We start from the raw sequence: 288,358 nt of genomic DNA on the forward strand, positions 1-288,358 counted from the left end.
CTACTTCACTTTGTTTCTTTCTATGTAAAATATGGAAAATGATAGAATCTAGCCCACAAGTTTGCAAGAATTAAATGAAGTAATCTATATAAAGCACTTAGAAAAGAGTTTATCTTTGGTAATTGTAGTAAACATTTATTGCATGCTTACTAACATGTACCAACACTGTGCTAAGAGTCAGGGATACACTGTTGAACAAGATGGCCTCTTGCTCCCCACATCCACATTTGGGAACTTCCCTCCCTCTCTACCGCTTCCTCCTTGACCCCAACCACTGTTTTCTCTCACTGGATGAATATAATAGCCTAAAAATTTGTCAGGCTTCTTCCACTCTTGGACCCTAACAGTCTGTCCCCCTACTTACATCTATCCAATGGCATTCTCTTGCACTTGGCCCAAAACCCAAAAGGATCTCCAGGATCTGGACCTTGATGCCCTTTTCAATTCCATCTTATTCTACCGTTCCTTTTTAACTATGTTCTACGCATACAGGCCTTCTTTTTGTTTCTTAAACACACTACACTAGTTCCAGATGCAGGGCCCACACTTTTTCTGTTTCCTCTGACTGGAACTTTCTTTTCTGAAATTCTCACTTTGCTGACCTTTCTGCATTAATTGTATCTCAGAAGAAATGTCACCTCCTCAGGGAGACTTTCCCTCAATCCCTTGCCTCTCCCTTGCCCTTCAGCCTCAAGCGCTCTCAATTCCATTGCCCTATTTTATTTTTCTCAGCACTTAGTATCATTTGGAATGATTTTGTTTATTTGCTTTTTTACTAGTTTATTGCCACTCTCCCTTCATTAGAATGTAAGACCCTTAGGAAACAATCTTTTCTCGTATATTCACTACTATAACTTCAGTGATTAACATAGTGTCTGACCCAGGGATATCCTCCATAAATGTATACACATTTATTTATTATACATTTGTATATAAATTATATAAATAAATAATAAAAGCTGTGTATATGTCTGGCCCAGAACGGTCTAAAAGCTTTATCTAATTAACAGCACAAAATCAACCATTTTAAATGAATGAATCAGCTAATAGACATCAATAGCTGAAAACTTCTGGTCCCAGTTTTGACATATTTAGTATACAGGTTCCCTAGTAATAATGGCGATGGGGTGATCTGGTACTTATGCCCACGTGGCATCAATGCAGCACATCTCTCTCTTATATAACAGACATCCTCTTTAAATGTTCCTCTAATTTAAATTCTGTTTTGTTTGTTCATCCTAAACTTGAGAAGAAAGAATAAAGAAATATATGATTCATATATATTATATATTCAAATTATATACGTGGTATATTCAAATGTCAGTGGCACATTTCTTACCTTACCTTCTCCCGTCCATGTGGTTTCATTAAAGACGGGCTATTGATAGAAAGAGAACTCAAGGTTTGGAGCATGGATGTGGGCACAGAACCATGGGTAGCTTCTCCATATTGCATTTGTTTGCTCTGTTCAATGGCCACCAATATATGCTGAGAGAGAAAAAAATCCACTACTATTTGATAGTCATGTACTACATACCTATGCCTAAGACCATGTCAGATTTTTAATATCAATTTTTTTATCCTTCCAACAACCCTAAGAGGTAGACTGCATTATCCTCTTTGCATTGATGTTAAGAGAGATTAAACTACTTACCCAAGATGACAACACTCAAAAGCAGAAGAGCTAATATTACACCTAATATCTATTTGAGTTAAATTCTCTGTTCTTGCCACTGCGCTGACTGCTTTTTTTCATCTAAGGCCTGGATGACACAGAAACATGTGAACAGATCGTGCTCCAAGGTGGGTTAGCTATGCTCGTTCTATAACTTTGGCAAAAGCCATCCATATAAAGCGCTAAGTACACGTGAATTACTTGCATTCACCAGATGCATCAGGGTGTGCGTGTATGTGTGTGTATAACATACTTGTACATTTATGGACTTTCCAACCACTAAGTGAGATCCCTAGCACAAGATATGTCAGTGGAATTCGATTTTATTAACTATGGCATATGGATGTTTAGCACGTGGCCATATGTTTCTCACAAAATGTAACTTATAATCTGAGCATTATAACTAAACAACACACATCATTGCAATAATTTCTTCCCAGCAACAGTCTATATCCCATTTCTTTCTCAGAGGGTCTGCTTTTATTTCTGTTTCCACCGGAGTTTCACTAGTCTCTAGTAACACCTCTTTTTTTTTTTTTTTAACAAAACCTGGAAATATGGGGTGTTACCCTGAGGCTGAAATATTCCATATTTTTCTTCGATGGAAACCTGATTGGCAACAGCCAGTGTGATTGTCTCTTTTTCCCAACTCTAGCCTTGAGCCAGGATCAAAATATTCATGAATCATTTGCAAATAATTAAATTCTTCAGGTTTTGTTCTTATTCACAGGAGCAATGTAATTTTGGTCTCCTTATGGATTAGATTATCCACAAAGGTTATGATTTAACCCACCTCCTTTTCAGATGTGAGTCCTTTGAACGTGTGGGCTGATAGGGCTCTAAGCAGCACAGGGCCTGTGTTTTCTCTGTAAATAAAAGCCTACAAAATTTCAACAAGTCAGTCCTTGTACGCCACAAGGAGAGATTGATGACAAACCACATTATTTTTCCCCTTAATACAACAGTTCACAATCATAAATGCACTTTCTCAAAACATTGTTTACTTTTCATCCAAAGCTTACGAGATGCTAGATGATCACTTATCTCTTTAAAGAGCTCAAGCTCCACCCAGGAAAACCATCAGTGTAAATTATGACTATTTTTTAAATCTTTAAATAGGGAAAAAATTTTCAAAATAAAACTTCACCGTTTTACTATTTAGCTTTAGTAAAAGCGAAAATAACGCAGACAGTCAACTGTCTACCTGAGTATATACCATTACAGACACAAATATTTATATTATGCCTCTTCAAAATCACACATACAGAAAAATCAAAGCAAGAACAGAGAGTTTAAAACATAAGTGTAAATATGTATATAATTACATTGAAAAGAATATATAATTATAAAATTCAGAATATCAAGTTTGAAATGGACCTATGTCTCCTCTTGTGTAACAGGGTTTTGATTTGTATTTTCAGACTTAAACAGCTGCCAGTAATGCGCTCTGCCTTGGTAACCACTCCTGTGTTTATAAAAATGACATGTATTCTTATCAGGTCATTAGAACTATACCCAACCTGCGTAGTCACAGACTCAACCAATACTTTTACTGATTGACAAACTATAAACGAAGGAAAATTTTAAAACTGCTGTCCAGGGTCCCTTTACCTTTTATTTTCTATGTTTCTGAAATTAAACAAAGTATTAGTCTTGGAAAGATAGCGACTCAGAGTTCTGGTGATATATCACTGTTAAGAGGTAACTTTGAAGCACATGTAGGCTTCAGGATACTTCCTTCCCAAAATATGTCCCTCACTGTCCTGCAAAGTTTCCCAAATTTCCACATTTTGTATTGCCTTTTTGAGGTAAGGCATTGTCACCAACAGCAGATGAGATAACAGACTAGTTCTACTCATGTCCTAGCTTGGATTTCTTTATCTGATTAGTTAAATCTGAGGAAAGAAGAACATTTCTTTAATATAAATATTGAATATAGGAGAGGGCCAGCCCTAGTGGCCTAGTGGTTAAGTTTGATGTGCTCCACTTCAGCGGCCCAGGTTCAGTTCCCAGGTGCAGACCTACACCACTCATCTGTCAGTAGCCATGCTGTTGTGATGGCTCACATACAAAAAGAAGAAGATTGGCAGTAGATGTTAGCCCAGGGTGACTTTTCCTCAGCTAAAAAAAAAGAATTAATATAGGAGAAAGATACTCTGATTGGGGAAAAGACGATTCTGCAATTGGAAAAAGCCTAAAGAGTCCAGGGTAAACACATAAATGTAGATGATGTCAATATAGATATAGTTGTGGTGGGGGTGTAGATGCAGATTTGGTTGCAGATGGAGATGGAGTTGTACATGTAGCTGTAGCTGTAGACACAGGTGTAGATATATAGATGAGGATGTGTGTGGGAGGTGAGAAAGTGACAGATATTAACAATTTTAACACTTTCTGCCCAGCAACGACTCTGAAAAGGATCTAGAAAATTTAAAAATACACTTGCATACTTTGCTCACCTGACCAATCTATTATGTAGAGTTAGATGTTTATTGTAAACAAACAGATCACAAAATTATTATTGTTATTCTGGTAGTAACTATTTTGATTGGGTTAGAAATATTTCCCTGTGGTCTATTATATTTTTAAAAAACTTAATTCTAAATGAATATTTCACAGAATGCTTTTTTCTGCAATATTTTAAGAAAACTAACTCCAAGCTTTACAGAACCTCTTGCTTCATAATTTCTTAAAAATGTACCAACATTTTGAATTTGTTGAGAAAAAATGACAAATGTTCCACAGAAAACTAAAAACAAAGCTAAATGTCCAAGAAAACGTATTATAATTTTCCACAAAGCTGCTCTTTTCCGTTATGTTCAGGGGTTATTAATAATAAGGTCATACATTTTGGAGCCTCACTGCCTGGATTTGAATCCAGAGTTCACCATTGACTAGTGTTATGTTGGGCAAGTGTCGTTATTTCCACATGCCTCAGTTTTCTTATATGTAAAAGGGAATAATGATCACACCTATTTCATAGGAACCACTATTATGGTTAACTGAGTCAATATTTGTAAATTGTTTCCCATAGTCTCTGCCACATAGCGAACGTTAAATGTTTGTAAAATAAATTGCATCATATTCTAGGTCCCTGGAGCTAGAGATTTAAAATCTGACCATTTTTTCTAGACTGTTCTTTCTAAATTATCTTCTATATCTAATTGCCCTCATAGTTACCTTCCTTTCTCCATTTCACTTCTATTGCCTTAGTTCAGACTCCATCATTTCTCACCTATAGCATTAAAATAATCTAATAGATCTCTTTGTCTCCAACCTCACCCATACTAATCTTTAATAATCTTGCCACCGGTGTCTCCTTTCTACAAGAAATATCTAACTAAATCTCTTACAATAAAAAAATTTTGCATTGACCGACCTCCCCTTACCTTCTCCATTTGGCACAGTAAATTTTTTCTGTTGCTTTAAATAAGATTTTTGTGCTGGAGATCCTCTCTTCCCCTATGCTCATGACCTTTACAACAAAAACTTCTGCCATCTCAAGTGTACTGGACCTTTATACTTCTTTTCTTGCTCTTGGGAGAGTAGGAACTGCATTGATTGGTGAGCTGATGACAAAGTTCACTGCATGTGTAGAGGGACTCCCTCTCAACTCGCAGGCCAAATTCATTCTCTTAGACTCCATGTACTAAACATTCTAGGGTTCTATATTTTAGTCAAAGTTCTCTAGAGAAACAGAGCCAACAGATATATAAAAAGAGATTTATTATGAGGATTTGGCTCATGTGATTAGGGAGATTGAGAAATCCCACAGTTTGCTGCCTGCAAGTTGCAGACTCAGGAAAAACAATGTTGTAATTCCAGTCCACGTCTGGAGACCTGAGGGCCAGGGGAGCCAGTGGTGTACATCCCGGTCCAAGGAAGACCAATATTCCAGCTCCACAAGCAGGTAGGAAAGGAAGCCTCCCTTCTTCTGTTTTTTGTCCTATTGAGGCCCTCAATGGATTGGGTGATGCCCACTCACGTTGGAAAGGGCAGTCTACTTTATTGAGTCCACGGATTCAAATGCTAATCTCACCCAGAAATATCCTCATAGATACGCCCAGAAATGATGTTTAATCTGGACACCCTGTGGTCCAGTAGACTGAGTCCAGCCCACTTGACCCAGAAAATTAACTATCACAGTTCCCTTTGGGGAGAGTTTGTCTCTCCTCTAATTGCTCCAGTTGTGCAAAGATTTGTTTAATTCATGGGAAAAGATGTAGGAATCTTATGTTGGCTTCCAGTTTACACTGATTTTTGCAATCCAACCTTAGTGGTAATAGAACTGATACTTGGAGTTCTATCTGATCCCTGGATCTATATTTCAATCTGTTCAGAGTTCAAAAGGAAGTGATGAGTGGTGTGAATAACTGGCTACCCCCAGAAAGTCAACATTAATGATATATCCCAACTAATTTATAAGACTGCTGTTTCCAAAAAAATCACAGCAGGGAATCCTGCTTACTATTTAAAGCTGATTGCGTTTCTTTAGTCCAGGATTTCTCATTCAACTTCAGCACTGCTGACATTTGGGGCTGGATAATTTTTTGCTGTGTGAGGCTATCCTGTGTATTGTAAGATATTCAATGCACCCTTGGCCTCTACCCACTAGATGCCAGTAGCACTTCTCTAGCTGTGACAACCAAAAATGTCTCCAGACATGGCCAAATGTCCCCTTTTGGGGTAAAATTGCTCTGGCAAAGTACCCCTGCTTTAGTCTAAGTACCTAAGAAGCTACAACAAAAAATAAAAACAAGCAGAGAAGATGCAGCTCTGACAGAAATGTGGAGATATACAGCATCTCTTAGATAAGAGAATCATTTTGATGTCTGCAGGCTTAGACAACACAAAAGAGTGAGCTGGTATTTTCCCTGAAGTCACTGGGAGTATATTTCCTTTTTGGGTTAGGAAAGGAACAACAGGTAGCCCCCCATTCCTGGAGATTGCCTTATAACTTAAAAAGGTAAGATAGGAACATGTCCTTTCGTGTGCCCTTAACCTCAGCCTTCTTAATAATACCTTCTTTAAACCGAGGAATCCCAGATTCACCCACCACTGAATGACCTTGGCAAGTTCATTTAAGCGTCATCTATGAAATGGGTATTGTAATAGTTAGCAACATAAAATGACTTCCGTGAGATGGAAAACCATAATGTACAGCCATCAGCTAAGTATTTGACATATGGGAAACATTTAATATTTGTTATTGTTCTACTATTGTACAAATAACTACCCTTTGTGGGTCCAGAAGAGACAACATAATAAATGGATGCCAAGCTTTCATAAGTATAATTGTAGCAGCCGACTCCCAGTAGCCAGATGAATTTTGGCCAGAAGAAACATGTAGCCCCTGCTTCTAAACCAATAAATTCCGCAGAAGGGCTTGACATATCCTGCCAGTATCTTCATCCTGCTTCTACTGGAAAGGCTGACACATATGAAAGCAATGTCAAAACTGGAGTCTACAACCGTTCTGTCTAAATTAGTGGTTCTCAACCAAGCCCGATTTTGCTCCTCACTGCCACCGTCCCACCCCAGGGACATTTGACAATATCCCATGACAGTTTTGGCTGATGCAACTGGGCAGGCAAGGGAGGGTGTAGAATGCTCATAGTATCTAGTGGGTAGATGCCAAGGATTCTGATAAACATTTTTAAGTGTACAAGGTATCCCCCATGACAAAGAATGACCGGACCCAAAATGTGAATAATTCTTAGGTTGAGAAATCCTAGTCTATTAATGTGAATTTCCCAGACACCAATAAACAGTCTTCGGGAAGCCATATTATAAATACCTCCCCATCACCTGCCATTCAATGTTTTTCATCCTCGCTTATGTTTTATTTGTAGTATGTTGTGAATATCAGGTCACCAGCTAGATGTCCAATCATGTTCAGCTATTTACGACCTTCAGAAACAGCTTTTCTTTTCAATACTTTCTGAAAATTACTTTGTCCAGTTTTTTGATAACTTAAGGAATGGATTGATATTGTGTAAGCCCTGAGTGTATTTCAGTCCAAAAACTCATATTTAGTTTTTTCCCTGAAATTGTTTTGTGGCTAATATTCTCAGATGTTTGAGCCCAGCGTTGTAAACCAAGCATGCAAACTTTTAAAAGAAGTGTGTAACTAATTGGACATTCTTCAAAAACTGAAACCCTCCATTCCCCGCTGTGGTTTAGTCTGGGATCCAACTTGCACCATTTGTGATTGTGAGAGAGCCTTATAGGAACGGTGATGGGACAGAGTTCCTGCTGAAACTTCCTGGGGAATACTGATGGGAGTCGAAGGAAAGGAAGGTCTGTGTTGTGCTCCATTTTTTCCTCCCTGAAAAGAAGGAAGACTAAAAAGCAATAAAGCAAAGGCATTTCCTACAGGTAGCCTTAAATCATTCAACACGGAGGTCTTCAGGGAGCTACCCGGTTCCTCTTTCCTCTCCAGAATGAGCTTTCTGGCTAAATGCTCCTCGTCCAGCCCTGAGTGTCTTCACCTGGCTCTCCAAGGGTTTTTATCCAGACTTGTCCCAGCATAACAGTATCCTCACTGCTTCAGAAATGGGTCTTGACCCATGCATCACATTCAAAGACTTTTTCAATTGCTCCCTGGCGGCAGAGGCTGAGGGCTCTGTTCTGCTTGTGATAATGTGCTAATCTCCAAGACCCAACATAAATTCTCTTCTTGCATTGTCATTTGTCAAAGTCGCAATATGAGGCTGGAAAAAAAAAAAAGGAACAGGGAGGGGGTTGGGGGGAGTAGAGTAATGACAGAAGGAAAACTTGGCCTTAGTTTTGTTTTCCCTCGTGCAGAACTTTCCTCTCCCTTCTTAATCTGTAAAACATCTGACAGAGAGGGCACTGCAAACACAAATAAATAAATAATTCTCCAGGACTCTCCCCTTATGGGTTTTTGTTGAGTCAACATTTTAGACAGACAGTTAACTATAAGAAGTAATGAAGATAATTTACACAGAAGTCCCAAAATTGATGCTTGAAGCTTTGTGAACCTGTCTTCTACACATTTCACCACTTGCTCCAATAATATCAAGCTGAGAGTTATGTGGTTATGCGGGTATACTCCATCAGCAGCAAGTCAACAACTCTGATGTCACAAATCAGGCTCTAACCACTGGTGCTTTCCTTATGATGGCTTTTAAAGTTTTCCTGGGTTTTCTACACCAAAAATATTTGGGACAAGAGTACTAAGCAACGTGGTGCTTTCTGCCGTTGGTATGAAGGTGGAGAAAAAGAACAAATGTGAAATTTTTGTTGTTGTTGTAAGAGCTTTATTGAGGCATAATCTACATACCTTAAAATTCCCTCATTTGAAGCATACAATGCGATGATTGTTAGTAAATTTACCAAGTTGTGGAAGCACCACTACAGCCCAGTTTTAGAGCATTTCCATCATCTGCAGGAGATCCCTGGTGCCCACTTGCAGTTGCCCCTCCTTCTCAAGACCAGTCCTAGGCAACCACTAATCTACTTTCTGTCTCTATAGATTTGCATTTTCTGGATATTTCATAGAAAGGGAATTATACCCTGTATAGTCTTTTGTGTCTGGTTTCTTTCACTTAGCATGATCATTTGGAGGCTCATCGATATTGTATATTTCAATACTCTATTTTTATTAATAGAGAGTATTTTATTGTAATGCTACGTTTTGCTTATCCATTCATCGATGGAAGGGCATTTGGGATGAAAATGTTTTGGAAAATATCAGCAATGGCAGCATATCAACATGATATTAAATTAGAGAACTTTTTTAAAGAAAAATATGTTAAATAGCTGAGACAAAAATTGTTCACCACAGAGGCCAGCAAACCTTTACCCCAGTTCTTTGTCTCTGGGTGGAGGCTTCTCTGAATAGACACTTCCAAGGAACTCAAAATACTTACTACAATCCAGTGCACAGTGAAAACTAAGTTCCCATACTTAGCTCATGGCAAAATTTCATTGATACAACAACGTCTGTTTGGCAAACTCCACGTGACACATTTTCTCTTACTGCCTGTTCAACACTCTTCTGGGAGCTCTAGGGTACCAAACAAATAGAAGAAAGGGGTTTGAAACTCCTAATCAAGTTTGAAACCAACCTAATGGAACTGAGGAGGCTCTACGCATAAGACATCATTTTTAGCATATTTAATGAGTTAGTTCAATACCTGAGTGATAAAACCAGAAAGTTTGTTGGTTATTCTGACAATAAATATTACAGTGATAAAAATAACTTACTCTAGATTCTCAAAACAGAATTTCCAACAGGATAAAAATGATTATTGTAGGTACTGACATTTTTTATATTAACATTACTTGTTTTATTGTGGCCAATATGTGCCAAGGACTCTGCTTGGTGATTCATATGCATTTTTCATACTTCTCACCAAATTATCCTGATTTTATTGATGAGCAAACTAAATAAGGTTCAGAGAGGACATGTTAAGTCAGTTCCCTAATGTGATATGATTAGTAAAGGATGGAACTAGACTTTAAATAAATATCTGTTGTACTCCAAAGATGTGTTCTTTTCTTTATGCTCCTAGAAAAACTAAAACAAAGACTAAAGACTAAAAAAGACTAAGACAAATAGGCTGCACAGAACATACCCACACATACAAGCATACATACTACGTAAACTTAGTTTGAAACAAGAAAAATTTAAAATGGCTAAAGGGAGACATTGTTAACACTGAGAAGCATGCAACACTGAAAGAGAGTATGACTTCTAAACTTTGAGAACTAGAGAATTAATTTCATGAACTGGATTGGAGGAAGATCTTTTAATTGGGATAGTGTGTCTGTAACGACAGGAAGCTGCTTCTGGAAAGATGACTCTATGTTTCTCTTCTTAAATTCACAGAACCAATGGGCTAACAATTGAATCCTTTTTCATTTTTACTTAATGGGAAGTCCTTTAATGTCAAAATGACATCAGGTGTTTGATTCCAAAGAAAAGGAATCAAACCCAATTGGACCGTATGCTGAAAAGGCAAGAATAGAAATTACCCTGATATCATGACCCCTGGAATCAGTTCTGATTCAAAGTCCCTCAGGCTCCTGCTAGCACATACATTAATTATCTCTTGAAGAAACTTCGAGAACTCGAGCCTTAATACCTAGAAGTCACCGCTGCAATGATAGCTTTGCCAGGATTATCTCTGTTACTGTCTGATACGAGTTTTGTAAAGGGTGGAAAAGTAAAAAGAAATGTCTTCTACTTAATTAGTCTCTATTAGTTCTTTTCATGCTTACCAGTGTTCAATAGTTTTTTTTCTCGAACAGAATATCTTTTTCCGGAACAGAAGTTTACTCTAGTCTGGTTAAAAACAATCTTTTTATCGCTGGTCAGATTCAGTTACACTGTACCATTGAGTGTAAAGTGCCATTTTGTCTTGCTAAGGGAACATGTGAAGTTGCTATTAAATCTTTTCCTCTGTCTTCTCCTTAAGCACTGTTGAATGCATCATATTACCACATTGAAAACCCAGTTTGTAAAACATAATTTCCATTTAAACCATTAAACGGACGGTTTTGTAACTCATGTTGGCAATACAGGAGCTTCCAATAGTGAATAAAAGGCAGCACAAAACTACGAATTCAGCTAAACTAGACATTAAATGTCCCCCTAGTAGGAACCTTTGTTATATTTTGTCATTCGATATATGGCTGTTATGCACATAAATGTGATATTTAATGTCGGTTAGTTCCTCTCTGTTGAGGAAACACAGTTCTATTTTCAAATGCTTAGCAACCACAGAGGCTTTATCATCAGAGCTGATCACGTGGTATCTTAAACCATGGCGTGAAATCAAGCCCCTGCTATGACGGCTTGCCATGTATCAGCTTGGCTGGTACCACTCTTGCCCTTGGCATCATTTTTCAGGGGCCAATGTGCCAATTAGATTTTTACCTCAGGTAACTCTTCAAAAGAAAAGCCTAATCATTTTAATGGGATGGGCGACATTTTAGGGGGAAAAATAACAAAATTAAAGTTGATTTTAACCTGCAATGAAAAACAAGCCATGGGGTGTTTCCATGTGAAATCTTGGATGTCATACAATGGATGGAGGGAAAACAACCAAAAATAGGGGAGGAAAAAGGGAGGAGGGAAGAAGGAAAGTTTGCTTGAGTCGTTTTCGGCCAAAGTCTGCTTCTAACTAAAGGTTCATGGAATGGGTTTAGAATTTCAGAATGCTGCTGACAATTAGCTACACTTGGTATCAGGCACTTGAGAAGAAAAGCCTTAAAAAGAATCCTTCCTTTTTATTCCTTAGCCTATCTCAAAGGTCAAGTAATCATGTTGACGATGTCTGAAAAAAATGACACTTTTTATTTCAATTTTTTTTCCGTCCTAATTCATAAATCATTTACCTTGTGGCAAGGAGCCTGAAGAGAGAGACACAACTCCGGTGTTCAGGTCTGCAATTTTATTTTAGTGTTCATTTAAAAAAATAGTGTTTCTTTTTAAAGAAATAAATAGGAACAAAGAGCAAGAGAGGGAAGGATAGAAAGCGAGAGGAAAACAAGAATGAGGAGGAGGAGGTGATAGAGAGGGAGGAGGTAAGAAAGAGACAAGAAGAAAGAGAAAGGGAAAAAGGAAGAAAGCTAGGAAGGCGGAGAATGAATAAAATGTGAAAAGAAAACACCTATACTGTATTTGGATTCGTGTTTGTTTGTTTTTTCTCTTTCACTTTGATTGCTATATGAGCTAGGAGGAAAAGTGAGAAATTATTTTTCTTTCATTCATGTAGAATACGGTATCTCTGTCAAGCCACTAATTTGTAAAATGCAGAAGGAAAGAATGCAGAGTCAAAGTAGAGCATTTGTTGAACTAGTTTTGCAATCAATAAGTGAAGATTTTAGGTCCTTTGGGATCCAACCCAATTCAATTTTGAGAGACGAAAGACTGGAAGTTTTAATCCACTTGCACCACAAGGGGAATTACTCTTTTGTGATTTGTATTTACATTTTATTTGTACTTTTACGTTGATTTTTCTGTTGATGAATAAATATGTCTTACAGTGCTTGCTATGAAGAACACTTGGGGGAAATGGAAAGAGAATTACCTGTTCTCATTATGCATCCTATAAACTAAGCATGGGCAGACGCATCTGCTGCATTTGCTCCGTGACTCATAAAATTGGCAACAGAGCTGGTAGTCTATGCTTGCACACAAGGCGTCACTTTTTATCACCCAGAATCTTACACATGTGCTTTTTGGGTATCATTCCTTTGATTCTCATTTTGACTCTTTTCGTAAGTGAGTTTGAACTTTAATTTCCTTAACTTCTGGCCCCATGGTATAAAAATCACATTCATAACAAGGATTCTCCAAATCGACTCTTTAAGCTTGTATCATGGCTGTGGAGATTGTGCTTTGCTCTTCCCCTAGAAACTGTGTTCATTTCATGTGCAGAGGTATGGAAAAAATTCTAACTACTTTTTAAAAAATCAGCTGGCATCTACAATAAACCATAGAGAAGCCTTCTAATTTGGAGGACCGCAACAGTCACGAATCTACTGTGGATTTCCTTTCCTTGGTTTTGTTCTTTCTTGATATGATTAGCATGGAGACCTTTTACCTTAGTAGCCCATCTGTTCTTACTGCTTATTCCCCACTGAAGTCAAGCCTAATGAAGGATGGCTCTCCAAAGGTTCATAAGTTTGATTTGCATAGCCATTCAAAGTTTGAATATCCATCAGAATTTCTCTGGCCTGGAAATCAGGTTAGAAATGCCATGAGACCAAGTTCTCATGGGAGATTTCCCTGATTCTCTCTCTCTCTCTTTTTATTTTTTTTTCAGACCAGCTGGAAATAAATTACAGGAAAGCTCTCTTATTTTTCCCTCCTTCATTTGATTGAAGTTATCATTCTATGATGACCATTGTTTAAAAATTTAACTTGATTATAAATGTGCTAGAGGTCACTAAGTGCTGTTAATTATTATCTTGAGTATCATTTCAAGTCTGTTTCATTCTACTCACTTATGTTTTACGTAAATTGTGGGAAAAGAGACAATGGAAACGGACAAATCATCTCCAAGCCGAGCATGCAGAGGTTCAGACTTATGTATATCACGGACTCCAGACAAACAGTCAACGTTTACATTTACAGGAAAAGACAAATTATTGTATTTCCAAAGTAAATTATATCCCTAAGCTTCACTTATGTTTGAATTGCACTCACTGGCATGTTTATATGGGTTATGTACTAAGATAGTTCTTATTCTGTCAAATGACCAAATCTAAATAATCTACAAAATTTCTATACCACAATTTAGAAGTCTTCTTTGCACCTTCCATTTATTATTATAGTTTCAAGAAATATATTGTAATCATTAAACATATGCAAATTTACATGTTGATACAAGATGATAAATATACTCAGTATGACTTCTATGCTGCTTTATTAGATGTAAAAGTTGATTATTAGAAATAAAAATTAAGGTAAGTCGTTTTTGGAGAAAGTAGATTTGAAAGCAAATATTTTATCACATTGCTTTATTTATTTATTTTAATTTTACTTAGATCTAGGAGCAGTAGAAATCTATACTTCCTTACTATTTTCTATAGTAGAAAAATGATATAACTTTGGGGAAAATTATTTAGAAATTATATACACTATTAAATTATATTGATATAAATAAAACTAAAATTAATTGAAATGTGGTAGAAAAAGTATTGACTTTCCTTTTTTTGGAGATATAAATTACAATACATTTAGGTTATGGACAAAGATCCTTATACCTCAATAACCAAGTCACATAGAAAATACAATCAGAAGGGCAAGTCATGATTCTGCTAGGTTTTCAAGACCTTGATTAGTATATACATTCTGCCTCAACCCCTATCCTGAGAAATTAAACCAAAATTATTGCAAGAACTTTGAGGACTGACTCATTAGTTTATAGAAGTAGGAGCTACAATTTTCCATAAAGTTTCCTGCCACTTATTATTAGGAACTGAGGTAGGTCATTAAGCTTGTTTTTTGCTTTAGTTTTCTTATGTCTTAACTGAGAACAAGAAACTGGCTGACGGTTTTTAAGAAAAACAAGCCCATTTTCAGTTTTTTATATCGGTGAGCAATTTTGCCTCACGTTATAAGATTTAAGGAGCAAATAGGAAGTTCATTGTGATTCAGCAGGAGTGAAATCTAAGCATTATCACGTTTAACATTAACAATAATTTCAAAAAGCAATCATTACTCCAATATATACTTTTTGATTAATAATAATGCTAAAATGTTAGTTCTGATATTCTGATTATATTTAACAAAATTAAAATAGGTCAATAAGAAGATGAAAATAAATTTCATCAGAAGAACATTCTTTTAAAAGTATAGAAATAATTCAATTTTCTTAAACAGATAAAGAAACCAAAAAAGTCTTGGCTTCAAAAATCCCTTCTCATCTTAACTTCTGTCTTGCTACTCACACCAAATATTACCACTGCAGGATGATTTTCAAATCAGCTTGTCTTCAGATATTAAAATAGGGACCCATCTTTTCCCCCTTGATTTATGCTTAGTTTTGAAGGATGAGTGTTCTCAGTCTTAGGATAGCCTCCTTCTTAGGGTCTGATATGAAAGAAAGGAAGTAAGCACACGGGAAATTGCCCTGAGGATGTCCTCGTCTGGTTCCAGACAAAAGCACGTATTCTATTTATTTTCTTAAGAGTAATTTGCTTAAACAAATTATCTAAATGTACTGAATTACATGTTTACATAGTAAATTAAATAATAATAATACTCAAATTCCAAGTTAAGATGCTAATTGCCGCTTCCAAAATATACTTTAAAATAATTATTTTTTCTATCTAATAATTATTATCAAATTATGTGGTGCATACTCTACCTCATATAACAGGAAAAGTAAAACTTAGGTATGACTAAGCAAAGAAAAAAAGGATCACATCCAAGCAGTTTTTCCAATTTTATAACACAGGAGCACTTTCATGCTGACGGCAGTCCCTTAAGCTGATGTAAATTCAAATGATGTTTTTATGAACTAAAGTTTTGTTTTTAAACCATCTTTAAGAGAATTCTTAACTCTCTTTAAAGCCCTTTATGTAATATTTTGCATTTATAGTCGTTGCCAGTTTAATGAACACTAATAATACAAAATAAGTAAACCATAAGGATCCGAATTTTGGATAAGAATACTGAATTGAAATAAGAAGATATTTGTGTAAAAGCTAGATACTGGAACCTAATGTTTGCATTTAGGTTCTGAAACAATGTATTGTATCTTAAGCAACTTATTGGTTCAAGACCATCAGGACTCCTTTAAATACAATGGTCTTCCTTGCCCTTGCCGTAAAAGACACAGCTCAGAGTTCCGGTGTTGTAATATCTCCTCAATTAAATGGCTTCATTTAATGAAAGGTCTTCTTAGAAATTACTTAATTTATAAGATTTATTAGTCTGTGTGCTATTTACTTATAATCATCTAAAGTTATAACTCAAATCTAAGAGAGCAGTTTTTTTTTCAAAATTCACTGTTTTATCAACGTATTTCATTTTACATGGTAAGTAAAAGACATATTTTGTTGACTATGAAAAATATCCTCCTCTATGTCCATGTTGTGCATCTTTTTCAGCTTTGGACACTTGTTTTATTTTTAATACTTCCAGCACTTGGACAGCCAGCATTCCACAAACAAAATGAAACTAAAGTGTTGAATTGCCTTTTGTCATGCTTAAAACCTACCAGTTCGTTAGGTGTGAGAGATAACTGAGCAACCATACCACATAAGAGAGGGAAGAAGGAGAGACATACTTTCAACGTCCTAACAGTATCCTGATGAACTGGGAACGGGCCCTAGGAAGAGTGAAGACAGAAAAATGGCTCCCCATGGAAGAAGTTAAGAATTTCTCTAATAACAGAATGAGTGAGCAAATCAAGAGAACCACAGCTCTGCTACTGTTTAAAAGACTCTAGATAACAACGTAAACATTTCAGAGAAAGAACCATTTATTTCCTCTATTATCCCACCGAGTGAAAGTTGTAGTTGGCTGCGGTGAATAGCAGTCTTTTGAAACATCTTGATTTTCCCTTGTATTTAATGTCTCTCAACCTATTAAAAGCACTTACTCTATTTCTTTCAGAGAATAAAGTGAATCGAGAAATACATTGTTAAATGTTTTCTGATAATGACTCAGAAAATTACAACACACAAAAAAATGGAATATCTTCTCTCCTGAGAGTAATTTTTTGAAATGACCCTGAAAAAAGGGTGAAAAAAGGGGATGTTCATGTTACATATTTGAAAGAAGGAGGAAGAGAGCTTTTATCCTTGAGTTTTGGATACCAGGTTCAGCTTATAATTTATTAAAACTGAGAAGCCATGGTGTACCTAAAGCAAATACTTTGTGTTGGTTGATGGATGGTCCTTAAATCTGGGAATTAGCAGACATTAATTAGAGTCCAGTTCAACCACTAACAAGTAGAAAGACTTTAGATAAGTTGTGTAACCGTTTAAGCATCATTATTAGCAACATCATAAGGTGATCTCTTTCAGAGATGGAGTGAGAGTAATATAAAATATCAGAGAAAGATATTTTGATGTTAAAAAATCTATAAGCCATTAAATATCTACACGTGGAACAACAGAAGTTTCTAGCATTCTAAAATGGACATATAATCTGTAATCCATAAATTTCTTTACTTTTCTCATCTTTATAGAGACGAAGCTTTTCCCAAGTCAGGTTGATTTCACCACCACTTGACGCAAGACAACTGAATTCATAATATAGACAGATGTTATACTGCACAGTAAAATTTACTTTCATTTTAAATTGCAGAATATTAAAATAAAATCCGTAAATTTAATATTCATAAACTCCAGGATTTCAATATATTTATTGCTATAATGATCAAAATAAGAAAAAAAAAGTTGTAATCCAGTTATCCCACTGGCCCCATCTAGCCCACCCAATGAATATTGCAGATGTGAATTAAATATAGATATGTTTGCAATTAGACTGAAAGACAACATTGACCATATCTTAACATGGAACTGCCAGCTTCGTAAATGTTAATGCCATAATAGTCTGGATTATGCAGTCACCGTTGCTATAATAACATTCGTTTGCTGTCAGCGCTCCTATGTTAAAACAAATTAGCTAGATGATTAATGAATATCAAAAACAGCATGTGGATTCTCTGTGCTGAAGTCTTACCCAGTGTGAAATCCACTGGCCTCCAAGTTAGTGAGATAATTTCTGGATCAAGTAATGCTCCTATGGACTTCAGAAGCACATGGAAAAATGTTTCCAACCACTGAATTGCATTTGATTGGGAGGCAAAGTATGTCCCTCACTCCATAACACATGGAAGACAGAGGTGGAAGTATTTGTTTTCCTTCCTGTTATTTGTTTTCAGGACAAAGCAGAAGGAGGTTAATTCATCAAAAAATGAGCAGATTCAATCCAGAGTAAAAAATCTGAAGAGCAAAGAACTGTAATCTTATAGGCTGATTTTCAAACAAATTATACTATTGGCTTTAGTAAGAACTAAAGATCACAGGTGTTCACTTGCCAAAAGCAAAGCTACTCCAATTTTGTTGTTTGCAACCAATAAATATCCAGAGGTATAATATAAAAATGCAAATAAAAATTAAACTTTATAAGATTGTAAGACTCACGTTTATTAAGATGCAAAACAAAATATATGTATACACACATATATAACATACATTGATATACACATAACAATATATAAATTTGGTTTTATATTTACAAAACTTGTATATACACACATCAATATACATAGGCATAAGTATGCATACGTATTTATATGTATGTTATATATAGATATATAAAACGTTACTTTTTAATGTGTGTGTATACACACATACATACCATTTGGAAAGCATTATCTATTATCAAGGGATATAACAAAACCTTATAAAGATATTCACACTCAATAATTCTGCTGCTTTAACCTGATTCTCAAGACAGTATTTAACAGAAGTAATAAAATACCACATTAAGATGTTACTACCGAAGCTGATCCTAAAAGCAAAGACAGGAAACAAGCCAACTTTCAACATTAAGGGAAATGTTTACTAAATTACGTTGAATTAAGATGATTAAATGCACCATTTTTATGGTTAGATCTTTAAATGATGAATTATGAAAATTATATAGACATTATAAAATGACTTCAGCATAATATAAAGGAAAAGAGAGGGATGCAGTTAAAAATACTTGAATTTCAACCACGTAAAACATACATATATATTTAAATTTAAATTATATGTAAATTTAAGTTAATTGTAAAAATAAAAGTAGTTGTATGATTTTATTTCCTTTTATGATTTATTTTACGTAAATTGTTTATTGCAATTTGTTTTGTAGTATAATGTGAGAGTGTCTAATTTTATTCCCAAAGAGTTTATTACCAACTGACCCAGTATAATTTATTGAATAATTGTGAACTTACACTGAATACAATGCCATGATTATGAATATTAAAATATTATTTTTAATATATATGATATCTATCTTAAAAAATTGATGTGTATACTGATTCTGACACTAACAGAACACTATTTAAATATTTTTTGCTTTATAATAATAATTATGATTTAGCTTTATTGTATTTAGTTAAGGAAGTTAGATTTTTAAAATATTATAATAATTTTAAAGACAATTTCCATTTCTTTCCCCAATGGCCTAAATGTTCAGGTAAATTTTATATTAACTTTGGCAACTTAAAAAAATTCATAATCATCTGAATAGGAATTTTACTAAATTTATAAATTAATTTGAAAAGATTTCATGTTTTGCATATTGAGTTTTTCCATCCAGGAAAATAGTACTGTCTCCTAATTCAATATCTTTTTTTCTGGTCTTTCAATGATACTTCATTGTTTTCTTTACATAGTTCTTATACTTTTCTTAAGCTTACTCTTAGAAGTGATATTAATTTTGCTCATGCAAATATATTTTTTAATATTTTATTACTATTGCTGATATATTGGAAACCTATTGAGTTTTAGTTACAAAATTACATCCTATTTTTGAACTCTATTACAAACTCTGACAGTTTTAAATCAATTGTATTTTCCCCTGGTAGATAGTCATAAAAACTTAAATAATTAGAATATCACCATATTTTTGTTAAGGTGTTATTGAATTGGTTAAAATTTCCACATTTTAAAAATTTCAATTATCCTGATTTATGTTTTCTATTTTTATGTTTTAACTTTTAAAAATTTGGAAATAAGCTTATGAAAAGTTGTGAAACTAATTCCCCCCAAGTCCCCATATGCCCTTCACTTAGCTTTCCCAAACATTATCTTAGGTAACCATAGTACAACTATCAAACTCAGAAAATTAAATACAGTACTACTAAGTGATCTATAAGCCTTATTTAAATATGTAATTTTCCCACCATTGTCCTTTTTCTGGGCCAGGATGCAATCCACCATCACACATGGCATTTAATCAAGTTTCCTTAGTCTTCTCCATTTAGGACAATTCCTGAGTCTTTCTTTGCTTTTCATGACCTTGACACTTTTGAAGAGAAGTAGCTAATTCCATTGTAGAATGTTCCTCTTTAGATTTGAGTGATATTTTATCATGATTAGAATGAAGTTAGGCATTTTCGGCAAGAATATCACAGAAGCCATGTTGTGTCCTCCTTATCATAATGTATGAGCAAGTACACGATGCTATATTTCTTATTACTGGTGATGTTAACTTTGATCCCACGGTTAAGATTGTTAGGTTTCTCCACGGTAGTCACTGTATTTCCTTTTGTAACTAATAAGTATATTGTGGAAAAATAATTTGATGCTATTCAAATATCCTATTTCTCATCATACTTTTTGCCTACTAATTTTAGCATCCATTCTTACTTGCAACAATTGTTAATGTGTGTTCTTGCCAAATGCTAATTTTATATTTCCATCATTTCTTCTATGCTTATTAATCGAAATTCTATGTGATTCAAGAGCTTTTTCTTTTCCCTCATTTATTTATCTATTTCACTATTTCTATTAACCTGGACTCATCAACATTTATTGTGTGAATTATAATCCATCACTCTTACTATTTATTTTATTGTTCAAATTGTCCCAGATTTGACCATTGGGAGCTACTTCCAGTTGGCTCCTGTGTCCTTTGACATACCCCTAACATTCTTTTAAAACTTCTTTACCTTCTGGCACAACAATTTTGTTGTGTCAGGCTCATCTTGTGCTTTCCCTGCCTCAGCTCCTTCCCCAAGGAGTCTTGGTTCATTTTGCTTGAAAATGATGTTTATAAAGCAAGATCTGGGACCTTGATGTGTTCATTGCTACTGAGCTATCATTGTTTTGAGGCCCTCTCAGTGGACAGAGCTAGGAAATGTGTAATACATACGTATTTGTCTGTTTATATTTTTAAAACAGTGAGTTCATACACCTTTGATTCCAATCCAACACCGTAAGGCCACTTCTGGCCTTCTCACTTTCCTTACTTATAACTCCTTTCTCCAAGAGCATGAAACCTGGCTATCGTTTCCCACAATATATTTACTTATTTTCTCAATCCTAGGATATGCATAAAATACTTTTAGTATTGCTAACCCATTTCCTAACTAGAATACAATATCTGTGTAGACTTCTTTTGTCTTTAGCCTTATGGTACAAAAGTTTAGTCAAATACTTTTTCCCAAGTTACTCAGGTTAGTTCTTTTCTTCCCCACCTCATTCAACTTGGTTATACTATTGATTAGCAATGAGTTATGTTCATTTGTTACTATTTGCATTCTATTTAGGTTTCTTCCCAAAAAACTGGTTGATTTTATTTGTTGATTTGTTGTGTATGCATATGCAAAAAAAGCAAACTCAGGGCCTGCACAGTGTCACAGTGATTAAGTTTCCACACTCCTCTTCAGCAGTCCAGGGTTCGCTGGTTCAGATCCCAGGCATGGACCTACACACTGCTTATCAAGCCATGCTGTCGCAGGCATCCCGCATATAAAATGGAGGAAGATGGGGACAGATGTTAGCTCAGGGCTAATCTTCCTCGGGGCGGGGTGGGGGAAGCAAACACAGAGAAACGTCACTTCCTCATCATCTCTAATGCCCTCTTCCCAGTCCCCCAATCATTTCCCCCTGTTGGCACCTACCCTCTTTAGGTGATCAATACCATTAGCTCTGGCTTGTTCTTCCTTATTTCTTTCTGTCAAATTAGAAGATGTGTATACATGTGTATTTTCTTATTTCCCCTTCTTGCTTTTATAAAGCATACTGCAAAAAATTTTATTCATTTTTTTCACTTAACAATATATCCCAGAAATTACTCCATCTTAGTTCATAGAGCTCTTTCTTACTATTTTTTACAATTGGATAGTATTCCACTGTGTGAATATACCATAATTGATTTAACCACTCCTAAAGATGGTTGGTTAGTTTGTTTCCAATATTTTGCAATTACAAACAATGATGTATGAATAATTTTATGCACATGGATTTTTGTACTGTTGAAGGTGTATCTTCAAGACAAATTTCCACAAGTGGGATTGCTGGGTCAAAAGGCAAGTGTATGGGTAGTTTTAACAGGTTTTGCTGAATTTTCTTCTGGAAAGTTTGAGTAAGATTGCATATCTACTACTAATGCGTGAGAATGCCAATGCCAAATTTGATTGGAAGAAATGATATCTCAGTGTTTTTTTTAAATATATGTTTCACAAATTATTAAGGAGATTAAACATCTTTTCATATGTTATGGGCCATTTCTAAATCTTTGTGTGTGTGCAACAAATTTTAATAATAGTGGTGATACTTGTCTCCGTATTTACTGTAGTGATTTTTGTAAACGCCTCTATTGCTTTTGATCTCTTAGTTTTGAGAAAGATGTTCTTTACCATGTTAAGAAAATATCTTTTATTTGCAGTCCTATAAATTTTCTTTAAACATAAGGAAGAAGCTTAGATTCTATCAACTGAGTCCTTATATCATCTTATAAATGCACTTTTGGACATAATAAAAAGTATTACGTCTATAATTTCCTTTTAAATAACTATTTCATCTTAATTGTATCATATCCTGTATTCTTTAAAATTTGGCAACTCACTGGCCTTAGATTTGCTTTGTTTTGTTTTGATTAGACTTTCCTTGGGAGAATTTGACCATGAGTTTACTATGAGCAAAATGGCTGTAGCAAAACGTGGAATGAACATTCAATTTCATTACTTTTAATTCCTTTTTCTAAGTTATAAGAAACAAAATGACTATGTATATACATTTGTGTTTCTATACATATATATTATATAAATAAGGTACACATGCACACATATTAACCCTATTCATACTCACGAACAATGCGTGCCATATCAAATCCATACTTTAGCTGTCAGTATCATATAACATTACTACACTACTTTAAACATTTCATATTGCCTGTTCCAACAAATTATTTTATACTCAGTATTTCTACTCAGCTTAACCAAATAAGAGGAAGCAACGAATAATTTTGCTTTTGTCTTAGACTTTTGTTGCTCTATCACAGAAACCTGAGAAATTAATAGATCAGAGAAAGACATAGCTATATACTTTTTTCATTCTTGGATGGGCTTTCCTTTCCATTTTTATTTTTTCCTTTTCAATCAATGCATACTGACTGTAGGAAATGAAAATATCCAAATGCCATGGCAGCATTGCCTTCCAAACTGCTGTTCCTGGTAACAATACCCTAGTGCCCATTGGGTTGATATCTCAATGGTGTCACCAGTGAAGGCAAATAAAAAGAAAGGCGTATTTCCTCTGCTAATGAAATACCCTAAATACTTAGACTCCTTTCATCACAATATGTCACCACTAATAGACTGAAAATATGCATATATCTGGCTGTTCCTTTGCATTTTCTTCTTTATTGTATTTTACTTTTTAAGTATCTGCCTTTACTGCTTCCTAGATCACATACCTGAACAGAATCAGAGCGAGTAACTGGCATCTGTAATCAAAATATACCTCTCGCGGTTTCATGTTTATTTTTCTATCTGTACACACGTGGTCTATAGACTTGTGGTATTTAAAAATGTATATGGGTGAAATATCCACTTCAATATCTTTTACAAAAATATCCCTTTATTCCACAGAATGCATTGAGTTATATATGAGTCAATCTATTAGCATAAATGTTTTGCCTCCTCTATATGCACATATTGTGAATAAAGTGAAACATAGTTAAACCATGTAAAGAATCATCAGCAATAGGCAACATCTTAGATCACCCACAGTGCTAGGAATCACATCTCACTAGTAACTGAATGATGGGAAGTGAGTAAATTCCTCACTCCGAGTTCTCTCATTGTCAGATCCTTACAGTGTGTTTGGAAATAGGAAATACACATTTTTAATGAAGACAACTAGTATTTCTCTAGTCATAGCATACTATGATGGTTTGAATGATAATGCCAATATATTTACATCTTAGGGAGAAATAAGATGTAGGCCACTTCTTTAAATAGTTAATGCGATATAATCAATATCAATGTATCTCTTTTGCTTAGGGAAAAACAAAAACTCTTGTAGGAGCCGGTCCCATGGCTGGGTGATTAAGTTTGCGCACTCTGCTTCTGTGGGCCAGGGTTTCGCTGGTTCGAATCCTGGGCATTAACGTGGTACAGTTTGTCCGGCCATGCTGGAGTGGTGTCCCACATGCCACAACTAGAAGGACCCACAACTGAAAATATACAACTGTGTACTGGGCGGCTTTGGGAGAAAAAGGAAAACTAAAATCTTTAAAAAACCCAAAAAACAAAAGGAAACTCTTGTAAGTCCTCTTTCAGGGTGTAAAGAATGAAGAGAAAAATAATCTCCCTGAGATTTTAAAATAAAAATTATATTTATTATGTTGTTCTGTGTTTGAAATGCCATACTCTCCTTTCCCATGTTTCACTTGAAGTTATCAAATAGATTTGCAATTTTCAGTTTTTATTAACCTAATACGGGTCAAAGTTAAACACACTCTTTGTAAAATGCAAGTCGCTGGTTCCTTCTGAGTGATTCTATAAGGCAAAGAATTCATCAGCCCCTTAAAATGTTAGCTTCTGTCGTAGCAAAGCTTTTACATCTCAAGTCTACTAAAACGTCAGCTGACTGGTGGATCTTAAGCCAAAATGTTTTTAACTTCTGTTTTATCTTAAAGACTTCCCATTCAGAATTCTGTATCAGAGCATCCCTCAAAACCCACACACATACTCCAAAACTACTATACCTCTCTGAGATTCAACTACAGCCTGATAGTCTTCCACCCGGAAGGCATTTGGTACTCAACCAACTGGCCCTACAGACTCTCCCCATCCCCATTTCCCACCCTCCACACTCCAGTTTCACTATGATTTGCAGACACCACACAGATCTTGGGAGAGTCATATTTGTGTTCAAGATTTGATATTATTTTTCTGGCATTCTTATTCCAGCAACCAAGAGACATTCGTTCTGACAAATATTTACTGCCATCCCCCAATTTGAAGTCAGCAAAATTTTCTTACTGCTCACATTTGTATCCTTTAAAATATTGCTCCCTTTTATTTTAATTTAGGCAACCAATGGTATGGATCCTACCAAGAGTAACATACCAATGATATATAAAGAAAAAGCTAATGATGTTTTCTTTTTACTTCTCCTCTTCTTGCATACCCTCTCTTCCAATAGCTTATGCTACCCATAACTTTACTTACACACATATCCTCAGGAACTGGTGATTGAGAGTGACTTTTAAGTTTTTTAAAACTTTTAATTAATTACTTTTCTTTTAACAAAGAAAATGCAAAGCTTCCAAAGAAAAGGAGGATTTGAGAGGTTATGAGATTTGTGTCTTCACTAAACTTAGACTTCAAGAAAAATTAGATATTTGCAAAATATTGCTGAATTTCAATAGAGTAAGTATCTTATTGAAGCATCTAATAACATAAATAAGAATCTGAAGGAAATTGGGATTTAGCTAGGAGCTAAGTGAGCAATTAGACAAAAGTCTGAGAATAGGGTTTATCACTGTTTCCTGGGTTGGTTACTTTGGGCACAGCACTTTCTCTCTGTGTTTAGGATTTCTTTCTTGCCAAAATAGAGAGCAAGACTAAATAGAAGACATCGACTTTTCCAGTGCTAGAGCTCTATGACGGCATAATTCACTTTCAGCCTAGACATTTATAATACTGTAAATACTGCTTATCCAAGTGACTAATGACATAGCAGATGCTGCTGTAAATTGGTTTGTTGCCTGGCTTTAGAAATACAATTAGTCCATCTCAATGTATTAGAAACTAGATTTTTGAAATTTATGTGACCATACTGATATAACCTGGCTATAGTTTAGAGTGAATATTAGTCAAATATCTGTACCATTGGAGATGAAGTTCTCACTCTAACAGAAAAGCTAAAATAAAAAGCAAAGCAGCTTTTTTTGGTACTATTTATTTATTATTTTTCTCTGTACTATTCCCACATGGCACCCAAGAAACTCACTTTTCCTTCTCTATTCAGTTTCTTTGCCCCTGACTAGTGTCTACTAAATTCAGAAATGTCTATAACTGTCTGCTTGCTTTTGAATGGTCAGGTTTTTTTTAGTAGAAACTTTCCTATTTATTATATCCCCTCAATGACTCGTGCATAATCTACACTCATTGAATGTGTTCTGAATGGAAAATTTTCCTATAATGTCTACCATGTTTTAAAATCTCATTAGATTGCTAGCATTGTGCTGTGTTGAAATGAGGAACCTGTGTCTTGGGAAAATTAGGACACTTGTTTAAGATCATGCAGCCATAAAGTGACAGAGTCAGCATTTGATGCCTAACCTGGGTCTCTTACACCTCATTACATAACCTTTAAAGATGCAAGGTCTGACAGTCTTTTTTTCTCATCAGGCACAGACAGAAAGTCACATTCTTCAGTAGAAATGATCAGAATAACTCCAATTTAGGGACTCATTCAACACACATGTAAAACATAAGCAAACTGATTTGAATGCTAGTCTTCAATCCATCCAGAAACACCATGTTATAGGTAAAAGAAAGTTATTAAAAATTGCTTATGCTATTCCTAGTAATAAATTCCTTTTTAATCAAATATGTTTTATTGAATTCTCTTTTGTGTGCATCAAATTGCACTGGAACAACTTTACAATGTAGTATGGCTTTTTGGTGTTGGAACAGTATGTTTTAACGAAGGACAATTGGAAAACTTTTATTAAGACAAAGTGGTCTAAGGCTGGAGGTTGAGGAGCAGCAGGTTGTAATGTTGAGGTAGAAAGGGATCTCCGTGCTCCATCATTTATTTTCATTTGTTTTAATCTTTGTTTATCATCACAAAGCCTGGAATAATAGTGCTGTGAGGGCCAATGCTAAGGAAATAGAAGGAAATTGAAGTTCATTGTGTCAGTGGCACACATTGCCACCCTCACCAGGAAAAGGAAGGGAATCTGAGAACCCTCAGGACAATTAAATTTGATTTCCATATCCTTACTGACAATGTGCTACTTACCTGCTATGGGATTTGAACCTCTTGCCATGTCACAGTTCCTACAGAAAGGAACAGGACCAGATGTAAGCAATTTAATAATAAGTTTACATGAGTAACTACTTGCCTATTGACGGTTGGTGCTGTGTCATTTTGAATAATGGAAAAGCTTGCATTATAAAGTAAGGTAAATAGGAGAAGTTGGATGCTATAGATAGTACAAAGAGATTGGATTTATTTTTGGCATTTATTGGGTTAATTTTTTTCCCCCTTAACATACACTGAGTAGTTATATAATATGAAAAGCTCTTTTTCATATCCCCGCTGTGTGTACTGGGACTCCACATATAGAATATTGCCTCCCCCCCTAAAAAAAATTCAGACGGTGCCAAAATCTACATTTTCATTTGGCGAACTAGTTAAATCTATTCATAATCTGGTGCCTGAATCAAATTTCAGAGCTGACTAGACTGCCTTGGCTCCTGGTTTTTGTTGCTCGACCTGTCTCCAACTGAATTTAGCTATGATGTTACATCTTTAGCTGTAGAAAATTTCTAATAAGGGTGGCCTGTTTTCCTTTGCCATTGAAGGGTTCATACACAGAATTCAGCATTTCCGAGCAGGGGCCCATTTGGAGCCACCATGAAGCATTTTTTGGAAAGAAACTCCCTGTTTCTTTAACTTTTTTTCCCTTCTTTCTCTAAATGTTTGACTTTAATGGCTCCAGCATGACATAAAACTCGTGTATTCTCTAGTGAACAAATTGTGCAAAGAATGTTGTCAGGAATCAAGAGACAAGGCATGAAGATCTAAAGGATTAGTTGTAAAAACGCACGGGATGTTTTTATTTGCGATACAGGGAGAGCATTTGAAGGCGGATAGGAGCAGTTTGGGGTGCCTTAGTTATCTAGGATGAAGATGATTTTCTTCTTGAGGAATATTCAGATGGAGGAGGAAAGAGAAGTAAGCAGAGAAAAAAAGGGAAGATTGGAAAGTCAATTGACAGAATTCAATGCAACAGGGGACTTAGCTGAAATGCGAAATTAATGACTGGAGTGTTAAATGTTAGGTAGTGACCGCAGAGCTCAGTTTTCTATGGACGATCCAAGTACATTACTGTTATCCCGTCCAGCTTATAAATGTAATGATGCATCATATGACACCCTGTACATTGTTCTTTTAGGAAGCCGATGATAAGTAACTATTTTAATGCATTTTTATTGCGTCATAGCAAATATCGGCCCAATTTTTTTTCTCAAAGCAATGAGAAGTTTTGGTATTCCATGAAAATATCCAACAGTATGTTACACCACTATTTACTTGAATACTACTGTAGAATTTTGTTAACAACATATTAGAATAGTTATTAGAAATCAAGATGTACACAAGGAGTTGGAAAGATAGTAAATGTTTTGTTATCTGTGGTCCACAGAGACTGTGTTAGAATTATGAACTCTGCCAATGCAGCTCCTGAAAGCAGCCACAGACAACACGTAAATAAATAGACATGGCTGTATTGCAATAAAACTTTATTTACAAAAAAGATGACAGGCCACATTTGGCCTGTGGAACTTAGATTGCTGATCCCTGATTCAGAAAAATACATATGGTCATGAGAATATGTTGATAAATGAGAAAGCAAGCCACGATAAAATAGGACAATATCGTTAATAGATTTATAAAAACACTAAAATGACACATGGCAGTCTCAGCATGTTAAGAAGATGATGCCCGGGCTGTGAAATCACTAGTGACTGAAGTAGTGCCTGTGTGTCCTCCTAAGATTTTCTTAAATTTTCTGTGTGTTTTTCACTGAGCATATTTTACTCTTGTACTGTGGGAAAAGGATAAATTCAAAAACTAAGGTCATGATGCCGCTGTTAAGCGTGTGTTGATTTGTTTCTATGGCATGCTGTTGTATTTCAATGCACAAGAATCAAGCTGCTTAGGTTGGGATCCAGGCTCCAGCGTTAACCAGCTGGACACTTGGACCAAGTTATTTAACCGCTTCTTGTCTTAGTTTCTTCTTCTGTGTATAGGGATAATTAGGAACAACCACCCCGTGAAGTGGTCATGAAGATTGGGCTACTATACGTAAAGCTCTTAGAACAATATCTTGCATATGTTCAATAAATACAATTCTTTTCATGACGTGTATAGGATAAGAATATCCAACATTTCTGTCACTGAAGGTTTCAGAGGTTCCTTCAGATAATTTGGTAAAGACTTCAGTTTTCCCAATGGATAGCTAGTAAAGAAATACAAAATAAATATTATTTGTTGATATTTTTATTAACTCCAATTTGCCATAAAGTTTGCCTAGTGATAGCACTAAAGGAAAAACAATAAAAGTGACTCTATTCTCTATTTGTTACATAATGACATAAATCTCAAGTGGTTAAAACTGGAAGATGCCCAAGGAGTCTAAATATTACACCTTTAGTGTGATTTCAGTGTTAGTACACTGAAAAAAATGCTTCCTAAATGCTATTTTATAGCAAAGCTCTGACCCTCTTAGATATCATCACCTATAAGAGACTTTTCAACTCTACTCCCATATTTGCAATGCCCAGTATCTCACACTGTGAATATGGAAGTTGGAAAAGGGCACAATTTTTCCCTTAAATAGCTACAGGTGCACACTAGAAAGGCTACTAAGGATGAATCCAGAAATAACTTTCGTATTTTGATTAACAGATTTTTCTCCTTGCAATTTCTCTACAAATATCATCAGAAAAATATGCATTAACATCTCCAAGAGTGGAAGTAGTCAACATTTTCCATTGTATCCAGCGAACAAGAGTCCAGTGCAGAACTCGGGGTGGAAGATGTGAGGGAAAGTGAACGGAGGGTGGGGAAAATAGGCCCCGTCAGCTGAGGTTAGAGTTTCTGCAGTAGGGAAAACTCTTATGTAATAGATTTTTCAACTTTTCTCTTTCATTTCTTAAAACCAGTTATCTTTTTCTTTCCCGTTTTTTATGTCAGGTTTTTTTTAGCCTTTTCTCACCACTCGCCACATTTACTCTTCTTTGTCATATATTTTTCCTCTTAAAATGCTAGCACATTAGTGTGAATCCTTTCATTCAGCCAAAGCCTGAGGGCTACAGTAAAAAGTCATGAAAAATTCTCCCTGCCAATAAAATTTAAGCCAATTCTCTATTAATTAGGTATCCTTTCTGCATTTTCCATTCTCAGCCACGTTCCCACTTTCCATGCAATTGTAATTTTCTTGCTGTTTCACTTCCTAGTTAAAAATGTTTTTGGGGGCCCACCTGGTGGCCAAGTGGTTAAGGTCCCATGTTCTGCTTTGGCAGCCTGGGGCTCACTGGTTCTGATCATGGTGTGGATGTGGCACCACCTGGCAAGCCATGCTGTGATAGGCATCCCACATCTAAAGTAGAGGAAGATGGGCATGAATGGTAGCTCAGGGCCAGACTTCCTCAGCAAAAAGAGGAGGACTGGAAGCAGTTGTTAGCTCAGGGCTAATCTTCCTCAAAATAAATAAATAAATAAATAATTAAAAAATGTTTTTGGCTTTTTTTTTTTTTTGCTTGAGGAAGATTGTCACTGAGCTGACACATGGGCCCATCTTCCTCTATTTTGTATGTGGGTTGCTGCCACAGCATGGCATGACGAGCGGTGCTTAAGTCTGCACCTAGGATGTGAACCTAGGAACCTCAGGTTGCCGAAGCGGAGCGCACAAATTTAATCACTATGCCATCGGGCTGGCCCCTGGTTTTTTTTTGGATCATCACTATGATAATAACGTCTATTTCTTTCGTTAGATAGGAGGGTGAGGGTTTGTGTCTGCTTCACTTGCAATTGCTTCTTTTGTGTCCATTGCCTGACATCACACATGGAAAGTGCTCAATAAATGTTTATTAAATGGATTACTTACAAAATACCTTTTAATAATTCATTTATTCTGGCTGAATAATGGCTAGGATATATTATTTAGGCCAATTGTATTGTGCAAGATGTCAAAAAATAACCATCAGTTATTGTAGATATCTCAATTAATTTAACCATAAAGATTTTATGATGAAAAACAAATTAACAAATAATAAAAAGCACATTAAAAAAATGAAGCCCAATTATGCCTTTTTTCTAACCAAGTCTGGTCGTCTCTTCCCAATCCTTTGTTCTTTTAATAAAAATGATGCCAAGTCTGCTAGTTCCCCCATGTAACTCTAAACATGACTGATATCAGGGGGTTTATGTAATGTTTCCACTTGTCTGTTTATGGCTAATAGACTGAAATTTCAAAGAAATAACCCACATGTAATGCAACATAGGTATACTGCTTTCCTTTATGTTCTTTTCTAAACTTTCACTTGTTTCACCTGTATTTTAAGGAAATTCACCAGTACTAATACAATATGCTGCTAAGAAAGAGAGAGAATATACATCTACAGCTATTGTTATTTTTTTGGTAAATCTTCAATTCTCTTCTTGGAAAATACATTGAAGGGAAGAGGGCCAGGGAGTAACTCTATGTTTCACCATTGCCATACCCTTCGTGGTCTAGTCCAGTGTCACCATTTGGTGAAGTGTTATGTAGTTAATTTACTTGACTTCTTTCTCTGTTTACCTAGTACCCTGCCCTTACCTTGGAGTTACTATTATTCAAATGATTCTATAACTGTTTGTGTTGAAGCCTATATCCTGTACCAGAATGTAAGTTCTATGGTGGCGGGGTGGTCATTTTCTACCCAAGGCACTTAGAAAAGCACTAAATGAATTTCTCGTGAATAAATTCATCTGTGCAAATCACGTGCAAAACAGGATTTAAACATATTGAAGTATTTGAGAAAGCATCATTTGAAACAGGTACAGCTTCCCCTTCTACGACTAGGAAAATCTCTTCTCCTCAGAGAAGGTAGCAAATATATTATGTTTTGACATTTTGCCACATGCCCACATAAACCTCACTTAGGTTTTCAGCATGGGCCACTGTCACATCCTACCCGCTACCCACTGACTCTGTGCCCTGGCCAATGTGGCTACAGTGGTCCCAGGAGCAGTCTCACTTGGCAGGGACCTGCTTTTTCTCCAGGGACCTGCTTACTTTCCTCTCAAGAGGCAGGGATCTAAAGGCGGTCAGACCTAAATTCTCCTAGTTGTTGATATAGCTCCCCAAGAGCCTGGGACTTTAGAGGCAATCTGTCTCACCCGAAGATGTCAACCCCACTGCCTCATAAGCAGAGTTGTCCTTGCTTTCTGTCCTTACAGTGTTGCTACAACACAGCGCCCATCTTGAAAACAAGAAAGGCCCACAGTCCAAACCCGATTTTTACTAATTTAAGCACATTAAACTTAGAGAGGAAGCCAAGAGGCTGAGTTGGTTGGGGTCATTTATTCTGCCAAGTTTGGGTGGGTTTGCACTAGTCGAGCATTTAGTGCCAGCCTTGATCATTGTGCGCTGGCACAGTAAATTAAGCTACCACACCTTTAATGAACTTAATTCCCTTATTTTGACAGAGTTCCTATTTCCAGTGATTCACACTGTGCATTTAGACACTTCTCGTATAGGTGTTTGCCAAAGGCCTTTACTGGCAGCTAAACGCTGAATTAGTTAGAAACTAGAATGAGAACCTTCGAAATCATCTTTACTTGTTCTGTAAGCCAGATTGGGTCATTAGATATCCAGGGTCGGAGGCACTCAGGGTAACCTCAGAACACATGTCCCATATCCTTTCTACTCTTCGTGTTTCCACGGCGTTTTGCAAGATTCAGGACCCAGGCCTTTGGTCTGGGACTGTGGAGAGTATCAGATCTGGACAGCCACAAGCACAGTAGACATTTATTCACCGCTAAATGCCATCATCAGAAGTTTGACTCTGCTGAAAGAGAAAGAAGCAGAGAGGTATTACTTGGAGAAAGCAGCCTCACCAGAATAAAAAGTTGCTACGCTTGTTCTCAGCCATTGTCCTATAAATGAGAAAGGATTTTGGTTTTCATGTTTGAGGGTTGATGGGGGTCGAGGGAATTATCTCAACTTCTCACTTAGTTTATGAGAGAAAGATAGCGATGGGTAACATGATTTCTAGGTGCCAGCAGGGTGCTAAGTGTTTTATAAGCAGAGCTTGCTTTAATCCTTAAAATTTGTTTAGGGTCAAACAGTAGTATTAGAACTGAGACTGAGATCTGTCTGCTTCCAAAACTCACACCCTTCAACACTGCTCCAGGGATCAGCAAACTTTACTGTAAAGGGCCAAATCGAAGTGTTTTAGTGTTTGCTGGTCAGATGGTCTCTGTGGCAAATACACAATTCTGCTGTTACAGCACATGAAAGCAGCCACACACAATGTGCAAATGCAGGAGTGTGGCTATTCCAGCAAAACCTTATTTACAAAAACAGCTAGGAGGCCAGATCTGGGCCGTAGACCGGAGACTGCTGACCCTTTCCTATTCTGTGCTTCAAAATTGATTTTTCAAAAAATGTGTTTCCTTTCATACTTTCAACAAGCTCTGGAGGACTGGCTCCTAACTGCGTTTTGTAAGGATCTCTTTTTTCTCTCCTTTCATCCATTCAACAAATACGTATTGATTACTAATTTAGGAATATTTACAAGTCCCTGAATTTTTCCCTTATTCCTTCATTTTGTGGTCTTTCTTAATCAATTATTTCACCCTTCCTTTCTTTCTTGAGAATATCTCCGAATTTCTATTATTTGCCCAGTGCTCCTCAAATTTCATATTATGAAAGATCTTTTTTCCTTCTTTCTAGAAAAACTGACTTTTAGCTCAAGACATTAGGTGGCCTTCTTTTGATAGAAAGCACTCCGTCACCCTCCCTTAGGTTTCTACTCAAGTTGTGTATAATCAGCAGTTTGGGAATCTGTAATGGATTTTCCAGGAGGTAACTCTGAAGAAAATGTCAACTTTCTAAACAAAGACAGTTGTCAGAATGTTCTTTCAGAAATCGAGATTATTCACTGTTTTCATCATGTTGAGTTTTCAGTTCTTCAATAGTAAGGGGGCATTGCCACCTGGTGGAAAAAATATTGAGGGGGTTAGATGGTCACCTGAGGAAAGCATAGATAGGCATATATGCATAAACTGGACAATTTCGCCTTGGCAACGTCAGCTCAGTGCTTAGCGCTGTGAAAAATGACCCCCTTCTATGTTCATAACCTAAAACAAGTAAATGCAAGTAAAAACTATTACCAATTGCTTTTAAATAGATCTAGGTGGTCATTTTCCAGAATAAAATGACTTAAAATGCCATGGTATTCCTAATCGTTCAAATTCCTCTGGACGCACTTCTTCCCCATTTATAGAATTTTTCACTCTTTTTCTATAGTTATCGATGACTTCCTCTGCATGGGCTTTTTTGTTCTTATTTTCAATAATGCTCGGGTCTTCTATATATTTATATATCCTCTTAACTGTAGCCCAATATGTCTTTGAGCAACTCGTGAAGTTTTATTCTTCATGACCAGCCAGTATCTGCTGCCTCTAAATTTTATCTATTTGCTGTCCAGCACTCTGAAATCTCCCTTCCATTTCCTGTCATCTTCCTAATCTGCTCTCAAAAATGTTCAGTTTGACTTACTCAGATGGCTATCCCCAATCCTTATGCTCTTTGGCCTCTCTGAGACCTCAACTTCGTCCTTGAAATTCCCCTGTTTCCAACCGGTGGTTTCCTAATTCAGCTATTTCTGCCCTCATTGTTGCTTCTGTCTTCGCTTAAGATTACCACTTTTCTTTGCCTTACTTCTTATCTGTGATTATGAAAGCCAAAAATTTTATCATCAGTCTTCTCTTTACAGTATCACTGTCTAGATCCATTCATTCACTCTCATGGTTTCAACTCTTCTTCAGACTCCGTGTACATCTGCTTTCCCAGGCCTGTATCCACCTTGTGCCCTTGTCTTCTATTCTTACTTTTTCAGAGATTATCCTAAATTCAACATCTCTTATCAGGCCAGTCTTGACAAAATTGAAAGGAACATATTTTTTTATGATAGTAATCACATTTCTTAATTCCTCCATTTAGATGAAAGCACACTTTCCCAAATATTCTTATTAGAAATTTTAGAGCAATTCAAAAACGATTCCTCTGCTTTGTTGTGTTTATCCGGTCTGTCATCATGTGCTCTCTTTGCTTCTTTTAAAATGTTTATCTTGAGTGTATATTTCATGAGGAGAAAGGCTCACCATTGTCTCCCAGCACCTAGCACAGGGCTTGGCATATCATATGTGCTTAGTAAATATTTGTTGATAAATAAATGAAAACAATGTTCACTAACCTTTCTCTTTTCCATTCCAACTGCCAGAATCTGTGTCATATCCTTTTTACTTTATCCCAGACATCAGAACACTCTTTTCGATTGTAGCCCTCCAATTGGACTATTGATCAAAATCACCTAGGTGGCTCCTTAAGTGGACAGTTTCTTGGGCCCCGTTTCCCGATATTATGATTCACTAGGACTGGACATCCAGAAGCTGAACAAGCACAATGCTTCATTCATAGTCCTGGATTTTCTCATTCTCTTCTGTTCTATTTTATTATTGTAAACGTCTATCCAGATTGTAACAAACTCCACTGGTGCCAGAAACTCAAAACTTACACACAATTGCCCTCTTAGGTTTTCATTCTTGTTAATTTTAATTTTTCAAACAAACTAGATGCACTTCAGGGGCAGAATTCAGAGATCAGATTTCAGATTCCCAGCTTTATTTCCTATCTCCTTAACCTATTAAATCATACCTATAGCATGTGGTTCCTGTGAGGATCAAATGAGATGACTTTTATAAAATTGACTTGTAAGTGAAAACACTCAGTACGTGTCAATCAGGTGGTTGTTGTTGTTTTGGTATTTTGCTTCCACTGTAATTATAACAGCATTACCCACAAAATAATCAATAGCCAAATGCTACAAATTATAAATTCAGTGGAATGCTTCTCTTCAAATCTAGAACTCTTTGATATAGTTTATTCTTTATACTGTTTCTAAAATATTAATTAGTTTATAGGTTCTTTATGGAAAATCACATATACACCAACATCTGTGTTTGGAATTTTTCTTCTTGCCTTGGAAAGAATAGAGCTGCAGTTCAGACTTAAGAGAAAGGAAGCTGATGAAGCAAAAATAAGTTTGTCTTTAGGTAAAACTAATTTCTTGTGCTCAGTAGAAAACTTACCAGTGCTCTTCCCTGTACGAAGCAAGCATCTTAGAAGGAACATAGATGTCACACACAAGCTTCTCAGACTATGAAGTAGATTGCTATATTTTCACATTCATGGAGACCATGTGGTTGTAGTTCAAGATTCATGGAGACCCGTCTGGCATATAGCAGAAGCTTGAGAAACATTTATTAGCAAGAAACCCAGTTTTCTATTATGGAATGTTAATCACAAGAAAATGTTATTTTTGATGTCTTGCTTTTCATCCTAGTTCTTTCCCAGGGCTATCTAGTCTCAGTTCTTTTCTTAATCACGTGATCCCATTACCAGTTAAAACTCTATAGTTGCAACGCGGATTATTAGCTAACAATGAGCTCAAGCCGGCCACAGAGCCTTACCTGGCGGCTTCATATTTTTTTCTGAACCTTCTGGTGGCTGGAGGTTGCCATGTAACCGAATTTTCACCAATGGGATATGTTTCAAGTAGCTAGAGTTGTGGCTGGCACACAGTGGTGTTCAAATATTTGTTGAATGAATTTAAAAAATGAATGGAGTCGGAGGAAAAAGTGATGTATGCAACTTCTGCCTCTCTTGAAAAAACGACTGCCTTGTTCTATTCCCTGACACGTGGTTGAGCCTATGATCCAGCTTCAAGCATGCAGATGACCACAGCGCTCTAGGGCAGAGGTTTGCCAACTAGTTCTGTAAAGAGTCAGATAACAAATATTTCAGACTTCATAGCCGTGTGGTCACTCACTGAGATACTCACCTCTGATTTTGTAGTGTCAAAACAACCATAGATAACACGTACACAAATGGGTGTGGCTGTTTTCCAGTAAAACTTTATATATGAAAACAGGCAGCAGGTGGGATCTGAGCTTTGAGCTGCAGCTTGCCAACACCTGCTCTAGGGGGTAGTGGAGAAAGAAGGTGGGAAAATGTAGAGTGCTTGAAGGACCTCATGCAGCTGAGCCACCCCATTAACCTGAACTGCTCAACTTGGGACAGTGATGTGGGGGAGAAATAAATACCTATCTTCTTTAATCCTTTATGTCTTGAGGTTTCTTTGTTACAGCGAAGCTAATTAGCTAGTGCACACAGGATATAATAAAATGAAGTGCTAACTGAATTCATTATGGTTATTATCATCATTATTATTTTATCTATAATGATCCTGGGATAAATTGCCTAGGATTAAATACCAAAAGTAGTCAATGGAAAAAAACCTATTATAATGTTTGGTAAAATTATCTAATTTACTCATCTTGACCCTCCAATGAATGGAGCATTTTAATTCCACTTTGGCAAATGAGGAAGCAAAGGATGCAATAGATTCAGTGTCTTGCTCAAGGTCACAGAACCAGAATGTGGTGAGATTAGGATGGAAGGTGGGTTCTAACTGATTCCAAAGACTTTGCTCACTGTGCCCTCTAATGGGGTAGTTCTGATCCCATTTTGTTTGGATGCATACACTTATTAATATATCCAGGCTTATTATAGACTAGAAAGGAAATCCATATCCCAAATACTCTTTATGTTAGCCAAACACTTACAATGAATCTATAATGATATATAAAACAGTCCTTTTTGGGGTTCATGTCTTGATACCAACTTGCTAAAAGGCTTACAAAAGGACGTGAAAATCTGGGAGTGGGTTCTCTAGCCCTACACCGCCCAGTGTGGCGGTCACTATGCAGCTATTCAAATTAAACAACATGAATAAAATAAACAACTCAGTTCCCCTCCAAGACTGCACTCCCTCAGTTACACAGCCACACTGAACATGTTCACTAGCCACATGTGGCTAATGGCCACTACTTCGGACAGTGCAGATAACAGAATATTGACTCATTGCAGAAAATTCTACTGGACAGCACTGCTCTCTCCTCTTCCACTAGATTTATCTTTCCTGGTTTCTATGAAAATTCAGGGTCTCAGTACTTGACCTTTGGGGGTACCCAGATGGCTATTCCATTAGCAGCATCCAGAGGAAGCTAACCCCACCTCTAGCTTTTTTTATTTCATTCCCCCATGACCCCTTCCTTCATTTTTTCCATTTTTCTCCCCACCCTCATGTGCCTGCCACTTGTGTGTTGGTTGTCATTCCTTCAGCACTAATTGCTTCCCAGCAGGATGGAGCCAGGATCTCCAATGATGTCAAAGCCAAAAGAAGGAGAAGGAAAAAGAGCCACAACAGTGTGTGGAATCTGCCCTCCTATTGTGGAATCTGCAAACAAACTGAATTTTCACACTGTCCATATGAACAGTGCCCTAAGTTATTATGCTAAAAGAATGTTTGCATCTCTTTACTACTATCCCTGCTAGAACCCAGAAGGAAAGGTGAGTGTGAAAAACCTCTAGCCACCTCCATTTTTAATAGCCTATGTTTGTGTATATGTTTGTGTGTGTATTTTCCTGCCCTATAGAGAGCGTGAAAGCCCATCAACCACACCTGGCTACCTTCCTATTATTTAAGATGCTACAGTATGGGGAACCAAAAGTGTGTCTTTATACAATGATTTTTTGACATTGGGCTCACTTTTATTAAGAGAACACCACGGCCAGAGTTTATCAAAGTAGAAGCTTATGTGAAAATAAATATTTGTTCAAACAGGCTGAGCAACTATGACAGCCTTGGTGGCATAGATGATTGTGGGCTAAACTTGAGTCCGTGTTTCTGTCTGCATCACATTGTGAAGGGTCAGAAGGCAATACTAATTGTTTGGCTGATATGGAAGATGTTGATTGCTGAGCTGCACTTTCCAGTAATGTTTTGTTAGAAAAGCACAGCGGGCCAACCTGGCCCCTACTACCTACCAAAACCTAGGTCCCTACTACCCACCTCGCATCTTTAATAACAGGCATTCCAAAGATAGAGACACATTCAGAGATCAGGACTCTTACAGTTACTTGTCACTGAATTTCTTAGCAGAACAATACATTTTAGGAAAGCTAGCCCATATTAGAAAACTTGGGACTTTTAAAGTGTTCATCACAAGGAGAAGGGTTTGGGAGAAACTGCACCCTCTTGTTTATATCAAGAACTGGTCCAAGGGGTGCTTTGTGATTTGGCTGTTAAATGAAATAATTGTTATTTGCCTTCCGGAGTGAGAATTTACTTTCTTTGACCCTCCTTTGGAGTTCTTCGTTTTAAGATAAGCTCAAATATTGACAGAACTGGAACTGAGATTAAAGGACATATAAAATGCATTAGTGTTATACCAAAGGAAGAAGAAAGAAAAACCAAGGGGCCTCTCCCACAGTAAATAAAAGCGACAGAGATTCTTAAGAAAACACTGCTGAATTTCACTCGTGTGTATGATGAAATGGATTAAGTTTACAGTGGTCTGAAGAACAGGATGGATTCTTCACCTTGACACCCCTAGGAACAAACCACAGTATTACCAGAACTCCCTTTTTATTCATTTTGACCATTTTCCTTTTGGTGTGTATCATAATCTGACACATAATGAAAACCAGCTGTTGCCCCTCAGAGGAAAAGAGGAAAAGCTTGCTCTGCCAAGGATTCTAGAAACTGGGTGGATAGGCAGGGAATCAGCAGCCCAGGATCTCACCTATTAAGTCCTTAAAGAAAGATGGAGTTTGAGGAGAAGGAGGAGAGAAAAAAGGATTACTCTGTTGAGAATTCTCCTTGTTATTAGAGAATAAATTTCCATGTGCACTATATCTTATCTAAGGCTTGTGATTTTTCTCAGTCTAGTGTTGTGTGCTGCATTAGCTGATTTTTAGATTTATCCCAAACTGGCCAAAAAACCAAAAGGGCATCCTATTGTGATAGAAGCAGGATTCAGGATTAAAGATGATGACTAATTATTGACGGGGTAAATAGAGAATTATCTGGTTCCCAGTTAAAATAAATTAATATGTTTAAGGTAAGAGAAGGACAGAGAAAAGGGGAGTTCCCATTTCCCCTCATAAAATATTTACTATTCAGGTCCTCACCAACTCCACCAGTCAAATATTTACTGTCAAAGTTCAGGAACAAGGTGAGACATGTGGCCGTTCATGGTGTTACCATCTGAGCTGGCCGGATTGGAGTCAGAGCCCCAACTTTTTAGTCTTTGTTTAACACCCTGGCTGCCTGTGTTCATGGAAAAAAAATCACTGAAGAATTTTCTGTTAACCAATGAGTTATAAAACAGAAATTATATCTTTTCTAAAGGCTCTTGACAAACGCTTGCATGTATTTTTGAGGGCTTTGAGATTCTATGATAAAAGTAATGACTAAATTGTTCATTTGGAAGGCTTCTTTCACTTACGCTGTTGAATCACAGACTTTACAAAACGTATATGTATATATCCATTATCTTTAAAATCAACTTGGAATACAGCAAGGATTGGTAGTGTATCTTTAAACATTGTTCATTTCTAGAATATTTTTATCATTCTCAGTATAAAGGTAACATTTATTCTAGCGTTTAGGGTACACCTTTCTCAAAAGAGCGCATCATATAATTTACTCTGAGTTCATGTATGATGGTGAAGTTGCCTGTTGATTCCTTCTGATGGATGAGAGTGGGGGCGGGGGAGGAAAAGAGTAGGGTATGTTTAAGGTAGAGCAGGACAACAAAATTGCAGAAACACATCTCTCTCTGCCCCCTCACCATACTTTTCATCCATTTCATTCAGCCTCCATTTTGATATTCAGTTCACATCTAATTTTTTCTTTCTCTATCTGTCCAAAATAAGCAAATGTGTGCTGTTTGTTGCAACAGGATTTACACATCTGAAATGACTCAGCTTTCAACACTTCCTAAAGATTTGTGAGTAGGCCTCCTGCCCTCTGTCTGGCTTCTACAAGCAATACAGACCTGAGTCAATTTCCTAATAAAACTGACCAAAACACCTAACTAGAATTCATCTATTCCTCTGAGGAGTATAAACAAAGACTGTTGGAAAGAATATATCAGTTCTACTACTTCTGCTGGGTAAATGGGAGCTTTTCTCCTGGACAGTTCTCTTCTGTTTTAATGTTTTCAACTGCGGCAATGTGCTAAACAGAGAAAATCCATTCTCAGGACTTTCTGGGATTTGGGTCAAATGTCCCTTGGTTGTCATTCTAATCTTAAGGTCCTTTAAACAAAAGAGCTTTGTCTCAAAACATGGATCAGTTGTTTCCTAAATTAGGTGAATAGCTTACCTAAGCTAAGACAGGAAGCCACTTTATTAATGGACTTCAGAACAAATCCACAACATTAAAACATTTGATATTGCACATAAATACAAAAGGGAAATAAATCTGGTTGAGAACAAGAAAAATGCCCAAGTCTGATCTCTCCTAAATTCCTTAAAATTAGAAAAAAAATTTTCCTGATGACCCAAATTTTCATGCTATTCTTCAACTTTTCTTTATCCCTTACATTATTTTCATTAAAAACCTATGGTTTAAACACTCTGTGATCTACTCATTTTTTATTTTACAACAGCTGTTTGGAGGAATTGTTTTTAAAAATTCAATGGAAGTCGTGAATAAAATATTGGAAATGTACCTTGGCAGGATTTTTTTTTTAATTGCCTGCACTTCTTGTTATAAGATGGGCCCTCCCACTGGAGGTGTTGGGCTTGACAGACTTCAAATATCTCCCTGTTTCAGGAACATCAGGAAAATTGGAAGAAAGACAATATTCTCTCATGGTCATCGGAGTGATTCTGCACATTTTTCTCCATGCATTTTTTCAAATACACAGCTGCTTCGCACAAGAATGTACAAAAGAATTAAAAGAAGGAAAAGGATTCATTGGAGGGCAGACTATTGGTCAGAAGATCAAGTGGAATTCCAATATGGTACACTCCAGCATTTCCCAAAGGAAGTTTGCAGATCACCTTGCGTGAAAATCTCTTTTTAAAGAACCTAACTGTGCTCATGCCTTACTTCAGAACTGAATCTTCAAGAGAGCAAGGCCAGGAATTCTGTACTTTTAACAGCTCTCCAAATGATTGCGGTACATGCTAAACTCTAATAACTGTTGGAAATGCATAAAACTATGCAAAAACACAATTTCAAGCGAAGGCTTAAAGCATAAAATTAGAAATTAATAAATGTGACTATTTCAAAACAAAGAAGAAACTGTGTAGCCACAGGCAACATAAACAAAGTTAAATCATAAGCCACAGCCAATAAGACGTTAATATTCAGTGTAAAGACCAACAGGTCGATAAGAAAATAGCGTATAACTTGGAAGAAAATTAGGCAAGATATTTGAGAAAGCATTTCAAAAACAGTAAACTCAAATATTCAAAGAATATGAGATGTTCAATTTAACTGGCAATCAAGGACATACAAGTCAAAGCAAAAATAAAATGCATTTTTACAGAATTGCAAAAATTAAGTGTGGTATTACCACTCACGGTCTGAAAGGCAGGTAAACAGGAACTTTCACAAACTGCTGAAGTATAAATTGGTACAACCACTTTGGAAGAAATGTGGAAATACCTAGCAAAACTAAAAATGTGCATGCTTATAACTCAGAAGGTCCATTTCTAGGTATCTAGTTTATTAAAACAATAAAAATCTCTCAGCCACTTATGAAGGGATATATGCATGAGAATATTCATGACAATCCTGCTTATAATTGCTCCAAGTCAAAAATTACCTAAAAGTTCACCTAAAGGTCCAAGATAAATGAAATATGGGATTTTTATATGACAGAATAATGTATAACACTTAAAAGAAATGAACAAGAGCTATATGTATCAGAATGGATAATTTTCAAAAACTAAATTGAATGAAAAAAACAAGTTGCAGAAGGAAACAAACATTATTCTATTATTTACGTAAAAGTTAAAGCATGATATGTATGTGTACATACACACATAGATACAGGATAAAATGCACCTATGTTAGCAACTTTCATGTGAACTGTAGGATTATAAACCAACTCACCATAGTAATTGCCTTTGGAGTGGAAAAGGGAAATGGAACAGAGGATGAAAAATTCAGTTTTTAAATATCATCAGTAATAAAGCAATACTAACGTTTCTTTATTTGCTAAGCGCTTTACTTATAATATCACATTTAATCATAGGGTAATACTACTAATGTCCTCTTTTTTCAAATGAGGATTTTCAAATGTTTTATTTCTTGTATTAGTAGACACACATGCAACTTTTAGGGCAGTGAAACTACTCTGCATGATATTATAATGATGGATATACTTCATTATGATATTGTGCAAATCCGTATTCTGTACAGCACCGAAAGTGAATTGTAATGTGAACTATAGACTTTAGGGGATTAAGATGTATCACTGTAGATTCATCTTTGGAAAAAAAAATGTACCATTCTGTTGAGTGATGTTAATAATGGAAGAAGCTAAGCACGTGTACGGGCAGGGAGTCCATGGGAAATCTCTGTACCTCCCTCTCAATTTTGTTGTGAAGCTAAGAGTGCTGTAGAAAAAGAAAGTCTTCAAAAAAAAAAAAAAAAAGGAACCTGAAGCGCAAGAGTTTAAGAGATCAACAGACGGAGAACTGAAACTGGGTTTGTCTGACTCTGTAGCCTGTCTTTAACCTCTACGCTGGAAGCGCTAGTGTCGTTACATCACTACCTAAAACACGAAAATGCATACAGGGATATGGTCAAAAGGACAAGCAGTGAGTCTGAGATGGATAAAGACACATATTAAGAAGAAAGAGAGAGACAGATTTTCAATCCAAACTCATTTAGCATTTCTTCCATGAAAAAAGTAAGCTATTACTTTTTTCAGAAAATACTGTAGACATGACTCTATAAATCACACATTCATTAAAAGTCAAGCTCAGCAACGAATCTGGCCTCAGCTTCTTTCTTCCCGCCTATTCTCAGAGATCCATTTACTCTTCCAAAAATTTGTTCCAACAGCTGAATGCTGTTTTTTTTCCACTTCCATTTTTCTCCCTTTCAAAATATCTTTCCTATTTTTTCAATCTTGTAGCCCATTATTGGAACAGAAATTATTCCATTAAGGTATTAACGGAATATCTTAGCCTTCCTCACCTTTAAAAAATATCTAGTATTTGTGTACGTCTTGAAGGCTAACAAAATGCTCTCTTCAGGACCATTTCCCAGCTCACAGAGCCTGCTCTATAACAGTCATTCATCCTTGCTATCCTTTCCTATTAGTTTTTCTTTCCTTTCAAATCTGATCACTGAATCCTGTTAAGGAAATTACTGACCACTTTGAATGTCTTAATCCCTAGAGGCTGGTCAACCCCTCCCAACATCCAACAGGAAAGAGAAATGAACAAAGAAGAAGGAAATCTGAGAGCCCCTACTTTTTTTGGCCTCTTTGGAATACTACATTTGTATCACTTTGCAAGCGAAAAACAAATGCCAGGTCCCTATTGGCTTTGCCAGGGGAGTCAATTCAGTAGATCGAGTATGCTCACATCCGGTTAGCTAACAACAACCCAAATCTGTGTAGCGCTGGAAGAATAATAGGATTTTTGGTGGTGCTGTTTTCCAAATACTTTTTATTTCTAAAGCGAAAAAGAATGATTCAGGTAAACACTCACCAGCTTTGCTAATTAGTCCCCCAAGACTGGAAACAATTATTTCAAGGCGACCCTGCCGTACTGTTGCTGTGTATTTAAAACTCAGGTCAGGTGTGTGAAGTTTAACATAGTGCCTAGAAGTCGTAACAGATTGTTGTAAAAGTGATGAAAGATGCTCCAAGTTCCCATAGGAGGTGAACACACATGGAGAGTGGGGTTGACAATGAGGCTTAAGCAGCCTCGGTTCACGGAACTCATCAAACTTGTGTGGTCCCTGCTCTCCGTGTATTTATTTTTAACCCTGTTATGCAAGGTTGGCTACTTAATTAGGCTCCTTAAAAGACAGGATTTCTTTTAAGGATACACATGAATCAGAACGACAAAGCCAACTTGCCCTCTCTTCCCACAGCTTGCATGATCTCTCTTAATGCCATCTCAATTTCTCTTGGTGTGCCTGCTCTGCCTTTCTCTTAATAACAACTGGCCAATTATCTCCTTTTTTTCTAGTCAAATCCCAGAAAAAGCTAATCTTACTGTTTTTCCCACTTGGCATTATCCCATTTGGTCAGTTCTCTTTGCATGGGAGCTGTCTCCTGCACTTTCTTGAGGCCAGACATCTATTTTTCTGGGTATGGCCAGTAGCTGGGTCTGTGCAACAACAAAAAAAAAGCAAATTTAAAAATAAAATGCTTAATATCATTTCTATAAAATATCAAAATATAAAAAATAAAGAGTCAGATGCTGATCTAAATGCTTTATGTACCTGTTCATAGTCTTCTCTCTTTTCACATCTCCCACTGTACCACTGCAACTGAACCTGTTCATAATCACGGTGGAAACTTCCAGTCGTTTAACTTATCCTTCTTCCTGCGGTCCTTCTGACCCCCCTGAGCTTATTTGGCCGTGTTCCCAGCCGTGAACCAGTGACAGGCATTTCAAACACGCTATCGCCAGAAGCCTCCATTTATTTCATCCCTCACTTCCTTGATTCTCCTATTTCAATTTACTGACAAAATAGAATCCATCCGTTAAGAAATCTTTCTACATTTCACCTCTCCATCTCAGAATTTGTTTCTTAACCCAACCAGTCTTTTCTAGTTCTTTTTCTTGTTTTTGTTGTTGTTCTTAATTCAAATATATATACCCTTACTGCTTTTCAAAACCAACTTTTAACCTGAGCTCTTTTCTTCTGTTCCTATTACCTCCAAATTACACTGCATTCTGTTACCTCCTATTAGTTTCCATGTAACTTGTCTCTTCTGTTTTATAGTAGTCTCCAGACTTCTGCTCAGTATAAACACATGTTCTAATCTAATCAATCCTGAAGAGAAAAACAAAGAAATCCTCCTTCAATCTAGCTTCCTTCTCAGACTACCATCTCATGCTCTTCCCTCCCTTCATTGCTAAATATCTAAGTGTAGCTTGCTCTCATGGATTCCACTTTTTCACGTTATCCTTGCTCCTCAACCTGCTCCAGCCTTGAAGTCTTGACCATTTTCGAAAGAGTATTCTCTAAACAGATGCAAAGACTTCCGCACTCCCAGTGTGCCACTCTCTCAATGTTCTCTTCTTGGTTCTCCTCAGCCCAAACTTTCTATAATAGTAATATTTACTGCATTTCATGATGTTCTACATTCAAATTAACTGCTGTGTTTAATTCTCACAAGTTGTGCTGCTATTTCTCCCATTTTATAAATGAAGAAACTATGGCTCCAAGATGTAAAATGATTTGCACAGGTATCAAGAGATAATAAGTGAAAAAACTTGTCTCAAGTCCACTTCTTTTGACCCTACTGGCATTTGAAACTACTGGAAATCCTCCTGCATTTTCTACAACAAAATTTTTGAGTTTGTCTTGTATATTTCACTGTCTATAGCCATTTCATTTCATTAATTAGCTCCTTCTTCAATTTACCCTTCTCTGTAGGTTTTTACTAAAGTTTCAGTATCTGGAGCTCTCTTCTCTTCCCTTCACACCCCCTTCCTGAGAAACATATCTCGTCACACGGCTGAAACTTTCCTGCGTCTCTCTTCCAAATTACATTTTGCACCTCGGCATTTCTACCAAGGTCAGGATTTCATATTTCAGCTTCCACCTAAACATTTCTAAATGGATAGTTTACTGGCACCATAAATTCAATATATCTATAGTCAAATGTATGATCTCTCCTACAAACAAAGACTAAAAATCAATAAAAGTATATTTCTCCCCTAGGCTCCCTTTTCTTGGTTAACTGTATTGTTGTTTATTTTATCATTCTATCTATCCATCTGGAAGTCCAAGTAATTTTGAACTTTCCTTTTCTCTCAATGCCTTATCATCAAGACCTATGATTTTTATTTCTGCAGTTTCTCTAAGATGTTTTATTTCCATTCGTATTACCACTGTCCTAGCGCAGGTACACATTACTTCTCGCTTGGGTTATTCAAATCCTTACTGAAAGATGACTTCTCCCTCCTCATTTTCACTCTCACGTGTATCCACCACATGACCTGATTTTGCCACCTCCTGCTTAAAGATCTTGAATGTCATCTATTATTTATATATGAGGACAAATTCCTTCCTTAGCCTGTCATTCCAAGCCACTCACTGTCTGACCCCAACATAACTTTCAGAACCGTGTCCCATTAGATCCCACTTACTACGCGAGTGCAGTTTAGCCAAGCTGGAGACTTCATAATGCTGAACAAAACATCACTTTCTCACTTCTCAAACTATGCTACTCCTTCAGCCGAGGAGTCTTTCATTTCCACTTATAAAGTCCTTTCCTTCCTTTAATACTCAGATCAATAGCCAGCTCCCATTTTAATACTAGTTTTGCATACAATGCTTCTAAAAATAACCATGAAACTGAATACTGCTTCATTCTTCTTTCACAATAGATTTTTAAAAATGTACTATGACTATCACTGAGCCTCAGACCCACTGGAATTTGGAAATAGGCAGGTAAAAGCAACCTGTTTGAGGATGGAAAGCACAAGAGTTTCCATTTAGAAGACTAAGGCAGTTACCTACCTGAAAGCAATCTTCTCCCCTTTGCCAGGTCCTATGAAATGTAGATTTCTCCATCTTCCTGTAGTGGGCTCCTGATTCCCAATAGACTTCCTGATTTGCCAGACTCCTAATAAGGGCTTTCATCTCTTTGATTCCAATCAGCTTTCAATCCTAAGATACTGATCTCACCTTTGTTCCTCTATGTCCAGGTTTTACGGAATTCTGGAAGTTATCCAAGACAGTTAGTAATGTTATGATTTTTAAACTGCAGTCTCAAAACCTTGACCTAGTGGACTGGGTTGAATAATGTCTCTTCCGAATGTGATCTTACTTGAAAATAAGATCTTTGCCGATGTAATCAGTTAAGATGAGGTCACACTGGATGATGGCAGGCCCTAGGTCCAGAGACTGGTGTCCTTATAAGAAGGCCATGTGAAGACAGAGACACACAGGGAAGAAGGAGGCAGAGATATGAGTGATAAGTCCATAAACCAAGGAATGCGAAGGATTGACACAACCACCAGAAGCTAGGAGAGAGGCATGGAATAAATTCTTCCTGCTGACACCTTGATTTCGGACTTCTAGCCTCCAAAACTCTGAAGGAATAAAGTTTTGCTCTTTTAAGCCCCACAGTTTGCAGTATTTCATTACAGCAGTCCTAGGAAATTAGTACATTCAGGGAACCCATGGCATCAGGAAACTGACAGCCAGCTTAGATCAGAACCAATCTTCTGCATCCTTGCTTGGGTTCCTTTTTTTTTTCATTCCTGACATATCCCCAAAGGTGGCAATCATATCCTTTTATAAGAGACATTTGCAAGTTTTCCTGAAAGCCTGTTTATCTACCCTCTCTCCCATTCCCACCCCATCACCACCACCTCTCCACAGGATTCTTCTCTCCCCTGTCAGCATGACCTTTAAACTATTCCAAGAGAATACGTATCTGAAACTTTTGTTAGATTCTGTTTGGACATCAAAAGCCAACTCCTTTACCATCTAATCTTTCCGGTCAAAACAAATTTTTCTGCCCATTGTAACTTCAGAGCACCCTCTTCCTCTCTTATACCTGTCACATTCTGCCTTACGCTGGAGCTAGTTGCACAAAAATTTTCATTCCTCCCACAACAGGCAGGCACCAGCTTTCGTTTGCATTTGTATACAACACAATGCCTTCAACTAATAAATTCATTCAATACCCATCTATTTCCAGCCCACAATATAACAACAACCTTTCAAAGTACTTCGTAGGTGTTTGGTCAACATGCCTTGGATCAAAATGAATCATGTCTGAGGCTTTCTTTTCTTCATTGTAGCCTGTTGAAAAATGAGCCTAGACCTTTCTTTGCTTTAGCTTACCTACCGTTCTGGTTAAATTATTTGATATCAGACACCGCTGACATCTCTTCTTTTTCCTTGAAACAGGAAACAGCATCAAGAATACATTAATCTAAACCCACCACACTTCTAAATCTCAAAGAACAGAGAGCAAAGGCAGCTGGAGAGAGGCCAGAAATGACCAACTTTCTTCCCTCCTCCTGTACTGCACTTCCTATGTCTAATCTTCCCTCCTCCACCAGGCGCTTTAAGCATTTTCTCCTTTCTTCAGCCTGGAAAAGGAAGTGGGGGCTGGCATGAGGTGTGCACAAACTGTTGAAAAGGCTTTCTGTGGATTTTGAGGGCTGAGCTAAAGTATCATTTTTATGGAGAGCCCAGGTCTCTACATCAAGAACGAAGGTCCCCATTCATTTTCTGGCATGAATCCTATCAGCAGAATCACTGAAGCCAAGGCTGAGAAATAAATAACTAATCTCTCCACACAGGGAGGCTGGTAAACAATGCAAAGACTGAGTTCTGCCAAGAGGAAGAAGCATATAAACCAGCCAACTGCTGAACACGTTGCCAAAAAGGAGGGCCGGGGCTTCCACGTTAATTGCAAAGGCTTTCTAAAAACTAAATCACATTCAAGAGGAGTCAAACTCCTGCAGAATGACAGTGGTGGAGAAACTGACCACCAAGCATTGCAGATACTAGGTCTGTTGTCCTGATGTTCTCGTGTACATCAGATTCCTTCAAGGACCTTCTAAATATATCAGATGACCAAGCCCTGTATCAGAACCTTTGATGCTGGCCCACAGGACTGTGATTTCATAAGCTGCCCCCGTGACTCTCATGCATGACCAAAGTGGAAAAACCACTTATTCGTCTTTCTGGCTCATAGACCTTCCACCAGCTACTAAATGTTGCCCTTAGACTAATTTCTTAAACCCCGGATCCAATTCTCTCCTCTCTAAAATGGAGGTAATAATAGTATCTTATCACAGATCTATTTTGAGGATTGAGTAAAATAGTGCATATAAAGGGCCAAGAAGCATGACTGTCACACAGCAAGTGCTTAATAAATGCCTATGCTGATTATTGCTCCTGCAAGAGAGGCTCATGGCCTGATAGATGGTTGAAGATACCAAACGCCCTCAACACTTTAATCAGAAATTCTACATTATTAATTCTCATTGTAAACGTCTGCTGATGAGTATCAGCCATTTCCTGAAAGAGATAAATATGACGCTATTATGAACATTACTTTTATTTGTTGAAATACCCTTAAGAGTGTTTGATCCTCAGGAAGCTATCATCATCAATGATTTTATAAGTGTACTGAGAGTAATTTTGAGGTGCCGAGCAAGGGAAAAGTAAATATGAGTGCTTCTCTGCTGTTCAAAGATGAAGGTTCTGAGATCAAAGAGCCCGAGTGGCTGGACCACATCCCTGCAGATAGAGCCAAAAGCCACGGAGCTGATAAGGCTGCTGAGGGAGCCTTACACCTGTCTTCCTCTCGTAATGCCTGCTCTGGCTCTTTGTTGACAAGGAACATTTTAAAGTGTCTAAGAATTATTTTATGACTCTAATAGTCATTGTTTCTTTAGTGACTCAAGTCGACACCTGTAACGTGCAGGTGTTTTGTGTTTTTTTTAATCAAGGAAACTCGTTTTCCTTAGAGGCTTTTAAATAAGAGATTGGAATAATAAAAATGGGAAACTTTCTAAAGAAGGCTGCTGCCTGCCCTATTGAACTCCAAGCCCCCTCAGCTATTAAAACAGGCACCCTGTTGGGTTCCCTGGAGCAGGAAACCCCAGACTCTCGTGGGGCACTTATTCAATGACCAAAGGACATTCTATACCTTTTGTACATATCTGGTGAGATGGCTTCAACCCAGGAAAGCCCCATCTTGTGGCCTGTGGGTATGTTTATTTCTAAAGGATGTGCATCCCTCTGATGGCATTTCCCTTAGGCAAAGCTGAAATAAAATCATCTGAAAGATCGCTCTATTCCGTATTTTTTCAATAGACTATTTTTTAGAGTAATTAAGTTCTTAGCAAAATCGAGCAGAAAATTCCCATATACCTCCTTCCCCCACACACAGACAGCCTCCCCCACTATCAACATCCCACACCACAGTGGTACGTTTGTTAGAACTGATGAATCTACATTGACACATCATTGTCACCCAAAGTCCGTAGCTTATATTAGGATTCACTCTTGGTGTTATATATTCTATGGGTTTGGACAAATGTCTAATGACATGTATCCACCATTACAGTGTCATACAGAGTAGTTTCACTGCCCTAAAAATCCTCTGTGTGCCACCTATTCATCCCTCCCTCCCCCAACCCCTGGAAACCACTGATTTTTTAACTGTCTCCATAGTCTTGCCTTTCCCAGAATGTCTTAAAGTTGGAATCACACAGTATGTAGCCTTTTCAGATTGTATTCTCTCACTTAATAATATGCATTTAAGATTCCTCCTTTTCTTTTCATGGCTTGATAGCTCATTTCTTTTTAGCTCTGAATAACATTTCGTTGTCTGGATGGACCACAGATTACTTATTCATTCATCTACTACTCTATTCAGTTTTAATGCCTAAAACACCCTTCTCTTTTTCTGCCACTGCCAGGTTTGCTAAATTTTGCTTTACCTTATGTGGTAGCCACGAGGATGCATGATTCGGACCTTCTGCTAGAAGGAGCTTTACTAATTGACAGCCCCTCTTGATTCAACACCATGTTTCTTGGAGGCCTTGTTGCCCAAGGGCTGCTTCCAGCCAATGACTGAGCACAGTGGGCAACTAAGGTAGGTTCATCCTGGTAAGCCAGTAGTGAGACTCCTCCAAATGGCAACTTGGTGCGAGGAGTCCCTGTGGCCTGACCGAAACTTTCTTGCAATTACACTGCTTTTGATACTCTTCTTGTCCAATTCTTCTTCCTTCCTCATCTCCTTCCACAGATATTAGACCTGTATTGAAATTGCAAAACTCTCCCTACATTCTCCCGCACCCTTCTTCGATAAAGCTCTTACATATCTGATCCCATTTTGCTCTTTGTTTCTCAGGGCATCTGAATTCACCTTGGTACTACAGTCTGGTCTGTTTATGCAAAAGGATAAATGTGTTTCGTCATCCATAGATGCTGCAAAACAGTGCTTCTCCGACTTTAATGTACATGCTAGGCCCTGGGGAGTCTTGTTAAAATGTAGAATCTGATTCAGTTAGTATGAGGAGAGGCCTGAGATTCTAACAGTTTCTGAAATAATGATGATGTTGCTGATCCATGGACCACACTTTGCAAACAAGCTTTTAGAATGCTAAAGCTTCTAAAGTTCTTCCTTTTGCTTCTGATAATTCAGTCTAAAAGTGATATTCCTAAAGTGTTTGCTTCAAACGCATCTCTTAATAAACCAAGGTAGATATTTCATTCTAGTTGTTGAATAAACAGCTCCATAGACAAATTGAATACTTTGGCTTAGACATCAATAAATTTATTGGACTCAATGTAATGTACTCTAACTCAAAATATATAAAGTCTGTACTGTTAACAAGCACAGCTTCTTGGGAAACTTAGTCATAATAGAGATTAGGACAATTTTTCTACTCCCCTATACACACACACACACACACTTACAGATACATACACACATATACATATACACACATACATACACAATACACACATGCATGTGCACACATACACACATATACATATCCACACACATGCACACGCATACACACATACACATACATACACACAATGAAACCATACCCACGCCCCTTCCTTTTCTGTGGTTTTACATCAGCCTGTTGACTAGGACTTGGAAATGGGGCTGTGGAAAGCTATATTGTTTAGAAATAATACATTTGCTCATAATTTCTACATCTTCACACTAGCTGCAAGAGGGTGGAGCATTTTGCTTCCTGTAAGAGTTTTAACAAAGCACCTTACTGCCATTCTTTGAGGAGAGTATATTTTACAGGCCTTATAACTTTGGCAGGTCTGAATATCAGGTTCTAGATATCAAAAGGTTTTAAAGAATAGTTCAACTGTGAAATATTTTCCCCACAAAGAGTGTTTTATGTTTTCCTAGAGGCTGTGAGTGTTTTATTTTGTTCTGTCTTATTTTTCTCTGCTGTCAGTTTGGTTAAAGTTAAGTTCCATAGTAAACACATAGAGATCCACAGTAGGAAGAGGCTTATTAAATGTGTTTCTTTGAATAGCATGATTCACGCCTCAAGAACAATACCGGAATTTCGCTGTCACTTATGTTCACGTGACCTGCACAAATTTTCTTTTACCTTGGGTTATTTTATCAAGAAAAAAGAATCATTGTCGATCATGTGTAGGGAAATGTATTGAAATTCATTAATTTAAACACCTAATATACAATACTTAAATATATACTTTTATTGGGAAATGTCTATAAGACCAAATTAAAACATGGGATTATCTCAAAGGGAAATGAATAAAAAAGTATTCATCACCTAGTGTCTCTAGAAATTATCTAAAGCAGTGTTGTTCAATAGATATATAATGTAAGCCAGATAGGTAATTTTTTTTTTTGAGGGAGATTAGCCCTGACCTAATATCCACCACCAATCCTCCTCTTTCTGCTGAGGAAGTTTGGCCCTGACATAACGTCTGTGCCTATCTTCCTCTATTTTGTATGTGGGATGCCTGCCACAGCGTAGCTTGATAAATGGTGTGTAGATCTGTGCCGGCGATCCAAACCAGTGAACCCCGGGCTGTCGAAGCAGAGCACGTGGACTTAACTGCTAAACCACCAGGCCGGGCCCCCACATCATATAATTTTAAATGTTCTGGTAGCCGTATTTTTAAAAAGGTATAAAAAGACAGGAAAAATTAATTTTAATAATGTTTTATTTAACCCAATATATAAAATATTATCATTTAAGCATGTAATCAATATAAAAAATCACTAATGAATTCACATATTACATTCCTCCTTTTTATTAGGTTTCCAAAATCTGGTGTATATTCTACACTTCCAGAATGTCTCATTTTGGACTAACTACCTTTCAAGGGCTCCATTGCCACCCTTGACGGGTGGCTACTGTATTGGGTAGTGAAGACCTAAAGAATGAAGAAAAGGAAAAATAAGAAAGTCAGGAGAAGTCAAAATGATGGCAAGACTTAAATTACATCTGTCCATCTGTCTATCTATCTATATCTATCTATCTATCTATCTATCTATCTATCTATCTATGTACATGGATATAGGACATGTGTGGCCTTATTTTTAAGACTAGAAGTACAAGAAGACACATAGAATGATCTCGTTTGTGGATATTAGAACACCAATCAATGAAATACAGCTATGCTTAAATTGGATAAAAGACAAATTTCCCATGATTTGCTATTGTTTAAAAGAAATCTTCCCTGCCACCATTAGCATGAGTGTGTAGATCTAAATGGAAGAGCAATTTAGAACACAACAGCAAGTATTTCTTAGGAATGTGCTTTAGGTTCAGCACTTTGTTAAGGGCTGTGAGAAATTCAAAAGCATTAGACATGTTTCCTATGCAGTAAATGTAGTGTAGCAGAAGGAGCCAGAAAGGTCTGGATTTGAATTTTCGTGGTCAAATTACTACCCCGTCAGAACTTAATTGATTTCTATAAAATAGATGTAATAATACCAACCTCACAGGCTATGGTGCTATAAATGGGACCAAGGACCTAGTACAATTCTTGTCTCACCGCAGGGCTGCCCAGAGACAAACTCCTTTTCACCTTCCTGACTCTATTCTATAGTAAGTTTTAGTTTATTTTGTGAATGAAAGATAACGTCTCCAAAATAATTCTCAAGCAAGGCAAGACAGCCTTTTATAAAAAGCTTAATTGTGTGAAGCACGATTTAAGAACCAGAGAAAGTTAGACCATGAGGACTGAAGATTACCTGAAGGAAATGGGATTGAGCTTTCTTTAATTATCGTGAAGATTTGGATATGAGGAAAGACAATTGCAGACAGGAAGATTAAGGCAATGATACCCAAGTAGTGTACGTGGTGGGGTCACTAATCCCGCTTATTTGCTTGAAACTAAGGAGGTCCTCAGGATTCAGGGCTTTCAGTGTTAAAACCAGGACAGTCCTGGGCAAACAAGGATGGTTGGTTACTATAGCATGGAATAAAGAGAAGTAAGAAGTTCAGCAGGGATGTTGGTAAAGAGAAGCAAGAAGTTCGGTTTTACGGTAATAAAATTTTATATTGTAAGACTAATAGAAAATAGAATTAAATGGTAAGATGGGCAACATTTTGATGGGCCTTGAAAGACAAGTACAAGAATGTGAAAAACAACACTAGAGACTATTTGCAAACAGAATTAACGAATGTGAAAGAACATTGGTCAAGAGAATTAAGTCTTAGTTCTATCACCTGATTCTCCCGCAACCTTTACCTCTCAGGGGCTCAATTATCTCGCCTGTAAATCAGAGGACTGGAACAAATGACCTCCACAGCCTAGTGTGTGTGGAATCTGTTTGGATTTTATAGGAGACAAGAATCATTGAAGGCTTTTGATGACATTGGCGGTCCAAAAAGATGTGTCTGAAAGCTGTATATGCAAGTTCAAAGGACTAGAATTTCCTATTGGTTTCTCTCTCCTCTTAGAAGGATTTTCATAGGTTTCTCCAGTGCCATTACGTGAAAGCCTGCTAGTGACACAAATTGATAATGTGTACTTCCATTTCTTCAACTAAGCATGGGATAAATCCGTAGGCAGTAGGTTTCCGAGTTACCTGGGGTTAATGTGCAAAATCCAGTTGAATTGAAGTTACTTGTATGTTCTCTTCCAAAACGTTAAGGGTGTTAAGATATGATTAGCTTCAAGAACACAGAAGGAAGATGACGGAATAGACTACTCCCATGATCACTATCCTAGTAGCAGCACTTTTGTGAGTTACTACCTCAGCAACAGAAGCTTCAAGCTAGAATTTTCAATGTTACTTTCAAAGGTAGTTTTGACATCAGAAACTGGAAAGAGAGAAAGAACAACCAAAAAGGGAAAAACAAGGGTGAAAAACTATAGACACACTATCTAGAGTCAAATAACTCAGTCTTTATCTTGTCTGAATTCACTTCCTTTCTATTTATGGATTAACTATAAGATGTCTAGCTAATATCTCTTAAGTAAGAAGCTTATCTTTTGGCTTCCTAGACCCCATTGGCAGAAAGCTACTCTAAATTTAGCGTTTATAACTAATAAACATTTAATGCTAGACTTTAGTTTCTTGCCAGAATAAAAGTATCATTATAAATCTTCATGGAAGGAAAGAAAAAACAAAATAGTGCTTTGGAAACTCAATCAATGAGAGTATCCATGCAAAAGAATGATGGATCATATTCTACCTGTTTAAGGGCAAAGGAAGAAACATCTTAATTACACTAATGGCTTAAATTTTTTTCATATAATTACAAGTCTAAAGTTTTTCTTTGCTGCTAATTTTGTATGAAACATATTCGTGCTAAATATTCCCTTACCATACACCTAGAAATGTTTATTTACACAGATGCAAGGTATTTGAATCTAGGGGGAGGGGGGTCATTGAAGCCAGAACCCAAGGCCAACCCCTCTCCAACAGTAATTTGTGGTTTTTCTTACATTTAGTGATTACAAAGGAGCCTTAGACTGTGCTGGTCACGACCAATACTGCACCATTATTTTATATGAAATTTTAGAAAAATGAATCTTTACTCCCATAACCCAATAAATATTTTAGCTCACTTTAGGTGAGTATAGTGGTGGTGGTAAGGAAGGGGTGGAGGGAATCTGGGTGGTGTCACATAAATGAGACCAAATTCCCACAGAAGGGAACTGCTTGTCCAGTTTCTTTATCTTAGCCATGAAAACAAACTTGTGTCTGGGTGTAAAATAAAATCAGGTAGTAATAAAATAAATTAGGCAATGAGACAAGTTTAGAATCGATCTCCTCTTTGCTTTATTTCACAAAAACCTCTATATGAAAATATTTAAACAAAATTCTCACTTATATATGCTCAATGTAAATTTATATATAAAATATGAGTTTCTACAAACAGGAATATTCGTGCCAATGCTGTTCGTAATGAGAATCACAAAAAAGAGGCTGAAATTGATCAAAAATAAGGGAATGAGCTATGAAATGTAGAATTTCAGGATGTTTGAAAGTATAATTTAAAAGATAGTCTACTGATTAGGTCTTTCATACATTGTTCTCACTCTCCTCCAACACTAGCTAAACATTCTAAGAAGATAAGGAAAGGTGGAAAACGTCTTAAAGCAATGTTAGTTTGTCTTTTGAATGAAAAGGAACAAGGGAGAAAAGATGAAAAAAAATAAATCCATGTAGGCAAAAAAGCTCTTGCACACATGTGGGGAAAGAAAATGCCATTTCTTTGGGATGGTAGCTCGATCAAGAACCTGATTTAATCATTAAGTTTAAGACTTGCCTTCCAAGATTTTAGCTCTTGAGCGCTGCTTTCAATGAATGTGTGGGTGGAAAAACAATAGCAGGTTTAATTTCATTTACAAATTAAAATATCTGTGAATTTTTATGGAACCCTAGTGGAGAAAATCGCTTTGAGAGTTTACAGCATGAACAGGACAATGATTTATCAGAACTTTCATTTGAGGTTGATACAATCAATATGATATTTTAGCCTCCCTTCAAGAAATTGTGTGTCTCAGTCCATGGCTCAAGGTTTCAGGAGCTGCATGGCTAACTTTATGGCTGAAATAATCATATTCCATTTCACTTATTTGCTTTCAATGTACAGAAAACATTTTATTTCCAAGATTCTGTCACTAACTCTTTCCCCTTAGCTAAGAAGTAAAGATAATATATTGTTATAACTGGCATTCAGTTGTAGCTTTTTCAGAGTTCATAATCTTAATTTGACTTGACTAAAACAGAAGACTTCCTGAACGAGAGATTCTGTTGGAGTTGAGTTAACAAAAAGATGAAAGAATTAATGAATATTCACACGTAAGGTATACCTGGATGAAAATTTCTAAAATGTTTTGATGTTTTTAAAGCTAGAGATACTAGAAACCAACTCCTTACCCTCAACTGTATCTCTACACATAACTGCAGAATGGAGAGAAATCACACAAGGAAGAAAAGGGAGGAAATGAGATTATATATATGGGCAATTGCTTGGAGGCAAAAAGAGTATACTCTTCCATAGCTCTGAAAATGACATGGATAAACATTTAATATTTGCATATGTATCTTAATATTCCTTTATTTATATGAATATGCATAGAGTTTAATATTTGCATATTCATAATATTATATATTTAGTGTTATGATTTAATATTTAATAAGAAATATTTATGAAATGCTAATGAGTCTGTAATTATCTGTTTCTACGGCTTCCTCCTACTTCATAACAGTATATGCTATAGCCTTTTGCAGTCCTATATTGATGTGGGAAGTTCTATTTAACTTTCTACACTGGGAAGGCTTTGGGACTTGACTTCTGACCCAAACAGTACCCTTCCCTGCCCCCTTGTGGTTGTCAAAGTCAGAGACCAGGTTTGCCAGTACAGGTAAATGCCATCAGCAGTATATCACGGTGCTTTTGTTTATAGCTATCTTGGTTCCAGCTTTCCCATAAATTTTGGGGCAGTCACTCCTTAATATCTTGTCAGCGTTGCTATGTGCTGACATATGTTTCAGCAATGAAACAAGTATAGTACAGAAACAGACCCACTCATATATGGAATCCTGATATATGATAAGATGACCTGACCAATTACTGGGAAAAGGAGGAATTAGCAATAAATAGCACTAAGCAATTGGTTTGCCATTGGAAAATAATGAAACTGCACCCCTATTTTACACTATATGTAAAAAGTAATTGCAGAAGGATTAAAGATTTAAATGTAGACTTCCATTTCTAGTAACAATAGCCTAAGTTGTTGAGACCAAATTTCTTGCTGAAAGCAGATATAGACCAAATAGATTTTATACTGGTAATATTTTTTGTGTTAGAGGGAGTCACTTTATAGTGATAAAAGATCCAATTCACCAGAAAAGTGTAACAATTCTAAATGTATATGGACTAAATGATATGTCTTTAAGATATATTAAGCCAAAATAAACATAGCTAAAAGAGAAATGGGAAAATTCATAATTATAGCGAGGGGTTATTGCATATCTCTCTGGTAATTACTAGATCATGAAAACAATGATGTCAAAAAGAATAGCGCAGATATGAACAACGTAACCAATAAATCTGACTTGATAAACACATGTAGAATACTGCAGTGAACAATTACAGAATTCATGTTATTTTTTGAGCACCCAAGGAACAATTGTAAGCATTGACCAAAAGATATTACCTTGGAATTGGTAGGACTGTATTAAAACGGTTTCTGTTCATCAGTTGATGCCATTGAAATAGTGAACTGGCAATCCACAGAGTGAGAGAACATTTTGTGATACATTCCATTGACAAGGGATTTGTATACAGAATATATAAAAACTCATACAAATCAATAAGAAAAAGAGTTCATTAGAATAAAAGAGTCAAAAGACTTGAATAGACAGCTCACTAAAGAAATTATCAAAACGGCAAATAAATATATGGAAAGGTGATTATTGGCCATTGGGGAAATGTAAACCCAAACCACAAGAGATGAAACTATCCACCTGAAAGAATGGCTAAAATGAAAAAAGAGAGAGAATACCAAGTATAGTGACAAGGATGTGGAGAAAACTGCATTCTCATACACCCTGGTGGGGGTGTACATTGGTGTAACTACTTTATTAGCTACACCTAACAAAACTGAATGTATGCATGTCCTATATCCGCCAAATTCCACTCCTCGATATATATACTCAACAGAAATGTGTACACATATTTACAAAAGACATAGATTAGAATGTTCTTAGTGGCATTATTCATAATAACCCAAAACTGAGAACTGTCAAAATGCAGTTGAATGAATAAATAATTTGATGTATAGTTATCAAATGGAATGAAACACAATTAGAATACGTAATTTACAAGTACACAGAACAATATGATGAATTTCACAAACATAATGAAAAAAACACAGAGGAGTCCATTCTGTACGATTTATTTATAGAAATCTCAAAAACAGGCAAAATAAAAAGGTGCTGTTATGATAGTGATTATCTTTGTGAGACGGTGACTGGCAGAAAGAAAGGAACTGGTAACGTTCTAGTTTTTCATTTGAGTGCTGGTCTCATGAGTGTGTTCAGTTTCTGCAAATGCATCAAGCTATACACTTACATTTATTTTTCTGAATGTATATTATAATATATACATTAATATATACACAATGTATATACTTTTAAAATGTTACTTACAACTGCATCAAAAATTGAATGTACTTAGGAAGAAATCTAACAAAAGTGTATACAATATGTAAGAAAAAATATAAAACATTATGAAGAAATTTTAAGAAAACCTAAATAAATAAATGGGGTGACAGAAAATGTTTATGAATTTCAGCCTTAGTATTCTAAAGATCTCAATTGCTCAAACTGATCTCTAGATTTGATGCAATCTCAATAAAAATTCCAACTTTTTCCCTTTTTATAATTCACATGAAAGTGCAACAAATCACAAATAGACAAGAACTCTAATAAAAGACAAGTGGGAAAATTTTCTTCTCCTGATATTAAACCTTATTATAAAGCTATAGTAATTAAGACAATGTGGAATTTGCACAGAGATCAATATATAGATAAATACAAACATATTTGATAGCTCAGCAACAGACCATAAATATACACACTTTGTAAAATACCTAGTATTTTACTTTATTAATTATATTATTCTTATATATTCTTCATTTTTATTTTTAATGCCAGGCTTTCAGAAATGATGTAATATTAATACTTTACCAAATAGTCCTCACTCAGATACCAAGATTCTCCAAATGTTAACATTTTTTAACACACAAACACACTAAATAAAATACACACAAAGGGATATGTACGGTACAACTCATTCATATAAAGTTCAAAGACAGATGAAACTAAACTCTATTGCTTAAAGGTACATACATAGGCGATAAAACAATGAAGAAAAAATGGGTATAATTATTGCACAAGTCAGGTTAGCAGTTATCTCAGAGGGTGTAACAATCAGAGAATAAAACTTGAAGTTCCTGAGGTGAAGATGATGTTCTTTTTCTTAATTTGACTGCAAGTAGTGTTATATTTATTTAATTAGATGTGTCAGGTTACTATAATATATTTTATTCATTTTTCCATGTATAATTCATTTCACAATAAAAGAAAAGAAAAACGTTTAAACTAAGATGAGCAGAACTTTAAAAAAATTGTAATGGTTTGGTTTTATCCATTTTTTAACAACCTATTGGTAAAATCTCCTTTGTTAAGGATAACTTTTGTTAGTGAATATCACACACAAGATTTTACAGGAACCCTTCTGGCCTGAAGTTTTTTAGAGCTAAGTATTCCTTTATAGTAGGAGAGTGCCCGTTTGTTGTGTTATTTATCAAAGTTAAATAAACAATTAATCATAGCTTGGCTGGATAGGTGCTGAAAAAATGCATAAGATGGCTTTTGGCCTGGAGAAATTTACAATCTTAACAAATCAATATAATATCAATGACAGTGAGAAACTAATTAAAGGTAAGACACAAGGAACACCTGTTAAATCTTCATCGGCCAAAATACTTGCCTTCTTGTGACTTAGGTGAACTATTTCTCTCCTATCTCAAGCTGACCCATCCAAATGGTGCCATAGGATCATTGTTCCTTGGGCTGGCCTGACGGCATAGTGGTTAAGTTCACATGCTCTGCTTTGGCGGCCCAGGGTTCACGGGTTCAGATCCTAAGCATGGACCTACACACTGCTCATCAAGCCATGCTGTGGCTGTGTCCCATATACAAAATAGAGGAAGATTGCCACAGACGATAGCTCAGTGACAATCTTCCTCAAGCAAAAAGAGGAAGATTGGCAACAGATCTTAGCTCAGGACTGATCCTCGTCACAAAAATAAAAAATAAAGTCTGATCTCAATACTGCAAACTGTAGGATGCTTCTAAAACTTAAAACACATCATGATCCTCCTCTGCTTGAAATTTGCAATGACCTCACATTTCACTCAGAGTAAAAGACAAAGTCTTAAATAGCCTACCAAGCACTCTATAATCCAGTCTCTGGCTTCATCTCCCACTTGCTTACTCCAGGAGAGCCATACAGATATAAACCACAGTGCCATTCCTAAGTTGGGCATGCTCCCACCTCATAACCTTTAAACTTCTTCCTCCCTGGCCTGAAATATTCTTCTGGATTTCTGGGTCGTTCATTCCCTTGCCTCCTTTGTTTAAAGATCTACTTCTCAGTGAGGCACCTTATTTTAAATTTTCAAGTCCTCACTCCCAGCACTCCCAAACTTCCATGCCTTCCTCCATTTTGTCCCCTAATACTTACCAATATATAGCACACACTGTCATTTACTTATTCATTTTTGGTCTCCCTACACTTGAAAAATATGTATGTTTTGTACACTAATGTTTGTTGATCTCCCAGAAGAATGTTCTACGTATAGCAGATGCCCAATATATACTTGTTCAATGAGTTAATTGTATTGCTTCATGTAAATTTTAAGTGTTTTAAGAGTTTGAAGAAGAGAGAGACAAGTATTAGCCAGAGGAGTTAGAGTTTTGAACATATACAATTCCTGCTTGTATTTCAGGTGCCATGTGTGGTTGAGATCAAGCAGAAAGAAAAACACCCACATAGGATGAAGATATGAAAAATAGAGTTTAGAAGAGAGATCTTCCTTCCTCAGAATAAAAGTCATGGTTTCTAGATGGTCTCTCATCACCAGTTAGGGATATAAAATAAGAGTCTTTTCCTTTTTTGCTACTAAGATTCAAATCTCCCATCGAACTTTTCTCAAAGAATTATTTTCTTTCCTAAGGTCCTTCTCCCAGGATAAGTCAAGGACTATGAAAAGGTTAGCTGTGGTTGAGGGAAATTGTGTGGGTAACTTCTAGGAGATATGAATGGTGTCTAGGAGACATCAATAAACAGTAGGGGCATGCCCTTCTGCTCCCTTTTTCATCTTCATGCTATACGGAATACAAGGTGACGTCTGGGGCTTGAGAAATATCTTGGATTACAAGTTGGTAGTTAGTTACGAAAATGGCGGAACAGCACAATAGAGAAAACTAGGGTCTCCAATAACTGAGAAGCTGCCAAAGCAGCCCCAGGCTCTCTACCTGTAAATTTATGTGAGCAAGAAGGAAGCCTCTATGTTGTTTAAACCACTGATAATTGGATTTTCCAACATTTACTGTCAAATTTAATCCTAAAGCACTATTACTAAAAATTCCGGTTTTCCTAAGGATGAAACCTCTTCTCTCAGACATCATATAAAAATATAAAACAACCGATAAGGCACAGTTACCCGCCGAGATGAATGAACACTGATCTTGCAGTTGGAGCTGAGTCCTATAAATCCTCTGCTGTGTTAGTCATTAACCCTTTAATTGACAGATTTTAGAGAGATCAGTGTGATCCTATGGGCCTGGGAAGCCTGGCTAGGATGGGCTTGGAGATTTCAGGGAACTTAGGGAAGGGGCTCTTTATCAACAAATGCAGGAGTGTTTCAATATTTTATCAATCCAAGTGGTTATAAAAGTGAGGGTCATCGCAAGATCAACTCCCTCTTCTTGTGACAATAGTACTGTAAGAGTGAAGTGGAAATCCATCCTCTCTGACTTTTACTTATAGGATTCAGGTAGAAGTAATTCCACTCGGGTATTCAGAATCAAGTATAGGACTATAGGCGTAATCATCAAGTATAGGACTATAGGCATAATCAATCAGAAAACCCCATTACTGAGTTGATCTCAGGTCAGTAAATATTATAAAGCCTAGGGCATTTATTATCACTATCAAAGAAACAGGATCTACGGCCATCTAGATCTACTTTTGATGTCAGTTTGGGGCTGCTGGAGTCACAAGTATAGCTTGAGAATAAAGCCAACACAGTAGAAAGGATGCCATTCAGTGCTGAGATTCTGGGTACTAGTAACCTTCTGTGTCCTGGATTCAGCCTTACCTGAAACCAGGAGCTATCTATGGACTTTTTATTATTACAAAACAATTTTCTTCTTTCCTCTCAAACTAGCTTGGATTGATTTTCTGCCATCTGTAAATAAAAGACTCCTACCTAATACAATGAACAAGAATTGTAGTCTGCAGATGCATCAGAAAAGAACATTTTCGGTAAAGAACAGAATGGGCACAGACCCAGAAATGTGGACATTTATTTTGAAAAAGAAAATTAATCTTGTATATACATGGCAGTGGTCTGAAGAGCAAATTGAGTTGGGAAAATTAAAGACAAGATAAATAAAAACATCCCTGAAATATTTCAGTCAAGAGGCAATGATGAGGCCGTGAATTAAATAAATAGAAAGAAGGAGACAGTGGACCCACCATGAAGTCAAAATGGGTGATAGTGGGACAGGCTGAATGATTTATGGGAGGCCATGGATTTCTTTCATTAGAGCTGATATTTAAACCTTCTAATGCCAGTTCCCCAGCCCCAGCTTTGGCCTTTCAACCACAACATCCTCTGATGCAAAGGAGCATCTTGTCAGAGACAGGACAAGCTACCTAAATTGTGGGGCCCAATTCGAAATGAAAGTGTGGGTCTCTTGTTAAAAAATTATGATGAATTTCAAGATACCTACAGCAGAGCATTAAACCAAGCATGGGCCCCTTCCAAGCGCAGGGCCCTGGGGACAGCACAGGTTGCCTGGCATAAAGCTGGCCTTGTCTGGAAATGGAATTTACAGTTTTTCTGTGATGAGTCTTCTCACACATGGGTAAAGCTATGATTTGAAAAGAATCCCAAAGATATTTCACTGGCACACTTTTGTGTCTTTTTGCTGCTTCAATGACCAGAGGGAGGATTATTTAAAAAAAAAAAAAAAAGCAAATATAGAAAACACTTACTCGTGAGATAAGACACAACTATTCTTCATCTCTCTCTAATTACACATTGCAGCTGACCCCCCTATATTCAGGGGTAAAATCCTTCCTGTTCAACCCCTTAAACTGGCGAAACCCAAATCTTCCATTTGGGTTATGCACCAGCATATTTAAGATTCGAAATTTGGGTATTTATGAAAGTGATTTTTAAATAGATTTGAAATACACATTCCCACTATCTATTCGAGAAAGACAAAACTAGTTTGATATTCTTACTTTTTTTAACGTAAAATGGATGCTTTCATTTAGCTAACCTTTTGAAATATTTTTGGAAGTTCTTTTTAAAGATTAAAAGATTGAAATTTGCATAAAGTTTTTATATCTAGAATGACTAATAAAAGGATCTTAGAAACATTTTACCAAGATATACAAAAGTCAGCCTCTTTTCCAAGTAATGCCATTTCTACAAAAATAATTTGGGAATTATCTGACCTTTAGGAAAAGTCTAGTTAAGTGTTTCATTGCCTATGCTCATTCATGTATTTATTACGAAGGGTCTGACACCAGAATGTCTAGGTTCAGATCAATAACTACCACTTACAAGTGAATTAGGCATTCCACTTAACATCACTTTTCCTGTCTTTGTAAAAGAAATAACAATAAGAGCAGCCTCATTAGGGTTTTTTGATGTAGGGTTATATATGTGAAAACATGTAGGGGAGTCAAAATAGTGCATAGAGTATTGCAAGCACTCAATACATGGAACAACTGTTATCCCTGTATCCATTCAGGAGATATTAATTGAGTCCAGACTATAGCCCATGAACTTGGTAAGTGGTGGGAACACAATGTAAACAAGACAGACGTATTTCCTACCCAAGTACAGTACACAATAGATCTCAGAAGGAAGATGCTGAAACAATTATAATACTGTGCAATAAATGCTTTGAAGGAGGTCATGCATGATGCTATGAAGCACTTAGCAGGAACACTGAGACCAGGTGGAAAAGATATATTGCCTAAGGGAAGTGTGTTAGAAAAAACTTTGAAGATTATGCTCTAAATCAGAATTAATCAGTAGTAGTTGGCCAGATAAAGGACGGACATAAAAATATCAAGGCAAAAAAGAATAGTGAGATAAAAGGGAACATAGCACATTTGAAGAGCAGGGAGTTGTTCAATAGTGTATTCATAATTCTGGGCAGTGGCACGATAGTGAACTATTGAGTAAGAACTATTGAGTAAGAACCAAATCATAAAGGTGTGCTGAAGGGTTTTATTTTTAGCCTAAGGAAGATGTGCAGATGTATCTTAAACAGGAAGGGGTCACTAAGTCAATCTTTTGTAAAAGCATATTATACCTTCATGTAGAGAAGAGATGAGAGGGAAAGAGAAATGGAGAAATGAAAAATCTGATAGAATAACTGAAAATTCACTGAATGATTTGGAGGCAAAAAGATAAAGAGAAGAAAATAAGAAAGAAAAAGAAAAATGAAAGGGTGACTAGGGTGACCCAACATTTAAGGGTAGTTAGAGAACAAGGAATAAGAAAAGGGAAAAATTATAAAAAATTTGTATAAGAGCTTTGCACAGAATTGAAAAGCATGTGTTTCTAGATTAAAAGACATCACCTTGTGCCCAGCATTCTAATTCAAAGAAAATATATCCACATCAAGGTGCCTCATAATAAAATTTTAGGACACCAAGACTAAAGAAAACATCTTAAGAGCTTTCAGAAAAAAACGTAAGGCACATTCAAAGAAAAATCATGAATGAGATTACTGGGAGTTAGAACACAGTAGAAATATGTCTCCAAAACTCTGAAAATATTTCCAAAACCATAATTATAATCCTAACCAAACCATCAGGAGGTGTAATAGTAGAATCGAGATATTTTCAGACCTGCCAACTCTCAGAAAAATTACCTGTCATACATCTTTTTCCAGGAAGCTTGTGGCGTCATCCTCCAGGGCAGTAATCCATAAAAGAGGAATACGTAGGATTTATGCAATAGGGAAGAAGTGAAGACAATTCTCAAGATGATGGTGAAGTGAAGCCTTAGGAAGACAACTGGTGTAGCCAACCTAACAATAGCTTATGTGAGTCGAGGCAGCAGGAAGGAGATACCAAAAATTCACAAACACACATGCACACCTCCAAACTGATAGACTGCCTAATGTTGAAATAATATATTGATAGAAATTTAACTGTCCTTTGGAAATCTTTGAAGCTGAATAAGTGATGGTTACACAGAGCAAAAGGCAAGGAAAAACATAACAGAGGCAGCTATTAACTGTCAGGAGAGCATAAAAATGTACAAAACAAAATAAAATGTAATCTTCAGGTACTGGAGTCATAAAGTGATGTGCACTGAATATTAATTTAACCAAAAAATTCTGGGAGCAGGAGAGAGGGAGGGAGCGAAAGGACACACTTGTGCCTGTGTTTGCATTAAGGAACGAGTACAGGAGTTAATTCTCTGGCAGCTATAGAGGCAAATGAAAATATATTGTGTAAAATTTTTTAAAAAATTAAAATTAGAGGGGCTAACCCAGTGGCATAGTGGTTAAGTTCGCATGCTCCACTTCGGCGGCCTGGGGTTCACAGATTTGAGTGCAGACCTACGCACTGCTCATCAAGCCATGCTGTGGTGGTGTCCCATATACAAAGTAAAGTAAGATTGGCACAGATGTTAGCTCAGGGCCAATCTTCCTCACCAAAAAAAAAAAAATTAAAAATAGACATATAAGCATTTCTTTAGAAATATGAAGATCAATACCATTAGAAACAGCTAGAGTGGCTTTATTGGGTGAGTAGGAATTAAAGATGAGGACGAGTGGAGTAAGAAACAGCTGTATTTCATTATGTCTTCTGGTACTATTCGACTTTTTAAAACTTTCTATTGTGAATTATAACATACCTACAGAAAACTGTATTAAACACTTCTGGACAGTTGAACAATATAATAATGCAAACATCTGAGTAACCACCACCTAGGTCAAAAAACAGAACATTGCCAAGACCCTAGAGTTAAGGGTTCTCCCACGTGCCCTCTCTGAGCAAAACCTCCTCCCTCCCGACTCCTACAGGTAACACTGTCCTGACTTTTGTGATAATAACTTTTGCATTCATTTATATATTATCACATGTGCATGCCATCTCTCGGCAATATAGTTTAGCTTTTCATGGTTTTGACCATTTGAATTTTCAAGTATGAGTATAGTTTACTTAAATGAAATTTAACATTTTAAATGCAATATTTTTCTCACACAAGTACTAAACCCAGATTTATACACCCTCCACTATAAAGAATTATTGAATATACTGGCTTTCGCACATTGATATTTTCATAAGAAAAAGGTATTATTACTCATTTCTCCCAGACGCTTGTAAATATACCTTTGCCTAGGAACCACAAGCCGTGCCCACAGATCTGTAGAAGGAGAACTTATATTTCTATACCATTAATGGTCAAGGTATGTTTTTAATATTGTGCATTAAAAGCTTTACTAAAATGCAATTTTAACAACAATTTCAATGAGCCATACATGATTAACAAGAAAAGAAGATTCTAAGGCTGAAGGAAGAATGACGACAAGAACAAGTCACTTAAAAAAAAGAAAATTTAACATTTAAGCCCATGCCACAAATCTGGCTTTTTAAAACAGTGGTTTCCATCCAAGGTGAGTATCAGAGTTGACTTTGGAGGTTCTGAAACAATCGCATTGAAAATCCTCCTCTTCACCACAGAGAGTAAATTAGAATCTCAGGGATGGGGGTGGGGGGATGGTAACAAACGTATATATTTTAACAAACAAACTATGAGCATCCATGACAATATCATCAATAAACTCTTCAGGCCACCTTGATCTTAATATACTCATTCCTCATCCTGACCTGCTATGCCAGAACAGAAGAGTTTCGTTAATAAAGAGAAGACACTCCCAACATCTCACTCAACCCATGGTCTTCTTTTCCCATCTTTTCCTGATTTGCTGAGTGCCTCGAATTGTAAACTGAACGGTCCCCATTTCAGATTTGTTGGAATCTTCTCCCTCCATTTTCAACTCTGGCCCTACGACCTGCGCTGGGCAGTCGTGGCACAGTATTACGAGGTGAACCATCTCACTGCTACCACTTCTCCACCTAGCCAAAAAGTATTCATTGGAACTTATTCTGGGCTGTGGAACAAAATGTAACAGGACATAGTCCTGCCATTAGTGGAGGCCAAAGACGTGGAGAGAGAGCCAGTTTGGCTGCATCAGGAGAGAGCCCTCCCTCTGTTGCTAGGGAGGAGCTTCGTCTCGTGGTCAGAGCAGAAGCTGGGAGCCGTGACTCATGCAGCCTTTTCCTGACTCCTCTCTGACTCACTTTATTACCCTGGACAAGTCCCTCTACCTTTCTGGGCCTCACTGCCCCCATCTAGTCCTTCCGGTCTCCCTGAGATTTCAAACATTTGTGTTTTAAAAGTATTTAAACCCTTCAGAAGAGCCATTTCAGAAGAAATATTGGTTCTGGAGTGCAAGGGAATTATCCAAGTCAGGTTATGCAAATAGAGGCACTAAGTCGCTATTAACCTGCTTGTTTGCTAGTTTTTCTTTCCTTTTCCCCATCTTGAGCTCTATCCAGTTTACTTTTGCCTGTCAATGCTGCTTAAGGCTGCTTGATGACTTTTACTTAAGGCACATTGTTGATAATGTTGTACCTGCAATTTTCTCAGAAACCTCTGTGACCTTCTCATCGTCTGTCAAGTAAAGATCAACTGGGATTCAATCCTTGCACAATTAGATCCCAATCTGCCTTCCCTGGTTCATGCCCTTCATTTCCTTACGTACGTTTTATGATAGAGATGAACTGATCACCTAGCTGGTTTTCACATACATACTTCTTCCTAAGGGCAAAGACCGTGTTTTATTTGATCTCATGGTCTGGGATCGAACACAATGCCTCCTCTATTGTCATTGCATAATCCATGTTGGGTGAATGAGTAAATAAATGAATGAGTGAATAAATGGATGGATTCTGTTTCCTACACCCAAAATGCCTTTAAAATATAAACACTACCCATGTTTTATGGCCCATCTCAAATGACTTTCTCCACAAAGCCTTTCTTGACTCTCCCTGTGGGAAATGGCTTTCCCTCCTCCTTAACACCATTCTATCTGTTCTAATAACATAATTCCATGGATTGAATTTACCTATATATATCATAGCCTCCATATCAAAGTCCCTTGAAGGGAAAAGATAAAGTGTTTTTCAGCTTTGTACTTTCACTCCATAGCATTTTAATAATTATTCTTTGACTTAAGCGTGTGTGTGTGTTACGTGCATGTGTATGTGGACATGCATGTCTTGGAAGTAGTACATCTCCCCTCTTTTACAGTTATTCTTCATCTCTTTGTCCCTCCTGTAATTTAGGAGCTCTGAAATAGGCGACAGCTTCCTCTTCTATGAAATAGGGCAGTAGGACCCAAGGATCCATATGCAACTTGAGATTCTGGGATCTGGGCACAAGGTTTCTTCAGGTTAAGAATTTGGGGATAAAGAAATTTAATTTAAATGTATTACCAAAATCATAATGAGCTTTTGGCATCTTGTATTGCCTGGTATTTTTGTTTTCTTATAAGTCATTAAGAAAATTATATTTTTCACAGGTTTTCATCCTTGGCAATTTTCATTTGCTGATTTTTAGGGCTGAAATCTCCCTAACTAAATTAAATAATAAAATCAAAGACTCAGAAGAGGGCTTAGAGGTTATATAGTCTAATCTTTTCATACATTAGAGGAGGAAATTGATGAACCTCATTCATCAGAGGTTCTGGGGCAGAAATTGGCTTGCTCCAAATAACACAAAGCTGGATAAAAATCCCCAGTGAAGGATCTCATTCTGGAATAAGCAAGCAAAACAAGCCACAAGATTCATCAGCTTCCTCTTCCTGATGACATGTCCATGATCTTTTTGTTTTCTTTTTTCCTTTCTGTTTGTTTTTTTTTTAATTTGGGGGATTAAAAATTAGTCTTTTGGTTTCAGCAGTGATGCTACGAGTGTCTAAAGCATTTGGTCCAAGTTTTCCTCATATAGGTACATATCCATTACAAAAAGCACTGTCAGATGGAGCTGGGGAGCATATTCCAGCCCCAGCTGAAAAACTGGACAATAAATGAGAAAAGCAACAGTATGAGTTTTGACGTTCTTGGAAAGCTTACTGTATCTCAGGCCAGATTTGCATCCTTTGTAACTCCACAAGGGGTTTCCCAGAAGACGTATATTTTCTGTCCTTGACAAATGTCTCAAATTAAAGAGCAACAAAGGAAAATGGTTGAAGCACCAAGGGTGTGATATTTTAAGAGATTTAACTCGGTCTTTGGCTCTTCTGAGCTGGATAGGTCACCGTTCTCTATAGGGAGAACATTTGTCGATCAATTTGTATCACATCGGGGCTCCAAGGGCACTGCTAGCAGGGTCATCTATTTATTTGAGGTTTAGTGATGAAATAGATGGATTTTTCTCCCCACTCTTATCCATTTTTTTTTTTTAAGTTCCAGCTATCTTTTATTGTTCCCCGTGGTAGATGATCCTCTTAAGGGAAGCTCAGTAGAGAAAGTAGAAGCCCCTGGTGTTGATGTTTCCTCACATTAATCATGTCTGGGGAAGATAAAGGGTCTTGCAGGCAATTCATACAGCAGATTGAAAACAATCAAATGGCGTGCTTACTAACCCTCAAGGCTATGGCATCAGCAGAGATGTCTTTTTTTTTTTTTTTTTTTTGCCTCAAAGTAAGGAGCATTAATATTCTTACTCATTGCTATAATATACTCTTATTTGAATTGAAATTACTGCATCTAAAATACTAAAGTTCTTAAGAAGCCCTTTCTACAAAGGGTCCTTTTGTCTGCATTAGCAAGAACAGTGACACGTTTCATTTAAGCTTACGTTCTGTGTTCAGTGCTCCTTTACTGCAAGTGCTGAAAGGATGCTAAATCTGAATGCAAATTTTTTTGAATGTAAATTTTAACAATGTTAGAAAGGTGTTGAGAGGAGCAGTGCAGATATTTAAAATTCGATGCATGATAAATATGGATCTGATGTCAGGGATTACGAGTGAAATATTTAAACCCCAATAAGTCCCTTGCCTCAAGATTCTTTGTATTTACTTCCAAAGGACTTTGTTCATTTGCCTTCATTTATTCAGCATATGTAAAGAGGAAGGCCCACTACCTTCTTTGTAGGTTTTTGATTCAATGTTTATTTCTCATCCCCAATTCCACATCAACCTAGTTAAGAAAATCTTAATGAGGCTAATATTGCCCTTTCATTTTAAAAAGTTCTTAGTATAATAAACATTGCTATCTCAGCTCTCTGCCTCCCACACCCCACCTACTCCCCGCCAAAATGCATGCCAATTATGATGCAAATCAGCCAATATATACAAATAGTATTGGTGACCATTTATAATACTATATGACAGACACAACTCAAAGAATTTACTGCTGCATATTTGAATAATCCTTAGAGTTCTACCATCTCATTCCATTGTGAGCCTCTTCCAACAGCTGACAAAAAAATGACAGAGCTCAGAATAATATGGTACGGATAATGAGACACGGACAGATCAAATAGCTTGCCCAAGGTCAAAGAGATAGTAAGTGGAAGAGCTAGGATTTTAATCCAGGCCCTTGGTCTCCACCATTTGTGCTCTTAACACTACCTTCTGCTTCCTGTCATGGAGTGTCAGCTTCCTGGTGATAGGAGAGTTCAGACACTTTGTTCTCCCTTTCTAAGTATATTAGAGATAAGAACCACTGCATTCTTATAAGAAATTAACAGATTACTTTAGGAATAGCAGGATATTGAACTGTATAGACTAGTTTCAAAGGTATTTTTAAAATTTATTTTAGATAGAACTTTTCAGTACTTGTTTGAAAGATGCTATATCAAGCTTAAAAATGCCTTCTCAGGGCCGGCTGGTGGTGCAGCAGTTAAGTTTGCACATTCTGCTTCAGCAGCCCAGGCTTCACCAGTTCAGATCCCAGGTGTGGACCTATGCACTGCTTGTCAACCCATGCTGTGGCAGGCATCCCACATGAAAGGGAGGAAGATGGGCATGGATGTTAGCTCAGGGCCAGCCTTCCTCAGCAAAAAAGAGGAAGATTGGCAGCTGATGTTAGCTCAGGGTTAATTTTCCTAAAAAAAAACTAAAGCCTAATCATAGGGAAATTACAAGCTAGAAAAAGAAAAGCCCAATATTAGTACTCTAAAATGGTACACATGCATAGTATATAATGACAATATTCTCTAATAACTACACGTGTATTATTATTATTATTTTCCACAAAACATTAATTTCTAAGTTATATTCTTTAATAACTGCAAGTCAAATTATTATTGTTTCCTCAAAAAAAGTTAGGTCTATAATATATGCTTTCTAAGAACTTAGACTATGCTACTTTTAGAAAAATAGGCATTAAAGAAACAGTCGTTTGGACCAAATCCTATGATATCTTCTATATAGTGAAAGCTTCAAATATTCTACTATTTTAAATGATAATAAATCAACTCAGATTGAGACGAATATTTATTATATTTGGAATTAGCAATAATAAAACCAAATATTGCCTTCTGAAATATTCAGAGTGGAATTTAATGGAAATAAAATGATCCTGTGAAGTTTGATTTCCTACTTAATACATTGTCATATTTTTGGAACCAACGTCTCTCTCAGATTACATTACTTGAAAAGTTGAAATAACTGCATTCAAGTGTAAATCAGACTATTTTTACTGGAGCTCATATCACCACTGTGGCCTAGTTTTACCTCTGTAGCTTTTTAAAAAATGCACTTAGGAAAAGTCTGCTTAAATTAAAGAAAGAAGAGAGGAATTTCTTCTTTCTGCCTAAATCTGAAAACAAACTCACTTGCAACAAGAAAGGACTTCTGAACATTGGAAATTTCCTTCAAAACAGGGCAGATCATTTCTACATCAACTGCATTCTTCAGTTTCACAGAGTAAAAAAAAATAAAAATTTAATGCAGCAGAATTTTTACAAATGAGCAGCTCTATATATTCACGCTATCCCTTGAAAATTAAAGGATAAGCATATTTATTTCTCCATTTCCATTTTGTTATGAGAGTCTTTTATAAACCAAACATATGGATCACGCTGCTGAAGGAAAGCCTGAACTCCCTCTGGTGTTCAACAGTCTCCATATAACAGAAGACATTTATTTCGTGATTTCCTGAGACACTGCACTCTGCAAAATTGGACCAAAAGACAAACCTCAAACCGTAGTAGCGGCTCGGCTCCTGGAACAACATACCTGGGCTATATTTGGACATGTCTGTGCAGACAAAACAACATGCAGTTGGAGGGGAGGATGTAAGCAGGAGTGCAGCGGACATTATCTGGTTTCACTGTCTACAGTGATCACATTAATTGAATAATTGCACACTATTTTCTTTGTAGCACACAGCCCAAGGCCAGTGTATTTACTTTCAAAGTGAAATGAAGAATCGAGGCTAAGTCAGCTCCCCTATGACTTTTTTCCTCTTCTGTCTCCACTCCAACATTTTTTTTTTAACTTCCCAAACTGGGGTGACCTTAATGAGAGCTACGCCTAGGCCCTAAATTGAATTTCCCTAATTCGTTTGTGATACACTTATGAACGGCTCCGCACACTTTAAGCAGAACATTATAAACGGTGTGCTGCCAGGGAGTGCACATGTGTGTGCATGAGTGTGTCTATGTGTGAGTGCGCATGTGTGGTGGGGTGGTGGTGGAGTCAAACAGCTTGGAATGGGAAATTTTAAGAGCGTGAACAGTAATAGCAATGGATTTGATGTGAGCAAATTATTTAAATGTGTTTAATGCCAGATAAATGTGCTAGATTTTAGATTTCGTTCAAAACAATTTCTGGCCCTTCCCGTATTTCTCAAATGTGTGCCTTTCTTTTCATCCTACTTCCAAAGTTCTAGAACAGGCCCCAACATCAGTAACTTTAAATATTGCAGCTGTCTCCAATCTGGTTTCCAGCTTCCTCCATCCAATTCGTCTTCCACATTGCTGTCAGAGTGTTCTCCTTAAATGAAACTCTTGCCACGTCTTTCTCTTGCTTGAAAACCCTCCAAGGGCATTCTATTACCAGCACGAAAAAAACCCGAGACTCTCTGGGTCTCAGTCTCTTCTCATGTTGCCACCTCACTCTGTTCCTCCCTGGCCTTCACTTCTTTTTGATTAACACCAAATTGCTTGGAAATTGCCAGATATGTGCTCTGTTCCATTCCATTCTTCATGCCATGTTATGTATGCCTTCTGCTTCAAATTCTCTGTAAGGTAATAAATGTATCAACCTCCTCTTTTTCTTTCTTTTTTTTTTTTGGTGAGGAAGATTGTCCCTGAGTTAACATCTGTGCCAATCTTCCTCTCTTTTGTATGTGGGACACCACCACAGCATGGCCTGAGAGCAGCGTGTAAGTCCACACCCAGGATCCAAACCTGTGAACCCCCTGCCACTGAAGTGGAGTGCGTGAACTTAACCACTGCATGACCTCTAGCCTCATGAACCTCCTCTTTCTTAATCTCTTCATTACAACTGTGCTTGCTCATCAGCTCCTTTGGGGACTATTTTCTGATCCTGGAGCTAACTGTCACTCATCTGTGTTTCCATAGGACACTGTCCACAGTTTATCATCGCATCAAACACATTAGATTAAAATTAACAAATATATATATGATATGGTATATATTTATATGCTATATATGATTTATATGATAGATTATATATTTATATATCATATATATGTGAGAGATATATATGTATATCATCACTCTATGGTAATCTTTTCAAAGTGAAGGCATTTCCCGGGACCCAGCTCTTATATCTGCATATCTCCTTGATCTGTGTGTCAAAGGCATAGCATGAATGTCTGTGAAGAAGTTTCTGGACCACAGAGAGCCCCACCAACTCTTTTACACTTGCTGGATACTTCTTTAGCTTCCTGAACACCGCGTGTCAGATAGCCCTGCGGGAACCTTTGCTCTAAAGTTTTCCTTTGCTCTAGGCTAAAAACAATATGTTTGAGGAAAAACACTAACATGACTTCCATCCTTGAAATTTTTATTTGGCTTAGTTTTATAGTTTCCAGACTGTTTTGAATGACTGAAACAGCCGCTAAATAAGTGTACATTTTGGTTTAAAAATTGGGAGTGTTTTCAACAGATTCTACGGTTGCAAGGGGCTATCTATGTTGGGCTAAAAGCAGAATAGAAGCCAATGTTCACAGCAGGAAGGACAATTATCGGATTCATGAGTCAGTTCAACTACAGCTGAATACATGTCTCTCAAGATTGTCCTTTCCAGAAAGAAATTGTTATGATTCTGATTCTAATTGACTTTTGAAGGGTGATCATTTATTATTTTAAGTAAGACCTTATGCCTTGAAGGTAGTTTAGGACATGAAAATGCTGACTTAGTGGAGTTCCCTGCTGTGAAAGGCAAAATACGTGAAATTCAAATGGGAGATGACCATTTTATCCTTAGAACAATAACCTTGAAGTAGTCAAAAAGAAAATTAACCTTGGCAGCATAAGAATATATAAGACCTTGTTAATGAGTTGACTTGATTTCTCCAGCTGTTAATGTGAACTTCAATATAGTGTGTAATTGTAACATCTACGTGCATCTCATCTAGCATTATAGTAATGTGGTTTAGTCAATAAATATATACTGAAAGTCTGCTTGATGCCAGAATATCCATGAGTGTCTAAGATGCAGATGTGAAAGATATAAGCTAGGGCTTGGAGGATTTCACATTTTAGTGGAAAAGGCAAATGATTAACTCAATAATTAAATTGCAGTGTAATAAATGATAATTATGCAAAAGGTAGTATGAAAAAGCAAAAGAGAAAAGTTAAAGTTAGCGTGAGAGTTCCCAGGAGGGCACTCTGGAGAAGATGCTTCTGCGTTTGAATCCAATAAACTTGTAGAAGTGAGTCAAGCAGTGAATATGGCAGAAGATTCCAGAAAAAGATGATGCAGGAACAAACTGCTGAGAGCCCCCTTGGAACATGGCACATTCAAGAAACTTAAATTAATTCAGTGCAGCGAGAATATTGGATGTTTTATAGGATAGAAGGAAGAGATGAGGTCATAGATGTAAGCACATCAAATCTTGGACAAATATGTATGTTATGCCAACTCGTTTTGGCTTTATCATGTTTGGGGACCAGCAGAAGGATTGCAAGTGAGAAAATAACAGGATCATATTTACGTTTATAACAGCAGTACGCAGTGATACCTTAATCAAATTTGTATTAGAGACAGGAGGCAACTGCGTTATTCTGGAAAAGGAAAGATGAAAACCTGAAATAAAATTTGATGCAGGGAAGGCACTAGCTATGAGAGTCATTAGAAGGAGAAGCCACAGACGTTGGGGCCTGATGGTGTCTGAAATGGTGATAATAAGGAGGAATTGTCTCAGAGTTCTGGCTTAGGAGTCTTGCTGGATGGTAATGCCATTTCCTCGAGATCAGGAATAAAAGAAGGATTGGATTTGAAGAGGTAGGGCAAGTAGGAAGAGTTGAATTTTAGACATCTTGAGTTTGGGTTACTTTGCGGCTTTCATCAGCTATGTCAGTAGAGAGAATTGATACAGTAGTTTAAAATTCCGGGCAAGTGTGTGGACATAAGTGCTAGTTGAGGTTATGGGTATAATAATCATTCTAAAAAGGCATATAGAACAAAACAGGAGACTTTAACCACATAGGCTGAAGGGAGAAAAAGCTCGGTTATCACATTCTGCAAAGGGCTCAAATGCCAAAGGAAAGAAAAATGTTCATTGGATCAAACAAATAGGTCATTGCTGAATTGAAAAGAGCAACTTTAACACATTTGTAATGGATGAGCTTAAGACAAAAGGGTTGAGAAACGAAGTGGAGGTGAGGCATTGGTGAAAGTGGGGGCAATTCTTTGAAGACCCACTGGTGTGAGGGAAACATGAATAAAAGTCAAGAAATTTTGATGCTGTTTTAAGACATGCCAATATGGCAGACATGCTTATATAGAGAAAGGTAGAGGACCAATAGGCCAAGCGTTTGAGGAGTTTGGATCCAGAACAGAGAAGGAGAGGTTATTTAAGAAAGGAAGAGAAATTGACTTCATCTGATGTAAAATGGAACGTGGGGATCTCATTATGTTTTTAAGTAGAGGTGGATAGCAATTTGAGGCTGTTACCATCTGGTGTCTTCTATTTTTTCAGTGAAGTAGGAAGAGAAATCATTTGCTGAGATCGGGGCAGAGACGGTGAGACAGGTGAGCCGAAAGAAATGTAGATTGTTTGGGAGAATAACTTGCTGAGCAAAGCTGATTGGCTATTAGCACAACTGAAGCTTAAACCTCCAGCCTGTTACTCAGTCCTCCTTTCTCTCTTCCTTCCTTCTCAATTCCTCGCCTTGTGTTTTCTTACTTTTGGAGGCAAAAGAACAACAGTACAACTCTTTCGGTTTCTTCCTGCGGAACACGTTAACCTTTCCAAGATATTTGCCATGGTCAGCATATGCAGTGACCTGACTAGATCTTTGAAATACGTGAAATCATGTCCTGCCTTACAAAGTTCTCAGACAAAGGCCACCTTCTTCTCTTTTGGTCCATTTGGTGGAGGGGGATACTGGTGGAGGTGAAAGAAGTTGCAGTTTTTTTCCAGTTAAAGTTATATAAGAAGTTCTTATAAATAATATGTTAAGCTCATCCTGATGTCATTATAATTATCTCATATTTTAATTTCATACAAAATCCATGGAAATATTATCTAAGAATTATTTTATATGTGAAATATACCTTTATGTTTCAAATTTTAGAAAAGACAATGGAAATTTCTTACATTTATTAATTGGGTCTTAGATGAATAAACTGAGATTCCATTCTAATTTCATTTCTGGACTGATTGGTTTTATTTAGAAGATTTTCCATGAACATATTCCAATTTTGAGAGTATTTTAAACTTATTATAAAAATCAATATATCATACATATACATACATATATAAAAATGTGTCATAGCAAATTTTATTTAAATATTGTGCTCTATGAAACTAAACCATAAAAGATCACTGCCAGCTTAAGTTTTTTATTTTATTTTACTTCTTTTTGAAGTGAGGAGAATTCGTAAGGAAGAGACAGACTGGAGGCAATATAGGAACTTTGACTTTATAAAGTTTTTAATTCACAGTTTCATAAATGGAAACACATTTAACCTTAAAAGGGACCTGGTTACTTTAAAGGTACATTATTGTGAATATTTTTTCAGTCGATAATTCTGTTTATCTGTGATTTAAATTTATGTTTCCAAATATATGTTGTTCCGAGTGAGTTATAACTTGCCGACGAACTGAAGGTTAGTTGTGACTAGTTATTCAATTACATTTCGAGTGAAGGCAATCTGTATGCATTAAATATTGATATAGAAGATGACTATGACTCAAATGCAAGGCAAGAATAATGCAAAGACCAGCAACACTGTTAATATCAGACATGTGTCAGGGTATAAGAAGTTAAGATGGAAGATTTTGGCCTTTGTCTTCTTTTCTCCTTTTGAACTCCTGACACAGCTTTGATCTGGATCTGAAGATTGAACTCGGATTTGAAACTCTTCCTCTCTATTCTCCACAACTCCCCCAAAGACTGAACAAATACACCGAGATTCCTTTGGTGTCTCAGTTTCCAGCCATACCTAACCAATGTTTTAACTTTAGTGTAACATTCACTTTTTTTTGCCATAAATTACCTGCAAGGATGCACACACTCTGTCGGCCATTCATAGCCAAGGAACACCTCCTGGAGAAGAGTCAGTTTCAGCAAAGCTGCCAAACTGGGAGACGAGATCCCTCTCCAGTGGCTCCAGGGCCTTGTGTACTCTGCTTTCTCCTTGCAAGCAGCAGGAAGTACAGCCTTGACGAGGCAGAGGAAAGACATCCAGAAGGTCCAGGGTTGGAGTTAACCAACCACATAGATGAGCCAAAACTTCCAGGAACTAAGGGTATAAGCCAGTCTTTTCCAACAAGAAAACGTTGAGAAATAACAGATAAGAGAAGTAGAGATGTATCAAAGGAAAATTATTCTCTCTGTATTTCATCATTGACATAAGAATTATAAAACCTGGCTTCAAGTTATGCCTCTGAATATTGTGTGTGACACTAGGTGCTTGGCTTCCTTGTGTCCCATTTTCTCTATCACTAAAAGGAAGAAATTGTGGGGCTAGCCCGTTGGCATAGTGGTTAAGTTCACGCACTCTGTTTTGGCCACCTGGGGTTTGCAGGTTCAGATCCAGGGTGCAGACTTAGCACCACTCGTCAAGCCACACTGTGGAGGCATCCCACGTAAAATAGGGGAAGATTGGCACCGTTGTTAGCTCAGGGCCAATCTTCCTCAAGCGAAAAGAGGAAGGTTGGCAACAGATGTTAGATCTTCCTCATCAAAAAAAAAACAAAAGGAAGAAATTGTATGAATTGAGCTCTAGTTATCTTTAATCTCTATTGGTTGTTACCTACATGCTTAATTATAACTTCAAGCATATTTGTAAATATCAGGGAAAATGTTTCTAGTGATATGGATAAACGCTATACACTAAAAATACTTGAGTAGTTATCTGTTATTTTTCTTTTTAATAATTTTAGCTTAAACAGGAGTGAAGAAACTTTTTTTGGCCTATTGATGGTCAATGACACACATGGAAAAAATCAACCCCACAGGAAAATAAAAAATAACAATTTAGATGATTTTTAAGTTAAGCATAAAGTAGATAAGACTTCATTCAATAAATAAAGAGGAAGCTTTTCTTACTCTTTGTTCAGTATGCTTTTCATTTTATTATTTGCATTATTTTAGTAATGTGTATTATATTGGAATTTCTTTTGAAAATTTACCAATTCTGTGTCAAGCAATTCTTTAGTTATTGAATCAACAGACTAGAATGTTAATCTCAGGCTAACATGGTAAGCTAGCTTATGTAAAATCTTCTCCTATTCTTCTTAGTAAATTAATTATTAATTAACCAATTAATTATTTTTTTTAGTATCCTAAGGGCTGAATATATACCTCTCCAAACAGAATATATCACTATATCACTTCCTATTGCAACTATTTAGTATCTGTCTCCTCCATCAATTCTATATAACCCTTGAAGTTAGGTGCCAGCCCCAGGCCTAGCACTTTAATTTTTCTATGAAACACACAAATATATGCATACCTCAAACTTCCCTCCTTTGGGCTTCTCTGTAATACATGGTCATTATCATCATCTTCTTCTTTGTCAATATAATCAGCTAGGTAGTTATAATAATTTTAGATAATATCTATTACGCTTTCACTATTTTCTAGGAACTACCTTGAGTGTTTTACATAATGCTATTCTGATTCGGGTCCCTTCTATCCTCGTCTTTGTCCTGCTCTGTACTCTGGGATTTGGACCTTTTCAGAAAGCATCACCATTCCCTTTTTTGGTTGGATTCTGTTGACTTCAGCCAATAGCAGACATCAAAGGGGATTCAGGGTGGAAGAAAAGATTAGGAATTTCTTCTGCTGCGTCCTCTCTGTGTAGACATCAAGTTTCTGGCGGGTGCATATGCCTTCATGACTAGCGACCCCACTAGGATGTCCCCTTTTCCATGGTGCCAGCCGTTCCAGGTCATACCTACCTCTGATAACGCTGTTTTCACTCTGTGTCCTTTGGGGTGTTAAGGGCCTCCCACAGTTGCTAATTCTCTGCACACTTTACTATCCCTTTATGTGTCCTTGTCCCACCTTTATCTCTGTAAGTAGCTCCTTCTTTAAAATGTCTACATTTGAACAATCTATGCAGCATCTTGATGGATTAAAGTATATATCATAATAAATAAACATAGTATGCAGATGTATAATAATAAAATTAATATTAAAAATATGTGTATGTAACATGTGCATTTATTTACCTATATAACCCTATAAAGAATGTGCTTTTAGACCCAGAATTTCACGATCAAGAAAATTGATACACAGAAATGTTAAATATTTTTCCCAAAGCCACACAAGGTTATATTTGGCAAAGTCAGCAGCCAGTATTATAATGTAGATTTTTTTTTTTATCTCCAGGGACACTCAGTCCCCACCTACTTCCCTCTGAGAAAAACCTCTGATCACCACTGGTAGACTCATAATTTTTGACTCTTTCGTAATCTGAGTTCTATACCATCCCCATTCCATATTAATCTCCAGGGGGGAAACAAAACTATGTTATCCTTTTCTAAGAAATTCCAGACTTTCTGGACTTAGAAAGTGGGCTATCACTAATTAGTTGTTAGATTGAGTTTTATCAATGGCAATGAACTATTAGTGGTCAAAAAAATAATAATAAAAGGCTGTTAAGCTTAATCTTTGCCCCTAATCCGGCCAAGTGGGTCTGGCTGTAGAGTGGGAGTTTTGTTGGGTTTTTTTCCAGCTGCTCCTCCTTGCTCCGTGCACATGGGTTTGACATTTATTTTTCCTCTCAGTGGGAACACTCGGAGCCGTGGGTGGCCTCTCTTGAAACCTCCTGTTTAAAATGAAGTTCAGGAGGAAGCATGGTGCTTTCTCAACGAAAAAGAGAACATCTGTTCTCTTCCGCAGAGAATAAAAATATAGTGAGATTGGACCCAGGGAGGGTTCATTTGTCCCCTCTCCCTCTCCCACTCACCAAGCCAATTTTTTTCCCCACCTAATGGTCCCAAAGCAGCCAGGGAGGCAGATTCTCTGTCTTAAATCATATGCTCTTCCTGCCAGATGGAGACACTTCGACATGGCATCATCAATTATTGGTCAGTGAAATTGTGTTTCTTTACTGTTTGGGATTTCCAAAGGAAATAAGGAAAAGTTTTGTTTAGTTATCTGTCTTTCCATCTATCTTCCCTTCTCTAAGAAAGAAAGGTCTCTCATCTATCCAAATTAATTCTTCTTGCTGTGCTGGGTGGCGTTTCTCTTCTCAGACTTCTCTCTGGTATTTCTCCTCAATCTTGAAATACCAGGGCCCACCCCGTCACCACACCATTGCCTTCTTCTAAACATAAAAACAATCTAAATATCTTACTAAAATCTGAAAAAAAATGAGAGAAATTATGTTCACAACTACTCCCAGCTTCCACCATATTTCTGTCTCCTCCTCCACAGCAAAACTTTTTGCATGATAATTATTCACTCTCTGCATTAACTCATCTATCAGTCCACTCGCTTCACACCCAGCCGTGAAGACTGACTCTGGAAACTTCACGAAATGGCCCTCATCAAGGTCTGGACTCCACCCTGTGCCAAAAAATCTGATGGGCATTTTTCAGTTCAGGACTTATCTACATGATTTGTCACTCTCAACTCCTCCCTTCTTGAAACTCCATCTCCTTGAATTCTATGACACTCTCACTTATGATCTTTTTCAAAACCTCTCTGGTCATTCTTAGTCTTTTCCATGAACAACTCTTCCCCACTCATCTTCCCCACTCACGTTAAATGATAACAACTCTCCAATGTTCTCCTGAGTGAAGGTGAGTTTCCTGTACCACAGAGTTTTGTGCCCACAACCTTCTTCACATTTGACAGACACCACAAACCAAAAGTTCAAAGCACATCTCAAAATCTTTCACGCTGCAAACAGGCACTGCTTCTCCAAATTCCCTTTCTCAATAAATTATACTATCTTATTTTCAGTTGCACAAAATAGAAACCCAAGAGTCACCCGAAATGTTCCTTTTCACTCATCCCCTTATTCAAATTACCCTTAGGTTGATTATGTCTATTAAATGCTCTAAAATCCATCCATTGTGATATGTCTCAAGCGTTTCTCCTTCAGTTCAGGTTCAAGCTTCTCTTGAATAGTTCAACCTAATGCAATTATTTTCCTGGCTTCACTTTTATGCCCCTCTACTCTAGCTTCCATGCTGTAGCTAAGGTGGGGTTTCCAAAATTCACATACACCCTCGGCACAAACTCAAAACTCCTTGGAATAAAGTCCATGAGAGTCATCAATCTTTTGCTTCAGCTCATGGCAGCCCCACACACTATGTACCCTGATAATCTCATGTGTCAAACTACTTGCAGATAGCACACAAGCGTGTTCCCCCATCATCTTGCCTTTGCACCTTGTAATTTACTGTCAAGAATACCCTTTCTTTGCCTTACTCCCCTCTTCATCTTGTTTAGAGCTTAATTATTCCTTAAATTAAAGATTTACAGCCTGCTAGAAGCTTTCCCTGACCATCGCAGATTGGGTTAGTTTCCTTTCTTTGAGCTCCTAGAACTCATTGTACCTGTTTTCTTACAGCACATACACATTCCACAGTAATTTCGATCTACTTTCCTAGCCAACCTACTATACTGCTCATTCTTTTAGCTCTGTGTCTATCAAATACTTTATCTGTAATACCAAATTTAGACAGTGAGTCATAGTAGTGTCCAAATGTTGATGGAGGAAATAAACTGTTAAGTGAATTATGTTATGACTGGTTTGTCTAGTCATATAGGAATAATGTCTGGGAGGAATTTACAACTCAAGGTAAAGAGCACTTTCATCATTCACTCTGGTACCTTCTGTGAACTCTTCCCAGGAGTAATCAGATGTTTACGGACTTCAAGAAAGAGATATCTTTCTGTTTCACACACATGCTCGGAGAATTTCTAAAGAATAGTTAAGTATTTGCAAACCCCCTACAAAATACAAAATAATTTTACCACCTAGGAAAATAAATTAACCCTAATTTTTCTTTCCCGCAAGTGAATATCCTTGCTATAAAAGAACAGTTTAGTTCAGCCACTGAGAAAGTGGCAACAGAATTTAGTATGTTGTTAATTCTGTTGCTCTTAGGCAACACTATACATTTAAATGAATGAAGCACTATGTACATTTAAATGTCAGAATGTGGATAACTCTCACATAGGTTGAGCTGCGTTTATCTTTGCTTTTGTTTTGAAAATAAATACAATTATATAATATGTAGTCTTTAGCGGCTGGTTCATTTCACTTTGCATACTGTTTTTCAAGGTTTATGTTTGTGAGAGTTCATCATTCTTCTATATTGCTAAGTGATATCTACGACATGAATGTGTTACTTTTTGTTTGTCCATTCATCAATTGATGAACATATGAGTTGTTGCTACATTTTGGCTATTATGAAGACAGCTGCTACAAAAATTTGTGTACAAGTTTTTATGCGGGCATAAGTTCTCATTTCTCTTGGGTATATACCTAAGAATGCAATTGCTAGGTCATGTGGTAATTCTATGTTTAAACTTTTGAGGAGCTGCCAAACAATTTTATCAAGTGGAGTCATCATTTTACATTGTCTCCAGCAGTGTATAAGCATTCTGGTTTCTCTTCATCCTTACTAACACTTGTTATTTTCTGTCGTTTTCATTATAGCCATCCTGATGTGTGTGAAATGGTATATAGTTGTGGTTCTGATTCACATTTCACTGATGGCTAATGATGTTGAGAATCTTTTCATGTGATTATTGTCCATTTTTATTTCTTCTTTGGAGAATTGTCTATTCACTCATAATAATGTTGAGTATCTCTTCATGTGCTTTATTGGACTTTTGCATATTTTTTTGAAGAAATGTCTATTCAGATACTTTGCCCATTTAAAAATTTTGTGTTTTTTTATTATTGAAATGTAAGAATGCCTTATATAGTCTAGATGTAATTACCTTATCAGAGATATGGTTTGCAAATATTTTGTCTCATTTTGTGGGTTGTCTTTTAACTTCTTGGTGGCATTCTTTGAAACATACAAGTTCCTTTTTTTTTTTAATATAACAACTGCTCTTTTTACTTTTTTTCCCTGGAGAAGACGTGCTGTGAGCTAACATCTGTTACCAATCTTCCTCTCTCTCTCTTTTTTTTTTTCCTCCCCAAAGCCCTAGTACATAGTTGTATATTCTAGTTGTAAGTCCTTCTAGTTCTTCTGTGAGCTGCCACCACAGCATGGCTACTGACAGACAAGTGGTGTGGGTCCGTGCCTGGGAAGCAAACCTGGGCCACCAAAGTGGAGTGCACCAAACTTCAACCACTAGGCCACCAGGGCAGACTCACTAGTTCCTTTTTTGATGAAGTGCAATTTATCCTTTGTTTTTTAATCACTTGTGGTTTTGTTGTCATATCTAAGAGAGCTTCATTTAACCTGAGGTTAAATTTTTCAGACATCAAGAAAAACTGTTGTAAGATTGGAAGCCAAGTTCTGGTATCCCTTCCTCACTGGCCACAGACGGTGCCTAGTACTGAAACTTGCATGTGAGTTTGCAAGATTGTGCAGTTGTTCAGTCTTTGGGACTTGGTGTCAGAGAGACCTACGTTGAAGTGTCAGCTCTATTGTTTATAGAAGAACAAGTAACTTCTATGTACTATGAGATTCTTATCTATATGTTAAGGATAAAATATCCTTCCTACAGTGTTGACGGGAGTATTCGTTAGCAACAATGTAGTATCTGGCACTCATAAATGGTTATTATTACTGTTTTCATTGTTAATATTAACGTTCATATGATTTTTGATGTTTGACTCTCAAGATCATGTAAGAAAAAGCGGAAATAGCTAGAATTTATCATTGGACCTGAGGTAGAGGAAATCATGAATTCATTGATAACTGTATTTAATATATTTATTGTTAATCATCTTTGATCAGGCATATGTAGCACCATCTGATTAAAACTGACCGTTAGCAAGTGTATATTGAAATGAAGATACTAAATTATTTTCAGCTCGGAAAATATATGTTGGCTGAAATAGAACAGGCTGCCTATTAAGAAAGTATATATAGCATCTCAAGTTCATTCTAAATCCAGGAGAAGGATATGTCAATAAACGTACACCAAAGTCTACATTCACTAGATATGTTAATTGTGCAGTATACCATTAGTCTTTTTTGCATAGATTGTAACTGAACCCTGGGTAACCTTTTGTCGGGTGTTCATTGAACACCTGAAAATGAAATGCTCTCTGAGTTACCTTTTTGAATAAATAGACAAGGTAATTTAAAAGGAGTCAAGAAGCCAGGTATCTTTATTCACCAGCATAATGCAAAAAACTCTTGCTGTCAGATCCTTCTTTAATGTAACTTAGTCCTCAATACAGCCTTTCCATCTATGAACACACAAATGAAGGTGGGAAGCAAAAGGCTTAAAGAATAGTTATTCTTAGATAGAGGACAGAGTTTTTGGTAGAAAGAAAAGACGATGCACGTTATTTTAAGGATCTTAAAAATGAGTGATGAAAGAAACTCCAGGAGAAAAAAAATCTTGAAATTAAACTTTAAATCTACACAGATTTTATTTCCCATATAAAGATTTTCTAAATTGAGACATAATTGACATATAACATTGTGTAAGTTTAAGATGTACAACATGTTGATTTGATACATTTGTATATTGCAATATGATTACCACTGTAGCGTTAGTTAACACCTCTACCACATCACAGAATAATCGCTTCTTTTTCATGCTGAGAATATTTATGATCTAGTCTCTTAGCAACTTTAAAGTATATAATACAGTCTTGTTGACTATAATCACAATTCTATGCATTAATCTCTAGAACTTATTCATCTTCCAACTGCAAGTTTGTCCCCTTTGACCAACATCTCCACAATTGTCCCACCGCCTAGACCCTGATAACCACCATTCTACTCTGTTTCTATGAGTTCAGCTAATTTTTAGATTCCACATAAAAGTGATATCATATAATATTTGCCTTTCTCTGTCTTACTTATCTCACTTAGTATAATGCCCTCAAGGTCCATACACATTGTTGCAAATGGCAGGATTTCCTTCTTTCTCATGGCTGAATAATACAAAAACATATATTCCACGTCTTTTTTATCCATTCACCCATTGATGGATGAATAATAAGTTTTCTGGGCCCCCGAAATACCTAGTCATTAATAACTTAGAGGTCACTTCCTCTGAATATCTGTATTACAACCCATTCCATTTATAAATACCAATTGCAATTTACTTAGGAGCCCTTGAGTGAGTGTTGTATAGAAATGACTTAATCTCCCATCAATCTCATGAAGAGGCATACATATCCCTATTTTACATATGGTAGAATTGAATCTCGCCCAAGTTAGTAAGCATAGCAGCTTAAAGTTGCTTAACCTAAATCCATAGTTAGAACAAGCTGGGAAAACCAAACAAACATTGGTCTCATCAGCTGGGGGCAGGGCTTGAATACAACCTACAGAGGAGGATGTGTACAATTGAATTTAAAAAGCAGTTTATTTTTAGGTATCAATAAGAAACAAGGCAGGAAAACAATCACTTCTTAGGTAAACTCCATTTGAATATTTTAAAATTACTTATCTCCATTCTAAGCAAAACAAGGATGAATGAAGCATAGTCCCTGTTCTCAAAAAATGATCCTATACTGGACACAAAACCAGTGTACCAAGAACCATAAAAAAGGAAAAGATGGCAATGGAAATATTGAGGTTAAAAACTGAGGTAGACATCATCTATAGTTAGGAGAAGTAGTAAAAGTTTTATAGAGAATGTGACAATTGGAATAGGTAAAGAATGGACAAGATGCTGCAAAGAAACTGAGAAAAAAGACTTCCCAATTTCAGGAAATGATCTTACGTAAAAGGGTGATAGTGAATTAGACCCTGACAAGTAGGGGCCTGGCTCTGGTTTCCAGGCTTCAGGGCAGGGGCATATGTTGAAGTAAATTGCCTCAGATTTTCTAGTACACCCCACTGCCTGGGATGGCTGGGGCCAGAACTGCCCTATGGCTCAGGCATTTTGAGTTTGACCAGGACGCGCATGGGCTCTGGTCCCTGTTTCTTTCCTTTGGAAGAAACCTCCTGCTCCGTGTGTGGGATTGAACTCATGCCTGAGGAACTCGGGGACTCATGTCTACGGTATCATACTGACGTCTAATGGTTGGGCCCTGATTCCAGAACGGTGGTCTGGCAAGCAGGTAGTCCTGTTGGTGGCATGGTATTTTATTTGTGGGTCCACATGCAATTGACGCAAACTTATATGTTTGATTGATTTTGACTAATTTCCCAGAATAATTCAAGGAGGGAGGAGAGTCTTTTCTACAAATGGTGCTTGAACAATTGGATATTTACAAAAACGTAAAATGACCCTTGGTCCTTCTACCATACAAAAAACCAAATTAGGTTTCAGACTTAAAAGCTAAAACTATAATCCTTCTAAAAGAAAACTAGGAGCAGGTCTTCATATTCTTGAGGTAGGTAAATATTTATTAGACATAAACCAGAAAGCATTAACCATAAAAGAAAAATTTTGATAAATTGGACTTTATCAAAATTAAAAGCTTCTGCTTATCAAAAGACAGTTAGGAAAATGAATAAGCCAGCCTCAGACTGGGAGAAAATATTAGCAATACAAATATCTGATAAAGAACTAGTGTCATCATATCCAGAATGCATATAGAATTCCAACAACATCATGATAAAAAGACAAAAACCTGTTTTTAAAAAATGCACAAAAGACTGAACAGACGCTTCAAAAAGGAAGATATAAAAATTTCCGTAAGCACACGTGAAAGTGTTTGCTATGGACCGTACTTGTTATGGACTGTTTGCCTCCCCCTAATATGTTGAGATCTTAACCTCCAATGTGATGGTATTTGAAGGTAGGGCCCTTGGGAAGTAATTAAGCCTAGATGAAGCTGCAAGGGTGGGGCCCCCATGATGGAATTAGTGCCCTTATAGGAAGAGTAAGAAACTAGAGCTTTCTCTCTCTCTCTCTCTCTCTGTGCCACGTAAAGACACAGCGATAAAGAATCAGCTACTTCCTTGATCTTGGACTTCCCAGCCTCCAGAACGGTGAGAAATAAATGTTTCTTGCTTATAAGCCACCCAGTCCATGGTATTTTTGTTACAGCAGCCTGAACTAGGACAGTGCTTAACATTATTAGTCAGCAGGGAAATGCAAATCGAAACCACTACAAGATATCATGACATGCCCACTTGAATGCCTAAAATAAGTCATACAGCACCAAATATTAGTGAGAATATGGAGCAGCCAGAATTCTCAAACATTGCAGTGAGGAGATAAAATGTGACAAGAACTGTGGAAATCACTGTGGCAGTTTCTCCTGAAGTTATATATACACCTACCTATTCTATGACCCAGGAATTCCCCCTCTAGGTTTTTACCTACAAAAACACAAGAATGTCCATAGTAATTTTTTTAATAATAGACAAAAACTGAAGACAGTCCAAATGTGCATCAAGAGAAAGGCTAAACATATTGCAGGCCAGTCTCCCAGTTAAATAGGACTCAGCAATGAAAAGGAATGGATGCCTGATACATTCAACCATCAGACGAAATCTCACAGACGTTATCTGAGTTAAAGAAGCTATAGACAAATGAGTATACATTGTATGACTTCGTCTATGTGAAACTGTAGAACAGGCAAAATTAATCTACAGTTAAAGGAATCAGAATGGTCATTTCTCTACGAGGGTGACAAGTGGGGCTGGAGGGTGGGGACTGACTTGAAAGGGGAATGGGGTTTCTTTTTGTGGTGATGGTAATGGTTATGTTCTATTTTCTTGATAGGAATATGGGTCACATGGGTGTATTCTTTTGTCAAAACTCGTTGAACTTAAGATCTGTGTATTTCAGTGTATGTAAATTACATCTCAATACAAATTTTTTTTAAAAAATCCCCAGAAATTAGAGGGAGAGATTTTTATAAAGAATTTTTAAGCAGTTCCATATATTTCCATCTATAAATCATTCACAAACTTCTACTCTTTATTGCTCATAATAGTTTACTTTCAACACATCCTACGAGTGATTAAAACACATCAGAGACACGGCAATTGAGAGGCAGTAAATCTTGATGGTTCAAGCTTTACAATCCCTCACTGTCTCCTGTCTTTTGATTTCTCCTCCCTTCTAGCTTGACCAAAGGTCTGAAAAATTCCATTAACTGCCTTAACTCATCACTTGGAATATACAGATAAAATAATTGTCCGTATAAATAAAAGGCAATCTCAACTATGCCCAGGGTTTTCCTACATTGTGGCAGGGGTTAAATTCTACACTGGCCTCCAATGTTCCAACCACTCATCCTAGGCCAAAAATTACTTCAGACTTTAACACTGTCTCCTCAGGATGTGAAAAATTTCCACATTTATGAAGTAATTTTCGTGGAGATTTTCTGTGCAGATTTGGTGAATAGAGACAGTGCTCTGAATAATGGATACCCAGATAGTTATAGCAATAAGACCATTTTAAATGAATAGCCACATTTCATTAAACGCTTCCAGTGTACTTTGTTCTGAATAAAGACATCACCTTAATTTAATCCTTCCAGTGGTCGTTACAAGGTATTATTTTCAGTACTCTACAGAAAACACACACACACACACACACACACACACACATACACAAATCAAACAACAAAACTCTGAGTTTATATAAAGTGCTCTAAGTTAGACAAGTACTAAAAAGAAGTTTTAAATTTAAAATCAACTGTCCTCAAATATAAAACCAATTACCATTCTTATAGTCACTATGTTAAATTGAATAAATTGAAATAATGAAAAGATATTCATTCATTCATTCATTCATTCAACAAATACTTGTTGTCATAAGAGTACTGTGTTAGGAGTAAACTAATAAGATACGACCCTTGACTATAAGCAGCATACAATCAAATAGGGGAGTTGGATGAAAGAATAATTAATGTATTATATTAGAGGTCTATATTAGGTGAAGGGAAAACCTGAGGAGCTCTGAAATCTTCAATATAATCACTTTCTTAAGGCAAGCTGAAAGGTTGTCAAATTTCCAAAGCAGGTCGATCTTGCCAGAGTTATCTGTAGCTTGTGGGAGCAGATTATATTTGCAGAGCAACTGACTGTGCCTCCAGAACCAGTTGCCCTGACCTCAAACCAGAGTGCTGGGTGCAGCCATGGCCTATTTGCAGTGAAAGATTAACCAATATCCAGGAGAAGAACATGCATTTTCTCGAGGAAGATACTTCTCGTTCTCATTTTTCCAGAGTAAGTTTCCATGAGGTGGGTGTGTTTGGGTTTAGCAGGGAAGAACTCCACTGCAGTGTGTTGTTTTAGTGGTTGGAGTATGACATAAAGTGAAAACCATAAGTTCAAAGTGTCTGGCTGTTTACGGGAATCCCACCTCCAGAGAACTGGCACTCGAGTGTGAGATTACTCATCTGTATTAATTCTTTGGATAAACACTTTCTTGTGAAGTATAACATGGGCTATACATTTCCTTACAAAATTGTTCTCAAATTTCAACAGAATATCTGAACTAGGGTTTATTTTTTAACATATATTCTGAAAGACACAAGTTGCTTCCATGCATTCTTTTCAGGTGCTGCCCCACGGACCAGAGACTTGATACCACATTCTCAATGAGGAGAGAACTGAACCAAGATTCCAGGTATTTTCCATGACATCACTTCATCTGTGTCTTTGCAATTTCAATCAGCTGAGTTATCTCTGGGTCAGTTTGTTACTTTGTGCATTAGTTCTAAATGCCAAGCCAGGCTTTCCTCTGATTACAGATTATTTGTGAAGTGTGTGTCTGCATCATTGCCTGGGCCAAGGGAATAAGTGTCCAGGGAAGATGTCATTGTAAGAGTAAATCTAGGGGGAAAAAAGTCATGATAATAGGGGGCCGGGCGCACAGCATTGTGGTTAACTCCAGTATGCTGCACTTTAGCAGCCCGGGTTTGCAGGTTCGGATCCCAGGTGTGGACCTACACCACTCGTCAAGCCAGGCTGTGGCAGCATCCCAGATACAAAATAGAGGAAGAGTGGCACAGGTGTTAGCTCAGGGTGAATCTTCCTCAGGGGAAAAAAAAAAAGTCATGCTAATAAAAACAAAACTATAATATATTCAACAGACAATGAGAGAAAGATTTGGAGGACTGCTGGGTCTAACCATGTGCTTCATTCTGTACGACGGATTTCAGAGCTAGCATTTACTTAATTGTTCATTTGCCACATTTCTGTCAGGGTTTAAGGCACATTTGTTGTCTTTTAGTAGATCCGCCCATCTATTTCTTTACTAACAGATACAGCTCAAAGGCACTGCGTTAGGTACTTTCGGCAGTGTGAAAATTGTAAAAATTTAAAAAATAAATTGTCCCTAGCGTAGAAATTTCTGATAAGATCATAAACAAAAACTTCCTTCAAAATAAATAAATACTTACCTACCCTCCTGTCTTCGTTCATTCAGGCTGCTGTAACAAGAATATCGTAAACAGGGTGACTTATAGAAAACAGAAATGTATTTCTCACAGTTCTGAAGGCTAGTAGTCCAAGACCACGGCGCCAGCATAGTCAGGTTCTGGTGAGGTCCTCTTCCTGGGTCATTAGAGTGGTCTTTCATTGTGTCCTCACATGGCAGAAGTGGTGAGCAAACTCTCCGGGTTGTTTTTATAAGAACACTCATCCCAATCACAAAGGCTCAACCCCTGTGCCCTAATCAGCTACCAGAGGCCCCACCTCCTAAGACCCCCACCCTGGGAGTTAAATATATGAATTTGGGGACGGACATACATTTTCAGACCATAGGACCTCACATCTTCAGATTGAGCAAACCTGGATTGTAAAAGGCCAGTGAAGCCACAAAGATATATTTTTCATTCCCTTAGACATCTTAATGATCTCAGGAAAAATTCTAGATTTGTTAGCACAGTTGGTATAATAAATGAGTGAAATTGTTATTAAAGCAACAGCTCTCTTCTAAGAAGCGTGACTGTTGTTAAGCGCAGGACTTTTGCTTCTATAGGTATAAAGAAAGGAAAAATGCTTAGTTACAGCAACACTTGTCTTCTTGCCACGTCACTAAATGGAAAGCCTTGCTCTGTTGAGTGTTTTGATATGTTTGGGTATGCAAAGATGGGCCCGGAAAGGAAAATGAGATAAAAGCTACAAAGTATTGGAGCAGGTCTTTGCTCTCCTTGGGCTTGAAACTGAGCGCGTGCCCTATCTTATACAGATCTCAAGGAGCTGAGAGGACCCAGCTTTATACATGTGAGTTTTCAGGAAAACTGTGGGCATATCTAGGACTCAAGACTAGTAGTGGATTTATGTTCCTCATGAAACCTTTTACCTTAAGATCTAATATGGAACTCTCTATTGCAGGGTTCAACTTCCTACTTCAAATATCTCATTAAAGCAAACAAGAAACAAAAACATAAAATTTGCTTTTGGCCCTCACTTTTCCTTTAAGATATGCAAAGAGTACCCAAGCAAGAAGTCACCCTTTAATGAAGAAGAGAATCTGGAGAGGGATCAAGATATGAAGAAGACTACTGTGTCTTTTGCCTGACCTCCTGAAGTTGCCGAACCAGCCGGGAGTAGCTCTGCAGCAAGAACTGATTCTCGTGACTCGTGGGACCCTAGAAGTCCTTCTGAGACCAGGCTGCTTGGGCAGCGGGCAGAGCCCCTGTGTGGGGATGCAGCAGACGGAGTGGCAGCTGCTCAGGAACCACTCTCAGGTGGAGCCGCTGGATAGCAAACCCTGCATGGAAGACCAACCACAATTACTAGCTAGCCCTGCATAACATTTATGACTTTGTGTACTCTGTATGTGATTATTCATATTTGCCCAGAAACTTAAAAGCCAGAAATGACTAAAAGGTGGCACACCAATCCACTATTTCAAAATCTATGAACCAGGTTGTTCCAAAAGCATTTCATCAACTTCACTTTTCTTCTCACGTATTTCTGACAGTTAGCAATGGCAAAATCCTGAATGAGGCAAAGCTTGCCTTGAACCTGCCCTACTTCCCAGCTCTGAGAAACTTATAAACCTTCTCTTTAGTCCTATGTCCTTAATTCTGGATTTCTAACTGAGTTCACGCTTCCTAGCAAGACTCCACATTCTAGAGTCCTTACTCCTCACTCCAACACCTTACCTCGGAATCTTCCATTTTTGTTTATTTTCGTAGCCAGCTCTCTGCTGATGAATTGCTGTCATATAGCTTTAATTGGTGAAGGATTTTCATCAATTTTAGGTATTAACATCTGTTTCCTTATTAAGATTTCCCAGGAAAAACATCCTAACCATGCCATTGGGTAGAAATTTAAAGACAAAACTTGGTGAAATGTTGGAGCGCAAGAGAGATCAGGAGGAAAAGAGAACCCTTAGAGGATAGTCAATAATACTGAATTAATGGATATCCTTTCCTCTAAAAATTTATGCCTCACTCTCCACCCCCTTTCTTTCTCTCTCTTTCTCATAGAAGCTCTCTAAAATCAATAATTTATATACCCATACTTTTTTTTTTATTAAAGATTTTATTTTTTTCCTTTTTCTCCCCAAAGTCTCCCAGTACATAGTCGTATATTCCTAGTTGTGGGTCCTTCTAGTTGTGGCATGTGGGACGCTGCCTCAGCATGGTTTTGATGAGCAGTGCCATGTCCGCGCCCAGGATTCAAACCAACTGGGCCACCTGCAGCCGAGCGCGCAAACTTAACCACTCGGCCACGGGGCCAGCCCCTATATACCCATACTTTTAAGCCTAGAGAATACGATGCTTCTGTATTGTAGAATGTTTTCCAATGAATTTTGCTGTTTGTGTAATTTAACATAAACAATAATTTTAAAAATTAATACTATGTGCAAAAGGAGTAGAATGCTTGAATAATCATAAACATATATTCATTAAACTATTTTAGTCTAGTTTAGTTTATTTAAGCATGTGATACAAGCAAATTTCCTTATTGGTAATATACCTGTACACACACGCACACAAAATGCAGTTAATTTTGTTTTCCTGGAGACCCAGAAAATATCTAATGGTGGCTCCTAAAAATAAATAGACAGGAGCTGGCCCAGTGGAGCAGCGGTTAAGTGCACACGTTCCACTTCGGTGGCCCGAGGTTCGCCGGTTCAGATCCCGGGTGCAGACATGGCACCGCTTGGCAAGCCATGCTGTGGTAGGTGTCCCACGGATAAAGCAGAGGAAGATGGGCATGCATGTTAGCTCAGGGCCAGTCTTCCTCAGCAAAAAGAGGAGGATTGGCAGCAGATGTTAGCTCAGGGCTGATCTCCCTTAAAAAAAAAAAAGATAGTTGGCTAGATAGATAGATTGATTGACTGATGAATCTTCCCTGACTACCCAGCAGGCCATGATAGAATTTCATTACTTAGGGGCATGATATTAACAAGAATAATGTGAATTGTCATTTCGCTACAGATGTGAATGTCTCATTCAAGGTCTGTTGCTGTGACATTGGTCATAGGAAAATCATAAATGAAAAAATATGCAGACACATATAAATCAGAAACTGAAGGATGGGCTGCTTATTCCCTCTAGTTTTATTATCATTATTCAATTATCTATAGGATTTTTAGGATTATTTCCCTTCCAGGAAGAATGCTGCTGTTATTCTAATCCCAAAGAACAACATTATCGATAAAGTATTAAAACTATAATATTTTCTGTATGGAAACATTGTTATCATTAGCAGCGATCATTGTTTACCATTATTAGGAAATCCAGTTTGGCTCTGAGTACGTCTAATTTGCATTCCCTTATACTGAGTGTTTCCCTTTTGCCATCAGAAGGAAAGATCGGATCATTTCTTGTCTAAATTTAGATGTGGAAAATAATTTGGAAGAAAATATTTTTAAAACTTCAGGGAAACCAGTTTATATCTATAATCATGGATATTTTCCCTGAGTTTGAAATGAAGCCCTGCAGATCTAAGTGTATACATGAAAATCCAAAAGTTATTACTAGAAAAACCTATCATTTCTCTCTCATAGCATAGCAATTGGCTAAAGGTAAATATTTGTTTGTTCAGTAATTCATTTAAAATCCACTAAAAAAAGGAACCTGGGTTTTAGAGCAAGTTTTTGGTTTATTAAACAAACTCCCATGTGGCCACAAAGTTCTTTGTACCTACTTAAGTACATTCCCAAAAAAGATGAAAAATAAGTTTTATTTTTGCAGGTCCACCCATTTAAGGAAACCTAAACCTTAGTGCAACCTGAACTAAAATGTTACGTTTTTAATTGTGAAAAATATTTGCATTTCTATAACAGATCCTATTGGTTTAAGCTTTGGGTAATGGATACAGCTTTGAGGAGACTTTATTGCAATCAGGTGAGGATCACAGATACCATTTTATCAATTATTCTGCCAGCAAAATCTCACATTCATGCCTGAGAATACAGACTCTCAACCTCTGACCTCCATAGAGATCCTGAAACCCTTAAACCCATAAGACAAAATGATTTTGTCTTCACACTAAAATACTGAAGATATGTTGACCGATCGACTTGATTCTCCATATCAGAGAGTGATAGAAAGAGAGAGGCGGGGTAGGGGTTGGTGGGAAGAGAGGGAGAGAGGAAAAAATACCTTCAATCCATCTGAATAATTTAACAATACAATGAGAGTCTTATGCATATAAAAAGTGGCTCCCAAAATTTAAATTACAATATAACTTGTTTCTCTTCAAAGAGATGGATCTGATCACAGAACCTTGGGCTGCGGTGAATGTCCCAAGAACCTCAAGGGAGAAAACCTTTATCTAGTGCTTTCTTTAGAACAGTGCTTCTCAAGCTTTAAAGGTGCATATGGATCACGTGAAATCTTGTTAAGTTGCAGATTCTTATTTAGTAAGTTTGAGTTGAGACCTGAGATTTTGCATTTTTAAAAAGCTCTCAGGAGATGCTACTGCTGCTGGTCCATTTGTTACTGAAATCAAAGTGGGTTCCCTCCTGGAGAGGAGAGTTAAATCCGACTCTCCACCAGAAGTAGTTGTCTCACAAGGTAAGGTACCTTTGCAGCAAATAGCAGACCATGCGGAATCATTTCCAGAGTCATGGCATCCTTGAACAAAGGGAAGCAGAGACATATATTTTGGATGGAGAATGAATATTCAAAAGGGAGAGGAGGGTATTATCTTGTGCAGGCTCAGCTGGAAAATATGCTTCCACATACACTGCAGGTTACGGTAAGAAAGTCCAAGCTCCCCCTGGAGAGATCTTAGCATCGAAAATAAGGCAAAGGTCATAGGCATGGCTCTGGTAGTAAGGCTTGGTCTGGTTCAGGATGGTTGGTGATTGCATCTTCTTAACATAACAAAAGGAAAAAAGTTTTGGAAAAACAGTTTAATGCTTCCAAACTCACCCTTGAGTTCCTTGGGGCAACTAGTCGGGAGATCACAATTTAAGTAGCAAAGCTTTAGAAAACCCAAAGTACCTCCATATAGAGGAATGTGGAGACACTGATCCTCACTAAAAAGCAGACTTCCTCTCCCCTCGGTGTGGATTTATTCTTAGTCAAGGAGTTCATAGTGCCTGCTATTAACAGACTTTTCCCTGACAGCCACTCAGGTCCTAAGAAACAAGATAGAGAAATCCACATGCTTATCTTCAAGACTCACTCTTACCACAATGACTCTACTGCTCCCCTCGGATAGTCTTCATCTTCTTGTTCTTCATGTTCTCCAGGAATCTGGCTTAGAGAGTGATTGCAGAGTCATAAATTATCGATTTACCTATGCACAAAAGCAAAAGAGCCAGAGTGGGACTGATGCTTCTTCATGGGTCTGGGTGTAGAAAGATGCCACCTTAGTTAAACACTGGACAGCTTAGTTATCCTTTCTTCTCAATTGTAATTAAACTACATATTTATACAGAAAACATAATTTTAATAAGGCAAACTACCACACTGGGTAATCAGTCAATGGCGATAGAGATTTCTCTATATAACATCAACCTACGCTTAAAACTACATGCCAAATCTTTGGTTAGCAACTTAGCAGAAACAGTGACTGCAAAGCCATCTGGGGTGGGTGCCAAGGACACCTTGCATAACACGGTGGTCTCTTCTTGCTCTTTGCCGTGGTGCAGTTGACAGTGCTGCTTGTAACTTGAGGGCCTTGGTTTGAGGATCACTGATCTACAACAACGAGATAGGAAGCATTTAAAAAATAGCTGTAGTAAAAGTGCCTGGTCATCAGAAGACACAACGGCACAAGCCACAGAACCTGGTCTATGAACCTAAAACGCTAAGACTACAAGTGTCATTGCTCACTTAAAATGTTTTGTGTTTTGGTAGTTGCTGCCAAAGACCCAGCCAGTGGCCGCCAGTTCAGCAGCCAGGTAAGGGGGACCATCTTTGTTGTACTGGCACATTTATGTCTTTCAGCATCAAAACTGCCCCTCTAATTTGCTGTGTGGTCTGCTGCTAGGCATGAATTCTTATTACGGATTAAAGAGTCAGATAAGTACACAACTTTACCAAAGGTGTCTTCTCTATAAATGACCCCAGTTGTTATCCTTCTACCAGAACTTGTTTGTCTCCTCCTCATTTTGTCAAAATTCTCCCCGTCACCTTCACAGCTCCTCCCCAAATTTCAGCAATCTCTAAGTCAAGACTTTTGGTCTTGCTCTGCAGAATACCAATATCCTCAATGGTAGAATTGAATTATTTTGCTGGTCAACATTCTCTTTCCATGCTATCTAATGGCTACAAATGGCCTGTCGGGATGTCTGTGTCTTGCTGACCTGGCTCCATAGAAGTCTGATGGAATTCTGTGGGAAGGTAGCAGAGGGAGTGGAGAGGCTGATAAAGCCATCACTTACATTGATTTAGTAGCCAGCAGCTTAAACTGATGCTTTATCAACTCTTAAGTTCAAACCCTGGCTGGAAACTGAGTTATTCATCAAGAAGGATTAGAAATGCAAAGGGTCCATAAATTTAACAGACTGATTCTTGTTATCTCCAGAGATTTTCCTGTCACTTAAAAATGATGTCTAGGGTACAATTTGCATCTAAAATGGCCTTGGAAAGAGGCAAAAGGCCAGCACTTCAAACTAATGAATCCTCAGGTTACAGAGAAACGTTCCCAGCCAAATAAAGCAAACCACATTCCACCATATTCCAATCGGACCTAACCCGAATCAATAACAATCTTGCTAGTGGACCTTAGCTTCTTTCCTCCAGGAGAAATGCTAATTTTTTTTCACAAGATTCACATTAGGCAGAAGTAAGAGTAGCAAATGGAAATCAGAAAAACAGGGTGGTATATCCAGAAAACTTGGGCTCTAACTTCAGCTAGGCCACCCAATAGCTCTGTAATTGTAGACATGTCATATCCTCTCTTTGGGCTTTCCTTTCATCATTTATGAAGTTAAATGGCCAAGGTCTTTTCCGTACTGTTACTGTATGAGGTCTTTCCTTACTGTTTCAGGGCTCAGACAGTCTATGTTTTTTACAGACTATTGGCTAGTGATTTTTCTCATGAATTAAAATGTTCAACTTCCCTTCATATATGGTAGGAGAATGAATATTCAATGTTTTTCAATCTCCTAAATTAACGTTCTTTAGAGTGCTTCATGTCCTCCTCATTCCCACCATAGATTATTTGAAGGCTGTCTCTAGCGTGTAAGATCACCCATCCAGTGTGTGAGTTTGTGTGTGTATGTGTGCATACAATTTCCAGGTAAACTTCTCTAAGTCGTACTTCTAAGAAAGAACAGACATGTTCTATTCATTTGAAATTAGTATTTGGATAAGACTGTAATAGCTTCATCCTAGAATGTAAGTCCCAAGGTTGTACAGACTAAAATGACTGCTTCTTTTGCTTGAGAATTCTAACAAGGGTTCATTTACAGATGAGAACTGTTGCCACCTAGATGGATTTTCAATATTCGAATAGACAAAATAGTTAAATTGAATCTGGCACACGCAATAGCCTAATATCTTTGAAGGGTATAATTTTTATATGCAAAACTTCAAGAAATAGAATACTCAAAGTAACATTGTTTGTTACAATATTTTTATCGATTTCAGTGACTTAATTTTGATTCAAAAAAATTCTTTTTAGGGAAAGCTATAGAGATATCAAATCTTATCATATAAAGACTCAAAGATTATGAAAAATATATACGTAATAGAGATTCTCTTGTGAGGTCTTTTGTGTGGCAAGACATGTTATTAGGCATTTTCAAATCACAGATGAGAGTTACACTCAGGATAGAGGTGAACGGATATTTTCTGCAACTAAGTAATTGTTTGCAACATATCATTGTCTTAGTCCCACCTCATCCATTAACTGCCCCCCCACACACATCATAAAATCCAACCTGTAGTGTATAGTGCCCTCTTAGAGTCAGCACATATGAGATGTTAAATGAAAGTAATATATGATCATTTTGCATTTTTCCACGTCATCAATTTTTACCTTTTTGCCCCACCTGATTCAAATTGTCTGCCCTTATCAACTTTTCCACTAGAAAGTGTTATTTTTGTATGTGGCAATTATACCTTACAAACTTACTGAGTTACTGTCGTCAGCAATTTGCTTATTCATTGCATGTACTTACTTGTAGAATGCCTCATCACTATCTGCTAAAACTTAGTTAGAGTTTTGATATGTAGCGTCAACAAACAATACTTCATATGTGTGACCAGCCAGGGGTCAGGGCTTTACTGTATTCCCATGGGTTGAATTTTCAAGTGGTCCAGTTAGTCCAAACTTGTATTAGAGAGACCCGTTCTCTAGCAAGATGGTTGCAATAACTATACTTGTAGAGAAACAATGTTTTTCTCCATGCTTTCTATTTTATATAATATGTAATGCTTTCTAGTTGTTTCAAATAAAGATCTGACAATGTCCAATTCAATGAACTCAGGAAATTTGCCATCTCAATATACTATATCTACTCCCAAAGATTGTTAAAATACAGTATGAGTGTAAATCATCTTTGAATGTAAATGATTCTTAAGTTAAACCTGGAGCAAGATTTTAGTGATAGCTTAGAGGTCATTACTCCAGAGGAGCTTGATATTTTAGGACTCAAGGCAATGGTCTAATTCCTCTTATTCTAGAACTATCTCTGGCATATAGTATGTTCAAAGGTCAGAGAAGGTTAATCTGAGAAAGTAGACTACGATATTAGAACAAGACTAGGGGAAACCTCAAAGTTGTTTTGGACTGCTGTCGTAACACGCCTGCGACATTTTCACTTTTACGAGAAGAAAGAATAATTCTAGTGATGAAAGTGGAGGTGAGATAAGAATGTAGAGTTAAAATTTCACAGTGTTTCCTTAAATTTCAAAGTGTAAACAGCCACTTGGTCCATGTGCCTTCCTGTTATTCTAATATGTTATTCCAAGATAAGACAAAGCTCTAAGGGGTAACTGCGGTTTGAGGATTGAAAATGTAAGATTCTGAAGCTCTTCTTATGTGATTTACTTTATGCTGGTTCCTTTGGAAATAGTCCTTCCATATCTGTAAAATGTAAGCTTCACACATCTTAGAATCTGTGTTTCAAAAGAACAGATGCCCAAAGCTCATCCCAGATTCAGAATTTTCCCGTCTCTAATGACACCCTAAACTCAATACATTCGGTTGAAATTTCTCATCCTCAATGTTTTCTCAGTCATGTCTATTAGGGAGAGTTACTAACCTCTCTTCCCCAGTTCCTTAACACTAAGTACAGATTGTTATGATATTTTGTATCACATTGCATCATAAGTATTTGTTTTAGGTCTGTGCTTTCAACGAGAACCACGTTGACTGGGTAAGGAATCTTTCAGTAAATATTCATTTGTTTGTTCATTCACCGATGATTTTTTTTAGGCCTTTTGCATCTTAGCTCTGGGAAATAAAGGTAAGTAAAATATCATCAACAGAGTATAATAATACCTGTCAAATTATGGCCATTTATCAATAGTTTCTTAAATGAATAAAAGAAGGAAAAATGCACGAATTCATCACTTGTCCAAAACCATTGTGTGGACAGCTGTTTCCCCAGCATAGGCAGTGGAAGGCCTGGGACATGGTAGATAATTATAAATATTTCTTAAATAATGTTGAATAAATGAAGAATAAATTACTAAGTGACATTCAAGGCAAAAGCCATATTCTTATCCTTAAATAAGTTTTCTTCCCTCCTTTTCCTTCTCTCCCTCCTTTTTCTTTGCCATTGTCCTCATCATCTATATCATTTGTGTTGGCATCATGCTCAACATCAACCTCATATTATCAACAAACATTCACAGAGGATGGCCAGTTTGTTCAATTACAGTTTTTCAAATCAAATGTATTGATGTCATTGTCCCTGTTCTACTTTGATATGAAAAGGAAGTGTCTGGTTACCATTGTAAATTCCATTGGGTATTTGATCGCTAACACATAACACTGAACATTTTCTCTCTGACCATTTCTCTGCTCTAAAGCAGATCATGAAATTGCTCCCAGGCAGAAAGAACAGGACCAGAACAGCAGGACACTTTTGTAATAAGACCTTGTAAATTGAAAGCCCTGGATACCTTTCCCACTGTGAGAACCCGCTGAGACTGGTTCCTTTTAACATTGCATTAATAGACCCGGTTAATTAAAGACAGTATATCTAGGCCGACTCTCACTGCTTAGAAGGTTCATATACATGGCAACTCTTAAAAACCGGCTCTTACCTATATGGAATTTTTACTCTATTGAAGCTTACATTGGTTATCATATAGCTTGGCTAGTTTGCCGAAATCTTCTGAAACTTGGTCTCTATTTCATGTCTAGGACCATGGACTTGGAATGGCCTGCATTAATAATTCAATCATGTGCTTGAATTTATACATGTTTTTCACCACAAAGTCAGATGTGAGGGCTATCTAGCTGTGATTAACCCAGTCCATTTGTTAAATTCCTGCTGGTTAAAGGAAAGGCTTATAATTGCAAATATCATGGCCATACAGTTACAAACTGGGGGCCTGCTGGGAAACGCAGACCTTGATGTAGAGGTGTCATTAAAACCTCCAAGTCAGTTGAGGTAGTTTATCACTCAATTAGACTCTCATTATCATCTGCCCCGCATCAAAAAGGCTTCCCGCAGTGAAGGAGGGGTTGTAACCAGTCACTTTGACAGGTGATCCCCTCCTCAAATACAATGGCCACAATAGGCCTTGGAGGAGATATCAGCATGACGTGGCCTGTATCTAAGCTGAAGCAGACGCCCAGGGCGTTTAGACAGCCCTAACTGAGGAGATCAAAGGCAGGAAAACAGCTGATCCCAGACTGGCTGGTGTCAGCCTGGTGTTTCCTCTGTCAAAGGCAGATGGAGAACCAACTTATTGATTGCTGGCCTCAATATTCAGCGTGGAATAAAAGGCCTGGCCTGGGGGAATATTCCGGAGGAATGTCTGGCTTCGGAGGCCATGCCCCACAGATATTAAGAATCTGCTAGCCCTGCCTTCAGAAAAGACTGCTTCAGGAAACGGATGGTGAATTTGTCATTTTTCCACCACCCAGTGGCATGCAAAGAGATAAAACCAGCAGTTGGTACAGTTTAAGGCACAGACCCTGATCCACTGAAATGTTTTCCAAACGCAGAGCTGGTATTCTTGAGATGAGACTGTTCACTGGGGAACCCAATAACCAACTGAAGATTCCATGGACCGAGCAACAGAAAAAAAGGAAGGATGTTGAACGTGTATCCAGCAACATTTCCAAAATATTTGAAGCATATTAAAATAAGGGTGCTTATATTGTCCCGACAAAGCATTCTAACCTTTTTCTTAAAGAGTCAAATGCACCAAAGTTTATAACTTAATTCACGGAGAATGGAAAGTCCTCAAGGAAAAAGTACAGATGGATTTCTGTATATTCAGAGCAAAATTTGTCATGTTGGTCTTTATTCATTATTAATGTTAGTAAGTCAAGTAAAAATATCGCCTCCTGATACTGTCTTTAAAATAATGTCTCTGAACAGCTCACAGTACTTATTCATCCATTCAAAGCTGAGCTTTCTACATACACCAAGTATCAAATCCTTGTAGTAACTTAATCACATTACTTAATCATCAATGAATTTCATAATTTAACCTTTTAACGAGAGTCTATTATTTTCTCTGCTTTTAGTATGAGTCCCTTTCCTCAGAATTTGAGGACATAACGGACTTTCGTGGTAAACAGTCTCAGTTGACTTTATTTTACCTCTCCTGCCTTTCTTTAAAATGTGTTTTTTTCAAATGTTCCTTTAATGCCTGTGAATTTTTTCACGTTAAAAAGGTCTTTAAAAAATATCTGTCAACTCAAGCATTCGAGGGCTTCTTTTTTGTGTTTTGCAAAATAAGTTGTTAAATTGTTTTATTGGGAATAAATCTGAGAAATACTAATCTATTTTTTAATAATCTTTTAACTTAGATTCACAGAAAAATTGTGAAGATAGCACAGAGGTCCCTTACATCACACGTACCATTTCCCCTCTTATTAACATCTTGCATTATTATAGTGTATTTGTCACCATTAATGAACCAATACTGATAGATTACTATTAACTAAGGTCCATATTTTATTCAGATTTCCTCACTTTCTATTAATATCCTCTCTCTTCCAGGATTCCATCCAACATACCATGTTAGATTTAGTTGTCATGACTCCTTACACTCCTCTTTATTATGACAGTTTCTCAGACTTTCCTTGTTTTTTGATGACCTTGACTGTTTGAAGTACTACAGATCAGTATTTTGTAGAAAGCCCTTCAACCAGTATGTGTCTAAAGTGTTTCTTTTTTTTTTTTTTTTTCATTATTAGACTAGGGTTATGGGTTTTGGAGAGGAAGTCCACAGAGGCCAAGTGCCATTTACATGCCATCATATCAAAGGTACATTTTATCAACATAACTTATCGCTATCATTACTAATCTTGATCACCTGGGTGAGACAGAGTTTGTCAGGTTTCTCCACGGTAAAGGTGCTCTTTTTTCCCTTTTCCATACTGCTCTCTTTGGAAGGAAGTCAATATGGCTAGCCCACACTTAAGGAGTGGGAGTTAAACCCCATTTCAATGAGGGCAGAATATCTACATAAATTATTTGGAAGTCTGCATGGGAGATTTGGCTGTTCTGCATTTATCTATTTACTAAATAATTTATTTCTATCAGTAGGCACTCACGGATATTTCTTTTATCCTTTGTGATATTATCCAATACTAGCAACAGGGCTTAAGCACTGTTCTTTTTGCCTTTAGTCTTACAGATTTAACTCATTTCCAAAGTTACTCAGACCAGTGCTTGAGTAAGATTCTATCTCCTTGAGTACCGCTGTTTCATATGTTTGTGATACAGTTCAGTTACATCCTGGGGTCCCCCTCACTCCTAAATGATTTTGTTAAAGACCATTCTTTGTACTGGAAAGTTCTATGGATTTTGACAAACCCTTAGTGTCATGTATCCATTTTTATAGTATTATACAGAATAGTTTCACTGCCCTAAAAAATCCTCTGTGCTTCCTCACCCACTCCCACCCCTTGGTAACTACTGATCTGTTTACTGTCTCTATAGTTTTTTTCACTCCCAGAATGTCATATAAGTGGAAACACACAATGTGTGGCCTTTACAGAGTGGCTCTTTTCATCTAGTAATATGCATTTAAAAGTCATCAATGTCTTTACGTGACTTGATAGCCAATTCCTTTTCATTACTGAATAGTATTCCCTTATATGGATGAACCATAGTTTATTCATACACTTATTGAAAGGTTGCTCCCACTTTTTGAGAATTATGAAGAAATCTGCTATAATCATGCATGTGCTTGTTTTGGATGGACATAAGCTTTAAATCAGCTGGGTAATGACTTAGGAGCATGATTGCAGGATCGTAGGTTAAGACTATGTTTTAGCTTTGTAAGAAACTGCCAAATTGCCTTCCAAAGTGACTGTACCATTTTACATCCAAACCAGCAATAAATGAGAGCTTCTGTTCTTCTTCATCCTTGCCAGCATTGGTATCAGCAGTTTTCTGGATTTTTGCCACTCTATAACGTGAGTAGTGGTATCTCATTGTTATTTTAATTTACATTTCCCTAATGATGGGTGATGCTGAGTATATTTTCATATAGTTATTTTCTATCCCTGCATATCTTTGGTAAGGTATCTATTCAGATTTTTTGGCCTATTTTTTAATTGCGTTGTTTATTTTCTTACTGTTGAGATTAAGAATTCTCTGTATATTTTGGATACATGTCCTTTATCAGATATGTTTTTTACAAATATAAGCTCATCTGTGGTTTATCAGAGCAGACGTTTTTAACTTTAAGTCAGTCCAAGTTATCAATTTTTTTCTGTCATGGATCAATCTGTTTTAATTGGATGCTCAGAATTGTAAACAATATGAATCTGTGAAGGGATTTTTCTGCCCCATAAAACTTTGTCAGTTGGAACAAAAGAACAGACATACTCTATAGATTAGTTTCAGTGACATTTGAATAATTGTAACTAGGTTGATTTATTTAAAATGTAAACAAATGATATTTCAACTATTTTCTAGAAATTATTTCCAGTCACTCATTCGCTTTTTCAACTTAGAGCTGTCCCCAATCTGGTCTTCCCTCTTTATTCCCCTTTCATGTGCCTTCCTTGAAAACATTGTCAACAACTTTTTGTTTACGTCTCTACCTATCTATTAAAACACAACAGGAAAGAGAGCAATATCTTGCAAGGTTGGGAGACCTAAATAACATAAGCAAAGCACCTATTATATCCCTTAGAATCTAACAAGCAGTTGTTAAATGGTGTTATCATCAATGATGATAGTTACTAGTAACAAGTAAACTACAAAAATTAAATGCAATGCCTGCCCTGTGTCTGTGTGTTTATTTGGCCCTGGAAGGCAGGGGTCAATATAAGCCTATATGCAGAACCCCTTGGATGGTCTAAGAAAGTCCATGCGTGCAGCATGACATAGTGGTTGAGAGCAAAGATTTCAGACCTAGGCTGTCTTGATCTATATCCAGTTTATTCTACTTACCTAGCTGAGTGACAGTGGGTGAATTAATCTTGCTGTGCCACATTTCCTTCATCTGTAAAATGGGTGATAATAGTACCACCTCCCTTACGGGACTGTTAAAGGATTAAATTAGTTAATGCCAGTAAATCCTTTAGAAGACTCGCTGTCAGGAAATGATAGCTACCTAACTACTAGTTTTGGGATTAGTGTGGCATTCTAAAAGCATAAAGCACCTCCCATAATCATCATTTGCAGTAGGTCATGGCATCAGAATATATGAACCCTTTACCTTTAAAAGTCTTAAGACACTCCAATAGAGTTTGCTACTAAAAATTATTTTTCTTCCCTCCCACTCACAGTAAGAAATACATGGCGAATGCAGTGAACGTGGGAGTGCAGCAGGAACACGGAGCTTGTTTTGAGCCAGGACTCCCTGCTGGAGTGGACAGGAGAGGCCCGGATGGGGGCAGCTGTTGAGGCAGTGATGTATGACAAACGACTTGTTGCTGCAATGGATCATCAGAGCCCGGCTACACTGGTGACATGTCGCAGTCATACATCATCAGAGCAGTGCCCGGCAGGAGCAGCAGCTTGGAAACCACCCTGCCCCATAAATTTTAATACAGCCAAATAGAGAGCTGTAATTTTCTTTTCTTCTAAATTAAAGATTGACATGCAGAAAAGGAGGGACAGAGGAGTCTTTCATATGACCCAGTTGCTTTCCAAAGACCCCAAAGGCACTGAGATCCTCTATTGATACGCACTATCATCATTGCTCTTCAATGCATGAAGGAAATCCAGGTACCTTGGTTTGACTCGACAATACTGCCCCAAAGTCTGATCTGGCACAGTCTGCCCGGGGTTGTAGAGATGTCCTGTATTAACCTGTAGACAATTGTCTGAGGCAGTGGGTCACTTTGTTATTCATCATTTGCTTACAATCACCTGATGAGAGTGCGTTAAAGTTGCTGTAATTTGTTAAGTGTGCTTAGCAGTTTGTAGCTTAATGGAGGCAGATGTAGCTAGTCCAGCAAACAAATTTAATGAGTTAAAAAAAAAAAAATAACACTTCCGTTGCTAGGTTTTGGGATACAACAAAGCATTCTAATAGCTTACGTTCTATTTGAGTTTAAGAAGAGATACTAAAGATGAGCACAAAATGATTAAGATAATTCTAGCTACTGATAAGTACTATAAAGAAGGATAAAAGAGGGTAATGTGATAGAGATCAGGTGTCCATTTTAGCTAAGGTGGTCAGGAAAGGCATCACTGAGGAGGTTACTTATGATTTGGGATCTCAGTGATGAGAAGCAAGCGGCCAAGGAAACTTCAGAGAATAAAATCCCTAGGCAGAGGAATAGCAAATGGAAGTTCTGAGACAATAATAGGCATGTCAAATTTGAGACAGAAGGACAGCACTGTAGCGTATGCAAAAGGAACAGGGGAAGAATTAAGATAGTAGAGATCAGATAAGTAGGTAAGTGTCAGATCATAAAAGACCTGTAATCCATGCTGAGGATAATCTGGTTGCAAACAATTAGAAAGGTTTAAGCAGGGGAAGGTTGTGAGAAAAGCCTCAATTTGGAAAAAATCATTCTTGTTGCCATGTGGAGAGAATGGAGAGGTAGGCAGCACTGGGTGGGAGGATAGGGCTAGAGGTGGAGAGACCAGTTAGAGAGCTATTAGAATAGTCCAAGCAAGCTGACTTTGACCTTGCAACATAATTTTAGCAGTGTTGGCAAGAAGTGTTTGGATTTAGAAAATATTTGAGAAGCAGAGCTGACATGACTTACTCATGGAGTAGTTACTTTGCATAAGAAGAAAGCAGAATCAGTGAAAATTCTTAGATTCTATTTCTAAATGACAAAGTGCTGGTGACGTTGTTTACTGAAATGTCTAAAGATTTGGAATAGTTTGTGGGTAAAAATTAATCCTTTCTTTTTTGGGGTATGTTCTGTTGAGATGGCAATTCAATATTCTATTGGAGCACCCAAAGCGTGGTCTAATATAACTCCTGAGCTCAGGAGACGGGTCTGGAGATGAAAATTGGAGACTTTAGAATACAGATAGTGTTTAAAATTATGAAAATAAATGAAATCTCCTAAGAATTAGGTAAAGCTGAAAAAGAGGAAGATTGGGGATGGAGCTCTAGAGCATTCTAATATTTTGATGTCCAGTAAGGGAGAAGAAACAAGTAAAAAAGAGGAAAAAAGGATGATAAGATAAGCTTGCAAATGAAACCAGGTGGGCATTGGTGTTGGGAGAAAACCAGAGCACAAAGACTTTCAAGAAGAGGGGATTGGTCTGCTGTGTCAACTGATGCTAAGATGTGGTTTAAAATGAGCACAGAGAATTGAGCATCATCTTTCAAAAGATTAAGATTGTTAGTAACATTAAAAGAGAAAGATCTATGGAATGAAGGTAATGAAAATCCAATTGGAATGATCTAAGGACAGAAGAGTAGCTGAGGAAGTGGGAACATAGACAACTCTTGATGACTCTTGCTAGCAAAGGGAAGAGAGAAATGGAACAGTAACTGAAGGTGGATATGGGGGTCTAAGGAATTCCTTTTAAAGATGGGTGATATTAAAATACATTTGGGAATGAACCATTGGAATGATAAGAAGTAGGTGAAGCAGGAGAGAAAGGGGGAAATTTCAGGAGTGAAGTCCTAAGAGGGTATGGGGCAATAGATGCAGAGTATATAAATGGTTTTAAACAGGAGCAGGGAAAGTTGATATACTATAAAAGGAGAGAAGTCACAACATGTGGTACAGAGGTAGGTAAATTGGTAGATGTGGTTCTGGTAAGAAAGTAATTCTTACTGAACTGGATCTATTTTCTTTATGAAGTATGAATCAAGTCTTTAATCTGGATGAGTCTTTAACTCACCTTAACTTTCAGGTGAGAGATAGTGGAGAAAAGTCATTTTTGATAGGGAAAAAAATGATTACTTTAAAATGCTAAAATAGTATACTTCTATGTTGGTGCTTATTTGTGATAGTGAATTTGTCATGTGTGTTGCTTCAGGAAGTATTCAGATCCTCAGATCCTGGCACTGAGTAGGGGACTGATTGAGTTGACTAGTGTCAGGTATTGCAGGGCATATTTAAGAGTATATGCAAGGAATTGGTTATAGTACTAGACCATGGGATCCAGATTGCTTAAGAAGAAAAATGAAGGCTTGGAGGCAAAGCAATTTTGATGGATAATGAAAATGTAACGCTATTGATGGATTGGAGGTATTGACATATCAGTCAATTGCTAGAGTGGGAGAATTAGAGTAAGTGAACTGGAAAGTTAGTAGTTGATAGATGGCCAAAGACAGTAGTGTTTGAAATTAAGATTTTAGAATTGGTATAGTTATTGGTGTTGACAAAGTCTTGGGTATGCCATGAAATTAAACAACCATGAAAGTCAAATGAGTAAAGAAACATTGTAGATTCTAAAGAAGCGAAAGAACTGGTAGGTTAGTGGACAATCCATCTGTATGAACATCAAAGTTGTCAAGAATTATAAGAAACATGGAGGTGAAAGGAAGACAGTAATCAAGATGCAAAGGGTCCACTTGCCAGGCTATCCTCTTGGATTCAGCATTCCCCACACCCAAGGCCTGGGATGATTCCAGGTGTCTGTTCAGCCCCACACTTGAATAGAGGACCAGAAAATGCCTCAAAGGGGAAAACAGGGACTGGTGTCAGGTGCAGGTGGCTCCCCATTTGGAGTACCACACCTGGATGACAATTATAAAACATTCTAAAGTGTGGAGACGCTGAAGCTCGGACCCAGTGTGAGGCCTCACTTTTCTGAGTCTCAGGGTAGTACTGATAGTATATAAAGTGAGATCATAATATAGCTTTATCAGTATTATTTCTTTCATGATTCATTCTTATAAAAATGGTCTGTGAATTATAATTTTAAAAATACAATGACCCTAATGCTCGTGATTTTTATTTTGTTTTGTTTTCCCCCAACTAATCTGAGACAAAATTCTTTCTTGCTAAGAAACATCTGTATGTTTTTTTCTTTAGAATAGAGGAAAATATCTATATTCTTAATAAATACTTTATACCCTTTCCCTACATAATTCCTTCTATTGTAAATTATATCTTTTCCTAATTCATATCTATGTTAAAAAGCTAATAAGTTAATAAATAACAGTAGACTAGACTTGCTAAATAATTTATTTAAATGACATTGGAAAGCAGTAGTAAGATAAATACTCTAAGATCTTGAAATGTGGGTGCGTCTGTTGCTTAGTTTATGAGAATGTCTCCCTTTTGAGTTGTAGAGGAGACACTGATTTAAAATGAGGGAGAGACAGACAGAAAGAGAGACAAAGAAATACAGAGAGAGACATATAGAAACACACACACTGGGGCCGGCCTGGTGGCGCAACGTTTAAGTTCGCACATCCCGCTTCTGCGGCCCAGGGTTCGCTGGGTCAGATCCTGGCTGCAGACATGGCACTGCTTGTCAAGCCATGCTGTGGCAGGCGTCCCACATATAAAGATGTTAGCTCAGGGCCAGCCTTCCTCAGCAAAAAGAGGAGCATTGGTGGCAGATGTTAGCTCAGGGCTAATCTGCCTAAAAAAAATAAAGAAAGAAAGAAAGAAACAAAGACAGACAGAGATCAGGACGCAGTCTCATTAGAAAAATATGTCTAAAATATTGGAAGAGATCCCTATGCTATGGATGCTATCCTGAACATCTCTTGGCTAATATGAAAAGTGTGAATCCATCCAGCTAACTGGCTGGAAAATGCTCTCTGGGGCCCTGAGTTTTTTCTGAGACGGTACCTGTGTGGTTTCATCGAAGAGTTTCTTTAGAAGATGATGTTGGAAATTCAGGGAAATTCAGGGAAAAGGCGCCAACGGTTTCTTAGAAATGTATTTCATGGTACAGTATCAAGGGACAGCATTTATTTTGGATATGCTTCCACAGGAGAATTGAGATGCTGTGGGGGAATTTTGTTTTTTTCCCCCCATATAATGTTAATGGTCCCAAATTAATTATAAACCAAAAATTAACATGTTACCAAAAGTTGAACGGAAATGCCTTAGTGTTTCTTTTCTCCTTTTCAAAATTCTAGCGGACTTGGCTCTGAACAAACCCTGCTCCCACCTATCAAAGGCTCCAGTGTGTGTTAATTCTGTTACTCACCCAAATGTGTGTTTTTTTTCTTTTTCTTTCCTTTCTCTGTTCAATCTCTCCTAAGAAACACTGCAAAAAGAAAACAAACTGGATTCAAAAATCCACAAAATAAATTAATCTGCAAATAATGTTCTAGTATTCAGAGAATTGAGCTAGTATTTGAGGGGAAAGGAAAGAAGTCTACCCACCTTGATTCCACTCACAAGAAGAGAAATAAATGTCCAAGTCATCTTTATTACGCAAAGTATCGTCATTGTAGAATGGAGTAGGAATGCCTTTTTTGTCACATTCATTGTACTCTGCATACACTCATTTATATTCCAAGGAGAGTGATGGTCTTGAACCAGCCCCCACTTGACATCTCACACAGTCAACTATCAGTTATTTGCACTGAAGGGTAAAAAAAAGGAGGGAGACAAAATATGCCACAGCTAACTCTAGAAAGAGAATAATCCTCAATCATTTCCATTCGGTCTTTGAAGTGTTTTACTTTAATATGATGGCAGTGATGTCATTCATAGAACTTTTTCAGCTCTTAATCTAATGCTTCATATAACGAAGTTGAATGAGGAAAAGTCATCTTTCTCATTTTGCCTTTGCGCTTAGCTCTTCTCATCTTCTTTCCACAGGAGGAATTATTTTTATCACTTCTGAGATTGATTGCTCCAAACCACCAACCTGAAAAACAGCAGTCTTTTGCAAATTTTGCTCCTTCGCACTTTCTCCAGGGCAAGAGATACTTATTTTGGCGTTTGAAAATTTTTCTACTTGCTAGTCTAACCTTAAGTAAATATCCCGTCTGTTTCCACAAAGTGCATAATTAGCTGAACCAATGAAAATGTTCAAATGAATTTAAAAGTGAAATATTCACGGGTAATCTTTAATTTCAATAATTCCTTCCCAGGTAATTCAGAATTCCTTCATGATTCTTAATTAAGGAGTGGATCAAGTACATTGCACAGACGAGTCCTCAAAACAAAAGTCACAGAGGAGCTGGCAAAGTCTAGGGAAAGTCCAGAAAAATAAGAAGGGAAATTGAGTAGTTTTCATGTGAGGAAAGACAAATGGTTACATGTATTAAGCTGGAAAATGGGAGACTGGCAAGCAGTAATTGATTATTAACTCAAGAATGGTATATGAAGGAGTAGAGATGAAAACTTTCCTCTATCTTCAGATAGTTATTTGTTGTTTTCTAACTATTTGTTCTCAGAGAGCAAAATTGTGAGTTATTTCTCTCTATAACCTTAGGACCTAGCCCACTACAGTTCATTGCTAATAATCATTGGGGATTTGGATCAAACTAAACGGGGTAATTATTTAGTGGGCTATATGATGACTCCAGGCATACTCTTAAAAGTTTTGGATTTGCCAGTGGATGGGAGAGCTGTGAAGAAACTTGGATAACACATTTATATTTGATATTTCTATGCAGTTTTACACTTAATTCTAGTAATAATAATTACCATTCTTTGAATATTTTATTCTACATTCAGGTCATTATACACTTTATCTTCCTGAATCCTTATGAATAAAGAAAAAAGAAAATACAAAGGAAAATTTTTGCGCATTCAATATATGAAGAAACTGAAGCTCAGAGAGGTTAAGAAATGCATGCAGTCTCACACAGCAGGGATTCGAATCCAGGTCTGTTAATCTCCAAAGGCTGGACATGTTTTCCTTCATGTTATATCATCACGTCTACACCAATCCTCCTAATTACTTGACTAGAGATGCCTAGAACTCTTCTCTATCCCACCATGTTAATTTGAAGGAGTCTTTGATGCGAAGTTTTTTGTTTTTTTAAATGAAATGTTTTAAATTCTTTTTTTTTTTTAAAGACTGGCACCTGAGCTAACAACTGTTGCCAATCTTTCCTTTTTATTTTCTGCTTTTTTTCTCCCCAAATCCTCCCAGTACATAGTTGTATATTTTTGCGGTGGGTCCTTCTAGTTGTGGCATGTGGGACGCCACCTCAGCATGGCCCGAGGAGTGATGCCATGTCCATGCCAGGATCCAAACTGGCGAAACCCTGGGCCACCAAAGCGGAGCGTGCAGACTTAACCACTCGGCCACGGGGCCGGCCCCTGATACGAAGCTTTGATTTTGGTTAACTGCAGTAATCAGAATTCCACCTTTGACAGTTCTATCACTATTATTATTATTTCGACAGTCTACTTGCAAATTATACGATTTAATCTAAACGTGGCAAAAATGGCAGTTCACAAGGTATGCTAAGAAAATGGCAGTCTGCTAGCAGAGAAGAGTTCATTATTCTTTCCCAGAGCAGGAAAGAAGTTCCCCTTAAATTCCAGAATCGTAAATGTCACTCCAACTCCAGTTGTGGAGATATGCATAGATCATACCTTGTCTTGTGTCTAGGATTCCCCTAAAATTTTTCCAAATGACATTCCCTCACTTTTGTCACATTTTCCTCCCGCAACAGTAATATTCTCTTTGTCGTGATTCTTCACTCTGTGTCACTGTGAGTCCATCAGTGTCCTGATGCAATGAGAATAAATATGATTGAGATTAATTCTTGGTTTTAGAAATTAGAAAATGGAGACCCAGTGAGAGTAAAATGCTGTCTGGGGCCATGAGTTTTTTCTGAGGCGGTACTTGGGTGGTTTCATTGAAGAGTTTCTTTAGCAGACAATGTTGGAAATTCAGGGAAAAGGTGCCAATGGTTTTTGTCCTTGTGGAGCTGTATACAATGGTTCTATTCCCACAGATCAAGCAATGACCAGCTACAAACCAACTGCAGATGGACACACATTTCTTTTCACACATTGATGCTTTGTAAGCGTTATACTCTAAATTGTCCATGTTACTTTAAAAGAAAATCAACATCAGCATGTTAAAAATAAGGGGCTCCAAATGTGGGGGTAAAATGAGCAAAATATTTCTAGAAGGCATTTGGTGGTACTCGTCAAAAGCTTTACAAATACTCACTTGATTTTGTAACCTACATTATAGATTATGTATTTCCAGGAAATAACAGTAGTAATGTGTACAGGCATATTCAGAAAAGCTACAAATGATGCTAACCAAAATTTTGAAATATCAAAAAATATAACTAGTTAACTTAATTAGATAGTACTCATACTAAAATCCAGGTTATAGAAAAATATTTTTATGATATGGGGAAATTTTCATAACACAGAATTAATTTGAAAAATATTTTGAAACAGGTTATAGGCTGTGATCCATTTTTAAGCAAAAGAGAGTGAGAGTCATAATGACTCATTTGTATATGCATGTTTCCAACCACTGTTAGCACTGAACTTTGAAAATATTATTTTAAGCAATTTTCCCCCAAATTATATTTAAATCATGTAATTACCTTTTAATAAGAAATAAATTGATAAGAGCTCTAGTGGGAGTAACTGTAACGTTTAGTGACTCCTTTTGTAGAAATGAGAATCAGGTTGCACAGTAAAAAATCATAAGGTGGAATTAGAATGACTTATCTCAGATTTGGGAGCTTGCACTTATGTCCTCATAAACATTGACGATGCTCCAAAGGCCGGTGGCCATCAGAATATTAAAGTAGACATCTGCTGCTTTGGTGCCCTGGCAACCTCTAGAATTGACTTTTTTCCCCTGATAAATTCCCAACATTCAGGACTGTGCTCCTAGAGATCCTCTTATGGGCCTCCCTTTCAAACGCTACGCACACCCTGATGTTGTTCAGATGACCGACTGGACTGCCTTCCTACTAACCCTGAATACCTGGCTGGCTGCTGCCCAGACAGTAAGCCTTTCCTGCATTAGGAGGGTCCCGTGAATAAATCCTGTTTGTGAAATTATCTAATCTCAGAGAAAGCTTTTGTTCACCTGAGTAGTCTTGTGTCCCACTCACAAGAGGTCATGTGGTGCTTTGTCATAACCATACAATCCCAATGTGAGTATTATAAATTCACAGCTATAAAGTGTAAAAATTACACAACAACCTCGCGTCGTCTACAGTGATCAGAATATATGAGTGGAAAACAGAAGATGGAGTCACGAAAATGTTTTTCTTTTTTAAATGTGTTCATGTTTTCTTTTGAAGTTCTCTTCTCTTAATTCAACCAGAAAGTACAGCTTGTACTATGACAATAAAAGCTCAGTAATATCTCAATCAGATACACATATGTTCATGAAAATTGGTCCCTAGTGTTTTTAGGATGATGAAAAATCCATGTATACACACAACGACAGCCCATAATGCAGCTCAAGCAACAAAATTACTGCTGACTGGTAATTTTTCCTGTATTTATATGCCCTTGTAAGATGCAGAAAGAAAAATAAATAGATAGATAGATAGATAAAAAGCTACCTTACATGCCACCACATTTAGCCATTCCTAACTGTGCCCTCAGGCTTTTCCTGCAATGGGAGAGTCCAGTAAATATGAATAAATAAGCAGAGGGAAATGCCTTCTCAAGCCACTGCTGTTACTCAGCTTACACCCTGCAGCAGAGGACTCCGTTTCGCTTTTGTCATTATTTTAGCTGGCAATTGCTTAGGCAATTATCCAGTTCTTACTAAGAAGCTTAATTAAATTATTTAAGATGTGACCTCCCACAACAGTTAATTCTTTAAAATTTCCTTATGTAAGAATAACTATTTTATTCTGTGATGGAGAGTGGGGAGAGGTAGGCAGAATATACTTCAATAAAGTTGTAAATTAACTGTAGAATCACATGCTCCTGGTTATGCTTTTGCTTCCAACTGCATTTGGGGCACAAACAAATCCAAATGAATAATATTGTTGTCAAAGTTGATTTCTCTTGCCCTACAGTGAAGATGTCAACCATAATTCGCCTTTACTGATTGACTTGGCTATGTCAAAATTAGAGGCAGAAGTGATGGAAGGATGTTCTCATTCCATGTGGAGGAAGTTCTTCCATTTTCCTAATGCTTATAAAGAAAGCAGAGTTTATTAGAAATCTGGGCCCTCCCTAAAATAATGTCACAATGGCAAATGACATGGGGGACCATTTTAAAATGTTTTGTTGGTTGTTTAGCGGTGGTAATGACAGTAATTGAAGACATTAGGAAAGGTATTCTCTCATATTCTGTTCTGTAGCAATTAGCTTAATTAGGGCGTAGAGTTATTTTGCTGTGCTGTCCACATAAATATGCCTAAGACTGGAGCAACCTCATGCTCCTGTCCAGCCCATCCCTATCTTTCCTCCTACTGTGAGTACTTGGAAACCTATACTCTGGATAAAAGTTTGTTCTTGTTGCCCTGTCCAGCCAAGATTGAATTTTTACCCCACAATCAACAAAACACAGAGTACTTTTAGACGTATGTTGCGCTGTGTTCTATTTGGTGGTTCATTCATTTCTGCTCCCGTTATACTCTTGGCTACCAAAATTGGCAGGCAAATTCTGCGAACATCCAAAGCTATAGAAACCTAACATATCCACAAATGATACTGGAAAAAAACAGTATTCACTTAAGACATTAGTTTTTGTATTAATCGGAACTACTCAAATGAAACTATTTATCTGTTTCCAGGGATTATTGAAATGTTGCTCATTTCTTATTCTGTCTTTATCCTTCTTGATACCATGCCAATAACCATTTAAGATCAATAAGGCTCCATCCAGGAGATCTGTAGGCATTTTGCTTTTAGAACTCAAAATTTTAATGATAAGAGAAGGTGGCCTGATCAATGATTCTAAATATGTACTATTGTTGTTTTGGTTTGTTTGTTTATTTGTTTGTTTGCTTTTGTGCGGCTGGTTTTATAAGTAGTAGTTCTGGGTAGAATAAAGAGGTAAGTGTGTTAAATATGTAAAGGCAGACAAAGGCAATACTTATCGTTTGCAAATCTAAATATCTCTTTCTTCCCCCTTCCTCATCCCTCTCTTATCTTCTTGAGAGTTTTAGCTTAGGGCCACAGCTACATATTAGGAAGAGTCAGGTAGACTAATGAGATATTTATGTGAAGACTCAGTTTTTCACTATGTTGATTTTCAGACTTGAAGAACTAGAGAAAACACCATTGCAATGGATAAATATATAGTGTATATTCTGTAAAGCATCCACAATACATCATGAAAGACTGCTGTAAAGGATTAAATGTGAAAATAAAAGTTTGCCTGTATGCTTGCACTAGCTTCCTTCTTCACTGGTCTCCCTGACTCCAGCCTCTTCCTGTTTCCAGCCTGTCCCACATTCTCCTGCCAGAATAAACTTCCTGGAGTAGTGGAGAACCCAACTTGAGCCTAAACTACGTCTGGGCATGTCGTTTAAACTGATGGACAGTTACGACAAGACATTTATCTGGAGGAGGGTTCAGGGAGCCTCTTGGGAGAAACTCATCTTGAGAGAAAAAGAGAATTAAAAAGTAAAGCTTGGTCAAGTAATAAAACCTGAGTTGTCAGAGGTGAGAGATGATGCTGAGTTCAGCCAGGAGCCTATGATTATTCTACTGGATTTAGAGTCTTCATCCAAAGGAAAGCTGTGGGACTAAAGCTTGAAGATATATTTTATTAAAAACCCTTTATATCCTAAGAGCAAAATAATCATGACTTGGTATCCTGCAAACTGTGGGTAACACAAAGAGAAAGTTTTCTTGCCGTCATTTCTCTGCAGTCCACAGGGGTCTTTGGAACCAAAATGCATCTCTAGGCACAGAATCCTGTGCAGGATAGCTTTCCTCTGGAGAAGTGCGCTCAGAGATACCAAGGAGACACGGTGCACCGTGCAGGCGCTCAGTGAGGCACACGGAGACTCAGGGAAGCTGCCCTGGGTCCCTGCTGTAGGGCGAGCGCTACGTAGGGTCACCCCCTGGCCACTGCCCACATTTATTTGTGACCATGCGTGAGAAGCTCCCCAAGACTCTGAGAAATTCTTCAGGACACTTTAGATGGAGCTGGAGTGCTGAGTGTGTGGAGGGAAAGAGACGGTGGAATTTGTGTTTTAAAAATGACGAATTATCTGAATTCTTTGGAAAATTAAGAAAATGCTAACAACCAAGTACCTACTACCCAGATAAAAGAGATGTTAACATTTTGCCATATTTTCTTGAGATTCCAATTTTACACTTTTTCTGTTTTAAAAAAATAAGTAAAACATTATAAATACATCTCTTCTCCCTTCTACTTCATAGGTAATTACCATCAGGAAATTGATATATATGAACGCATAAAAAATACTTAATGTTTTGTTTCTTATTTTTAATGATAGTATATTATATACAACTTTTAAAATCGTTTTTTACATTCACTTTTTTGAAGTACTCGATCTAGTTCTTTTGTTTAAAATGCTGTATAGTATGCCATCCTTTGAATGGACTGTAATTAATTTATGCATTTGAAACACTGACATGTAGGCTATTATTGCTGATTTGAGCACATTTTTACACACACAAATTTATGGTACATTTTCATTCAAAATGTTCCAGAACCTCCTATTATATATGGAATAGAGCTCCAACCATTCAGCCTGCCGTCTGGATTTGGCCACAATGCCACTTTCAGATGTTCAGCCATTGCTCCTCTCCTCCCCTATGACAGAGACCAGGCACATGTGGCCCACATGACCGTTCCAGGAACTTTTCTCCTGCTGTTTTTTCTAGAATCCTTCTTTCTGCTTGGGATACCTACCCCTACTCTCCACCCTTACAGCAATACCACTATCCGTTTGATTAATCACAATTCAGTTGTTGAAGCTTGAATTTTCATACCTGTTTTTCAATCTCCAGTTGGATTTAATCTTCCCTCCTCTGTATCTTCATATTTCATCTCTACGAGAGAACTTGTTATACCTGGTCTTACACTTCAGTTATGACACGTGTGCATTCCCTGGCTTTGATCTCTGGATCATCCTTGCATCCTTTCACAAAGCAAAAATACATGAATACATAAACAAAGAAGGTAAAAGTAAATAAATGCTTACTTAATTTGAGAGGAGAAGATACTACTAATCTAAAAGTAGTCTGTGTTTATTTAAAACCCAGAAACTGACAACTGCATTACTCAGGGCATCAGCTGTCGTCTCCAGAACAGAATTGTGAAAGAATGCCAAGGGGACCAGATGACAACTGACTCAAAAAGCATCATAGGACATTGTTGACAGGAAGGGGGCAACGAGTAGGAGAAAATTCATTTTCTGTTACTGATCTCAGGCTGCATGGGTGTGGGGGGCGCGGGGGTGGGGGGGCAATGTGTAAGATTCCTTGCTCAAACACTGCAGTGTGATTATGAGGACTTCACATGGTAATGTAGAAAATTGTTCTGGATAGAGCTGCTTGAGTCAGAGACAAACCTCTTTGCAGGGGAGGGAGATCCTAGATTGAGAGAGGTTCAGACACAGGCACTCATCCTGGTCCCTGCTCCAGATTACAGGACTCACTCGTAAGAGCCAAAGCCTGCTACACCATTAGAAAGAAAATCACTCGGCTCCCCCAGTCTTTTGCGTCCAATTTATGTCCAATTTGCAGACTTTCAACATTGCAACCTCACAGTTCATAAAATCAAACTCAGCCTGGGCTAAGTCTCCAGGTAATGGATTTAGGATCACGGGAGGTGTTACCTGCAGTTCATGATGGGTAACTTTCTTGTTAACTAAAGTCCCTTTAGCTAAATGAGTTCCAGCTTTAAGTCTCCCTTCTCTCTTTTTTTTGGCAGGGAGTTTTGGGATGGGGGTAGGGTAGGCGTAGAACTTTATTAGGCTGCGCGTGGAGAGCTTTTCATTGCAAAGGCAACAGAAAAAAAAAAAAAATTGGGATAAGCCAGTCTTTGTATAAACGGAAGGTGGTGAAAGGAAGGCTGTGTATGGGGGCTCGGGGATCAACCCTTCGGCTCCGCTTGGCTACGTAGGGGCTCTGGGAGACGGCCTGGTGCTCGCAGTGGAGCCTGGCTATTTCCGCAGGTAACTGCGCTCTGCAGGGCAATCCCAGGGAGACAGAAACCGCAGATGAAGGGGGACTGGAGGGACGTGGTGCGGACGCTTAGCATCTCTTATCCACTCCTGTGTCCTTGTTCTTAGTAAAGAATTCACTTTCATCCACTTGCCTGGGGGAGTTCTAATCAGTAGTCCACTGTTGAAAGCAGGTCAATTTAAAATTCTAGGTGTGTATCTAAGCACGTATGTGGATATACATACCACTTGGAAACATATATATGTGCTCACACTAATGATTAAGGATCTATTCCAGAAGCCCGAAGGGAAATATCCCTTCAGATTAGTGGTTCTTCAACTGTCACTTTCAGTAGTCTGGTTAATTGGATGTCTGCGTTTTTAAAACAAGTCATTTATTGGATCACTCCACTTAAAAAGCTAATGAAACGCTATTTAATTTGGGCCTTCTGTTATTCCTTAAACCAAGACTAGCCGCTTCTATATTTTATTTCTTTGGAAAATCATTTCCCTTATAAAAGTCACGTGGCTGCGCGTATTTCATCTCTCAGCTGTATGCACACATCTCTTAAACTCTTCATGCAGCCTTCCTGTTTCCTCCACCTGGTCGTTTCCCCCTCTGTCTTCCTGGTTTTTTCTGAAGCTGTCATTCTGTCTTTTCTGATTTCTCAAAGTACTGTGATCTTTTCCAAAAAGAGCTCGGTTCACTATACTTGAGAGAGAAAGAATGAGTATTTTACCTATTTTAGCGATTAGATAATCTACTTTTACTTAAACAAGCATGGTTCCTAGTCTTGGAACTTTCAGTAAAAGAGTTACGGGAGTAGTTCCATTATTGCTCTTTGTTGAATACAATGGATGTGCTCTATAACATACATTTGTCTGCAAATCATAGATTCTCTTATCATAGGGGGATTACAGACATGTGGGCCAGTACTGGCATTTTGCGCATTGTTTATTTCAAGACTAATAAAGGATAGTAGCCTGGCTATTATGGTGTTATGTTACTTTCGTTTACCAGAAGACTTCACTTATTCCATTTATAGACATCATTTATATATATAAATATATATATGTATCCTACTGTGTTTCCATTTCCTCCATGTACACATCTCTAAGATGGAGATTTCTTTTATCAGGTTAGTGGATTATTGGAAATATTAGGAATAATGCATGGACAACTCCCAACGTCCTATCACTAAATAGGTGCTCAATCTGTAGTGTTTTGTTTTTTGTTTTAATGGAAAGAGGTTTTCGTGATACTTTTCTTGTCTTCTGTCTCTTAAAGTTTAATGGGGAAAAAACAGCTATTTTTCTAAATCAAAAACTACGTAAATTCATTTAACCTTCTCGCTGTTGTAGAAACATTTATCACACAAGTTTGAGAAAGGTCTTCAAGGAAATACACTGGAACGTCTTGGAAATGTGTAACAAATATTCTGGTATCTCAGTCTAACTAATCAACACACGTGTGATCATCTGGGAAAACCATCAATAAAATAACCACAGAGGGGCCGGATTGTTTGCACAGCGGTTAAGTGTGCACATTGTACTTCAGGGCCCAGGGTTCACCAGTTCGGATCCTGGGTGCAGACATGGCACTGCTTGGCAAGCTGTACTGTAGCAGGTATCCCACATCTAAAGTAGAGGAAGATGGGCACGGATGTTAGCTCAGGCCCAGTCTTCCTCAGCAAAAAGAGGAGAATTGGAAGCAGGTATTAGCTCAGGGATAATCTTCCTCAAAAATAAAAATAAAAATAAAAAACTGAAAACAACAACAACAACCATAGAATGACCTTGATGATTTGTTGGAATCTTCTCTTGCTGATGCCATTTCTCTGCTTCACCTGGTTCGCCTTTGAGGGCAGATCTGCTCCTTCTCTATGTTTGGCTGCCGTTCTTTCCTATCCCTGGCTCACAGGAGGTAAAGCGGTAACTCTCTAAGAATAGAACTTTCGGTTCAATGCCTTGGGTCTTGTGAATAATCAAGTTTCATATAAAGGAGCTACCACCATGCAGGGCCTCCATTTCAATGTCCCAATCTATAAATTTGAAGCAAAAAGAAGCTGAAGGACTTGGAAAATTTAAGTCATCTCTTAGTCATGTGCCCTTTGAAAATTAAACTGCTCACTCAGAACTTGGACTCCAGACTCCTGCCTTTTGGTTTGTGTGAGGCTTACTGGAGGCGAATGTGAGCCAAATGTGGTGTCCTGGGTGGGAAAGGTGGTTAACCTGAATCCCAAACACCTTTCCCGGCCATGTGTTCCCGAGTAGCTGAGAGTTTGCCCTTACAAGCCAAGCATCAGAAAATGTCCACAAGATGAGGTTGGGACAATTATATGGTGGTAGCAGTATCCTATTTTTAAAAAAAGATGGGGGACCTCTAGGTGTTCAGGGTTTGGCAAACCAATTTAGCAAAATATTTTAGATTTGGAAAAGTGGAGGACACTCTGTCCCAGGACACTTGTCTTTTATTTTTGTTAACAACATAAAATATGAGTTAAAAAAAAGTATTGCTTTTAATTCATCAAAGTTCTATTTGTTCAACGAAACGTTAGTAAGATAAACATTAGAAAAGTAGACACAAGATTATCAATAGTTAGAATTAGTGTGATTGTCTAAAACAAAAAGGACAGAGGACCAACAAAAACGATTATAAGTAACAAGTATAAGTTGTTGGTGGCTAGGTATAAAAACAACATAGAGTGATCAATTGCTTTCTTAAAAATCAACGTTAGCCTTGAATTAAATTTGGAATTAGTCACTTACTAGTTGCGGGAGTAGACTCAACCTTTCTGTACCTATTTCTTTATCTGTAAAATGGAGTAATAATAGTTCCCATCTCAAACAATTGTTGTAAGCATAATTGATATAGTATACACAAAGCATTTAGTACCATATCTATCATAGAAGTGCTTAAGAAACATAACATACTTGTTTTAATTAGTTGGAAAATGAAATTAAAATGATCTCATCCAAAATTGTCATTGAAATATAAAAAAAAATTCTTAGAAAAATTTTAGGGAAAAAATATAGGACAATAAAAAGGAAAACGCTAGATTTTACTATGGAATATAAGGTAAATTATTTGCTACCTTTATAGATTAGGAGACTCAATATTATAGTGATGTCAGCATATATACCATCCATTGATTAAATGTTTAGGGTATCCTATGTGTCAGCCACTGTATAATGATTAGCATGTGCATGTGTATGTGTGTTTATATCCCAATTACTATTCATATTAACTCAGTGAAGAAGGAATTATTTTGTTCAATTTATAAAAAAGGATATTGGGGCTTAAAGAAGGAAAAAGCTTGAGTCCACTTGCTGGTAGTTGGAGAAATGTGAAATTAGATAGAAATGTATAATTTATTTCTAATTTGAAAAATTAAGAGCACTTTGAAATTGCTTTAATGGTTCAAAGTCAAGCTGAAAAAGATAACTCCATGAGGGCAGCCAAGAGTAGTTTTCAAACAAAGGTTAACAGTACAAAATAGAGCCAAGAAATAGAATCAAGAATAAATGATGATTATCTTAGGTTGGGTTTGCTTTAAAATCAGAGTGTAAGACAAACCTTTGCATCCAGATAGCTTTGCATGCACGGAATCGTTTCAAGGGACAGGAGCAGGGAAGTTGGAAGACTGGAATGAGGAAGAAGACAAAGCCAATCTAGGGATGTGTCTTCTAGCTAATAACTCAAGTGGGCAACTGGGACTCAGTCCCATGGGGACACACTGAGGAGCCACGTAAAATACATCTTCAGAGAGGGACAGAAGAGGAGCGTATTTATGTATTCTCCTGACCCACACACAGGGCAGATGTTGCCCTTGGTCCAGGGTGCTATTCACTTGCACTTCCAGATTTGTGCATGTGTCATAGTGGCTGAGTGGTTTCACCAAGCATCCTATGCAACTGTAGCAGAAAAAGTCCTGCGGCTGAAAGGGAGAGATTTCTGCTTTCGGTGGAGGCAAGTTGCAGTCAGATTATAGTCCGCTGGTTGCTGCAGCAATGACTGGAGTATCAAATGGACTGTACAGATCTGGTAAGGCAAGAGAGGTATTAGGTACCGTGAAGCAGTTTTTAGTAAAAGTGGCATGTCAAACACACTGAGGAAATAGTGTTTTATTTGATTATAAAGTTAGGAAAAATAGTTAGAATATGAATAAAACTTAAGGTACATAAAGGGAAGTGCTAGGTGAAATGGACTTAAATGGCAGAAAATAAAAATACTAAAGGATTAGAAGAAAATACGGGTGAGTAGTTTTTTTGTTTGATTAATTTTTAACAATCTTAGAGGTGGAACAGACTTTCTGGCTATAATATTTAAGACTACAACCATGTATGAAAATATTACAACTGTAAAAAATTTTTTAAAGTTAATCCAAAATCATTTTTGATCTTCAAAACTTACTTTCTTTCTCCAATTAGTTTTATTAAATTAAATAAACATATCTGAATTTTGACTACTTCTTGCCAAGTCCTCATACCCACTCTCTGTCCAACATACTGTATGTAATATTGCGTTTACACACTTAGTAAATGAAGAGCATATAATCAAAGAGAGATCTAGACTACCCTTAAATATATGTCTAAAATCTAGATGAATTTTTGAAGGTCAAAGTCAGATTTATACTCATAATCTATGAAGTTTTTAGATCTATAAATGGAATATAGGAGCAGATTAAGTGAAACTTAATTTCACTGCTATTTGTATTTTTTTAAAAAATATGATCATTTGAGGTATATCTTTTTTGGTCAGAGTTGGAGAAACTGTGGCTTAATGGTGATGCCTGCATGTGCAAAAATAAGTAAAATAAAAGAAGTTAGGCAATCAGTCAAATATTTATTATTACCACCCACCCTCTGGCATGCAGCCTAATCATGTGCCGTTCAAAGTCTTTTGGTCTAAGTTATTAACGTGTTTGATTATTTCTCTATTTAGCTTTTATAATTTGATGCAATTTTTATGTCCAGAACGTGGCTTGGTTAGCATAGAATAGCATCAGTAAATTGTTATTAAGCACTTGCATAATTAGACTGTTTTCAAAATACTCTCAACTGAGCGAGGAATTTGAATTGTTTTTAAATTTAGATTCTAATAATTTTTTAACCTCTTCTCCTCTGTTACAATCTCATTTTTATAATCAATATAAAGTGGAAAAAATAGATTCTAGCCTTAAATCCTCTGAGAGGCACTTTATGTTGCAGGCCAAGACCTAAACAAACAAACAAAAAAAACCAAAAAACTTTAAGCTGTGTAATTTGTCAGAAGAATGCTACATAGAAGAGAAAAAATCTGAGTCAGAGAAGCCTTAGATTGAGCAATGGCCCCGACTAACCTGTATGTGACAGCTTTTTAATTTCCTTAGTGTCTTTCTTCATTCACCTATTTTTTGTGACCATGTTTCTCTGAAATGAATTTCATACGAAATGGGACCAAAGGCTTCCATTTGTGTTTTGTCACTAACTTGCTTTTAATCCACTCTGAGGACTATCACACATGAGATGAATACGCAAACAACTGGCAAATTAGGTGAGGACAAAATTGGCCACAAATCGATTGTTTAGTGCAGCATAAACCCAAAGAAATCTACTTTCCGAATTTTCCAGGTTTTGGACATTAGGGAAACATGATTTTGGACAGAATTTGTGATGATTTTCTCTGTGCACCATGGAGGAGAATATCTTTGGGAAATAATCAACAGCTACAATTTGTTCTGGCTTGTACTTCTTTTTCCTTTCAGCTTGTCATGTTCTTTATAATTTTTTTTAGTTTAATAATATGCAAAGACTTGAATGTGCAATGCTGTCATACTTTCCACTGAGCTTCAAAGAAAGAAAGCAGAATGAAGCTTGTTGTAAACTTTTATTTCCATTTTCTGCTTTATGTAACCTTATTTAGTAGCTCCAGTAAAATGTAACCACATTAACCAACGTTTAATTTGGACTAAATGACGAAAGCAAGCCAAAAATAGCTCAGAAACAAACAAATTTGGAAAGCGTATGTCTGCCACTACATCAGATGTTGTCAAGCCACAATTTTTTCTTTGTTGGCAGGAAAAGAGAAAAAAAGAAGATGATTGACACTCATTGCTAGAAATATTTGGGGAACAAAGCTTAATTATTGTTTTCTCCTGTCTGGTGTTGCAGTTGCTAAGTAAAATTATAAAACGAAATGAAATTATAAAATAAAACGCAATTCTTTGCTGAATTCAAGTTAGCTACATTACTACTAGTCACTTATGTTTTCACATACAGTTTATTAAATGTTCAATTTGTTAAAAACCATGGATTTCTAAACAAATTAATGAAATTATAATACACTCTGTATAATATCTGAATATACTCAGAGAGTTTGATAATAAAGACGACCATGGGATAAATTCAATGTTTCTTAAACTATAATTAACATCTGTGTTTCCTTTGTATCTATGTATTAATCAACAACTATAACTAAACAAATTAAATAAATACATGGTATTTTATAGTGGCTCAGTATCACAAAAGACCTTATATTTGTTTAATGTTTTACAGTATACATAGTAATTTTATATCAATTATTTTATCTGATCCTAACCATTGTCCATGATATGGGATGTTTCAGAGAATGTTAGTGATAGAGCTGTGGCTTGATCTTAGATCTTGTGACTCCAGATCCAGAGCATTTCTGGAATATCTGAAAGTGATATATGTTTAGGCTGTATAAAATATACATTGTCGCACTTTACCTATTTAAATGCATACAGTTGATAACTGTATTTATTTTAAATAAAAGCCTGGAATTTTTAGCAAATTAATGAGAAATGAATGTGTATCCAGGATCCACTTACACTAGGATGTGACTTTCTGTTCCAGTTATGTATTGCTATGTATAGTTTTTGGCAGGACAAACCTCCTAAAAACTTAGTAGCTTAAAATAATAACCCTTTTTTTTATTTGCTCATGATTCTGCCATTTGTCAGTGCTTGGCAAGCGTGGCTCACCTGCTTCAATCAGCCGAGGTGTTTAAGACTACACTTCCAAGCTGGCTACACATATCTGGCAAGTTGATGACTATCTTTTGCTGGAACTCACCTGTATCATTTGCATTTGGTTCATGCCTCTGTCTGAATTTCTCGGTTCTTGACCCCCAAGCCTCTCTGTGTGGCTAGGGAGGCGGCATAGGTGTGGCTATAAATGGGTCATTGGAGGGAGCCTTGTGGTGATAGTACAGTTAAGTATCTTGATTGTGCTGGTGGTTGTGGCTTGCGTTTCCTTATAGCATTGGGTTCTCAAGGTATTTGATTTTCAAAAGAGCCAGAGCAGAAGCTTCCTAAAGCTTAGGCTCAGAACTAACATAATGTCACTTCTGCCACCTTCTATTGGTTCGTATGATTCATAGGGCCAACCCTTATTCAATGGGAAAGGATTATACAAGGGTGTGCACATCAGGACGTGTGTTTCACTAGGAGCCATCGATGTATCACACAGAAACCTGTACACAAGTGTTCATAGCAGTTTTATTTGCTACTAGAAACTACCCAGATGTCTTCAGTGGATGAATGGTTAAACAAATTGGTACATCCATACTAATGAATACTACTCAGCAATAAAAAGGAATAAGTACAAGAACTGGGATTAACCTCAAGAAAATAACGCTGCGTGAAAAAAGTCAATCTCAAAAGGATACATGATTCTACATGATTCCATTCATATGACATTTTATAGAGATGAAGAATGGATTAGTTGTTGCTTGAAGTAGGAAATAGGGAGGTGGTGTAGGTGTGGCTATAAATTGCTCATTTGAGGGAGCCTTGTGGTGATAGCATAGTTGAATATCTTGATTGTGGTGGTGGTTGTGGAAGCTACACATGTGGTAAAATTGCACAGAGCTACACACACATTCACACACACATATACGCAAGAAGTGAATGTTTAACTGTGGGTGGATTGTACCAATAAGTCTGTGGATTGTACCAATGTCAATTTCCTATTTGTGATATTGAATTCTAGTTGGGCAAGGTGTAGTTACTGGAGAAGGCTGGGTGAAGGGTGCACGAGACCTCCTTGTATATTTCTTTGTGTCTTCCTTTGAAACTTTAATTATTTTAAAATTAAAAGCAAGGAGGAAGAGGAATATGACCTGTGGGTTTGAAAGAAGAGTGGAGGGAAGTTTGTGCAGTCAAAGGGCCTTAGTTCAACCCTGGGTACATGTTTTATTATGTACCTAGGATTTTGTTTTTATTCAGGTATAGTGAGGTCAACAGATAAGGAGACAATTGCCGTTGAAAAGATGCTTTGTTATTCACAGTTTCCAAGAGGGGAGAGCAGGAGCCATGCTGTGTGGGACCACGTGAGAAAGCACCAAGGTTAGTCATGAGGCAGACAGAGTACGAGGAAGCGTGGACCAGAGCCTTTATTGTGATTTTGACAGGAAGAAAGGGCTGAGGCAGGGTAAGTAGCTGAGTGGGTTTAGGATTGGATAGTTTGAAAGCTTTTGGCTGGCCCTGGGGTGATTTAAATGAAGAAGAATGGCTTGATGTGTGAGAATTTGGTAAAAGAGCTGGTTGAGGTATTGACTCTGGATTGGACGGTTTGCGTATCAAAGGGGTGCCCACAGCAAATCCTTTGCCGTCTCTAGGAAAGAGCTAGTCCTGGGAGGACCAGTACCTCTGGAGGCCTAGGCTTTGCAAGGCCCCAAGATATCAAATCATGATAAAATATAGAAAATAAAAAATATCATTAATATAGTACACTAGCAGTTGTAACATCAGAGTGTTATTTGACTCTTCAAGCCTCAGTTTCTCCCTGTTTATAACTTGGATAATAATAACACCTAACTCATAAAGTTGCCATGAAGACTAAAAGGGAAATAATCTACATGAAGCACTTACAACAGTGCCTGGTGTCTATTAAACACTCAATAACATATGCTAGTAACATGCAGTCTTGGACTCTTGACAAAGCATTATCTAGGACAAGGTGAGTGGGTTTGGAGGTTCCAATAAATCCTTGCTCAAATAACAATTTACATAATTATTAATGTCATATATAGAATTCTGTTCTCCTGAAACACAGCTCTTTCACTTTGTCTCATTTTCATTTTGTTGTTACTTATACTAAATTCCAGGATAAAAGGTAAGAAATTTTGGTAGCAAAGAAAATCTTAGTGCTGTTGTAGCCTCTAATGTGTATATAAGACAATTATTCCACAGACGGAAACTGATTTAGAAATTACCTGAATGAATGCAATAAAAAGAGGCATTCCCGCTTTGAACATTAATGCCCTATGGTTTCTTTCTTGGCAAGCACTGACTCTGATCCATACTGTATTTCTAGGAAATGGTTGATTTTCAGGTGCAACGTACTCAGCTTGCATGTAAAAACCCAGTTGTATTCAAAGGTTTAGCTCATTTTCTTTGCATGAAAATAAATCAAGTTTTGTCAGCTAGAGAAGGTTAAAAGTCAATTGGTAAATGGATGGCTTCACCACTGATCTGTGGAACTTCACAGGGGCATCCAGTTAACTATGACACCCCTCATCACTTCATAAATTAAAAACAATCCATAAATAATGACTTACTCCAAATTAGATGGGAGAATGACATTTTGGGAGGTGTGGAGATGGCAAAGATGGGCAGTTCCCTAAGGATGCAAGAGATCCCTTGAGAGACCTTGTAAGCATTGTTTAATGTTAGTCAATGTGACAAGCAGAACACAGGCTTGATAAAACCTCAAAACTATATAAATTGTCTCAGAAAATTAAGATACAAGCAATCCACTTAAATAATAGTCTGAAGTCAGGTAAATTTACTATATTACTGTATTTTCTGCAATATGATATGCAATTAATTCTTCCTTAAATAAACAAACCGATTAAAATTTCATTATGCCGACATCTCACAATAAACCTGGATGCAGGGAAGCCCTTTCTTTTTGCTTATTTAAGTCTTTATAATTAATTCTGGATTTATGTCATTTGCTGGTCAATGTTACAGTCACCTTACTAACTATTTAAGCAATTTGAAAGCTGTCGGAGCTCACAGGAGCCACTGAAGCAGTGGGTGACAGCCTACAGTTTTAATCTAATCCTTATTTTGTGAAGTTTTATTTTCCCATGCTGTGGCATTTTCTTTTAGCCAAGTAATTAAATGTTAATGTCTTCATTTTATGCACAACAGTAATTCTAAGTTTCGATTTCAGCTGGACAGATGTGGCACTATAATTTTGTCCAATACACAGCCTAGTAACATTTTTTCTTTTTAATTATTTTCTCACTTTCAGCCCCCAAAGCTATTTTGTTGTAATTGATGGATTTAAACTGTTAGGTTATACAAAGGTCCTAATAATTCTCCATGTAACTTGGTTACCCTCATTTGTGTTGTTGCTTCATTCTCTCAACAGGCACTGGCTGAACTCCATGATGGTATCTTCGGGCCCCACATGGAAGAGCCTACCCCAGTGTCTCCAAGAATTCAGGAAATTCTTAAGCATCTGGTCCAATTTCTTATCAACCAGATAGTATGTGATGGGCAGCCAAATTCATAGTCTTACTCCACATCTGAATACTATAGTGAGATGTGCTTCCCTTTCACCACGCTTGAACATATAGAATTCTCACCAACTTTTTAAATTTGTTCATAAAGCACAAAATGTTTTAAGAGTGGCCTTTGAGAGAAGATCTTAAATATTCTCACCACAAAAAAGAAATGGTAATTTATGTGAGGTGATGGAGGTATTCGCTAATGATACGGTTGTAATCATCTCTCAACACATAAGTGTATCAAACCAGCAGATTGTACACCTTAAATTTACACAATTTTATATGTCAATTATACCTCAGTAAAGCTGGAAAACAAAAGAGCAGCCTTTCGGTAGAAACAAAACAAAACAAAACAAAATAAATCATAAAACATGTAATTCATATTTTTATCTCATTCAAGTAGATCATTATTATGAACCAGATTTTTCCAGAATTAAGTAAGTGTTGAGTGTGTGCTTACCCTTTAAAATGGGTTGTAGGAGAAAACTACTTAAACTGAAAGAAGCTGAGATTTGTATAACACCTAGGATCGTAGAACCTTGGAGTTGGAAGAATTCTCTAAGAGCGTTAAGAGAATGGAAGTGGCTACATTCATTTTCAGTTCCTTAGCTTAGACATCAAAGCCTTCCATCATCTGATCAGAACTAATTTGAAAAAAATAAACGTTTTCTCCAGCCAGATGCAGAGTTCTCCCATATTAGACTGCCTCCATAACTTGTTTACCTTGCTCTCCAGCCAGAATTATTTTCCCAATTACTCCTTCATTAGCCAATTTTTTTCTATGTTGGAAATTTAAAATAACACTAAACTTTTATTATACGTTTTCTCCTATTTTTTTGTTTCATAGTTTTTCTTCTCCATAGAACTCTTTCATTAATAATAATATTAATATTAAAAAACAATACATCACATGATTATTTGTGATTATGCCTCTGTTTTCCTTGTGTAGATTGGCTTTCTTCTCTTAAGAGATTAAACCTCTTTTGGGGCACAAATCATGTCTCATATTGTGATTTTTTTTTTTTTTCCCTCAGATGCTTGGTAAGTACTAGGCAGTAAGTAGCTTATAAATATGTGCTACTGATTTATGCATCTACCTCATCTTCCTTCCCTAGTAGAGAACACCCCTTCTAGCACAGGACAAAGGTATCTTTTGAAATAAATGTTAAGTACACCATGATAAAATTACATAATTAAAAAACAAACAGGGGCCGGCCTGGTGGCTGAGTGGTTAAGTTCGTGCACTCCGCTTCGGTGGCCCAGGGTTTCACTGGTTCGAATCCTGAGCGCGGACATGGCACTGCTCATCAGTCCATGCTGAGGCGGTGTCCCACATGCCACAACTGAAAAGGACCCACAACTAAAAATACACAACTATGCACCAGGGGCCTTTGGGGAGAAAAAGGAAAAATAAAATCTTTAAAAAAAGAAACAAACAGATATCCATTCAGCAATATTTGGAAAACTGTCATGGAATCATGAAATGGTACTGGATCTGTTGCAATATCTTCAGAAAACTGCATCCACCTTAGTTATCTAAACTTACTTTCCATTGTTCTCCACGTCCCAGAATCAATGTTTGAGGACAAGTATTTGATGTAGATAAAGTAGCTCTGAAATGAGTTAGACCTGGCATCAAATTCTGGGGTTTTTCCATTTACTAGATGTGCCACTGTAACTACGGACCTACTAGGACCAGTTTAACCGAGCCCATCTTATCAACAGAGTAATTAAGAGCGGTTTTTCAGGAACTGAGAAATGACCCCTTGTCCAGTGCAGGCCGGTTGAGACCACCAACCCTTCAACTGGGCCTGAGCAAACACCTGATAAATGACCCTTTTGACATCAAGGGGCTGAAAACTCCACACTCAGATCCTACGAACACCACCAGTCCATGAACACGTGTCCTATGAAAAGCCGTGAAGCTTGACTGTGCTTGCGCAGATCATGAATTACCTCACTTCTCCTTCCCTCCAATCATTTATGTCCACATTTCAGACCACCCTGCCCTTCATCCCGTAAATTTTGCCCCAAGCCCTGGATCGGGGAGACAGGTCTGAGACCTCACACCTCCTTGTCTCCTTGCAGATGGATCTAGCAATAAAGCTGTTGTCTTTTCCCAAAAGCTGATGCCATAATAATTGGCTTTTTTACAAGCATGGGGTAGGAGAACCCCATGTTTGTGTAGTAACACCACCTTGAGTACCATCCTTGTGCAGAGTCACTCTGAGTATCTGTTAAATGGAGATCAACATGCCTCCCACATGGGGTAGCGGTGAGGATTAAATGGAATGGGAGATTTGTCTTTCTTCTTCATGCATCAACCTTGTATTAAAGTACTTCCTGAAGTGGAATACTTTAGAGATTAATATGCAAACACAAACTATCATAGCCTTACAATTTATTCCCTCTGTTCATAGTACAAAATTTCCATTCCTTTCTCACAGAACTGTACTTTTAGCTTCCTTCCATTTCCTGCAATAGCCAGACTCAAATATGTATGCTTGTTCCTTTTCATCTCAAGGTCTTATCTCATAAAGATTTCTTTTCTGGACTTCTCCCCTGTTCCTCCCTGCCAACATAAGTTCCATCCTGCCTTGGAGGCCCAGCTCAGTCTTGCAGGATTGCTAGGTACAGTAGAGATATTTCCTTTCTCTGAGGAATTCCATGACGCCTAAAGTTGGTGTCCCATTATCTAGTGACAGATGCTCCTTGGTGTGTGATTATCTACTTATTCCCAAAGAATATCACTTAACCCTAAAACAAGTTGTAAGTGCTTCCGGGGTGAAAGCCAGAAGTGTTTTTTCTTTCTTTTCTTTCCTTTTTTAAATTTAGCCTTTCAATGTACGTAAATTATGTAGGCTAGGAATTCATGATACAACCAGAGGAAACTATTTTCTCTTCATTATTTATTCTTATCTCTCTTTGTTCTAAAAAGGGTTTAAAGTGACTTTCAAGGCAGTGTATCTGAACCTGAATAATAAATTATTTTGTAATGAATGGCTTTGCACTGTACACTTATATGATGCCTTTATATCATTTTCATTCTGTTTAACCTCGTGCCAATTCTATACATTAAGAGGCTATATGTCACTACTCTACAGGTTAGAGAAAAACAGATCCTGCTCTGACGGAGTAAGTTTTCTTTCCTGTACTGCCTCCCCAGTATGCCTCTCACCATGTAGGAAGAATACTTTTCTGGTTCCGAGCCAGTATTTTAATCACACATCTTTGAGACATCGATGGACAGTTTAATGGATACAGAGAATCTGATTATTTTGGAAGGTAGACAGATTGGTGGCAGAGTCATAGTCACAGAGGTTAAGCCACATGTCTTATCAAAGGGCAATCCATAAAATTCCCAATGAATTCCATTTTGTATCACATAAGGATTGAGGAGAAATGATATTTTTCACAGGAAAAACAAACAGAAAATGAAGTTCGGCAGGGAAGGGTCGATTGCTTTAAATATGAACTGACGATTCTCTGCTCTCAGACTGTACTTGGAATTAAAACAGGTCGATGGCAGCCAATAACTTCAGGGTTCCCAGAAATAGCAATAATGCAAATATGTCTACCCCAAATAGGAACGTAGAAAGGATTTATTAAATAGCTTAATTCTGTTTGCACTGATAAATGAGCCTTTCCAGAAAAAGATTTTTTTTTTTTAACTCAGTTCCTAAGTGAGCCAGCTGCAGACGCCTTTTGGGATTTTTGCAGTGTCATTATGAGAAACCGTCTGTCTAGCTCTCTTTCAAAATCTCCCAAGCTCCATCCAGGTGTTGAGATTTAAGGATGTGCCATTCCTGACATCAGCTGCACAGGATGGACTCTCACCCACACTGTCAGCACCTCGGGAACAAGAGAAGGCTCTCTTTGTATACTTCCTCAAGGCACCTCAGTGTAGCTATCTCATTCTGTTTCAAATTAACATCATGGTAATTTCCGCTGGTTATCCTGTGTAAAAGGAACTCTATATCCTTCAACTGTTCTCCGTTTGCAGGGCACCATGGGAGGCTGTTAAGATATGCAAATTGTGTTGTCTCAGTGTACTCTCATGGGTAATTTTTTTCCCCTTCCTCTTAGCAAATCTAAAAGAAAATGTGAGAGTTTGGCTCTTAATCCTGGAGGGAAAAAACCCGACTGCGGGTGCTTCCTATGAATCTTCTCTCAGGGACAGATTTTCCAATAAGGTTGAATGTTACACTTTTGGAATATTATGAGGATAAGTATAAACAGAAGGTAAAATCACTAAAGAAATCTTTAAATATAGTGGGAAACTGTCACTATTGTTTACACATTTGCCAATTATTTGGCTAGAAATGAAATTTGTCAGGAAATAAATTCTGCAAATAAGATCTTTAAGTAGTTTTAACTCGCTGTGGTGAAAGATCAAGTCTTATCTCGCTGACATAATAGTTAAGAAGAGAGTAGGGGTCAGACTGACCCAAGTTCAAATTTGTCATTTCGATTAACTATGCGATCTAACTTATTTAAAATCTCTTCTGTGTCATTTTCCTCATCTCTAAAATCAGGATTATAATACCTAGTTCAAGGTACTGTTACAAATCTGCACAAGATAATGTCCCTGTCACATGTTCATCCTTCATTCTAGGAAAGCTATTATTGTTCTTGTTATTTCATTGCTTTGGGAAATTAAGTAGTTGATTGAATATTGCACACCCTAAGCAGTATTTGGGAATTTTTAATGACGCCTTTCTGCATGGATCTGATCAATTGCAGCTGAATTCACTCCAACAACCTGTTCTATATAATCAGTAGATAATTTAATATTAACTTTTTCTATCATATTTAAGCCAGCACAATAATTCTTTTTTTTTTTTTTTTTTTTTTTTACCATAGTGGCAATAGAAAAACAAATGATACAGACTCTGGTAAATGGCTTATTAGGAAAGTATATTTCTAATTTGAATACCCTATTAGACATTACTAGCGCCATAGTGTGACAGTGAATTTTGCACCACAGCCCCCGTGTGTGTCACCACAGCCATTTCTCCTGACCCTCTCTTGCACTTGATGAGAGCCCCTAACTCTTCCTCCTCGGCTGTCTTGATAAAATCCAATTGTCCAAACAATGGCTGCTAATTCACAGAAACAATTTCTCCCTCTTCTAAGAATCATCCTTGACCAACGATTCCAGAAAACAGTTGCTGAAAGGCATCACTGCTGAAGCCGTAGAGGAGATTCCGCCCTCCCTGCCCAAGCTGCATGCTCCTTTGGAGCCCTCTCAGAGCTTGCATTTTGAAATAAAGCCTCATCCTCATGGTGGCCTTGTTGATTTCCTTTTTTCTAAGTTTAAGAAATACCCTATGCAGAATATCTTACATCATCTGTCATTGTTTTGAAAATAAACATTTGAGAGAAAAATGACAAATTATAATTACTGATCAAAAAACAATTTCAGACAAATGTGTCTAAAGCAGGGATAGACATGCTACCCCAATATGGACACGCTACGCCAAAATATGGCACCTTGGTATATCGACTATTTTAAGTTGAAAGAGTCTCAGAAAATAGCAGAAGCAGGAAGGTCACACTGACCTCCTCCCCTTTTTGTCTTTCTTCCCTGAAACAGGTCATAAAACCCTCAGGTGAGAGGTGGCATCTCTATATCTGAAGGAAAGAATATTCTTATCTCTGAGAACAGAGGTACTCCAGGAAGGACCCCAATTAACAGGCCCTGCTAAGTTTCCCCAGTTCCCTACAATTACCCCCTGCTCCTTCCCCTATCATATTCCTCCATGACTGTCCACTCTTCATCAAACCGCACACAAAAATACACAGGTCTTACCATTTCTTTGGGTCTTCATTTCCCTACGGAGGCTTCTGTGTCACATAGAACTCACATTAAATAAATTTGTGTGCTTTTCTCCCGTTGATCTGTCTTTGCCCGTTTAATTTTCACACCCAGCCAGGAACCCTAAGAAGGTCAAGGAAGACTTCTCCTCCCCTCCCTCTGCTTGGTTTTTAGACCCTGGGAGATGGCAAAGTTAGAATTAATTTCCAGAAACCCCTTTCAACAAAATCTTCCAGTTTGTTAAATGCTTTCATTAAAAGTAAAGTACCACTGGCAGTCTTCTCAGATAATATAAGAAGGGCTGATGTAGAAACAACACAGGTAAAGAAGAGCGTAGCTGCTATAGGACAGATCAGCCCAGACGAGACTCGGCAAGATCAAGTCAGTGAAGCTATAGACCAAGATCCTCAAACTAAAATCTGCTCACCGAATCCAGCTGGGATCCTGTCTTCTGTACAGCCTGTCAGCTAAAAATGGTTTTTACATTTTTAAAAGGTTTGGAAAAACATAAAAAGATGAATATTTTATAACGTGAATATTGCATGAAATTCAAAATTCAGAGTCCATAAATAAAGTTTTATTGGAACACAGCTGTGTCCATTTGTTCACGTGTAGTCAGTCTGCTTTCGCCCTGTAAGAGCAGAGCTGAATAGTTGGGAAAGACACCATAGGCTCCTAATGCAGAGCATATTGGCTATGTGGCCCTTTATGGAAGAAGTCAGCCCACTCCCTCTATAGATCAATGGAATTCTGAATAGCCTCTAAAGTCCTATTTACAAAGTTAGTTTTCCTTTGGTGGTTGGTTTTTATGATGTAAGAAATTGCTGATATTACAGTGTTAAGGAAATAAAGACACTATGGGAAATTATATACAGTGTAATATTGGCTATGTAAAATCAAAATAAGTAAATTACTTCAAAAGAAATAAGCTTGAATGTTAACAGTACTTGACTTCAGATTGAAATTACAGACTTTCTGTTTGCCCCTTCTCCTCGCCTTTTTTTGGGATATCTATAAACTAGAAAATCAAAGAAAAGGAACTAGAAACACTTTTAAATGAAACTAATTTGTATAAAAATCTGTTGAGTTATTTCTACACTTTGGTTCTGGTATATCAAACAAGAACTCATATTTTATAACTATATTCTGTTAATTAAGGCTCCAAAGACAACATCTAGTTAACTTGATCTCTAAAAATACAAGTAGCACATATTTTTGCAAAAAATAACTATTCAGTAATAAAAGTGCATTTAATAAAAATCAAATTATAGTCTAATTGCAGTATCTCTACATCTCACGAGTATAGTGGATGTTGATATGTTCCTGTTATTTTGCTAAACTGGGAAAAGTAATGTTAATGAATTAGTTACAAAATGAACATTTAAAATGTGAAATGTAGCTGTTGGAGTTAAAGAATACCTTTTAAGTTTCCAATGATTTATTTGACTGTTTAGTTATACACAGAGAAAATCCATTTATATAAATATTAATTTTGTGGTAAGAATTTTCCATTTTTAATGCTTTTTTCATGGAAAAGGATTAAAAAAGTACCTAAAGTTAAGCTCTTTGCTATAATTCAAGTAAACGCCGAACGATATAGTTCCCGCAGATGTTTACCTACATGGAAATGAAATAGGGAGATGTGCATGGAGATTGATAAAGATGTGTACATATGTGCATATATTCAAGGCCAGGTAACTCTACAGATTTATGTACGATTAATTTAAGTTAAAAGAATTGTACCTTATAGATTTGTTTTTCTGATCAAGATTTGCATTGTCAGTAATTTTGTAAATGGCTACCCAGAGAGGACATTTGTTATTGGCTATAGTGATGTATTAGGCCGTTTTGGTCATTCTTCATTTACAAAGCATTTGTTTGCCTCCGTTTGCTTGTGGCAGGTTGAAGCCAACAGAAACAGGCTTTCAGATCATTATAAAGCCAAGTATTTTTGCAACGAAATGCATGATGAACAGAACTTTAGAGAGCCAAGTTAGAAATAGACGGCTCTAACAAAAACTGGCTCTTTTTCCAAAACGCAATCATCACTTCTCAATTATTGTTCTTTTATGTCTTCTTTACAATTTCTCAATTCCTTCTTGTGAAATTGAAGAACACAGTGCTTTGGTTGGGAAAACAATGTGTCAAAAACGAAACAAATTGCTGTCTGTGTGCTCATTGCAACTGACTCAAATAGATAAACCTTATGAATGAAAGAGATTTAAGTTACATTAAGCCACGCATCTTTGTTTTAAGGGAGATAATTAGCTTACAAAAATAACTCATTAAAGTGTTTTGATTTTGTTTTTCCTTCATCTTATTAGACCAAGGATGAAAATGGTTGATAATATGACAATACCCTTTCCTATACTCAGGACACTCTTTTTCTCTAAATTTGAATAAAAACCTCAGAGTTCTCAACAATCAGCCCAAGCAGCTCCTACTACCAGTTGAAGTCAGCACACGAGACAGAGCAGATCCGTGTATTGGATGAGAGCTCCTCAAAGCCAAGGCTTCCTTGCCTTTATCCTTCTACCCCTAGGTTGAGTATTATCGACAATAAGAGCTAACACCTAGGCAGTGCTTGCCGTGTACCAGGCACTTTCCTAGCAGCTGTAATTTATTAACTCATGGATGCCTCCCAACAACCAAATGAGACTAAGGACTCTAATCCCATTTCACAGATGAAAACACAGGCCCCACGAGTTTGCTTAAACTTCCCAAGGCACACAGTTATGAGGGGAGAGAACCAGAATCCAAATGTGAATTCAAGCCTGGCTCCCGCACCTGGGCGGCTAACTGCTGCTTTGCGCAGCCTCCCCAGAATGTGGCAGTTGCTTCGTAAGTGTTGAAAGAAGCAAGGAGGTATGAATGCATTCTTCTAGTTGCAGAAGGAAGCACGTGTGCACAATGGGTTTGCTCTTAATAGCCACCTGTTCCTAATAGTTCCACACCCTTGTCTGTGCCACCCCAGCTTATTTTAATGCCTTTCTCATCATCACTCTTGGTCACTGGAAATGACTCTACAAAATTGTACATTAATTATCATTAATCATAATTAATTAACTTCCATTGGTTATCTAACCTTTTGAAATACTTTCAGTTGAAAGGATAAATTAAACTTCATCCCAAAGGAATCAATTACTAAGCGCAGGAAAGAATTTTGAAGGATCAAGTCACCTCTTTAGTGTCGCTCCTAAAAATCTGGCCAGCGAAAGGCAGTTCATACTTAATGTGACCTATCGATCCTAGGAAGCGTAGGAGACAAGGTACTAGGCTCCATAATAATTTCAGAGGCTCACGAAAGTGTTTTAAATTCTTCTAAAATCAGAAGAAACAAAATGTACTTCACAGGCAAAGAAAATGTTTTAATATATAATACTAAGATTCATTTTCATAGCAATACAGTCGGAAAAATACGATTTTACATATAGGTCTATTTTTCCTTCTTTCTCTCTCTTTCTTTCTCCCTTCCTTCCTGCCTCCTTCCTTCTCTCCCTCCTTCCTATTTCTTTAATGAAGGAAAGGAGCCATGAAAGCAAAAATGGGTAGGATCTCGAAAGTCATAACGTGGCCCTGGCTGCTCACGGGAGAAAGTAACTATTCACCCGCAGGCTCTCAATTTTTCCTAACAAGTAACTGAATCAAAGAGAAAAAAAAAAAAAGGCAACCCTTTTAGTCATATTAATAACTGAATCTAAGACTAAAATGACTTTTTTCTTAGAAAATGATCTCTATGGTTTCATAAAGAGAATGGATAAGGATTCTCACATTTCTATGGTTTATTTCATGAGAAACTGGGAGACTCGGAGACTGTTTTTCTCTTTGTGTTTCAGCTAGTCTATTAAATAATTAAGTAAGGATCAGTAGCAACAGAAGTAACATTTTATTTGAGTGTTGGAGAATATAACTTTCTGATTTTGTTTAGGGAAAAAAGGGTTTTATTTCTGTTTACCCTGTCACGTGATTATTTTAAGCAACTTTCATTGTTAAAATAACAACAGTTTTGATAGCTTGCCTCATACAGTATGGCGAAATTAACCAAAATTTAGTGCACAAACAGTGACAACCACAGAAGATTTAGCTACCAAATCTTTAGCCTTCCAGAAATTCTCAGAAATCACACATGAAGGGCATTGGCTTTGAGATATTACAGACCAGAATTTCCAGATTCGTCCTATCTGGTACAGTAGCCAGTAGTCACAGATTTAAATTAATCAAAATTGAATAAGATTAGACATTCGATTCCTCGGTCACATCAGCCACATTTCAAGCGCTCAGTAGTCTCACATAGAACGTGGCTGCCATATTGGAGAGCGTAGATTTAGAACATTTCCATCATCACAGAAGGTTCTATAGGACCTGTATCAGAGGTTAGCACACAAATATTTTAGGCTTTGCAGGCCGTCTGGTGTTTGTTGCAGCTACTTAACTTTGCCATTGCAGCAGGAAAGCCACCATAGACAATATGTAAACGAATGAGAGTATCAGCTTCCCAATAAAAGTTTATTTACACAGACACGCAGGGGTCTGGATGGGGCTGTGGTACATAGTGTGGTGGCCCCTGAACAAGATTACCCGTGTGGGGCACTGAGCACTGTGCTGGACACGTCGTAAACATGCAGTAACTAGGAGTCTTTTTTATGGTGAGTTTTTAAAAATAAGAAAAATAACCACAAGATGGGAAATAACTTCAAAGTTCAACAGTTTTTGTAAATACAATTTGGTGTGTTCCAGAAACATCATAACTATAATTACTTTAATATGATGCTGTAAAAAAAAAAGCAACTTGAAAGTATTTGCTGGAAAGGAAAGATGTTCCTGATCTGTCTTCATATGTTAACGAAAGTGTGTAGGTTATGGGCCTAAGTTGCTTAAAAGAGGATAGAAACACACATGTGAATAGTCACACATCTCTGTATAGCAACTTATATACTTTTTAATTTCATTATTTTTGCTTATCTGTTTAACATATATTTGCTTGACATTTTTCTGTATATAACCTCTTTTATTTTTATAATCAGAAGAAAGACAGTACTAAACAAACAAAAGTAACTGGAGTTTTAATCTTCCTGCAGCGCGTTCCTAAAATTGAGGGGGAAATGCGCTGAACAATCTGTTCTCACTGAAGCACAGAGCGATCCAGTTCTATTTAGTCTGTTCCTATATACATATTTTATAAACGCCATGGGTATGAGACGAAATAATAATAGTGAAGGTGGTCAAGCATGGAAATCTTGAATAATTTAGGAACGCAGTTTAATGGACTGCTGGATTGTTTATGAATTCAAGATAATACTTTGGAACTGAGGGGAAAACTTCATGGACAAAATCTTTCCTTGTCTCACCAGTTTTCTCTTCTTTTCCACCTAAACACAAAAACAAAATTTTAAAATCTTTTCTTTATGTGAACCATGTTGTGTCTTCCTCGGCAACGAGTATGTACATATTCTAAAGGGATGGACACTATATAAAACCAGCAAAGCAAGTCAATCCCATGTTCCCTGAGAATTTACAACATAAAAAAATATCTACAGCAAGCTATTAGGTATAAAAATGGATACATACACGACTTAGATTTGAGTTATAATATAGACAAAACATACTAATGTCAAGCTGAATTTTTAAATTTACATTCCAGAGCTTTATTTTTTAAGAAATTGATAAATACACACAGTGTGTATATGTATACACACACATGCACACACACACTAAAGATAAACAGAAAACTTTTGAATGTGTATTAACTAAATGCACAAATAGTGAATTTGAAATGTACCTTAAAGATAAACAGTTCTGTACAAATATTTAGTACACCAGGAAATACAGCATTATCACAATTTCTGGCAATATTTTATTAGTAATGGAATGCAATCTTTTTTCCCCCCTTTTTCTGCATTTGGAGCAAACGCATACCAAAGAAGTTTAAGAGTAATTTAAAAATTTCTTCTCCTGAAAATATTCCGTTTCATTACTTTTGGTAGCCTGATTCCTTTAGGGTGAATTGTTATGAAATTGATCATAATTGGCAATTACTTGAAGTAGCTAAACATGTCTATATTTTTATCTTCCCGATGGGCAAAAATTTTGTTGTAGGATAGGTTGGTGTGTTTAAGAAAGGGAAACCTGTTTCCCTTTTCAGTTGAGAAACGTTCATTTGGGTAATGGTGCGATTTTCCATCAGAGGTGGTTATGAAGGCATTAGCCAAGGAGCCTTATAGGAAAGGACGAGATGTTAAGTTTTACCTCAAGATACATTTACAAGTCCTGTTTGGCAGCATTTTCTCTGAGAACAAGCTATGCTATATATTTCAGAGAAATTGAAACCATATGTTGACACCTAAAAAATCTTGAGAAATACCACTGGAGTTTGCAAGAAAACATATAAATATAATCAAATCGTTGTAGAATATGTCTACTTGGACTAACTATAATACTTCGTTTGTTTTTCAAGGAGCTGTGTTAGTGACCTTAATGCTATTAACTGTAATACACAGGGACCTAATTGAAACTGACTGATTGAGTTAATATTAAACTCTTCATCTTATATTTCCAAATTGAAATGAATTTAATAGTACCTGCTTCAATTTTAGTAATAATTATGTTTTCTTGCTGATGCTTGGCTTATAGAGCTTTCCTGTTGAAAGATTTGGGTCTTGGAATGAGAGGCCAAAATGAAGTCTCAGTAAGAAAACACTATTTGGGGTATATTTAGGCTGGCAGTTATTTGATGAACTACTGATCAGCCATTCCAAATTCTCTAGTACTCTGACCAGTCACTTTTATCCACAAATATTGAAAACAACCCTCCTAAGGCATTGACTTCAATCTGAATTTTAAGATGAACGCCTGATACAAGTTATCTGTCACGATTAAATCTTAATTGAAAGCTAATACAGGACAATTCTTCTGGGGCGCAGAAATCGACCTTTCTAGAGGTAAATACAGTAATAGCATATTGAGTGGTCTTTGCCTATAGAAGATTCCTCACTTGAATAAAAGCATCAATGGCATCACTGGCACGGTGCAATTTTAGAATTCTACCCACATGTTAATCACAAAAGAAAAACATGGTTATGATATTTTTGCTTCAATTTGAATTTGGAAGTTCTGTGATGGGAAGCCCCAGGAAGGGAACAATCTGTTATCAGCTGCTTATCTGCCAGAGATTCCCATTCACGGCTGTCACCAGTGAGTCCCCTCATCTCCAATCCATTTGCTATGACCGTCGCAGCTGAATGCTCTTATAGTCTGCTGTCCTTCTCTGTGTGTCTTTTTGTTGTTAGTTTAAGGGATAATTTGATATCGAAAATAAGGCAATTTTGTTAATGCACTTTCTCAAATATTTCTTTCACACACTTTTTCTTTTCTTCAAATTTTAATTTATGAACAACCTATATGTACTTGCACATCTGGGCTACCTTGCCAATTCTCTGATTTTTGGAATCCTTCTTAATTATCTAGAGCTTCTTTCTTGTTTTTTTGTTTTGTTTTGTTTTTGTTGGTGGTGGTGGAGCATTTATGTGGAACAAGCAACACACTTCTGCCTCAATTATTTGCAAAGGGAGAATATCCCCTCACACACACATACACACACACACACACACACACACACATCACCACCACCATCATCATTACCAAGGAGCAGTAAAATGTCTCAGAGTTTCTCCAGGGCAAATTTTCAAAGAGACTGCATTTCTTGGACTTTTATATAATTCTTTTTAATACTCTCATGAGACAGAATAGAGTTCCTACCACATACACACACACACGCACAAACACACAAACCACACACTGAAGTTGGGACTCCGTATACTGAGTACCTAGTACTTACCAAGGAATTTGCTGTGTATCAAATATATCTTATTTGGCCTAACTAAAATCTTTGAGGAAGTTAATCCTCCCTTTATACATGAGGAAACTGAGACTGGAAATTTAAATAATTTGCTTATATTCCCAGAGCTATAAGATGAGAGAGATGGGTCTAGACAGAGGTTTATCTGGCAATGAAGCCTCTACTTTTAATTGTATTATATATTGCCCACTTTTTACTTCTCCTCATAATCCGCAATGGCCTTGAAGCTTTGAAAGGCAGTTTTACTACTAAAAACCAATAAAATCAACAAAAATACAAAATCATTTGAGATATACAAGGTGTATTTGTTAAGTTTGTGCGTGAACTTGACTGGATCAGAGGATGCCCAGATATCTGTTAAACATTATTCCTGGGTGCGTCTGTGAGGGTACTTCTGGATGAGGTTAGCATTTAAATCAGTGGACTCAGTGAAGTGGGCTGCCCTCCCCAATGTGGGTGGGTATCATCCAATCCATTGAGGGCCCGAACAGAAGAAAATGCGGAGGAAGGAGAAATTTGCCACTTTTTCTGCCTGCCTGCCTGCCTGCTTGAGCTGGACATCAGTCTTCTCTTGCACTTGGATGGGGACTTACATCATCAGCTCCCCTGGTTCTCAGGCCTGTGGACTTGAACTGGAGTGACACCGCTGGTTTTCCTGGGTACCCACTGTGGAGACAGCAGATGGTGGGACTTCTCAGCCTCCATGTTCTTGGGGGCCAATTGCTCATAATAAATAAATAAATGAATAAATAAATAAAGTCTTACTGGTCTGTTTCTCTGGAGAACCCTGACTTATGCAGAGTGATAATTTACAACAAAAGAAATAGACAAATTCAAATTTTAAGTTGCCTTATTTTCAGGATTCTTCTTGAACATGTCAAATCAGTGAAAGGGAATTAGGAAAAATATTTCAAGTATGTTTATGAGCACTATTTTGGGGGAGATGCTCAATAGCTGTTATAAGATTTTCTAAGTGGTTCATGATAGCTATATATCTATTTATCTACCTCTATATTCTCTACATATTCTCTCTCTATATGTAATGAGCAAAAAGCATCGATTCTATTCTCTCTCTCTATATATATATACAATGATGCCACTGATGCTTTTTGTTCATCATATTTATAAAAAATAGATATATAGATACAAAGATATTTTTAAAGCTTAAAAGTCTAGATGCTGTGTAAAGATGCTCAAACTTTTAAAGTTACACTCTCTCTAGAACAAAGAAGATTCTTGACTCTTATAGTAACTGCTTCTTATCTTTCTCTGCATATAGACTTCGATGCTTCTCTGATCCCAGATCTAAGTGAAATTTCAAAATATACGTCATGTCCTTGGAGGTTTTATATTGGATCTAACTTTACGGCTGTGAATGGAGACATTTAATCTGGATCTGTCCCCCGGCCCCCTTCACCCCTTAAGCTTCAAATTTTACCATATTGAAATAATATTTTAATCACTGCCTTTACCTGTCTTGGAGACTTGGGAACTCAGGGCTCCCAGAATCTGGAATCTCTCTTGACCTATTCCTCTATGATCTTGGTTGACCTAATAGTATATTCATTAATCAATTGTTTAGTTTCTTTCAACCTTGGGATAAACTCAGCTTCCACAGCTGTTGTTCCAATTTGACACTTGCCCCGGGCTTTCTATCAGTCTTGAGAGCCTGCTAGTAAACACCTTCTTCCACTGGAATCAGTGTACATGGGTTGCCTCTGAGACAGGTCAACCCCAGTATCTTGTTCCTTTTGGGGCTGTCCACTAAATTAATTTCCTTAATCACAATATGGCCTCTCAGGAAATTTACAGCCTGGAAGTTCCTGAAACAACCTAGGAGCGATAATCAAGATAGCAGTAAACCAGAAACTTTTACCCAATCATCCCTCACTCGGGTTTGTCCAAGGTGATATTTTTACAGGATTGCGGCATTATAATTTTGAAACTCAAATAATTTTATGATTATTTGATAGTAAATGAAATTTCCACTCAGTACCAAACATTTCATTCTTTGGAGGCTCACCTCTAAGTCAGTGCATTTATCCTGAACTCTGTGATTTGACTTATCAAATACCAAGCAAGGTATCTTACATTACTGACCCTTGATTAAAAACAAGAAGAATAAAAATAAAAGTCTTATGTAAGGTAAAGTTGCGCATACTTTTTTTTTTAAACATGATGAGGTCCTTTATTTACCCAGTAGCAACATATCCAGTCCTATTGTTTAAATTACTAGGAATTGGGTCATTAGTGGCTTCTTTTGACAAGAATGTACCCTGGAGGCGGTTAGACATGCATTCAAAATTAAGATCCTCCCTTATAAGTTGAACAACTTTGGGTAGTTGCCCAATTGTCTGATGCTCATTTTCCTCATCTATTAAACGGGAATAGTAGTGCAGCCCCCACAGAGTTGCAGTTTTAAAATGAGAAAACATGTGCAACACACTTACTGCAGTGCCCGTCGTATCATAAACGAGTTTAACATATTTTGTTTAGTATTATTATAAATGCTTTTTGTTCAACAAAAGTTGAAACCAAGCACCACAAAAATAACCAAACAACCCTCCAAAATCTGTTACACTTAAAGTCATCTCATTTGGATAACAAGTGTGGAAACCAAAGCGAAACCAGAGACTGGATCGGACAACCTGTCAATAATAACTGAAAGGGCTAATAAGTAACAACTCAAAACTTTATTTGTATATTTTTGTTTTTATAAAAGTATATGCTTATGTATATGTATATATAAATACATATATGTAGATCGATCAATCCATCTATCTATCTATCTATCTATCTCTCTCTTTGAGCAAAACTGAGGAAACTCTCAGGAAACTCTTATTGTCACCCAACTTACTTCCGGGTTAGAATCCTAAATCAAACTCCTGCCTTTAAAAACATGAAGGAGGGGCCGGCCCGTAGCCGAGTGGTTAAGTTCGCACGCTCCACTTCAGCGGCCCAGGGTTTCGCTGGTTCGGATCCTGGGCACGGACATGGCACCGCTCATTAGGCCACACTTAGGCGGCATCCCACATGCCACAACTAGAAGGACCCACAACTAAAAATATATAGATACATACTGGGGGGATTTGGGGAGAAAAAGCGGAAAAAAAAAGATCGGCAAAAGTTGTTAGCTCAGGTGTCAATCTTTAAAAAAAAAAGGAAATGAAGGAAAATTAAGAACTGAATGTCGAGGCTGTTGACACTAGGGCATCATTTTCTAGTTCAAATAAAGAAACGAAGGAGTGAATGACATAAAAATTTATTTCCCTCTTGGTGCTTGGTGCCTTGAGACCCCATGCTATTCTCCCTTCACCCTCACCAAGCGGATAACCTATTTGAGCTCATGGTGCTTTCACTGCCAGTGTCATAGCCAAGCCTGCTGCCTAACTTTCCCTAAGGAAGCTAAGTAGTTTAGGGTCAGACTCTGAGGTAATAATTAATGTGCTTTAGAAGCACTAGCCTCTAGGCTCTGTTATCATATGATTAGTTTTCTGAGTGGCAGTATCCATATTCATAAAATGAGCTACTGTGTAGCCCCTTTGAAGAAGCTCATAAAACAGTGGGTTTAATTTGTCTGGGAAATAGAGACTAAAATATGGTACAGGTCCCTGATGGAAAATGTAGCTCTGTTATGCAGTGTTCCCACCAAATATCTTGGAAAATGGGCAATGTTAACATAGCTCTCTGGAGCAGGGCCAGAAAGAAACAGAGGATGTTCTCTTGTAAAAACCCTGAAAGCAGCAAGCAACCCATAAACAGTATGCAGACTGAGTCTGAAAATGGACCGTTTCATGCTCCCTAATGGAAGGACAGCTTATTTGTTCATGGATTTATAGCAACAATGTGATGTCATCAAGTGATTTACGGCCAGAAGCGTAGCAAGTGTCAATATACAGTGGTGGGTGGAAACATCCTATTCTCACCAAGAAGCTGACCCTCACAGGAGGTTGTCTTTGCCTTGGGGTGGAGCGAATGTAGGAAAACCCAAGTTGTTAGTGTTACTGGAAATGGGACGAGGGAGGTGGAGAATTGCTGGGGCCATCCATCTTAGCAAAGAATTTGAGGAAAATAAAATTAGTTTATTTAGAATGTAAAATGATGATTGCAAACCAGAGCATCTCTCTCATCGTCAACTCATCCAGCGGCTAGTGTTTGATGCTTCACAGGAACGTGGGAATATTAACTACAAAATCTAGCCACACGTGCAGTGAGTGTTCATTTTTCATGAGAAAAGGATACTGGCAGGATGATGTGATAATAAAAAGCATGGCATTATCTTATTTTTCAATTTATGGACTATAAAATTTACTCTTTTTGGTATACACTACAAAATTTAACAAAAAGTAAAAAACTATGTAACAGTCACCAAAAACAATAAACATGATGCTCCCATGACATTAAAAAATTCCCTGGTGCTGCCCTTTTGTGGTTAACTCCTCTCCTTACGCTCAACCCTTGCAAGCACTGATATCTTCTCTGTTTAGTTTGGATTTTTCCAGAATATCATTGAAATGTAATGATGTGGGAGATAGCCTTTTAAGACTACATACTGCATGCGCTTCAGATTCATCCATGTCATTGCATGTACCAATAGTTCATTCTTTTTTATTACTGAGTAATGCATTGTGTGGCTTTACCACATTTTGTTAATCCATTCGTGAGTTCAAGGACATTTGGGTTGTGTCCAGTTTCTGGTGATTATGAGTAAAATTGCTAAAAAACATCCATGTACAGGTTTTTGAGTGATCATACATGTTCACTTCTCTTGAGTAAATACTTAGCAACAGGATTATTTATTCCTACGGTAAGTGTATGTTTGAGTATAAGAAACTAGCAAACTGTTTTGCAAAGTTGCTGTTATCATTTTGCACCCACACGAGCAGTGCATAAGAGTTCTAATTACTCAGTATGCTCACTCCATTCTGATAGGTAGGTAGTGGCATCTCATTGTGGTTTAATTTGAACTGATCCTTGGGATTTTCTATATAGATAATATTAGCTGTGAAAAGAGAATTTTATTTCTTCCCTTTCCAATCTGCATTCTTTTTATTTCTTTTTCTTGTGTTACTTCACTGGCTGGGACTTCCAGTGCAGTGACGAATGGGTGTAGAAAGGAAGCAAATCCTTATCTTATTCCCAATTTTAGAAGGAAGCATCCAAGTTTTCACAATTAATTTTCCCTCTGTGGATGCTCTTTATCATGTTCAGGAAGTCCTTTTCTATTCCTATTTGCTGAGAGTTTTTCTTGTCATTGAATCTTTTTAGCCTTGTCAAATGCTTTTCCGTCTATTGATACAATGTGTTTTTTTACTTTTATTCTGCTAATGTTGTGAATTACACTGACTGATTTTTTTAGGTGTGCTTTTATTCTTCTTCTTCTTCTTTTTTTTTTTTGGTGAGGAAGATTGGCCCAGAGCTAACATCTATTTCCAATTTCCTCCTTTCTTTTTCTTCTCAAAGCCTCAGTACATAGTTTTATATCCCAGTTGTAAGTCCTTCTAATTCTTCTATGTGAGATGTCACCACAGCACAGCTTGAGGAGTGGCATGTAGATCTGCGCCAAGGATCCAAACTGGCAAATCCTGGACTGCTGAAGCTGAGCACCTGAATTTAACCACTACACCACCGGGCTGGCCCTGACTGGCTTCTTAATGGTGATTCAGCCTTACATTCCTAAGATAAATCTCACTTGGTACGGTATATTGTATATTTTATGTATACTGCATTCATTTGTGGTATTTCATTGAGATTATTTCATCTATGCTTATGAGGTTTATTGGTTTATAGGCTTTCTGCCTCACGACGTGTTTTTGGTTTTGGTGTCAGGGTAATTCTGGTTTCATAGAATGAGCTGGAAGTTTTCCCTCCTTCCTCATGTACTGGAAGATATTGTGTAGTATTTGTGTTACTTCTTTCTTAAATCTTTGGTAGAATTTGTTAGTGAAACCATCTGGGCCTGGAGTTTTCTCTATTGGCAGAGTTTTAACTATGGATTCCATTTATTTAATGGCTATAGTGTTGTCTTAGTCCATTTGGGCCCTTACAACAAAATACCACAGTCTGGGTAGCCTATAAACAACAAAATTTGTTTCTCTGAATTTTGGAGGTTGGTGCGTCCGAGATCAAGGTGCCAGCATGGTCATGGTCCTTCCTTCCTGATTCATAATTGGTGCCTTCTTGCTGTGTCCTCACATGGTAGGAGGGGCAGGGGATGCTTCTGGAACCTCTTTATAAAAACACTAATCCCATTAAGAAGGACTCCACCCTCAGGACCTGATCACCTCCCACAGACCGCACCTACTCATATCATCACCTTCAAGGGTTAGTATTCAACAAATTAATTTTGGGGACACACAAGCATTCAGACCATAGCAAGTATTATTTAGGTAATCTGCTTAAGCTTCATGAATTTTGACAGTTTGTGTCTTTCCAGGAATTAATTGTTTTATAAGATTTAAAGACTCTTTTGATGCTGAGACACAACACAATCACACTTGGATAGATGAAGGGCAGAATTCTGTTACTTATGGCTTCAGATTACAGAAGGCTGCTAGGCAGGGCCACATAAGAGCTTGCACCTGGGGACAGAGTTACAGCAAGCTGAAGCTGTGGGGCCAACTTATGTATGGTAAGTGGGGTGGCATTAGATAGGGTTCCCAGGCTCCCTGGGGATTGGCTAATTCAAAAAATTTCATGGGCTACAGGGCCTAGTGACTATCCCTAGTTGTTTGGTATTCAATCCTGGGGCCATAAAGGCAGGTGCACAGCAGCCTAGAGTTTGAGAGCAGCATGAGGTAAGTGATTAGAGTGTGGACCTAATCAGCTGTTCAAGAAAAGGACCTGATCAGCCTCCAGCCAGGGTCTCAAAGTGGGTCAAGACAGCATTTTATTTGAAAATATATTATATTGGTCCATTTCATCTAAGTTGTCAAATTTGTAAGCATACGGTAGTTTATAGTATTCTTTTATTATCCTTCCAGTATCTTCTATAGATAAAAGTCTTTGGTGTTGTCCTATCTTTGATTCTTAGCTTTTAAATTTGTGTCTCTTTTCTTCTATTTCCTGATCATTCTGGCTAGAGTTTTCTTTATTAGTTGTCTTGATCTTTCAAAAATTCAACTTGTCATTTCATTGATTTTTCTCAGTTATTTTTCTGTTTTAAAATGAAAAAAATTCTCTCTCTTCTTTATTATTCCCTTCCTTCTGCTTGTTTTGGTTTCAATTTGCTCTTCTCTTTTCTGGTTTCTTAAGACAGTAACTTAGCTTCTTCATTTAAACATTTTCTTTCTAACATAAACAAAGAAAGATATTCATGGATTCTCATTATTTTGCTTTTTAGAAAATTATATTATCTAGGCAACTTTGAAAAAATATTTAGTTTCTACCCCATAAAAAAGAGCGAAGCTGCATCTAAGTGATGCCTTGTTTAACAAGGTACTTACACACGAGAGAATGAATGGGAAAGCCCAAATTCTAGAAGTTAAGAGGGAATGCCAAACAAAAATGGAATCACATATGCCACTGCAGCAGCAGCCTGGTGGCTGTCTGGCATTCTTTGGCCCACTCCAGGGCAGAAGAAACTGGTTTGGACCCACTGAGCAGAGCTGATTCTGAGACTCCTGTATAACCCAAGGAACTGTGACGAGTTTAATCTCTATGAAATGGAAATGGGCAAAACTCCATCTACCAACAACAGTTGCACCAGGAAACACGCTGTCTGTCCGGTCCTGGGTAGGAAAACATTCTCCCGTGAAAAATTAAAATTATGCCTGTTAACAAATTAAAGATGCTTGCTCTAAAATATATAGTCCCTTAATAAAAAATAAATTTTTTCAATAGCATATGTCACTAGGGAATTGTAAATTAAAACAAAAAGGAGATACTACGACATGCCTGTTAGAACAGCTAAAATCTAAAAAACTGAAAAGACTAAATGCTGGTGATAATGCAGAACAACAGGAATGCCCATTCTTTGCTGGTGGGAATGCAAAATGGTACAGCCACTTTGGAATATAGTTTGGTAGTGTCTTACAAAACCAAACTCGTTCTACTATATGAGTCAGCAATCACACTCCTTCCGATTTACCCAAATAAGTTGAAAACTTACGTCCACACAAAAACCCACACACAAATGTTTATAGCAGCTTTATTCATAATTGTCCTAAACCGGAAACAACCAAGTAGGTGAATGGATAAACAAATTGTGGTACGTCTATACCATGGAATATTATGCATCAATAAAAAGAAATGAACTATTAAGCCAATTGCTCAATTATTCTGTAAATCTAAAACTGTACTAAAAATAAAGCCTATTAATTATTTTTAAAACTTAAAAGGAGGCAATTCAGAATCAAAGTAAAATAAGCACATTCCAAAGAAGCAGGGGAGTAAAATGGGCGCACAGAGACGAAAGTCAAGAAACAGAACAAAAGCAAAATAAGAATTACGCTAAGTAGGAAATGCACAACACGTTGGTTCAAATACCTGCAAACAAAAGGCACATTTCTGTGAAAGGACTGATTGTAAAACTGGAATAATAAAATAATGCAGCCAGTAAGCAGTATTTGACAGGCATGTTTTAAATATCATGTCAGAGGAAGATAGAAAATAAAGACATGGAGAAAAATATAACTGGAAAGTAACAACCAAAAGAAATCTTATGTGTCACTTTCAATACCAGAAAGTAGATTTTAGGGTAAAAAGAGAGTCATGATTTAATCTTAAAGGAGAAATTTACCAGGAAGTTAAAACAACGTTAAATCTACATATATCTAACCATGTAAGCTAAATGTTTAAAGCAATCATTGACAGAAGATCAAGGAGAAATTCAATTTGCAATTATGCATGACTTTCTGCAATAGTGATAAAGAAATCAGACAAAAAGTAGATGAGAGTTCAACCTTATAAATGATTGAGCTAATTGCTTGTAGAACAAAACACAACACATTCACAAAATACAAATTCTTTTCAAGAACAAATGGAACGTTTATAAAAATTAACCTTATATTATATTATAAATATCTATATGCCAATTTCATTCAGATCAATTTTTCTTCTTTTTTTTTTTTTTTTTGAGGAAGATTAGCCCTGAGCTAACATCTGCTGACAATCCTCCTCTTTTTGCTGAGGAACACAGGCCCTGAGCTAACATCTATGCCCATCTTCCTCTATTTTATTTTGGGACACCTGACACAGCATGGCTTGACAAGCAGTGTGTAGGTCTGCATCTGGGATCCGAACCGGCAAACCCTAGGCCACAGACGTGGAATGTGTGGACTTAACCACTGTGCCAGCAGGCTGGCCCCTAGAGCAACTTTTTAATCAGAAAGCCAATACAATAAAAAGAGAATGATAGGTTTAAAAATAGATTTTAGAGGGGGGCCAGCCCAGAGTCGCAGTGGTTAAGCTCGCACGTTCCACTTCGGCAGCCAGGGGTTCGCCGGTTCAGATCCTGGGTGCGGACCGATGCACTGCTTATCAAGCCATGCTGTGGCAGGCATCCCACATATAAAGCAGAGGAAGATGGTCATGGATGTTAGCTCAGGGCCAGTCTTCCTCAGCAAAAAGAGGAGGCTTGGTGACAGATGTTAGCTCAGAGCTAATCTTCCTCAAAAAAAAAAAACAAACAAAAAAACAGATTTTAGAAGCCAGAAGGCATGTTTCTAAGTAATTCATGATTCAAATAAGAAATTATACTGGTAAAACAAATACATTGGGGAAATTTTAAAAATTGAGAACAAGTGTTGTTTAGGATGTGGGTGAGAAATTCTCACACTGCTGACTGGGATATAAATTGGTCCAGCCACTTTGTAGAACGAATAGGCAATATATAATAAGGTTGAAGATACACATACCCTCTAAGCCACCAAAACTACATTTAGGTTCATACACAGAGAAAGTTTCATCCGTGTCTAAGAGGATACACTTACAAAGATAGTTTTTAAGCTTTGTTTGTAATAGCAAAAAGTAGAAAATAATGGAAGTTAGCTTATTAATTAAGCAATGAACATATAAATTGTAGTGTACTTATAATATGGAACGACATCAATGGTCGAAACTTATGAATTAACTAGATCTAGTTTAATTTTTAAGACTTCACAGGCCAAGGTGTAAGTTGAGGATGTTATGTAGATACTTATCTACCAAGAGAAAAAACACATTTCTTCAGACTCTCTGATGTCTTTCCATTCTTCCCCATCTCTATGTCTATTAGGCATCTCCTATTTAACAGGTCCAGGCACAACTCTGTATTCCTCACCTCCATGGCTCCTCTCTCATGTGTCACCATATCTGTAAATGGCAATTGTAGCCTTCCCTTTGCTCAGTCTAAAAGCCGTTGGGACATCCTTAACTTCTTGTTTACTTCACAAACTATATCCTGTCCATCAATGGGATGTGGTATTTCACTCTACCTTCGACACATCCTATTTCTGAAATCTGAGCAATCCTCTCTCCATCACCACTGTTTTTCTGGTCCTCGTCACCATCACCTCTCGCATTGTATTATTGCAATAGCCCGTTGGGAGTCTCTCTGTTGTCCACACAGAGTCTGGGGGTCACACAATACTCAGAGTCATCCACTTTTATAAGGTAAGCCAGACTATGCCTGTCCTCTGTTCGAAAACCTGCTTGCATATGCACGAGCACATCAAGAACATTCATTCATTCCATGCTCTTCCCTCTGCCTCGGATGCTGTGCTCTTTCCCATAGCGTGTACATGGATAGTTCCCTCATTTCCTGCAGGTGTGTCTCTCCTTCCAGAGCCTCCACCGATAGCAGATACCTGCCCACCTGCGGCACTCCCTATTCCCTTGACTGTGCGCATCATCACCACCTAACTGATATGTGCACATCTAGGTACATATATTTTAAGTTATTTATTTGTTTGCTGTTCATCTACCACCACCAGAATATAAGCTCCATGATCCAGGGACTAATCTATTTGTTGACTGTTATGTTCTCAGAACCTAGAATGACACACCAACTGATAGAAGGAGCCTGGCAGATTGTTTTCTTCTTGAAAGTGAATGAAGGGGGCTGGCCCCGTGGCCGAGTGGTTAAGTTCGCGCGCTCCGCTGCTGGCGGCCCAGTATTTCGTTGGTTCGAATCCTGGGCGCGGACATGGCACTGCTCATCAAGCCACACTGAGGCAGTGTCCCACATGCCACAACTAGAAGGACCCACAACGAAGAATATACAACTATGTATCGGGTGGCTTTGGGGAGAAAAAGGAAAAAAATAAAATCTTTTAAAAAAAAAAAAGTGAATGAAGAGCAAATGAATATATGACTGAATAGACCAGTTCTAATTAGCCTCTTGTTGTTTTTGACTTGTAATATGCTTGTGATGGTTAATTTTATGTGCCCAGATGTTTAGTCACACACCACTCTAGATGTTCCTGTGAAGGTGTCTTTTTAGATGCGATTAATATTTAAACCAGTAGACTTTCAGTAAAGCAGGTTTCCCTCCATAGGGAAGTAGATGGGCCTCATCTAATCAGTTGAAGGCATTAAGACAGAAGATTGAGGTACCTCAAGGAAGAAGGAATTCTGCCTGCAGACTGCCTTTGGTCTTGACAACTGCAACATGAACTTTTCCCTGGATCTCCAGCCTGCAGGATTACCCTGCAGATTTCAGACTTACCAGCCACTTGCTTAAAATAAATCACTCTCTCTATCGTCTATCTATCTACATACACACACACAAACACACACACACACACACACACACACGTCTTATTGGTTCTGTTTCTCTGGAGGATCCTGATTAATACAGCCTGATGAAAACCTTGTATTCAGAGTAAAAGCAGTTTTGGCTCTATCATTTTTCTTTTTTGCCTCCTACCTTCATTAGCAAATGTAGGAGTAGTAGAGGTGATAGCAATGGACCTCAGCATGTACTATGTTCTAGGCCCTATTCTAAGAGATTCACATGTGTTAACCTATGTAACCCCCTCCACAATCGGTGAGGAACATGTCATGATCCAACTTTAGAGATGAGGAAACAGGCTCAGAGATGTGCACTGTTCAAGCGTGCAAGTCACACAATTAATAAGCGGCTAAAGTAGAGACGGGATTCCCAGCAAGATAGTCTATCTATGGCTTCTTTGCAGGTATCATCTAAACTGTGTGTCTTTTTATGAGTGTTGGGTTAGCTAAAAGTAGACATTATAATCTGTAGATCCATTTACACAAGCATACTGAAACTGCATATTTTCACGATGCCTTGTGAATATCTGAAAGAAAGTGATGCTGACACTTGTGCACTGTGGGACCCACCCTCTTGCTTTAGGGCACCTTTGGATTGCACGTGGCATTACACTCATGGCAATCTATGTAACTATAAATGACACAGGACATGGGAAGATGTTCATATCCAGCTATATATTAAATATGAACATTGATTTCTTCATTTATAAGTAGAATACAAGCATGAATACATACTGTGTTTTCTTCCTGTGCTCCAATGGATTGTGCTGCTCACCACTGTACCCCACTTTGCAGATGCCTGCTTCGACACCCCAAGTCCCTTGCAGTTCTCAGATTTGCCAATTCTTCTCTCACCTCCTTGCTTCTGCACAAGCTTTTCCCTCTAGCAATCTCGCCTTGCTTCTTAACATCGTACACCCAGTTTGAAACAAATTGTGAAAATTACAGCTCTGCATGTGAGGATTCAATTCAACAGACCGATTTTAAACAGTTAACAAAATATGAAACAGTTTCACACCATGTACAACACTACTGTGGCCTTTTCCTGGATAAACAGTGATCACATAATTCCTGAACCCCTCCAGCAGATGCAAGGAAATGAGTACAGCTCAAAGAAAATTCACCGACTACCAGGAAAGGAGAATCTCTACAGGTTGCAACATCTATTTCTGTTTTCTATACTCCTCTAACAAAAATACGTAATCTTGGAATCAGGTTTAGATTTGAGATTGAGAATATATCGCTTTGCTCTAAAGCTTAGGGTTATTATAGGAAAATATGAGTCACACTGGGTCATTTTTCACTATACTAGAGTTCATCCCCCCAGAATAAAATAAAATAAAAATTGGATTGCATTTTAGACATTTTAATACACTTACTTAAATTACTTTGCCGATCATTTTACAGATTACCCCCAAATAATCTTTTTGGAAGCACCACCACGGTTTTTGGTAGTTTTAGCACTGTATGAATGACTAGTTTTGGTACTTAAATGGTCAAACAAAACTAACTAGACACTATGAACTCTGGCCTTTTTTTCCCCTAAGCTTTATGTATAAACACACTAATGGCTCTTACAATGTAAAGTACTAATGGAAATGTATTGTCTTCTCCACAGAGTTAAACACTACAAAGAAAACATGGACAAGAGAGGGATATGACAAAAGCCAAATATATAGCCAGTGCTCAACCATTAAAACGAAAGGAGTCGTATTTTTCTTTCTTACGATCACAACTCGGTTTGACACCTATTATGGGAACCATTTTTTAAAACTGCCTGACTGGACTGGACTCACATTTCTCACGCCTTTATCTCCTCCACGGCAGGTGTGAAAGAAAGACTGGAAGACAAGAGTGCGGCTAAAACCAAACTCAATTTTGAATGTCAATTTGGAGAAGGGGAAAGAGTAAAAATGAAGCTGATTCATTAAATTGAAATCACCTTTCCCCTTCCAATTAAAAACATCTTCTACCCTCAGCCTCTTCCAAAAGTTACCTGTTCCATTGCATGGACGTGGCAGTTGCAAAGAAAAGCAGCACAGAAAGAGTGTTAAGGCAAGACCATTACTGACTAAATAGGAATTCTAATGTTCTGTTGCAGGAAAATAACTACAGGACATTCAAAGGAGACATCAAGAGGTTTATAGGCTTGCCTTTTTTCCTGCCCTTAAAGATAGAGAGAATCTACCTATAAATCAACTATTCTCATTTCATTTTCATATTTCACGGAATCAGTGAAAGTATAGATCAGAGTATGACTCACATGAGATTGTGTGTTTAAGTTGTACAGTTAAAGAAATGAACTTCTTCCTTCAACAATTTTGTAAATTTACATTGTTACAAACACACTAAATGCTGAAAAAATCCCCCAAAGCTAACACTACATAAATAATAACCATAAAATATATATATATATATTTTTCAAGATTGACACTTGAGCTAACATCTGTTGCCCCTCTTGCTTTTTTCCTTTCCCCAAAGCCCCCCGGCACATAGTTGTGTATTCTACTTGTAGGTCCTCTGGCTCTGCTATGTGGGATGCCACCTCAGTGTGGCCTGAGGGGCAGTGTTATGTCCACACCCAGGATCCAAACCAGTGAAACCCCAGGCCACGGAAGTGGAGCACGTGAACTTAACCACTTGGCCATGGGGCCAGCCCCAAAATATTTTTTTTAAATTTTGTTTGTTTTTATTAAGGGAATTTAGTTATTGCTAGAGTTACAATGTGGGGATTCTTGCCTCTTGAATTTCACTCTAAAATTTGTTGATTTTAGATTTTGCTTTTCTTATGAGTTAGGTCTTAATCATTTTGATGACTTCTTTTATGTTGGGGAATCATATACATCATTCGAGTTATCACAAATCAGTGCACGTCTGCTATAAAGAGGCTTTAGGACACATACTTTAGGTAGGGGCTTCCCTATATGGTACCAAAAAGACAGGTACAAAATTCATATGACAAACTAGTCAAATGAATGCTTCAATATTTCTTAACTTTAACATACTCACAAGGATTAGACATTATTAAATTATTTCAAAATTCTGATCTGTTCACACAATCAACAATTTGGATGGTTGCATATCCACTATGGAATTCAATTATTTCCCCCCAGTGTCAAAAACAAGGTACATATGCGTGTTTCATTCAGTCTTCATGGGCATGCAGGGCTCTATGAACAACCTATAAAAGGCTTGAAGGAGAATGACAGTGAAAGAAAATATTAAAAATGGACTCATGAGGGAAACTAAGAGGGCCATAATTATTTAGACAGGTGAAAGAGAAAGACAATTATTTAAAGAATTATTCAAAGAGGAATAGTTAACTATTTTGTTGTGGTCTACAACTTCAAAAATGAGTAATGCCACTATACTGTGCCCATGTTGATTCTAGGCTGGATTTTAGGGCAAATTGCGTGTGTATTTACACGTGTAAAGAATGCAATTTTTCATCTATCAAGCATACAATCCTCTTTTGAATCATAGATATGGACCAATTTACCATTAAAATTGTTTCTTGGGCCCAGCCCTGTGGCTGAGTGCTTAAAACTCTGCACTCTCCACTTTGGTGGCCTGGGTTTTCAAGTTTGGATCCCAGGCACAGACCCCCTCCACTCACCAGGCATGCTGTGGCGGAGACCGACATACAGGACCCTTGCTCAGAACCAAAAATCACACAGAAAGGTCAAGTTCTATATTGCAGTTTAATGTAAAACAAAACATCTAAAACCTTGTAAAAATCTTCCATTTTTTACTAGGCAGCAATAGTTTACTTGTAGAAAGAAAGCTTGAATATGTTCTAATACATTTTGAAAACTGCAAATAAGGTGAATAACTGAAACCTTGGCATGGTTGACCCAGGTTTTACAATAGAGCTTAGTCATCCTTCTTAAGGAAAACAATGCCTTGGCCTTTTCATTGTTTCATATCTTTTCCTTCTATTTCCTGAGTAGTGGAAGTATTGATATGGAAGCCAGCTAGCTGAATGATTCCGTTTTTTGCTCATTTCATCTGGGCCAAAGGAAATGCAAAAGATTAAGTGTTGAAAGTAGCTGTTAGGTAATTCGGAAGGTGAATTTCTCTTTTCCGTCAGTTGGCTGATACCAAGCTAGAGATAATAAGACCTCTTTAGAGGAATATAAATGTCAGTTTTGCGTCAGCTTGTAACCTGAGGAAACATGTGAAAAGGTAGCACAAAGATACACAGCCCCACCCTCAATTTAAACTTGCTAAAGGGGCTTTTGACTGCCTCCCTTGGTTTGTGGTTTCAGGATCTAGTATACCAGAGCTTGAATGTTTCTTTGTGGGTGTTCAGGCAAGGAGAAGTTTATCTGCAGACTCACATCCCCACCCTGTGGCTCTGGCCGACCCAGGATGCTGGGTTAGGAAGAGACTAGCCTCTTTCAGCAAGCGTCACGTAAAGCGGCCTGTGAAGCTCATACGTGAAAAGGGACTTCATTGTTTAACTTAAATTCTGTAAAGAAAAATCGTATTTCTTTCTAAACCCAATAATTCATCTAAATTATTCTTGAACCATCTTGGAAAAGTAAAAATAGATAGCTCTACCCCAGAAGGCAAAGGTAAAAATCTGTCCAAATGAGGAATAATTCAGGCTTAATTTTCCTTATTAACTGTTGATTTTTCACTTAAGAGAATTGATAAAATAATAAAGACAGAAACTAAAGGCTAGTACTCAAGATACAGTAAAATAAGATAATGAAGGGGGAAATGGAAGATGATTTCTAGCATATTGCTGTAAACCTTAAATTCGAGTTTGATTTTATTTCGATCTTCCTTTAGAGTCATTTACTCCACATATTTATATCTTAATCCATGACTAATGTTTCAATTATTGGAGTTCAAATTAGTAAAATTTATTTTAGTTTGATGTTTTGTTACTTTTTATTTAGAGAGACGTCTTTTTAGAGGCTAACAAATTGCAGTGTGATGAAATTTTCGGAAACAACTGGTTTAATTCACCCCTTTAGCTGCGGTTTATTGAGTTTACCTATTGAACTCAATTGTATCACTTCATTGTTTATTGTAGGAGCTGGGAGTTTCTCCTCCATTGTCCGCAGACCTGGAAATAAAGAGCTTTCTGGTGTATTTTCCAATGAAGTCTTGCATCCCTGAAATGATTTCCTGTTCCAGGAATCTCCCACAGTTCCAAGCCGTGAGTCACTAAGATCCTTGTCTTAGGATAACCGCAAGCAATGTAATATTAGTAAAAACTGATCTTGCAAGAGACTCTCTAGAAGAGAAGTTGATGTGTTCAACAAGGATGTTGTCCTCGGCACCATAATAGCAATCTTCAATTTTTTAAAATTTTATCTTAAATCCTTACGAATATAAGCAAAATATAAATCGTAAATAAGCAGTAAAACATATAGTGTTTGACTTCTGCTCCCTTTTTTTCTTTCTCCTTCCTTCTATTGCTTCTTGGCCATTTAACTGCTCGTTAGCACCTTTGACTGAACCCTAACCTGAGGGGAAGGGCAAGAAAATGAAACTCAACTCTGCTGTTTCTGCTCCTGCTAATGTAGCCCTGGAAGGAAAAAGTGGAGGGCAGGGTGCTGTAGAAGGGTGAAAAGAATGTTCCAAAGCCTATAAACAGGTAGTGTATCTTTGCATTCCTTCTTACCATGTATCTTGATACATAAGAAATAGGTTATACTCAACATGGACACATGACTTTTACTCTGGGATAGATAGGAAGCTTTGTTTGTTGATAATGGATGGTCCATGGGGGAAATTATCTAGCATTTCTTGATGCTTATATGGAATTCCCATACATGTAATCAAATTTGCATACACCTCCCCATTTCATTACCATAATCCTTACAACCATTCTATGATAAGGGAATTGCCAGCATACTCCAGAGTTCTCTTTCTCTGTTACACGCCTTAACATTTAGAAGTCATTCTTGATATCCTTCTCCCTTCTCCTGTCCCCTCCCCACTATATTGGATCCATAATCAAGACTTAGTGGTTTTTACCTTCTAAATATCTCTTACAGGTATTCACTTCTTCCTAAATTCTCCACCATTACCCTAGGCTAAACTATAATCTGTCTTCTATGTAACCAAAAACACTCCTTACTCCGTCTCTCCATCTAGACTCTCATATCTGGGAGGATGGAGACCAAGTTTGTTTTTGCTCCCGAGCACCTATTATAGGACTTAACATTTTTTAAGAGGAAAGAAAGTGGCAGTAGCTATTGCCACTAAATTAAGAAATTGTAAGTAGAGAAGATAATTATGTTTTTCACACTTTACTTTCTTTATCTACTAACAATCCACACACACACACATATACACACACTAGCACTTGTCCTTCTACACACAGACTTGTAGGATGTAGCTAAGGACCACAGTAGACAGGTTCGAGATCACTAGTTCCAGATACTACCAACATGTATTACTTCAGGTCTAATAGAAAATGTCCCTTCCATCTTACATACGCTGCACAAAACTATTAAACGGACCTGAAGTGAATTGAAATAGGAAGCTTTGTTTCCAGCAACAGGTTCCTCTGCTATGTAGTGGGTGATCAGCACTCAGTGTTTGGGATCAGCCAGTCTTGGGGTCTGATACCACTTCTACCATTTACTGGGTCTACAACCTTCGACAAGTCGCTTCAGTTCTCTACGATTTGGTTATTCCTTTTATAAAATTACAATAAAAATACATAACTTCCAAGGTTTTTGTGAGGGTTCAAGGCAGAGCACAATGTCCCGCATACAAGAGATGTCCAATAAATTTTAGTTCGAATTTTCAAACGACAGTCTTTCTAAACTATAAAATAATTTTCACTGATCTTCATGGCAAAAAGAGGCGCTGTGATTATAGACTATTTTTAATGTTTCCAAAGCCTGTTTGAAACTATTCAGGAATCTGTTAAGATATAATCAAGAAGTTGGCAGGACAGCTATTATTAGTAGCTTTTTTCAAAAAATAAAAGAAGTATAGACCTAGATATTTATATGACTTTTACAAGGTCACAGAGTGCATTAATAATGCGATTTGGAAGAGGGCCTAGACTCTGGGATTTCTCTTCTGTTTTTATCCCTGCCTCCCGCAATAGTAAGAATTTAATTCATTCCAAAGAAGCTTGGATTGTTGGCGTGAACTGTTGAATGAACAAAGGCTTTTTGGATTCGTCAATAACAAGAATATTTTAGGATATGAGAAATAGTCTACAATTACACTACCTGTTCAGTCTAGCCATTCTGTTTGAGGTTGTATTTGGTTCCACATTTGTTTATTCATTAAAAGTTGCAGAGTCACAGGGCCAGCCTGGTGGTGTAGTGGTTAAGTTCAAGCACTTCGCCTCAGAGGCCCAGGATTCAGGGGATCAGATCCTGGGTGCAGACCTACACACCACTCATCACTCCATGCTGTGGTGTCATCCACATAGAAGAACTAGAAGGACTTACCGCTAGGATATACAACTATGTACTGGGGCTTTGGGGACGGAAAAAAAGGAAACATTGGCAACAGACGTTAGCTCAGCGCCAATCTTCCTCACTTAAAAAAAAGCATAGCTTAAAAAAAAAAGTTGCAGAGTCAAGACTATGTGTAAGGCGTGATGAGGAGATGCAAGGATAAGTGGGCCCTGCTGTCAAAGGCCCTTCTTCCTTATGTTCTAGCCAAGAATAAACCTGCTGAAAGGTCCAGCAGCCAACCTTCAGAGGTGTCCCCTTCCAGCGGAATCACTTGATATTATCTACCTCCTAGAGATGGGAGGCCAGACTAAGGAAGATACAGCAAGAAAAACTTTGCCTTATAATAATTACTCAACCCTATTATAGCAGAAAGTCACTAAATGGAGAGAATCTTTTAAAAAAAAAAAGAAGAAAGAAGAAAAAAGCTAGATAGAACTGAGATCCAGAAAATATTTCTGGGTGGTAACACGCTGAAGTCCAGATGGAAATTTAGCATTAATTTGGCTAACACTATTTCAGTCACAGCACATTTTCAACTATTTATTTTTGTACTGAGCCTCTCCTAGTAAGGTGGGTATCGAATGGAAATTTTTTTTCTAAGGTGGCATTTCAAATAATAACAATAATAATAAAATCCTGGATCAGGAACAATTTTTCCATTAGATGCATAAGGAAGCGCAGCAGGGAACTTGAATGGGCCTATATTTTTTGCTAATTTAATCTGTGCATATAAATGACATCTTTCCATTTCTTTTTTAGACAAGGCTTGTTTTTCCATCCTTTTAAATGATTGGCTCCAACTTTGAGATGCTTGTTTCTTTAGCGTTGATACCCAAATATGAATGCAGTCCTTCTAATTTATACCATGGGGAAAGGAAAGCCGGAGTATGAGAGAGGTGGATTTTAACCGTGCCACGGTTACATATATAGCAAATTGATTTTCCAACCATACCAAATGATAAAGTCCATCTTTGATATATTCCTGTCTCACTGCTTTCCAGGTCTTAAGGCATCTGATCTCAGGTCAACTCCCCTTGGAGTGTAATTCAGAACACAGTCCCTTCCCTTCAGAGATCCCATGCCACAGGGCATGGGTATGTTTTCTTTGGCTGGGACAGACCTTATGAAAGAAATTATTCTGCCGCCTAACTGACAGAGTTGGGCATGGGGTACTGAGAAATGGAGCCTCTCCCAGTGGCCCTTTGCCTGGAATTTGTCCTAAAAGCATGAAACTGAGCAGGATTTGTAGCAGACAGATGTGGATAATATATGCACCACCTTTCCATTCTGGTGTCTGTTTGCACAAGAATGAAAGACTGCAGGATTTCAAATGTGGCCCTAGGTGACGGTGAAGCTGTGGACTCTTTGGGGGGACCTACTCCGGGTTTGACTGGAAAGTCTACTGTGGATGGATCCCCGTGGCCAAATCAAAGAAACTCCCACGTTGCTACTTCTGCTGGAGCAAGTTTTCTGAGGATAATAAGCTAAAGATTTTTAGGAGTTCATGAAAAATACATATGATATAAACAGAGACGGCAGTCAAATCCAGCAGCTAGTCAACAATTGCTTGTTCTGAACTTTACCTGAAAGCTGGGGACACTCAGCAGGCCACGGGCATTTATTCAAATACCTCTCATTGTCATGCATTTCTAAAGTGAGGGACGAAAAGCTGAGTCAGCTTCTTAGCCTCGAATTATTGAAGGATCCAAGAGTTTGTTTCTTTGGTTCTGTTTTTGTTTTGGATGACTTTCCGCTATAATTGTGTAGTGAAAAGAACCCTGTCTTGGATCATATGAGTTCTAATTTGGTTCTGCACTAATTTTGAGCAAATTATTTGACTTCCATGGAACAGCAGCTCGCTTATGTATAAAATGAGAGAGAGGATTTAAGTAACTTCCAGCTTAACGTTCACCCCTAAACATCATAGCTTCAGTGATACAAGAGTTGGCCATTACAGCGATCTGAATGTAAAAGAGTCGAAAATCAGCAATTTGCACTTTTATTGCTGAAAGCAAGTGGTTTGAAAGAAATATGCATTATTGATTATATTTTTTAAACATTTATTTAGTTTTTCTCCCTGGAATTTTAAATTGGAGGTGAAACCTGGGATTTGGGATAACCTCTTTCTTAGTTGATCCAAACTCCTAGTGCCATTCCTCTAAGCCAAGAACTGAGCTCCTGACCTGTGATGGTAATAAATAAGGTTAGGTCTCTGCTTAGAGCAGGGGACAGCAAACTCTGGCCCACAGGGGAAACCTGGCCTATATAACCTGGTTTTGTAGCACCCAAAGTTAAAAATTATCTCCTCTATGTTTTTAAATGGTTGAAAAAAAGCATCAAAAGAAGAATAATATTTAATAACATGTGAAAATTACATGAAATTAAAATTTTAGTATCCATAAATAAAGGTTTTTTGGAACACAGCCACATCAATTTGTTTACTATTATCTACGACTGCTTTTATGCTGTAATGACAGAACTGAGTACTTGCAACAGAGACCGTATGCTTACAAAGCTCAAACTATTTACTACCTAGCTTATTACAGAAAAATTTGCCAACCTCTAGCTTAGAGCAAGGGTATGAATAGTCAGAGATATATTAATAAAGATACGAAAAGGAGAAAGAAGAACCAAGAAGAGGAACGTAAAAAAGAAAACAATAGTGATCACTAAATTGTAATTCCAATAATGTTAGCAGTATCTCTTTATGGACAATGCTACTAACATTTTCAAAAGACAGCGCATACATTATTTTATTTATCCAGGCCAAAAAAAAATTGTGAGGAAGAAACGTCTGATATTCTCCATTTTACTGAACGATAGTGAGACCCAGAAATATTCAATGACTTGTCCAGTCACACAGCTAGTTCGCCATATGGCTAGGATTAAAATCTAGGCTCCTAAAGATTTATCCTAGTAGCCCCAGCTTATACTGCATGCAACTAAAGAAGGTTGATTGAAAGGGAAGGATCATTTTGGGAAAGTTAAATCAAAATTTCCTTAAAGACTGAATTGTAATTCTTCCTACTGAATACATTTAAGACCCTGCATTGGCCATATTATCTCATGTGTTGGTTCTACTAAAAACGGAGTACAGACACACACACGTAAATATATGTGAAACATTATATATAAAACATTCATTTGACTTGAGAAGATTTTCTTTTTCTTTTTTTTGGTGAGGAAGATTCACCCTGAGTTAACATCTGTTGCCAATCTTCTTCTTTTGGCTTGAGGAAGATTGTGTCTGAGCTAACATCTGTGCCAATCGTCCTCTGTTTTGTATGTGGGATGTCACCACAGCATGGCCTGACGAGCTGTGTGTAGGTCCGTGCCTGGGATCCAAACCTGGGAACCCTGGGCCACTGAAGCAGAGCTCCTAAACTTAAGCACCATGCCACCAGGCCAGCGCCTAGAAGATTTTCAATTATCAAAAAACATTAACTCACACTATTTAGTTTACACCATATTGTTTCCATTGCCCACATAACTACTCAATAATTTTATTATTAGAAATAATGTATTATATGTATTGTTACTATACAATGTTATTATAGTTATATATTTAATTTATATTAATATATATTTAATATGTATTTAACACATTTATGTATGGTTATATGTATATATCGGTATAATGATATATACATTACCATATTATTATATACAATGTAGGATGAAATAAAAAGTACAATTAAGTCTAGATGTCAGTATTTTTATCTTAGAAGAATTGACCAAAGGCCAAATTAAAAATAAAAAACTAACAAAATAACCTATACATCTAGTAAACTCCACTAATGCCAAAAACTGTACTCCCTGATCCCTACATTTTGTGGAAAAGTAGCCAACAAACGCAGCCACTGTCTCTCCCACCTCAGCAATCACCATCAGACCCAAATCCAGAGCAGCTGATACGATTTAGTGGCACAGGAAGAGACAAACATGTGCGAAAGCAAACCCTGAAAGTCAATTGGATTATAGAGTGGAGACTTTTGTGATAAAGGGGACTTAGTTTTACAGCTTAGTTGGGCGGGGGTGGGGAGAAAAACGAAAGAAGAAAAATCACCCTGGGTCTCTTTGGTTAAGTTATTTTGCAGATTTATTGAAACGTGCACGTGGTAGAAAATGACTTCCAGAAGTCAGACTTTTAGCTAAGCCATACTGCAGCGGCTGGCTCTCATGTGCAAACATGGCCTCATGCTCTGAGGTAATGCGAGGTAACTGTTTACAGGCAGGGAACACTTGACAATGTTAATTGCAGGATGCCTCAGCCTGAGCTGGCATTAGGCTCCTGGATCCTCCACTCTGATTAGAAATTTGTGAAATATAACACGTCTTGCCAGGTACATTCACATTTGGGTCAAGCCATTTCTACGGAGTAAAAAGAAGTGGAGAAATATAATGGAAACACACACACACTTTAAGTAGGTCCTAGTAGCCAATGCTGAGTCTACACAAACCTACCTGATTAGTTATTTTAACTGATCATGACATTCAAAATGATCAAGCCATTCTTTATGGGAGATGTAGCATTTGGTTCTATGTGCTCCTGGCTCCACCAAATATGCTTTCACTATGGTTAGTGTTTGCTGTGGAACACAGAGCCTTGCTTACTGATAAGCGGGAACACTTTATTAAATGCTAATGTACTGATGGGGTTAAGCAGTTCACTAATTTCTTGGCTTCCTAATATATAGCCCAAAAGTCAACAAACAGATATTGGTATCCAAGCGATGCCTGCAAGAATCCAAAAAAGTCCGCGAATTTTGTTTAATCCACTTCATCAGTTTGATCGAATTCACAGGTGATTTAGGGAGTCTGGGTAAAAATAGCCACAGGTTTAATTCATAATAAAACAAAACAAATGTCAATTTAACCAATCTGGTGGGGAAAATATAGCCGGGCACATTGTTTGCTAGAAGGTTGCACTAGAGAGAATAACCGTTTGTACAATTTCATGGTGCCTTTTGGCTCTATGTGATGCTGGAATGATGTCTTCTTCCACTGGAATCCCTTAGCATTTCACATAAAATTCCCTTGTGAGTCAGATGTTACCCATGTACAGGTGTTTTGTGTTATTTTGCCTTCCCTACTAATTTGCAATTTTCTTGAAGTAAGGGACTATGATGCATTTTTGTGTTACACACAGGAATATGTCATCCACAGACTAGTCACTCTAGAAATAAATATAAAAATGAATTTAAAAAATTAACGATTGATAGACCAAGATTCTCACATTTCTTTGGGCTCATCTATTGTCGTTAATTCTGTCCACATGCACTCATAACAGATATATCCTGTGTTCCAGGCATGGTGCTTGTCAGTGTAGGGATACAAAGATGAACAGGACACACTCCCTACCCTCAAGTAATGTAAGAGAAACAGAATATGAGAACTAACATATTAATACAATACAAAATAGAGTATATCTTATTAGAGAGGTTCAAACAAAAGGCTATGGGGGATTCAAAGGAGAGATGCTCTGTATAGGACCCACAGAGACACACTCATCAAACAGCTTCTCCTATTGTGGCTTAACCCCAAGGAGAGATCCATGACTATAGATAGATCATATGCAGACCTGTAGTAGTATGAGATTTAGATTGCTATTTTAAGTACTATTTTGAAATCAGTTTCTCTCAAATGTGTCTTAAACTAACCAGGATTTGTCCAGTCAAGGAAGTGAATATATAATCTAGGTTTTGTGAATGTGGCCATATGCTAGGAGAATCCAGGCACAAAAGAACTTACTATCAGAAAATAATTCAAAATAAGATAGGTTGTATTGGTGTTACCCAAATCCATGTCACCAATAATCATGATAAAATATAATTGCTAATATCATATCATCTATAATTGTAAAATAAGATGTTGGGGGAAAGGCTTATATTTGAGGACAGAAGGTAAATTCTGCAGTAAGTAGATTTCTCAGAAAATATTTTATTAGCATTTCATCTGAGACTTCAAATATATTACCAAAGCAGGACAGTGTTTGCAGATAAATTTATTTAGCTCATGAGAAGGCTAATTTTCTTCCTTGATAGCTTTTTAGCATAGAATAATCTGAAGAAGGATAGCATATAATATATACGTATATATACATATGAGTAAACGTAAAAATTTCACAAAATTATATCTCTGCTAGAAAAAAGAATAAGATAACCAAGTTGAATTAATTTTATTTGTAATATGTACTTTTAGAATGGTACATATTACAAAAAATAGAAACTTGAGACTAATTCTTGTTGAGTATGTGTTTTGAATCCTGTGTAATAAATACATAAAGAAAATTGTCGTGAGTTGTGAAAATCATTTTCTTGATTTCAACCAGGAGATTTGTTCTTTAAAATGATAATGTGGTGTTAAAAGTTTGATTGCAAAATGGCCTTGCTCTGGGGGCAGCTCCTGTGCTGGCTTTGTGGTTTCTGCTGATATAAATTTGATATTTTACAAATGCAGAATATGAAATATATTCCTAACATGTGTTTCATACACGTATAATACACTCAAATGAAAAACAGCATAGGCTTGGAACATTTCTTGGCTGTGTGCTTAACGCACTATGTCTGGAACATGTTAAATGTTATTATAGAAATAATTGAAACATTTCACACAGTTTCATGCAGTGAATTTTGCATGTTAAATTCATACTTCTTCCTTCAGTTAGAGAGGACTTTACACGCCTGATACACAAATGTTTCCCTTAGAATCGGGAACATGGATGTGGTGGTTCTTTTAGGAACAAATATTAAGTAAACTTTGGAAGTGTTTCAGACTTAATTTTGCCAATAACCGCATATCATTGAATAGATTCATGAAAAGAGGTTTTCCTAAAAGTGAATTATTGATAAAACGTAGACAAGATTTCTACTTTCACGATTTAAAATGACATATTGTATTCCACTTAATTTCATCCCCATTTTTTTATCCTATTTCCTTAGTGAATGCTCTTTGCTTATCCTAGCATCCAATCGGTATTTTCCCCTTGATAAGCTGTAAATGTTTAATCATTCAAGTACAACTCCTTTAATCTTGTATGCTGAATGTGGTCGACTTCCAGCGAGAGTCCCTGTTTCAATTTAAACAAGTTGGAAGCTTCCCAGTTCCTAGGGAGAGTTCAGAAATGAATGGCCCTGAATGTTAATTCTCTTTTTACTTTTTAACCCAAAGTTACATCAAATGCCTAACTAGGTTGCTGGTAGCTACAGAAAGACTTAGAAAGTCCAAAGTTACTCAATAATCATATTAAATTATTATTGGATACTAATCTTTTAGTTCTGAGAACTGAATGTAGCAATTATTTATAGACTGTTTAGTCACTACTTAATGTGTTTTATTCATTGATCTAACAACAAACAACCCTATTTATTAATTGAATATTTAACTATTAGTACTAAAGTGCATTATGGGTCTATGAATATTCCATTAATAGTGTCCCTTCTACTACAGTGGTTCTCAAAGTGGGATCCCCAGAACAGCACCAACAGCAACTCTCAGGAACTTGTTAGAAATGTAAATCCATACGCCCCACTCCAGACCTACTCAATCAGAAACCGGAGAGCCCGGTAGCCTGTGCTGTAACAAGCCTTCCAGATGATTCTAAAGCATGATTGAGTTCGAGAACTACTGCTGGAGAAGGAGCCATACATTTTCCTGTCTACTGAGAGGATAAGCATCCATATCGCACTGGACTCTTTGCCAAATTAGAGGGTCTATGGCAGGTTGGACGGGAAACATGTACATTAAACTCAAATAGATCTGCTACAGATGTAACATAAAACGTTTATTAGGCAACAGATAACCAATCTCAAGATCCTGGGTAAAATATTCTTGCTTTCCCTCACTCTCCCCTATAACTCATCTTTGCTCTACCAAAATGTACCCACATGTGCACACACAACACACACACACACACATACATGTCCTCCCTAAAGAAACCAAATAAAGATAACTTTTTTTTCCACTTTCATTTCAGCAAAGATATTACTTAAGACAACCACATACCTCAAAACATAGAATTGTCATTTTCAAGCTGATGCATGAATATTACCCAGGCCAGTCAAAATGTTAGAAAGAAATTCAGAGAAGGTAGAAACTGTTAATTATTTTGTCACCATGTTTTAAGATCTAAAAGTAGAAATAACTTATTGCCTCAAACATAAAATTGGTCAAGTTAGTACACACAAACTAATTTGTGTGTAGAAATGTATAGTTTAACTTATGGAAAAAATAATTTGATTTTAATTTTAGAGATTCTGGAGAAGATAGCACTACACGAGCCTACCTAAATTTGTCTATACATCTACCTGATAATTGTCAAAGGTGGTATAATGTAGTATTGCTTGTGTTTTAAGAGATGGGGTTCTGAATCTGACTTTCACCAGTTTAGTTTTGTGACTTACAGCAAGTAACATAAGTGGATTGATTTTCAGTTTTCTCAGGTGTAAAATGAAAATAATAATATGACCTACATCATAGTGTTGTTTGGAAAAATAAACAAGATAGTGTATGCATGATGCCCGGCACGTAGTACTTATTTGGTAAATGTTGGGTACCATTAAGCTGGATTTTCATCGCATATCTTTCTGAGGATCACATCCTCATACTTATTTTATTTTCTTGATTAATGTGCTAAAACATTACCTTTGGAAACATACAGTGTAAAGTTTCCTTTCCACTGAATTTTCAATAAATTATGAGCTTTCAATGTAATGATATGCATTTACCTTAATGCCCCCCCTTTAAACAAACTCCCTTAACATTTATATTAATGAGTCTTTTCAGTAGTTATGAGTCTGGACTATGCTCTTCCAAAGAAGTTTCCTCATAAATTAGCATTAATTGATGTCCAGTTTTTGGAAAATGTTAGCACACGTTATTTATGGCACGTTCTGTTCGTGTGGCGCCTTTTAATGTGAAAAAAAAGTTTTCAAAGGAGGTTCAAATGCTGTTTCCTTTGCTTGCAAAATGGTGAAAGCCACGGCCTTTGCGTGTTTGGCAAACCCTGAGCAATATTTCTAGCTGAAGAGCTTGTAGTCGGTCTGCAGTCAAGGGTAAATTTTGATCGCTCTTGGTACAGCGGTTTTTTCTATATTCGCATTAAGCCCTTATGAGCTGTAGATTGTGTGCAACCAAGTGACAGAGGCACTTTCCTCAAACTTTAATAAAAATGCCTTGTATCCGAAATGAAGCAACATTTCAGAAAAGTTGCCATCACTTTTACGATTCTAAGATTTAGGTTCTGAGAAAAACATGCCAGCATGCAAATATTAAAAATATTTAATTTCATTATTCATTGTGTATCTATATGCACGTGTGCACATGTGCTGTTTGTACTCCTATAAGTATCTCAATAGACCAGAAAAAAGCAAGATTCCATAAAAAATAAGGTTACAGTTTTGGTACTTTTTTTTTTAACTCTATAGGGAAAACATGATGTAAGGCTATAAGCAGAAATGTTACTAAAAGTTGGGAAGTTTTTTCTTCATGTTAAACACCTTGGACTAATGTGTGCTGACTAAAAGTTCATACAGATGTACTAGAAAGCTAATCCTCAGAGATATATGAAATGGGCGGTTAGAATCTAGTACATCATAAATTCTCAATAAATTGGACCTGTTGTTTTTATTTTTTCTAGTCTTGAATATTTGGTGATTTTTGTCTTGTTCTCTTTTCAGTTCTACTGTGTGTTTGCTGATTTTGAGTAAGAAAAGACTTAAGTAGAGCAGACTCCCATTTAGAGATAAATCTATTTTTCACCGGAAGAAAATTTGCAATTAGTCACTTCCCTGAGTACAATCAGTCATGTAAATATAAATCTATACTGGATTTTATTTAGAAGAAAACCAAAGTCGTCTCACAAAAATTTAGATCAACAAAATAAACATAGGATGCTAGTTGCATCAAATATAAGCCCCAGTTGAATAAATGACAAGTCAAAAAGCATTTTTTAAGTCCCATTGTTAGCCCAATTTTTAAATAATGAATATGTCTATGGACATAACCCTTTCTCTAAAGAACTTATACTTTTATTAAGGAGATGATGTATGCACAGGGAAAACAAGACAAATAGAAACACTGTACAAGAAACTAGGTAATTCGTTGTCAAGGCAACCATAACTATAGAAACTCAGAGGAAATCTTTATTTTCTGCAGTCTACAATCCTTCAAGATTTGAGTCAGAAGAGCGGCTGGTTCCAGGAGTTTAAGACCCTTCCTAGAAGAGGCACTTCACAAAACATGTTCTCAAAGTCAAGGAGGAAAAAGAAGTCATATTGACAGATAGCAAATCAAGTATACTAAGATGGAGAGAAAAAATAATTCCTGAGTTGAAAACAAAATGATGGGTTAGAAGCAGATAAGCCAATCCAACAAAGCACGGATGGTCAAGAAGCAGCAAGAAAGACACTATGAGAAAACAGAAGGCTGAGTGGGGTGATTGGTGGTGTGGCAGGGGCTCACTCTACACTCTTTCAGAAGCTTAATTAAACATAGGCTCTAGCATATCTGAAGGAAGAGGAACAGGTTTTAGTCACAGTATAAGGGGGAAAATAAAAGAACAGCTTAGTTGACAGAGAAGATACAGTGCTAAGGTCAGATTTTATTAGCATCAAAGAATATCAGGGTAAAGCAGAGACTCCGTAGGCATAAAGATTTAGATTAAACACTGATTTTGTCATCTGCTGATATTTTCACTGGGAATTTGGACGCTATGTAGTATTCTTGACCTTCTGTTTTCTCATCTGTAGGATGGGATTAACAAGACAAACTTTTGAAATTCTTCTGAGGGTTATCAATCATAATGTGTACTGTTACCATAGGATCTAACAGGATTTAGCACAAACTATGTTCTTGATAATAATGCCTGTTTTTATCATTTAGATCAATTTCCTATCCAATGTGTGAATCCTCCTGATAACATACACATCCATTTGCATTCTAATTAGTGCTTGGATAGTAATCAGTAATTAGGACATTAATTGGATAGTATTTAGAATTAGAATTTAATAGTAATAGTTTTGTTGTTGTTGTTGTGTTTTACCATTAGAAGACTCCGTTCTACCTATTAGAAAGTGTTCTACTAAATTAAAATATTCTCAGCCTATAACTTCTCTGCACTGGTTTCAGTTTTGTTGTTGTTGTTGTTAGTGCTGCTGAGTTGATTCTGACTCCCAGTGATCCTGTGTACAGCAGTGTGGAACCCTGCCCAAAGTTTTTGCATCATCCTCTCACCTTCTGGTGCTATACCAGACAATACTCTGCTGTTCATAGGGGTTTCATGGCCAATGTTTTTCAGAAGTGGGTGGCTAGGTTCTTCTTCCTAGTCTGTCTTAGTCTGGAAGCTCCCCCTGAAGCCTGTCCACCATGGGTGTCCCCACTGGGGTTTGAAATACCAGTGGCATAGCTTTCAGCATCACAGCAACACACAGCAGCCACAGTATGACAACCAATAGATGAGCAGTGTGGTTTTCTGACCTGGAAAGCAACCCAGGCTGAGGGGGTCAGAACGCCAAATCTCAGCCACTAGACCACCAGGACTGGCTGGTCTCGGTTTAGTCTTTGGCAAATAATAAACCTAAAGGTTCTTTTATATCATAGTATGTCCATACTTGGTTATACTCTCAAGACATCACTTCTCTTTGCTTCTCCAGGCTAAATATCATTGTAGTCTCATTACTCATAGGGAACTCAGTGGTTGCGCTCTCTCTGAGAGTGTATTCTTCTCTCTGAGACAGCAAGTTTTGAAACAAACTCTTGGTTTTGACCAATTTGACCAATACAGAATAGTTCTAAAGAGTTACCTCTTTTGTTCCTAGATATTATCCTTCTAATAAAGTATAGTCTAAGTCACATTAGCTTTTGACAACCATGTCACAGGATTGATGACAGCATGTTGTCATCTTAAAACTCTTTCTAGGGGCTAATCCATGAGTCAGTTCTCCTACTGACTGAGTCATTTGAGTCTTTCATTCCACCTATATCCAGTGTGAAAAGGCACTTTTATTGAACTTACATAGGTTTGAGAAACCATGAGATTCTCTCTCACAACAGGTTGAAATAGTCCCAAACGCCCTGACAGTTGATAAGTGAAGAGAGTTTTTGGGGTTTTTTGTTTGTTTGTTTTTTCATTTGGTCCAGCTATGCAGATCTTATTTGCATCGTCTCAAAGTGTAAAGAATTCACTACTTATTAAGAGAATGTAGAGACAGGAGAACTCATTTATATACTTTTGCTCTTTTAGTTTATTTTCTCCATGTTCCTGTTGCCTTTCTTTCCAGCCTCTAGTCTCCCTTTCACCTTCATGATTAGCCATGTAAAAGAAATTTGGTAATTTCAAACTTTAGTAAACTGCAGTTCAACAGTAAACAAGCAGAAGTGACCACACGGTGTCATGTTCCCAATAAATATTGCAGTCTGACGTAGATTGGGTTTTTTCCTGACTGCTCTGGGAACTATTGAAGTCCCAGCAATCAGTCTTTACTGGATTCTTTGACTTATTCACTAGATGTTCTGTACTCAACTCTGACCATGGGGGTTACGTTCTCTATTAAATGACATGGCTAAAGCTTGAAGCAGAAATTTGTGACTCTAAGCATGCCTAAAGGAAACAGGGAAATCCATTCCAATGAATCGTATTCTTGATGACTAAAAAGGGTGAAGAATGTTGATAAAAAAAATATACACAGCCAATTCCTCACAATTTATTACTCTTTATGCTTATAGGTAAATTTTCTGTTAAAAAAATAGATATGAATCTGCCCTGAAGAGCTTCAGAAAAGTTTAATATTTAAAAGGTATTGATCTGCTAATGATGGAATTGTTTTTCTGTAGCTGTAATTTTTCTATCAAAAGCTAAAAGCAAATCCTAGAAGAAAAGACAAATCGTTATGTCACCAAGGAGAAGACACAGGGCAGTTCAGGGTGATCTTACCTTTCCAATTCACGATCTATGTGACCCATCACAATCTCTAGGACCCAAATGCAAGTGCCATTTAATAGCCCTATTGCCTGGAATCAAGTTTAACCCACAATGTCTAATTTAAGAAATATGTTAATGTCAAAGAAAAACTGACATTTCCCAAGTGTTCACAGAAGACAGACTCCAGCAGAATTTCACCCATATTTATGATTACTCATCAGTCAGTGCCCCCCACATAGCCTGATTCTAAAACTTCTGAATATGTTTTCCCTTGAATTTGATGATTTCAGAAAAAGAAATGAACTGTAGATCAGATGGAACTCTGAAAGCGAATTAGGTAAAAAACACTCATGTATAGGGTAAATTAGAGAAGGAGAAGTAATTCTGAAAATATGAGTCATAAGCCACTTTCAAAATGATGTTTTATTACTTTTAGGGATACACAATAACAGGAACAAGCAGCTGACAGTGTTATCAAGTAGCAGGACTACCGGACACGCTTAAATAGATAAAACTTAGTTGTAAATGAAATAGAGCATATTAACTACACATGAGTAAGCCTGGTTTTAAGAATTGAGTTTTCTTTTAATTATCTAAGCTTTTTATTCCATAGCATGATATATCCATTTTTAAGATGACACAAAACCCTATGCAATCCATTTTCATAATATTGAATTCCAAAGGAGTAAAAAACAAGTGAGTTTTCGCTACACTTACATTTTCATTCAAAAAAGCAACCTTACCACGATCAGGATGCAATGGGCAGCCACATTTTGTTGAAAAGTGAGTAAATATGAATAAACCAGGTACCATTCTGGGGGCTAAGGTAGCAGCTTAACAAGAAAGACATAACTGTTCTTTGGGCCATGGACCTATAAAATGTTAAAGTAGGATTCCTCCCACCTTTCCTGGTGTATTTTCCCACCGCAGCTGTTGACTGCTACCTAGGTAAAACTTGCAGTGTTTCTGCTCATATTTGATAGTCCATTGATCAAGGCTGCTGAGAATGGTGGTTAAATGCATGGGTTCTCCAAACTCTGGTACCGCCATGCACAACTCTGTGAGCTTGGCCAACCAACTTAAGTTCCCTCTGCATGCTTATAAATTGGGGACAATAATAGCACATTTTTTCTCATACTTGTGTGAATCTAATGAAGCAATGCATTAAAATGCTTAGAACAATGTATGCCACATATTAAGTCCTTAAGGACTTAGGTACTGTTTGCCTAAGGCAAACAACCTAGACTAAGTACCCTAATATTTTTTTCATTCATCCAGTGTTTAACTATTTGCAAAGTACTGACTGCAGTATGAGAGGCAGAACTTTATATAAACAATTTTCATGATTTAAAGCAATTTTTTGTTTAGTGGAGGAGAAAAAGTTTCTGCAAATGTTTATGGAAAGTGACTGTTGACTCTGTGATTGGCCCTGCCAAAGTTCTGGTGCCGTATATGTATCATTTAAAGCAGCACACATTTAAGATCATGGAATTCACTGGACAAATCATAGCTGTTCCCTGAGCACTTTCTGTGTGCCAGGCCCTGTGGTTGGTGGTGAAGATACAATGCAAATAAGAGGTTTCCTCACCTTGACTTGCTCCTACTTTGTAAAGCACAAGGATCTATAAGCAAATATTTGTTCCACATTGACAGACAGACTAGAATTAGGATGCATTCAAAGGAGAATGAAGTGAATTCTTCTTAGGGGAGAGGATCAGATTTCAGAGATGAAGAGAGGTGACCTGGTCTGGAGGAACATGTCAAGACAGTGACAGGTGTGTTACTCAGGTGAACCTCACATACAACGGCAAGGAGGCAGAAATTCAGAGTGTCATGCATTTAACACCTGTCAGTAGTCTTGCATGGCTGAAAAAAAGGCAGGGGTGCTGGAGATGAGTTTATAAGTAGACAGCCATCCAAAGTGAATATTTGTAATTCATATTGCAAATTGCTGCAGGTGTGGGAAATTATGATGAAAGACTGGTAGAAAAATTATGTCTGTATGCCCAGAAGTATGGAAGCGTTCACCGTGACTGCCCACTCACTGGGCACTATCATTTGAATCTGTCTTCTCTGATCTTATTCAAATTGAGGTCTTACTGCTTCCTCAAAAATCTTGCTTGAAAATAGAAATTGTTAGAAATAAAATTCTTCAAAATTATTCTCTTTTTCAAAGGAAGAGCTCTATGTGCTTTCCTTTTAAGCCACTTTATTTTTGGCAAGATTTTTAGAAAAGCTCTCTTTTAAAAAAAATGTTTCCCTTCCTAGAGGCACAATACTCAGACATGAGGAAATATCAGTCAAGAAGACAAAATAAACACATAATTTATAAGAGGCTTGAGCCAACTGGAATATACTGAAAACTGTAAAAAAAAAAAGTTTGAGTCCATGTGCGTGTGTGAGAGAGAGAGAGAGAGAGAGACAGAGAGAGAGACAGAGACAGAGGAGAAAGAAAAGGAAGGAAAGAAGATGAAAGAAGGAAAGAAAGAAAATCTGTAAGACTTTTGGTCTATGATGTGGATTATTGGGAATGATAGCCCCATTCTCTCCCAGACTATAACAGGACAGTGTTAATCAGCTGACAATCCCTCAAGGGTTTGAGGATTGGCAGATGATTGTTCTTTAGGTTTTGCTCTGTGGTCTGACTCAAATCAAATCTGTGCTAGCATGCCTGTCTCTAGTTATAACAGAATCCATCATTAGTGCTGATTCCACACATAGCAAATAGCAGGAATGTATTACCCAGAAATGGAAGAGCTGAGGTGGGGTGGGAAGGTGAATAAACTGTAAATTCTTTCCTCATTTCAGACAACTCCAAGTTCAACATGACCATTTTCTTTAAACTCTATCTCAGTCTTATTTGTAAGGGAACTAAGTACTTAGAGGTTTTCTGGAATACTTGGTGTAATATAGGTAAGAAAAAAACCTTAAAATCTATGTGAATAAGGCCATAGTCTGCATCCATTCATCTCTTTAGAGGGTAATTCACTTTCCTAAAGAAAAGAATCTATTCCAGGACACAGAGGGCACATTGACCCTGGGCAGACCATTCTCCTTGGTCATAAGAAGGAGGAAGACTAACGCCAATGAACCCCACAATTAGAAGACCATACTTTACTGGGGTTGGCTAATGACACCATTTCTGTTTTATGAAGAAGAGCATTTTAAAAAAACTAATAGAATATAGGAAGCAGCATACCTTAGCAGAGAGAAAATAGACTTTGGAATTGGTGAAACCCAGGTTTATTTTTCACTTCTGCCATCAGAGCAGTCACCTAACCAGAAAGACATATTTAAAGATTAGATAAAACTTACGTCATGTATCTATTAGAGTACCTAGCACATGGTAGGCCCAAAATGTTAGCCATTTTTTCACACAGATAATAAAAAAAATTGTGAAGCAACATAAACTGAAATTCAATGTGGAGTTCATTTTCAGTGGTGGAAAGTCAAGGACAAATGGATTATGTGCTGTGTAGGAATCAATGCAAAGTGGAGAGAATGAGGCTAATGTAAAAGGTAAATTTCAAGAAATTAACAAAGACAAGGCCGGAGATAGGTAAAATGCAAGGCCCACCCACCCTCCACTCCTCTGCCCTCCCTAAGCATCTGCAGAGTTACTTAAAGGAGGTTTGCTCCTGCAAGTAAAATATCTTCCCTCCCAGTTTTATTTGAATGGAAAGACTGGGATGATGTTGAGTTACCCCTTGGCTACATCTGTATAGTGCTGACAGCGCCTCTGACACAGAGCGCTCAATATAAGGAAATACAGAGGTTCCTAGCATGGCCATAAATTAGTTGTGTGCTTGGGATATGTGATAGTGATTGAGTTTCTCAAGTCTTTGCTTTCTTTATCTGTAAAATAATTGGAATGAGCAATGTTATCTAAATCTTCATCTAACACTAAGAAAGGCTGACTGTTTTCAAGGATCAGAAAAGTAAATGATGAAGCAGAAAAAAGATAGATGTGGGATAGGAGCCCATATATAGCAGAGTTGAGAATTAAGCTGCCAATTCTAGCATACCGCTAACTCTTCTATTGTAGCTCAGCGTATTTCTCATTCGCCTATACACCCATAGGCAATACTTGTTTATTTTAAGAAGCCCATCTTGTCTATATGTACACATACAAGTACATATCATACATTATGTGACACAGAGTCCTATCTAAATGTATAGAATTTGTTCCGTTTGCAGGAAAAAAGAGAAAGAAAATACCCTGTTTTGTTTAAAAGACTTAGACTTTTTTCTTTTATTTATTTATTTTAATTCAGGAGAAAACCAGCAAATTCAGCCAGACAGTAGCTGTGTCTTTTGGCAGTAGAAATAATCTAATAAAAGCATTACCTTTCAAAAGGGAAGGTGGGGGAAGGGGAAGAAAGAAAACCCACCTCAGACATCGGTAACGTCATTTCAACCAAAAATTTATTTCGCTTTAGGTTTGTATTTTTTGGACTTGCACAGCTTACGATGGTTTTTATCCCAAGTTCATGCCACCAGAGTTGGAATTCATAACACAATCATTGAGACCAGGCAGTGATTGACAGTTCTGACTCTACTAATACCCCGTAGTAGGTCTTCTACCACGGTCAGAAGTTAAGATTTGTTTTAACAAGCTTTCTCCTGGTTTTGTAGATGAGAAGCTTTATAACGCGGGTTATCCCACGACTATACATATATCTGGCATAGATTATCAGAATACATAACAAAATGGTAGACGGCCCCCTCCTCTGGGCACAAGACCCCACAGAGCCTAGAATGTGGTTTTAATTAAGTTATTACCATCTTTAATGGGTAGGATCTGGATCTTGTTTTTGAGGTGGAACCAGACGAGAAGTGATCATGAATGTAAGCTTCTCAATTAAGGAAGACTCTCAGATGAAAAAAAAAAAGACCTTAAATTTTTCCTGAGGTCACTGTCAATTCCTCACCTTCAAAAAGAACCTTTGGCATCATTTTCAAAAGAGTTTACATAGGTTTTTGGATTAAGGCCACTGAGATTTCTGAAGAATGGGTAAATGATGGTGACGTTTCTCAAAGTGATGATTTGAAGATGCTTCATTAGTAGAAATACCTAGGTTTTTAGAACAGACTGGTACGTATAGCAGGATGGAGAAAAGGGACTATATCATCATTCTTATAATAAGAATACTCATTCATTTCTTTTTAACATATGGCTTCTAGTCTTTAACGGTGTATTTAAAATAGTATTTAAAAATACAGTGAAGTTCAAAAAATATATATATCATGTTCTGTATTTTCACCGTAAACATCTTGGCCACAGACATCTTTGCCACAAGCATTTCATTGCATAAATTTTCATTGAATAACTAAGTGGCCATAAGGCAATTTTGCCATAAGAGATAAAATAACTGGTTGACAGTTTGATTCAGATAAAATAACTGGCTGACAGTTTGGTTTCATTTCTCCATTGGCACAGTACTCCCATTTTTATATTACATAAATCTTAGCTCCACATTTCCCATAAAACTTTGGAATGTCTATCAACAGACACGTGACAATATGCCGAGAATAAATAACAGTGTAGAAGGCTTTTCACCATGCAATGAAGTTACAAACGTGCATCCTAGAATTTGGAAAGATACCTCTCTTAATGAAGGAAGAAATTCTAGTGAAAAAGAAAAAGTGCAATGGATGCCAAATGAGAAGACCAATCAACAAGCAAAAAAAGTACAATAGTATGAACAAAAGACTTTGAAGACAAATGCTTAGGTACAACAAATCCACAAAATAAAATAAGTTATTTGTGCAGTATTGCCATGAATCTAAACACATTTTAAATGTATTCAAATATTTTGTATTTCTCAATGGAATCTTTTCAAATTTGTTACACATTTTTCGTGCCTTATTATGTCCTTTTTAATGCCTCTCTTTTATTTTTCATCACTTTTACCTTTTACAGCAAAATTGACTTACAACCAATTAGTTATGTGCTGAAAGGGCTTGCAGCAAAGATGCTTACTTTGAAAGTATCTATAACCATAAGTATACTGTCATGTGTCACATAACAAAATATTTGATCAATGATGGACTGCATATATGACAGTGGTCCCATAAGAGTCGTACCATATAGCCTAGGTGTGCAGTAGGCTATACCATCTAGGTTTGTGTAAGTGCACTCTGTGATGTTCACACAATGACGATGCCATCTAATGACACATTTTCCGGAATGTATTCCCATCATAAAGCGATGCATGACTGTATGTGCGTATGAGTATATAAATACATATATTTAACTAAGTTATGACATGTAGTCATTAGACAAAAAAACTAGGCTTTATTCTTTACTTCTTAGAGATGTGTAAGAATCTACTGATGACCCATTGGTAATATCCAGGATCTGCTGAAGGGTGAGCCAAATCATGATGAAATGAAGTGTTGCTGAGGTTAATTCTACAATTGTTGGATATTTATCACAAAGTAGATTGACATGCTATATGCTGCATGAGACCAATGATGTGTTCTTAAAACAAAGGAATTATAAAAGAAATCTAAATGTGTTTAGATAAGGTAATCTTTATGGTTTCAAACAATCCCGAGATCCGGGATTCTAAAGACTCAGCAAGAGATTCAATAAAATTTTGTAGTTTTTACTTGCGTATCAGTAATTAAATAAATTTAGTATTCATACAAGAGAAATCAAACAGAATAAAACTAATAGTCATTCAACAATTCTTTAAAAAATATGTGTGGTCATCTGCTCATGTGCAGGTTCTGTATCAACTCCTGGTCATATATCCACAAACACGTGGAACTTACAGGTTATATGGGTAGACCAAACATCAAATTACCAACAAGTATGATAACTACTGGCAGCCCTGGTGGTCTAGTGGTTAAGATTCATTGCTCTCACCACCTTGGCCTGGGTTTGTTTTCCCACGAAGGAACCACACCATCTAACTGTTTGTTGTCACACCATGGCAGCTGTGTGTTCCTGTGATGCTGAAGCTGTGCCACTGGTATTTCAAATACCAGCAGGATCACCCATGGTAGACAGGTTTGAGCAGTGTTTCAAGACTAAGACAGACTAGGAAGGAGGACCTGACCATCCACTTCTGAAAAAATTGGTCATGAAAACTGTGAATAGCAGCTTAGCATTGTCTAACACAGCATTAGAAGGTGAAAGGATGGTGCAAAAAAAAACCAGGCAGGGCTCCATTCTGATGTCCACAGGGTCGCTAGGAGTCGGAATTGACTCGACATCACTAACAACAAAAGATGACTACAGATTGTGGAAAGAACTATAAATGACACACACAAAAATAATATAATAGAGAGCAAGTGAGAGCGGGAGGTTAACTGAAGACAGAATAGGAAGAGATGACTTTTCTAAGGAGGGTAAAAATGAGCCAGCTATGAGAAGATCTTGGAGACTAGTGTCCAAAGAGACAAAGCAGCAAGTGATGATTTACTGAGAATGAAATCTTGGCTTATTTGAGCAAGAAAGCATTGGGAATAGAGACAGAGCTTGCTGGAGGAGTGGGTGGAGAAGCGGTGGTCCAGATTAGAGAGGCAGGCTGGACCAAAGTCATTCCAAGGTTTTTAGGCTGATGTAAGATTTTTTTAAAATAGAATTTTAGTAGAATAAAGACCTTCTTTGAAGACCTTCGAACAGGAGAGTGACAGTTTGATTCTCAGTTTTAACAGGCACCCTGGATACAGTGTTTAGAATGGACCAAAGAGAGTAGGAGTGGAAAACAAGGAGATTTATAGGAGACTCATCTTTCTTCATTTTTAAATGATGGTGTCTTATACTACAATGCTTCTAGTGTAAATGAAAAGATTAGTACATATTAAAGCAACAGGATCAATGGACTTTTCATTAGATATAAGGGTGAGAATATCAATTAAATTAACACTAATTGCTTAGTGTCATAACAGGAGAGGAGTTTCATACTTGCTCACATAAAGTCCAATTAGTAGTAGAGAGGGGTAAGTCTAGCTTTGGGGAGTGGCTTTGTCCCCAGCCACTCATGGACCCAGATTGAGAGAGGCTCTACCATTTTCAAAACATAGCTTACAAAGTTACCTTGGGCATCAATGTTCAGGGGCAAAATAGGGAAAGAACATATAAAAAAATGCACACTCACTTCTTAAAGACTTCAGTCAAAAAGTGACATATACCAATTTTGCTCCCATTTTTTTGATAGGAACTAGTCAGTTAACCCTACCCCAATGCAAGGGGAGCTGAAAAATGTAGTTTTTGGCTATATAGTTGCTCCCACTAACAGCTCTGCACTGTAAATTAGGGTCAGGAGCCATGTCTGCCACAGTGAGTGAAGAAATACCATCAACGTCTTTTTATATTTCTGCCAAAAACAAAACAAGATCAGGAAAGCTTTTGATTTAAATTCAGTTATGTCTATAAATTAAAGATGGATAATTTTCAGATCCGAGAAGGTATTTGTGCTAAAGAAGCAAACTGAACACTGGTTTCAAGGATGCTCTAAGAAGGACTTCAAAATAGTAGCGCTCAATGCTGAGAACGTCAAGCTGTATTATCGTAAAGCTATAATCCTTCAACAAGCTTATTTTCCCATTTATTATTCTAGTTTCTTATATTGGAATCTATTGCACAAGTCCTGCACCATCATACTTGTTCAATGAGAGATTTTCCCCCTTTTTAGTAGGCAAATTAGACTTCACTTCTTGTCACCAGGATAGAGGTATGATTTGCCCAGGATATTTCAGCACTCAATGTAATTTGTCCATTGTCCCCCCTATTCATTGTCTACTTAGATTACTTAAAAATAAACAATGTGATTTCATCTGATTATAACAAGCTAGCCACTGACTAACAAGCTCTCCTTTGTCATTACACTCAATATTTTATTTGGACATTGTTTAATGTGTGAGCAGCCAGTAGGCAAGAAAAAAATTGCATTTTTCAAAAGGATAACTGAAAGTTTATCCCTGACATTACCAATCTTAATATGGCCATTATGCTTTTCACTAATTTTTCTGTTGTCTCAGGTTTGAGGTTTCACATATGTTAAGATTATTATAAGAAGGTTTCCATTGCATAAAAACTTAAATATGCCTAGTGGTTTTTTCTTGCCTTTATCAGCCATAGTCAGATTTTCCTATCAATTCCCAAAGCATCTGAATTCAGATAAATTACAATTCATTTCCTTAAAAGGAGTTTCTATCTGAGTAAGTATTGTTTTTCTCTGAATCTATGATGTGGTTCTAGGGTGCTTTTTCAGACTAAAGAGAAGTTTAGAGATTCTACTTTCCTCGTTGGAATGAGACACACACATTTAACAATTTTTTTCAAACCCAAGGGGATTGGAGCTGTGCAATGTTTTTTTAAATAGTCCTCTTAGATCATGTAGGAGAAATGCACTTATAATTAAATAAGGTAATGCATTCGAAGTACTAAGTGCAGTTATTGACACATGGGCAGTGCTCAATAGACTAAATCTGTCAGGAAAATAGCAATTATTTGCGTTATTAGAATAATAACTGTTCTTAATCATCTTCTTGGACTCTGAAGCCTCAGGAGGAACGTATACATAAAATGATCCCTTTCTCCTCCCAAACCACTTTGAAATACTTTGGGGAGTTAGGGATGTAACAGTCAAGGTCCTATGAGGACAAATCCGTCATTAACTGTAATGAATTTCTTGTCCACAAACAATGTAGTTGGAGAAGTTAAGTAGAAAAGAACAGAGGCCTATAAAACCTCTCACTGTAGATTTCAGCTGTAAATTATCCTGTAGAATGGTCACCCATTACTTCCCAATAAATTTTTTTATTGATTCCAAGAAAAGAGAAAAAAAGTTCTCAGAGAAAAACAACTTAATTCATTATATTTTAAATATAAGCATTTCTCAAAAGCTTTTTTAGTTGTTGCAAAATACCCACAAACAAATTTTGCATCTGAACCAATCTTAAATGCACTGTTTAGTGGCCTTAAGTACACTAACACTGTTGTGCTACCGTCATTACCATCCATCCACAAAACTCTTTTCATCTTGCAATACAGAAACTTTGTACCCATTGAACAATAACTCTCCATTCTCCAGTCACCCCCTAGCAACCACCACTCTACTTTCTATTTCTATGAATTTGACTACTCTAAGTACCTCATATAAGTGGAAAAATACAGTATTCATCCTTTTGTGGCTGGCTTATTTCACTTAGCCTAATGTCTTCAAGGTTCATCCATCTTGTAGCATATGTCAGAATTTCCTTCCTTTGTAGGGCTGAGTAATATTCCATTGTATGTATATACCACATTTTGTTTAGACATTTATTTGTCGATAGACACTTGAGTTGCTTCCACCTTTTGGCTATTGTATATAGTGCTACTATGAATATGGGTGTACAAATATCTAGCCATGTCTCTGCTTTCCTTTTGTGCATATACCCAGAAGTGGGATTGCTGGATCATATGGTAATTCTATTTTTATTTTTTTGAGGAACTGTCATACTATTTTCCAGAGCAGCTGTACCACTTTACATTACCACCAAAGGTACACAAGAGCTCCAATTTCTCCAACACTTGTTATTTTCCATTTTATTTTATAGTCTCCATCCTAATAGGTGTGAGATGATATCTCATGATTTTGATTTGCATTTACCTAATGATTAATAATGTTGAGCATTTTCATATGCTTATTGCACATTTGCATATCTTCTTTGGAGAAATGTCTATTCAAGTTCTCTGACTATTTTTTAATTGGGTTCTTTGATTTTTCATTATTGAACTCTAGAAGTTCTTTATATAACCTGGATATTAATCCCTTATCAGATATATGACTTTCAAATATTCTCTCCCTTTCCATGGGTTGCCTCTTAACTCTGTTGATTGCGTCCTTTGACTCCTAAAAGTTTTAAATTTTGATGTAGTCCAATTTATCTACTTTTTCTTTTGTTGCCAGTGCTTTTAGCATCATATTTAAGAAATTATTGCTATGGGGGCCAGCCCAGTAGTGTAGTGGTTAAGTTTGCGTGCTCCACTTCAGCAGCTCAGGGTTTGCCTGTTTGAATCCTGGGCGTGGACCTACATACTGCTCATCAAGCCATGCTATTGCAGCATCCCACATAGAAGAACTAGAAGGACTTATAACTAGGATATACAACTACATACTGGGGCTTTGGGGAGAAAACAAAGAAGATTGGCAACAGATGTTAGTTCAGTGTCAATCTTCCTCACCAAAAAAAATGCATCCCTTAAAAAAAGAAATCATTGCAAATCCAATGTCATGAAGTCATGAAGCTTTTCCCCTATGGTATATAGATACACATATACATATGCATGCTTATACATCATATATACCATATATATGGTTTTTGGTCCTACACTTAAATCTTTGATTCATTTTTACTTAATTTTTGTGTGTGGTATAAGGTCAAAACTTTTATTTATTTATTTATTTTTAAAGATTTTATTTTTTTCCTTTTTCTCCCCAAAGCCCCCCGGTACACAGTTGTATACTCTTCGTTGTGGGTCCTTCTAGTTGTGGCATGTGGGACGCTGCCTCAGCGTGGTTTGATGAGCAGTGCCATGTCCGCGCCCAGGATTCGAACCAACGAAACACTGGGCCGCCTTCAGCAGAGCACGCAAACTTAACCACTCGGCCACGGGGCCAGCCCCAAGGTCAAAACTTTTAAATCATTAATTTGAATTGACGTCTGAGATGACTTAATTCACAAATGGATTGGGCTTAAATATCATTTGGTCTAATACCCGAAGGAACAATTAAATTCTTTCCTTAGTAATCTTGGAATATTTTTTCAATCTAGGCTATCTTCTACTTTTTCTTCAAAAGTCACCTGAAATGTTATCTACTCTGGAGTTATTCCAAGACACCCTGCTCTTCAACAGATACTTATCTTGAGTGGATTTAAATGACTCGTTTCTGAGTTCTTCTAGAGTACCCACCATAATGTACTGTACTTTTAATTCTCTTTGCCTCCCAAGAAAATGTTAATCCTTAAGATAGAAATTATAATTTATTTATCCTCGTATTCCTAAATTCTACTCCAAAGTTTATATACCAAAAATGTGTCCAGAAGAAATAAATGTATGAAGATAATCTTCCAGGCTCCCTATCTTGTAAGATGAACCACTCATTTTTGACTCAGTTAAATTATAGCAACATATTTTTCTTCACTGCAGTTAACGTATTGTTCCCTGTTCTGCCTTAGATCAAGTAACATTCATCCTTTATATGAGAATCTCCAGTTATTCTAACACAACCATCATGGCCTTTCCCAATGTCAAATCTTCTGTTCCAAAACAAACTTCTTCAGATCCTTTCCAGACTCTTAATCACCCTCTTCATTCAACTATGGATTTGTATGTTGAGAGTTGAGAGAGTAACTAGTCATTTTCTTTGGAGTTTTTAATGGCAAAATATACGAACAAACAAAATTCTCATAAAACCACATGAACTATTTGGAATCACAACTTTAGAAAATGACTTCTGAATCTGGAGGATGAGAAACTATACACAGAAGATGTATGTGCAGTTAGTCTAAGTCAGAAAATGAATCCAATTAATATTTTATAGTTTGCAAATTTTTCTCTGTAAACATGTAGAAAGCAAATCCTGACTCTGTCCATATATTACAGGTCACTATCACCTTCTGTGGGTGTGCAAGCTAATTTAGAACTGTACTTCACTCTTTCCAAGAAACTAGCTCATTTTCATGATAGAAGTTAAGATTTTTGAAAACACAGATATGGAGTCTCCCTAGACTTCTTGATTGCCTAGAGCTAAAGCATTACCATATTATCAGATTCTTCATTTTTCATTTTGTCTCTTTTGATAGTCTTTCCATGTACTCTTCATATATATGTATGTATATACATATATATTTACGTATACACATCTATATGTGTGCTGTTTATAAATAAGATGTGTAAGTTAATTTAATTGGACTAAAGCCAGCACTCATATTTCATCCACCATTCCTACTTAGGTAGGAAAAAATACCAACAGGGTCTAAGTTTGCAATGACAAATGTAGACTTCATCTGGAATTCATGTATGGGTGACATTTGCATGTTGATTTCTTTGCCACCCTAATGGTTCAATTTCAAAGCACATCTTTTCTTTTATCTTCAGCTGAATGAGACATCAAAATACAGGCCAGATAAAGGCGGAAGTCCTTTGTCTGAAACTGCCCAGGCCTGGCCAGCTGTGATGAAAACTGTCTGAAGTTTCACAGGCTTCTTGTCTGGCCTCAAGCTGGTGTTTGCCTCTTTTATTTCGGAGATTTTAAAGGAATATTGCATTCTAGCACACAATGTCATAAGGGACCGTAGAAGGCCTGTTCATAGTGGTGTCTGAATATATGTTAGATTATTTATTAGATAATAAACCACTGATTACATGGGGATATGTGCTGTCTTTTATGGCAATCGTGTTGATTTCTAAAGTCAACCTAGTAGTTGGTTACATCACAAATGGAAGCCCTTATGAGATTGTTTGCCCCTTTTATTGATAAATTTAACCTTTTCTGTATGTTGAATTTTCTAATATGTCAGTATAGGTGGTGAGATTAAGTGTTTTGGTTTAGTTTGTTTATTTTTAAATATAAAACCTCTTAGTAGAAGCATCTCCAAATAAGATAATATCTGATGATAGTGGAGAGGGGTAAACTGACTGACGGGAGCACATCAAATTACATTTGATCAATTTTGAGTAAGAAATAACGGTGATTCAATCTAAGCAACAAGTAAATTTAGACAGCTCAATTTAAGAAATTAGACAATTATGTCAGAGAATGGTATTGATACAATTAAGACTATAAAACTTTCCTTTAGTTTATTTACATCATGTAAATATCCCCTTAATTTGGGATAGAGACTAGCTATGCACAGGAATAAAAATATCCTACAGTTATCTGAGCCTGTCGCATTATTTATACTGTTTAACATTGTTCTAGAGAAAAACCAAGGATTATTTCAGAATATTTTGTTTTCTGAAATACTATAAGGGCAAATACATATAACACATCATAAAGTATCTTGAATCCAAAAGGTCAGGAAAATTTGATAATTACACATGTAGGGTCCTGAGCTATTTTTGGAATCTAGCTCCTTAAAGCACAATTGATAAAATTAGGTTGACTCACTTCCTTGGACTCTCCTATGTTTTTTTCATGCCTGAAAGTCCAATGTACTTAGCCTGACCTCAAGGCCTGGCACTCCACCTCCAGTCCAAGTTCCTGTTTCTTCAAGCCTGCCTCTTGTCCTGCACATTATACACCTGTCAACCCGGACTGTTCACTCTTCGCAGAACCTCCCCTGTGCTTTTTCACCTCTGTGACTTTGCTCAGGATGTCCTTACAGCTGGAATGCTCATCAGCCCCATCCTTGTCTATTACAGTCCTGACTGTTCTTGGAGTCAAATTCAATTGCCTGGATCTTCATGAAGTTTCCCACAACCCTTTTTTCCTCTTCTTTATGTTATCATAGACTTGTTCGTGGTTCTTCCATAGCGATGATTTAATGTTGCCTTCTAGTTAGATCTTCTTGACAAGATAGAGTATATCTTGACTATAAAGACTGTGTTTTGTTTATAGCTGAAGCCACAATATGCCTAATCCAATGCCTCATAGATGCCAGAGGCCATCAGACAACTGTAGCCCCAAAGATAATGCCAAAATTGTAGGTTTTTGCAATGGCAGCAACCCACCCTCAGGTACCAGTTTCTATTCAGTTACCTGTAGGAGTATAACAGATCAGCTGAAAACTGAGTGGCTAAACTAAAAAATAATTATTTATTGTTTCTCATAATTCTGTGCTTTGCCAACGTGGGAAGTTCTTCTGCTGACCTTTCCTGGGATCACTCATGTGACTTCTGTCATCTGATGGCTAGACTGAGACTGGAGGGTCCAAAATGGCATCTCTCACAGGTCTTGTTGATTTAACTGTAAGCTGGAGCTCTTTGCTTTTCCTCCAGCTGATCTCTCACCCTCTGTTAGACTTCACTGACCTTCTTTACCTTGTGGTGGTTTCAGGGTTCCAAGACAGCAAGGGTCAAAGCTGTACAATCTCTGAAGAGCTAGGCTTCAGAACTCACACAACTTTTCTTTTGTCATATTAGACAGGCAAAACAACTAACAAAGCAAGTGAAAGGAGTGGTAAAATCGACTCCACTTCTTGATGTAAGGAGCTACTATGTCACATTACAAAGGTGTTGGACACAAAAAGATGGGATTTACTCAGAGTCACTCTTATAGCAATCTGTCACACTACCCTTCTCCTTCAAGGCGTCTCTGTAAGTGTATGGAATGATTATTACTTTTTTATTAGCTTTTTTATTAGTCTTCTGGACCAGTGACACTGTTAACTCTGATTCCATGATTCATTTTGATACTCAAAAAATTTGCTAATTTATTGACTCCAACAGATCTTACTGAGTTTTATAGAAGTGAAGGAAATAAATAATATCTAGTCCGAATTAATTGCTTATTCTCAAATCCCTTCCACCTTTTCACTCTGACCCTTTTTGCCCAAATTTCTGTTTCTTTTTTTTTTTTAAATTGGCTTGGAGCTCACATCTGTTGCCAATCTTCTCTTTTTTTTTTCCTCCCCAAAGCCCCAGTACATAGTTATATATCCTAGTTGTAAGTCATTCCAGTTCTATGTGGGATGTCACCACAGCGTGGCTTGATGAGCAGTGTGTAGGTCCATGCCCAGGATCTGAACTGGCAAACCCTGGACCCCTGAAGCGGAGCACACAGACTTAACCACTCAGCCATGGGGCTGAGCCCCCAAATTTCTGAGTTAACACTCTGTTGCTGCAAGAGCTTCACCTGCTATCTCATCTAGTACTGCAACTACTACTACCACCACCACCAATGATACTAATAAGCCTTTACTCATTGCCTGCTATGTGCTAGTTCCTTTTCATGTTTGATCTGTATGAAACAACTCCATAAATTATATATTATCATTAAACTCAAGAATATGAGATTTAGAAACATTAGGAGCCGGGGTATAAATCTGAGCTTGTCTATACTCAAAGCCTGTGTTCTCTCCACTTCCCCTAAAGGATTCTAGAGAAGTCTCTTGGATTATGAAGGAAGAGAGTGATGAAAGGACTTGGCCAAATACTAAAGATTTACTGAGTACCTGTAAGCACTAGGCAGAGGGAGTACTAAGCTTTAGTAAAATGTCTTCAGTCTTCCCATCCCACTCATTATACTTGCTTACTTTTGACTCCTCTCTAATGTCAAAAACACAACCTTCCCCACAGTATCACACATAATTTTCAATTTCAATTAATGTTTATTTTGCGCCCTTAATCCAGAAAACTAAGAGTTGAATCTCTGTGTATTATTTTTTTCTCTTCATCTTTTTTCACTTAATTTCTTTTCCTGATCACTTAATTTATTTAAATTTAGGATTGATGGCTGTGACAACGTATTAGTAATGGTTCATTCTTCTGGGCCTTAGTTTTGTTGTTGTGATTCTTCTCATTGTTGTTTGTTTGTTTTTAATCAGTGTAATTAGGTGCCCAGATCATCTTCTAAGATGCCTTCAGAATCTTTCTTGACTGTTACTTCCAGGACCAGCATTGGCATCATCTACTTCGATGAGCAGGAATGGGGAGTGGACAGACAATCTATGCAAGAGGCCAGTGGCAACTTAGTGAACACAAGTAACAAAAGAGGAAAGAAGAGGTGGCATCGTGGTTAGGTTTACAAGCCCTGCTTCAGCGGCCCAGGCTTCGCTGGTTTGGATCCCAGGTGTGGACCTACACACTGCTCATCAAGCCATGCTGTGGCAGTGTCCCACATACAAAATAGAGGAAGATTGGCACAGATGTTAGCTCAGGGCCAATCTTCCTCACCCACAAAAAAGAAGAAGAAGAAGAGAAGCAAATTGTCAAGTGTGTGTTTTTCTTCTTCACCTCTCCCCTTTTTAGTAAAGAAGTGAAGAAATCTTTCAGTCAACTTTGATATCAGCATCTCAGTCTCTTTGGACCTGCCATTATGTTCACTTAGATTCAGGAAAGTCACACGTACCATTTTTCAAAAGGCACAGAAGAGAAAATGTTGTAAATTGACAGCTCTTTCAGGAAATCTACATTAGACTCAAAATTTAAGATAGTAGAGGCTTATACGTAAGCCTTAAGTATACACTTATGGAGACTTATGTATAAGCAAAGTGGAGACTTATACAGCTCTCCAGTGGATTTTGATTTAAATACTAAGGCTCTTCAAAAGTGTATTTTCTCAATGGCTAATTTGAGTGCATGAAAAAAGGAGAAAAGGAATAGTTTCAGAAATTGCTTTGTTTAACATCTTACACCACTGGAGAATTAAATACTCATGCAAAGAATATCAGGAAATAACATGAATTCAGTCTCCATCTGCATTTAGTAGTTCCTACTATAGAGATCTTAACTCTACCAATGGGAAGAGCACTCCAGAACACTGTTAGGATCTTCACAGCAGGAACCACTATATGGATATGGAGATGGAGCTCACATTATTTCCCAATATTCTTTGCATACTAGAACATTGATTTTTCTAGAAAAGCATATCAATTGCCCATTTCACTTTTCATGTGTAAACACACTGAACATCATAAAAATTGAAGAGCAAAAGACTAATTTTGAAATTGTCTCTTGAAAGCTTACCTTTTCTTGTTGCCTTCCATAAAAAATGACCAGAAAAGAAGATCTAACTGATAGTAGAAACTAGAAAAGCTAAAATCTTTTGTACCTTATAGTATTTCTACACCGTTGCTGTTAAAAATTGGTTTTGTCCCCTTTCAGTAAATGAGAACATGGCAATTCCATCCTATTGAAAACCATGGAAATATTTACACAAGAGGGGATGTTTTGAAGAATGAGCAGGCTACCTTCAGGAGCATGCAAAACGGGAACATGTTTCATGATGGAAACAAAGGAAACAACAACAATATAAATATCTCATGGGCCCCAAGGAAAGGACATGCAGCAAGAATAGTCAGTTCTCTCTCTTTCTTCCTCTGGGGCCTGTATGCATTTTTTTCCCTCTGCTTCATTTTGCGCATTGATTTTATTTTTGTCCTCAGCATGGCCCCCTCTTCACTCAAATACTGATTAGTCTTTGAAAGCAAATTTTAAATTCTCATAAAAAAGAGCCTGATGGGTCCCGCTTGGGCCAGATTTTTACTCTTGGTCTAAATAGCTGTGATTAGGGGGACAGGGTCACATGGCCTCATGTCCCTTCAGCAGCGCTTGTGGAGGTAGATGGCCAGAGAAAGAATTTGGGGCTTATTTTTTCTAAAGGGGGAGTAAAAGTAGAAAGGAAATAATTAGTGGAGGAAATAACTGATATTTCTGGCACATTCCACCTTTTTATTTTCCAGGTACATATTTAGTTTCCACAATATATAGCTCTATTGCTGAGTAATAAACTACCCTGAAACATACAGGTTAAAACAACAATAATTTTTTTCTCATGTATCCACAGGTCAGTGGGGCAGTCCTTCTGTCTGCACCAGCCTTGGCTGATCTCACCTGGACTCATTCATTGGCTAATGTCAGCTGGCAAGTTGACTGGGGGCATGCAGGTCCAGGATGGCCTCAGTGGGTCATTCTCTCCTCCCTATGGGGCCCCTCAACCTCCTGCAGACTACCTGAGCTTATGCTCCTGGAAGATTGAAGAGTCCAATAGAGAGAGCAAACGCACATCCGTCTCTTGGGGTCTAGTTAAAGAACCGGCATGATAGTGCTTCTGAGCATTCTGTTGGCCAAAGTAGATATCAAGGCCAAGAATTGGAATCACCACTGAGAACATCTATCACATTTGCGTCTTTTTTGATCTCATCTACTTATCATTTAAGTGATAAGTACCTACTCTCTCTTTTTGCTTTTCAATTCCTCTTTCAGAGAGGCCATGTCTTCTTGGCTCCTCTTTGGGATGCTAAATGTTTTCCAGTTATTTTTCTATTTTCATGGTTCCTATAATAAATCATTTTCAGACGCATGATCCTCTTAAAATCTTCAAGGTGATATTTCTTTTATTTCATCTGACAATATTAATACCTAGGTTTTATGTTTTTGAAATACTTTTAAAATTTGTTTATAATCATGGTTATGAACAGAGACTTTAGAGTTAGCCTGTCTGGGTTTAAATCATAGCTTAACCACTTACTGCTGTATACCTTTGGGCAAATTACTTTAACTTAAACTCTCTTTGCTTGGTCTCCTCATCAGAGAAATGGGATAATCACACCCTCCTCACAGGGTTTTATGAGGATTAAATGATTAGATATTTCTAATCGTTTCAAAAATAGTACCTGTCTCATGATAACTTTTTAGTAGCTGCTATTATTATTATTATTATTGTCATTATTATTACTTTTTATTTTGAGGAAGATTAGCTCTGAGCTAACGTCTGCCAATCCTCCTCTTTTTGCTGAGGAAGACTGGCCCTGAGCTAACATCCATGCTCATCTTCCTCTACTTCATATGTGGGACCCCTGCCACAGCATGGCTTGCCAAGCGGTGCCACGTTTGCACCCAGGATCCGAACTGGTAAACCCTGGGCCCCCCAAGCAGAACGCACGAACTTAACCACTGCACCACCAGTCCCCAAACCCCCGCCACCATTATTACTACTTTTATTAATCATCAAATAAACAAGAAAGTATCCAGACTCAGTGTTCTCATGAGTGGATTGTCTTTTTGCTTACCATTTGTTTGCTGAGCAAAACTTACCCTCATCTCTGCAGCAGAGGAACTAGGTGATGTGCAGAGCAGCTAGCATCTCTTTATGAACCGTTATAGTCCACCTTGGGCTGTGCCATCTCCTGAGCTCTATTTGTGGATCCGTACTGCCAAGGATTTAGCATTTCACTGCCAGCCCATGCTTCTCTTTCTCCTCCCTCTCTTTTTATGCAGGTAGTTTTGGAGTTTCAGTTACTAGAAGAACATACAGGATGAATGGGCTGAGGAGGAAGAGAATAGAGAAGAGGGTCACCCGTAGAGATTCTTGGTCCATGTAGACCCTGGTTCTCTGCCTGAGCCTCGGGGGCATGGATCAGGTTTTCTCTCTTTCCACCATCTCTCATTCTGTGAGGGTTGGTCTATTTCAGGTGATGATACACACTCAGGGCACCAATTGGTTAATACACATGCTCTGTCTGACTTCTAATTATTGAAAATTCCTTCCAGATTCAGCCTTAGGTTGTCTGTCAATCTTAGTTTATAAGGTCATAAATTTACATCTTTTCTGTCTTTACATAGTTCTTGTACTGGGATTTTGGGAGAAGCTTTTTACAGCACTTCTAGACAGAGGCCATTTTTAAGCCAGAAACTTTGTTCACCTAATTGCCAAGTTTATTTGGCTCTTGTTTTCATTCAACCTAAAAATTTGGATGTGAACATTATCCAGGAATAACTCCTCCTTAAGTAAATATAGTATGTTATTGCATAAGAAGCGCATAGAATTTTAAACTAGGAATTCTAAGGTTTCCAGCAAACAGATTACTCGCTCATGGAGTTTCCTTTTTTAGGCTAAGTGACTTGTGACCCCCAAATGAAAACAAACTCTAAGATGTTAATGGTGATAGTTAGGTATTATTTTTGTTTAAGAATTTTGGATATTGTAGGTATAAGACTCTTGTAGCACAAAGAACATTATTAAATATTTGCACATCTACGGATTATGTTTTTTTTCTTTTCCTTTTTTTGGAGCTGGGGGGTGAGTCGATAAGAGATGGAAAGATACGTCTTCCTGGCTGAAAAGTAAAATTCTAAAATGGTATTTCGAACTTGTGCAGTTTTTAGTTTCTAAGTCTGTCACTAAGCAGGTAATCGTTTTTGTGTGTGACTGGCTATTATTTATCAAGAAGTTGTATCTCATGAAATTTTAATTTTTCAAAATGTTATTTGACATGTTTCTTTGGATTGCTGTTTATTTGACCTTGCACTTATTAAACTACCCAGGAAGAGGCAAGCTTATAGGAAAAATTACATTTGTAAAAAATGTTTATAAATTGCTTAACCCTAAAAGAAAGTAGACCCCAAAATAATTCCAAAATTTGCATTTAAATAAATGGTAGAGTGTGGCTTCCTGACTATTAAGCAGGCTACTTGATGGTTCTGGCTGCCAGCATTTCCTGGGTTGCAAACTGATGAACCTGAGAAAACAGATTTATTGAGAGGGATATATTTGTTAAATCTGACTTTTAGAAACTTGACCATTTTCAGGTAGCCAAACAAATGCTAATGGATTGATGAGTCCAACCAAAATCAGAGAGTATTTTAGATGTATTTAAAAAATCAACCACATATAAAGTTGACTAAAAACAGCATTATTATTAAAACAAAAATACAACCACCACCAGGGAAATTGGACTGATTGTAAAATAAACTCCAATTTTTTTACGACTTGGTTCAACATTATGATGAACTTCTTAAATTAGACATATTGTGACATGTACAGGTTTGTAGAACTCCATCTTTGAAACTGAATTGGACAGAATCTAACAGATTTATTTCTGAATGGCTATAATTGTGTATGTTTACTGGTAATGAAAATGATTGAAACAATTCGCAGTTTTGAAAAGTCCATTAATTTATCTACTCATTTTCCTAATATTTTCTGTGTGAGGGCTGTGGCCATTGCACGGTCTTGCTTGAGCATCTTTAATCGGATCCTTATTAGGTAGAGTTAATATGCTAATCTGCTTTCTCACTTACAAAGAAAAATTGCTAATCTATCTTGTGTACCTTCACATTTCTTATTCTTCCCAGATAGAACTGTCTTTATCTGTCCCTTTGGTAATAATCATGTCTAAAGTTTGTCTCCTATATGAACTTCAGTCTCATTAAGTACCTTGACTGCGTTATTACCTTAATTCTTATTTCTTGGCATTATTCATCACATCTTCTGGGAATTATCCTAATTTCCATGAGATAAAACACAGCTTTGAAAGTGTTTTTAGATCATATTTTGGTATGCAAAATTTTTTTTTTGAGACAGTGGTCATATTCTCTGAGCTAAGAGAAAAGGCATTTACATAGCTTGGCAACCACAAGTATATTTCTGGGAACACTAGGGGAGGATATCCGAAATCCCAATGTGTTGGGAAATCTATACCGTGTAGTCACCATAATTACAGGGTTTGGTCAAAGAGACTGAAGTGATCAACTGATCAACAGACTTGTAAACAACCCTATTATTCGCAATGATTTCTGCTTGGAATGTGGTGAGAGAGGCCATAGCTCCTAGAAGGACTAAAGTTTAATGTGGATTCAATGTTAAACAAAAAATAATTTCTTTATAAATAACTTTCAAACTGTAGAGATACCCCAGCCTCTTGCTCTTCCTTTTCTTTTGTAATCTATTGAATCAAATAGTTATTATGCACCTACTATGTTCTATGTAATTTGCTAGGTACTGGATTTGGTCATGAATAAAACAGACAACGTTCCTTCCCCACAGAAGCCACTAACTTCCCCTGTGACATTCAATGTCTGAGATCCTAATTTTCTTATTGGAAAAATGGATGAAGAAGAATCTCTGAATTCCACACTCATCATGAAATTATGTCTAAGAATACATTTGTTAAAGATGATTTATTAAAAGTGAGAGAATTAAATTGTAGACAATTTATATCAGAAATAATACATATGTATAATTCCAACAGAGGTAAATTGTACCACAAATCTTAAAAAAAAAAAAAAGAAACAAAAACAAATAACATGCTAAGAATTTGATAAAACAGAGGAAAAAGTCAATCAAAATTTCTCTTGGATAAGAGACTAGGCCAGCCGTAGGTCGTTCCTGGGTCTCTCCTCTCTAGCAACTGCAATGGCTCCATTCTGTTGGTATTTGTAAGGATGACTCGAAACCAAACAGTCTGATAAAGTCCAAAACCAGCGTTCTCTGCTCTTCCTCTTTTCCTTCCTCTTAATTATTCTCATTTTGCCCCAAATAAGAAGTTTTTCACCAATTCTTTTCTTTTAATCATTGTTATTTAAGTAGTAGTACTGGAACTAATATTTTTTAAATGATGCAATGCCTTTATCACCCCTGCTCTTTTCTCTATCCAATCTCTAGAAACCATTAGCTGTATGATGGAAGAGTTGAACACCATCCTTCTAGAGAAAGTTATTCCAAAGTCTTGGCTCAACCAAATGCTGCCTACATATAGAATTTCTGACCACCATGTAAGTCAAGAGATAAGAACGTTAACATATTTGATCAAGGCAGCTGCATTTCAACTTCAATATAGAATGCAAGTTAACCTGACTGGTAGAAAATAACTACACACACACAAACACACACTTGAAAAACCTGCTGTAACTCCTGTCTTGGGTCCTTAAAGTCTGTCACTTATGGTAGTATTACTAAATCTTCAAATCAGGGAGGAGTGTTATTATGATAGTCAACAACTCTGTAAAGTTAAGCTTCTTAAAGTTACAAAATAGAGACAATAAATAGTAAGACAATGGAACAATGATTTTGTCCCACCTTGGTCCAAGAAATGAATTGGTTTCTCTTGGAAAATGGTGAAGAAAAAACCCATAATTCTGATGTGGATATTCTAAGTGTATTGTTCTACAGAAAAGCAATACTAGTTAGACAAATTAGCATAACAGTTTCATGAGTCTCCCACTGTTTTCATTTGTGTTTCTGGGATGGAGATGACTCCATCTCATATTTTTGTTGTGGGGGGAAATTAGCCTTTCCCCCCATGCTTCTTCCATAGGCCTAAGGAGGAGGACCAAACTTCAAGTGAGTATAGCAAAGTATACATCATAAAATATATGATGACTTAATTGATTAGTGAGGGGGTCTTTCTAGACCTATGCCAAAATAAGCTCAGAATAATAAATCCTATGTAGCATAATGCATTAACAGTTCTATCCCATAGTAACAAAGCCAAGCCTTTATAACTTAGAAAGATGGTAGGAGAGACTGTCTCTTATATTTTATCATCAATCTTTTAATCTCTATTAGACCTGATGATGCAGAGTACATAGTTAACTGGAAAGTACAGATTATTGATAGATCTCATCAAAGTTAATGATTTTAATCTACTTTCTGTCAAGCTTGAATCAAAGTTGTTAATTAGGAGTCAAATAGGCCAATTTAAATTTCCCCTCCTTTTTCCCCCCTATTTTCTGCTCTCTAAAATTCAGGTAATCATGGATTAGGCAAGAGGTCAAGAAGAAAAATAAGGAAAGAGTTTGGATATTTCAGAGACTATACTCTTAAACCTTGAATTGGCAATAAATGAATTATCTTCCTAACTTTTCAATAAACCTTAAATTTCTCATAAACATAAGACCTCTTAAAATACAAAACACAAAGTCAAAGATAAAAATCAGTAGAGTTTAGCTCTGATTTTCCAGAAATTAATTTTCCTTATTTTCCTCTCCCATACATGTGCCATGTCAGATGCTTTAATTCTAGGTCAAATACATTTTTGTAATCTCCCACATAATCTGTTCCAAATAGTTAACAGTATATAAGTCTGGTTAGCTAATTGCCTTTCTTCAGTCCCTTTCAGGTTTTCAAACAATGTTTACAATTAATCACATTTTTTTTTTTTTTTTTTGCTGTTACTTGTTCATTCTACTTCTTAGCTTTTAATGCCCCTTCCTTAGATGTCTTGGCCAAGAACTGCGTCATATTGACACCAACTTAACTCTCATGCATACAAGCTGGTTTCTGAATCCATTAGTGCCCTCCACCAGTCAAGTGTTGGACTGCTAGAAATGAAGAAGCAGAGCTTTGGTTTACATATGTTGACACGAACAACTCAGTTGCACCGGCTATGAGAGTAACTGCTCAGCTCATGATGAGTGAATAGGTCATCCAAGAAGAAATAGAAAGCACAGAAATGGGCCCTCTATGGGAGCAGGGTAGCAAGGTGCTGACAGCTTAATGAATGACTTGTCTGTTATGACAGTAGGACACCTTGCAATGCCAAGAGCAAATATTTGAAAGAATATGCAATGCAGGAAATGTATGTATGTTCTATATATAGGCCACTTAGATAGCCTGTATCACTAACAGATGGGCAGAGTTTGAGAAATCTTATTTTATAATTTGCAACATCACCCTTGTCAGATACACTTTGAGATCCAGGGATTAATGGACCATGACACTCAGAGAAAAATGGGAATTCCACTGTATGTACTGAGGGATTGGGGGCCTTAGGGATCAATGAGCTCAACATAGAATATTGCCCATATTTTTTGCAGGTCTAACTCTGATCTCATTTATAATTTAATTGGATACAGCTCCAGGCACCATGTCAGATAAAACGGGTAAGTAGATAATTTTATGAGATACCTTTGGATAAAATTAAATAGTGAAACCATCGCCGAGGAGCCAAAAGATCAGATGAATAAGTGGTTCACTTCCTCTTTCTGAATTAAGAGATCGCCTATATCAACACGAAGGAAAATAGAATGGCTGAGCTTATAAAAAAATATTTTAAATGGACTCACTTTAGAGTTATAGCTCAGATAATTTTTAACTGAATCAGCATAGATAGATGACTGATAGATAGGTTCTCAAATAAATCCTGACACACTCATTCACTCTTATAAATACATTTGTTAACCATAATAAATAATCATGGAGACAAAGAATTAGACATGCCAACTACAGAGATGAATGGTCATTTTAGAGTCTTATAGTTGAAAGTGTATGCGTGGTAGACTAGAGCCTGTGATATTTCCCATTAAAGAAGTAAAGAGGGGTATGGGCAACTGGTAAGCACCTGAAACGACAAACTATCCATACTATTGAAATTTCACTAATGCTAACTCATCAGCCAGATTATACCATAGAGAAGTTTCCCTCTTGCCTCTTCATTACATGCATTCCCACTCATTATTCATCGGTTTCACTGGCAAATGGCTCAGCGTGAGGTGCTTTGCTGCATGTTCTAGTTCATGGCACACTGCCTTCTGACATGTTCTGTGTCAAAACCCGAAAACTAAGAGTCTACAGATTGCTGTTCTTTGTTTTCCATCCTTTCTCTGGCAATTCTCCTGACAACGTGGGCTTCTCAGAGGCTTGCTAAGGAGGCTTTCCTCCCCAGCCACAAAATAATTCTGAAGACTTAAGGGGTCCAAGCCAGTAAGGACTCACATGAAGCCGGCCAAATCTAGGTCTCCCACAGCTGTTAGGTCTGCCTTCTCTCTGTAGCCAGGTCTCAACATCTGGTGCAAACTACTTGGCTAAGGCAACAGAACAGTATCTGGCTTTTAAATCATCAGCCAGCCATCACTTGGCCTCACTCAGGAGTTGATCCAATTAGATAAGAGATCTCAACACAATTGAAACATGGTTACTACGACTTGTTGCAAAATAATATGTCCTTATAGTTCAGGCTAAATGGTCTGCTAAATGTTTATTTTTCTTAGTTTTTCAATATATGACTTACATAAACTATTTATAAAACTGATCACGTAATTAAGCATAAAAGGAATTTTATGTGAAAAATTTGTTTCTGCCTTTCTCACTATCTATGATCTTCATCTTTCCACAAGAAACAGCTCCGCCACTGCACTGCATCAGAGCTCCCACACTGGAGCCATCCTGAGCTCGTCACTCCTCTATGCCTGTGGATTTACCTGATCTGTCCCCGAATGTGGCCAATTATTTATAAATATTGTCCCTCAAATGCATCCCTTCATTTCTATTCTCTCTGCTTTTGTTTCAGGTCAGGTCTTTATAATCAGTGAGTTAATGAATATTCTATATGGTAGTTCATTTAAGCAGGCTTAGAAACCCTAGTTGGAGAAAAATGTGGTAAAAGGCCATTTTTTGCAAGTAAGGTGGATGAAGACTTAAGATATGTATATATGGCTCTTCCATGATGGAATTTTGTTGGCTCTCAAAATATGGCAGCGTCTTGGAGTTAGGACTGGAGGTAGAACATTAGAGAAGCTCAGAAGTGGATTGCCCACAGTGTCCCCATCTAGTAACAGTTGTAAATTACTCTCTCTGTTGTGCCTCCTTTGGTTTGCTTTTGAAAATTCTGGAAAGACTGGTTAAAAGTTTCATTCTGAAAGGAAAAAATAAAAAGTAAATGAACAAGGTCAAATGACAGGCAACACATTTTGTAAAACATGATTTTCACTGAATGCTTATTTTTTCTCTTTAGGTTTTTCACTTTTGCATGAATTAATTTTTTAAAAATTTTAAAATATGTATGTGTATGCATAAATTTACTTATATATATATTATGTATATTTGTTAAATATATACGTAGATATTATGTTACCTAAAATACACAATTACATATATATTCATATAAAATAAATAAAATATGTATACAATAACAAAATTCTCAGTCTTTTCTACGGTGTCATTTAGAGATAGGACAAAGTATTTGAGGTCATGCTGAGAGTAATATGGTGTGAAAAAGAGAATCAGAAGCCTGTGGAATTATATTCTGTCATAATAAAGGGTATCTACTCCTGAGAGAACAGTATCCAGTGGGCAGGACAGTGACAGGACGTCCACAGTCATATGATGGTTGAGATGGCAAATAATAACCAGAGAAGTTTATGGTATGCGGTAGCTTTATTTAAGCATTCATAGAAACTCTAGTTGGAGAAAAACTTGATAAAAGTCTATTTATTTTTTGCAATTAAGCTGGATGAAGACTGAAACCAACATTTACATTTAAGGCTTGTATCATGTGCCCCTTTTTATGGATGTTGGTAACAGATATGCTCTGAAAAACAAGAGGGATGGGCATGCTAACATGAGGTCGTTCAAGAGTTTGGAGGGAATGGGGCTGGTGTGTTCCAGATAATAAGTCACATCTGCTATCCAGTTTATCCAGTTTTATGGTATCCTCTGTGTTCATGTCTCTTCTGTTGTCATGAGCCTGTGTTATATTTTGTTTAATGATGCAGTCATTTGTTTTTCAGAACCCCAGATATCTTTACTTTTCCCTCAGAGCCTATGCTTCAAAAACGTTTTTGGCTGTCTACATGCCTATTTCAAAACTCCCATTTCTGAGGCTGGCCCCGTGGCATAGTGGTTAAGTTTGCGCACTCCACTTTGGCAGCCTGGGGTTCACCAGTTGATATCCTGGGCTGGATCTACACATCACTCATCAAGCCATCCTGTGGCAGCATCCCATACGGAAGAACCACAAGGACTTACAACTAGGATATACAACTACGTACTGAGGTTTTGGAGAGGGAAAAACAAAAGAGGAAGATTGGCAACAGATGTTGCCTTGGGGCCAATCTTCCTCACCAACAAAAGCACACCTTTAAAAAAACAAAGCAAAACAAAAACTGCCATTTCTTCAACATTAAGTATTGAGGAATATAAAGGAAAACGCAGAGAAACTATTTCAAATTGAACAATTCATCTAGGGATTAGGAAGAAAGAAATCTGATCAAAAAGAATTACAACAAGAAGGTGATGACTAATATTGAGTAATTTTCTACTTCCCCAAATCTGATCAGTGTGAAATTTACATTTAAAAGTAAACTAGTTTCTAATTGATGGAAACTTAAGCTAGAGGAGACGGTTTGATTTTTTGGTGGGTGGGGAATTTCTGCATTTGATACATTCTGCCTCATCTCTGAAACCCCCAATGGTGGAGAGCTAAGAGAGGTTTTGGTTCTTTGTTTTTATTTTTTGTTATTGATTTTGATTTTTCTTTCCCTCCAACTCTTTTCTTATTCAGAAGGAAAATTTGGCCACTGATCTATTTCACCTATTCTATTGGTTTCCTGCTTTGATCCGGTGAGCATAACAACATTGCTTCACTATAAAATGAGGACAAATGGAACTGAAAAAGAGAGGAGCCACCCTTCATAAATACGACTGTCTGTTTGCGATGGCTGCATGCGCCAGATGGCTAGCATGTCAATTGAGCAAGTTGCCTTATAGCTAGAACATGGATGCCTAATTGTTGCTGTAGAACCTTATGTGACTTTTCAGGGTCCACTTTCCCAACCTTAGAAGCTACAGTACTACCACTGAAAGCAATTAGTTCAACTCTCTTTTTAACTCTACCACTTCCTTTAGTTTGAAAGCCAGTTTGTACCAAATGCACATGGCAATTAGAATCTCCGTAGCATCTGTGTATTCAGCCAAATAACTTTCATGGCTCCTATTATAAGTCGTGTGCCCAGAGCACTCTGCCTTTGGTTCTCTCTTACTCCTTTACTCCTTTCCCTATTCTAATATGTATAATTCCTTCCATCAGGCTCCCTTTTATCCCACTGCCCCAAACCACCCCTCCACCTCCTAACCATTGAACTGCACATTTTGGAACCCCTATTCCACCAATCATAATTGCCCTGCTTCTTCAAGCTTTTGGAGAAAGAATCCTCCACTTCTTTACTTAAACGGAAGCCTGGCAACCCCACTTCTCCCTTAGGCTCATCGTCTTTCAGGCTTCACAAACCTCGGGACTCAGAAGCACAGTGGCAAATGCCCTGGCCCTCATGACCCTGTTCAGGCCATCTGTATTTCTGCAATAACCCCTCCCTCTTGTCCTCCATATCAATTCCTCTAAACCTTCCCCACTTTCCTCAAGCCAGCTCTACCCGCCTCTCTCACTAGACAGCATTGCTCGTTAACTTCTTCAGCTTCTTGCCCTCCACCATCCACAGAATGAATTGGGCTGGTGCTCCTTCTCCTACGTCTTGGAAGGAGCCAGTTCCCTGCGACAGTATCAGACTGATGCAGGCACCTTTGCTCTTCATCCCATTTTCTTATGAGTCAGAGAAGACCTCAGTGACCCGGTTCCATTAATAAAGTGTCTCGTTCCCGAACAATTTTTCCTCTTCCCTGGCCCTTTTGATTCTATTAGCTTAAAAGCAAAAACAAAAACAAAACAACAACAACAAAACACATGGGGGGAAAAAAGTCTTTAACTCTCTGGTCTCCAATTATTTGAGGCAGAAAGGCAGCGTTCTCACTAGATTTCTCGGCTTGTTTGTCCAAACCGTCAATTAATTATCCAGTTCTATAAACTGGGGCTTCTCAAAGTATAAAATGCTTATGATCAACTGAAGATCGTACTCAGAAGCAGATTCCGATTTGGTAGGTCCGAAGTGTGGCCAGAGGGTCTGCATTTCTAAGAAGCCCCCTGTGCTGCTGCTCCTGGTGCTACTGCTGCATCATGGACCACCCTGGGGGAAGCAAGACTAGAGATGCCTCCAACATATTTTGTGAGACTTCAAGAGCAAATTTCAAAAGAATAACACATGCTTATTTTTTATAGCTTGTAATTCAATTGCTTTGAGAGAACATTCTAATCCTAACATTGATAACTCAGTCACCATCATTTTACTGACCACTTACTAGGCATTATATAAGGCTAATTCACCTATATTGTGTCACTAATCTTTGTAATATTCAGAAGAGTAAAGATGAGGAAGTTGGAGTTGAAAAAAGTCAGACAACTTGCCCGTGGGCCAAACTGACAAAAAAGAAAAATAGTTTGAATCACCATTGTTATAGTATTAGGAGACCATACCTCTGAAATATTTTGAATTTATACTCCAGTTGCTCTTTTGTTCATTATCTTTCTTTCCTACCCTATTTTATCCCTCTTCCCTAACATGACTCCTCACTGTTAGAAAGTAACTCATTCATCTTTAGAGAGAACAAAATTATTTTCAATTTCTCTACAGCATAGGAATACAGGAAACAAAATATTTAACTAGGTAATATGAACAGAAATAAAATTTGGTTCTGAGGTCAGACTGATTAGGTTTGAATCATGGCTTTGCTTCTTAATACGTGACCAAATTATTTAACCTCTCTGTACCTCAATTTTTTCCATAAAAGGCAGAGAAATAATAGAATATCTCTTATGGGTTGTGATAAAGATGAAATGCAATAACTGAAAAAAATGCAATGAAATGAAAGTGAAAAAATTTTGTTCCTAGGATGATGACTGTGATTATCCCACTGAGAATGAAAGATATGATTCAGTAACATGATCTATCATTTCGGTTTGCTAGTTCTGTCCACAAACTGAGTCTGTAAAAATCTCCTGGTACTTGAAATTCTACAGACTACTTTCTCCCCATCTCTAATCTTCTCCAAGAAGATAGAGCAGTTAATGAATTAACTTGATCTGTCTCCTTAAGCTTTACTGTCATCAGCAAATTACCCCAAAGAATATTATAAATGGACTTTACAAATTAGAAATCATGTCCTTAAATTACTTCCTTCCTCTCTATTCTCTTATTTCAAAAACTTGCAAATCTTCTACCAATCGACTTAGCTCTGTCAGACAAAAATTAATCAGACTTTTTTATCCAAGATTGTGCACAAAAATCTCTTTAGTAGTATTCCTAGTTTTGTTTACTAAGATTCTCCAATGATTTCAACTGTAACAATTATTTAAAGAAAAAAAACCTTGATCATCCTACCATCAGAGGATTATTTTAGGATTAGAATTACTGATACTTTGAATCTCTGTGATTCTTGTTGATTTCATTTGGTAAATTGCCTGAACTGATACAACTGACAGACCAACATTCTTTTTCTACCCAACTGTACAGAAACGATTTACACATACACAAGAAACATTTTTAAAATACTTATAAAGATACAAAACTCAGTGATGATTCTATTACCAAAGCAAAAGATGATTTCTTTATACCGACGCATTGAAACAAGTTCATATTTTCCTTTGCTGAATGATAAACTTGGAAAGCTGTGATTGACCTTGAAATAAAGGACTTTAATTTTTTAGTCAGTGAGCCTCAGACAGTCAGGTGTCTTCCCCAATATCATGGCGAGGCAGTTCGGACAGAAGCAGTAGACCAGTGTTTCTTTCCCTGTAGTAATACCACTTCTAAATGAATGCCAACAGTTAATTTGACTTCATTTTAGTTATCATCTACAATTTGGAATAAAATCAACATACCAAAGGAATGCTTAATTACGATTGTCATTTGATTTTAATGAAAATGTGGTTTGCATTATTGTTTTGGCAAAGTGCATTTTGTTTACAGCTTTCTTAGTTCACGTAAGGTTGCCCATATGAATATCTGGACAAGAAATACTTACAGCTATTGCTGCTCTACCATGGCCTGTATCTGCCTTCTGATTCAGATTTCAATGTTTCTGCCTGTGCAGGCTCCCTCTGCATGAGCACTGAAAAAGAAGAGGCTAAATATGGTTAGAGATGGAAGGAAGAACACAAGCATAGCCTATGCCCCGCTCCAGAAACCCCAGTATAATAATTAAAGGGAATAAATGAGGAAAATAAAAAACAAATCTTGCAAGAATAAAGAGAATGCATCAAGAGAGAGCAGCGTTAGAATGTTAGGTGTAAAAATAAGATACAGTTGTGATAGCTGACTTCGCAAGATCAAAAAGCTGAATTCTAATTTAATATTGGGAAAGCTGTGAAGCAACCTCACGCACATTGCAGAATCTCCTCCCAAATCTGGACTTAGTAATAAAAGGAATTCTTGAGACCAGGGTAAAGGAAGGGTTGCCCCAGAGGAGTTAGTCTACACTTTGAAAAAAAGTGAATAGTTAGACAACCAAATCCTCTGGTCATTCTGCATGGCCAGGGGACTGTCCCTGTAGCGTTTCAGTTGAATATTGGAGGTGCCTTCTCTGGAGTGAGTAAACCAAATGTCCTCTGGCCTGGGAGACATCGATTAACAATGAGGGCTTCACGTGGAAAATAGGTGTTAATTATAAGTTTACGTTGTTAACATTTAGATTCCCAGATTTCTTCCCCACTGGTTCCCAGAATGTTGGCAGCAAGTTTGTATCAGTTAGATTCTGCTGCATAACAGAATGGAAAACAACAAAACAGACAATGTTAGCAATTCAATTAAGATACAGGTTGGGATAGGTAAACTTTTTCTGTGAAAGGTCAGGTAGTAAATATGATAAGAGTTTGTGAGTCGTGTAACACCTGTTACATATTCTTTGGTGGTTTACTTACTTTTACAATCCTTTAAAAATGTAAAAAAGTTCTTAGTTTGCTAACTGCAAAAAACCATGCTGCAGGCCAGGTTTGGCCCATATTGGGACTGCAGTTTGCCACCTCCTGGTATGGAGGGTCATACGAGCCATTTATCGGGCCGCTATAACAACTATTGCAATAATGTAAACAAGATACATCTTCTATCTGTAAACAGCAGATGAGATAAACTACAGACATCTTCTCTCTGTAAATGCGCAGAAATATGAAGGAACCAAATCCCACAGGAAGCTCACTTCTTGAGTTAGCAATGATCAAAAGCTGCTTCCTCCTTGGGGCACTGTTGGTGACTGGAGAGAGGCTCGGACGGTATTGGGCCTGACTAAGGCAAAGGGTCTCTGGTAGAGTGAGGAAAAATCAATAGAAATTTTATCGGTCGTGCAAACTTGAATGGCCTATTTGAAACTGGAGAAATCCTAAAATTAAAGCTGCCTCTGTCTACGCATTGGACATGGTGAATCTAATATAATGTGGTAAACTGAGGAAATCTGAAAAAAAATGGAGTGGTAACAAAGATGAATGGTTTAGAAGTAGTGATTTTTGTGAAGCTGAATGTTTATTAAAAACTGCATATTTTATCCGCTATGGTAAATCAGGTTTATAATAAATTTTCTCCTTTGAACGTGAATCCCCTTGTGTAACTCTCATCTTCCTATTTACATACCAAATGAAGAGAACCAAGCAAGTATTTTGACCGTTTTGTATTCAAATTGATCTTTTTCATCTAAAACATCTGGGTCATTAGGGTAAACCTGCGTTCTATTGGCAGAATTAACCAGATAATCGCCTCTTTATCATAACATATGACAAGTCTAAATCTGACCTCAATTTCAGCATAGCATTTCTTAGTAGTCTATTTCCAAACTATCACTCACCAAATGGACTGTTTTAAGACACCTAACTGTTTTCCATTCCTTAGAATCTCTACTGGTACCTCCTTGGAGAAACCACGTAAGGCAGCTCAATGAGAGACACGAAAGAAAGGGAGGTGGGACTGTACCGTGCTTTGAATTCCAGAGAGGGATGAGGAGAACAGCTGCTGGAGTCACTCCTTATTTCACTCTGGTGACTTTTCTGGTAGAAGAGACACTGCTTCGGTCTCCTCCAGGAGAAGGTAAACATCTGGAGTTGATCTCTCTCAGTGTGGGAGAGAGTCGTCAGCAATTTGCAATCACTCATGAAAGTTATGAAAGATGAGCATTATCTTCCAAGCCTGACTCAAGATCCCAATACCACCTTGAAAATGGGCTGTTCATCCCTAATGAGAGCTGGTTGACTGTTAGGTAAGCTTTTGCTGGGGTTTGTATGAATTCTTATAAGAACTCAAAGGCTGGAGGTCATTCCCCGCTTGTAGCTTATGAAAGCGCAGCTGGAGATAAACCCAACAGCTATGTTCCTCTACTCACGCCCCCTCATGTTCTCATCAAATCCCAACTTGGATGTGATGACACAGACATCATCTGCCAAAGATGCCCACACCTGCTCCCTAGGAGAGAAAGACTGCACTCTATCTGGGCAGTCCTTAGCTACAAGCTTGTCTTATCTTTACACACCACCATCCTGACCCTGTGGGACAAGGACTATCGACAGTGCTGGGCGCTGGTAAAGCCAGCGTTCCCCTCTGGAGCTGATAATAGGGAGATGCATGAATTGGCCTTTTCAACCAACCTCGTGGTGTCCAGCCAGAGCTTATCTTCAGTTTCAAGGAAGGAAAAACTGAAGTTGGCTAAAAGCTTTTCTTTCTTCTCTCTTCCCTTGATATCCTATAAGTCACCAGGGGAGCTGAATATTGCAAAATCCTGTCATGAAACAGCAGGCTGATAAACTGAAAAATAAAAACAGATGTGGAGCAGAGAAGGCTTCTGGACATTTGCTTCTTGCTTTGGGCTGGTTCAAGTGGTAGGACTCTTTAACCCTACTCCCACTCAGAAAAATCTAATATTTCCTCTGCTTCTGACTATCACAATCCTTGGATAATTCACATCTTTGGATAATCACCTCTCCCACATTGAAGTCAAAATAAAGTGATTGGAAAACGCAAAATAAAAATAACAAGTGACATTTATTGCATGCGTATGTGCCAAACACTCTGCAGGCAATATTTCATTTAAACAGAGAGGGGCAGAGAGCTCACATTCTAGAGCCAGACAGCCTGGAGTCAAATCTTAGCTCTAGCTGTTATAGCTGAGTGGCCTGAAGCAAGTTATTCAACTCATTTTTGTCTCAATTTTCGCACCTGTGCAGGAGGAATAATACGTATATCTCCCTCTTTAAGAGTTAACATTTGTAAATTTCGTGGAACGGTGTGTGGCACATTATAAAACCTTAATAAATGTAAACTATTAATCTTATTATAATGCAATGAAATCTTATCAATTCTCATAATTCAAGTGAGGAGCTGAATCTCAGTGAGATTAAGTCATATGTGAAATATTATGCAGAATTGGAATCAAAGCCCTTGTCTGTTGGACTCCACCGCACAAGTACTGAACCAGGAAGTGACACGGTAGGACTTTCAAGGCAAAACGAAAATGGAGACCCCCCCACTGACCTAGGAACATCATGGTGATTTCTCCGTACGTGTGGGCAAAGTAAATAATTCAGGCCCCGATCTCTGATGTTTTACATTCACAGATTTGGAAGTGAATTCTACAGATTTCCCTCAACTGTATGCTTGCTTCAGTAAGACACAACTGCTGTTATCATCCTATCTGAAGGCTTGAAATGACATCAGCTTTGCAAAAGGACTAATCTCTAAGAACTCCCATAGTGAAAAAAAAAATTAGCTCATCACGTGGATGGACTAAATGGAGAGGGTGGGTATCGAATCTTCACCCTGTTTTGCCTGACATTTATCACATAGGAGTCTATTGGCTACAAGTTACAGAAGACCCCATTTATAACAGATGAAGTATAAAGTGCCTATTATCTCACATGACAAGAATTCCCCAGAGAGGATGTTTCCAGTGTTGGGTAATTCGGTAACTCAAGGATGTTAGTTCAGTAATTCAGGGATTTCCATCTTTTCACTTTACTATTCCTAGCCTATTTCTCTTTATTCCCAGTCTTGTCCTCATACCGCAGTATGATGGCTATTAACATCAGCTGGGTTTTTAACTGGGCCCCTGAACCCCCTTACAGCCAGCTTACACATGCTACTCAGTTCTGACCACTGGTATGTGAAAGTGACACATGCAACTTTCAGAAGACACCTTTCTTTCTACCTTCCTCCATCCTTCTTACACCCATTAGTGACCGTGTTACCAAACCAAAGTGAGTTTGATTCCTGGTGAGTTAAAATCAGACTCTCTACCAGAAGTGGTTGTCACACAAAGTACAGTATATTTGCAGCAAAAAGGAGACCACGTGGAATCATTTCCACAGTCATGGCTTTTCCAAAGCAAGGAAAAGCAGGGGCCTTTTATTTCGGGTGGGTAATGAATATTCCAAAGGGAGAGGTGGGTGTTTGTTTGCACAGGCTCAGCTGACAAACGTTTGTCATTTGTGTGTGGGCTGCTCTTGTGGTGGAGCTCAGTCTGGTTCAGGGTGGTTGGTGAGTGCATCCCCTAACATAATAACAATAACAAAAAACAATTTGGAGAAACAGTTAAATGCTTCCAAAACCTCCCTCAAGTTCCTGGGGGTAATTAGTCCGTGACAACGGCAGAATGGAAATCGGGTAACAGTCTGTGTTCAACACAAAAGGATCTACCATATCAACATTAAATAGCCTATTATTACATAAAAGAAAATGGCATTTTTATTTCTACTACTTTAATTTTCTTCTACTTGCATCCCAACCAGTATCCTAATGATAGTGTGTCTGCTAGTTTTCCCAGTAGCCCACATTCAATAATACAACTTGGATGACGGTTTGAGTGTAAATTAGTCAATTCCTGTGTCCAACAGCTGCCATTGTTTTCATTGCACTGCCTTGTTATCTAGTCCCCACCTACTTTCTATCCATGTCATACCTGTCCACTCCTTCCTTCTGCTTTCCAGAAATCCTGACCTTCTTTCTGTCCCCAGGGGGAAAAACAAAACAAAACAACAATAAAAACTACATCCTCCCTCTAGAGCTTTATGTTTTCTATTCTTTTAATCTTTATTCTCTTCCCAAAGAGCTTTATATAATCATCTTCTTTTTAATCAGGACAGACCTTAGCTACTATTTCCTAAATGAGGTGTTTCCTGACCATCCTTTGATTTTTTTTCTTTAAAGATTGGCCCTGAGATAACATCTGTTGCAAAGCTTTTTCTTTTTTCTCCCCAAAGCCCTAGCACATAGTTGTCTACGCTAGCTGCAAGTCATTCTAGTGCTTCCATGTGGGATGCCACCACAGCACGGCTTGAGTGAGTGGTGTGTAGGTCTGCGCCCAGGGTCAGAACTGGTGAAACCAACCACTCAGCCACAGGACTGGCCCCATGACCATGCTTTCTAAAGGACCCCTCATCACCCTCATAACACTTCTTTATTGGCTTATCGTTCTTTACAGTATCTGAAATTTTCTTTCCTACTTATTTGGTTACTTGTTTATGATATGCCTTCCACCATTAGAATGTAAGCTCCTGGAAAGCTAAGGCCTTATATATCTAGACATGTCAGTCTTGTAAAAAGACAGCTCTAGGTAGTTTGTATTTTCTCCAGCTTTTAGCATAATGTTAGCCTAATTTTCTGGATCCATTTTCATACCATTCCATAAGCATTCAGATTGCTTGAGGTTGACTGTTAGCTGGAGTCTTATTATATAAGTGATTTTGTGTTCCCCCTTTACATGGGATGAAGATTTTCAATAGACCACGCTTAAGTCACTCTAGTAATCAGAAACTAAGAGAAGTTTTAAATAAAATCATAAAGAAACTTAGAAGGATTAGGAAAAAAGCAGCTAATTGGAAGAATAAACATCCCAAATGATGTCTAATTTGGTTGAAAATAACCAGGATCCACTGCATGACACTGGGAAAAGATTACTGAAGTTCTTGACTCCTGGCTTAATTTGCAGTCTGACCTAAGGGAGATTGTTAAAATTCTCGTAAGTGGGATGGACACTTTCTAATAAATGCCTTGAGAATCTGAAGATACAACAATTTCAAGTCAAAGTTGGAGAACTTTTCTGCATGTTTTCAGTTATCTTTAAAAATTAGAAACAGCTCTGCCTGCAGTGCACTTGTCTTGTTTGCGTATGGAAGCACTCCCAGCAAGTGTTTGCATGAAAGCAAAATAAAAATTTGAAAAGTGAAAATAAAAAATCAACTTTGTCTTTATCTACTTAATGACAAACCATCAGTTGTACTGATTTTGAAAAGTCAATTTTATTATTAAAATAAATTAGAAATAACATATTTTATAGGTTCTCTTTATTCATTCATTTGATGACTGTCTTTTGTCCACATGCTGTGTGATTGGCCACATGGAGCTCTAGCTTCAATATTTGGATGATGAACGGGTAAAGGGATGCTCACTATAGAATGAAATGTTTTTCCCTGGAAATTTTACATACCTGCAGTAAGTCACATAATTCTATAGATGTTCTCTGCCAGCTTTCTAATGATTCAAGCCTGTTTTCACTCCATTACTTTTCTCTAAGCAGACTTAACCTTAGAAACCAAATAATGACATCCTTCCTAGAAGAAAAAAAAAAGTTTCCTCAAATTACTTCAGCGGACTTCCGTTGATGTTTTATTTTCAATAAACCTTGAGGCAAATAGCCACTTTTGAACTTTGCACTTTGCCCTCTGAGTTTCACAACCTGGCAAAAGATCAATACCAGAGTCAAAAGCGTCAGCAAAAATGAAAATGATATGCACAAATTGTTATTTATACAAGTCTCCTGATTTTGTTTACTGAGTTTAATATAAACTTCGTCTTTTGATTAAAAGCAAATGTTCAAGCTCTCTGTAGGGACCTCCTGTTCTACGTGATTATATCTTTTTTTTCAAAAACTGCAAAGGGCAAGAATTAACTGAGGAAGACAGATCCCTAGCAGGAATTCCTTTGGTATTAAATAGCAGAAGATAATGACTAGGCCATGTGGATATGTAGGGCAGGAAAGGGAAGAGAAGATCGCCAAAGACTTAATGCTTCACTTATGCAGGTCTTCTGAAATATATGTCATTCAAAACAATTGATATAATATACCAAAATTAATAAAAATTGTCTTTTTGAATTAGTTGTTCTACTTCTTGAAATTTACCAAAATGAAATAATCAAAGCAGCACACACCAAAATTGTCTTTGGTGGTTATGGCACTTTATTCCTTATAGAAATAAAAAAATCAATAATAGAGAAACGCACAAATAAATGATCATGTCCATTCATTATAGAAGACAATTCACTTGAAATCTTTTATATAATATTAAATTAAATGAGAGAATTATCAATGTATTCATGTATGTAAAAAAGCAAGATAATAAAACTGCATACATAACGTGATTCATTATCTGTAAAATCTAGAAATTATATAGAGGCTAATATAAACAAATTAATCGGCCTATTTCTCTGGTGTTGAATCTACAGATAATTTTCATTTTCCTCTTTATATGTTTGTATTTTTAAATTTTTTCACATAAAATGAATACATATAAAGATACATTTTCATAAAGAATACATATTGCTTTTATAGTCAAGCAATGATTGTTTAAATGAGTGCCATGCTGTTTAAATTTATTTCTAGGCACAAAAAGATAAGATATTGAACTTATCAGGACCCTATATATTTTAGATTCTAATGAAGCTTGTGGCAGTGAATTCCAAACTCACTTGTTTCTTGCTCCTTTTTGGAGTTTCCCATTACCAAGAGAGTAAATCTTAACTACTCAATTCAAAGTATTAATAAACACCGATGGCAGATTCAGTCCTGGCTCTAGACATTGCTCGGAACTTTACAAGTTTATGGTTCTTGTCCTCAAGGAGTTTACAGTCTTGGTGGGGACTTAAGATGAAGTATTTACAGAATAATTAATGGACAATTTGTGTGGCCTGAATCAATTGTGTGGTCAGTTTCCTGAGCTTATTCCTCTTCTCCTAGAAAGTTGAAACTTAAGAGAGTGGCAGGGAATTAATTAACAAGAACAAATACAGTAAAGCCACAATTCAATTTATTACACTGTATTTGTGCAGCTCAAATGAAGGCCTCTAAAATATGGAAGTGAAATAGGTGCATCTTCTATTTGATTTTCATCATTAGGGAATTAAAATAAATACTTCCGGATTATATCATTTAGCATGTTTTTAGATATTCCAATGAAGGCAAAATTTAGACCAAATAAAGATTCAATCTCAGAGGAAGGCCAATGTAAACACACCTACTGTCAAATGTTTGGCGATTTATCTTTATCTATGGCAGAAGTGTGACCCAGTGGAAACAATGTCCTTTCTGAATCATGCCCTCAGATCCTATGGTTACGTATCATCATCATACAAGTTCTAACTTAAAAACAGAACAGAACAAAAAGCTGAATAAAGGAAAAAATATAGAGACAAAAGATAAATTAGTGGGAAAAAAGCTCTATATCTGTAAGTAATTACATATCACACTGGTTCCTTGGAAGTTAGCAGGCAAGAGATCAGGTTTCACTCCATTAATTTGTTATTTTTACTGCCCACTATAGGAAACAAAGAATGGAAATGAGTTCCCAGATTTCCATCCTAACAAACTCAGAGCATCCTTACCGGTAACATATTCTTTCCTTATCAATGTTTTGATTAATGATTGCAACTTCTCTGGTAATGATGCCAAGAAGAAATCTTTCAAAATAAAACCACAATAAATTTTAACTTGCACCTGGAATAGAAACAACTGTTGGTTAACCAGTTGTGTAGCTAGAATATAGCAAAGAATGATTGCCTGATGACAATTTCAGAATAAGATATCACATGTTACCCTGCATAGGATTTCAAAGGGAATGATAGCACATGTGGTTAGCAACCTGTTGTAAGTAGATGGGTACTTCTACTTGCTTTGTTGCCGTATTTTACTTTCACTTTACATATTCGTGGGGAAGTTTTACTGCCTCAATATATTAATGACAAGAAAGAAAAGAAAACTTTAGTTTAACGTTTCTGTTTTTCTATGTAAAGAGCAAAAAGCATAATATAAACATGCACTGAAGGCAATCATGCTCACTTTACATAAACTTCAATTTACCTTTTCTTATGCAGAAGTCACTTCCTATACGAATCAATAAGTCAGTTGCCATACTAAACACAGATTAAAATTAATTTCATTTATTTGAAATGAAATGGGCAACTGGATATTCCCACGAGCGACATTAATGAGGCACAAGCATTAGGTGCCTGGGCTGCCCAGAGAAAAGCTTTTCGTCTTCCTTTGTGAATGCCTCACTTTTATAAACCAGAATCCAGTGCTCCTTTCCTTTTAAAAACTGACCCTAACTATCTGTCACAGTCTAAAGAGATTTCCATATTTTATTTTATTCCACTGATCATTTATCCAATGTCAGAATGAGTTTTATAGTAAGAGAAAAAAATGGAGTGCTGGGAATAAACACAATACAAGTAGGCTCAAAGAGCGGGCCACGTAGTGTATGCTGGAAGGTCCCAGTAAGTACTTAAGTTTTCAGTATTGCTTTGCCTCTTTATAGTAAAGAAAGTTGCTTATAAAATAAACCACACACACTGACGGAACTCACAATTGGAACATTTAAATGACTATTTGCTTCTCTTTCTACCAGCTTGTAAAACATTATTTTCTTATTCTTCCTGAAATGGCCTGTGCTAATTACAAACCATGACCCTTGCCCCCCAAGTGCCTTCATTTATGGCAGCACATTCCTTTCCAGGGCAACACATTGGCCAGGTTTATAGGATGCTGCTACCAGGCCTTCCACTCCTGACTTCTGCTTTCCTAGGTCAGAGGGCTAACTCACCACATACAACTCAGCACAAGAACTCATTTTTCAGTAGAGATACATAGCTCACCCGATTCCCAGGGAAGAAATGCAAAATAATGTAACTGACATCCCCTTTTGGAATAGCAAACATATCAACTAAGAAATACTTTGGTGATTTGTTTCTTTCCTAAAACAGATAGAAAAAATAACATTTTACCCTGGGACTATACAGCTGAATTACCATTGTGGAGCCATTTCTAGAGGGATTATATAAACGACTTTTGAGTTGACTTCTCTAACAGTCTGCAGGCTGGAAGTTTACCAATTGTTTTGCAACGGCCTGTCTCAGTCTAGTGTGATTCTAAACTGGCAACCAGATTGGAAGATGGAAGTAAGATACCATGTCAATCTAAATGTATCTGAGTAAAATGTTTTTAAAATGATGTTATACTTATCTTTCACTTTCTTCAGTTCTAATACAAATTTGGAACTCTTTCAGTTATTATGCATTTGGCCAATTGTTGAATTCCCCATCACTTGGTGTACAGTAAGTATCTGAATAGTAGGATTAATTGGGACAAAATTGACCTAACAGAGATTGTTATTTAGACAGAACTCTACAGTTGAATCATTCAGGAACAAACTCGACATTTCTATGCACAGGGGCATATAATTTAAACTGTTATTTCTATCATTCAAAGTTCTGATAAATTTATCCCAATTACTTATTTATTTCAGATTTAATTGTTTAAGGAAGTTGAACTATTCAGTTAATTACTTATGGCTCTTAATATTTTCAATAGCTGGATGTAGCTATAGCATCAGCACAAATAAAAATTTAAGTCAACTGCTAAGTGAATAATGTTGATACCTTTCATGCAACTGTGACTAAGAAGGAAATATATAGCAAAAGGGGAGAGAGCATTTGGCATACTGTTGTGTTCCTATGTACTAACACGTAAAACTATGTGCTGTGTATGGTTTTAATAAAATCTCTGTTACAAATAATACCTCTATTAAGAAAAGTAGGATGTGAGAATTTATTTGAAGTTAAATTTAATTAATCAAACTGTTTTGTACAAGAAATAATACAATTCATGTAAAAGTATTTTCATTTAAGTATGTTGAAATCCAGATTTACACAAATGATAAATAAGAACTAAATTATAATTCATTTACAAAAGAATCAGTTATTTTATTAAATAGTGAGTATTTAATGCATATTTGAAAATATATGTATGTGTATATATTTAAGTATATATATGCATATATATTTATATGAAATTTACAATTTGATTTACGAGCAAATTTTCCATAAGAGTCATTATATACATGTTAAATATCTTTCCTGTGGTATTTAGCTTTGTGTTAAACATCTTTTTCACAGATAAAATTTTAACGTATGATGCCTTCTCTGAATAGGTACAAGAGTCTTTGCTCATCTCCTTGAGTATAGTAAGGATGACAAGCGTTAAAATTCTGGGATTCTATTCTTCTTAAGACGACTTGAGGTCCTTCTCCCCACCCATGTACCAGAAATGTGGGCTCTCAGAAAATAGACCATTTACTTGCCCTGTTGTCAGTGCATCTGGAAGCCTTGTCAAAACAATATAATTTTACTTTGTAACTTTTTGACATTGGTATTTATTGCACCTGTCTTTAGGCATGATTTATGACCTGTCTGGTGAATATTTCTCCTCAAGTTGGAGTTTACAGTATGAGATAAGTGAAGCATTTAAAGGCCTGTGTACGCTTCAAAAATGGGAAATGGACATTTTGCATGCATAGTTCACCTTCTTGCCTCTTCCTTCAACTCCATCAACACCACCAAAATGGCCACTGTGATACACCATTCACTCAGCTCTTCAGAGAAAGAAAGAAGAGAAAGATTATGTAAGACTACATTTTCCACAATCTCTTTTTGCAGGGGAATTATGTGTCAATAAATTCTAATGAGTGGCAAGAAAATTCACCATAGGGGAGGCATCCAATGGAAAACAGGTGCTTGTTGTAAGGAGAGCCCAGTGACCTTTTGTCTTTGTAATGGTATCCTGGCTGGGACTCATCAATGTTTCTATCTGTCGCCAGAAAGCACACTTCCCATTGGCAAAATTGCACATATTTTAAGAGCAGCCCTTCTAATTAAATTGCTTAACTAGGCTGCAATCAAGAAAACTCTTTCCTTGACTGTCCCCTCTGGGTCTTGGTATTAGTTTACAATTGTTTAGCAATTCTCCTTAATCTCATAAAATACACACTCAAGATATGTTTTTGTTCTCTGTTTTCATAAAAAAACATTTTAAGCTCCTCAATTTCTACTCTCTAAAGTTCATATGAATGTAATTTCTTTTGGGAAACTTCTGTAATTACTAATTAAATCTAGCATTTTTCCAAAAAAATTTTTGACATATATGGATAGAATTTGGTGTTTTATCTGTTTCTTCAGACCTGCAAACTCTTTGACTCCATTGAACCTAATGGAAAGCCACATTATTTTAAAACAATATTAAATGAGACATGTCACTGTACAAGGATGAATTTTTTTGCTCTTAAAAATTAAGGGAGCAATTAAAATTTAAAACCTTTTATTTGACTCTTCAAAAGAAAACATTCAATGTATATGGCTAATTTTAAATTAGTAATGTTTTGTACATTTCTGAGATATACCTAAAACTCACAATTGTTTGTGTGTCATTACATTATTTCAGTGCAGTTATAATTGACACCAGCTTCAATGTTACCCTCACTTTACTTAGATAGCAAATATACACTTTAACATATCTATTCCATTAATTAAAGGTACTTCAAAAATTCATCATAGAAGCCCCTAAATCATAAATAAGTGGAAGTTTATTTATCCAATTTCAAATTGATTTGAAAATTCAGACCTCTGACACAGTTTTAACTAGAAAATCAACACAATTTTCTGTATACTAGTAATTCAGACAAAAATGCTATCCTAAAAAAAGAAAGGTGCTAATTTTTGCTTTCTATGTTATCTCCTTAAAACTGAAGCATTTTTTTGGTGTATAGGCAACAGTTTCCATAGCAAAGAATCCTGTATGTTTGTGTTCTTCATGTTTGTTTACTAGTCATTTCCCCAACAATGGCCCAATACTTTTACCTTTTGTCCCAGAAATGACAATGTAACGCTTTAATCATTTTTATTGTACGCCTCTAAATTCTCTCAAACTTCTCCATATCATTTAGTTATTTTTGTTGTCATGGGACCCAAAAAGGATAAATCTGTCAGGGCTGAGTGTGGATGGATGATTACCTTATGGTTCCTGCATTCATCTCACTTATGTATCAATAACCTTGCAGTTTATACATTGTTAATCTATCCTACAGCCTCATTCAGTTTGACTCCTAGATTTTCTTCTGGACACTTGATCAAAGACCACGCCTTAACATCTTCTTTTGGTGCAATTGTATTTTATTCCTATGAAAACTTCACTTCCTTTGTAGAAGACCAGGGACTTTGTTTCTTGACAAACGCAAATAAGATGGGGACACGTTCGTGAGCTATAATACTTACATCATTGCAGTGGAGTATATACTAGTCATTCCACTGTCAGCTCTTACCATTTCTTGTTAGTCCATCTCCAATTCAGAAAAAAGGAAAAGTCCCTCCCACTCAGTGATACAATTTCCTTCTTGAACCTACTCATCCTCAACAAATTGGAGCCTGCCAATGTGTTGCCAAGCCAGTGACATCAGCACTGGCAGGACATTAAATCGAGATTAGAAATGGCCCCATGACATCACCCTCTTGTTCCTATCGAACAGATGTTTTCTGTATATTGTGCAATTTTAGATCATTATTCATGGTTTGGGTCAGTATAATTCAGGAAGCCAAAAAACTGCCAAGAAAAATTGACCTGGAACCAGTTCAAAGACTCAAAATTATTTTATTGATTAGATGCCTGAGTTTTCATTTTCCAGAAGGACATCATGAATCATCAATACATGATAATATCTGAGTCCTTTTAGCATTCATAATGTTTAAAACTTCAAAACAAGATAATCTTTGAAGGGTTAACCTTAAAAAAGTGTGATAATAAGATAGCTACAGAGCTTTGTTGGGTACAACCGAACTGGGGCCAGAAATATTGACCCAGGCAAGTAGTTTGTTTGAACTGGATGGTTACTATTTTCACCTTATACTTGTTGACTTCACATCCTCCCTTCAGCTCAGCTCAGAGACAGTGAAGAGGTATGTTTTAAACAAGCCAGACAGGAAGCTATTTTGAAAGGCCTTGTCCAGGCATTATACCAAAGCAAGAAGATAAAGCACAGATTTGGCTGGCCCAGGACTTGGAGAATAAAATCATGTTCAAAACAAAACAAAACAAAACCTAAATGTGTTCAGAGAAAGCTTTACAAGAGACCACAAACTCATATATTCTTTCTCTAAGAAGCTGGAAGGAATTTTAGTAGTAATGTGCTTCACGTAGAATAAACATTAGCCATTTTTGGAAGATATATTCCATTATATTATCATTGCCACAGGGCAGATCTCTAGTGTGGGTCATTACAACTTTGTTCCTAAAAGATCAGTGCTATGCCCAAGCCTCTATCCGTTTGTGCCTCTATCAACCACACTTGTTGTTGTCTGACTGCTGTTTCACAGTTTCTGATTATGTTACTATCTTACTTAAAATTATTAAGACTCTTATTACCAACCACCCAACTGAGCATAAATTTTAAATTAAGAAAATAAGATCTTCGTCCATTTCTTTGTGGGCTTCGTGCTCCCTCCTCCCTACAGGTTGGCCATGCATCTTCCCTTCTCCCATGATGTGTGTATGCCTGACACAGTTATGCATGCTTTTCTCAATGAAGTGTAACAAGCCGACGTTATGATGATTCACTCACAAAATCAGAAGCAATGCAGCCTTTTTAGAAAGCTGTAAGCGATTGGACTTTCTCAATGTGGCTTTTTCCTTTATAACTGGGTGCTTAAGATAGGGTCCTCACACTGTCACAGAACAAATCCTACTGAGACTTATGCTTCATGGTTTCTGTAACCGAGTTCATGTGTTGTTGTGTTTCATATTCTATCACAATTTACATGGCTACATTCTTTCCCCTACTCCCTGTGGTCAGTACATTATTTTGTAATGAGAGAGGCTTGAAATGAAGACTAGGGGCTGGAGGTGGGAGTAGAGAAGTACTTGGGATCCACTTTGAAGCCAGGCAACTGCCAAGATAGTGTCTTCTACACTAGATTCTGAGGTAAACCTTAATCCTTTCACATCCTCAGTGCTTAGGACAGTGCTTAGCACACGTTAGCGACCTAATAAGTGTTCACGAAAGGAATGTTGGTTTGACATTTTAGTGTTGTGTTTAAATTGGAAGGCTCTGGCGTGAGTCTATCCAGGCTATGACACACTCCCTGTGTGACACCTGGCAGGTCCCTCATCCTATTTAAACCTCAGGCTTCTCATCTGTAAGTTGGGAGAGTGTAGCATGATGGATCACATCACTGAATGTTGATTGGATGCCAGAGATCATCCTTGATAGTTTATGGGCATTAACTCATCTGATATCTACGTAAGCCCTAAGATGTAAGTGCTATTTAAATCTACCTTCATAGATGAGGAAACCGAGGCTCTGAAAAGTGACTTGCCCAAGCTCAAGATCTGTGGTGCAAACTCAGGAAGTATGCCTCCAAACACAGTACCTATGACCATTACGCTACACTACTTTATTGTGAGGTTTAAAGGCAACATACATGTAAATCATTTGACACACAATGGCCTCAAAATTATGAGGTGCTATTATTGTTGAATTCTATTATCTAACAAAAGAAGGTGAGATACAAAATTCTCCCCCAGACTCTGACCAGTTCTAACACTCCATATAAAATCTGTGGTGACAATTATGATGTTATAGTAGCAGTGACACTGGAAATGAACTATTCGATGGAGTTAATAACTGATGCTATTTATCTTCTTCCAATTTCCCTCAAAACTGATATTACAGATCAATCACATGGTCTCTTTAATGACATTGGATTTTCATGATTCTATTTGCTTGATATTCATTGGTATATTTGCAACTAACTCATGTAATATTATACCCATTTTGCAGACGCTCTAAAAAAATGATGAGCTGGAGAGCAGGAAAAGAAGTCTATGCAATTATAGCTTAATCACCACACTGCAAAACCTTGAATCTTTCTATCTTGTTATATTTTAAGTCTCATTTCCAGGTCCTATTAGATAGACATTCTAGTGGTTATATAGGAATGCCAAAAAATAAGAATACAATTTCCTGTAGGAATGATGAAAATATATCTCACATGCTTATGTGAAGGAAGCTTCAGTCATAGATAATAGCAGGTTGAGAAATGTCCAATTTTTATTGAGACATGACACATCACCTTGCATACTACAATGTACTCCAACCATAATATACTGGCACCCTTCTTTTGTCAAGTAATCAAGCAATTTAATCATTTGGTAGTTCATCACCCGAACACCTGCTGCTGCCCTCGCTCTTCCCCCATCACACAACGATGTTAAGTGATAACAGCATTACATTCAATTGACTTCAGTTCCAGAATGAAGTCTGAAAAAGAAGCACATTTTTTAAAGGGTGGTGGTGACTGGGGAGGGAGAGTGTAGGAATTCTAGCAGCTTCTTTTGGTGCTCTTTTTCCAAAGGCTGTCCTAGCTCTGAGGGGAACTGAGCATAGGCTTATGATTCAATTTTCTCTTTTCTTTTTTTTTTTTCAGTTATGGCAGAAAGGACACAACCCAGGCTTGCCTCATCTCGCAGCTCTGTTCCTCTCAACACCACAGCTATTACAGGAACCACTGGAAGCTGGACCAAGAAGTGGGTTTCCTGGGATGTTCTGTTTCTCTCTCTGGAATGTAGAGGTCTTATGTGCCTATATATGCCCTTCCTACATCTTTCAAACACTATTTTGGGGATTAGGTTAGGTGGATAGGGGTATATTGTGCCTACAGATTGATTCCCTTGGGACGGGATCCTTGCCCTGTGTGTCTGCTCTTTGATTATTTGTAAACTTGTGCAAGTCACTAAATGTAGTTTTCTAATTTCCTTATTTTCCACTCACATAACATGTTCTTTTCAGTCTTGAAAATGTGATGGGTACTGCACAGACACTGCTCTTTCTCCTTTGTTTCTGCAGAAATCAAATCATGTAGAATGCTGTAATAGTGTGGAGACATGTGGAGATATGAAATACATCCCTCAGTTGGTAACATGGTTTGACATATAAAAAGGTGAGAAAAGAAAAACACTAAAGAGGTTTATCTGTGAATGACTTCTTCAGGATTCCTTACTAAAGATGCTCTAAAAACATAAAATTCTGTAAGTTTGAGGGAGGATCGCTGTGTTTACATGTCATTTGCACCCTGAGTACTAACTAACTGATAAGCTCTTATAGATCCTGCTTGCCGTTAAACTTCACATTTTGAGGCTGAAAAAAGAAAAGACTAAATGGAGGAGTGTTTTGTGTCACATCTCCCATAGATCACTGAATAAATAAATATAAAGTGTAATACTTTGCTTCCAGGAGCCAAAGAAAGTCCCCTAACATTTTGAAAAAGCCTTGTTAACAGTCTCTTGTCTGCAGGGATCGAAGCATTCATTTGAACGGTCAAAGTCGATAAGTATTTCCTTACCTTCTTAAAGATATCCTGCATTTGATCCTATTATCCAACTCACGCTAACATTATGAAGAGATCTGAAAAAAAACAAAAACAAAAACACCTCCCAAACCCACCTCTCCTCTTTCATCACTAGCAGCTGCAGCCAAAACATGTCTGCAGTGGGGAAAAATCTGCAGCCTCCAGAAGCTTTGATAGAATCAAGGCCAGTGAGATGTGCCAGAGCCTTTCCCTTTCTCCCAGATGGTGGAGTTTGTGACTTTCACATTTGGCTTTTAATGGGCAAGCAAGGAAGCCTGCCAGTAAGCAGCAGAGCAAGCTAAGAAAACAAACAAACAAAAGAATCACGCCCTACACATGGAGGCCAATGACAGGTATGATTGATCAGGTGTCCAGCTGGAAGCTGTCACCACCACGTTGAGAGAAACAGGCAGAGCTTGGCATTTTTCACGGGCCAAAGATTATCACGGGGTATTAGGTAGGTAGCGTTCTTCAGCAAACAAAGAAATTGAAAGGATGGAGTTTGCTTTGCCTGCGCCACACGTCTAACAAAGATGCTTACCACATGACTCTCCCTGTATAAGGGATACTTGAAACTAAACATATTATATTTCCTCTTGGAAACTCTTGCTAGAGAAAACCGTACTGCACGCCACTGTATTCTTCTTTTGTCTGTATGTTTGTGTTCTGAGACAGACTGAAAACTTTGTCCTTGCTAAAAGACGTGTAAATTTTGGCATATAATAACTTTAGCAGCAGTACAATCCATTGGGAGGTGTACTCGAATCCAAAGACTTACGTTCTAATTATGGTGTAATTTCCTTGTTGCTTAAATGAGGAAAGTAGAAACCCTGTCAACTCTACAGCATTGTCCTTAGAATCAACTGAAATAATACTGTGTTTCCTTGATTTTAACGTGCCTTGGATTATAATAAGGCTTGTAGAAAGTTTTTGAATAAAGAACACCTTTTTGTACATTAAGTAAGCATATTGATTTTAAGATTAATCCCATTATTTGAGAAATCTTAAAATGTGAGTAAAAGGTACACATTGCAATGAAAGAAATAAGATATATATGAAAACATTTTATAAACCACAAAGTGCTAGAAACGTGTAAGGTATTACTAACACGTTAATAATATAGAATTATTAATATCCTGCTTGTTATAAAGGTAGTAGCCTTGAATAATATGAAGTCTTCATGTACACAAATGGAACTTGAATTTACATGTACTAAAAATGAAAATAGAGGACAAGAAATTTCTGACAAATTTTATTTCCTCTGGATAGAAGAAAACATCAGTTTAACAAATATATCCTGAAAACTTCAGTCTGATTCCATGTCACTCCAACAAACACACACATTTTGTGAATAAATTATAGGACCCATGCTATGATATTCACTCCTTGTTTCTGGTAAGCACATGATTTATGTTTATAAACACAGCATTTGTTTTCAAATATTCAGCATCAAAAGAAGATCATCAAATGACATTGTATGATGGACAGATTTTGATTTTTATCTTGATAAAAGTGTATAGATTTTACATTTTAACTCTAGATTAAACAAATTGTTTCCTAAAACTGTTATAAACCCAAATTTACACAAATGATGTATATTCTTTAACAAATTTTACATAGTTATCAAAGTTTTGTATTATCAGCCATTTGTCCAGGATTCAAACAATGACATTTCTATTAGACAACTGCTCATTTTAACCGCTACTTCATAGTTTTAAAAATAAAATGGCTTTCTTATCAGTGGCTTGAGAATCAGCACAAGCCTTCTGTGATATTTAACACACGCTACCAAGGAGACAGCCTGGGTTTGGAGGAGGAAACCCTAGATAAGTATTTCCTTCAGTATCTCTTCCAGGGCATGCAGTATGCTGAAAAATGCTTGTTTTATCATAAATTTTGTCTCTGTCATTTTAACATATATAAGGAAATTATTGGAAATGAAAGATGAAGAAACAGAGCACCAATATGTTTTCTGTGTGGCCAAATTCTGGTCTCTTGCCAAAATATTTTGGTAAAATATTGGTAAATGGAGGGCCTTGGGTATAGAGTAAAGCTATTCCCACAGATCAGCGGTTTCCAAGCTTTGCTCCTCCCTAGAGCCACCTGAGACACATGAAACGCATCCCGAGCTTCTGCTCCATTCTGGGCCATCCTGAAGCAGTAGGTCTGGGAAGGGCCCCAGGAAAACATGATTTTCAAGTTTCTCAGGTGATTCTAATTAGAGCTAGAGCCTGCTGCCGCACAATTCAAATGAACCTTCCAGACTCACTAATAAAATAACAATATGGAAAAATGTTATTTCCTTAACAGGAGAATTTTTTTCCTCTTTACGTTGGAGGGCTATTCGATAAACCACTTGGCAGGGGTGGAGGAAACGCTCAAGGGGAACGTTGGGGGAACGAAGATGGTCCTGGGCTGCCTTCCAAGTGTTAGTCTTGCCAAATGGGGTATGTAAACTAAGAGTATGAGATGAATTATTATGGACAGAAGAGAATTTTTTAAAAGTCGTAGATGCGAAGAAAATAGGGATAAAGGCAAAAGGTTCTTAGCTCAGCTAGCTCAGGGCCTGCCTGGTACCTAAATATTTACTAAACTTAGTAATTATTGCTTTATTACTATTATTATCTCTAATATCATATGTAGATAACCAAAGTCAGTTATATATCACGGTCTAAAGATCTAATTTGGAAGTCATCATCAGAGTTGACGTTAATGTCAAGTCTCCTCTTAAAAAGTATAGTCCTCTAGGGGATCAATTCTAATGGCTAGCAAAACCCAATGATCCTCAAACCCAGTGACCATTTGCCCATGCACACGTGCAGCAGAGACAGAATGAAACAGAAGCATTTCCTCTAGAGAATTTGCTGGAACCGTCAAACGTCTTTGTCAATTTAAACTTGAATTGCAACTATCCAACAAACCCTAAACAGTGACCAATCTTTGGAAACGCCAGAAGACGTTCCACAAGGAATGATTTCATACTTGATTGTCTTCAGGAAGCTAGAGTTAATGGTAATTTAATAATGATTATTTAAATGTCAAAGGATATGACAACTGACCCCCTTCTAATATTGCTAATTTCCTTCCTTTTTTCCTTAAGCAAATGGCATTTGATTTTTAACCATTTAAATATATTTGGAAAATAAGTTCTATACATAATTTTTAAACTTCCAATTCATAAACTGCTAACTAAGTTTTAGGTTCTAAAAACTATAAACTAGCATATTGAAAATATAATCCTTATAGAGTGAAGAATAATAAAGATTTTCACACTTTTACTGACCATTAACCAGGGCTAAAAGGTTCTTTTAGGGGAGAAGGGTGTTACTGAAATGGATCATGCCTGTTACTCTTGTCATTCACACACTTTAGAGTACTGGAAATATGTGCACTGCATGAGTGAACAAAATCCTTATTTTTAAGACAAGGCATGGAGCAAAATATTGTCAAAATAGTGTTTTCCGAGGTGTATTTATTTTTATTTTTAATGGAACAAAATTATTCCCAGCTGTGCAGTGTTCTCACTATGCCCATTACTTTTTAATGAATCTTACAATAAGATGATTAATTCTACACACTCGGAGGCTTTTCGCTGAATGTTGTTGATAAAGTAATTATGTTAATCCACTTCTGCTTGCTTTTTGGAAGCCCAATGATGAAGGTAATTTTTCTCCCTTTGGAATAATCTCTCTAGAATTATTAGGCACATATGAAAGGAGTTTTATACACATTTCCAAGGACTACACTTGCTATTAACAACCAATTTTAAGCTACAAACTACAATCAACCTGTTTTATTCCAACTGATAATGTTCATAACATCGCTTGGTTTCTTTTCTCAGGTTAGACACTGATATCATTCATGGGCATTAAAACATTATCACAGGGGGCTGGCCCCGTGGCCAAGTGGTTGAGTTCACTCACTCAGCTCGCGCGGCCCAGGGTTTCGCCAGTTGGGATCCTGGTTGCAGACACGGCACCGCTCATCAGGGCCATGTTGATGTGGCATCCCACATGCCACAACTAGAAGGACCCACAACTAAAATATGCAACTTTGTACTAGGGGGGATTTGGGTAGAAAAAGCAGGAAGAAAAAAAGAAGATCGCCAACAGTTGTTAGCTCAGGTGCCAATCTTTGAAAAAAAATTATCGAAATACTTTGTTATGGAATAAATTAAATAAAAACACAACAGGAAATGATGTACTATTTGACTTAGACAGCAAAGCATGCACAGTTTTTATTTTTGAAAATGATGAAAAATTTGTAGGAAATAATACAAAAACCGTTTCCAGTGTGTAGTAGAAAATGTGAGAAGGGGTATGGCTTAGAGAAGGGAGGTCAGTTTGGGTGTTGGTTGGGGTCCTGTGTGGGTTTAGAGAACAATCAAGATGTTTCGATAGGATATCCTGACAGAATAGGTACAGGAGAGGTCTCAAGCTTAAATGGAGAGCAACTAGAATGTTGAGTGATAAAAAATCATTTAATCATGAAGGTAAACAGTCTCAGCATTTCTTAGAGGCTAAGATGATGGCACATGCAAAGACAGAGAATTATAGAATAATAGGTAAGACAAATCCTTGAATTATTTCATGCTTATTTTACCCATTGTTTTCTTCTTCCTACTGTAGAAGACCAAAGATGTGAACAGCTTCTTATTTCTTCATGTACCTTGTTGTTTTAGTCTGAGTCATATGAAAGAGCCAATATTCAATCATTTTTGACTGAAATGGCAATTTATATGGTTTAAAATAATAAGTATACAAAGTAAGCCTACAGCACAGGTTTATTGCCTTAGTACTTGGTTCTTCTTATTGTTGTTGCTGTTACTAGGACAGGAAAAAATGTGCTAACCTCTGAGAGTTTCTATATTTTCCTTTCTCCCTTCTGACAAGGGAGAAGTCTATCTCGAACCACTGTTTCCTCTTGAGAAGTTTCAAGACTTCCGTGGTAGAGAGCAAGGAGGGAAGTGGGAGAGGATGAAAAGGGAAAGTATGCCAAGTGTGAAGGCTAGAACTTTTGTTTTAGTAGAGTGGAAGAGACAAGTGGAATGACAGCTATATTGTGGAAGGAGTTATTGATGCAAAAGTAAATTTGATGCTATGTATTTTGGGTGAGGATTATATACCCATTTCATTACCTTAAAAAATAGAGATGAAGAATTTGAATTATACCAGCTCCAAAGAATACACTTATTAAACTGGAAAAGAATTCAACTGCATATGCATGCCATTATTTTCCCCTGTCTCTATTACATAATTTAAAATAATGTAAAATTAAATTTTGCATTGTATTATTTATATTATATATGTATGTCACTGTATGAATTATACATTCAAAAATACATATTACAACACAGAGTTTAAAACTCGAAATCATGTATGGTACCAATTATGAGTGATTTAAGAGATTGTCACGTGAAATTTATATATTTTGAAACTACTTTTGGTTGCTTGGACTGAGTCTTTTTAACTGTAACACTGCTTTGGGACCAAGCTCCATGGAGCATGCATGGCTTTACAAACTTTATATTTTCTTTAGAGGAAAATGTCAAGCTTACTTAGTCATTATATTCCTCACATAGCATCATCTTAATTGTTTTACAATTATAAAGCCTTTAAAATCTGCCTTGCTTAATCCTGATCCTATCAGAGAATTTCTTATGTAGCCACAGTGATTTCTTTACATGTCATTCATATGTCTTTTCCTTATTTCCTTATTCTTCAATATGGTTCTTTTAATTGTATCTATTTATTTAATTTTTTTTATGGAACTATAACGCTATGTTTGTAAGCAATAGTGACATGCTTGTATACGGAAAGGAAAAGGAAACTAATTTTAACTTGAAACTTAGTAGACTAAACAATGACTATAAAACTGGGCTCAAGCCATGAACCTTCCATACCTTTGGCTGATTTCATGGATAATAGACACCAAATATATTTGAACTTTTTTTTAACACTCATTTGTACAGCCAAAACCGAAAGCAAAACATTCAAAGATTCAAATCTGCACAATGTTGCCTCATTCTCTGGATCATATTTGAGTGTGTCTATGTGTAAGTATGTAAGCGTGTGTGCGTGACAAATAAAAATACAATATATATTACACTTCCTAAGGGCTTTGGATTTTATATCTAGTTCTCAAGTTTGCTTTGCATTTGCAATTTTAATAGTCTTCTTAAAGTGAGCATTTATGTCATCGAATTCTAGAACAATAAAAATGCCGATATAATAAAGAAATGAGGTAGTCAGTTATGCAGATGTGGAAGTGAACTGTCACTGAAGCTGACTGACATCATATCATCATGTATTTTGCTGTTCAAGGCCTCTTGTATAGCGAATGCTCTCTTATAGGTGTTAACATGAAATAACAACGTTTGAACTTTTTGCTCTCTCCCATCGGTCTTTCCATATGCCTCTTCCCCAGATTTTCTTTTCCCCAATTGTACTAGTTTCCTAGGGCTGCTGTACAAATTACCGCTAACTGGGTGGCTTAAAACAATAAAAATTTATTCTCTCACAGTTCCAGAGGCCAGAAGTCTGAAATCAAGATGTCAGCAAGGTCGACTCCTTTGGAAGTCTGCGAGGAAGAATCTATTCCATGACTCTCTCCTGGCTTTTGGTGCGTGCCATCAATCCTTGGCATTCGTTGTCTTGTAGATGCCCATCCCAATCCCTGCCTCTGTTGTCACTTGTTGTTCTTCCCTCTGTGTCCCTATGTCACCATATAGGCTTATTCTCTGTATGTATCTGTGTGTGTCTACTCCTCTTATAAGAACACTTAGTCATTGGAGAAGGATCTACCCTAATCCAGTATGACTTCATCTTAACTAATTACATCTGCAAATACCCTATTTCTAAACAAAGTCACATTCTGAGGATTTGGGTGGACAGGAGTTTTGAGGGGATTTAGTAAACTAATTATTCATTATGTCCTTCCAGGTCCATGATTAACCAGCCAAACCGTTCACCACGGGCTGTGAGCTAGGTAAATTCTCCGCGTGAAATAAATGACGAGGTTCATTGCCCGAAGTTCTACCACTGGTTTTCCTCTCATCACTGCCTTTCAGGGCCATTCTTCAGTAGAGCTGTGGGGCAGCAGTCACCTAGTTTTGTTTTACACTCTCATATTGAACTGACATATTTGTGAACTAAGTACAGCCTTAGTTCATCTGATCCAAAGAGCTTTCCGCTCCTTGCACTTCTGCTCCAAGCAATATGATATCACTGAGTGAATCAATAGACTATTCTGAAGGAAGTCCAGGGAATTCAATACTCGTTAAACTATATTATAAACCAGGGCAAGAGAGTTAACATAGCTGTGAAGCAAGACTAGAACTATTGACTGTTACCCATCCCACGTGAATTTGAGCTGTTTCTGAGCCTTCTGACTGATAGGAATGAAAGAGAACACATTTACCAGATCAAAGGCTGCGTATCACGTACCTGAGTCCATTTGAATCAGCCCCAGCATGGATACTATAAATGGAACAGCAGTTACAACAGGAGTTGTTATTTGGTTGAGTAATGGTATTTCATCGTCATCCTAAAAAAAATCTGAATTTTTTAGAGCTCTTCAGGTCTTTAAGGTCGTCTCTTTTTCTTCCTCCCTGAGGTGCAAAATTGTTTTGAACTTACCATCTTGGCTCATCTTCTCACTTGGCGTTCCTCACAATAGTAAATCTTACTACATGTGCCATGAAAACAATGTAGATAGTTTCTCAAATATCAAATACTTTAATTTAATTATATGTTTGGAAGCTGTGACATAGGTACTGGGTAGGTCCATGGACATTTTGCACTCATTGTGAGGTGGACCTCTACAAGAACTCCATTAATCACATGGCTCAAAATACTCTATCTACATGGGGTCCCTGATGATGATTCAGGTTACTTAGTATCAATATCATCTCGGATCTTTTGTCCAAAAGTCCTTGAAATCCTTAAAATGGTTGATAATACATTTGAATCGCGTTGTAGTGCCCCTTGTGGGGACCCAGACTCTTTTTCAGTCAATGGCTTCCAGATCTGAAAAGTGACTCAGGTCCAAAATCTGGTCAAGGGATCTTGACATTTCATTACTGTGGCTGCCTTCAGTTTACTGATCATCCTGCCTTCATTTATTTTTTGTTGCAAAGTTTGAGCAGTATCTCTTTTGGCTACCCATCTATCAAATCCCTGTGGAGGTGGTGATACCCATCTGCCCAATCCTCTATTGAACAGGGCCCCCTAGATGTCACTCTTACTTTGCACTCATTATAATAATTGCACCCACCTTGCCTCTGGTGATTAAACAATACCCTACCTCTATTATTTTGACATCCAATCTGTACCATTACCATCAACAGACAAATTCTGTAACAATATCTCCTCCTATCAGAGGACAGCCACCACTAAGTTTGTCAAGTAATATTGATGCTCTTATGTCTACGAAAAACTCAGTGTGCTTCCTTTGCTCTCACACTGCAATTCACTTCTGATGCCAGATGTATGGGCTTTCGACACATCAAGGAATCCTTCAACACCACCGGGGTGTACTACAGTTCAATTCAATTCTGACTCTGTCTACCTGGAGTTAGGGTCAGATCCACAGTCCTCCAAGACTGCCCCCACGTGAGATTACTGTCAGACTTGGGATCATTTTTACCCACAGTCATTTTTATTTTCCCCACATTTACATGGTTGTGTACCAGAGATTTTTTAGGGCCGTGTTTTACCTCAGTAAATCCATATTGGTTGATGGCGTGCTTGGCCACTCCTGTTTCACTGTTACCAACCCAGATTTCGAAAATTGAACTCCATAATGATTATTTTATTTAATTCACTGGGAGTAATATTTTGGCTTTTTGTCTGCATTCTTAGGAAGGAAAGGTGAATTCCTAGGAGAGTTAAGAAGAGAATACTATTCCCTTCCTGAACACAATTCAAAGGGCTTGCTGAATCACGGCAGTAATATTAGAACCTGTGAAAACCCCACTGGACTTCAGAAGGTGTTGAAGGGATAGGAAAGGAGTAATGGACTTGAAAGGTTTCTTCCCATCTGGTGATTCCCCCAATGACCAACCTAAAAGGGGACTGAGAAGAGAGAAAGCTCAAGTAATATTATGAGAGTAGTGTTTTCTACCCGTGCTCAGGAAACCACTGAGACAAAGGCACACAGCAGCCACATGGCAGGGAGACTGAAAAACATGCTGCTTCCTCTGTTGTTTCCTCACAATATTAGTGCCCATTTCTTAATTTGTTTTTGTAAGGAAACAATTAAAGATATAGATTTTTAAGAAAAAAACACTGTCTCTTTTTAAACATTTTTTAAAACTCTCTTCTAATGAAATTATTTCAGTTCTTTCTTTTCCCTTCACCAGACAAAAATACGAATCTGGACAAGAAAGAGGAGATTGGTTTATGTCCCCACCGAGGGAAATACTAAAGGAAACTTTTGCCAGGCTAATGGCATGATTAGGAGATTTTTATATCATGTTGTTATGAAATACAAGGCTACTTTAAACCAAATTACTCTTTTCTATGCCAGCATTGAGCCATATAAAGAAACATGAATTCCATATTTGAAGTTCCTTATATCTGATCAATTTTTTTTCTCTTTGTGTTAACTGTTACTTTTAACACAGCACATGCTGAGAATATTGAAAAGCATTACAATCTGCATCACAAATTTATTTTTAGGCTCTTTCATTCTTTCTGTGATTTAGCAAATCTCTGCAAACATCTATTTCTTGACCAAAACTATTATAGAATTATAACTGTATAGGAAAGTGTCCCTCCTCAATAAAGTCACCAAATTTAAGATGAAACGCTATTAAAGGTTTGGTGGGCACTGAGAATACCAGACTATTATACGTAATACCACCTCACGCAATTTTAGCTGGGAAAAATAGAAGTCTACAGATTTCATTTAGAAAAATGGAACTTTCACATTTTCTATATTTATTTCCGTCTGAGTGCTGATCTTAAAAAACAGTAAAGGGGCCAGCCCGGTGGTGCAGCGATTAAGTTCACACATTCTGCTTCGGTGGCCCGGGTGTGGACATGGTACTGCTTGGCACACCATGCTGTGGTAGGTGTCCCACGTATAAAGCAGAGGAAGATGGGCATGGGTGTTAGCTCAGGGCCAGTCTTCCTCAGCAAAAAGAGGAGGATTGGCAGCAGTTGGCTCAGGGTTAATTTTCCTCAAAAAGAAAAAAAAAAAGCCAACAGTAAAGACTTTCAGTTTCCTATCACAGAGGGAATTTTTGTTTGTTTCCTTTGCTTCTCAAACAAAACCTATCTTTCATCACCATAATGTATACTGATCCATCATTTTAGGAAATAGGAATATAATAAATGTTCTCCAGTTGTCTGTTTATTTTTGTTTTCTGATAAGAAATCTGCAATCTTTCAAGTTATTGCTTCTCTATACATAATTTTTCATTTCAATTTTCCCTGTTTGGCTGCTGGCAAAATTTTTTTACTTGTCATCAGTTTGATTACGATGTGTCTGGGTGTGGATTCTTTTTTTTAGTTCATCCTGCTTGGGATTCATTGACCTTCTTGATTCTGAAATTTTACCTTTTACCAAATTTGCAAAATCTTCAGCCATTGTTTTTTCCATTATCTTTCCGTATCACAGTCTTTTCCTTCTTCTCCTTCTAGAACCCTGATGACATGAATATTAGACTTTTGAAATTATCTTGTAGGTACCTGAAGCTCTGTTCACTTTTTTCAATATTTTTTTCTCTGTTATCCAGAATAGATAATTTCTGTTGATCTGTCTTCACTGACTCTCCACCTTCATCTCCATTTTGCTATTGATTTTTAAAATTTTTATTTTTTAAAAATCAATAATTTTATTTTATTTTTATTAAATAAATTTTTCTATTTTGAATTTTAAAATAAAATTTTTGTTTATTTTTATTTTATTTATTTATTTTTATTTAAAAATTTTAAATAAATTTTTATTTTATTAAATAAAAAAATTACATTTTTTATTTGGTTCTTTTTCATATCTTCCATTTCTGTGCCAAGACTTTCTATCGTTCCATTGCATTCATTTCAAGAGCGTTTTATCTTTCTTCCTGGGGCCTGGTTATGATAGTTGCTATAAATTATTTGTTTGATAATTTCAACATTGGTATTATCTGTCTATTCCCCAGCAAGTTGTTGATGGTTCCCTGGTTCTTCACAACAATATAATTGTGGATTGTATGCTTAAAAGTCTTAATACTATGGTATGAGATTCTGGATCTTTCTTTAAATCCTATAGATTGTTTTACCAGATAATCAGCTCAGTTAGGTTTATAACACAAGTAATAACCTATCTTTCAATATCTATTCAGTTTTTAAAACTTGTATAGTACTAGTCTGATGTTTTCCATGTGTGTTCCAACCAGGGGAAAATCAGTATTTTGCTATAGTCCTACAGGTTTCTAAGACTTTGTTAATGTCTTACAATATTTTTCTCTCTTTTTTTTATAAGATAATATCTATTAATCTATATCTAGGTTCGTTGACTCTTTACTCATTCATCTCCATTCTGCCACTGAGCCTATATCATGAATATTTTATTTTGATCACATTGATTTGACCTATAGCACCAAATAGTTTAGATGCCTAAAAATATAACAATCAGAGACTGGAGAATAAATAGTTCAAAATTTGGAGACTCACATCTTCAGTAACGTTTAGGAGTCTAAATGTCTGAATATGTCCAGACATCCCAACAAAAGTAAAAGAAAAGTTGGTGAAATTTTACTGCCTACCACTCAAAAAGAGCTACAACACGTTGTGGATCATTTTGGATCGGAGAGGGGCAGCATACACAGTATCTGAGCATGCCACTCCAATCTATTTACTGCATCAATCCCCAGATACTATCTTGGATCTGTTTCCTGAGATCACTTCTCAAATCAATTTCTATGTCAATCAGCCCTGAGGCAGGAAGCGGGAACCACAGGAGTTGTTTAAACAGAGAAAATAAAGAATTGAAAATTAGATGTTGAAGAGCTGGAGGGACGCAGAGAACACTACAAAATCATAGTGACATTAACATCAGTAAAAAGTTACCACGCCTGTGACTCGGGGAACGTTGGAAGTGTTAACACTTGAAAACCCGAAAAGTGGGCCCTGCAGTCCCCCGAGGAGGGATTGCTCGGCTGGTGCCAACGCCTCTGAGCTCACATCAGGGACCTTCTGGGAGTGAGCTCTAGATCTTTGGGGAGGAGGAACTGGATGGCACGTTTAGGCTAGTGCGTTAAGTGCTGGAAAACTGAAAACTGGATTCAACAGCTACTTCTGGAATGAACTATTACCTCCAGGATGAAGAAGCAAAGTTGGGGTGAAGCTGACAGGAAAACAAAGAGAAAGAGAACAGGAAGCTCATGTGAAACAGCAAGTCTCTTCTTCATCTCCCAGTCTTCAGTTTACCCCTGTTGCCACAGCCTAATAGGGTGCTGGCGAAGCAAGAATGTGGATGGCAGACTCCTGGACGCAAATCACAAGATAAATCAGAATGGAGTAGATTTGCACCGAAAGACAATAGCCTAATAAATGGCACACTATGTAGTAACTGTTGAGTGCTTTCTAGCTTGTGTGTGAACACTTAGCTTTGTTTAATAATATTTTATGTACCCAGATGAAGATACAATTTTTAAGTTAATACATTTTAAGAAGATAAATAAAGACTATATAAATAAAGACAGTAAAGATAGGTAAACCAGAAAAAATGACGAATTTTGGCTGTTTTTAACTCTATTTGCCTCTCACTGTATGAAGTTGGTGAATCAGTGTAACTACACGCGCGGAAATTAAATTTTGGGTTGAGTACAATTGTATCAGGAAATTATTCTTTTATGAAAGGACATACTCCCAGAAAGATGGACCGTGTTTGTCCTGTTGCATCATGTATTCCCTGGTGTGCTACTACATGCTAGGAGGATATACAAGAAAGAACTTAATGTCCTGAGCATCAATTTTAAAGTAAAGTTGCCGTAAACTGAATATTTGTGCCCTCCCAAATTTGTCTGTTGAAACCTAATCCCCAATGTGATGGGATTTGGAGGTGGGGCCCTTGGGAGGTGATTAAGTCATGAATCTCATGAATGGGATTAGTGCCCTTATAAAAGAGATTCCAGAGAGCTCCCTAGCCCTTGCCGCCATATGAGGACACACGCCTGTAAATCAGGAATTGGGTTCTCACCAGACACCAAATCTGCCAGCATCTTGATCTCAGACTTCCCAGCTTCCAGAACTGTGAGAAAAAAATCCCATTGTTTATAAGCTACTCAGTTTATGGTAGTTTCTTATAGCAGCCCAACCAGACTAAGATGGGAGGCTTGCCTCCTCGTGGTTTAAAAGATGTTTTGTTTTCTCCAGTATCAACAAATAAACATTAAGAAAGAAGGGAGGAAATCCGGCCTAGTTTTTGGAGCTTACTTGAAAAGCGCCTGCTAGCACAGGTCCAACTCATTGTTAAAGACAAAGAAGAAAATGGAGTCTGTAAATTTTGTACTTTATTTATCCATTCATTTTCCTAATGATCAGATTGTTCAATCGTAATCCATGTATCTTCAAACTTGATGATTGGAATATAATAGACTTTACCATCCAATGATATCACTTTTATATAATTTTTTTAAATAATGTTACATTGAACAGCATTTACCTCTTTTATTAGGAAGATTGGCCCTGAGCTAACATCTGTTGCCAATCTCCCTCTTTTTTCTTTTTTTCTCCCCAAAGCCCCAGTACATAGTTGTAGGTCATTCTAGTTCTTCTATGTGGGACAACGCCACAGCAAGACTTGAGTTGTGCATATGTCTGTGCCTAGGATCCGAACTATCGAACACTGGGCTGCTGAAGCAGAGCACACGAGCTTAACCACTCTGGCCCGGGGCTGGTCCCTGTATAATTTTCCAATTACATTTTTTTTTCTTTGTGGATATTCTTTATCTATAACAAGTCCTATTTTCAAGAGTCCCAAAATCCATGCATTTTCTTAAAACTCTGGAGGTAGTTAAACATATATCTAAATCAATCATGGTTATTACTTGCTGAAAGTATAATTAGTGGAGTTAGAGCTTAGTTGCTCCATCGCCAGGTACCATTTGTCCCCTAACAACACATGATGCACATCCGTCTCGGAGAGCTATTCCACTCCCACTGGCTTGTTCTCAACCTTCAGGTCTCTGCTGAGGGGTCGCTTTCCCTGAAGCATCTTTCTGAACCTCTTAAGTTGACCACTTCCAATTACTTTTGATTTTATCCTCATCTTATTTTTTTCACTTCATTTATGACGTTAGAAACCAACCGTAGTCATTTGTCACTTGTTTACTGTTAGTCTTCTCTAATGAGAACATAATCTCTGTGAGAGCAATGACCCTGTTTGTGCTGTTCACCAGTGTAGCCCCACAAAATAGAGTTGGACTCATGGTAGGCACTCAATAAATATTTTCTGAGTGAAATTGAGTATAACCTACTTTACAGTGGAAAATGTATCTTTGCTCAGCAAAGGTGTTTGTTAGGCAGAAATCCTTGCTGACTTTTCTAGGACCATATTGTTCCTGAAGACCTGTTACTGACAACGACACTCCGTCTTCCTGTTTTCAGTTCTCACTCTGTCTTGGGGGTGAGGATGAGTAGTGGGTGAGCAGAGGATAGAGTGGAGAAGAGATCTGCTGGGATCTTTTCCTAACTTTTTTTTTTTTTTTGGCAGGTGAAGAGTTACACATTGCAGAAATCCCTTGAAGTGTCCAGTATGGGTACGGTCCTCTCTCCTAGCTTGGAACCCTGCGAAATATCTTCTGTATTTTTCTATTCTATTGGTTCCATGTATGGGTATCTGAAAGGGAATATAGGCCTCTATGTTGAAGCTATTACCCTATAGCCCATCTGGAAGATGAACACAGGGTTCTCAACAGTTGCTTGCAAAATTCAAGGGGACAGAAATCTACAATTACTTATTTATGTATTTATTTTGAGGCAGATTAGCCCTAAGCTAGCATCGGCTGCCAATCCTCCTCTTTTTGCTGAGGAAGACTGGCCCTGAGCTAACATCCGTGCCCATCTTCCTCTACTTTATATATGGGACACCTACCACAGCATGGCTTGCCAAGCAGTGCCATGGTCGCACCCGGGATCCAAACCAGTGAACCCTGGGCCGCTGAAGCAGATTGTGCGAACTTAACTGCTGCTCCACTGGGCTGGCCCCAGAAATCTACAATTCTTACTTAAAACTTGCCCTAAACGTTTTCAGTGGCACATCCTTGTTGAAAGGATTTTTTCTGGAAGTTTCTCTTCATATTGTATATGACTATAAAAACATCAAAGTCTTAGAACTAAATCTTGATCTATGAGTTCTTTTGTGATTAAGCATCGGGAAGAATCAGGGTGATAAATAAATCTCTAATTCTACTTTTTAAAAATCTGTAGATTTTTAAAAAAATTTAGGTGATTAATTTGGTAAGATTTTAAAGACTAACAGTTGTGTGGCTATATGTTTGGGGTGGGGGAAGCAGAGTGGTGGGGTATGAAACCTACTAGTAAATAGTGTCTTGCTCTCTCAAGGCTGTTCTTTTCCTTTTCTTCTTCTGCAGCTCTGAAATATGAAACAAATTAATGTTCTCATTGTTCAGAAAGAATTTATTTGTCACTATTTCCGTTATATACAATAATCTATATATTATTGTGAAACAGTATGTAGTATACTTATTCATGTTATACACATGTATGAATTCGTACTATAACACTTCTCTATGAAGAAGAAAGCATAGTCTGTACTAACGTATATGTACATAATTACATACACACACACACACACACATACACACAGACATACCAATTATTACTAAGATCAAGTTAGTTCTTAGGTAAATCTATATTTAACTTTTCCAGCAGGCCTCCACTATAATAAAATTGTCAAGCCAGTTTTCCTTAACAATTACTGACTCCAGCTATAAATTTCTAAACTGGTCAATAACCTATAACCCAGCACCTCTCGAAATGGAATGTGGGATATTTATGTTCCTCCTGAGAACAGCCTGTCTATAAAGTCCCACATTGCATGCACACTGACCAGGACCACCTTTCTTGAGCAATAACACAGCCACAATGGGGCAGGCTTCTTCCCTCTGTCCTCCCCTCCCCCTGTCTGCGATGTCGGAGACCACTTTTCTTGGAAGGTTTGCATCATGCCCAACTTAACATATTAGGTGCTAGCTTAGCACACACAGCACTAAACCACACCACAGCTCATTAACCTTTAGACTATAAAAAAGAAAAAAAACTTGCAAAAATGTCAGCTTAACTTTCCATTTCAATAACAGGATCCAGGGTTAACAAAGAAGAAAAATACAAAACCTCAGATTGTGTGGTCATTATTAAGAATCGTTCATTTCGTAATTATTTGTTTAAAGTCATAAAGTAAAACAGATTGAGAAAATTAGCTTATAATTGTATATTTTGTTTCAAATTCATGATGTCGTGTTTTTCAAAAATATATTAGACAGGCATATATATTGTGTGAAGTTAAGTAACTCTTTTACAATATACTGAAACTTTTTCCCAAAGAAATTAAGCACTACTAAGACCTTTTCCCAGTATACTCTCATAGAATTCAACAAATGTTTATTAAGCACTTATTACATTTTAGGCATAGCTTGAGATCACTGGAGATATGGCAGACAGTAAAACAGATTCAAGCTGGTGCTCTCTTGAAGCTTCTGTTCACTTCAGACTTTTGCATCATCCTCTGTCATATGCTCACATGTGCATGTGTCTTTTTCTTCAGGATGAAAGTAAATTTCACAATGGCCAAAAACCTAGTATGTGTGGTTTCCCTTCTGCCTTTGACATACAGCTCCTCTAAAATATTACAGCAGTTTTGTACACTAAAATTGTCCTAGAAACATGAAGACAAGTGGTTAAGATTCAAGTATCCAAATGCTTCTTCTGACTGTCCTCTCTCACGTGCCATGCCAGCCTGATGTTCAGACCGCAGATGGGAGGATGTATGCCCTAGCAGAATGAGCGTGTCCCCTCAGCGGCTCCAGCCAGCAGCAGCGTCTTAAAGGCCTTAACAAGGAGCAGAAGGCCTCAACAGGACAGGAGGTTTCCTAATGGTTCCATTTTGCCACACTTTTTGAGATATCTGGAAATATAAACAATTATCAGAAAACTATGGCTTATCACACTGACTTAGACTATATGTGTGTGTATAAAATACACTATATATATACACTCAGAGAGAGAGAGAGCACTCACGACATCTCAGGCACTGTTTTAGTTGTTAAGGTTACAAAGAAAAACAAAAACAGCTAATTCTCAGTCTCGTGGGGAAACGGTAATTAGAGGGACAGGGTTCTGCACGTATTATTATGACAGACTTAGACACATGATTAGGTAAGGGAAGTCTTTCCAGAAAATATAGCACTTAGTGTGAATCTTTTTAAAAGATTCAGTTAGTCATTTTTTACCCCCTAGCATCTACCATGTATCAGACTCCAGGCTAAATGTTGGGGATTCAGTGATGAACAAGATGGACATGGTCCCTTCCCAAAGGAGCCTGAAGCCTAGTGAGGAAGTGAGACACGGTTAATTACAGAAAATTACATATGTAGTTCAACTGTGCTGAGGGCAGGGCTTAAATGAGTGAAGCACAGGTTAGGGGCATCCTGGCACAGGAGACAATTTGCGCAAAGCAGTGGGAAAAGATCGACATGGCATGACTGGGCAGATTGAATATAAATAGTTTGGTGTTGATGTGTAAATGCAAGGCAAGGAATAGAGAGATTTCCTGTATTCTTAGAATCATTCTGTTACACAGGCAGGAAAACCAGGCTGGGAGGTAGAAAAACTGAGTTCTGGCTCCAGAGGAGGGATTTGGCAAAGTCACTGCAGCCTTAGGAGCTTAGGCATTAAAGGGGGGTATTGGAAGAGAGTCGTGGTTTTTAAATCAGGGTGGCACATGCAGTGCTCCAAGACCATCCCTGGCCCTGAACATGCTCAACTGGAGCATCTTCATGCTCACCTGATGTCATAGGAAAATAGCTATTCTGAGTTACTGCCTAGGCATTTTACAGTATGATAACCCTGCTCACACCCAGAGTCTGGACATTGAGATAAGGACCTGAGCTTAGGGTTCTCGCCACAAGTCCCTCCTTGGCTTTTCCTGGGGCACCTTTTAATATAACCACTTAGAGTGGAGCCCTGGAAAAGTTAGCGACCTCTGCCCAACCAACTTATAAGTAATAGTACTTGCTGCCCTGATCTCTATCTTCTGCCCGCTGGGACCAAGAACTACCCTTATCTTGGCTCAATGTGCCCCCTGCACTCTGCTCTTGTTTCTGGGACTTGTAACTAATAAATCTTGTGACTTTACTTCCATTGTCTGAACGTATTGGAACTGCACCTTCAATCAAAATGGTCCTGGGGTTCTCACGTCCCCATGGTGGGAGCTCAGGTGCTGAAGGAGCTGCTTGCCTGCTTTGTGGGCGTGGCGTGAGCCTCCTCATTCAGCAGGTTATACTCTGCATATTCTTAATTTAATATACCAGCTACAGGCCCCCCAACACATCTGATGCTGCATAAATGTTGAAAATAATGTTTATCGCCAACTTCAGGATGGTTGCAAAAAATAAAAAGAATAATAGCTGTGAAAATTTATTCAAATATTTATCAATATCACTTTTGTTGAGAAAGGATAATGAAAATTATACAGCAAAAGGTAAAGATTTTTGCAGAGAAATTCAAATCTGGCTTATGGAGAAAGATAAAAGCAAGACTAAAACACTTCAAAACACACATATATTTGTTGTGTCATTGACTATTCAATGTCTATTTGCATAGAGGTGTATTTAGAGGTTTTTTTTCCAGTGCAGAGAAAAGAAAACAGCATGTCCTTCAGAAAATGTATTATTCTTTTGGGATATATATTTTTCATAATTGAGAGATAAAAAATAAGATGAATATATAAAATATCTTTGGAAAGGAAGATGAAATGTTATAATTGTGTCAGTTCTTCTGATAAGAAGTTGTGTATTAGATAAAATTTTATTTGAAATTCAATGGAATTTTTCTTGTAACTCCATACATTTTCACTAAATTTCATGTGGAAAAATAAGTAACTTTTAAAATCAAAGTTTGCTCTAAAAGGATACATGATAAATGTGTGTAAACATGAAAACAAAAATGACCATTTGCCAAATATTCATCAATAGCTTTCTGAGCTTTCAGATTGTCTTCAAGAAATGTATGCACAAAACATGCCAAAAGGAGTCTATGTTTATTTTAAAAAATAACTTGAAACTTTGGTAAGAAAACGTTAAAATCCTGGGAAAAAATCAAGAGATTGAGAAAAAAATTATATACATAGCAAATTTTGCCTCATTATTTTGAATAAAGGTAAATGGCACTAATAACGATGTGACAGTTTACTCATTAAAGTGGCAAGTTAAAGAAGTAAATTCAGGGTTACAACTACAGTATGTTGCTACATTATTTGAAGAGTGTAAATTAATATAGCCTTTTGGAAAATAATGTGGCAGTACGCAGTAGCGATAACAATAATGATCATTGTGATTTGGTGAACATTCTAGGAATGTACCTGATGAAATAACCTAAAAGAAAAAAGGTTATATACATGAAAGCATTGATTACAACATTGCTTGGAAATAAACAGGAACCAATCTAGTTTGCAAGGGTAGGGTGAGGCCAAAGACAAGGTGATGAAGTTAAAGTACAGTGTTTTTATTCAATGAATTTTTATGCTAGTGCTAACAGAATAATAAAAGCTTTAGTTTAACATGGAAATGCATACACAATTTAAGTGAAAAATCAGAATAAAAACCACATTTACACCATGAGTGAAGCAATATCATCCATGTTCATGTGGGGTCTGGGTGTGTATCCATCTGGGTGTTCTTTCTCTCACACACACAAACACACACAAAAAACTCTATGTACACACTATGATTGAAGCAATGTTGTGTATCATTGCGTGTGTTTGTATTCTCACATTCACCTGAAGACAACATATCACAAATTAGCAATTACGTTAGGGTTATTAGCTGAATTGCTACTTTCTTCTTTCAAAAGACTATTTTGTTTAGTATTCCAGATACATTCTGCTTGGAAAGATGTTCCCATGCTCAGCTCAAGTTCACGCTTTCTGATAACTCCAAGAATTCATGATAATTGTCATGATTCTGTCATTCTGGCTGCATTTAATCAGTTTAAGAGTGGTCATATGGCCCAGTCCTGGCCAAGGAGACTTTAGGTTTTTAGGGGTATGTCTTAGGGGACTTCTGACATAGGACTTCTTAATTTAAAGATGATGTTTGTAGAGAGGATCCATGTATTAGTGAAGGTAAGTAATCAGACTAGGAGGCTATAAAAGAACCCTCAAAAGATTGTGACTCAAAAAAATATAGCAATGTAGTAATGTGTTCCTTTCCCATAGCATGCCTTACGTCCACAACCCAATGGCCAAAACCTGGTTACTTAGTCACCCTCAGTTGCAAAAAAGGCTGGGAAATGAGGTTGTTAGGTGGGAATCTATTACCTTTTGTTACTACGGAAGAAGAGGAAATGGGTATTAGGGGTAAAACCAGCAGACTCTTCCACATACTTCTTCAACCCCTGCAAGTTCTCATGTCAGTTGTAACGCTTAAAGTGGCTGGGATTATCTAGCAACTCTTCTGAGGCTAAAGGAACTAGTTTTAGGATAAAGCTAGAAACCAGAAGCCTGAGAGGTCAGAGAACGTGGGCCCTTAGAGACTTTATTGGGCTTCTGATCCTGGCGTAACTGGGGACTGACTTCTTCACGTGTATTTTAGTTACATGAGATGTTTCCTATATTTTAAAAGTCAAATTAAGTTGGGATATCTTAACTGATTCAAATATAGATTTTTCTTCTATAATTAAGAACCCAAAGTTTACAAAATTGGTCTTCAATTTTGTCTAAAGTTCTTTGTACCACATAATGGATCTTCTGGCTAAGTGTTCACTTTATTCTGCATTTATCACTTCCGGATACTTCATAGTTCACTCACTTAAATTAATCGAATCAATTGATTTCCTTTTCGACTTTTTCTTTTTGCTGTTGAACAATAACTGAAATTATAGAAACATTTCAGATACGTTTATATCCAGGAGTTCATAGTGTTACTAGAAAAAAATCATATAAGTCGTTTTTGAAGACAGCTAGAGAAATGATGCATTATTTTGAAAACTGGTAAATAAGAAGAAAGTCTCAGGCATTTATCCTGACAGTTCTATGTGAACAGTACTTGGGGTAACTGAATAGTTGACAGATTTTTATAGAGAAGTAAGCCAGCTAATTAAATAATGAAACCGGGAAATCAAGTCAGTCACTTGTGCTGTCTTCAAGAACTTGAGATCTATATTTAAAGTGGTTTCAGTTGCAAGAAAAAAACAAATACTGGCTTTCTTAATCAAAGAGGAATCAAGGAGAAGATTAGGGGCCGAAACAATTGATGGGAAGCTAGAGCAAGAGGCTTAGAAAATAGACTAGATAGAGGCTACTTTAGGCAGCCAAGAAGCAGGAAGCCATACAACTATGTTTTAGGAAAAGCATTCTGGCCCAGGATGCTCTGCCTACGGGACACTGGCACTGCTGCTTCTGTATAGGAATTTTAACCTTTCCTTCATCTTCTTCTTACTTGCTCAAGAGTCAAATCCTGGACAAGAGCATCTGACTGGTTAAGCCTTGAGACCATGTGCCCTTATATTGTTCCTGGGGGATGGTTGAGCAGAGAGAGGCTCTGGTCCGTCTTGATTTTGTAGAATGAGGAAGGCAATGCCTTATGTCAGAAGCAAAAAGTTAGTGTGTTTACTGTGCAATTTAGTAATGAGATATCTATGTATGTTTATATTGATAATATGCAATATTAATATATGTTGTATATCTCTAAGTCAAAAAAGCAATAAATGATATAATAAAAGACAACAGGAGAAATAGAAAGAATTGGTCACCTACTATGTGCAAAGTCTGTCATAATGCCTCATCATTTTAATCTTTACATCTCAAAACTCTTCATGGAAGACCGTCGTTACCTTTCAGGTAGTGTCGTAATTCAGGGAAATAAGTGTGGTCACTCACCTGAAATTACTGGGGCCAGTGTTTAAATGTAAGTCCTTATGACCACTAAATTCAGCTACTGTGAGAATGCAGGAAGGAGAAATTATGTGAGATCAATAGATTGGCTCCATAGACGGCATTTACTTCAGACCTTGAGAGTTAGGTAAGTTTTGACATCCACTATTAGGGAAGGACTATCTCAGAGAGAGGGAACAGCACGAGCGAAACTAGAGAAAGGAGTACAGTTTGGCAATATTGAGGAAAAATATCGGGAAGACAAGTTAAGATAAAATCTTGGAATGCTTTGAAGGTCATCCTAGGAAAGGAAATTGGTCATGAGTCTGTGTGTTCTTGAGCACCATTAGATATTTTTGCCCAGGGTGAGTAATATTGTCAGAACTATGCCTCAGGAACATTAATTTGACAAAATTTCATTAGATTATGAGTTGATATATGCTATTCCAATTAAAAGAATGTGGCTGTGCTTTCCATTCTTTATACAAAGACACAAAACAGTGTTCTTCATTATTTTTTGTATTAAAATAATCCTTGGGTAAAATATTCCTGTGGATGTTTAATATAGATATCCACCTTTAAACTTCTATTAAGATAAAACATCACACATCTAGTAACTGTTTTTTTGAGCAGCTAATATTTTGTTTAAATTAAAATTGGTACTTGAACACATACAAATCTTGAAAGGTGCTTTGCATTTAATGTGCATCCCAGTATGTCATTCAGAGAATAACAAATGAAACCAAAGGAGAAAAATGACTTTGACAATATCAAATTATAAATTTATGTCAAAGCTAATAAAAGTCAGATTTAGCTTTCCTTACTCCTGAATCTAACTCTGTCTTCCACATTCCACCACACAATTGCCGTCTTCTCTCTTGCTGTTCTAGAACGAAAACAGTCTCACAGAAACTTCGCCAGGTAGCTGAGCATCCTGTGTCTAGCAAACATTTATAATTTAAGAAAAGTCCTTCAGATTTATCTGGAGGATTTTATTTTTTTATTTCTCTGAGTTTTGTAAAAGTTGACAAGGCCACCATTTTAAACACCTCAAAGTTGACGTTCCTCCGGAAGTCATATCTTGAAACCTGCCTTCTAGGATGTAAAATTATCAACAGATCAGCAGCTTACCATTTAAATGTCTAATTCCAATAAAAGATGGAAAATAATACAAAATTATATGATTTTTATCTTCACAAAAAGGAAGAGCAAAGGAAAGATTTATTTTTGAACCATCTAGTTTCTTTTTCAAAAACTCAAAATGAATGCCAAGAGAGCATTTTAAGGCTTCCAATAGAAATTTTCTACAAGATCAGTCATCACTATTCACTACACTTACTCCACTTTTACTTTTCTTTAAAAACGAAAGGAGAAATCAAATTTTGCTTATTTTCCTTCTTTTAGCTAAATACATTGCATAGGTTTTTTGAAAGGGTTAAATAATTTCCTCCTCTTCTGCACAGTTTTTTTTCTTTTTGTGTGTGAGGTTCCCCACTAACCATAGCTCTGTCCAAAAGGAAATTAAAATGAAATACATCAGGCATGCTGGGACTTCACACTTCAGAGACTTACAAAGCAATATGGCCTGGTTAAATTGATTGTCACTTTAACTGCCCACAGCTACTCTTCAGGAAGGGGGCTTACGGTTTTACTGTTCTTAACGGGACCATATCCCTTTTCCAATGGCTTAATTTAGGTTGTGCTGAAATTCCTATTAAAATCAGAGTCATTAATATTTCATTAAAAATACCCATGATGTCAGAAGTGGCCATTCCAGGCCTGACAAGTTACAAAGAAAACTACCCTGTCCCCCTAGGGTTGTGCTAACATCCTGATATCCAACCCTACATTTACATTTTTCCATCAACCGGAACAAAAAAACAAAAACGAGAGAAGGAATATATCAAGTGACGGGCTTCGTCTTGTGCCTTCTCTGTTTTGATGTTTTCACATTGTGCCATTCGCTCTTGACAGTGAGACCGTAAAACTTGACTTCAAGGATGTAAAATTATCAACAGATCAGCAGGCTGACCATTTCCATATCTCAGTTTTGCGCCCAAAATTAAGAGCACTTGACAAATGGATATGGCATCTCCTTAAGTCAACTGTACTGAAAAGATGTTATTAACAAAAGTCCTCTAGCCAGAGCCACCTTAGAATCACAGAGCTGCCAAATGAATGTATATATAAAATTTCAATCGTAGCTAAAACTCATTGTCATGTACTCAGTCAATTACCTGTAGATATTTATCATTCTTCACTATTTGATTTAGAGAAAACCTCTTGTTACAGAGACTGGTGTGAAACTTTGATTTTTAATATTTGCTTGTAGAGAGAAAATGACTGCCAAAGTACTCAGATGAAATGTGATGGACTTCTCACTCAACTGACTCCACATTCATTTGAGTATTTTCTCTGTATGATATGTTCTCCTAGCTTTTCAGTCTAGCTTTTCCTTCATCTTTCTGCTCTAGAAAACCATAGGTCTATCTTTAGAGCACTCATGCATGCTCTTTTTCTCTCATTTTTAAATTTCATGTAACTTTCAGAAACTGGAGAGAAAAAATTTTTCTTGTCACTGTACATCAATATAAAAAAGCTTATTTAGCTTATCAAAATGTATTTATTGCCAAACTATGCTCTTTTGGGTTAATTTTGTTCACATTTATCAGGATGACAAAATCATAGAATATATCCTTTTATGTGAAATTACCGTCCTCATATAAATCTTAAAATTTTCTGATGTGTCACTTTCCTTTTTCCATAGTTTTAGTATATTATTCTCCAATGACATTTTTTGTAACTTTACACTTTTTCTTGCTTATTTTGTTTTAAAAAATGAAAAGTTAATTGAAAAATGCAAAAAACTGTTGCATTATTTATTTTAGAAATTCTCCCCCTTTGTGTTGGATTGCAAATTGAGTTTCTTTCTCTTTAGACTTTCCGCACATAGGACTGAGAATGTATGAAAAGTTCTGTGACAGTACAGGAGGAAAAGAACTTTTTATTTATAGCTTCCAAAAGCCGGGGAGGGAGGAGAAACCCTTACATTTCCATGTGCCCATTTCAAGACATTCTGATGGCAGATTTGAGGTTCTGGATTCCAGGTTTAGAGTTTTCCAATGTTAATGTAAAGACAACTGTCACACACACATATGCTAAGATGAACGTAATTATTATTCCTCTTGCCGGTCACTACCATTTATTTCTATTTCTCTCTCCTTGTGTGAATTTATTTAAAAGAAAATAAAAGTTTTTTGTAACAACTACTTGGAGTTTAAAAATTAACAAACCCCATTTTTTAAAGAAACAAACAAAAATGTTAGTCTGCTCTGTGACTTCTGAATATTCAATTTTTCAACGTAACAACTTTTCTATAAAATTCTGTATGAGCAATTCCCTGTTCTACAAGACACTCCTGCCCCCACCTTCGATGATCTCATACCCTATTGTATTTCCCCGGTAATGGCCTGTGACCACTGTTAGAACACTGGGATTCTCTTGAGCTTGTTTGCACTGTATCCACAGCACTTACCATGGTACCTAGCATATACTAGGCCCTAATCATAGTTTGTTGCTCTTGATAAACATGATATAAGAGATTCAGAAAATGAATGGCATGGATCACTTCTGATACTGAGAGATGGGTGAGTCAGGTAGCTTTCTAGGCAAAAGTTACAGAATAGCCGAAAGTTTGCTACAAACAGAAATGCACAAAGCATATTTATACCTGGGTTGACTTTCCAGAATTGGAGAAATGACAGACAAAGCAAAAATCAAAGTAAGGACTGAGCATGAATTTAACGAAAAATGTAAGCAAATTGCCTCTTCTTCCCAAGTCCCCATTCATTGTTTTAATTGACTTAAGTCTAATTTGTAACTTCGTCAATCCCTTGAAATTCCTTTCTCAAAGGTCAAGAACAATTGGTAGGAGACAATATAATGTATAGCCTCTTCAAATTAGAGTGCTATATTACCTGAGTAGAAACTGATGATGCTATTGACTATGGAATACTGCCCAAGCTTGTTAGTACAGCTCACCCCTTTCCTCTCTTATCTCCTCCCATCCAGCTCCCCAACAAAACCTCTTTCTTTCATTCTCAGAGAAAACACAAGAATTTAAAAATCTAAATGCTTCCAACTATTCCATAAAATTAATCTAATTTTGAAATTTGATTCAGAAATTTTCCACTGTATATACAGAGTGAACTATATGTATTTGCATGTTCTGAAATATCAACCCAAACCAGGTAATTTCTAAAACTTAAAACTTTGATTTTGCTATCATGTATCTGAGTGAGAATGGATCAAATTTTATATTAGAATTTTCACATTCTTTAAGTAATATGTAATGAGCCCAGGAAAAATAATTAATACTAGTAACGTGAAAAACAAAAAATCTGAGATGATTAGAAATTCTACTTCCTGGAGCCAACTACTGCTAATGTTAATGTAGAGGCGCCTTCAATTTTTGAGTTTATGTACGTGTATGTGCTTAAATATTTTTTTTCTTTATGTTTTCAAGGGTTTTTTCAAAGCAATGTGGACAAACTATAAATACTACTGTGAAAACAGTATTTAAAAAATTTTAACAGTATGACACTATCGTTCTTCAAAACAATTTAAATACAAATACACACACAAATACACATAAACAAGTAGTAAGAGTTAAGAATTATTTTGTTGTATGAATTTAACAATGATTTTACTTAATGAATGTACTTTTGTTAGACATTGTCTTACTTCTAATATTTTAACACAGTAAATAAAACTGATAAAATCTTTTGATCTACATTTTTGTGCATATTTTCAATTACCTTTTGACTATAAGTTCCTAAAAGAAGGACTGCTGGATTAAATAATATGTGCGTTTTATTTTTGACTTTCCATATGCACTCTTAAATTGACCTCCTGAAAGATCCCAACAGTTAAAATATATTTTCCTGATAAGTTCTTTGTAATTCAAATATTGTCGGTTGAAAGGGAAATTGTTCATTGCTGCCTATTTACTATTTGTTTCTTTTTACCATTTCCTATTTATTTCTAAAATGTTAAAAATTTGGATTTTTATAAGAGAGAGGTTTATTTTTGACAATTTTTCCAAAATTTATGTTGAAATAATCTAACTTTTCCCAAGTGAATTGAAATTGCATATTTATCACATGTAAAATATTAGCATTTACCAATAGGCCTATTCGCAGACTCTATTTTCTTTCATTGATCTCTTTCCCAGAGCTAATGGTAAAGTATTTGACTCAATGTAGCATCATAATATATTTAGTAGTCTGAAATTTCCCTTTCAATTTTTTTTAGTGTTTGTTCTTGCTTCTAAAAAAGAAGTTAGTCATATAGGTAGATGAGTATGCAAAAGAACATATTTATGAAGAGTATATGAAGGACAAATCCATTGAAACTTGAAAAGAATACCCCTTTTATGAGGTTGGTAGGCTTCGATTGTCTTTACCAGTGAAACTGTTGGGGATAAATATTTTTATTTGAGGAATCTCAGGTTTGGAAAAGTTATAAGATTACCTATGATCATAAAACTGATAAAAAATAGAAGAAAGCTTTAAACCCAGATCTTACTAAGTTAAATATCATTCACTGGCTACCGTGTTCCTCTATGTCTCTCTGGCACAGGAAGAGTGGGTTTCTGAATATATATATCTTCAGAAAGAGAAAGCATTCTGGTTCAGACTCATTTAGGAAAATGGAATCAAGAACGTATTTATAAAAACAAAGTGATAATACTGACCAACTGAATGCTGAAGGAAAAAGAAAAAACAAAAAGAAGCAAGCCCTCATGCTTTTCTGGTCCAAGTAATGACTCAAAAGTAGACATGATGCCTATCTGCAACTATTTGAATTATAAACACTAAAGAGGAATAGGGAAAAAAATCACAGTCAAATAGAGGAAATTAATGTGATAAAAAATAAAACAAGAAATGTGGTCTGAATCGAAGGGGAAAAACCTCTGGATGATACGTTCTCTTGGTTTCTCTATTTCATAAATAAAAATTAGATAAAACCATAATTTCATAATTTTTAGACTTATTTGAACCAGTGGATGTGCGGGATTATCTATATCTGCCAAATTGATGAACCAGCCAAGAATCTCTTCATTTCTAAAACAGTAGGGCAATAATCTGTCAAGACAGCCTAATCTTGGGTTGCTTTTAAGTTGAATGAAAAGAGGAAATGCTCGTAAATTCAGAAGAGGTAGTATACCAGTAAACTCTCCATTTGATCTCCAGGCCAAAGACATGCAGATAAGTTCAGATTCAGCACCGGCAGGATTAACACGAGACATGATTGAATCAGAGCAAAGACACCCCATCCAGCCTCCCTTTCCTAATTTCTGGCAGTCAGTCCATTTTTATTGTATCTTAGCCAGGGCCTCTAATGAATAGAACATCTGCTTAACTATATTTCATATTGTGGCAAAATCAAAGGGGTGTATCACAGGGGCGGGAATCACATTCAGTGATTTTCCAGCTTAGATAGAACTCTCCTTAGACTTGTTAATAGAGAAAGGAAGAAAGAAAAGAAAAAAGAAGAGAAAAAGAAAGGCATAAAATACATAAGATGTTTAAAAAGGTCTGGCTAAAATGATTCAGAACTTGTGAAAATTATACTAAATATAGAATCTTCATTTTAATATTTCAGACTAAAATCTTCTTTCACCAAGTACTTGTATTTTACAAGTTTATTGTTGTTGTCTCACAAGTGGTAAGTAACAACATAGTTTAGTCCAGGGATAAGCAAACTTTTCTATAAAGGGCCACATGATATTTTAGTATTTGTAGGTCAGACCATCTCTATCACAATGAGTCAACTTTGCTGTTATAGGGTGAAAGCAGTCATAGGCATACATGTAAAATATTGGATATGGTTCCAAAGAAACTTTATTTACAAAAAGATCCAGGCCAACTTGATCCTCATAGGATAATTTGTCAATCCTGGCTTAGGGAATTACCTTTAGAACGTATTTCTTAGGAAGGTGGAATCTACAAACATTTGGGATAAAAAGAGGGAAGAAAACTAATATTCATTGCACACTGACAAAAAGCCCTGTGCTCAAATTTCACAATTTCAAATTGCAACTCAAAGAAACTGTGACATACACATGGCAAAAGAGCTAGTAAATATTTGAAGTAGGATTCTAACATGATTTGTTAAATTCAAAAATCTATACTTTTATAAGTTCATCCTGCTACTGTGTTCAAACAATTGCCCCAAATTTAATAAATGAATCAGGAAGTCACTAAGCATGGCTACTTAAAAATTTGCTTAGGAAATAATCAAGACCCAGAACTGTTCACAGAATTCAGTACAAACATTCCATTTCAAGCGAAAGTTTTCATTTGTGCAAACGAATATGCATAAATCTTTTTCTTTACATATAAATAATTATCTTTCCTGGTTTACTGCTTACCACTTATTTTTGTTTGTAGTATTTTTTGAAATATGAAACTTTTCAATTTTATGCATTCAAAAAGTTTTTATCATTTCATCTACGACTTCTCCTTCTTTTGCTTTTGTATGGAAAGACTTTTTCCTAGCCAAGGCCGGGTATATTCCTTAACAGTTTATTCCAAATTTTAAAAAATTATCTTATTGTTTTATCAATTTGAAATTTATTTTAGTGTATAATATGGGGTTCAAACTAATTTTTCCCATAAGTAAGTTACTAATTGTGGTTATTGAATAGACTGCTCCTTTTCAAAGGATTTTAAAGGCCATCCTTATATCAAAAGCTAAAGTTTTGCATACACTGTATGGAATAATTTTTGGGAAATTCATTTTCCATTCTATTAATAAATGCATCATTTCTTCCATAACATCAATTTTTGAGTTACTATGACTCTATAATATTTAACCATCCTTCTTCCCTCAAAGTTTCACAAACTCTTTTCACCTGTTTATTTTTCAAACTGTTTTAGACTTGATTTGAATTATTTCCTTTAACATCAAGTTGAAGTATGAGTGTTAACATGTTATATTCTCAGACAGCTGAAGGGAAAGGCAAGTGCACTGAGTGTGTGGAAAGCCACAGCCAGGTTCCTTGTCTTGAATTGTACTAACTGTCCTGTGCCGAGGTCCACTCTTCTGAGTTTTGCCCATTCCCATGGGGATCAACCTTCAGCCTTTTTGGTTCAGAGCTTAGGAAGCCTTGTGGATTGAAATTTTTCACTTGGAGTGGCTGAACAATTTTCTTTTTTCTTTGATCACACAATTTTTTGATTCCTGTTAAAGAATTAGAGCTAGGCGGATGTGCTCTGGTCAGAGAGTGCTGTGGTTTAAGTAGGGAAGCTAACTTTGATTATTCTTCCAGCTCTAAAGAATGTTCTTTTATATTATTGTTTTTACACAAAGAAGGAGAGAGGATCAAAGGAGAACATTCTTCTATTTTTTTCCAAATGACTGCATATACCTTCACTTCTGGTCCCACTAATTTAGAGAGACAGCAGTAAAAATTTTAAAATATCATCCATTACTCCACTCTCTTCTCCATTCTCTTCTGCTCTTTCTTAAGGGAGATTGTTTGTGGATTCCTTACTAATTCTTTCAGTTTGGTCCAATTTGTTCTAAACTTTTACGTAAAACATAAAAAATAGTAAAAAAAAAAAAAGTATTTTTGACTATTTATGTTTGGCTAAGGGCCCTTAGCTTGTTTCACCTGTGACTGTACAGTCTTGGCTATGCTTACCTCATAAATCTTAATTTACTATTTTTGGAGAGAAGATTTTACAAATCCAAACTCCCCTGCTACATCATTCACTGAAAGTTTCTTGATTGTATTTTTGTCTTTTAATAGAGGAGTTTTAACTCACTTATATTTATTGTTATCACTAAAAATTTCATTATTTGGATATTGTTTCATTATTTCCATTCTTATGGGGTTTTCTCATTTTGTTTTTTTACTTATTCAGCATAGGCTATAATTTGTTTACTTCAAGTTATTTAACAAGTAACTCTTTTTAATTATACAAATGATTCCCTTTTATTTTTTGGAAAAAAAATCTCAACAATATTTTCTCTTTACCAATGTCAATGATAAAATAGTATTTGTTGACTGTCATATTTAAGATGAGGAATTAGCACATTTTTTTTCCTCCTAGAAATTCCCGTGCCTCACTTTTGGTGATATGATCTGGTAATTTAGACCCTCTTTATGATTTTTATATTATGTATCTGTTCTTATAACAATAAGTTGCATTTTGTTTTATAATCACATTTATAATGTTTATTTTTTCATAACAATTTAAATGTTTTTTGTGGTTTTCAGCTGTAATGTCATTTTAGAAACTGCCCACTTATTTTTTTCTGAGGAACATTAGCCCTGAGCTAACATCTGCCAATCCTCCTCTTTTTGCTGAGGAAGACTGGCCCTGAGCTAACATCCCTGCCCATCTTCCTCTACTTTATATATGGAACGCCTGCTACAGCGTGGCTTGATGAGCGGTGCCATGTCTGCACCCGGGATTTGAACTTCGTCAAGCAAAACGTGCCCACTTAACTGCTGTGCCACTGGGCTGGCCTCAAAACTGCCCACTTTTGAGGGCTTTATTTAGATTCAGTTAGCTAAAGAATGTCTTCAATTAGTGCTTTTAAGGAAAGCACATGAATGTCTTTCTCTGCACATTTGAACCATAACCTGTTTGGTAATAGAAATCATTAGTAAGAACCCATTTCCTTCAAAGCTTGCAAACATATCCCCATTGTATTCTTGTGTCTAATGCTGAGGAAGAGGCATCTGAGAGCAGCCTGATTTCTTCTTCCTTTGTTAGTAACAAATTTTGTTTATATATACATTGTTCACTTGACATTTTTGAATTTCTTCTTTATTCTTTTAGGGTGGGGTGGCATATACTGGTCTATTTAATTTTTTCTGGCTTATTGTACACTTATACATCCTTCAGATTCATGTCTTTTACTCAAAGAGTTTATATTATTCTATTTTGATTATTACTTCTGCTCCCTATTTTTCTTCTTCTGGAACTCAGATCTTTTCTAATTCTATATATCCTTCTCTACTTTCTATATCTTTTACTTAATACATCTCATTTAAGTCATTCTTACTTGGATTTTCTATTAGGGCAGCCAAACCTAATATGATTGGGTATAACAGACAACACATTTTCATTACCACTTCAACGTTAGAAAGTATACGACAAGTTAGCATTTCCAGCAGTGGCATTTTATCTCTGTGTGCTTGGGGAAGCTGCCTTACTGGGGACAGCTATCAAGAAGCCCTGTTCTGTTTTGCTTGCCTTCACTCCCAACACAATATGTCTGTGTCTGATACCCTTTCTGGTGCTGCTGCCTGAAATCTCACTGACAAGCTCTGTCTGATCAAGAAGAAACCTCATTGTCCACTGGACTTTCTGCCTGGTGTACTTCTTTCACAGATTCTTCCAAATGCTTCTGGTCCAGGACACAAAAGAAACCCATTTGGAGTACTTGATATGAATCCCAAGTCATATCTTGGCCATAAGTCTCAGATTTATTCTTCCTAAATTTTGCATGTTAGGAGAATTTTTACCAAGATTTCCTCAATTTAATTTTTCCTAAACTACTTTATCAGAAGAAAGACTTAGTATCTGTCTTTAATCTCATCGTAACTTTGTAAAAAATTTTTTGAGAAATTTTTAGCATGTGGATAGAACCTTGTTTTCTCTCTCTCACCATAAAGCTGGGTTTTCCCGTATATAATACTACTATAATCATATGTGTATCATTTCTTTGGATGTTTTGATCTGGCTTTTTAACTTGGCATCTTTTAGATACCTGTGCTCAACTTACATATTAAAAACTCTTGGGAGGCAGCCTGGTGGCGTAGTGGTTAAGTTTGCATGCTCTACTTCTGTCCCCCAGGTTTCATGGGTTCGGATCCCCGGTGTGGACCCACACACTGCTCATCAAGCCATGCTGCGGCAGTGTCCCACATATAAAATAGAGGGAGATTGGCACAGATGTTAGCTCAGGGACAATCTTTCTCACCAAAACACAAAACAAGAACCCTTGACCCTTAATAGTAATGAGCAATTACTGCTTTTTCAATTAAGAATGTGTCTCAGACAAAAGAGAAGGATTAGTTGTTAATAAACGCATGTTTTTCAAAGGGCTGCCTGCTGCATCTCTATTTTTAACTTTTATTACATCTTAATTTCTATTTTAGATGCTCTGGTGCTTGTCTCAGACCTCCCTCCGTGTCAAGGACTTTGATGGTTCAGCACTACTGCCTCCTGATGATCACAGCTGTGTCTCTCCCCAGGCATTGCCCTCAGTGGAAGGAAGCTGCTGGATGCCTTGCTCAAGGGTAGTCCACAGGCAATGATGGGCTAGTGTAGGGCTGGCCCTCTTGCCTCCATTTGGGACATATTTGAAGGACAGTTGTAGAACAAGAGCTAGTTTGATTGAGATGTGCTAAAACTGTAAAATACACCCCAGTCCTCAAAGACTGAATGTAAAATATCTCGTTAATAATTTTAAAAATTTTGACTACATATCAAAATGGTAAATTCTACACATATTAGGTTCAGTTAAACATGCTATTAAAATTAATTTCACCTAGTTTTTTCTTTCTTTTTTAAATTGGCTACTAAAATATTTAGAATCACACATGTGGCTTTCATCTGTGGCTCACATTTTGTTTCTATGAGACAAGCACTATGTTGGAGAACTAGCAAAGCTGTTGGTGTGTCTGGGACAGAATGAGGGAAAGGGAGAAAAGGAAGAATTCAGAACAGGGGGCTAATGACATTGTAGCAAGAGGGACTGCTGCAGCTCCTACTCTGAAATACAGAATACAAAGCATTGCAAAGTTTAGAGGAGAACGTTTGTTTTGACATAATATTGAAAATAATATTAAAATTAGTTCAGAGGGCATTATATTCACCAAGACAAGAGGTGATGGTGACTCGGGCCAGGGTTATGCAGAGGGGGTCTTCCAGAAAGCAGAACAAATAAACAAAGAGATGAAAAATAGGAGAGAAAAGATAATAAAAGTAGGGAACTCTAGAAGATTCAGAAAGAGGATAGAATCAATTAATAATAATAAAAAGACAATTTCCCCAAGCTGAAAGTGTCTTCAGTTTGAAAATGTCACTAATTAAAACAGTAATCAGCAACAGATATGTTGTTGTGAAATTCAGATATAAAAGAATAAAATGGATATAATAAAAACTAATGGGAGAAACAAAATAGATCATATACTAAGAATCTGAAATTTGACTTCTCAACAGAAATTTGAATACTAATGGAATATTGAGGACTAGCAGAGTATCTCAAGGAGAGAAGTAAAGAAAGCCCAAAGAGGATAGTTTTGCATTAGGAGTACAGGGAATAGCCCAGATCAGATTGAAGAATGCAGAGCTGTGGGAAGGCGGTGTCCGAGGTGTGTGTGTGATGGTGGGCAGGGGACGGAAATTACTGAGTGTTAGGACCTGTGCTGTAATCCTAGGGAAAATCAGTGACAGGAGTCTGAGAGGTCTTTTGGAACACTGAAAAGCAGAAATAGATATGAAGAGATTTAACCAGATATAAAATTGTTAAGTAGGAAATTAAAAAGTATTCTGTAGGCAATGCATTATAGATAACAATGTAAACACTAATAACAAATTATACCCTCAAAATATGATAATCTTATATTGATATACTGGGAAAAAGGAAAATATGGGTGAGTATGCAACAAAGCCAAACCCTTATCTGCTTATCTGCTGTTAAAGGGATTTTTTTCCCTCTCTTTTTTCTTTGTATTTTTTCAGGAAGATTAGCCCTGAGATAACTACTACCAGTCCTCCTCTTTTTGCTGAGGAAGCCTGGCTGTGAGCTAACATCCGTGCCCATCTTCCTCTACTTTATACGTGGGACACCTACCACAGCATGGTGTGCCAAGTGGTGCCATGTCCGCACCCGGGATCCGAACCGGCGAACCCAGGGTCGCCGAGAAGCAGAACGTGGAAACTTAACTGCTGCACCACCAGGCCGGCCTCTGCTGTTACAGGGATTTTTAAAATTGATAGATATGTCTAAATACCGATTTATACTAAATATAAATATATTATTATTTACTGAATATGTTTTAGATAGATAGGTCCATGAAGGTAAAAACCAAAAGAAATAGAAAATATTTGTCTCTCAGAGGCAGGCTTAGGTGTTTAGAAGAATTAATGCGTGGAGATACTGATATTTCTTATGAGCATTAGGTACTGTTTATTGTTCATTTCATGTGATGAGTTGGATTATTGTCAGTTCTTCACTCCTTTATAACAACTAGACCCTTACGTAACTAGAGAGCCTTCCACTGTGGACAGAGAAACTTTCCTCACCCTTTGCTGTGGGGTTTGGACATTTGACCGTGTGACTTGCTTTTGCCAAAAGAATGGTAGCAAACACCAACCCTACATAGATGATTAAAACATACTTTCATGATTTGTTTTACCCATGTGTGCCTGAGATCCACCCAGAATAGAACAGGAAGGTTTGGTTCAAGGAGAATGAGGAAAACTTTGGCGTCAACTTGAACCCAGCTTGTAACAGAGAAGCAAGTGCAGCTGACCCTAGTCAAGTCCTGTGGATCCACAGCCAACCCATGAGCAAGGAAATGAGTGGCAGTTTTTATAAGCCACTGAGAAATGTGATTCGTTATATAAGACACTGAGAGCTTTCAGGCTGATTAGTTAATTAAAAATTAGCTAATACTCTACATTTATGGTACATGCATCATGAGTAAATGAAGAAAAACAAAAGTTAAGCTAATTAAAAATAATAGTAATAACAAAAAAGAACTCCGTGGGAAAGTTAGGATTCCATACACTGGAATTTCCATACTCTACTAAAGTAGTCTTGTTTCTACCTGTTTACTCCATGATGACAACACTCAAGTCTGTTTTTCTCTTCCCAAGAGTAGCACAAATGACTCAGCATGAGCAGTCTGTTAGATCATGTTGTCCAAAAGGCTGGCAATATACACAACGACATCGTTTGTTAGAATCAATTGTCTTCTCCTTTTCAGAAGGTTACTCTGTATTTCGACCCTTGGGCAATGCTTAACATCCAAGGCTTTCCCAGTCCTTTCACTTGTGTGTACCTCAGTTTCTCTATTCTGGGAGTATTGCTATCTGCTTCCATCCTGTGTTCCCCACACCATTGTTGAAAGGAAAGTAGATTCAGTTAGTTTAGAGCAGCGTGAGATCACAGAGTTGAGGAGGTCAAGGAAAGATTCATGGGCACAAATCATAGAGGGATTGAGTGGGGTTTGAAGGGAAGATAAGCTTTGGATGCATAAAGCAGAGTACACAGGGGTCTCCTTTCTAGTTCGTGAAAGAGAAAATCACTTTTAAGACCCCCAGAGGGAAATCAATGCCCTCCTCCCCCATGGAGAAACCTTCCTGTCTTAACAGGAACAACATAAATAACACTTCTATTATAAGAAAGGATTGGCTTCTTATTAAGACCCATAAATCAGCAGTTATTTTATTTTCACAAAGTGACCCCCAAATGTAATTTTAAAGTGAAAGCATATTTTAAATGGCATATCGGTATATATAATTTATATTTCTGTGTATAAATATGGTTCTGAGATATCTACTTACATTTGAATAATTATTTGGGGGAATACACTGTTTTACTACCTATAAAAAGTCAGATATAGTGGGTAAAATATAGGGCTTTAAATTGCTATCCATTCATATGAGTATTGTACTAGAGTGTTGAAAAGCATTAGAATCAGTGAGGCTGGGATCAAATTCTAGCCTATGTCTTTTATCAACTGTATAATCATGTTTCTTTTGTTTACCACTGTAAACTTTGTGTCATCACAGGTGTCTAGGTCACAGTTTGAGTTCAATATGTTTGTTGAAATAACAAGTTAGTGAATAACCCTGAGATAAGATGCCTGAGGTCTTGAGAGGGGAAGTGACTTCCCCAAGCTCAGACAATTGGTGACACATTCAGGACGAGAACCCAGTCTGCTGCCTCCCAATTAAACGTTCTTTTCATCAGAGTCAGTCATCTATATTAGCTTGTACTTTTTTATGTCCAAGTGGTTGAAACTAAATTCAGATTACTGAAGAAAATACGGGAATTTAATCAATGGTCCCTGGGCCATTTCTTAGGGCACTTAAACCCTGGGAAAGATAAAGCATATCTCAGGAACACCAAGGATAAGAGTTTGTGTGATTCCAAGGCTCTTTTTCTTCTTTAGTTATCTGTCTTACTCTGTGTGACAGCTGCATCCTTTTCTCTCACTATAGAATGCTTTTCTCCTTATAGAGGAGATTATCATTGATAACACCTCATCTGATGCTACTTGTGATTGTTCATTTTATGTGTCAACCTGACTGGGCCATGAGATGCCCAGATATTTGTTTAAACTTTATTTCTGGGTGTGTCTGTGAGGCTGATTCTAGACGAGATTAGCATTTGAATCAGTAGACTAAATAAAGAAGATCCTCCTTCCCACATTGTGGGTGGGTCTCATCCAATCCTTTGAAGGCCTCATCAGAACAAAAAGGCTGAGCAAAGAAAGAATCTTATTGGCCAACCTCCAGTGGGGCGTCCAACTCATGACAATCAGCTGTTGCTAAAAGGCAGGACCATATTGTACCTGGCAGTGCACTTGGTAATCATGAGGGGAGAGGAAGGGTCGATTTCTAGAAAAGGGGATTTGAAGATTCAATCCTACAAGTGTCTACTAAGTATGATATTGCCTTTTGATTATCCATAATTTTCTTGTGTAGGTGTTTGCATTCTCCAAGAATTAATGATGTCAGCAGACTACCCGTAGGAAAGATAGAATTATTTCTCCTTAAATTTTACTCAAGATTTTAATATGTTACTTTCTCAAAATAGAAATACCTATTCACTTACCATTTAAAAAGATAAAAACAACATTTATTAACTATAACAACAAATCTTCAATTAAAGTATTAGTTAAATCTTCAATGAAAGTAGTTGAAGGACCAACTTGGTATTTAACTAGATGATTTGGCTGTTTTTTTTTCAATTTAATTAATTTTATTGAGATAACAGTTGTGTATAACATTATATAAATTTCAGATGTACATCATTATACTTCGACTTCTGCGTACACTACATGGTGTTCACCATCCAAAGTCTAGTTGCCACACAACAAATACACATGTGCCCTTTACCCCTTTCACCCTCCCCCGCCCCTTCCCTTCTGGTAGCCACCAATCCATTCTCCGTGTCCATGTGTTTTTTGTTTTTTTTTTTTTATCTTCTGCATATGAGTAAAATCATGTGGTATTTAGCTTTCTCCTTCTGACTTATTTCACTTAGCATAACACCCTCAAGGTCCATCCATGCTGTTGAAAATGGCAAGATTTCATCTTTTTTTAATGGCTGAATAGTATTCCATTGTGTATATATACATATATATACATCTTCTTTATCCATTCATCCATTGTGGGGCAGTTAGGTTGTTTCCAAGTCGTTGCTATTGTGACTAATGCTGCAATGAACATAGGGGTGCATACATCTGCTTGAACTGGTGTTTTCATGCTCTTTGGATAAATATCCAGAATGGAATAGCTGGATTGTATGCAGTTCTATTTTAATGTTTTTATAAATCTCCACACTGTTTTCTATAGTGGCTCCTTATCAAATATATGTTTTGCAAGTATTTTCACCAAATTGTTAGGTTGTCTTTTTTGTTTTGCTGATGGCTTCCAACTAAAAGACTGTTAGAAACAATAAACGAGTATAGCAAAGTTGAGGAGTACAAAATCAACATACAAAAATCAGTTGTGTTTCTATACACTAACAAAAATTAACTCAAAATACGTGAAAGACTTGAATGTAAGACCTGAAACCATAAAATTCGTAGGAGGAAACACAGGCAGTATGCTTTTTGACATCAGTCTTAGCAGTTTACTTTTGAATATCCTGTCTCCTCAGGCAAGGGGAACAAAAGATAAATAAATAAATAAACAAATAGCACTACATGGTTTTTTCTTTTTTATTTCATATTATTGCGCATCACTGACCTTGAAATTTCCAATTATAAGGAAAGTTTTTCTTTAAAAATATTCAAAAATCCACTTAAATGATTAAATTATGACCTTTATATATTCAAATACCTTAAGACCCATACCTGAATGATTTCTTATCCTTTACGTCATTCCAGAAAGTTCCCAGAATAACCATGTCTTATAAGATGAAAATACCACATCTATGCAGTGAAGGAAAAGCAGGAAAATTGTTAAGTTCATTATTTGACATAATAAAGGAAAAAGAAGACAAAGTTGTTTGATTAAAGAATATATTTCTTATCTGTTTATGTTCACATAGTCTAGAAGAATCTAAGTGCCAATGTTAAGCATGTTTTCAAAAGCCAAAATCCTAGGCCTTTTTAAACACAAATGTATACAGGATAATGTACATGCCTTATAATTGTGGGTTCAAATACTTAATTACTAGTTTAACTCCTGTAGACTGAAATAATGGCAGTACAGCCTACACAGTTACCACTGCAAGATTGAGAACATATTTTACTTTACGAATACTGTAGGGAGTTGTAAAACAGCATCCATATAAATCAATTTCTTTAGAAAGAAAGACTACATTTTATCCAGGCATTTTTAAGCCTCTGAATGCAAAGTGTTAGGGAAAAGTACATCCATTTATACCTCTCCTTACACATAGCCCAGCAGGAAATAAGCAGTGTGTCCAGAATCAATCCTAGCAAATAAAGTTTATATTGATGTTCTGCCAGTCTGATCTTGTGTGGCAAAGTCAATTGGAGGGGAAAGCTGAGTCTCCAAGGCTAATTAGTTTCCAGAAAATTCCCCATTTTCTCTTTCGCTGAGCCTCTTTTAAGGAGTAAATCTCTCAGTGCTCCAACAAGCAATTTTGACCTTAAATGTATGCTGCTCATCAGATGTGGGTGAAATCACAGGACGGGTCCCTTATGCCTGTTTCTGATTGAAGCGATAGAGGGAAAGCCGTTTTACCAAGTGCAACAGCCGCCCCTCCCCAGTGTGTCCATGTGCTGTGGGGTTGGAACATAGTTGCCTCTGGTCATTTAATTGCACTGAGTCTTATACGTAAATTTGCAAACACCAGCTGTCTTACGGGTCACTCCAGGGTGTGTGTGTGAAGTGGGGCAGCAAGGAGCGAGAAGGCTTAGGAAGCTGGCCACAGGTGAAAATCAAAAGCATAAAGCTCTGTTGAATTAGAATTGCCTGAAACTGAGGCCAAATTTCAGAAAAGGAGAAATTGTAGTTTAAAACATTCAAAAACAGAAAAAAATATAGGCATAAATCATTTCATTGGTAAATTCTACAGAACATTTCAGAAAGAAGTAATATAAATTGCACAAAATCTCTCCAGAGAATAGAAGAGGAGAGTCCATGCCTCAACACATTTTGTGAGAGAATTGCCCTAATCCTCAAATCAAACAAGGATATTATAAGATAATAAAATTACAGATCAGTATCTGCTATGGACTGAATTGTACCACCCCCAAATTCATACTAAAGCATTAACCCCAGAGTGATGGTATTTGGAGATGGGGCATTTGATAGGTAATTAGAATCAGGGTAATTAGCTTATGAGGGTTGGGCTGTGGTCCCATAAAATTGATGCCTTATAAAAGGAGGAGAGATTCCAGAGTTCTCTGTTTCCCAGCAGAAGTAGAAAATAAATGGTTATTGTTTTCAGCCACTAAGATTTGGAGTTGTTTGCTACTCAAAAATAGGTAACTGGAGGGGCCGGCAGCGTGGTGTAATGGCTAAGTTCATGCACTGCACTTCAGCAGCCCAGGGTTTGCGGGTTCAGATCCTGGGTGCGGGCCTATACAGCACTTGTCAAGCCGTGCTGTGACAGCATCCCACATATGAAACAGAGGAAGATTGGCACAGATGTTAGCTCAGGGCCAATCTTCCTTACCAAAAAAAAAAAAAAAAAAGGATAACCAGAATAAAGAAAGAATATCATGTCGTAAAGCTTCAAATGCAAGCGGCCTCCAGATAAAACGCTATAGGTAACCCCAAACTCTGTGTCTGACACCACCCTTTCCTAACAACTTGGCAATCAGATGTTCCAAGCCCACACCAGAGTATCCTAAAGATTTTATTTTTTTGTATACAGCCTTTCTCCTCTTACATCTCTAAAAGGCAATTGTTAGGGTGTCCTTACACTAATTAACTCCAACTCCACCAAGATATTATACCAATATCATAAGAATGATCTCGCTCAGGAGAATTCTCATTGCCTTCTGAAATAACTTAAGAAGGTCCATTTGCATCATTCTACACAGGTCAGATTCTTACATCTCCTAGGTTATTGTCAACTTAGCTCAGAGGACAGGCACACAGCTACTTGGCTCAGGGTGCACAGGTTCTGAGGTATGCAGGGCCCAAATGGAGCTATTCTGTAGGGTTGGCAACAGCTCCAGCTTCTTTTTTATATGTCCAGGGGATGCAAAAACATGCTTGCAAATGGAATTCCTAGAAAAACTTTGAATTTCCTAGAGTAAGTAGGCAAATTTAACTCAATAGCTATGTGAATTAGGCCATATGGATTTGTACAGGGAACAATTTTCTGTCGCTAAACATTTTACCCAAGCTATAGTCGGCCATCTCACAAATATGTAAACAGGTATAAGAAGAAACACGAGAAAGTGTGAAATGTGAGCTTAATGAAAGTCTATCATTTTCCAAAACCCAAAGGAAAATTACTTTATTTGCTTACTCCTACTTTTTTCCCAAAATGTGTTCAAAGCTGCTGAAGGTGAGGATTAAGGTAATGAAAGCCATCTTTTATCATAATTGTTTTGCAGGCTATAACAAATCAGGAGTGTTCATAATAGGTGTGTTTTCAGTTTACCCCAAAATAATAGCCACTAGATGGGTGGTATTTAATTCATTAAAAGAAAGAATGTCAAGAATGAATGACATCAACAAATGTATAACTTGGAAATTCATGGAGGTGGTGGTAGAAATGAATAGTTATAATATAACCAAGGCATGTTAAACAAAAAGCCTCTGGGGCAGCCTTTTTAATACTTTCCCTTTCATATAGTCCCACTAATGGCTTCAACCCCACAGATGCAGTCTGAAGAGGCTTCGCTTATCGCTCATTTATGCCGTATCAACATTTATAGGGATAGGAGTAGCTCTCATATAAGACATCAAACTGAGGCTGTGTCCACATGACAAAAATGAAGTAAATCTTAACAAAAAAGCTTAAAATATTTATTGGCAAACATTCTTAAAGCTTCAACAAAGTATCTTCAAGTGTAAATTAATGTTTATTTAGGATGAACACTTATAGACACTTAAAATGATTGTATTAGTTATTCTATATTCCTAGGATCTTATAAAAACGATGTGGAAGGAGTAGAAAAGAGTGATATTTAAGCTTAGTTTTGTCTTTAAGCATTGAGGACATATTTTACTTACACAATTATTGTACCCGTACATTCCTTTACAGCCAACTTAACACTGCCAGGGAAAGCATTAGTGAACCTGAAGATAGATAAATAGAAATTAAACAAACAGAAAACCCATACAGATCATTCAAGAGCTCTGGGACAATACCAATTAGCCCAACATACATGTAGTTAAATATCTAGAAGAGAGAGAAGGCAGCATTTGAAGAGATAGCCAAGAATTATTCAAAAATAATGAATAAAAATGAAGAGATTATCAAACTGGAAAAAAAGTAAGACCCAAGTATACATTGTTGTGAGAAATCCACTGTAGGTATAAATTGTAGATTGACTAAAGTAAAAGGACTCACACCATAATCAAAACAAAGACAGAAGGACTATTGATATCAGATAGGTTAGACTTCATAAAAGGGACATTACCAGAAATAATGAGGGATATTACAAAATGATAAAAGCGTTAATTCACCAAAGACATAATTTAAATGTATATATGCCTCAAAACAGGGCTTAAAAATACGAGAAGCAAAAACCAATACAACAGGAGAAAGCGACAGAGCCACAATTATAGTTGGAGACTTTAACACTCCTCTCCTAGGATTTAACAATAAACTAGACAGAAACCTATAGGACATAGCTGTGAATACTACTATCGTCCAGCCTGACCTAGTTGGCATCTAGAAACCATTCCACCCAACAGACAGAATACACATTCAAATGCCCATTGAAATCATACAAAGCATGTTTTCTGTCCACAACACAATTAAACTAAAAATAAACAACAGAAAGTTATCTGGGAAATCCCAAATGATTGGAAATTAAATAACACACGTCTAAAGAACTGACAGGTCAGATCAAAAAGCCAAAGCATTTTTAATTGAATGAAACTGAAAGGGAATATATAACATTTCTAGGATGCAGTGGAAACAGAGCTTCATCTGCCTTTGTGGGTCACAGGCTGACCCGACAGCCCCTCGCCTCAGCCGCACGGCATGTCTTTTCCTTTCCGTCCTCTGATTTCTCTGCCACCATTTGGGATGCCTGTGGCAAATGCTCAGAAATTCTTAAAATGAGAGAACTTGGAGGTGCAAGGAAGTTGAGACCCCATAAGCTCATGAATATTGGAGGCAACAAATATCAGATTCCAACCCTCAGGAACTAATACCAAAGTAAATTCTATACATTTCTTCGGAGAGTCTCCAAGCAAGACCAATACGCAGTGGCCCTGGAAATGGTAAGCTCAACAACATGCTGTAACACTGATGTTTCCTCTCCTTTTCTATGACGTTATTCTCATGCTTCCACATCCATTGATTGGGATCAATTCCCAAAATAAACCTATAGGCAAGCCATCTCCTCAGTTTCTTGGAAGAACTCAAGATAAGAAAAGACCATAAATGTCTTCTTTTTGATAATCCGCTCATATATTACTATTTTTCGCTATTACAAATAATATTGTGGTGGACATCATTACACATGTATCTTGGCCACACATACATATACATGTGTATGTTGGGTGGATTCCTGAGGCTAATATGTTAGATAAAAGGGTTCACACATTTTAAATTTCCATAAACAGAGCAAACTTTTCTTTTAACAGTTGTAACTATTTATATCCTCACAAAAGTTTCAGGAGTTGTTTGCAATTTATTGGAAATATCCTTTCTTTCCAATACCACTATAAATTCCTTGGTAGCAAAGACTACGTTCACTATGTCATAACCCCAATATTAGCATAGCATCTATTAGAAATATGTTTGTAAGTTCAATGGTTGTGCAGAAATAAATACTATTTCTACAAAGAGAACAGGTAGGATGCAAGATCCAAACATTCTAACCTTTAGGAATTCCATCAAATCAGAGTGGCCAGTCCGTGGAGGTTCACACTCCTGGTAGCAGGCCAAAACATTTACAAACTTTTTTAGTTTCCAATATTCACGTAATTGAAATACTGATTCAACAATTATGAGCACAGCAAATAGTATAGAAAACAACAAAATCATTTGGGGAACATGTCTTTTCTTATGAGGCAGCCTCATAGTTAACCATGTAGGTTTCTAAAGAGAATTTATTTATATAAGAACATAGTAATACAGTAGTAGTATTTTCACAATATACTTGATGGGTGGGTAATTCTCTAACAAAAATAAAAGCCATAAATATTAAAATTTATGAAGGCTCAGTTGCTCCAAACTTTTCTATTGCCGAAAAGTAGTTAAAATCTTAGTTGCTGACTTTCCCCCGGGATAAAATTTTTACTGGAAAGGTGGTTGGACTATGGAAACATTTACCAGCTGCAGGTATAATACTGTGTCTGTTGTCAGACTCACAATTTCATTGGTTTATTTCTGGAGGATTATTTAGATGGCTGTGGTCTTATATCCAGGCCCCTAGGAAAGAAAAAAAAAAAAAGGAAAGAAAGAAAAAGGAGCCTATGAGGTGCACCTTCTCACTGCAGAATAGTGATTTGTTATGCATTTGTCTGAGTTAAATACAGGAGCCAGTCATCTTGCACAGTCCTGTATTATTTTCTGCCCACTAAAAAAAAAGAAACAGTTGTTTGGATAGTTGAAGTAGTCTCAATAAAAACCACAGCTCCCTTCCCCACTCTTACATTTATTTAAGGTAGATTTGCAGCGCTTGTGATATAAATTTCACCAATTAATCAATAAGAATTGAAATTTGTTTGACTCATTAATGCCATCATCATTTATTCAGATCTGTTACTACTTTACGATGGTGATTTTGAATGTAGCATTCCTACTGGAGTACCAATTATTTGGGAGGGAGAGGTGGCTGACTGCTCACTCCCCTGGGTTATTAATCAATTGGTGGGCTGACTGCAAAAATTAATTAGGGATTGCAAAAACCCTCCTTCATTATATTAAATGGTTCATTGAAAACAAATAACCTCACCTGCATTAACTCTGAGTTCACAGATTAAAGAAATTGAATTCATTACAAGTGATTTTCAGTTCCCAAGCTGAGACCAATATAATGTTCAAAGACAGTCTACATCTCAAGGAAAGGTGCCATTATTCTGCCATTTCTAGTTGCTCCAGACATTTGCTAGATCCCAACGTCTGTTATGATTTGATTGAAACTAACGGGTTTCCGGGCACGTGCAACTGCAGTCCCGATAATGATTGAAGTCGCGAGAATCAGGTCTTGATGTATGTTGATTGTTGTAAAATATTTGGCAATTTAATTCTTTGGTAGCAGGATCCAAAAGGCTTGTTTGAGTTCTGTAATAAGACTTCAGTGTGAGGTTATGCTTCCTCCTGCACTTGAATATTTACTATATTTTCCAAGAGAAGGATATAGTATATCATGGACTGATTTGTCATAATTCTCCTTAAATATTGTAAATTTTATTGATCTCATAAATTAAATACAGCATAGAATGTATATATGCTAATACCATAGCTCTAATATTAATAAGAAGAATGATCCATTTTCCTTTGTTTATCCTATTTGTGGAAGATCCAGTAAAGCTTTCAGTAGGCCATCCTCCTTTCTGCTTTTTTTTTTTTTTTTATTTTTGGTGAGGAAGATTGGCCCTGAGCTAACATCTGTTACCAATCTTCCTCTTTCTTTTTCTCTCCCCAGAGCCCCAGGACATAGTTGTATATCCTGGTTGTGAGTCATTTTAGTTCTTCTATGTGGGATGCCATCACAGCATGGCTTGATGAGCAGTGTGAAGTCTGCGCCCAGGATCCAAACTGGCCAACCCTGGGCCGCTGAAGTGGAGCACACGAACTTAACCACTCGGCCACAGGGCCAGCCCCCTTTCTGCTTTTTAAAAATAAGTAGTTATGCATTTTCGTTGATTATTATAAAAGTAATTTATAAAATACGCTATCATTTTCACCATAGAAGATACAAAATATGATGATGAAATAAACTTAGATTACTTATGACCCTATCATTCAAAGACCACTGCTGTGTACAAGTTTGTGTGTAAATATATATACACACATGAATTTACTTTTTGCAAAATTTCATATTGAATTAAAAATTGATTTCACATTATATAAAAATATAGATATTGGCTTGTTTATCTTAGTCTTATATCATGATTATGTCACTATTACTTAAATGTCCTCAAAATATTACTTAATCATTAACTTAATTTTGAAATCCTCCTTCTATGCACTTCTTTCTTTTACTTTCCTGAAGTGAAGTGGGCATGTTAAGAGGATGGATTTCGGTGTTATGCAAACCTGGACCAACATTTATCAAGTCTATGGCCATCTTCAAGTCCAAAATCTGTTACGTCTTCCAGCCTCAATTCTATATTTGTGGAATGGGGATATCGCCTTCCTAAAAATGCTGAGAGGAGTACTTGCAAAGTTGTCTACAAGCATTTAACATTGTACCTAGGATGCAGTAACAGCTCAGTAAAGTTAGCTGTTATTATTTGTATACTGTCATTTCTCAACAGAAGTCATCCAAATGACTCCTACGGTTTCAGCGTTCAATGATAATGCACTCCAGTGTCAAAGAAAATATTTTTCCTTTCTTACAGGTGTGTAAATCTGCAGGAGAGTAAGAGCATCTTAAGACTGGACTGCATTGATGAGGTTCAACTTTCATTCTTATGCCTTTGAAAAATGATCCTACAGATATTTTCCTAACAAAGCTTCATTTGGCCTTAGTCAGAGCCACACTTTTTGCCTATACTGCAGTTACTTCCCTGGATTTGTCCACTTGTCCCTGTCTGATTACATTCACTACTGAGAGCTGTCACTGCCCAGAGCAAGGTAAATCCCTCTCCATAGAGATGGAGTAATACACCATGCATTTTAAATGAAGGCTGTTTGAAGGCCTAGGTTCCAAATATGTTTTCTTACCATCTCTTTAAATAAAGTGGAGGTGTTCTATTCTATAACAAACACACTCGACTCTGAGCTTTCTATCCCCAAAGAAGTGATGGGGAAAATTCTTTTAAAACTAATGGAATGGCCTCAAACATTATATTTATGTAATCATCTATATGTGATCTTAGGAACTGATATCATCAGTTATGGAGGTAAGTATTTTAAAAATATTCGGCCATTCTTTGTCCTTGTCACTTTACTTCATGGAAGTAATCATGAATATGCACAGAGATTTGCCTGCTAGAATTCTCAGCATAAAATTGTATATAAAATTAAAAGATTAAAAATGACCTACATCTCCAAAAATATTAGAGAAAATTGCTCATAATTTATTAAATTAATTATAGACATTAATAAATGAATAATGCTATCAGAAAAGATTTCATGAGAGAATAGGAAAGTAAAAATTGCAAAACAGAATGTGAATTGTGGTCCAATTTTGTAAAAGTAAAAATGAATATGCATATAAATATCCAAGAGACTGTCATTCTCTTTTTTGCTTTCTATCTGCATCTTAATATGATGTTTAATCATAATGTACAACTTTTGTAATAAGTGAAATAATGAATATTTTCTTTAATGTACAATGGATGCAAAATTCAACTTAATATTGCCAAATAAGCTTGGTTTTCTTCATTAGCACATTTCATGGAGTCCGTCATTATCAAGAATAATATTTATATAACCCTTGAAATCTGTCTCTCCATCTTTTGCAAATGTGACAGTAATAATAGGAATTCAATGTCCTTTTGCTATGTGGATAAAGAACAGTATACTTCAGTACTGAAAACTTTTCCTCCTTTGTATGGCAGGCAGAATAATGTTCTGTCCTCAAAATGTCTGTGTTCTAATTCCAAGAACTTGTGAATATGTTAATTTAGATGACAAAAGAGACTTTCCACATGTGATTAAATTAAAGGTGTTGAGATGCAGAGATTACTCTGGATTATTTGGGTGGGTCCAATGTACTCACAGGGGTCCTGAGAAGTAGAGGAGGGAGGCAGGAGACATGGTGACGGAAGCAGAGGCCATGGTGCCTGAAGGAGGTCATAAACCGAGAAGTGTAGGGGGGCTGGCCTCCAGAAGCTAGAGAATGCAAGGAAATGGATTCTCTGCCCTGAAGCCGTCAGAAGGAAAACAGTCTTACCATCTCCTTGATTTTAGGACTTTTGACCTCCACACCTTTAAGAGAATAAATTAGTATTGTTTTAAGTCATTAAGTTTGTGGTACTTTGTTATAGCAGCCATAGGAAACACATACACTTTGAAAGACAGAATTTGCTTCTGAATTCCTTGGCAGTTCCCGTGTAGAACCAGGTCAGGCATTCAGAAAGAACAATCTGACTTTTCTCTAATTTTCCCAGGATGACTTCAGATATTTCCCCAAAAGTAAGCATTCACCATCTCAGTTCATGAAAAATAAAAAAGTTTCAAGTATCAAATGGTCTAACAAAGAAGTCGAATATCCACATTTGCAAATTAGAGCAAGGGAGATGTGCTGCTCCCAGAAGGAAGGTGAATAAAAAAGTCCCTTGGCAGCGGGCCTTTCAGCTGGGGATTCCCCAGGTTTCGGTCAACTGTGTGCCAGCAGTTTAGAGCGCCTACCATAAGAGCAGGTGAAAATGTGGTTATAAGCTATGTGATGACAGTTTCCCGTACATTATGAAGAGAACAGAGCAGCTCCTATATATCTGCTACAGACAGGATGATTTTTGCTACAACAGAACTGGGAACAATTTCTAAATGTGCCACATGCACTTAAGGATACCTCTTATTTTTCTCTTTAATAACATAGTTCTAATAGCAAAACTAATACATATTCAATGAAGGTTATCTTGGGAAATACTAAAAAACATGTGGCAAAAATAAATAGCCTGCAATGCTGACTATTAAAATTTTCACCCTCTCTTTCTCTCTCCTCTGTTTCCCTCCTATCTTTCTTTTTCTATTTGTGCATAGACTTATGTAAACAAAAACAAAAAATAAGATGATCTCTGCTGTGGTGCCACAGTGCATTAGTTACTATTCCGAGTTCTGTTGTTATCATTTAGTCACTAAATGTTAGCTGCCAGGTCTCTGGTTCTCCACCTGGTGCATGGATCAGAATTGCCTGGAAGCCTCATTAAAATATGCATTACTGGCCTCCTCACTTAAAGTTTCTGATTCAGTAGATGTGGGGCAGGGCCTCTAGAATTTGCATCCTAATGAGTTCCCAGATGACACAGATATGGTTGATCCAGACACCACACTTTGAGAATCTCTACTCTAGACAGAAGAACATTAGCCGACAATGGAAAATATTCTATATTTCTGTTATCTCTTCCATTTCCAATTAATATATATTTATTTCTTAATTGTGTCTATTTAGTACATTTGGAGGGTCACAGGTTTATACACAGTGTTCAGTAGGTATGCAAGAATGGCTCTTGTTCAGAAAATTTAAGAACAAAGTGTTTTTTCTCAACTATTTGGATATTTCTGGTATTCAAGACATAAATAATGGAGACAATTTCGGTCAAAGTCCCAACTAACTTTGCATGTATAAGCTGAAATTCTATGTATGATGGTAATTGTTTTCAAGGAATTCCATTTAAGTAAAATTCCCTAATGATATGTGTTTTCCAGGTAATCTTGAAACATTTTTTTTTTAAAATGGATTAACTGAAACAGCTGGCTGGAAGCCTTAGAATGTAGGAACCCCAAGCTGTTCTGGTTGCACAATCCAAATGTAAACAGTTTTCCTTGTCATTTGTTGGCATAGTGTTTGCGACACCGAGTTATTTCACTTTACTGAAATTTCTCTCATGAAAAATGTATGGAACAACCTTCACTTCTGCCAAACCCTCATGTATTTACCTCACTGGATGCAGCGAATATTTGTGTGTAAACATATGGAAAGCCCTTGTACCATCTGAGTGGAGCATAGAACAAGAATTATTCTTACTGCCCATAGGAAAAAGTGTAACGTAGATAAACTTTGCGCTGGCATCCACTTTCATCCTAAACTCTTTCCAGAACATTCCTGCTTACCTGTGCTCCTGCCAGGGGTGACAAGAAGCTCTCTTGTTGGCTTAAACCTGGACTGGAGAAACTGAGATTTTTATGGTCCTGGGTACAGCTACCTGTTCCCTAAACCCCAAATTCAGAACAAGGTATTCAAACACTAATCTATGAATTGTGAATTTATTGATAGGATATGTCTTGTAAAGTCATCAATATTAAATCAAGTTCGGTTGGTTACTTAAAAAAATAATCACTTTATTGAATAGAAAAGCTATATATTTGTGAAATTAAAACTAAATCACGAGATCCATAGCGTAGGGAATACTACGACGGCATGTAGTACTTCTAAAACTTTGCAGCTAAAACTAGTTGGTTAAAGATAGTGGAAGTGTGCCATTATTGTTGTGGGGCCTTAACATAAAGGAAAACACAAAGTGCCAATTGAAATGCCAAATATATAAATATATATTTTTTTCATTTTAATTAATATACATCTCAAACTAATGATCTCCTAAATTAGCTATGCAATCTGACCCCCCCATCCCATCCTGCCTGTCTCCATTTAGCATTGACAAGCCTCCCTCAGGTTAATTCTGTGGCTTCTTGTAACACACAATTGAAAAGTGTCACAGCACAGATGTTGAGAGTGCCAGATTTGGATGCAGACAGACGTAGGTCCAAATTGGAGCAGATGCTGTAGTGCCCCTGCAATCCCCCTGGGATTGCTGTCCGCTTCTCATCTGTGCCAACTCCTGTTGCTTCACTCCCAATACCAGCATCTGTGTCTCCTTGCTGAAGGACTGTCGCCATGTATATCAGTTCGTTTCAAAGTGCAGTGCCCTTGGAACAGCAGCTTCACTTGGGGACATTTTAAAAATAATAAAAATTCTTGAGTCCCACCCTACACCTACTGAATGAGAAACCCTGTGTTTTAACAAGCCCTCCGGGGCTCTCTGATGCTGCTGAAGGTTGAGAGCCACGCAACCACAGACACTCACTTTGTGGACAAGGAGAGCCTCCTTGCTAAGGATTTCAGGTATCACCTGGTCCCTTCTGAGGACTCTTTTTTTTTTTTTGTATGACCTTAAAATTTTTTTATTTTTAAATTTTTGTTTATTTATTTATTTGTGTCCCTGTGTGGGCTTTAGCTGAACACCTGATTCTTACTTAACTTTCTTTCCTACCCCATCTCACTTCCCTAATTCACTGCTGGTATTTCCTCAGAAATACTCTTTAAAGAACAAACAAGTGTTATACTAATATAATGCTACATGTCAATCATACCTCCATAAAAAAAAAGCCCAACAAGTTTTATATGAATCCTCTGTCTCTGGAAATACAACTGAAGACATTCAGTTATTATAGGCTGGTATCTCCTTCAAATGGTCCCTCAGCATCTTTATCTGAGAAGTACAGATAACTATACCTACCTCCAATGATTACGTGTATATTAAATAAGATGAGGCAGTCCCTGGGAGGTGTTTAGCACTCACTGAGGTATTCTCCCCACCCCTTCCTCATTTCCCATCTCATATCTGCTCCTTTCCCTTTGTTGGTGGTATTATTATTAGCATCAGTATTGCCATTACAATCCTCATCACTATCATCATTATATTTATAAATAGTACTTTGGAGTTAAGATCAATTAATCAAATTTATATTACGAATCATTTCATTATAAGAGTAAAGAACTTTTTCCTTGTGTATAGAAATAAAGCCAGTACTGAATCCTAGTATACCACTGAGAAAGAAAGTAAAAAGCAGGCCCAGTATTCGGAAGCTGGCCTGGCTCTCCTAGCTAGCCCGTGCCATTCTGTCGGACATAACCCATCCTGCAGAGTACCAGATTTAGACAAGGTGACCCTGAGCCCATGACGAAAGAGGCAAAATAAGGCCACATCACACTTCATAATTTTGCCTAAGCACAGATTTTAAAAGAGTCACAGTGCCACCCACAAAATACCAAACAACACCGTCTCTTGGCTAAAATAATAGACTGCTGCTTTACCAACTAGAGCTTTACCCTTGTTTTATTCTCCTTTCTCTATAGAGAAGATTGACTGACATAATCATAGAAGCGTCCTGCTTTGGGGCAGCATCTAATTTAGAGTAAACTCTTGCTTCCTTAGCCCTTCTCTAAATCGCCCAACTGAAGCCCAAATTCTAGGATAGGTTCTTTCTAACACTCTCTTACTGAAACTCCCCTGTGGTTCCCCAGGGTACATATTGTCCTCTTCTGCAATGGACAATAAACCCACCTTATTTAGCTACAGCTGTGCTTCTGGAGGTCTTTCTCTAAAGGGCATTGGTACCAAGAAGAGGAGGTAAGCAAGCAGAACGTTCATCCAACAATCTAGTCATGGAGGAGAATTCATAAAAGACACAAGGGAATTGGCAGGACTTTCAATTTTGGCATTTTCTTGTTTGTGTGCTATGACCGCAGTCACATTTATTGCTTATTTCTCCCAGGGCGTCTGTAGATTTTACGATCACCATTACTTGTGACAATAACAAAATTTTTGCTAATACACAGTGCCCTTAATATTATACCAATGAAGCTACTGAGACACCTCCTTCCTCTCTCTAGTGAAAAAATGAAAAATCCCAGGAAATTAGACTCCATGTGACATGACAAAAATATGTGTGATACACAATTAATAATACAAGGATGTATCTGCTTGTTTCAAAATGAATGAGGCAGACGAGTCCTATAGGGGGTCAGAAAAGGACAAATAGATTGTGAAGGTTTATGGCCACAAGACTGGCGTGCTGAAATGAAAACCTTAGGAAGAATGATCAGGCAGGGAGATACTAGGTAGATAAAATTCTGGGGAGATTGCTGACTGTATTGTTATGTAATTGAAACTAGGAGGACTGTTTAGAAGGCAATTTCTTTGAGTCTTCAGTGAAAATTTAGATCATCTAATTTCCAGTTAATTTGGCAAATTGAAGGTCCATTAGACTGAGAGAGATATGTGAGATTTTATATATACATAAATCAGAATTCTAAAGATGTACCCCCAAGTCTTCTGTCTTATGTCAGTTAACCAAACACTAATCTAGGCTAGGTATTGCTGTGAAGAAATTTGCAGACGTAACTAAATTACTCATCAGCAGGCCCAGTGTAATCACATGAGCTCTGTAAAGCAAAAGAGGAAGGCAGAAGAATCAGTCAGAGAAATATGGCAGAGGGAGAGCAGAGAGACTGGAAGTATGAGGGACTCAACCCGCAATTATTGGAGGGGGATGCATGTTAAACGTGAGAAGGAATGTGGGCAGTCTCTAGGAGCAAAGACCAGCCCTTGCGAACAGCCAGCAAGGAAATGGGGACCTCAGTGCTGCAATCGCAAGGAACTAAATTCAGTCAACAACCTGAACGAGCTTGGAAAAGGATTCTTCCCATAGCATCCCCGTAAGAGCGCAGACAATTGGCACCCTGATTTTGGCCTTGTGAAATCTGGAGAAGAGAAGCCAGCTGAGCCAGTCTGGACTTCTGAAGGACAGACTGTGCAATAATAATCTTTTTTAAGCTGCAGAGTTTGTGGTGATTTATTACAGAAGCAATAGAAAACTGAGTTTGAATGTCAATTTTCTTTTCCTCCCTTTTCACATGGAAAAGAGATGCTCAAAAAAAGATAGCAACTTACTCCTCTCCACCATGACCACCACTTCCAACACAAACACCTCCACTTCCATCTCTCATAATCTCCACTCTACCGTCATCTTCATTATCAAGGATTCCTCCATTATCTCTGATATGCCATCAATACCTCCACCCCCAATAACTTCATCACCACAGCTTTCCCTCCTACCACTTCCACCACCATGTCCATCTCCAATATCAGCACCGTGACCTCCACCACCATCTCCTTCATACACAACTCTACAATCTTCCCCCCTCGACCTCGCCTGCACTGCCACCTCCACCACCCATTCCAGCACAAACATCCCCACCACCATCATCTCAACTGTCATTTCTAATCACCATTGCAACAAATCCATGACTACCATCTTTCACCACCATTTATCAGCAAAGAAACTGCAAAGAACAGCTGTTGTCCCCAACTCATCTGCACCCCTCATGACTCCTAAAATAATTTTACAGCTTGCAAGTTGCCATTTTATTATTTGATTGAAAGGGAGTCTCATATCAACAAGCTTCTCCACTTACCCTTATTTTATGGTTTAAATATCCGGGAAATAGAAGAAAGGAAAGACTTCCATAAGTCATATCATTTCACTTCTGAAAATCATGATGATTGTGGAGATTTTGACCATTGCTAGATAAATTAGATTCTTCTACACACCCTAACTCAGCCATACATTAACAAGAAAAGCTAAGCATTCAGAATGTGGGAATTACATCTGCTAAATTCCAGGAACTTCCCCATGAGTCTCTGGTAAAAATCAGTCCACTGACCTATAATGTTGTCTTGCCCATATATATGCCATTCTCACCTAAGCCCAAATTAAAATGATAAAATCCACCATAGGTAGAAATATGATAAAATGTAGATATATGACAATGATTATCCTGACCATGTCCCCTAAGTCTTTTTATCCACAGCATTGAGTACAGCTATACTGAGCTGCTTCTTGCCCAAATGCCCTGGTAACCAAATGTGAGTATTTCTAATATTGTTGGCAAAGCTAATGGTGCAGTTGGTGGTCATGGAAATAAATGATGTTAACTGGATGGGGCTGGGATTATGCCCATGGTCTTATTCTCATAAACACAATGCGCTAACCAACTGTTGCTCGTTCAAAGCCAACTGTGGAGAGAAGCCTTCTCCAAATTTCCTTTGCCCACCACGACAGACTTGGCTGGAGACCTGCTTTCATGCTTGGTTAAGTCTGTGAAGGTTGGCCAAGTCAATGTCTCACCACTGACCTTACCATTATGGGTTTACCCTGCCCATGGCGGTCATCCTCAATAATAATATTCAGAGACTCTTTTGTCATTTTCACACTGTTGGTCTACCCCTTATGAGGTAGTGTCTCCAAGGTCAGAATTAAACACATATTAACTGAGAAGTACATCAGGTGGAATCCACATTGTGAAATCATCATCTGGGTTAATAAATGTCTTCTGAAAGATTAATTATGCTTTCTTTAGAAGCAAGGCAAAATAGACACTTTGTCACTGTCGCTGGTCTTTATACTATTTTAAAAGTATAAACTGCTACTCTGGTTTTTAAATTATTAAGCTTTTAATATAAACATGTCAAAAGTTATCTATGTAAATATAAATAAATTAAATATATATATATATATTTTTTTTCTCCACTCTATGCACAGCTTATAGAGTTCCAACTACACTAACTATCGGTCTTTGGTAAAAAATAATAGATTACTATGAATGCAAATATTTGTTATGTTAAATGTGAGTTGAAATTAGATTCACTTTTAGCGGTTCTACACCCAGGAAGAAGTTTATACTTACAAGAAAATAACCTTCAAAAAATGTTCCTGACTCTCCAGGGGAAATGGGACCATTTGCCCATAAATACACATATCATCTCTATTTAAAAATAAATACCCTAAATATTGCCTGCCACAACTCAAATCCTATCATTAACCAGCAATTCTTGTAAAGAGGCATTTCATTAAATTAATACATGTGAGATGGCATTAGGCATGTACTATACTTTAGGGAAGGAAAAAAATACATAAATAAATGAGTGGGAAGTGATGTTTTACATCAAATGTTGTATATGCCAACATTTTCCCCAATATGAAAATAACTTTTACCACTTGGCTGATGAAAAACTGGACCTAAGTAAATATGGCCAGACCCTGAGTAGTTGTGTTCGACACATGGGTGGCAAAACCAGAAACAAAACAAAACAAAATAAATAGCGGCTACTTTAGTTTTAAAGAAAAGTGCCATATTGACTAAGTCAGGAAAATGATTTAAAACAAAATGAAAATATAAATAGTAATTAAACATAATTATGTAAGGAAATAGGTAATTTACTATAAATAGAAGGTTTACCATTTTGAAAAAAATAAAAACATTATCAGGTATCAATGAACTCTTTATCTGAATTTCCATTTGAAAGTATTTGTTAACCACATTGGCATTTTATTGTACCTTTTCCCTCATTTTTTGCTTGTCACTTGATAGTCACTTTTAATACAAAATTTCAAGTCCTGTTCTGGTAAACATTTTTTGGGTAATGTATCTTGATAATTTACTTCCCTGAAATTGCTCTTTTTTTCTTCATGAGACTAATTAGCTGGACATTGAGCCTCATATTCCAATTCTCTAATTTTCTTCATTTTCCTCTGTTATTGCTGATCATTTTAAATTTTATTCTACTATCTGACACTCACCTCAAAAGTATCTTCCCATCCAACTCTTTATTTTTTAAAAATATGGCTCATATTTTTATTTGCAAAAACTCTTTACTTTTCTTTATTTCTTACTTCTTATATCCTGTTCTTGTATATAAATTCAATATTTTATATCCTCGTTGATTTAGATTTATAAATTATGTGTTTTTAAAGTTTTATTCTAATCGCCGCATTGTATCCATCTACACTGGGTTATTCTTTTTCCAGTTTCTTCTTTTTTTTAATCTCTGTGTTCAGGTCTTAAGACTGTCTTCCAATGTGTAATGAAAAGTGACTTTCCATTTATGTTTAAGGATGAGGCATTGAAAAGCTGATTGGAAGTTCACTGTTTGTGACAGGAACTTATCAACTGGGAGGTTTCGTTCTAAGGTGATTGAGAGGGTTCTGTTGCTTTGTTGGGGAACTCCAAACAATAGATTCTTTATGTATTTCTCTCTCTCTTTTTCTGTGTGTGTGTGTGTGTGTGTTCCTGGAAAGAATCAAACAACCTCTTGTCTTTGCAACTAGATTGTCCTGGATGATATATGCTTGAGTTGGGAGTCAGAAGGGGGCTGATAATTCTATTATCTGATGCATGAATGTCCATTTGACCCTCCTGTTTTTAGTTCAGCATCTCTCATCAATTGTCTACTATGGCTGTTCCCACAGTCTGGAGCTCTCTGGTTTGCTTTCTCCACAGGACAAATCTTCTCTCTCCCATTTAGGTAGAGGATATAATATTGAGATCTGGCTGTTTCTTACACATACTTGCATCTAATTCTTCTGTTTTTATCCCCTTGCCCTGTGTCACTTCCTTTGATATCTTGTGACTCTAATTCCTGAGTCTCTATGAGGTATTGTGACACAGGTTGGCTTGCTCCTCAATGGCAAACCCTCCTGCAAACACTTCTAATTAACATTCACATTCCTGTTCATTTCTTTATCTACTGTCTGTTGAATGCACTCCTGATCTCTTTCTCCTCTGGATTTATGTATTAATTATCTATTTTTGTGTAACAAAGTACCCTAAACTCAACTGATGAGAAGAACAAATGTTTATTATAGGAATCAGGAATCTGAGAGCGGCTTTGTTGGGTGGTACTGGCTCCAAGTCTCTCATGATATTGCTGTTAAGCCTTCAGCTGGGGCTGCCATCATTCAAAAACTCAAATGGGGCTGAAAATTCAGTTCCAAGATCACTCACATGGTTGGTGGCAAGCTTCCATTCCTCACTGGTTGTTGGTCAGAAGGTTTAGATTCTCCCCATGTGGGTCTCTCTGTTGGACTACTCACAATAATAGTTTGTTTCCCCCACAGTGAGAGATGAGAGAGAAAGAGAGAGTGAAAGAGAAAGAGAATTGGGGGTGGTGCACGTAGAAGCCATTTTCTTTCATAACCTAATATCAGAAGTGATATACTATCACTTTTGCCATAGGATATTAGTCAAACAGACCAAACTTGGTACAATGTGAGGAGACTACACAGGTTGTAAATACTGGGAGGCAGGTGTCATTGGAAACTATCTCGTAGGCTGGCCTCTACAGTTTGTGTCTTTTGATTAATTTATTCTTATTCTTGGAGTTTGGGAAGAAAGAAAATATAAATGTGTGGGTTCGATTCATCACATGTAACCAGTAATATACTGCAGTTTTTAAAAGTAGGACTTGAGGGAGATGTGAGGGTTAGGTCATCAGTGTGGGAAAATTGCCACACTTAATAGTTTGTAAATTTGGTTCTATCTCCACAATGAGAAAAATTTAAAAACCTTGAAATACCAAGCAGTCAAAAATATAACCAAATCTATCCCATGCCAATTGAATTACTCAAATAAATTTGACAGTTAGATTCACATACTACCTGCTATTCTAAAACCCTGACTAATACAGTTGAAATTCTACCTGCAATTTCTACTAAAGGAATGCTGGGCATTTAAACGGAATTTTCTGGGACTAGCTGTTTTCTGCATTTTTGACTTTTTATATTGTTAAGAAGAAAGCTTTGGCCAGAGGCAATGTTCTGGAATGAGAACATGATATACAGATGCTTTTCTCAATGGTATGAAGAGAATATGTTCTTAATAATGCAAAAATTGCAAATGATTGGTTAAGTCAGCCTTTTTAAGGCTGGGACTAAGGATAATATTAGGAATAATATTTGATGAAGCCATTTGTAAGCATTTCACTTTTAGCAGTGAGATGACTGACTAATGTAGTAAATGCAAAATACACATTCAGATTTTATACAATCTTACCACAATGACACATGCTATGCTATCAAACCATCAACTCTTGCACCTTTAGTTTTTACTCATCACATTTCCATTAATTTTCAAGAACTCAAATCACATTCAGTGTGCACCTCTAGCTGGAAAAATATCTCCAATAGCATTTTACAGTGGACAATTTTATTTTACTATTTCAAGCTGCATATGGAAAAGTACATTTATAGAAAAGCAGTAAATCAACATAGGTTTTAGTGAAACTGATCTACATGGTTATGATCTGAAAATTTGTGTCACTTACAATATTGAAATGCATCCCTGCATGATTCTCACAGGGTCTTCTAAAGCTGAAAATACAGATATAATTGTATTTGGTGTTTCCACCAAAAAAATTATTATTATACCACTGTTCTTAATAAATTAGGAATCAATTCACTAGCTATATAACATTTTATGGATCCACACACATTATTTATGCACATATGGATGCTATAGCAATATCAGTACAGACATATGTAAAGTAGATATAGACATGGCCACAGACTTAGCTAGATTTAGAGAGGTTATCTTGAATGGTAACTAATACATTTCTTCCAGGTAATTCCTAATGGTTCTTAGTTGCTCACAATTTACTAACATGGTGACTTTGAAAGCTTTAAGATAAAGGAAAACACTACCTAGAATAAAGAAATTCTTTCTCCATTTTAAATTTCAAAATATGATTTTAGCAGCGTCAGTAGGCTGAAAATGCTGTTGACATGCGAGAGCATGGATCTTGAGCGATCAAAATATCTTTTAGTTATTCTATGCACATCAAAAGCAAAAGCTAGTGTTGTCCTTACATGGAAAAATGTATGACAATATGACCTAGAGAAGAAAACTCTGATCAGGAGTTGAGGAGGACCTGAGGGGACGTGCTTGGTTTCTATGCAATGATTCTTTGAAAAGTGAACTTTTCCACTTTTCCTCAGTCTCCTTGGTTTGAAATCCAGATTGAAATTCTGTAATTTAGAACAAAGGAAACCACGGCCTTGCATTCTAAGATCTTTCTGAAGAGAATTTCTCCCCTGGAGAGAAGCCTGTAGCTTTGTATGAGTGGGATGGTGAACGTGTAGGTAGATGTAGCCAAGGGAACCCGAGAGCTAAGATTTCTAAGCATCAAAAATTACAGATATTGGGGGCCTGCCCCATGGCCGAGTGGTTTTGTGTGCTCTGCTTTGGCAGCCCAGGATTTTAGTGGTTTGGATCCTGGGCGTGGACACGGCACCGCTCATCAAGCCATGCTGAGGTGGCGTCCCACATGCCGCAACTAGAGGGAGCCACAACTAAAAATACACAACTTTGTACCGGGAGGATCTGGGGAGAAAAAGGAAAAAAAACCCTAAAAACAAAACAAGACAATTACAGATACATCTCAGAACATCAACAGACATAAAGAGTGTAAGGCCAGGATAAGGAGGACGTAGCATACATATTGACTACCAAAGGTTATAGCAAATCTGGAACATTAATAGCAGGTACCAGCCAGTGACCAAGGAACCAGATGATGCTAGCTCTGATGGGCACAGCTGCCAGTGTTTTAATTTTTGTGAGACTCAATTTGCTCCTTTGTAATGTGAATCTAATAAGAAATACTTGGTGGAATTAAGAAAAAAAATCTTTTCAAAATAATGCTCATCAAGCGACTGATGCAGTGGTTGTCATGTGGAAAGCACTCAATAGTTGTCAGTACTCCCATTTCATTCCTACATGAATGCGGTACTCAAAAACCTGATTACAGCATTACATTACTCACTTTTGTGGCCTTTAACCTTTAAATAGATTTATTAGAAACTGAAAAAATAAAACCTTTGGTGGAAGACTGCAA

At 37.1% G+C, this 288,358-nt stretch overlaps 3 long non-coding RNA genes across 4 annotated transcripts; 1 reads left to right on the top strand and 2 right to left on the bottom strand.

Moving 5' to 3' along the window:
* Positions 1-5,333: 5,333 nt before the first annotated feature.
* Positions 5,334-119,036, top strand: LOC138916117 (uncharacterized). The gene is made up of 6 exons (XR_011422851.1): positions 5,334-5,585; positions 92,398-92,466; positions 94,179-105,663; positions 106,740-106,820; positions 108,144-108,585; positions 113,568-119,036. It is a non-coding gene; the product is annotated as an uncharacterized lncRNA (long non-coding RNA).
* On the bottom strand, positions 32,019-48,350 carry LOC138916114 (uncharacterized). 2 transcript variants are annotated; one of them, XR_011422848.1, is made up of 3 exons: positions 47,770-48,350; positions 36,659-36,962; positions 32,019-32,967 (listed from the first exon to the last, which is right to left on the bottom strand). It is a non-coding gene; the product is annotated as an uncharacterized lncRNA (long non-coding RNA). The 2 variants fall into 2 exon arrangements; XR_011422847.1 differs by having other exon boundaries at positions 32,019-32,970.
* LOC138916116 (uncharacterized) lies at positions 98,826-113,586 on the bottom strand. The gene is made up of 3 exons (XR_011422850.1): positions 113,127-113,586; positions 112,948-113,007; positions 98,826-98,956 (listed from the first exon to the last, which is right to left on the bottom strand). It is a non-coding gene; the product is annotated as an uncharacterized lncRNA (long non-coding RNA).
* Positions 119,037-288,358: the final 169,322 nt, after the last annotated feature.

This window comes from Equus caballus, chromosome 11 (assembly GCF_041296265.1).
Source record: "Equus caballus isolate H_3958 breed thoroughbred chromosome 11, TB-T2T, whole genome shotgun sequence".
Lineage (NCBI taxonomy): Eukaryota > Metazoa > Chordata > Mammalia > Perissodactyla > Equidae > Equus > Equus caballus.